Below are 232,695 nucleotides of genomic sequence, written 5' to 3' on the forward strand. Positions count from 1 at the left end.
CGGATACGTTTTCTACATTTATTTAAGCTTTGATTTGAATGAAAACAACGTATCCGTGTGGTGCGGCATTTTACTTAGCTTAGTTTATAAAGTTTTAAATATAGTTATTTTGCAAAAACCCATCAGTTCACTTCAGAAGACCTTTATTAACCCCCTGGAGCAGTGTGGATTACATTTATGATGGTTACACACACTTTTTTGGGCTTCAAAATCTAGTTTCCCCTCATTCTCTGCCCCCATTCATTTCATTTTTCTTTTTTAGTTTTATTTCTTTGTAAAATGTGTATTTAATTTTCATAAATGAAATCTATTTAAATAGTTTAGTTAACAATTTCAACACAGGACCAAACATGCTAGCAAAAGCATATCAAACACCCTGGTGACCACCCACAACATCCTGCAACAGCAAGTTCTTTCACGGGAGAGCAGCAGCACTCACATTTTCTTCAAAAAATGTCAAACCCTAATGGTTAAAGTAGCATTTTTTTCATTCATGTAGTGCTGTCAAAGTGCACTTCATCATCTTCAAACAGGCTCAGAGGCCATTTCAAGTTTTAGCGAGTTAAATTACACCCTCTGATCAAAACTGTGCTGCCGTGAATAGAGCAGACGGCTGTAGGCAGATAGGGCGGCTCTGAAAATCAGAACCAGTTTCCTCACAATTATGGAGCAGTTCAGAATCCCAGTCAGACTGCGGACTGCCAGGCAGGTGGGGTTTTATTGGCTTTTGTCTGAAAAGGCTTCAAATGACTTCACTGGTGGGTCAGGGCCAGCCTCCATCAGTGCTAATGCAGAATAGGTAATTACAGAGGGAAATACCATGAACTGCCTTAAAAACCACCCAGCCAGGGCCAAGTGTTACATCATTAGAGCGAACACACACACACATACACACACATGCATTCCCCCTTTCTCATGCTCATGTGAAGGTAAAACCAGAGCATAGCAGAGCAGATGACCGTCACCTATGTTTATGATCCAGGCCTGGTGGTATTTTAGAGAAAAAGCCAGCCTGGCTATAGCGACACCACAGTCGTATATCACACAGGTCTGGCTTTAACTCACTGCCTTTTCCATTCACTCTTTAACTTACGCTCCTTCATAACCAGCGCAATTAAATGCTGTCCCACTCCGGCACTCTGAGTCCTTGGTCTTAGCCGCAGTTAATCGACTGGCACGACTTCAAAACAGAATCCTTGAGAGTCGAGCCTTGGTCATTCACATCAAGAGACCTACCATTATATTGTTAACATATTATTTCAGTCTAAATAATGGGTTCCCACTGCTGTCGGCTAAAAATCATTAGTGCAGTGGAGGAGGAGGTGCGTTCGAGACAAGCCACTGACGTACCTAACAGCCAAAGTACTCATTAGGTTCTAAGATTGAAGGAGAACATAAATGATGTTGCCAAAGCCCAACTATAGCAACACCATATGGACCATCCATATAACATGTACTGACTTACACAGAACATGTAACAGATTCTATACACTGAAAAATCAGACAAATTCATGCTAATAAATGTATTACCTCATAGAACCTAATGAATAATGTCCTAAAAGCCATCTGGATAATATGTTATTAACATACAGTATGTTAATAATAATAATTCATTACATTTATATAGCGCTTTTCTAGGCACTCAAAGCGCTTTACATAGTCAGGGGGTATCTGTGGTATCCATAGGTTTTCATCCTATGTTTTACCAGTGGTGGACACTAACAAATAATGTTTTAATTTCAGTAAACTTTATCTTCACTAGATTTTATTTTATTTATTTATTTGTTTCATAAAAGTACAGAAGTTCTAAGCGGAAGTTCTAAAAAAATTTTTTTTTTGTGATCTAGACATAACCAGTTATTTTCTTGTAATAAACAACTTAATTTTTTTTGTTATAATAATAATAATGTAATAATAAAAAATAATGCATGGCTGCTTAAAAAATATAGAAAAGCATATCGTTCGTGTTTTTTTTTTTTTTTTAATGAAGAACTCCAAACCAGGTATGAGATGTAATGGTTATGTTCCTATTCATGATGAATCCGTCATTGAGCTGCTTCGTTTCAATAAACATGCTCATAAATTGCACTGAATTAATAATCTGAATGATTCATGCTTATAAAGTGCAATTTGTGATAAATCATTCTTTGAGCCCATCCTTTTCAATAAACCTGTTAAACTTGTTTATAAATTGCATTATCAGTATGACACATTCAAATTATTAAACTGATTTCCTATTCACAATGAATAACTGTTTTGAGCTGATTCTATTCAGCGAACCCTTTAAAGTCATTAATAAATTGCGAACAATAATTAATCAGAATAATTTGTGTTGATAAAGTGATGTCTGATTTGTGGTGAATTATTTTATCAATTGAATAAAATGATTAGTTTGAGTGGTTCATTGATGTCAAATTTATTCAACGTCTAATTCATGATTACTTTTTTTTGATTGATTATGATTATTTTCAATGTACCTGTTAAACTTGTTCATAAATTACAATGATTGTATCATTGAATGATTCTCATAAAGTGATGTCTGATAAATGATAAATCACTATTTTGAGCTCATTATGCTCTATGAACCTATTCATCTCGTTCATAAACCTTACTGAATTATTTCTTTGAATAAATCAGTCTTATAAAATTATGTCAGATTCATAATGAATCATTCTTTTAAGCTGATTCTCTTCAATGAACCAGTTAAGTTAATTCATAAATCACACTAAATGATTCATTTGAATCATTCTTTCTGATAAAGTGATGTCCAATCCATCATTAATAATTCTTTTGATATTATTCTTTTCAATTAACCTGTTGAACTGGCTCACAAATTCACACATTGGACAGATCTGATGGACACAAGCTCAATACTATTTGGGTGTCCATAAACGAGACCCTTCTCCTTGAATAGGAGGAGTAGGATGGTACATAATAAAATACAAAAAATACATAAGTAATAATGTTCTCCTAATTGATCAGTACTTTCACTTTTGATACTCTGACACATAACACATGATCACTGTATACAATCAAATGGGTTTCTGATACACTAAAAAATTTGAATAATTGCTATATTATGCAGTCTTTATTTCTAGCTGAAACTAATTTCACAAAGAAATACATGAAATTTTATCCTTAAATCTGTTAAATCTCTTTTATTTGTCCTGGATGGTTCATGGGGTTGTATATTGAAAATATTGGCATCGCCATCACAAAAATGCCCCATGAAGGGAGCCCCCAGTGGGATTTACCACCTCAGTTATAGCAAGCAACAGATGGGCCATAACTATATGAGATGCATCACAGACTCACGTGTGAATCACATCAGCAAGCTCTCTCTCATTACTACCAGACATGTCTAATTGATTCCAGATGCAGGATGGCAGGAGAGGAAGTCGAATAATGAGGGGTCGCCTGCGATCCGCCACCTGGCCCGCCGCTGCCACACATCTTCACTGACGGACTGCAATTTTATGGTCAATTGGACCCTTCAGCTGGAGGGAAACTTCACATGCAGAGGGAAACATGAGAAACTTAAACAGACTTGCAGAGAGACAGCATATCTACGTGCAAAATAAGGTTCACTACACACACACACATACAAACACACACAATGATATTTACCCCAAATTAAACACTTCTCTGTCCCTGAGGAGGAGTGCACTGTCATTCTTTAGTTTTGCCACAAAACAGAAATAGACAGGCAGACAGGCTCTTTCTTTCAATTACTGTCTGGAAACAGCGCTCTCTAAAGACTGTCTGCGCTTCAGCGTTCAATATGCACTACAGTATTTGCAGTCTGAAGGACATCTCAAATAGTATGGAAAACAGTAATCTATAGCCGATAGCTCTCGCAAGCATTTCTCCCCTGCTTTAGCATTTTCTCTCCCTGTTAAGAAAAGCTAAAGAAAAGCTTGACTAACTTCAAAAGGAATAATAAATGCTACCAAGTATTAGAATATATATTCTTTTGAGTGTAAATGCATGGTGGTGATTTCAAGTTTAACCTGGATGACTACTTTGTGGTTTTTAATGAACATGTCTCTGAAATCCAAACTTTTCAGAATTAACATTTAACTAAGATATCATACATAACTGTACTTTTTGGGCCACCTGTGTTAATGTTTGAAACCTCCCAAGAGAGACATTACGTTTCTGTGTCTTAAGCACACTGCACATGCTGGTTGCATATCAGCTGGTTTATGCTGGTCCTGAGCGGGTTATAAACTGGTTATGACTTGGTTGAAGCTGGTCCTAAGCAACTACTTCATGCTCAGGACCAGCTCATAACCAGCTCAAAACCAGTTTAAACCAAATCATGACCAACTAAGGACCAGCTTAAACCAGCTGCTATCCTTCAAAACGTACCTAACCAGCAAATGCAGTTTTTTTTCCATCAGGGTCTTCTGGTTTAAACCATGACTTAACTCAATTCGAATACATATGCAGAAACCTATATTCAAGACTGAGCAATACCAAACATGCTCTCCATTTCACTTCAAATCCATTGTCAAGACTGACAAATGTCTGTGTGGGGATAAGGAACATACCTGTTGGCTATGTTTGTGACCAATAAAACTATCCCTCGTTAAGTTTAGTCAAAATAAATGTGAAAGGTGTAATGCGATCAAATGTCATTGAATGCCAAATACGAGTCTTTTTCATTTGAAGGGGATTAGACTGGAAAATCACTCCAGCTCTTTCAACCAGACTGCGCCTCTTTTTCAATTACTTTAATGCTGTGACAGTGGAGAACTGCTGCTATGATGTCATGTAAATAATATAGGCCCAATTACTTTACATATGTATCTTTTCATAAGCATTCTGCCACAAAACTTTAGGACTGTATAATTTATGTTCAAGACCACCAAAAAGCATATGCAATCGTCATGCATCCTGAACCTAGATCCATTCTGACTGGAAAGCCCCAGTGATTGATGAATTTCTAAATCAGACAGGAAACAGTCAATGTTACTGCACAAATATTTTCCACAGACCACCAACTCCCAAGGTTTGAGAGAATCCTTGATGCAAGAGAAAGGAAGCAATGCTAGCAGTATTAACAACATGGTAAAATACAAAATATGTGGCTTTTCTTGGAAAATACACAAAGAAGAAATAAAGTTAAAGGACAAAACATCCATCCAACATAAAAGCAATGGGGCCATACAGTTACAAGACTGCAACAGTGTGCTGAGAATAGTCACAGAGGGCTCCAGAACGACCCATAATTAAGAATTTCAAACCTAAACCCAAAGAGATGAATTTAGATTTTTAATCTCCAGGCGTTCCAAATTCCTTAATGTAAGTTGCCTGGTGATTTCTCTTTTTAAATCTTGCATAAAATGAAATGAACATAATAGCAAGACGTCTTCAAACTCAAGAGATCAGTTAAACTACAGAACTCACTCTTATTGATAACATGACAGCTAAACAGCTCTGCCCCCAAATCAACGGGAAGTCATAAATTAAATGTAACAAACCCGCTTGGCTCCAGCAGTTATGATTATTTTGATGAAAAATATCCTGCGAGATAAACCCAGAGGTTGTAAATTTTAACTCATTCCCTGGGCCCTGAAGTATATGGTAAAAGCAGACTTAGAACACACACACCCCCACTTTAAGTGAAAGAGTACACTTATGCAACCCCCAGTAACAATAAAGGCTTATTGTCTGGGTTTGAAGAGCAGACACAGGTCTGACTGTATCCCTGCAGTCATTAAGACTCCTTCAGAGCTCATAATAGGGATCTCAGCTTCTCTCCACGATACTTAAGTCCTGTCTTGCTGAGGGCAGAAAGTCTGCTGGACATCAGGCGCTTTACAACACCTTCGATGGGATTTTCAACCCAAAGCAATAATTATTTTCTAAATATATCGCTTGACACTACGAAATCATCTGGAGGGGCCTCGCTTTTTTATGTTTGGGTGTAAAAAGGTCATTCTTTTGGGTTTGAGAGGTGTAACCATTCACACTGACAAAACTGACAGACACCTGCACTATAAAAATGACTGTAATAAAATAAAGAATTAAATAATAAACGCTAGAGGTTTTTGTTTAAAGGGTCTTTAACAGAACATTGCCAGCCAACACATGTTAAAATATATGTTGTTACAGAGTCACAGTTACTAGTTATAATACATACTATAACAGAGAAACAAAGCGCAAGAAAAATACAAATACAGTAGTAGGGTGTTAAACAAAATAACATTAAAGGTTAAATCATATAGGCCTACTATATATCTCTTGGCTCTACAACACAGAAAAGTTTTGCTTAAAGGTGGAGGTTTTTGTTCCACTAGTAGCACAATATTACTATGCATTTGTGTTATGCACTATATTGTGCCTAGAGTGCATGCATTAGCATAATATTGTCTCAGATGGTACAGTACAGTAATATCCATTTACTACACAGAAGAATTTGCTGTTTTTCAAAGGAAAGACCATTTTAGGCGCACTTGGTGCAGAAGCTTTAGTGCTTTAAGGACAACATTTCATACAAACATTTCATCCAAGTACTCATAATGCATGGCATTTGTATATTTTACTGCATCTATACCATAAAAGCAAAAGAGGGATATTTTTTGTGTGTGTGTGTGTTCTTTCTTGATGCCCTGGTTAGCACAGAGACACTGTGGTTGCTAGTCACAAATGAGTATAATATTGCAAAATTAGCCTGATATTACACATCAAATAAGAATTGAGTATTAATTAATTTATTAATTTCTTTTTCATCAACCCACTTTCTTTGTGAAAAATCCTTGCGCAATATAGTGTAATTCCTTCTCATTAGCGGTACTGAGGAGTAGCATACGCACATTTCCACAGTCTAGTGAAGGTGAAGCTATGCTTGTATAAAGTGGCTGGTTTTATAGACTGTTTCTTATTTGGACTGAGTTTTATGGCCTTTTAGAATAATGGGATTATTGTAGAGCCAGCGTTGTGCCTACAGCTGGGCCACAGACAGTCCATTGCACAAATTTAACTTCCTCTCTCATCACATGCTGTGAAAGATGCATTACCTTGGCATCTCATTATGTTCTTGGGACTAATTACATGCCTGTTAGGTTCAGTGGTCTGAAGACCTAATGGCGGACCACCCATCCTCTAAAGTCTAGGAGCTGTGGCCCACTGACCTACACCGGCCACCACGAAGCAGGTCTACAGTTTCATCCACTACCACATACTCTGTAATCTGAATTAAACAGCAAGCAAACGTTCCCACAAATAGGCTACAACTCTGCAGAATAAAATTTAAAGTGTACGCCATAGGTATAACAATTATTTAAGTGCTAAAAACTAAATATTTCACCATCTTTGCCCGCCCATAGACATAAGCCAAATGACTTACTCTCAAAAAGCAGAAAGGAAAAACAAGAATATCAGAATGTTTCATGAAAAGGATCAATGTTGTGTGAGATAAACAACCCTCTGATGTGTTTACATCTGTTGGCAGGCACGAGATGTGCCAAAGGCCAAAACCCCAGGCGCTGTTATTATATTCTCTCATTGATCTATTGCCCTTTTTTAGTAGTTGGGGCATCATGGAAGGTTTCAATCCATCATCCGGGCCTCAGAAATTAGTATTTTCAAACAGTTCCCCAAGTTAGCCAGCACTTATAAATAACACGGCCTCTGAGCTGCAAACATCAATGGCAGACAGCTGAGCCTATTGTTGATGCTCTACTGCGTTCCCCCACCTCTCTGCGAGGGAATGTGGTGGAAGATTGATGCGAGATGTCACTGGAGGGAAGTAGGAGTGGCCAGGCTTCAGTGTACCACATGTCCCTGCTTTCCAGCACAGCAGGCAGCTGCATAGTCTGGCGGCCAGCGTTCCTGCGTGCAGTCATGGAGGGATCTTGGGGAACGCAGTAGAAACCGTCCCACCGAATGCGGTATGCTGAGGCTTGCAGATCTATATTACCCAGTTGGGGATGCTGGGCAAAGGCCACATCAAACAATGCGGAGGTCAAAAGAAGTGGGGTTTATCAGTAATTATACTGTATAGAAGTGCCTCGAATCAACACTGCAGGTCCAAAAAAAGGGGAAATGGTGGAGTACTGAAGCATGTAAGTAAGAAAGTAGTCCCTGTGTAGCCACCAGTGGTGTGAAATGAGGCATTGATTTGCAATCTGCTGAGTAACAGGACGCCCTGTCAGTCAGGTTATCAATGGGGTGTAAAGGCTTTTGGTATTTGGCACATAAGCCTCCTCACACTGGGTGCCAACTTAAACAGCAGTTTAAGACCCACGACGCAGGACAAACCATTCTCTGTCATCGCAATACTTCACGCTGTCTCCGCTGCTTCACTGCCAGAACTTCAGAACCAGCATTTTCTAGAGTCTGAATGGTAAAAAAAAATGTATTGGATCACAGTGTTGCAGAGGGAGATTTACTTACGTATAACAGATCATTGAAAATGTTCAAAATAAAGAGATTTGAAAATAAGCAAAGGCCAGCATTGGATATGAGGGAGCTATTCATGTTTATGGGAGAGCAAGCAACAAAAAGCAAGGCTTAGTCGGTAATTCACACAAATGTCTCCTCTATTTTTGTTATGTCGATTGCTGTAAATCACACTTCTGTTGTTTATGCACTTACCAAATGGTCAGTTTTCTTAATTAGCTGATGACATGTTAATCGTGTTGCATATTGTTGGACACATGCAGGTCATGGTCATATAATAAATGTCAATGTTTGATTGTAAAGATGATTTATTTTTGTACGATTAGCTAGTTTGGTTGTGCTGGGTTGCCACTATGGCCAATGCTAAATGTGGGTCCTGAAGCAAAGCCAGTAAAGACCACCGATCCACAGTGATGAGATTTTGATAAGTGATCTGGAGGAGCGTTAGACTGAGGCAGTACATGAGGAACGACCAGCGCATCTTGCCAAAGCCAGAGCCTGCAATCTGTTATCAAGCTGAGAGCCAGCAATACATTACAAGCAGAGCAGTTTTATGTCTTTAAATAAAGTTTTATTCCTCTAAAAACTGTAGAATCCATAAAGGCATATCTAAATAATTAAACTACTGTCTTAATCTGCTTGAAGCACATTCAAAAGCTACATTCAAAATTTTAAACTGGATGAGATGAAAGGAATTTGATTACAATAATACATCTTTAAATGGAGTGATGCTGCTCCAGAAGTCATTTTACACCAGAAGTTTGTGATTTCAAACCAAACGGAATTGCAAAATGAATGAGGTTTCCAGAACACTTCCCTGTCAGTCAAACATTTAGTCCCGCCCACATTAAGTTGGAATAGGGATTTAATGTCATGTGTTTTACCATGTAGATCCAGAAAAATATTGTAACACACACAAACACATATGTAGATTTCAGCTGACCCTTATGATCCTTTGCCACGTACAGGGTCTGGGTCAATGTTGATGTTATTTCATGGACACTTGGGCTTGACTGTAGAGCAGTCTCCCCACATCCTGAGCGCTCGGCTACTTTTGTCCTCCATCCAACCTGCACAGCTAGGGACTTCCAGTCAGAGTCCAGATTTATGAGGCCCTTCTCTACTGGGGACTCACCCCAATGCAGCCGCAACAGACTTGTTCTTCAAACAATAACATCCAACTGCGCGGGAAGGCTAGCCCACTTTCCCTTTCTCTTACTCTTTCTTTCATATCTTTACAATTTTGCACATTTTTTTAGGTAAATGAGATTATCTTTTATGTCTAATTTTAAATAAATTTAAGTAAAAAAACCTTGCAGCCTTTATCTCTTAATATCTGATTACAGGATTATTGTAAAATTAACCGCAAATAACGGTTTTCCAGTTAACTTGAATAATTTGGCAATTATCTTTTTATGTTTTGACTAGTGTTGCCATAGCTAACTAAAGCTAAAACCATATAAATTACTGAAATAAAATAAAACACAAAAGTTATCATAATATTTCAGCCAGCTGCCAAAGCAACATTTTAATATGTTTAACATGTATTTAAATAAATAAAACTGGTATAAAAGTTAAAAACTATATATATATATATATATATATATATATATATATATATATATATATATATATAGGCTATATATGTATATATATATATATATATATATATATAAATTATAATGAATAAAAAAAAAAATATATATATATATATATACATATATATATATAATAGTAATGTTGGCTGATCTCATAACTCAACAGTACAGCTCAGCACTGGCAATGCCAAGGTCATAGGTTCAATTCCCAAGGAAAGCATGAACTCATAAAATGTGTGAATGTGTAAATCACTTTGGATAAAACCATAAGCTAAAATGCATCAATGTAATCTTGCAATGGCTAATATGTTTTCGACTTATATTGACACCTAGTGGTGTGGATGCAGCATCATACAAATGTTATCAAATACTGATGCCAAGATTAATTTATATTGCATACATATGTGTCCAATTTTACTGAGACAAAGTGAGTAGTATTCAGATGGTCATGTGATTTTAACATGTCAGTTTTAACATGAGGTAAAATAATACAGCTGAAGTCTTCATCTCATGTCAGTTGATTTACTAGTTATCAAACATTTCTTCATCTAAAACCTTTTAATAAAACAAAAAAAATTACTGTTTAAGACAGACAGCTACATTGTATGTAATAAAAAAGGCAGACGGGACTTTTAATATCCATCACACATCTGTCATACAGTATGTCATATAATAGAGAATGATGTGACGTTAGTGAGATGACATTTGTTCTTTTCCAGTAAGTGTTGGGGAAGCTACTTTAAAACTGTAGCTTGCCAAACTTATTTTAAACCATATTTTAAATAACTTGAACTGCAATCGCCCCGTGACCCTACAGAGGATAAAGTGTGGGAAAAGTAGATAAATAGATTAATTATCTACAGTCAACGGAAAAAGTTGGCTAAACAAGTGACAAAAAAAAAAAAGTAAATACAGTGAGGTGCAGGGAGCATTAAACTTGAACAGACATATTTACACTTAATAAATAAATAATTTAATGAATAAATATTACTGTCTACTAATAAATACTAAATACTAATAAATGCCTATTCAGTGTTTCTGCCTGCCACAGTACAATGTTATTTTAGTATAATTTATATACTATTACATTATATATTCAAATTTTTAAAATAGCTTGAATTTATATATTTTTCAATTCAGTTAGTGTTCTTGTTATATACTTGTGTCATTTTTCTATTTTTCTAGTTTCTATTTATTTAATTTATTTGTACTTCAGTGTTTAATATTTTTTACTAAAGTACTTCAACTTAAACTTAAGTAGTCAAAAAATATTTTATTTATTTACGATCACTGAAAGCACTGCCACAGTAAATGATGTCTTTAAATTATCTTTAAAATGTCTTTAAGTAAAATTTTATGCCAGTAAATTATTTTCATTTGGGGCTTTTCTCAATGATTCATAAGCAATAAATAATAATTAGCCATATTATGTTATTTGATTCTTTATTTGTTATAAATTAATTTTAATAAGAAGGCCTAAAATGCAGCATAGCTATACCACGTACAATCTAGTAATGTTAGTAGCCTCGCTACTTTCAGTTATTTCCCAAAACTGTTTCCAATCAGTTTCAAGGTATGGATGAGTCAAGAAACGCTGGTTTCCTTATTTCTCACTCAGACTTTCCTCCCACTCTTCCTGGCCCGTTCTTAGTCTCCTTCTCCCACTTTCTCTGTCTTTCGTTCCGGACAGTTTAACACATGCCAGACCTCGGCAGAAACGTGTGGGGGAAGCGAGAGTGATGAAAGACCAGTCAAAATGCATGTGAGGAACTGCCATTAGCACATGTGGCTTTCGCATGAATCTAATAACACCAGCGGAAGCCTTTGTGGACAATAAAGGTGGATGAGCTGTATTCATTGATTCATAATTTACAATGAAATGGATCAACACCAGAAGAGGCCCAGGTGTGGGGGCCCGTGTTCTCACATGGTTTGTGTGAGCTGAAAGCATTGGATGACGGCATGATTTGTTTCCACAAACCTCAGGTCGTGGGGTTAAGGGTCACTTGTCCTTTCACACAGGAAGACATGTTACAGGATTATTACAAGACTGAATGAGAGCACTGTATGAGACACTGCTTGACCTTACATGTATGGGGTCAAAACTCTCTTGTGCTTGCTTTATCGTCACTTTTGCAAGGACAAAGTGTCAAGTGTTCTCAGCGGAGAGGAAAAGTGAATCACCTTTGTGTAAACTCTATGAGGGCAGAGGCTAGATTATATTCTACAGGTCGTTTGTGTCTCAACAAAGTTTAATACCACTATCCGCTGAACAAAATGCATTAAACTGATATATTGTCAAAGTGCTTGTTTTTTTATTTAAACACGCACTGGATTGGAGGATTGGATTGTCTTCACCTTAAGGGCTTTTCTCACAATGGATGACAAATGTGGAGGTCTAGCAGCCGCTCTTTGTCTCTGGTGGGCAGTTAGGAGCTGCAGGTGAAACAGCATGATGAAAGAGGTGCTCGCTCATGTTATATCTCCCATGGACTTTGTTTATAGCTTCATTTCACTATCCTACCATTATGTGTTTCTGGTGGGTCATAACCAAAGTTTAAACTAGGCCTGAATGATTCTTAACAGAGAACCATTTTGCTTTTGAATTTGGAATTTGGAACTTTCTATTCATCAAAGAATCTATCACGTTTCCACAAAAATATTAAGCAGCAAAATGGTTTTCAACATTGATAATAGTAAGAAGAAGTGTTTCTTGAGCAGCAAATCATCATATTAGAATGTTTTCTGAAGAATCACAGGACACTGAAATCACAGGAATTAATTATATTTTAATATATATTTAAATAGAAAACAGTTGTATAAAAATGTAATATAAATGTAATAAAAATGTTATATATTACTGTTAAACTGTTATAGATTACTATTTTTTACTGCATTTTACTGCAGCCTGGTTTCTTTAAGAAAAGAAAATTAAATAAATAAATAAATAAAATCTTACTGACCCAGACATATGAAGCCTAGTATATTATCTTCAACCACCAGCTTGTAGGTCCAACACCAAAATCTTCATTTAAACCCTGGTCATGATGCTAAAACTGGCTGGTACATGTTTTATGTTTAATTTACAAAAAATGTAATGCGTAAAATGCAGCTAAACATATAACCATGTATAATAAATATAATTAATAACACTTCAATACAGGGACCTATTCTCGCTATTAATTAGTTGTTTATTAGCATATTGGCTGTTTATTAGTACGTGCATGACCATATTTCCTCATCCCTAATTCTAGCCAATACCTAAACTAACAACTATCTTACTAACTATTAATAAACAGCAAATCAGGAGTTTACAGAGACTAAAGTCGTAGTTAATAGTTTGTTAATGGTGAGAACTGGATTTTAAAATAAAGTGCGACTACTGTATATACTGTAATTACTAAAAATAAATACTATTTACTTTTAAAAGAGAAAGAAAATATATTTAATCTCTTTTCTTATTGACATCAGTGAACAGGTTGCGTGACATGCCCTCATACTCAAAACCCATCAACAAAACTACATAAGGAAAAAGAAAACGCCTCAGACTGCTTTAAATATGGGTTCATTTGCACTCAGGATAAACATGGTTTGTGCCAACCACAGTGTGTTTTGTGGGGTGAATTACTGGCTGCTGAGAGCATGAAACCATTGAAATTAAATTTTGTACTGTAAACAGTTTTGATACTGTATTGGGTGGCCTCTTGAGTCCAATGTAAAATGTGGGTCCAGAACCACTGCTCTAATCCACTGTTTGTTGCATTTGTGCATTTGTGACCACACCTGCGGTCAGCCTTAAAAATTCCCCCTTCCCAGCTTTCTAGGCCTCTTTCATCAGTCCACTTCAGTTTAAATGTCTGTTTCCAGGTTGTTAAGCATGCAGTAAATTCTTCAAGTCAACCTCCTGAAAAGTCTCATTACTGTAACTAGTAAGACATCTATTACTTGAAGTACTATTTTCACCTGAGCACACTTGGAATATTTGTGTGTCCATGCTTTTAGTTTAGTCTGTTGAGGAAATTATGTAAGTGAAGGATTGCGGCGACTCACCTAATTTCCAAAATTCTTAAATAAAGACTATTATTAAAAGGAAACCAGAGAACGAGGAGCACCCATTACCTTTTCCTATTTGCTGGTAGAAAGAGGCCCTCGTGACCTTTACTGACGTACAGTCAGAGTCCAAAGCTTGGAAAAAGCCAGATGGCCAAGGACACATTGTCAGTCAGCGTGGAGGAAATGAACAGGGCATAATGTATTGATGACTGAAAAGCTGAGCTGGAAAGAGAAACAAAGACTGTCAAAGAGAGAGAAAGAACCTGGAGGATCCATGAATTTGATTTAGATATGTTTTCGTGACACTTCACATCAGAATTTGGTGCAAATCATTTTCGCTCAAAGACCCCTTTTCAAAAGAATGAAAGACATTTAACATAAAACACAAGAGAGACAGAGGTCAGGCACTATTTTTCAAACATATTTTCTGAAACCATTCTGTGTTCAGAAATCTTTCACCCTTATAGGTGAAATTCTCAATCGTGCATTGAAATAACTAATTTCGACCATCATATTTTGACGAGGAGTGGGAACATGACTCCACCTTAATCTAGTCATCATCACACAAATACAGTCTTTCAGACTTGCAGCTGCAGTAACGTTCACTGTGTTGGAGTTTATTTTGTGATAATTACGGCTGATTGTAAACTGTACATGTTTATATGCATTATACTACAATATAGCATAGGTTCGCTCTCAAAGCAAAAGGAGTTAAAGCATTTGTCACCTGCCCTCTCACTGAGCATGATCCACAACCCTGTGATATCACTCTACAAAATAAATTGAACTGTAATTGAATCTAAGAAGGAGTAATGATCGTCTTATCAAACTGACAATAAGACCTGTCTAAGGTAGACTGTATAAACATGAAGAAACATAACTTGGAGTTCACTTCAGTTCTTTGAGTGTTATTGTAACTTATCTTCATCCATGCTGTAAGAGCTATGTCTTTGGTTTTCTTTCTTTGAAAGTGAAAAAATAGGGCTTTGCCGCCAAATTGGCCTCTACTGTATGTCCAAAACTTTATCCCCTGAGAAACTAATAGAAGTCAACAGTGTTTCTGTTGGCACATAGTTTTATAAAATACTAAGGCTACACTAAGAAAGTTTTTCAAAACTGGTAGCGTACTGTGCAGATGCTTTCTCAGGTATTTCTGTGCCGTCTCTGAACAACACTTAAAAGGATTGTTAAAAGCTCTCTCATTATTTACTCACCATTATATTTTGTTCTGACCATAGGCCTTATTTATTCTGTGGAACATAAAAGAAGAACATCACGGCAGCTTTTCAATGCAATGAATTGCAAGAGGTCAAAATGACAGAAATCACCATGAAAGTATAACAAAAGTGGTCCATTTGACTCAACATATCATTCTGAAGCCATATGATAGTCTTTTTTAATGCAACCTAGCTGTCCTTGGCATGAAATAAGTGATTACAGATCTTTACAGTGAATCATATGAATCAGTTTACTAAACAGACAGATTCATTTTTGTGTTAAAATCACTGACTCCAAAATCTAGAAAGGAACAGCTCACTGGAGAGGACACTGCAATCTCATTAGTAATCATAAGTATTCGAAATCTGGTCCAGACAAGGGTGCAGAGTACAGATGCAGGTGACATGTCCCTAACAATGTATACAGTACATGTACATGTTTAATTTCAGACACTTCTGAAACAGGTTGGTACCGGTGATATTACCTGAGAAGTTAAAGTAAATGTGCTAGAATACTGAATACTGACACTGAAATGTCAAAAGCACTGAAAACACTGAAAACCATATAAAACCTAAATATTTTATTTATTTTTTTTGCATTTAATGAATAATGTGAATTAAATACGTTCCACATTTCAAGTGTGCATCACTTTACTCAATCCTAAACCTTACAGAATTAAAATGAAAGAAAATTCTGTCAAAACCATTATTTAATCATTTATGTATATGTGTGAGAGAGACCTTTATGATTGTGTGTGTGTTCATTTAAATCACTGTTCATTGTAGATGCATGGAAAAGATTATCCTTCAAAATGGATCCTTTTGTGTTTCACAGGTGAAAGAAACTCGAAACGATGAGGGTGAGTAAATGAAGTCGAACTAATCATGTAAAAGTGTACAAATACAGATCCTGCAGTGTCGTGAACTTCATTAGAGGACTCTAGAGCTGTCTAGAGCTGTCTAAAAGGTCCAAAAAAGGATACCCATAGCTGTCATATTAGGTCATTAATATATTGTCTTAAATTCCACTGTAACACAGTGGAGATGATGTGTCATACACATAAAGTGTGGTCTGGTACATGTGCTTTATCCTCAAAGCTGAACATATTTGACCCGCTCTCTACAATAGATCAAAGAGGATATATATCTCTCATTTGCTGTTTTATCCAGATGCTTGTAAGGATGGAGGGAAATGGATCTTACACGAAAGCCTTATTAAGCAACACATCACAGATCTGCACTCTCTTAGAGTGTCCGAGGTTTCTCCCAATTCTCCACTGCAGGTGTTCCTGTCAGTGCAGAGTCCTTCCGGACAAAGACCTATAAGCTGTGATGTTCCTTAACTCAGGTCCATAGAAATATCTTGGCACACCTTTATCCCTTGGACCAAGAGAGAGTGTCATTGCCCAGTTGATCTCCAATTTGGAAAATTTGCAACCATGGGTCTTATTACCGCATCGATGCGGCCAGCATGTGGATGTTTTTGTCTTTTGGGAGAGTGGGGAGTGTTTTGGATTAATGACCGTCCACGCACAACTTAAACCAGATCTTCCCTATCCACACAAATTTCCTTGCCTGCGGAGCGTTGGGAGCTGGGCCTGTTGTTTTTTTCTCATTGCATGGTAACTTATCTTTGCTGTAGTGTTCACAGTAGCCACAGCTGTTTGACTTGGACCTGGCCGGCAGGTTAAATGAACAGGGTTCAGAATAAGTGAAGATGTATCAGGTTCCCCTGTGCCGGTCTGATGCGAGGAAACGCAGGGTGGACCGACCTTTCATCACTGTGCGTGGGATCTCTGCCACAGGATGACTGATTTAACGCTGTGATCCAAACTCTGAAGACTGACCTTAAATAACCTTTGACTGCATCATAAATCATAGCAATTGACTGAAAACTGCCAACTGTTTGATGCTTATAGAATACAAATGGTGAAACAATGTAAAATGTTAGTATTTTTAATAATTGTAAAATGAGAGCAATAACATGTTTTCCTGATTTGATTTTTCCACACCTATGAATGATGGTCCACAACTACATGATGTAGGCTACTATTTATATTTCCAGTGCAACTCGTGGTGGAAAATATGCTTAAATAAAGAGCTAGTTAAAAGTGAATTGTGTCATTTCTGCACCATACAAAATGATACACAATTATTTCAAACAGGTTGTCATGTTTTGAACATGATTCGACAGTGCTACAGTGTTTTCCATCAGTTCATCAATGCCAACTCATTTATAGTCGTCTATGAATAATTAGGTAATACTTTACATTAATGTTCCCTTTGTTTACTTTGGTTGATTAAGATTAACTAACAATGAAATATACTTCTATTGTATTAAGCAATCTTAATGTTAATACCATTATTTACTAGTTTATTATAAAAATCTAAAGTTGTATCTGTAAATGTTATTTAATGTACTAGAGCTAACATGAACTAACAATAAACAGATTTTTTATTAACTAACATTAACAAAGATTAATCATTATTGTAACCAGTGTATTCTTTATAATTAGTTCATATAAGCTCCAGTCCATTCAATAATGAAACGCTGGTTTGCCAGACCTGAAATGTTGACACATATTTTTTTTAAGGTAATCTCTTGGCAAGCGCAGATCCCAGATCTTTTTTATTTTATTTATTTATTTATTTATTTATTTATTTATTTATTTATTTATTTATTTATTTATTTATTTATTTTTATTTTTTTTACCATAAATGCATCGTTTATTTATGTATTTGTATTTATTTATTTACAGTGTGGCAGAGAATGTCCTAAATGAGCTGCAGAGGTTGACTGTAGCGTGTGCAGTAGTGCAGGTGGTCCTCCGGCGGAGGCAGGGAGTGTTTGGGAGCGCCCTGGAATGACAGGAATCTCATGGAGTGTGTATACAGGTGGGCTGGGAGACAAGGCGAGATTGGATCAGACCATTAATTGGGGAACCAAGTCCCCGACAGTAAACCAGCAGCTGCACTTTGCATTCTGCTCTGAGGCTCAATCAGTGAGAACAGGCAGTAGAAGGCTCTGGAAACAATCTTCCTGGGTCTGTGTATCGCCATCATTTGGACAAACTTGATAACAATCATTTTCCCCTCAGTGTTGTACTGCAAACCTGCTGCCAAGGACTATTCTGGAAGTTGCTTTCTCCACTTCTAAAGATTAATGAGCAGACATCGCCACAAATACATGATGTAGACCTCTCAAGATAAATCAATAAAATTATGATAAGCTGTCCTCTTGAATCCCAAACATTAAACACTCAGCTGGTGCCAAACAGTTAAACTAATGCGCTATCACTTCTCACTTGCAAGTCTTGGATTGTGGTCCCGAATGGAAAATTGCATTCGTTGTGCACATGTTTGTGTTTTCAGTCAAAAGGAATTTACTGCCAACTTTGTGCATGATGTGAGAACTGGTTTTAAAGTGTGAAAAATATTAAATTTAATCAGATTAAATCAACATTCCCCCCTCAGTTTTGCTTAAATGCATTTCTAATTCAATTTTAGAGTATGAGTCCTTAATGCCAAACTTGGAGTTTTCTCTTTTAATGAGCAGAAAACTGTGCTTTATGATTTTGGCTCTACAAAACCCATTTTCTTTGTAAGCACATGATGCATGTATGATTTATATTGAACATTTTATGCAGAATAAACCAATAAGAAATATTCCAGGCTTGGTCATTTTGGCAACCCAGGATTAACTGGGTTAAACTAGATTAACTCAGCATGCTTCAAAACTATACCAAAACTCAACTATTGTTTAAAAATGTACTTTTCTACTGGGTTAATATGTAAAATGAACCCAAAATGGGCTGTAAATTAAAATTACTTTAACACACAAAACGACTTTATTTTATTTTTCAACTGACGTCTTGGTTACGTATGTAACCCTCGTTCCCTGAAGGAGGGAACGGAGACGTTACGAATGGGAACTCGCCCGAGAGCCCAATCACCTTTGAGTGGTACAAAACGAGCCAATGGTACACAAAGTACCTTGGTCTGCGGGATTTGCATCGCGAGCTCCGCCCCGCAGAGCGGGTATATAAGGAGCAATGCGAGCAACTCGCATTCAAGTCTTCGCTGAGGAGCCGAGCCAGTGACCCGGCCGTTCAGCGGAACAGCAATGTGGCAAGGGGACGTAACGTCTCCGTTCCCTCCTTCAGGGAACGAGGGTTACACTCGTAACCAAGACGTTCCCTTTCAGTCAGTCACGTTCGACATTACGAATGGGGTCCCTTACAAAATGCCACATGGCTGTCTTCCAGCGACCTGTGTGAGTGATAGCACCCTGTCGCGAGGCCAGCACGAGTGAGGGCTCATAACTTACACAGAATACACTGGGTAGCATATTCCAGCTGGACATATGCTAGCAGGCTGCCTGCCCGTGGGAGGACTTACAGAAGGCAGGTATCCACCCAGGTGGTGATACATAAGAACTCTGAGGTACCCAGCACGCAGGGTGGAAGTTTCAACGACAAAGCTGGCAAGGGGCTTGCCAAGGGAAAGACACATGCTGCAAAGAGACTTACTGTGGACATACACACGTGGGATTGCCCAGAAAGGGGAATCACACCACATGGAGGCACCTAGTCCCACACAGGGCTGACCAAGGGGCATGTACACAAGTGTTGGACAATAACAGTGCTGGAGGAACCCAGGGTTCTGACTGAGGAACTCACCTGAGGGGAATAGCGCATGCATCCAGTCCGCGGAGTGGAATGGCGCAGCAAGCGGATTGACACCGAGCAGGTCCTTACTGGCCCGAAGGGGCGAGTACCCGGGAGGACACGGGCTCTACACGGAGATTATAAAATCTTGCGAATGTGTTAGGTGTCGCCCAGCCTGCAGCTCTACAGATGTCTGTTAGCGAGGCGCCATGCGCCAGCGCCCAGGAGGAAGCTACACTCCTAGTTGAGTGAGCTCTCACCCCTAGGGGGCATGGCAGGTCTTGAGCCTGATAAGCCAGGACAATAGCATCCACTATCCAGTGGGATAACCTCTGCTTGGAGGCATCCTTTCCCTTCTGCTGGCCTCCGTAACAGACAAAGAGCTGGTCTGAGGTCCTAAGGCACTGAGTTCTGTCCACGTAGGTGCGGAGCGCACCTACTGGACAGAGCAGCGCCAGGGCTGGGTCTGCCTCCTCCAGGGGCAGCGCTTGCAAGTTCACCACCTGATCCCTAAAAGGAGTGGTGGGAACTTTGGGCACGTACCCAGGCCGGGGTCTCAAGATAACGTGAGAGTTAGCCGGCCCGAATTCCAGGCATGCTTCGTCAACTGAAAATGCCTGCAAGTCCCCGACCCTCTTCACCGAAGCCAAAGCCGTCAGGAGCGCAGTTTTCAAAGATAAAAACTTTAGCTCAACTGAGAGCTAAGGGAGCCCTCTGCAGTGCCGATAGAACCACTGCGAGGTCCCAAGAGGGGACTTGCTGAGGGAGAGGCGGATTGAGCCTCCTTGCTCCTCTCAGGAACCTGATGATCAGATCGTGCCTCCCCAGAGACTTACCTTCAACAGGGTCATGGTGAGCCGAAATGGCAGCCACATAGACCTTGAGGGTGGAAGGAGACAGCCTTCGTTCCAACCCCTCCTGAAGAAAGGAAAGCACTGACCCAATCGGACATTTCCTGGGGTCCTCACGCCGTGAAGAACACCAAGTGATGAAGAGGTTCCACTTCAAAGCATAGGCGTGTCTGGTGGATATGGCTCTAGCTGAAGTGATGGTAGCTACCACCTGTGGTGGCAAGGTACCTAAACCTTCCGTGACCCGTCCAGGACCCACACATGTAGGTTCCACAGATCGGGACGTGGGTGCCAGAGGGTGCCCCGTCTCTGAGAAAGAAGGTCGTTCCTCAGAGGAATTGGCCAGGGAGGGGCTGTCGCGAGGAGTACAAGTTCGGGGAACCAGGTCCGGCCGGGCCAAAAAGGCGCAACCATGAGGACCTGCTCCTCGTCTTCCCTGATCTTGCACAACGTCTGTGCAAGAAGGCTCACTGGGGGAAACGCATACTTGCGCAGGCCCAGCGGCCAGCTGTGTGCCAGGGCGTCCGTACCGAGAGTGCCCTCGGTCAGGGAGAAAAACAACTGGCAGTGGGAATTTTCTGGAGAGGCAAACAGGTCTACCTGAGCGTCTCCGAATTGTTCCCAAATCAGCTGAACCGACTGGGGGTGGAGTCTCCATTCCCCGGGGCGAGACTGCTGCCGTGAGAGCTCGTCGGCTGCATGATTGACCCTGCCCGGAATGTGAATGGCACGAAGCGACCTCAGATACTTGTGACTCCACAAGAGGAGATGGCGAGCGAGTTGCGACATGCGGCGGGAGCGTAGACCACCCTGATGGTTGATGTACGCTACGGTCGCAGTGTTCTCCGTACGGACCAGAACGTGCTTGTCCTTCAGCAGGGCCCTGAAGCGGTGCAGAACAAGCCGTACTGCTAGCAACTCGAGGCAATTGACATGCCACTGCCCGTTGCACATGGCACCGCAGCCTGTGGCAGAGGCATCTGTTGACACAACAACATGTCTGGACACCGGTTCTAGGGGCACGCCGTAGAAACGAGGGGTCTAACCACGGGGTAAAGTGATGGTCACTCGGAGCATGCCCTGTTGCCATGCCCATCTCGGGACTCGGTCGTGAAGCCAGTGCTGAAGCGGTCTCATATGGAGTAGCCCGAGCGGTATGTCTGCCGCCGCGGATGCCATATGCCCCAGGAGTCTCTGAAACAGTTTCAGTGGAACCACTCTCTTGCCCCCGAAGTGTCTCAGGCAATTCAGCAGTGACTGCGTGCGCTCATTCGTAAGCCGCGCGAACATGGCGACCGAGTCTATTTCCATACAGAGAAAAGAGATCCTCTGCACAGGGGAGAGCTTGCTCTTTTCCCAGTTGACCTGAAGACCCAGTCGGGCAAGGTGTCTAGGCACCAGATCCCTGTGCTCGCACAGCCGCTCTCGAGAGTGAGCTAGGATCAGCCAGTCATCGAGGTAGTTAAGGATACGGACACCTTGTTCCCTGAGAGGAGCCAGGGCTCCCTCCACGACCTTCGTAAAGACGCGGGGAGACAGGGCAAACCTGAATGGGAGAACCTTGTACTGATATGCCTGCCCCTCGAAAGCAAACCGAAGAAACGGTCTGTGTCGAGGAAGAATGGAGACATGAAAGTACGCATCATTCAGGTCGATCGCTGCAAACCAATCTATTGGACGAATGCATTCGAAAATGCGCTTGAGCGTTAGCATCTTGAACGTGAGTCTGTGCAAAGCTCGGTTCAAGGCAAGCAAGTCCAGGATTGGCCGTAACCCACCTGTCTTCTTGGGTACTATGAAGTAAGGGCTGTAAAAGCCGGACTTCATGTCGGCTGGAGGGACCGGCTCTATCGCGCCCTTTGCCAGCAGGGTTGCGACCTCCGCGCGCATGACAGGGGCATCTTTGCCCACCATCATCGCATGGACACCCCGAAACCTGGGGGGACGCCGGGCGAACTGAATCGCGTAGCCTAGCCTGAGCATCCGGATGAGCCAGCGGGAAGGCCTGGGGAGCTCTAGCCAGGCTCCCAGGAACCGAACCAGTGGGGTCAAGGGGACTACAGGTGTACCCACAGTGGGGCAGCATGGTGGAGCAGACAGCCCTGGCATGGGAGGCATAGTGTCCCTTAGCGGGGGCGGATTGCAGGCACTCGTCTGACTCCAAGTAGCAAAGAGGGCATGAGAAGGCGAAGCGTTCTTGAGCCGGCTTTGCATGGAAACTGGCAAGGGGAGAGGAGAACGAGAGCGGCAAGGAAGCACGTTGCCAACTGTCGTTCGTGGCCTCTTGGGACCCGGAGGTAGAGGAAACAGCTCTTTTAGTGAAGGTTTGGGTACCACCGGCCGCAGGGCCAGTGGCGGAACAAAAAGAAAACGAGAACAAAGGATTCTCCCCCGGCCCACCTCTGGGGGAAGGAGTGGTCCTGCTACCATCTCCTGATGAGCTGACGTCTCCAACTCCGGGTCGCTCGTCTCAGGAACGCCGCTTGGCCTGGCGTTTGGCAGGCCAAGGGGCAGAGACGGGTTGCGCCTCCCTTCTGCGGCCATCTCCTCACTGCGGCCGGGGTGAAGGCTGCTGCTGTGGCTGAGCGGGAGTAGAGGAGGCCGCAGGGGGGCACCCTCGCCGACGAGCAGGCTGAGGCGGCTGCGCTGGCTGCGCTGGCTGTGCCGGCGGCGGGGTGGAGGCAGCAGTTGGCCGCCGGGGCAGGATGTGTCTGATGGCCTCAGACTGCTTCTGGGTGGCAGAGAACTGCTGGGCAAAGCTCTCTACCGCGTCGCCGAAGAGGCCATCCTGGGAGACCGGGGAGTTGAGGAGCTGAGCCCGATCAGACTCCCTCATGTCTGCCAGGTTCAGCCATAGGTGGCGCTCCTGGACCACCAAAGTGGACATCACTGGGGACTCCACGGGGGGAATCCCAGCATACCCCTTGGCCCCAGGAACCAATCATCCAGCCTCGAGCGCTCGGGGACAGGGCGGAGGATTCCACTCAAGCCCGATGCTCTCCACTGCCCGGGAAAGCACGGCCGTCAGCTCGGGACCGGACTCGGACAACGCTGGCACTCCCGAGGGAGGCAACGCAGCCGAATCCTCATCTCCCGAGGACTCAAGCCCGCCTTGTGATGCGGCGATTGACATATGGTCCTCTTCGCGAGCCTGAATGAGATGTCAGGAGCCTGAAAGGGTCCAGCAAACTCATCACACAGTAACCCTCAGATCACCCTGGCCACCAGCCGAAGTAGCCCTCTTACGAGAAGAAGAGCTAGAACTGGGTGTGGCAGTGGGGACTCTATACCTTTTAAGGTAATCGAGTCTCGATCTCAATGCCGAGATGGTCATGTCCCCGCAATGAGAACATGAGCCATCCACGAACGCAGTCTCAGCATGCTGGAAGCCCAGACACTTGACACAACGATCGTGGCCATCACGAGGAGCGATGTATCGACCGCACCCAGAAACACACGGGCGAAATGACATCTTTAAAAAGACGCAAATCAGCCCGTATCTCTTTTGTGAAAGAAATTTGAAGTTGAAGCGCTCAAGGGAACGCGGGAGCTGTCGCAGGAAACCCAAACGAACCGCTGAATCGCTCCGTCACACCAACACCAGTGACTCTTGCTTGTAGCACTCCGGTGAAAGCAGCACACGATGTGCTCGGCTCCGAAGCGAAAGCTTGAATGCGAGTTGCTCGCGTTGCTCCTTATATACCCGCTCTGCGGGGCGGAGCTCGCGATGCAAATCCCGCAGACCAAGGTACTTTGTGTGCCATTGGCTCGTTTTGTACCACTCGAAGGTGATTGTGCTCTCGGGCGAGATGCCATTCGTAATGTCGAACGTGACCGACTGAAAGGGAAAGTCTGTTATTATGTCTCTTACATTTTTAATATTTAGTGTTTTTCAAACCCTCGAAAACAATAACTAATATTAGGATTCATAGAAACGAATGAATGTCAAATTAAATAAATAAAAAAGGCAAAAAGGATGTGATTTTTTTGTCATGTTTTTAGTCACGAGGTTCATTCTATGCAATTTTTACCCCTCTTTTAACTAGCTTCAGCTGATTTCGATTTGCATTCATTATTGATGCAGTTTGTGTAAATTTGGATTGTGTCAGTTCATGTTCTGTGAACCAGTACATTATTATGCAGATATGCATAAAAACAGTTATACAGCACATTTACTGTTTTCCATCACAAAAATGTTGTTTGTAGCAAATGTTTTTGAATATTTTTTACTTTTAATGTATTTACCTTTACGAATTTTTATTTATTGAAAATGTAAGTAATTTTTTGTGGATTGGTCATATTGTTGAGTTAATTTAATTTTACACAGGCATCCTAACAGCTACTTTAGCGTTCTGATCTAAAAGCCAGCGTGTATGTTTCACAGCAGTTATAAAAACAAGGAAAATCTTACTTTTCTGTTATAAAATATTTTCTTACTTGTATTCATAATTCCGTAATAATTGGAGTTCTTCTCCAGACTGTTCTGAGGATTATATTCATGACTTATGGTTTTAATGCTCCAGGTGTGAAGTCACATTTTACACTGTTAGTTTCAGTTCCTGGCCCAGATCTTCTGTAGTAAAAGTGACTGTTGTGCCAATAAATAAGATTCTAAATGGCTAAAACAGCTGTCAGTCAAGGACCCCTGCCAGTTTATTGGAGGGTTTGTGGTTTCCTGCATTTCGTCATCCTGTATCATCCGGCCATATTCTTAAGATTCAGAAGAGTTTCCTGAGCCCTAGCCGAATACTGAGAGTATGTGATATTATGATTAAACCACATCATTGGATTGCTCTGAACAGCTATTATTAAATCTGTCTCAATGCATAATCCTCATTATTCCAGCAGGTTCAAACACATACAGTACAGTGGAATAAAAGAATGTGAAAGAACACAGAAAGCATTTCTAATGATTTATAAAGGTGTGTAATTCGAATAGATATTCCCAACCTGGAAACATTGTGAGCTTTTTTGAGCGATTTTAATTCAAAGTTGCGTCTAATTATTTAAATATACTTATGTAACAGTTGCAGATTTTTCACAGATGGCCTTTTTTAATGTGCCCCAGATGCATCATGAACTGGCCTTGACCCAAACGGTTTGCAGAAACTGACAAATTCAGAGCAGGCGTATCCGTAGTCATTTTGCTCTTTAGACATGTCTTTCACTGACGCAGAGAACTGCAGTCTCTATAAAAATGCCAGCGTTTCATTACCTGCGTAACTGTCGCTTTTGTTCCTCGATGAAAGACAAAGAAAAGACTGGGCTGGAAAATAACAACAGTCACGAGGTGTACGGGGTATCCTACCTCAGTGAACATCATCCATCAACACCTACAGTTGCGCTGAAAATTACCCTAAATCACTTTTTGGAAGGAGGCTGAGCAGACACTCAGGCCCTGTGTGGAAAACTCTTCAGTTGGCTGTGTTGTTCTTGGCATGGCATGGAGAAATGACAACATTACCCTTCCTGCTGAAGGAAAGTCATTCCCTGTGGGGTCAAGGTAGAAGGTTCATTCAGGATCAAAAAGTAACACGGGCCAGAGGTACTCCAAAACAACTTTTAAATTTTTTGAATAAAAAACAAAACAAAACCTTCCTCTTGCAATGCACGCACTGGCTGCAAAATTTCTAGATGCTCAGGAGAACAATATAAAGCTACATCATTACTTAAATGCAAGGAAGAAATTTTTATATTTTGCACTCTGTGCAAATAAAACTGTGCCCGAAGAGTTGTGCTTCAAGACAATTTCTCTGGGCAACATTTGTCTGTAACAACAAGAATTAAACTTCCTGAATTAAATGGCCGTTCCTGATTTCTTTTCCTTTTTTTTAATCTTCCAAAAGGAAAGTCATACAGGTTTGGAACAGCATGAGGGTGTATTTGGGTGAACTCTCCTTTAAAGGCATAATTCAACAAAATATTTACATTTTGTCATTATTTACTCTCATGTCATTCCAAAAAAAAAGAGATTATATATATACATACATATATATATATATACATATTTTGAAGAATGTTGGTAACCAAACAGTTTCGGTTCCAATTGAATTCCATTATATTTTGGACCATACAATGAAAGTCAGTGGGAACTGAAACAATTTGGTTACTAACATTCTTCAAAATGTGAAGTTATGCAGGTGTGGAATGACATGAGAGTGAATAAATACTAAAAGAATAGTTCACCCAAAATTGAAAACTCTGTCATTATTTACTCACCATCACGTTTTTTTATTTTTACATTTGTATTATTATTTTTTTTCTTGTGTAAAACAAGACAATTTGGAAACATATCTGAGTTTTATATAATGATTTTTTTTTTTTTTAAATGTTGTTGTTTTGGACTCCTTTCACATTCTTTTATGAAGAAAGTTGACATTTTTCAGAATAACTTCTGTGTTTCACATAAGAAAATTACAACATTTAGGTTTGGAACAACAATATATATAAATATATATATATATATATTTTTTTTACAAAGGCATAGTTGAAAAATGAAAATTACCCTCATTTTGTTCCAAACACAGAAGATATTCTGAAGAATGTTCAGTCTTGCTTTAGAAGGACATGAAGCTGAATAAATATTTTTCAGTAAACTGTCCTATAAAGGGATCGCTCACCCAAAAATGAAAATTCTGTCATCATTTACCTAACACATTGTTGTTCCAAATACATATGAAGATATTTTGACATATGTTGGTAACCAAACAGTTTTGGTTCCCATTGACTTCCATTATATTTTTTATCCAATTAAGGCAAATCAGTGGGAGCTGAAACTGTTTGGCTGTCAACATTCTACAAAATATCTTCTTTTTGCTCCAAAGAAGAAAGAAATCATACAAATTTGGAACAACATAAGGGTGAGTAAATATTTTTGGGTGGACCATCCCTTTCACGATCCTACTTTTTTCCACAGTATTCAAAGTAGTTGGAGAGATAGAAACATCATTCCAACAGCAAATCAACAAATTGTACAAAAAGCTACATTTGTTTGGAAAGACAAATACAAAAACGTCTTGCTTGTTTACCTGCGTGTGTGTCTGTGCTCAGCTTTGTTTGTGATATGTGGTGTATTTTTCATACCTAAGTCATGTTTGTCTTGATTTGTGTTTATTTGCTCGTGTTTTTATTGATTTGTCTGTTTGGGGCCGCTTCTGACGGGCCATATTCATCATGCGTTGTTTAGACACGGCTGTGATCAGTGCAGCTGGGTGCTTGGCAGGATTTGAGGGGTCATAAATATATTTCCCATTCATTTCGTAAAGCCACGAATTGTTTCCCCAAGGGGATCGTTCTTCGTCTCACTTTGATCACAGTATATCATACACAAACATCTAAATCGGACGGCTAATCAAAAACGTCTTCCACAGAGGGAAAATGCATGGCTGGCTTTGACCACAACTGAAAACAAATCCACTTAGCCTGGGTTTTGCCTATGTGTCGAGGGAACGGCAAAGCCACAAATCAAAAGAGTCCAAACTTCTGCAGCTATCGAATCACCAGCTGCTCTCATATATGAGCAAAGACGTTCGAGAAGTTGGCCGACTGGATAAAGTGCCAGTCCAGAAATTAGGATGCTCACTCACGTGGTCTTCACAGAAACGCCAAACCATAATATCAGTTCTTCAACAAGGCTTTCCATAACATTCACATCACATAATCCTCTTCAACCCTTGGTAAGATTTCCATTAAAAACTTTTTTTGTTGTTGTTGTTGTTGTGAAATTCATTGAGCAGGTTTGTTGTGAAAAAAAAAATCGAAACTGAAACACCTCACATTTGTTTATTTACAATGTAAATAAAAGATAGGTTTAAGAACTGCATCATAAACTTAAACAGGAAAAAAAGTAAGAAAAATATGCCATATGTAATGTTGCATATATACATTTTGAACACTACCATAAAAAAGTTTGGGGTCAGTAAGATTTATATATTCATTTATTTTTATATAAATTCATACTTTTTCAATATTTCATTAAATTGATCACAAAAAAGTGAGTAAAGACTTTTATAATGTTACAAGAGATACTAAGCTTTGGCCTCACAGGAATAAATTACATTTTAAAATATATTAAAATAAAAAAAAACAGTATTTTAAATTGTAATAACATATCAAAATATTACTGTCTTTATTTTTATATTTTTATAAAATAAATGCAAACTTGGTGAACATAAGAGACTTCTATTAAAACATCAACAAAAATCTTACCAAACCCAATTTTTTGAAGTGCAGTGTAATGTTTATTGTTTTTTTATAACTCAGATTATTTGCAGTCCTGAAGTACTCAAGAAAAGATTCTTATAATAGTTCGACCTTTATTCTATTATCCTTCAAAATTAAACGTTTATCAGTATGCCATGTCATATTCAATCCATTTCAATCCATATACCCACACTGTAAAAAAAAAAAACATGAACAGAAAAATCATTATAATTATAATTCATCACTTAATCAAAAAATAAGCTACAATTACCGGCATCATTTGTTTCTTTACAAACAGACTGAGATAACACTTATTCTGTGCTGTCACAGATCATATCAATGTGTTTTTAATTAAAAGTACTTTATATCAAAATCTGTATGTAAATACAGTAGCAAACAGTTAGGGCAAAAATGAAAACAGTGCAAAAATCCTCTCAAAGGCACTCGTGTGGAATGTTTACAACATTCAAGCTTGCATTTAATTACAATGTCAAAAAAAGATGAAATACATAGTCTCTTGAAAACTGTTGCCACCTTGGACTATTATTTAGACTACTCTTCAAAGTCCGGTGCCACTGGGGGCTGAGCTCTGGTTTGCAACTCTGTGAGCATCTGTTTCACAGACCAAAAACAAACCCTAACCACTCAGAATGAAATAACACAACGCGGCCCAGTACTAGTTGTTAACAGCCTTCGGAGTACCAACATTGATTCCTGAGGAAATTGGCAGGTTGTGACCGGCTGGAGTGCGGGCATCATAAATGCGCGTGCTCAGAGCTCTGGTCGCTGTCGTGACTGTCGTCCTCATTGCTGGGCGAACCCATGGCATGGTGCAGACCGACCATTGGGGAGAACTCAGAAGGCAAGAGAGTTCCTTTCTTTACGTTCACCAGTTCTTTCTCCCGCGCAGCAGCTCCCTGCTGACCTCCCTTCACTCGCTTCCACTTCATCCGTCTGTTCTGAAACCAAACCTTTACCTGCAGGCAAGAGAAATACTGTTAAAGCACTCATATAAAGTATATAGAAGGCAAACAGGATGGAGAGTTTTATTATAAAGGTAAATATAAGTAATGAAAATGGAATGAAAAAAAACATGCAACTGTTCTTAGCCTTGTTTTAAATAGCACATTTTTATTGCTCAATATTAATCGCCCAAAAACATTATCAAACAGTGTTATTTTGAAATCATTGATACACTATTAAATATTTTAAATTCAATTTTAATTTTAGTTAACGATTTTAGTCAAAAACTTTTTAAGTTCAAACCAATTTTGTTGTGTTTTTTCTTTATAGTTTTTATAAAAAAATTATTTAATTTTTTCGTTTATTTACTTTTAGTTATTTTAAAGTATTTATTTTTTTAATACTTTATTTATTTTCGTTAATCTTTATTTTATTTCAAGTAATACATTTTTTTAATTAATGATTAAAAGTAATACAAGGTTTTAGTTTTGATAGCAAACCCATCCATAAAATTTAATCTGAGGTATTTCCAGAAATATAAGATTTGAAATCTGAATATAAAATGAAATGAGACATATTTTTTTACAGTTATAAATAAATAAACAATTTCATTGACTTTAATTTAGGCTTTAATTCAATGTATTATTTAATTAAACTGAAGAATCATAATAAATAACATTTTATCTATTTATATATTTCGATATTCATTTGCATTTATTCAATATGAAACATCTTTATTTTAATGTGTTATCCGAAAACTGTGTAATGGACTGTGTAATACATTTTGTTTTCCGCAGCTTCAACAGTCAGTACTTACATTAAGCTAAAATCTTCCCAAACCTGTATTATATTAAGTATACTTGTAAGAATAAGTATGAACAAATAAATGTTGAATACCATCTATAATTCAAGAAAAACAAATCAATCAATAAGTGTCCTTTGCTCATTAGGAGACAACATTTTTGGCCAAGCTATTATACAGAAGTCAATTACACACAGTGTTTATGGGACTTTATTGGTCTCCTAGCAACACAGGCGTCCAAGATCTGCATCAGGGAAACTCAACGCCACTTTGTGGGAACGTGTGTTAGACGTGTGTTATGGCCCTTTCCAGAAGGAGTTGTTTTGGCACGTACACCCCACTCTAAAACCACCATCACACCCTCTGTATCAGAACCCCCTTCATACTGTGAGTGTGTATCAGATCAGATGAGTGACAGATTTAAAGCTTTCTCTCAATGACTTCTGCCAACACAGCACTCAGATCCCACACGTATAAACCACATATGTTAACCAAGTTTATGTGCTTTGTGGGTCCTTCATATCTGCTTATAATCTTTAAATGAACTGTGGATCCGGTGGACTCTTGTGTTTTTCTTCTGGAGCAGATTTCTGGGAAGTTTGGTGGATCAGCGATATGATTTGCTCTGTGGGGGCTAGCATTGGCTCTCTAGGCTATTTCCACCTGGTCAGTTATGTGCTGATGCAAAACTCCTGGTCGCCCGTTGGCCTACGTTCCAGGTCCTGACTTGACAGTTTGCTCTGTATTTGTGTCTCCTCTGGGATGATCAAGCTGCTGCCTAAAACGGGTCGATCGGATCTGGACCGAGTGGTGGCACCTCACCCAGCCCCCCCCCCCCCTTTGGCTTGACAGCAGGACTATTTCAGGCTGAGAGGGTTATTTTAGGAAGAGCAGCGCAGGTATTTAAGAGAGAGCTCTTAAATGAGTCGGCAGATTTCCTTACATGACAAAAACATTTAGATGAGGTGTGGGAACTTTTTTGCAACTCTTTACACTTATAACTTCGGGATTTATGCTACCATATTTCACAATTTATTATTTCAAAACAACATGCATTTTTAAATGCATTCAAAGGTGTGTATGTGGAATAAATATAAATTCAATAGAGCAAAGGTGCACAGAAAGGGTTGATTTTCAGACTTTCAGATTTGAGATCAACCCACGTCCACAGATTCATTGGATCTGTGCTGAGAGCCATCGTCGGATAGGAAGCAATTGTGTAGAGGAGTAGGAAGAGAAAGGGGAATAAAAGAATAATGCAAATCCTTAGTGAGTTGCTGTACAGTTAAGCTTCTTTTTAGGTCAAGACTCATCTGGAAGGATCCTGAACTCTGGAATGGCTGTGTGGGGCGTGCGGGTCATTTTGAAGAAAGCTCCAAAAATCAGTATCTACCGTAGATCTACAGTGAACTTCAGCCATTGTCTAATTTTGAATATATTTAAAGAATAATATGCAAAACTGGGGGCTAGTTTTTACTCCAGTGAGTAAAAGTGAGTACATGTAAGTTATAAGGCCCTACAAAATGATGTATATAAGAAGTATATAAGAAGACTTTTTAAGATAGAAGAATATATATATGGGGGGTGCTACAACATAATTATTTAAACCTTTTGTGATAATGTTCCCCAATAACAGGGCATGTTTTACAGTTGTCACAATGGGGCCTGTAATTAAACAGCTACTATTTTATTTGCAGTAAAGTATAAATAGCCAAATTCTGATATAAATACACAAAACAAACAGACATTAAGTAATTCATAGATTTCTTTAAAATTTGGGTAACACTTTATTTTAAGGACTATTAACTAGCATGCAAAATACTAGCATACTGGCTGTTTATTGGTACTTAAAAAGCACAATACTTTATTCTGCATGATCATATTATAGATCTCTTAATCCTACTCCATACCAAACTTAACAACTAACTTACAAACTATTAAAGAACAGCTAATTAGAAGTTTATTGACACAAAACTCATAGTTAATTGTAAGTTAATAGTGAAGACTGGAGCTTAAAACAATTGTGAAGAAAATGGGTTAAAAAATGACTTTTTACTCTAAATGTTTATAGTAACTGAGATACTGTATACCTTTGTGACAACTAGCCCCGGTCTCCTTCATATGATTTTTCTGTCACTATTTTGAAAAGTTTATATCATTGCAGTTAATTAGCAGATGGGAATATTGGAAGCCTCTGTATTAATGTAATATACAATAAAAATGTGCTCACGGAGACTCTGGATCATGTCCCGCTCATGCTGTCCCTCTCTCTCTCTGTCACTTTCCCTCTGCCTTATCTAATAAAAATTATTCAAAAACATGTTCTAAAGAAGAAGAAAAAGAGAGACAATCCCTCGCTCAATCCTAACAAATAGACTGAACCTCTCGACACAGAGCCCTGTGTAAAACACGTCACTTACTTCTAATGTAAAACATATTTCTAGGGAACCTATACTATATAATATTTTGAGATTCATATCTGTAAATCAGGTAATATTTTTTAATTTGTTGAAAATTACCAACATTAAGAATTGCATTTATCGCTTTATTCGACTTTATACACTTTAAGTGAAGTCAGCATTTATGTAAAGGCTTTTTTTACCCGTCAAGCAAAGGAATTGTAGAAGTGCCAGTGTTATGTCTGTTGGTAGCATGTGAAAACAGGCTCAGCATTGAACGTACTTGTCTCTCTGTGAGGTCAAGGTTGACAGCGATTTCGTAACGTCTGAGCCGTGTCAGATAGTTGTGGTGAGCGAATTCTGATTCCAGTTCTCGAATCTGTTCCTTGGTGAAGGCTGTGCGCTCCTTCCTAGGTTTACTGCTCACGTCTGACTTATAGCTCCCATCCTGGGAATCTGAAATGAAAAACAGATCACTTTCCAGACGCTGTAAATGCATAGAAAAAGAAAACTAGAGGGAAAAAAATGTTAAGGGAAAGCAAACGGGTGAAAAAATAAGATGGTGTGATAAACTACAGGGCTCTGAAATAAAATAAACGAACAAAAATAAAAATGAAAGCGGAACAATTTGGCCTGCCAATCACCCTCTATTATGGCGATATGGCTCTGGTGTTTTTAGCAGATGGAGAAGGGCCAGAGAACCGAGCACATGCTCTCAAATCAGGCTTCGTTCACACTCTCCAACAATCAGATCAATTTACTCTTCATTTTCCACACACGTCTCCTTTAACAGCATGAAGCTTTCCCAGGGAACATTTATGATTGGTCCAAAAATGATATAAAATTCAACTCTTTAAGAGTTGATTGAAGCTTGTTATGCAATATATATTTAGTTACAATAACAAATAAAATGTTATGAAGATGTGTCTATATTACTGGGGAAAAAACAGGAATATATAGGGTATAAAATCATAGTTTTATTCTCTCATTTATTAATTCATTAAATACTAAATTTAAAAATAAACATAATTTTTTTTTTTTTGCTGCCCGAAGAGCTTCTTTAAAACAACAATGAAACTGAATAGATTATAATGAGCAACGTATGTAAATTCTTAAGTAAGTTTTATAATTTGTTTTTGCAATTGGATAAAGCAATTATTAATCTAAATTAACTGATTTTATTCAAATCAAGAATATAATTTAATGTCCCTAAATCAACCTAAATGCATTAGGTTTTTTTCCAACAAAACTCAACTCAAGGTATTGATCAGTCTGAAAAAGTTTTTTAAGGGTAATAAATCACAGGTCACCACAGTGTATCCATATGTGAATAGCAACCAATAACATTCACAATATTACACCACATCATTTATTTTATATACATTTTCTTTTACTATTTATAAACTACTGTGAGTTTGAAATTCATTTGCAGCCTTTTTCTTTTCTTTTGGTACCCTACTATTTTTCCAATGTCAAAATGTTTACTTCTATAAATGTTAGAATGAACAGTGTTATACACTTAAACGGTGTAATGCAAAACATCAGTTAAAATGTAGTTAATAGACAGAGAGACTTTGAAACAACTCATTACAAAAAAAAGATCTAAAGGAAAATATGTTTCCAATGAATATCTTTTAGCTTGCCATTCAGGGACGGGTGTGATTTAGATGTCCAATTTTTGGCTCCTTTGAATCTGTAATAAAAATACAACTGCTATAGAAATCCAAGGTTTTTATAGAACACAAGATTATGAGCTTTAAAACGTATATTTCACATCCAACATCACTTTTGGGAATAATCCCTAATCTGTTCAGCCTATCGCTGCAACATCTCGATATCTGACACGGCTCAAAATGGAAACCACACTGGCTTTGATAACTGCCAACAGACTGGAGGAAATTGGATTTGGTATAAAGGCACAGCAAGTGCCAACAGGAGCCTTCCGGAAATTTCTACCACCATTGGACCGATCCATCAGTATGCTATAAATTAAAGGCACCTGGATAATAAGATTCAACATATAGACCCCCTTCACAGCATGACTAAACAGACAGAAAAATGTCTTAGCTGTACAGTATAAGCTAGGGTAACTCAGTTCATCTACTGTAAAAGTGAAAAAAGTAAACAAAATCTTTTTTTTATCACAGCTGTGACTTTTTTCCTGTAGACATTCGCTCTGTTCACAATTCCACTTTATACGGCAAAATCTGTGTAATCGTGCAAAACAACTAAGTTGCTTTTTCTGCACCACAGTTTTAAAGATTGTGTGGCAATGTCAAACCACTTAGATGACCAGGTGTGACATTTTCTATTGTTCTTGAATTTTAAGGTCACGTTTTATATAAAAATTCTCCAGCTGCAGCTCTAACTGTTTTTCCCAGCCGTAAATGGTGCGTATGTGTTTGGGGTATCTAAAGCGCAGCTGCGGGCAATGTGAGCATTTAACGGCGGCTTTCACCTGTGGTCTATTAAAGACCTGAGGGTAAATGCCAGAGTGACTTGCACCTCTGAGACTGATGAGAGAAAGAAACAGGGCAGCCCCACAGCTCCAGGCCCTGCCAGTAAAACACTGCCTTGCCGTGTCCAGCCCAGTCAGGATTCTGCTCCTGTTTTTTGTTCAGTCAACCTTAAATTTATTCTCATATCAGGAAGCATTCTCTCTTAAAACTAAGAAATAGCAAGCTGCTTTTGACCATATTCATAACAACTGCTCAGTTTGACTTATTTGTAAAGTTTGCACACTTTTCTACATGGTTCATAGATGGATTAGAGCGGTTTGTGTGTGTGTGTGTGTGTGTGTGTGTGGATCTGAACTCAATGTCAGATGTGTAAAAATTAATCACACTTTTCTGCTTATTTCTTTTCTAGCAGACGACAGTTGTATTAAATTATTCTTAGTATGAAGTAAAATACACAGTGAAAAAAAATGTTGTATGATTTACGTTGAAACGATTTCTATTCAGAAACTGCAAGTTCATTTAACAAATTCCAAACAAATGACAAGTAACACATTGAATTAAATGTGAAACTTTGAAGTAAAAAAAAAAAACATAGACAGAAATTTGATTTACTTGCAAACTCCAAAAAAACTTTTTTTACAGTGCAGTACAAATAAAATCCACTTAATTACATATAGAAAGATTTTTGTTGTGTCTTGATATGGAAAACTCTTAAATGCTATTTGAAATGTAAATTTCAGTTAAGTTCTTGAAATCTCGGATAATTATTTTCCTATTTTAAATCATTTTATTTACGTCAAAATATAAAGGTACACAATTTTTTTCAATTCTTACTGAACATTGCAAAATAACCTATTAAAATAAATCTAAGCTATATTCTAAATAATACATTACACTGAACATATAATTTGGTGCATGGATGAATTTCACCTTACTATTTATTAAAACATATTATCAAAATTAAATTCCAAATCCAGTCCCAATGACCGAGAATAGACAAAACAACAAATATAAATCATTTTTTATTTTTTTTATTGATAAATAACACATAAATCAAATGCTATATTACTAAATAAAGCAAAAGTATTTTACGTGTGCTATTCTGAATAAATCTGATGAGTAATAAAAGAGACAATATTCAGTTCTCGAGCCACGGAAAAAAATTGAATTATTTATACTGCAATAATTCAACAAAAATCAAGATAAAAAAATAAAATCAAGTTCACAATGCCTTTTCTACTGAACGCATATGGACATGGAAGAAAACCTTTTGAGCTGCGTACCTGAACTGTCACTCTTCCCTTTGCAATTCCGTCGCTCCGGCTCAACAGGGGACATGGTCTGTCTCCCGTATTCTCCGGTCACACACGATGCCCTAGAAGGGTCACTTCCAGAGAGTGTTGGGTTACCCGCGCAGAGGCCCTGAGAGCCGCACAGTTCTGGAGCCGCGGCGTCAGGGTGCGGCAGGCAGAGGCCGTGGCGCTCGCTGTCAATCGAGGGCATCTGTGGCACGTGCCAGGAAGGCTGATGCTGCGAGAGGTGTGGATGCTGCGGAGCAGGGTGAACTCTGTGATGGGGTCCTCCGAAGCCGCTCTCCTCCCCCACGTAGCTGCAGGGTGGCGAGGGTCCCGGGAGGTCGGGGTAGGAGACGTGGTCGGAGCGGCCGTGCAGGGCCAGGGAGGACTGGGTGAACGCCGGGTGCAAGGCTTGGGACGGGGCATGCGGGCTCCGAAGGCATCCGAACAGAGAGTGATCCATGTCTCTTTAGTATCTACAAATCCACTTAACTCCGTGAGCAGGAAATCACACAGTCTCGCACCCGTGGCTACCGTAGTCCAGGCGAAAGGAAGAGGGAGCGGACGGCGATGAAAGGCAAGGCCTCTGGTAATCCTGAGCATGCAGCCCCGTTGCCAGGCTGAAAAAGAGGGTAAACACACACAGCCTGCAAGAGGAAGCTCGGGTGACAGACGGGAGAGAGAGAGAGAAAGAGAGGGAGAGAAAGACTTAGCCGTCTGGGCCCGACTGGATGCAGTACTTCTGGAGAAGTGGAGTTGGAGCGAGGGAACGAGGGAGGGGGGGTTGAACGGAGGTGCTGGAGGAATGGATGTTATATATATAGGGCGTAACATGAGAGGGAGGTTGGGTCGAAGGCTCCTCGCTACTGACCACATGCATACGATCTTCCTCCAGAACAGCAAGGTTCAATAAATCTGAGCCCAGCCAACTAGTTCCGGCCTCGCGAAAACTGGGGTACGATATTTTGGACCCGGGCTATCCGATACCACAGACACTTTTCTAAGAAATAAGTTGTATAAGCAGCCAAAAAGTGAGCTTGGAATGGACCGACGAGGTTATGGGGGGTCTTAGGGGTGGGACGGTGAATGGGGTGAGGGGTTTTGGGGTACTATCTGGTGTCTGCTTGTATGCATGTTTATCCACATTGCCAACATCCTTCGGACTACGAATAGGATCATTTTCCAATAAAACAACTGCAAAAGTGACAATATTTGATATAACAGCTTAACTGCATGAGACACGTTAAGTTTGCATGGCTAAAAATGGCTTATATTTTGAATACAATCTGTTAAAAGAGCAATCATATACATTTTGATTTAAATTCATTAACATGACTAATCAAATTCGATACTGACAGTCTGTCTACCCTGCAATATTTCAGAAATATATAACTAATCCAAATGGCAAGCAGGCAAGCTGTTTCAGACACAAAACGAGAAGCAGATTTCTATAAATCTCTGTAGCAATAGTTACGCTGGAGTGTTGCTGGTCACTCGCATTAAAAATATCATTGAGAACACAGATGCTGTTCATTCTCATGTGTATTTCTCAGATGGAAAACCATAATTCTCTCCCAGAAGGCTCCATGAAACTGAAGACTTGAAAGAGCATTTTTGCCTGTCACAAATGTGTTTGGTTTTGAGGCATGAAAACTCATTTAATGACCTAAGCTGACAGTACAGGAAAAGTACATATTTTAATGAACATGTTACTGAAAACAAAAACTATTTTCATTGACATTTAACTCAGTTTTCATACTGCAAAAAAATCAGAACAGTCAAATGAATGTTTTTGGTCGGAGCAGCAATTCATTATTATTTTTTATTTTTTTTATGTTTAATTTCACTTTATAGATTTCAACCACAATGAAATAACAACTCACAGCAATGCAGAGATCATAAAGGATCTCATTTTTTTATGTGGTGGAAACTTGCTGAAGAAAGTGTTGCCCATGAATGCGCTGTAATTACAAAAATGTGGGATTTTTTTTGTAAATCTCCTTTCAATGTCTAATAAAGCTATTAAAATACAGTCTTGTGGCAATTTCATTGTTTATCATTTCAGAGTATTTTTTTTTTTTGCAACCCGTGTCCATGATTACTTAGCTGTACATTTAATTAAAAATAAAAGCCATTGGAATTTTTCAGTGGATAACAAGAATTCTTTTATCCCAGTTTTAAACAATCCAGAACTCTCTTGGACTGGAAATGCAACACTTTTATGATCAGTGTAGCTCAGCTGGTGTAAAAATATAATAATAATAAATCAAATAAAAAGTAGTTGTAGACTTTCCACCCAGCAGTATTAACTTGAATGGCAACAGTATTTTAAAAAACAAAGACATTAGCAGTTCTGTTTTCGATTCAGTAACTTACGTTTTCTTTACATTCAGCACTATCTCTACATTTAGATGCCTGAGGCCAACCGAACACGCACATGATCCTGAACCCAGAGAGGAAATTAGGTTCATCTTAAGGGGAAATGACTTTAGCAGACCACCAAAAATCCGATGTGGGTGTTGCTGCTCGGCTCAGAGCGACTGCTATGTCCAGTGGTCCTGTATTAAGCTACAAAAGAAAATATAGTGTTTATTTAACAAATTAGGCCAATTAGTCGTTATGTAAAGTAATCTCCTAGAATGGCCCCTGGGTGCGTATTAATGTTCATATGATTTGGGTTTCGCCTCAGACCCTGCGCCATGTCATTGCCCCCAGGCCTCTGAGCGGTTATATGAGTCTGCTGTCTTTCGTTCCTCGTTCTCTCTCTCTCTACGGGTCCAAGGCCTAAGCCTCCATAATAGCTAACTGCTAATTTGACAGTTCCCCAGGGAAAAAGGGATTTTCTGCAGGTGAGTCCTCTCACCTGGTGGTCAATCATCGAATGTGTGTGTGACACAAGGTTGAGCTTGTCTGACAGGGTAATGCTTATTAGATTTTGTTGGATTTTGAAGAGGCCTCTCCAGCCTGTGTCGGAGTCAATCAGACATGTGCGAGAGGAAACCCAGACAGATGATTGTTAAAATAGAGCGACGATGCTTTCCAATATTTTGTTGTTGTTGTTGTGGAAGATAATTGGGAGTTTGAGTGATATAATATATGAGACTTCTAGTGATTTAGTGTCATGTATTTTAGTAAGTTATTTGTAGATTGCATCAGTTTGTCATTCTATACATGGTAATTTTCGTGTCACTCTGTTCTGTTCATTTTAAAACACTTTCTATTTTTAAAAGGCCCCGTGACGTTCATTAGCTGAGTGGAAAAGGAGCTCAGAGAAGAAACCACTAACTCTGGTATCTGTTAATGCCAGACCTCAGACAGACATTTCCAATAGGATACTCTAAGCGGCTTTAGTGTATGTGCGCTGCTTTCTAATGAGAGGATGAAAGGAGTCAAAGGAGGAGGAAGTGGTGCGTTTCATATTAACACACAAAGACTGAGAAACTATAGAGTCTTCAAAAATCCCTGCCATGCTTGAGTCATTTTATAAGAGACTGTTTAGGAGCTTTACTGCTATTAAAAATAAAATAAAAAATGCTGTCATCTGATCCAACAAAATCCATTCTTCAACACTTTGATATTCTTTTTAGTTATTATTGTACTTATTCAACATTTGTTTGTTTGTGCGTATGACAATAACTGAATATCTAAAATAAATACTATTATAGATAAAAGATTATTCAGTCCCTTCATTCATAAACACAAAATTAGTAAATGGCCAAAGATTTGCAAATGTTGGTTCGTAAAAGATAAATGAAATCTTGAAATAGATATCAAATACATATGCAACTGAAAATTATTTTTAAATGTTTGTTTAAATGAACACAAAAAAACAATAAAACATGATGTATTATAATGATGAAAAAATATTATAGAATATTTTGAATTAAATTAAAATGCAGTTTTATGTGTATTTACATGACAAAAAAATTTTACTAAATTTTTAATAGAATTGTATAAGGAACCAGATTTCTGTACATTTAAATACTATTAATATTTTTTAAATATTAAATATTAAAGGTGCTGTATGTAGGATTGACACTGAGTGGTTGAACTAGATAGTGCAGTCCAAATTCAAAATAAAAAATGAAAATAAAAATTTTCACCCGGCCCCTCCTCTTCAGACTTGACACACGCAGGTTGCCAGATTGATGACTCCAAAAGGAAAAGAGCAGACATGATGGTAAATAAAATGAAATACACTGTGTTTTCCGACAACTGGCAACCCAGCATGCCAAAATACAATTATTTAAACTGGCGGTGGGTGGGTTTCACAAACCAAAAAAACACAGACATTCTGGCCCAGAACACACATTTTCCAAAGGAGAATAACTGACTGTAGCATTGTTTTTCAGATATATATGTTACCTTAGCATGTTTATTAATTATCTGCAAACATATCATGGTATTTTTATGCTTTAGTAGAGTCAAAATCTTACATACAGCACCTTTAATATTTTTACATTTAAAAATGCAATGGCCACTGTGTTACAAGAATTACAATCTAAAAATGTAAATTAACCATGAAAAAAAAGGGTATCCAATCAGAGTTGATCTGAAACTCATTGTGTTCTAAAAAGCCTGAAATGCACATAACATGTGAGGGTATGTGTATCTGATTGAGCCTGTAGAGTCAATGGGTCTGCGCTCATGACATGCAATGCCTTTTACTTCTGCAATGCCTTTTAAAACTGAATTTGTTTCTGGTGGCCACAGAGAAAGAATACTGGAATATGTTAGCAACTGAAAATGAAAAAAAAAATTAACTTTGACTATTCCAGCTTTGCTCTTTACCTCCAGAGCGACACGTTGTTCTAATATTAGAAATAATTCTGAAAAGTGAAGTTGACATCCTATGATTTAAAATGGCTTCCCTTCTCCCATTAAATTCTTCATGCAATGGCCCAGATCCTAAACTAGATTTTACTTTGCCTATGGGTTTTGTATCACTATAACATTTTTTTTTCTTCATTTCCAATCTTTTTTAGTCACAGAACTGACTCTAATGATTTTCATACATATGACTTTAACAGGCGCAATCTCAGATTTTTCCTTGCTGGGATTCTGCTGCCACGGCATCAATCTCAATTCAAGGTTATGTGCCTTGATCATTCTTGTTCATTACTAAAATCCAGCCACCAGGACTCTTTAGCAAACCATGAAGGACACATTACCTCACTGCTCTTCCACAGGGAGTTTTCCTTAGAGATTTACTGATTTAGGATTTGCTTGTTAAAGAACTGCTAACTGTGAAGGACAATCACTGTCACACTGCTGATTATTAGGCCTGGAGCTATTATGAATATTTTGTTATTATTTGACATTCACTGTAAAAAAAAAAAAAAAAAAAAAATATTTAAAGCACCTTTTTAGGTCCCTCAGCCAGTCTGGAGAATCTTTTCTTCCACACACTAAATAAAAAACAAAACAAGGTAATTGCGACTTTTAATCCCACAATTCTGACTTTTTCTTGGCAGGGCCGAGAGCCGTGGGAACGGAGCGAGGCCGGTGGAGTGATTGGGAAATGAGTGACACCTGCTCCACTCGCCGGTCTTGCGTTCCACGGAGGAGATCGGAAGGATACAAAAGAGGAGCGACGACAGTGAAGGACGAGAGAGGACCAGGCCTTTATTTTGTGTTTTGGTTTTGTTTGTGCCCGACAGTCATCCGCGAGGGAAAAAAAGTTGCAATTCTGAAAAATAAAGTCAGAATTGCTTGATATAAAATCACAACAAGAATTGTGAGATTTAAACTTGCAATTTGGAAAAATAAAGTAGGATTGCGAGATATAAAGTCAGAATTGCAATTATAAAGTCAGAATTGCTTGATATAAAATCACAACAAGAATTTTGAGATTTAAACTCGCAATTCGGAGAAATAAAGTCAGAATTGCTTGATATAAACTCACAGCAAGAATTGTGATATTTAAACTTGCAATTCTGACAAATAAAGTCGTGATTCTGAGAAATAAAGTAGAATTGCGAGATATAAACTCACAACAAGAATTGTGAGATTTAAATTCTCCATTCTGAAAAATAAAGTTGTAATTCTGAGAAACAAAGTCAGAATTGCGAGATATAAAATCACATCAAGAATTGTGAGATTTAAATTTGCAATTCTGTGAAATAAAGTCATAATTCTGAGAAATAAAGTAGAATTGCAAGATATAAACTCACAACAAGAATTGTGAGATTTAAACTCCCAATTCAGAGAAATAAAGTCAGAATTGCTTGATATAAACTCACAGCAAGAATTGTGATATTTAAACTTGCAATTCTGACAAAGAAAGTCGTGATTCTGAGAAATAAAGTAGAATTGCGAGATATAAACTCACAACAAGTATTGTGAGATTTAAATTCGCCATTCTGAAAAATAAAGTTGCAATTCTGGGAAATAAAGTCTGAATTGCGAGATATAAAATGACAACAAGAATTGTGAGATTTAAATTCGCAATTCTGTGAAATAAAGTCATAATTCTGAGAAATAAAGTAGAATTAAGAGATAAAAACTCACGATTGCAAGTTATAAAGTCAAAATTGCTTGATATAAACGCACAACTAGAATTGTGAGATTTAAACTCTCAATTGTGAGAAAAAAGTCAGAATTGTGAGTTTATATCTCCCGATTCTTACTTTATATAACTTTATATAATTTATAACTCGCAATTATAAGTTTATATATCAAAATCTAAGGAAAAAAGTCAAAATTGTGAGACACATCGTCACAATTACGTCATTTTTGTTTTTATTCCATGGCATAAATGAGCTTCCATAATTCAGTTTCACATGATCCCTCAGAAATCATTCTTATATACTAATTTGCTCAAGAAACATTTCTTCTTACTATCAATTTTGAAAGTAGTTGTGTTGGATAATATTTTGTAAACTACAAACAATAACAGTACATTTCAGGATTCCTTGATGAATAGAAAGCTCAAAAGAACAGTGTTTACCTGAAATAGAAATGTTTATGACTGTTATAACGTTGTTAACATTATAAATGTCTTCACTGCCACTTTTGACCATTTTCCATCCTTTGCTCAATAAAAATCGAATTCTTAAAAAATAAAAAGATAAATAAGAAAAAAAATATTTTTTTAAATAATGTTTCCTTTATGATGGGGTACTGAAGCACAAATTATAGGAAGCTCAAATGGTGTGTCAAGCATCTTTTCATTTTTACTGTGTGGACCGTGTAAATTAATGAGGAAACACTTTGGTTGTTAGACCTTTTTTCAGGCTCAGAAAAACATTCAGCCTAGAACAAATTTCTAGTCCAACTATTATTTATAAATATTTAACAAAAACAAACTGTGTTGAAATGTTTTAAACCAGAACAAAATGTCTTCCATGGAAAATCGCTAATCTCTTTGACACAGTGACAAACCGAACATGTATCTCTAGTGAAAGAAACCTAGCAGAAGATACCGACAGATGCTTTCCTCATCCAGCAACAAGTGTTTACATGGCAAAGTTTAGAAAATCATGCCTTTTCAAACAGCGTACCAACATAGGCTAAACCCTTCATTCGTCCAGCTAATGACTGCTTGCATTTTTTTACCACATGTTCAGTTGTTCTGTAATCAGGCCGTAATTTACTATTTTAGCCCTCTGAGCGCTAATTCTGTTGGAAGATTAAGTGTAAACATTATTTGCGGCTGGCACCATCCTGCTGCAGTGATGCTGGGGCATATAAATATGTGAGCTCTTAACAGAAAGCCACAATCACATTGCTCTGAATACACCATTTTCTTTGCTAATGAGCCGTGTCACACCACCATGCCATGTTTACGTGGAAAAGGGTTCACCTCTTGTGGTCGCTGATTAATCTGGAAGAAAAAAAGAGGAGAGAGCGAACCACAAGTGTAACACACGCTCCATCTCTGTCTTTTTTATACTGTATACAAACATTCTCTATCTGCCAATGCCTTCTCCATTCACTTTGTACAAATCTGTCAATGCATATACAATCAGTTACAGACACAAACACACATACATACACAGGATAAAGCTAGATTAACCTGATGATGTGTTTACATTACATAAATCTGAATAGGAGAAAATCGACATAATGTTACTTATATTACGTTTGTTTTTAATGTCTGTTATGTTTCTGAGAACATCACACACAGTGTTGTTTTTTTTGTTTTTTTTTTGTTTTTTTTTGCCTGTAAATTAATCGTTGTTTTAGAAAAAAATGTAATGAAGATTAATCAATCAATAGGAGAAAATTTACATCTACTGTGTTGTTATTTGCAGAGTGTATAAATGCTCCTTTGGGAGATTTATACACACAAATTGTGTGTGTGTGTGTGTATATATATATATATATATATATATATATATATATATATATATATATATATATATATATATATATATATATATATATATATATATATATATTAATTAATTAACTTATTTATTTATTTATTACTTTTTTGCTACATGGAAAAATAAATAACCCAGGCATCTAAACGGAAAATACAGAAATTGTAATCCAGAAAAGAATATCTCAATGATTCAGAAACCCCTCGCTGGCCTCTCCATGTCAGAACATGTTTTTCATGCAGAGACTGAGGGCTAGATTTTATTACACATTTAATGAGACATTTGATTCATGTGCCGTGAGGGAAGTACAGTTGTCTTGAGCCTTGCTGTCTCAAATATTCCAGAAAATATGTTTATAATTATGAATAAGGTTTCCTTTAATATTATAACCCAAAACATCATAAATGTTCTGAATTGCTTGAGCTCTAGAATTGCACCCAGACTGCAGCTCTAGGTTGCACAGCACCACCAAAGCCATTCATTTTCCCAGACTGCAAGTATTAAATTCATGAATGACATGATGCCTTAATGATCCAGTGAGCCTCAACCACCAGAGCAACCAATCAAAAACACAACACAACAAACTGTTTTGTCACTGATAATGTGTGAGGAGAGCAATGACAAGGCAATGTAATTTTCCCCATAATCAAGTCCATGTCTACAAATAGATCTCAGTGCCTAAATGTATCAGGTTTATGCGACCACAATTCTCCATGCTTTTTATTCTTAGTTAAATCCAAAGCATGGCTATGTAAGTTTGCTAAGTGGCAGACTTTCCAGTTAAGGAGTTGACACTCAGGACTGTATTTGTTGTGCAGTAACTTTGTAAACTGTTAAATGCAGAACAAAAATATAATTTGTTGAACAAGTATATACAATTTGCACTGAATTTCATTCCATAGAGATATAATTAAAGCCATGAGGGACGTGATGAAAAACACTCAGACAAAGCTGTAAAATTTGGGTTTAGTATAACAGCCAATACTGATTTACACATTTCTTCACAGCTGGAGTGAATATCAGAACACACCAACCACTGGCCCCATGATGCATCCGCATTTCAGACTTACTCCTCCATCCCACAATCCCTCTTTCTGGAAGCAGTAAAAACCTGACTGCAGTTCTTGCTAAATACTGCTGCAGTGCTGTTATTTGTCTCCTACAAAAACCCACAGTCAGTACGCTTTCAGAAAGTACTAATATGTAAATTTAGCGGTAAATCATTTAGCTTTTGTTCCTTTGTATCTTACATTGTCCTAACTTTGTACCTTTTTTCTGATAGTGTAATTCTATTTAGTTCTTATGCATTTTTTTATTATGCTAAATATGTAATGCGTGTACACAAAATGTTTTTATTTTAAAAAGAAACATTCTAATATAAAAATGTAATACTAAACCTAATCTAAGAATATTTAGCAAGAAGCTTTAGTAATGAGCTGGACCTCGGCAACAGCAGACATCTGAGAGACTGTAATGTTAAACTGAAACCAGAGATCAGTTTCTCCGTGCACCGTCATGCAAGTGAGAGAACGTGCCAAACAAGTAACATAAACATACCGATCATTTATCTGACTGGCGTGATGTACACAAACGCAACAATGTCAAAGCATTTCTGTATAGGGCATTTATTCACATGCACTGTCTGTGTCTTCAAGAACCTGATTCACTAGGAATTTGGCAACAATTTGAACAAATCCTCAGTTTATAGACTGTTCTAGATGCTCAGTTGAGGTGGATGCAGCAGACTACAAAATCTGTATCCTCTGATCATTTTGTATTGCAAACGTCAAACATTTGCACAAAAGGAGGTGTGTTTGCACAGAAAAGAATCACAACTAAACCAGTGCAAACAAGCATATAGTTAAACTGGTCTGGACATCATCAATGAATAAGACCCAGGTTTTGAGCTGAAATACTATGCTAGTGGCAAAAGAGTTTAAAGAATTGGGCCTATGAAAGTTAACATTATAGCCCTGAAAGTTTGGAATACTTAAGATTTTTACATTTTAAAAAGTCTTATATGCACACCAAGGCTGCAAAACAGTTTTCAACATTGATTATAATAAGAAAATAAAGAGCAAATCAGCATTTAAGAATGATTTCTGTAGGAGACTTACTTTTAATTATTTCCAATGGCCACCAGTGTAAATGCATAAATTCTTTTAGATTTTATTCTACTCATGTACAGACCATTTGGTTTAGGGGCAGACGTGTTACAGAAGACCTTTGTTCATGTGACACGATTACAATAGATTCACACATGAATACACTGATACACTCCTTCTTTCCACCTACATGTCCTTAAATTTCTCCACAGCTTTCTCTCTTGGAACCTTTCTCTCTTTCTCTCTGTCTATTTCTCACTTCTCGTGCTGTGGTAAATCTGGGAGACCTTAAACCTACTAGAAGCTTACTTATGTCCCTCAACGGGCCTCTTTACCCAGTCTGTAATTAGACCTGGCCATACACACGAACACACACACACACACACACACACACACACACACACACACACACAGTGAAGCCAACTTCATATATCCAAATGTACCTCAAACCAGGATATGACATCAGTGTCGGTTAGAAAACATACCTCAACCAAGCAAAGAAATAGGCTGGCATTGCTGTGATGTAGACGAGAACTAATTTTGAGCCTATAGATCTATTGCACACTTCCCATCCCAGACATGTGTGGTGGAGCACACAGCCTTGACCAGTTGCCCATTGGCACCACAAGGTCAGCCTACCATTAATCAACACTGCGGACCAGCAGTTAGACATCCATTACCGATAATGTGAATCATAATCTAGTGAGTTAACTAGTGTGATTCATTGTGAATTGGGTTAGAAAGGTGGACATGGAAAGCTGAAAAACAAGAAATAAAGATGTTTTATAGGAGATCTGTCTAAATTGTAACATCCTGTGGCAGTGAAATCTCTGAGAAACACAGTGTAATCTGCTCTTGGAATGCCATTCATATTATGATGAGTTGCCTCAAAGCCATACAGATGATGTTGTGGATTCGCATCATATTCTTATTACAGTTTTTTTCAATTGCTTACACACTAAAATTAGAACTTTCCCACAATTAGCAAAACCTTGCACTCAAGGAGCAAAACACCGGCCTAGATTTGCACAACACTAAGCACATTGTCAGCTTCACACTTTTTGCAAAACATTACACACAGTGATTTGCAAAACACTAAACACACTTGTATGCATTTGACACAGAAATTTATCATGATGTAATTTCCTTGCAATTTCAAAGCAAAGGCTTTCAAATCAGCACACCCATGAACCAAATGGTTAAACACAGGCACCAGGTGTGCACACACTCTGGTGCTTAATTGACACACCAATCAGGTTAAAGCACTATAAAAAGGCAACAGGTAAGTTCACCTGTCTTAAACCAAAATGGATGGTGTCAGAGGAAGAGGGAGAGTGCGGATGAGAGGGGGAATCCAGAGAGTACCAGGTGGAGGAAGAGGCCAAGGAAGAGGAAGAGGAAGAGGAAGAGGGAGAGGAAGACCTGGAGGAGGGGTAGGACATGCACAAAGAAAAAGACAACCAAATCTGTGCAACGAAATTCGTGCTACAATTGTGGACCATGTAATACGTAAAACACGGACTAACACTGAGGGAGGCTGGATTGAGAGTAAAGCCTAACCTAAGCAGGTACACGGTGGCATCAATAGTTCGGACATTTCGTCAAGAGCACAGGTGAGAAACTACTCTTCAGTCAACAGAAAATCCATTGCTTACTGCATGTACTATATCAACAGTACTGTATATGTACTCTATATTTTGGTACTGTATATATTCCTGTATGTATCATTTTACAGTAAGCTGTGTATTTTGTTTGGCCAACATAGGATTGAATGTCGTGAACACCAAGGAGGGAGGGGCCCCATATTCACACAGGAGCAAGAGAGAGAGATCATAAACCTCGTTTTGGCCAATAATGCAATCAGACTTCGAGAAATTCAAGCCCATATTGTCAATGATCACCTAATTTTCAATAATGTCCAACAGGTGTCTCTATCAACAATAGCCCGTATCCTTAAAAAACATCAAGTTCTGATGAAACAACTGTATAAAGTGCCATTTGAAAGAAATTCAGACAGGGTGAAAGTCGTGCGGCGTGAATATGTGGTGGTACGTTTTGTTCACTGACTCTAGTATTGTGTACTGCACACATAACCTTTTTACTGTACATGTAATTTTACTGTATAGCGGACCTACAGTATACTGATCTACACGATGTGATCTTTTGCTGTATTTCAGAGAGTTTTGCAAATGGATGCGGAGGAAGTCCTGCATGAGTTTATTTACATCGATGAGGCTGGATTCAACCTGACAACAGTACGAAGAAGGGGAAGAAACATCATCGGCCACAGGGCTATTGTCAATGTACCAGGGCAACGTGGGGGTAACATTACCCTTTGTGCTGCCATTACACAGAATGGGGTCCTCCACCGCCATGCCAACTTGGGTCCTTACAACATTGAACTCATTCTTACATTTTTAAACAGATTACACAATATCATCACAGCAGCAAACCAAAGGGACCAGATGCAATACATTGTCGTCTGGCGTCTGGGACAATGTAGCTTTTCATCGTTCTGCTCTGGTCCAAAACTGGTTTCAACAACACCCACAATTTACAGTTCAATACCAACCGCCATACTCCCCCTGCCTGAACCCCATCGAGGAGTTCTTCTCAACATGGCGGTGGAAGGTTTATGATCTCCGGCCCTATGTCCAGATGCCCCTCATTCAAGCTATGGAGGAAGCATGTGATCAAATTGAACCAGCATCCATACAAGGAAAAGATTCTTCCCACGTTGCCTTGCAAATGAAAATATAGCCTGTGATGTTGACGAGGCCCTGTGGCCAGATCCAGCTAGGCGGAGAGATGTTTAGTTTTTTTTTTTTGTTTAGTTTTTTTCGGTACTGAACTGGATATGTAATTTATGTTACAGTATTACTGTAAGCTTACTGTAAAGTACAATGGTACGTTCAGTAATACTGTAATATATGAAAACTGGAAAATGTTTTATGAATGTTTTGTTGAAATGTTCAGTATTGACTGACTTGAGTACATGAAAATAAATTTTCATCAGTCTGCACAATTGGTGTCATGTGGTGTTGGTGAATTTATTTTTACACTTTCTGTGTAAATGCTAAAAGTGTTTTAGTTTGAGCACAGGAGTGTTTAACTGATTCAAACAGAGTCAGACCATATGATGGTTGTGTTTATGTTATGACAACAAAATAAGGTTTTTATAAGACATTGTATAGTTTTGACAAAAGTGTTTCATTTTGCAAATGATCTGAGGTGTTGTGCTACTTTGGTGTAGTGTTGTGCTAATTGTGTGAAGGGCTTTGAAAAACCAGGCCCTGTTTTCCAAATTGTGCTTAAGCAATTGAAAAAAACTGTAAATGAACTGCATTGGTGTTTGAGACCGAGCTGTTTTGGACTATTTTGTCTCATGCTCTTTATTAGTGGAGTCAAATAATAAAACATCCAACTTTACTGTCTGTCAGTAAACACTTATATGCTAAATCTAATTTAGAATAAAACAATCTGAATTAAAATAAACAAATTAAATACAGAAAAACAAATCAGTTAACATTATTGCAATTTCTAATATTGGTTTCCTATTTAAATACACATTTAAATATAATTTAATTCTTTGACACAGCGCTGAATTTTCATCAGCCATTACTCCATTCTTCAGTGTCACGATCCTTCAGAAATCACTCTAATACACTAATTTATTATCAGTGTTGAAACTGCTGTGCTGCTTAATTATTATTATTTTTTATTTTTTTTTATTTATTTTTTGGAACCTGTGAATTTTTATTTATCAAAGAATCCTGAAAAAAGTATCACAAGTCCCCAAATATTTTTCCAAAGTTTTCCAGTTTCCAGCAATGACTATAAATCAGCATATTAGAATGATTTCTGATCAATGTTTTGTTTTTATATTTTGAAAGTATATATAAAAATAGAAAACTGTCATTTTAAATTGCAACAATATTTCACAAAATTGCAGATACAAAATAGATACAGCCTTGATAAACATGAGTTTGATAAGCATAAGAAATATTAAATATCTTATTGATCCCACAGTGTGTGTGTGTGTGTGTGTGTGTATAAATTACACTTACAAATTATGACAAAATGATACTAAAACAAATGCTATGAATTACTTTAGATATTTTTATTTTCATTTTTATTTGCTCAGTTAATGACAAAGCAAATATATTTGTTGCTCCATTACCAAACTGTACTGTTTAACATATTAATATTTTCTTATTTGAGAGTATTTTTAAATACATTTTTGTAAAATACTTCATATTCATTCTGAACTGACAATAAGAACATTTAAACATATACAATTCCATACAAGCATATTTTTGTAAACAAAATAACTGTGTAATTGATTAGTAAATCTGAATTGCCTGGAACACGCTGAGCTGGAAAACACTTTTAATGTGTATGTTAAGATTGCTCTCTGCTGTTCAAACGGAGCACTGCACAAGGCTGAAATACATTGCAATAACTAAATATGGCGCCAGGTGTCACCCTTATGATATGATATGCCATTAACAGAGCAGAGCAGTTAACTTAGAGAACGAAAACATGGGGACAGCAGTGTCCTGACTTCAATCGGGCTTGCACCGTATCATGCCTACCCTAATTCAACAAAGACCCCCCCCCCCCCCCCCCCCCCCCCCAAAAAAGTACAAAACATAAAAATGGGTTAGTGTGCAAATTAATATGCATGCTGTCTTTCTCAAACAGGTGTGGAAATATTTACATTTTGAGTTTTTATTCTGAAACTAATGAGTGTTTGAGTTCTTATTATTGCAGTTTACTGCTCTCTCATCAGTTTGCCAACATTCAAAAATCTGTTGATTAAAATTCCTTAATGTGCCGCACATTGTGGCCACCTATCGGCTCAAATGACAAATTAACTACATTCTCCATGGTGCATAATCATTTGTTTGAAAGTTTTCTATTTTTAGAATCTGTTCATTAATAAACTGAAACCCAATCAGGGCTAATGTATTTGGGTCATTAAAAATAAAATAAAATAAACGAACCAAAAATAGATAAATAAAAAAAGACTAATCAAATTGGTATATATTTTCCTACTGTTTTTTTTTTTTTTTTTATTGACCATTTTAGTATAATTAATGATAATGTAAAACAATATCTGACATTATATGTATGAAAATAAACACATTTCTTTTGGTTTGGTGTTGATCAAGCTGTGCTTGATCTTTTCTGATGGGCATGTGAGGAAACTAATGGTTTGCACTATTCACTTGTAAGAGATCTTCATTTGTTTGGGTTATTATTAGACAAACCCACACTAAACTGTTCCAGGGAATTTAAATAGCCCTGGTAAACAACACTAAAACACATCCAATGACTGCAGAAACACCCAGTGCGCTCACCTGTTATTGCTCGCACTCGTGAAATTATTCCAAATGTTTGTGCAAAATGGTCTTTAGTTGCTAGGAGACATGTATACCTAATTACATTAATTACATAGCAACAAACCATCTTTCCGCAGTTCTGCTTTGATATGACTGATTGTACATTTGAACATATCAGCACCGAATAGAAATATCAGACATAATATTTGTATGCCAATTAGGTTTGGCTTCTATTTATATCCACATTTCAAATGGATGGGAAACTTTATAGGCTATGCTTTTTATCCATCTTTGACCCTTCAAACTAGTGGAAAACTCCCCAGGGGCCTAAGTACTATCTAGTATTAATGCAATAATACTAAGTGATATTTAAGTTAGGCAGTTAGGGCTGCATAACATGTTCATGCTGCTAGAAATGTAAAGGAATGTTTATTAAATGCTCCATCACATTTGAGGTGTTAAGTTTAAGGGTCTGTTTGGCAATTATAACATTCCCTTCTTATTTTACATAGCCTTACATATAAGGATTGGAAGTGGATTTATATCTGACGCATCCTTTGATATTAGTGACTGAGGTTGGTCAGAGCTGGCATCACTTTTTTTGCGTCATTGTGTTTTTACACAGAATTCGGAGAAGTCACAGTCTTAACCCAGCTGTATAAAGAAACCCTGAGGAATAAACAAAGTGGGACAACCACACACAAACTCGCTGGGGTACACAGGCACATTGCAAAACAAGTATGTGCATTGCTTTGCCAGAACATTTTACTAATTTATTTTGGAAAGAGAGGGTATGCATTTCTTTTCAGCAAAACAATGGAAAACACAATCAACAATAATCAGCTGATTGGAGTAGATAAACAGAATTTAGCAATACATACACAAAATGTTCCATGCTATGAATATGAGACTGGACCTCACAAAACGGCAACAAGCTCTGAGCAAGTCTAGCAATTAACAAACAACACGCATCGTCGTCATTATCCTGACATCAGGACTGAGCATGCTCAGAAAGCACTGACATATTCAATGGCTTTGAACTTTAAGCACACCGTGAAGATCTAAAAGACAGATAATTATAACATGCTCTGAATGGAAGGTTTTTAATGTCAGTGATTTATTTATTTTCCACTTACTGTATCCGAAAAGACACGGACATGCTTGTTTCAAGTTTGAGATGTTATTATAGTCAATTTGACTGGGGGAAAATGGTTTGAGTTGTAAAGGACTACTCAAATTATTGCATGAAACAACAAGTACTATTAGATAATAATAGTGGTGTGTTGGCGCAGTGGATAAGACACAAGCCTTTGGTGTGAGAGACCCAGGTTTGAATCCACTTTGAGACACCAATGTTTCCTTGAGAAAGACACTTAAACCCTAGTTGCTCCAAAGGTGTGCGACCTCTGACATATATAGCAATTGTAAACCGCTTTGGATAAAAGCGTCAGCTAAATGTAATAATAATTAAAAAAAAAAAAAGATTAATTTTATAATAGAAAATATACTTGAGTCCAAATTGAATGAGATGTTTTCAGATACTTACTTGCATGTTAAATGCAACTGAATTAAATTATAATGTGATATCAAATGCAATTAGCGTTATAGAATTCTTTATAGAATTTCATAATTTCTTCAGTCGCCTGAAATACGGTTAAAACGTACTGGCAAATGTACTGACAAGCATTTGTCAGTACATTTAGTACATTTAGTCAGTACATTACCAAAATACATTTTAATTTCTGCTGAAACTTAGGTGTCGTTTTTTTATATTATATTTGTAATAACACATTTGTGATTAGGCTGCGATTTAGACCTTTTAAAATATATTAACTTTAAATGTAATTTTGAATTACACGTTAAAATTATGATCAAGTACTTTACATGTGCTTTAGTATGTTAATTAACACATCAAAATAACTGTACTTTTTAAAGCATGACAAAGATTATTAAAACTATGGTTTTATATGTAATTCAAAGTAAAACTTTCAATTAGACTTTTACAAAGTGTACTTTTAAAATTGGTCTTAATTGTGGTTATGAAAGTTTATTCTCTATTTAAGTATGCATATGTGGCCTTGGTATATTTTACCATAGAAGGGCAACATTCAACAAGCAGGGGTCTGGAAAAATCTAACAAATAATTATATGGAAAATTTGTAAAATAACAGTCAAAACAGTCAGATCATAACTGCACATCCCCTTTGCTGTATGAATTGTTTTAACAAACAGTATTGCTACCAGATGGTTGCCAAACTTTATTAAGCACTTCTGGAATGAATGCTCCTTGAAATGAACATTTGAAAATGATCAATATGATTTACAGTTTTTTACTGCAACATGATTTAATGTTCTAAAAGAAACATTAAGAGAGAAAAAATCATCAATGAGATCATTGACACTTTAAGAAAATAAAAATGAAAAAAGATCAGCCAAAGTGTCCTTGCGAATCTCTTCTCATCTGCTTCCAGGAGAGCAGCGGACCAAGACACAGAAATCCTATCCATGACCTCTGTGGGTGGCCACAGAACTTGACAAGAGGAGATCCAGCCAGGTGATCACATAGTGGTCTCAAAGTGTGCACCAAACACACACAAACACAGTCCCCATGAAATCAAACACACATTTGCAGACCTATCAGTTAACGATTTGTCTTTGAAATGATTCAGAATGCTTTCCCATGATTTCCTAATCTAAAATTTGGAAATTATACACATCCCCGCCCATAATATGTGCTGTGAGAATTTTCTATGCTTTTCTACGCTTCTGTGGTTAAAATGCTTCAAACAACATAGGCCGGATCTGCTTCTATAGGACAATATATGGTTTGGCTTTGAAATAACACTTATTCTGAACCCTTAAATCCATTCTCAACCTTATAAAACACTTTAATGAAGTGTTGAGCTTCACTACCATGGGAGAGGTCACTGGGGGCAGCTTTAGTCTCTGTCTGGGTCTTTTCAGTGTGGATAGCAAGGTTGGGTGAGGTGAGCGGGTCACTTGACCTAAGATCTGTCTGTAACCAGAGACTCTTCTAACAGATCAGGTTTAAGGTGTTTTATCTTAACCGTTTGACCAGCTGGAAGTGTCGGGCATGTAAACATCACAGCTTTTCACTCCACGGTTCAAAAAGTTCAATATCTCTTCAAAAAGACCTTGTTTACACCTGGTATATAGATCTGTTGTCAGCCAAGATGCATCACTGTTTACACCTGGTAGTAACACGCGTCTCCCATGACCACTTGTGATCACATTTCTAGAGGACGGCCTCTGATTTCTTGACTACATGCATCACTCACTACACCAGTGTGTTATTTAAAGAGCAAGAAAGCAAAGAAGAAAGCATAAAAAAAAATTGATTCAGAATTTGTGCCAAATTGATATTTTGAGCTGAATTTCTTCCATTTTTAAGTATCAAATAGAACTTTACAGTGACAGTCCATTTAGTTGTGGGTATATTTAATGTGATTCATGTCATTTAGAAACATAATAATGAATTTGTTTAATAATGAATTAGAAACTACAGTATGTATGGACATCACACTTTTTTTGTGCATTTAATAAAACAAGACACAGTGGTAAAAAAAGGGAAAAGAAGGTTTTTAAAGGTGAAAATATTTGTACTTGTCTTGACTTTAAAGGCATCTTAATAACCCAGCACTCATGCTTTAAAATAAGGGAGATATGCAACAGCCAAAGACATTCTTCTATAAGTGTTAAAGGGTTAATTCATCCATGATTTACTTACCCTCAAGCTATCCTAGTAGGATGACTGTCTCCTTTCAGACTAATACAATCAGAGTTTTATATATATATATATATATATATACAGTACAGACCAAAAGTTTGGACACACCTTCTCATTCAAAGAGTTTTCTTTATTTTCATGTCTATGAAAATTGTAGATTCACACTGAAGGCATCAAAACTGTGAATTAACACATGTGGAATTATATATGGAATTATATACATAACAAAAAAGTGTGAAACAACTGAAAATATGTCATATTCTAGGTTCTTCAAAGTAGCCACCTTTTGCTTTGATTACTGCTTTGCACACTCTTGGCATTCTCTTGATGAGCTTCAAGAGGTAGTCACCTGAAATGGTCTTCCAACAGTCTTGAAGGAGTTCCCCGAGAGATGCTTAGCACTTGTTGGCCCTTTTGCCTTCTGTCTGCGGTACAGCTCACCCCTAAACCATCTCGATTGGGTTCAGGTCCGGGGACTGTGGAGGCCAGGTCATCTGGCGCAGCACCCCATCACTTTCCTTCTTGGTCAAATAGCCCTTGATGCCTTCAGTGCGACTCTACAAATTTTATAGTCATGAAAATAAAAGAAATGAATGAGAAGGTGTGTCCAAACTTTTGGTCTGTACTGTATATATATATATATATATAAATGTCCTGGCTCTTCCAAGCTTCATAATGGCAGTAAATGTTGGTGCATTCATCCATCATAAAAAGTACTCCACATGGCTTTGGTTCTTGTGAGACTAACACATTCTCACCAGAGCTTAAACGTTAAACCTACATCCTACTTCATCTGCTGGAAAGCCACTCTCTCATAAACCTGTGTGTGACAGTTAGGGCCTGTTCACACCTGGTCACTTCATGCATTTTCACTTAATGGATCTTCAATGCAAATTTAATAGAGCTCACATCAGCAAAAGTGTTACGACCACAGCCATAACACACGAGAGGACATAGACAACACAGCTCGTACAATAGGGAATTTCTTTACAAAATGATAGACATAACAATAGGAAAATTAAGGGGGGTAAGACATGACAATAAGGCACACAGAGCCACTGCCGAACACCTTGCCCGCCGCTCAGATTTGGCTGCTTGGACTTCTTATACCAAACATACAGCATCTACAGGTGCCGGCAATCAGTCCTTAATAAAACAAAGACAGAACACACTCGCCCTCTAGAGGACAAACAGATCAAAACTTAAAACAAACAAATCACAAATACATGAATATGTAACACCTTCATCCCTTCAAAAGTGAACCTTTACCTTTTCATTACCTCTCTAGTTTATGCCCCCAACCGACCCGGGACAGGGCATCAGCCACCACATTATCCTTACCTCGAACGTGTTTGATATCGAGGTCATATGGTTGTAACGTCAAACTCCAATGCATAAGACGCTGATTAGTGTTGCGCATTGAATTAAAAAAAAGTGGATTGTGATCACAATACACAACAATAGGATGAGAGCAAGTCAAATAGACCTCGAAATGACAGATGGCGAGGACTAAAGCCAAAGCCTCCTTCTCAATAGTAGAATAATTCCTTTGGGCAGCAACAAACTTTTTTGAAAAGTAACAGACAGGTTGTTCTACTTCATCAGAACGCCTCTACTGAAGAACCGCTCCCGCACCCACGTCACTCGTCACTGCACGACCCGTTACAGGTACTTGCCAGTATCCATTTAACAAATCAAGTTTTGAAACGTACGTAGCGGAACCTACGCGATCTACACAGTCATCTACTCTCGGCAATGGATAACAATCAGCCTTGGTTACAGCATTCACTCGCCGGTAGTCAGTGCAGAATCGATAACTTCCGTCAGACTTCCCCACCAGCAAACACGGTTAACTCCAGGGACTAATACTAGGCTCTGCAATATGATTCTCTAGCATATACTGAATACTCATATTCAAAAGACATCTTTTACTTGGATTAACATGATATGGATGTTGCTTTATGGGTCGAGTGTTAAATCCCACATCTATATCGTGCTCTGTAACAGACGTTTGAGTAGGAATGTCACTAAACAATCCAGAGAAGTTCTTCACCAAGTCCAAGATGTCAGTTTGTTGCACAGCAGATAAATGGGATAATTGACTAGACAAGGTTAGTAACACTTCAGAGTTTCTCAACCGGCCCTCAACTACACATCTAGAAGGTCCCACCTCTTCATACAATGGTTCATGTACTGCCAAGCCTACAGATGCAGTCATGTCAGCTGGTTTGATGCTGGGAGGAACACATTTCAGAGACTTCTAAATACTCGACTCCCTCTCATGATAGATCTTAATCATATTAACATGAAAAACTTTAGAAGTTTTACGGGAATCTGGGAGATGAATAACATAATTGGTCGGACAGTTTCTTTTCCACTACATAAGGACCACTATACCGGGCTTGCAGCGACCCTCCCCGCACAGGTAACAAAACCAGCACTTTGTCACCCGGTCTAAAACTTCGTTCTCTAGCCTTCTTATCATACCAGACCTTCATTTTACCTTGTGCTTTCTCAAGATTTTGTTTAGCCAATTCACAGGCTTGATGAAGATGGGTAATCAGTAACATACTCAGGAAGAGATTTACATTTTTGATCGGATAGCCAACTTTCTTTCAGAACTGTCAAAGGTCCCCATGGGGTATGGCCAAAGACCAAATCAGCAGGACTAAACCCGAGTGATTCCTGCACTACCTCGCGTGAAGCGAAAAGTAGCCATGGAATTCCCTCCTCCCAATCTCGTTCTAGCTCAAAACAGTAAGCACGAAGCATAGATTTCAAGGTCTGGTGAAACCTTTCTAATGCGCCCTGACTCTCAGGATGATAAGCAGATGAAAAAACATGTTTAATATGGAGACGTTTGAGCACTTGCGAAAACATACGAGATGTAAAATTAGTACCTTGATCGCTCTGAACTACTTTCGGTAAACCAAACATTGTAAAGAACTTAACAAGTGCTTTAGATATCATTCTCGCCGTTATAGTACGTAAAGGTACCACCTCAGGAAAACGTGTAGTCACGCACATTATGGTCAGCAAGTATTTACAACCAGACTTTGAACGAGGAAGAGGCCCAACACAATCAATGTTTATGTGTTCAAAAGGTTCAGCCACCACAGGAACTGGAAACAACGGAGCAGGAGGAATAGTTTGATTAGGCTTCCCAACCATTTGACAAGTATGGCAAGTTTGACAATAGCGGGACACATCTTTCTTCAAACCGGGCCAGTAAAAGTTACGCAAAACTCAATGGTATGTTTTTCTTACACCCAAATGACCAGCCGTACCATCATGAACCACACTTAAGATCATATCTTGATAACCAACTGGAATCACAAATTGATCAACAACATTCCAGATATCAGACGAGTTAGAAGGGACCCCCATTTCTCATCAATATCCCATCTCTGAGAAAGTAACCCTGGGGTGCATTCCCAAATGTCTGCTCTGTATGAACCACTTCAAATAATGACGCAAGCGTAGGATCTGACCTTTGAGTGGCAATACGTTTATCAGAAGACAGAGACAAATCACCAAGATGTTCAAAAACCTTTTCAGCACTCAGAGGATGCAGATTTAATTCCCCCTGTGGAGCAACAGAAGACAACTTGGTTAAATCAGGATTTTCAAACCACGTACCACTTAACTCAACCTCGTCTGATACATCAGGTTTAACCATAGAGCGTGTAACCGCACATGCTGAAAACACATCAGGGTGCTTTACAGCACACTCATCAGTAGTAGCAACGAGAAGTGACGTTACAACTTCAGGTGGCACATTTAAACAACTCCACACACTGCCTCCAGCTAAATCGTTTCACAGGATGAAAGTTACGTCAGGAATCGGCAAAGACAAACGAACACCTACTATCACGTTCCCAGACACCAATTCGGAGTTCAAGTGAACACGGTGTAATGGAACTTCTAGAACTCCCATTTCATAACCTCGAACGAGAGCAAAAGTACCAGTAGCAGTCTTCTCAGACAATGGTAATACTCCCTCCAAAATGAATGACAAAGCAGCCCCAGTATCTCGAAGGATGCTAACAGGGACACACTCACTATAATTAGACACGGATACAGTTCCACTATTCAGGAATGGCCCATATCCAGCCTTCTCGGGCCGAATCATGGAGTCAGGTGAAAGAACAGATTTCAATTCAAAATCACCTGCAATCAAACCTACAGACTTTGGGCTAGACTTCTTTTTAAGAACGGGACAGTTTGCAATTAAATGTCCAGAAGCTTTACAATAAAAGCAAGCCCTGTCATCAGAAGGAACGACGGTTTTATTGCCAGGTGATTTTTTTTAACTTAAGACTGATGAAGAAACAGGATATCGGTCCCATGACTTCTCCTTAAATGCTACCTTATGCATCAACACGAAGTCATCAGCTAACATAGCAGCGTTGTGAAGCGTCTCGGCTTTCTGTTCATTTAAATACGTAGAAAGAACAGCAGGCAAGCCATTTTTAAAATCTTCCACCAACATTAGTTGTCGCAACTGTTCTCTGCTTTCATCTTTTTTAGACGCGCACCATCGATCAAACAAGATCTCTTTCTCATGTGCAAACTCCACATAAGTCTGACCAGAAAGTTTTACATAATGTCTGAATTGCTGTCTATACGCCTCCGGAACTAATTCATAGGATTTTCATATTGCGGATTTCACGGTTTCATAATCTGCTGCTTCGTCTATAGTCAAGGCAGAATAAGCTTCTTGCGCCTTACCAGTGATCACACATTGCAGTAACAAACACCAAAAATCTGCAGGCCACTTTAAAGTAGTAGCAACCCTCTCAAAATGACTAAAGTATTTCTCAACATCCCTTTCGCAAAAAGGAGGAACCATCCTACGATTTCATCCCACATCAAATTCAGAGACAGCAGCACCCTTCTTATTGGCCATTTCTAATTCCATTCGTTTTAATGCAAACTCATGATCCAATTCACGATTTCGTAACTCTAATTTTGCGTTTTCGAACTCCAACTCTTTTTCTCTCAAAGCTAATTCTCACAAATGAAAAGCATGATCTCCCACAGAAGGACCAGACATTTCTTCTACTAAGGGCCTTTCTAAAACACCCAACTTAACAAGATTACTTTTCAGTATGCTCCGCAAAGTTTCCTTTAAATTCCTATCCTTAGAGGTTATTTCTATTTTATAAAACTCTGCTATCTGCAACAACTGCTCGTTTGTATACAATGAAAGCAGTTCCTCAGAAGGAGATTCCTGAAAAACATCCACCACCGAAGCCATTTCAACTAACTTTTATCCGCACTCGAATAACAAACGAATGTAACCCGTACATGCACGTATACAAGTAACTAGCTCTCACTAATTAATGATCACTTACGCAACTAAACAAACGCAGCTAACAAACTAATTGCAACTAACAGCGATCCCACCAAAATAAATAAATAATGCATTTACCCTATAACAATTTTATCTAGTCTTCAGTGGTGTTAGGGGCTCGGGGCGACTTTAAACGCTAAACTCATGCCCAATTGCACACTGATCCCATTAACAAGATCAGTCACAAGTGAACTGAAACGTACCCCCACTCTGAATAACCACCAAAAATAAAAAAGACAAAATAACAAAGTGGCAGGTCCAACCTACCCGGCGACTACAAACATATAGGGCAAATACTCACGTGGGGCCACCGCAGTTACACCAAACACTTTCCAGGATGGGCAAGATAAGTCACAAATTTTCCTCCACACACAAAAAAAACAAAATTGTAATTTCGGACGAGCCCCTAATTATGTTACGACCACAGCAATAACACACTAGAGGACATAGACAACACAGCTCGTACAATAGGAAAATTTATTTACAAAATGATATACATAACAATAGGAAAATTAAGGGGGGTAGGACACGACAATAAGGCACACAGAGCCACTGCCGAACACCTCGCCCGCCGCTCAGATTTGGCTGCTTGGACTTCTTATGCCAAACATACAGCATCCACAGGTGCCGGCAATCAGTCCCTAATAAAACAAAGACAGAACACACTTGTCTAGTCTAGTGTATTTTGTCTCTGATCTATTACCCACAGTAGATGGCGGTAATGCTCTTTTTAAGAATGCGAACCGCAAATTAAGCACAAAGAAGAAGAAGAAGAAGAACACACTCGCACTCTAGAGAAAAAAAAGATCAAAACTTAAAGAGTAACTAAACCCTAAACCAACTTTTTTTAGTGAATGATCTATAAGAATGGGGCTTTATTAGTGCTGTTCATTGATTCGAGTAACTTTTTTGACATTTGAGTATAAAGTGATTTAATTCTACAATATATGGTGTAAAAACGTGTGAGTGCTGCCCTCTTCAGGTTGAACGGTGGCTACTGCAGTTGATTTTTCCTATTGGATGTTGCGGTGGCAAGTGACATAAGCGGTGGCAGGTGACGTAAGTGGTTTCCAGCTCACCACGCCCCTTGGTACGAGCTACCACGCCCTTGGCAGTATAAAACCATCAAAATCACTGTGGTGAGTCAGGAGCTGGAATTGCGAGTATTGGTAACGACCAGGATAGACTAATATAGCATCTATTTAGCATAGCAATTATATAGTTATTTAGATCTTCAAGTTAGCGTAGATTTATCTGTATTTAGTAAAAAGGTCAGGATGGTACGGAGGTGTGTTGCTGGTTGCGACAGCACTGCTGGACTGCATAGTTTACAGGCAGACTTTAAAATTAGGCGCCAGTGGTTGCATGCACTTGGCCTGGAAGACCGCAAGTTCCCGCCTAGAGCTCGAGTGTGAAAACTGCATTTTACACGGGATTGCTTCTCCAACGCAATGGAGGTGGAAATGGGCTTCTCCACACAGATCGCGCTGAAAAGCGACGCGGTGCAGGAGGTAAGACCACAGTTTGAGCCAGCGGCTCGAATTGATATGAACAGACACCTCGACACCCTCCACTTCAGGTAAAAGTGGGGGAGAAAAGTCCTCTACTTCAAATGATCGCTCTGTTGCAAAGCTACTTGCGTCATTACAGTCACATTTTAGCGTCTCTGACAGCAGCTGTCAATCAATCCGTCACTGCGGGTCTCAGGATCACGCAGCACCCGCTCAGCCCCGCCCTAGGTTCGTGCCCTCTATCTCCGCTGTGATCTGCCCACTTTTCAGCATTTTTCAAATATTGTCAGTGGGTGGAGTCAGGCTCTGAGCAGGGGTTTAGTTACACTTTAAAACAAACAAATCACAAATACATGAATATGTAACAAAAAGCAACAGATAAGCAATGCATTTTATTCATTATCAGCTAATTTCGAGATCAAAGACTGCAATAGGAGAGAGCGCGGCATCAGCACTGGAAAGATAAGTTCAATCAAGACAACTAGATTTTAGCATGGTAATGATGTTAATGTATTTGGCCTGCACCTTATTTTTACATTTTGGGAGGAGTACAATTTTCATATGCGTTTTCAACAACCAGATGCATTCACACATGTCCAGTTCTGTCTGGAATACAGACCAGATCACCTCCTGAAGTGGTTTGAAATCTGAAGTGGATTTAAATCTGTCTTAAGTGTTTCAGAGGGCATTTACACCTGGCCTTTTCACGATCGGATAGCTATCCAATTAGAGCAAATGCATGAAGTGACCAGGTGTAAACAGGTCTAAAGCGTAAACTTGAGATTATGGTTTATTAAGCTGATCTCATATGTCATTCCCCCAGAACTGCTTCGGTTTACAACAGTGAGTGCAAGCTAGATTACTTTTTTTATATCAGATATTTTTTATATTTAGATTATTATTTTATTTTTCTTTTTTTTCTTTTGACAAACCAACTTTTTTATGGAAGGGTGCTTTTTATTTCACGTCTTTTGGACTAAAGTGATGCAACACCAGATGAGTGCAATGATAGAGTTTGAAAGAACAGAGACAATTATCAATATAACTCTGACTGGATTTGCTTGAAAGAAGAAAGTCACATAAACCTAGGATGCCTCGGGGGTGAGTAAAACGCAGCCCAGTTTTAATTTTTGGGTGAAATAACCCTTTAAGGATGAGTAAATCATGCACTGTAAATAAAAATAAAGCAGACCTCTCCAACTCAAATTTTTCTATTGACTGATCACATCTAGCACTCTAGATGGGCCATTCCCCCCAAAAAAACATGTTTCTGCATTTAAAAAACGTGAGATGCAAAGCGTTGCAATTAAAAAGAAAAAAGCCTAGAGCATTTATTTTTTTGTTTTACTTTTTTTTTACTTGACAGAATGTTCTTTATAATATACTCAAGGTGCTGTGTGATGGTCAAACACATCCATTTAGCACGTTTACATGGAAAAACAATAGAAAAGCAGAGCAGTGGAATGCAAAAAACTGAGTCTGTGTGAACAGGACTTGTTTAAACTGCAGTTAACCCATTGAAAAAAAGCAATTGTAAGCAACCAACAAATAAGAAAAGCACTTACCACAGATAATCTTAAGTGAAAACGGCCTTTGTTATGTGTTTTATACATTTGACAAAACACAGTCCTGAAGAACATCTCTTGTGCTGTTCATGCTCCAATTACATATGTGTTTATGTTCATATTACAGCACGCTAGAAGACTTTGGCAAAGACTTTAAGATTTCATCCACCAAAAGAACAATCTAACTGGCCGACAGATCTTAAAAATCAGAAATTAAGAAAAATGTTTCCCCCTATATAATATCACAAAGTCTGCATATGGAAAAGATCTGGAAAAGATAAGTGATCTAAAAAAGCCTATATAGGTAAATTACTATGAACCACAAAAGAACTAACTGATTAATTCTGAGACCTATTACATTTTGTAATGTTAGCTCACATTTTGTTATTTTGGGAAGCATTTCTTTTTTAGGTTTATTTTACATAACCATGAACTAACTTTCCCAGAACATTTCCCTAAGATATTACTATAGCTACATAAAAAATAAATAACATTTTTAACTAATGAAATAAATGAAGCAAAATAAATGAAGTAATTTAATAACACTTTATTTTTTCTTTGCCGAAGCCCTGCAATCATCACTATCAAATACAAAAAACTGTCAAGCCACAGCAAATCTTTACTGGTAGAGGCAAGAGTGACGGATTTCTTACACCTCTACAGAGCAAGTGTGACAAAGTTTTATACCCATTTTTACCTAAAAAAAAAAGAAAGTGAGAGAGAGAGAGAGAGAGAGAGAGAGAGAGAGAAGAGCCACATTCTCTTTGTGGTGTGATCCCATTCAGGCAGGTTTCAGAGTGAGATGCAATACAGAAAACCGAAGAAAGCCCTGGCTCCAAACATGAGGTCACAGGGCGAGGAACAGTGGTATCATGTGGTTCCATACACATAGAGCTGACACATAATACTTAATGAGGAACAAATAGTGCTGTTTTTTAACTGCATTTCCTCTCTTCCTGGATCAAATGTTTCTACCAACAAAAACAGTCTCGTGCATTTGCCGTGATGAGTAGTCTCATCATTACCCAAGATACAGAGGATCAGTGGATTCGGCACTTAAAAGAAGTCCCACAAAGCAGTCTATAGACTTCAGCAATGACCGTGGGGCACTGTGACTGTACTATGGGAAGCATTTACAAAAAAAAAAAAGATGTGCTACATAATGCCTGTTTTAGCTTCCTCCTCCACTACCTTTCACGATTTTGCATAAAAATGAATGGATGTCAACAGTCTCAGTGTGTCTCAGATTTACAGGATTATCATTTGAGGGTTTTCAGGATTGTTTTTATACATTTTCATCATCACATCTGTGCCGTAGGTGTTATATTTGTTATATATCTCCTTTTACATTTGGGGAAAAAAAAGTCAGTAAAAAAAAAAAGGAAAAAAAAGAAATCATGTTTGGGTGAACTACTCCACGTGAAACTAACCATGGAGAACCTTGGAAAAAAAATTGTAAACATGTTTACAAGCATATGAATTGAAATTGTATGTGCATGTGCAGATACAAAATAATATAAATGAATTTCTAGATAAGTCAGTTTTGAACTTAAGTGTAACAGTAGTTTATTTTTTGTTATTTTTATTTTATTTTTTGATTGAAAGGATAGTTCATCCCAAAATGAAAATTCCATTATCATTTACTCAACCTCATGTAGATCAAAACTTGAATACCTTTCTTTTGTGGAACCTAAAAAATACATTTTGAAGAGTGTTGGTGCAACAAACAAATTTCTATTGTACGGGCAAAATACAATAGAAGCCAAACATACAAGCTTTCATTTTTGGGTGCACCATCCCTTTAAGAAACACCCACAACATGTTTTTTTTTTTTGGTGCATCTTAACACAGTCATTGTCAAAAGAAGTTTAAATAGATATCATCTATTTACCTTTTAATGGAATTTGTTTTAAATTGATTACACTGTGTACACCAAACAAAGTAAACCAGTTGTTACAAAAGTAAACCATCAGACAGTTCTCCAATTCTAGAACAGCATTGTCTTCAAAATACACATTTTAAGAGAAAGGTCATGATTGCTCATGCAGACATTAACTGATATGAACATAAAAAAAAAGTTACAAGAAAAGAAAGAAATGAGAAGAAAGATGAAGAGTCCTGGAAGCTCTCTGCCTGCAGATGTTGGCCTAGTCCGGCCCACCCACGTTGGCCCCAGTGATCTCTGATGGCGATGAATGATGATGTCACAAGAGCTTAGGCCAGAAGACAAGAGGAAAAAGCTTATCATCACTGATGCAACAAAGCGTAACATGAACACACACACACTCATACTGTGTATATGGGCATACGTTGCTTAAACAAACACAAATGCACACACTCAACACCAACTAGTTAAGCTGCATGGGCAAAACTAGAAGATCCATGAATTGTTTAATTAAACAAGTCTTACATTTTTAGATGAAGGTCTTAAATATCCAATGAACAGACCGTTATTAGGATCTGAAGCAGTGTGCATGAAATAATTATACAATTTTTTTTATTTGCTTTTCATTAACATTACACCCATGGCATTTAAAGTCAAATGCATGGCAAAAGGTATACGCAGGAGTAGCTTAGCAAATGTTCTAAATGCTTCACTATGAGGACTTGACTGCTTAAAGGGGTCAAGGAGACATGCTGAAACTTTCCTGATTGTGTTCTTAGCAAAATAATCTTCTCCTGGCTGTTTTCAATATTTACATGGGTGGTCAAGTTTACCAGTTTATTTGTTCATTTTCTCTGCCTCAACTAAAATGTTTGCAATGTCCCGTTGTATTTAAAAAACAACAACATTTGGATAACCTGCTTTGTCATTATGTCCCAAATTTGTAATTTCCAAAATATAACATTTAAATTTCACTCTCTGGTCGGACCGGATTACCACAGGAATGATTACACAGCATCAGAGACATGCAAACAAATACGGCACAGATATAATAAAGTTTTCCTTACTTGGGAGATTTTGCTTTGTTTATTGCTGCAATGATTTTGGTGGTATAAATAAATAAATAGATACTAATACTAATAATAAATAATCTGATCTATGATGCAGGGTTATTTTGTCCAGTAAGTCTTGCAGCCACAGCAGTCTGATATTCATTTGTTAACAGCTATGAGCGGCTTATAAATCCTCCTCTGGTGCCTTGCTTGGATCTTCACAAATGTTCCAGGGACGGCGTTTTCACTGCCAGTTGAAAGATATACACAGCACCACCTCAAAATAGTCTCAAAGGAAAGCAATATATGTGTGTGTGTCATTTTCTCTTCCCTCAAAATTACTGCCAACTACCATACAACACTGCATTCTGTATATCCCTCAATACTACTGCCAGCTGCCATACCAAACTCCAAGTCATATTTCTCAAATTAAGTGACAGAACCAACACGTCTTTTAATGACAAAAAAATACGCCATTTTGCCAGAAGACCCTAAATCTAGGCATCGAAGGAACTGATCATCAACTCAGCAAGGATGAAGTGCACGCACAGTCTCTACTGTCATGAAGATGATGAATGAAATAGAAATAGCAGTTGGGCAGAGAGTACAGTGATTATAGTGCCAGGTAGTACTAATATTAGGCTTAAAGCCTTAAGCTAAGAAGCCTTAGTAGCCAGGTACAGAGAGATTTTTCTTAGTGCATGTGTCACAGGCAAAGAAGAAACAGGCCTACATCTGAGGGGTCTTGACGAAAGGGCTAAATTTTAGCTACACAAGCTATGTGTTTTATTATATTATTAGTAGTTATTATTCCTTAAGCAATAATAATAATAAAAAAGTTTACAAATAAATACATTTAATGATTTGACTCACTGGTCTTCATAAATAGCAGGCTAAGATAATATATTGCCATTAGTTTCTTCATCTTGCTTGTTGATGGTTAAGGTAAATGTTGTTTAACCCCAACTCTTTTTTAAATATAAAATGTAACATGAATTTACAGCAGTCTAAAATAATCCAAGAGCTCACCAATCAAATACGTGGTTGAAATTATTTAAAAATTACCTGTGTATAATATTAAAGCTTCCGCAGAAAAAAAGTCCACTACGGCATCCGGCCGAGCAAATGACGGACTACAATATATTTCAGGAATATTAGCCATTAACTGCTCTAAGCGATTTCCACTATAATTGATAAGTGAGACACAGTTGTGTTTATATAAAACGACAGAATAAAGCAAATCCACAGTGTGACATGAGAAACTTTAAAGTAGCGCCGGTTTCTTTCATCTGGATACAGCGTGATACAGCGTTGCTAGGCTCAAGGGCAAATATTAGGAAATATCAGACCGCTAAATGTGTTAATGAACAATCAGGATCAAGCATTCCACAGCGCCGTGTAATAAGCCATTTAGTTAATCTAACCTAATTATGATTAATCAGTATGTCAAGTAATTAATGTGATTAAAATGTTTCATTGAATTATAGTCTTATAAATGAATAAATAAATCAGGGGGAAAATAGAGTTTTGTTTTGTTGTATGAAGCGGCTTCTTTTTTGTGGCTTATATATATATATATATAAATATATAATTCATCGCTATGTATTAAATACATCCATAAAGATGAACTGTTTACTTAACATGTTACACAGCTCAGACATTAGCGTTCAGCAGGTTTGTTCATATCCTCACACTGCTCTCGGCTGAGACATGCCTGTGGAAATAAAAACAGATCAATGTCAATAACATAATGAAAAGGGCAGGAAAATCACAGTGGAATGTAGCATCACTGCTTGCCAAATTAAATAAAATCATCATACACTTATCTAAATCTTTAGTTCATGTTGTTCTTTCCTTAACAAGCTACCTGTATTGCCATCTTAGCAATTCATTATAAGTTACCAAACTGCACACAGTGTTTCTAAGACCAGTCCAGTTTTTAATTCATTGTTTACTCAGATTGTGTATCGATGCTTAACATTCCATCTGTCATTTTTACTGCATTCCGTTTCAGCTCCTACGAAGCCCAAACAGTAACAGTTTCTTAATTAGATGTATTAACATAGCAACAAGGGGCCCCAGAAACACTGAGGGTCTTTGTTTTACAGAAGATGGGCTAGCTGGAGGATGAATGCATATCTCAAGAGCATCTTGGTTGAATGAGAAACAGGTGTGACGGCATCTGGACGGAGAGTTGGGCTGCTCTTAAATATCATACAATGTAAGTGACATTCGTTGACCTCTACACAAAAAGCTTTGCAGATAGTGTTATAAATGTGATGCTACAAGGCTGCTATGGTTACAAGAAAGTGGGATGCATCCATAGTAAACACTGAACAGAAAAAGTCCTGACAGTGGCCTTGAGACATCTCAGAAAACTTTGTTTTGCTTTGTGCTCTAAAAGACATGAGGTAAAACCATCAACATCTCCAACTTAGGTAAAGACCTGTCATTGCATCTCATAGCCATGGGCTATGCTGTAGCTTTGTGTTTTGATATTTTTAATGAAGCAAATGTGGTTGTCTTATTTAGTCCAGTTCTACAGTAGATTGTCTTACATTCACACAGTACAAACCAACACTTTATTAGACCTCTTGTCTGAATGTTAGCGGACTAGTTGAAGGAAGGATTAGTTTTGCAGGTGAACTTTCCTCTCTGTGATCCTGCCTGGCCCTCTTCCTGGTTATAACTTGAGAGTTTAACATGATTAATTGTGGATCATTACTGGGAGAATCGTTACCACATGCAGAGCGCCAGAGCTGAGAGGAAGAGTGAAATATTCCCTCATTAGCCATTCCACAGGTGTCCTCTGCTGGGTTATATCACGAAAATATCAACTTTGTGAGTTTTTAATCTCACACATTATTTTGCTTTAGCAAAGTGACATTATGAAGTCTAGTGCACCTAAACATGTTTTCTGTGTCTATTTGTTGCAATAACTTAAAATGTATCACGGATAATCCATGATTTTTACTCCTGATAAAAAAGAGCATATACTACAGATCACATACTCAAGTCCTCAAGTCCATGTACAATATTTCCCAGAATGTACTGTGGCATGAATTCATGTGGATTAAGGCCTGTTCTCACCAAGAACAATAACTATAACTATGAAGTTTTAATCATGCTAATTTTATGAGAATAGTGAAATCCACATCACAGTTAGTGGAAACAACACAAAGCAACAATATCGTTAAAATCATTTTTTTAATCACCTAATGGTGAATGATAAAGTCAGTCAGTATTGACATGACATTAAAGGAATAGTTCAACCACCACCCCCCCCCCCCAAAAAAATAAGGTAGGAAAGGTAGGTGGGTTTGTTGATGGAATGGAGTGGTGTGGATTACTGTGATGTTTTTATCAGCTGTTTGGACTCTCACTCTGACGGCACCCATTCACTGTAGAGGATTCATTATTGAGTAAATTATGTAATGCTAAATGTATTGCTCCAAATCTGTTCTGATGAAGAAACATACTCATCTACATATTGAATAGTCTGAGGGTGAGTACATTTTTAGCAAATGTTCATTTCTGGGTGGACTATTCTTTTTATGAGCTTGAGCGTTTAAAGCAGCAGATAACATTACTGCAATGCATGCTCGCAATAAATAGAACATTATTGTGGGTTGGTATAGATGGACAACATTCAATTCATGATTATACAATGCATGATGCAAAAGACATAATTTAGTTTTTCGTCTAACTATATGTTCTGTTTAAACAACTTCTATTTCAAGTTGACACAAAGTAAATATTTAAGGCAGCACTGACACGTACATTTTGTTTGAGCTTTTATTGCAGTAAAGATGTGTGACTGTGAGGTTGCTGTGTTGTTTATGGTAATGGTCCAAACCGTAGGTGAGGTGGAGTTATGGCTATTTTGGCACATTGCACTGTGTTGACAGAGTGAGTTATACATCATTTGCTGCAGGAATTAGCTGAAGTCCAGCACTGCACTGCTGCACTGCTTTATGGTATATGGTTATAAATGTGTAATTTTAAACCAAGACAGTTTGTTGAGAACTGACAAGTGTTGTGAAATGATGCACAGCAACATAAAACTATATGGAGTGATGAAACCGTGTGAGAAGCAACAAATAAAATGGTGTGTGAATTATTCAGAGAGGATTTAGATTTGTTTTTCTATAACTAGGAAAGAATTAACTGTTGAATTAAAAGAAACAATGAGATTTGTTCTTTCGTGACAAGGGTATAAAAATTATTTATGCCAGTGTGTCATCATGTAAATGTATGGGATTTTCTTGGTCCACTATTTACAGCATAAATCTGAATGTTAAATAGAGTAAGGTTATTTGAAATAACAAGAACAGGGTTTCTCAAAATGGCTTAATGTGAACAAGAAAATGTGTTTTAGGTCAAATGAGTTTGACTGACAAAAATATTTGGAAATCTGTGGTTTAGCCACAGAAAATTTATTAAAAACAGTAACAGCATCTGCTTGTACAGAAAAATGGTTGTAGATTTTGTAATCCATATTTATGCCCAAGTAATACAATTTGATCATTTCACAATAATTCTGTAACATACAGTTCTACTACTGAATGTAGTTTACTTAAACTATGTCTCAATATCCTGAAATAAAAGCCATGAAATTTCACCCCATCTGTTTTCTAAACACAGTTTATAGATCTTATTGTGAGCAACTCATCCATGATCGAGTTTCTTTTTCTTTGTTTAATGTTTTGAGTAATGTTTAATTAAAGTGTCACCACTGGATCTTCTGGTGAAACGACAGACTTGTCTGTAGTGATGTATGCCATATATTTCCTATCAAACGTTGCGCAGAACCAAGTCCCCACCCTTTACACAACTAACCTTGCAAACTTTGGCAAAGCCAATGGAGTGTGTTCTGAGCTCAGAATCTTGAGTAAACAAATAGCACACATTACCAAGGGATAGCGTGTGTTTGAATACCACAGTATGTGGGAGTATGCCGAGTTTTTTGCATCAGAGCAACCCTCTCTTTAGGGAATGTATTTGGTAATAGAGCTTATAAATAACAGCAGGTGGTCCCCGCACCTCAAACTCTCTGGAGGTGAATCTGTTGTCAGGAATAATTATAGAGATGGAGAATCAGTACAGACAAAAGCACCCGTTTCTGCCTGCACCTGTCAACACACCAGAGAGATCAGACAGACGTCTTCCGTTAGACTCATGATATTACCTGCCTTAGTTTCTCAACCTCATTTCATCTCAGACAGCACACCCAGGACCGCCCATAGACCATTTGCTGACCTTCTGATGCATCTTGAATAGAAAACTGGAAAGCATTTTCTTGACTACACTGTAAAAAGATTACTTTGAAATTTTCAGTAACTTGCTGGCAGCAATTGACAAGTAAGTTGCTGTAATATATTCCACAGTATGCTGACTGTAAGTTTAATCACAGTAATTTACTGTAAATGCTGTCATTTTTTTACAGCAAAAATCACATTACCGTAAGTGAAATTAGAGTAATAGAATGCTGTTTTTAACAGCAAATATTATTTTAATATTGTTAGGTGAGTGAGATAGAAACATGAAATAAAAAGGAGAAAGTTTAGCATAGCTGCTGTTCATATTATTTCAGACAAAATATGATTTATTTCATCAAATATAACTGGAGTGTAAGGTTATCAGATTTGTTGTGTGAATACTTGGCTAAAAATATGTATTTTAATGTAATTTAAAACTAAAAGATTGTGTTTATCTGGAAGGTCATTTCAAAGTAAAAGAGCAAAAAGCTCTACTTCCTTTAGTGGATTTTGATTATCCTTGGTATTATCAATAGTCCAGAATTTTGTGACCTCATTACAGGCCAAGCACCATAGCAGCTGCTGCCCCCGTTTGTGCAAAAATCAGCACACTGCCACTAATGCTCTCAAAACTGATATTTTTTTATTAAGTGTTACATGTTAACCCTTAAATGTATTATTTATTATTTGTCAATGTATTATTTGTCCTCATTATTAAGAATGGACTACACAAACCAGAGTATCATTTAAATGGGTGGACCATCCTAACTGTAATTTACACTACAGTTTAAAAGTTTGGAGTCAATAAGATTATTTACTTCTTTGAAAAAGTATCTTCTGTAAAAGTAATATTAGCAATATTGTGAAATAGTATTACAATTTAACACCAGTTTTCCATGTGAATATATTGCAAAAAGTAATTTATTACAGTGACCTAAGCTTTTTTATTAATTTTTTTACAGTAAGAATCACATTACCTTAAGTGAAATCAAAGTAAAAGAATACTGGTTTTAACAGCAAATATTATTTTAATATTGTTAATTGAGTGTAGTGTAAAAGATGATTTTTTTTTTGCCACACAAAAAAACAACATTTATTGACTTTAAAATGTCAATATACATAAAAATACTGTACATAGATGTTACACTATGATATCACACCAAAAAAAGACACGCTATTCTAACGCGGAAATGAATTAACGCATTAACAGTTGCAATGTTACTAAAGTGTAACCATTAGCCTTAATAACAAACATTAAACATATGAGAGACGAAGATCTCTAAGTTACGAGATCTGATTACTTTTAGTCTGAGGCCGTTTCGCCTGATTAGTTCTGACACGATTTTGTTGAGAATTGGTGTCGTTTAATTTGTGGCGTGATGCCATTTTAACTGATATCTGAATACAGATGAGCTCTGGGGATGTCCTTAACTGTGCCCCTTGCGATGAATAAAAACATAACTTAGTCCTCTGAAAAAATGTTGTGCAGTTTTAAAATATTACCTGTTGCTGTGTTTTCTTTCAGTTTTAAAGCAATATCCTCTAACAAGAGAAAAATGAATATGCGGCTTTAAATGGCTAATCTACAAACATACACAGACTCAATCCCAGAGTTATTTTTATCCAGCAGTGTTAGTACTTTACCAAACTAATGATGTTATCAATAAAATGTTGCCAGGAATGAAGATATATACAAATTTATTCTCCACTTCTCTCTCGCTCTGAAAGTGAAAGACGTTAACTTCACCAGTGAAAACTGCAAATATAACAATATATGATAAAAATAATGAAAAACTTTACCTTTCTGAGGTTAAGTCAGTTAATCCAATTTAGAAAAAAATCCTCAAAATGACTATGATTCACAGGAAAATACTTTTACTGTAAAATGTCCCGCTATTGTAATTTTACCCATGATGCTTTGCAGATGTACAGCAAAATACTGTAAACATTCTACAGTATGGATCTGTTCATTTTACAGCAATAATTCTGTGAAAACTAGAGAAATTTGTTACAGTGTACCCAAAGTTTCTTTTAGTGCAGTTTCTACAGGATCCACAAAGTATCTCATGTTCCAGTGACTTGCAGTGTAACCTGTACAGTGTCACCTTCCTTGGGATTCCTGGATTCACAACACAAGGAATCTGATTCATAACTTGGGAATATAACCTCAGGCACAGCAAAACGACTTTCAGAATGGCAGAGTGAAAAGATACGGGATACAATGAAGCAGCTTTAACATGTTGCCGCCAAAAAGTAGCTTCTGTGCCTGCAGGGAGGGCAGCCATTCACAACAGTGCAGCGTAGAGTTACGAACACAGTGAGAAAGAACTCGCTTCTTCAACTAATTCCTCATTTGTTACATAGTTTCTGTCAGTCCATGAAATTCTACAACCTTGCCTTTAGCTAGTCAGCGGAACAAAATGATACAAACCAGCATAATTAAACTACTTAATTTATTGTATAAACAGGTATTCAACTGTGAATGTCAACTTGAAATTTTCATAAAATTCTATAAAAATATATGGATGTAATTCTATTAAAAAACGACTATGAAATGCAAATATTTACATAGCTGTAGTAATGAGTCCATTTTTAAAGGAATAATTCACCCAAAATGAAAATTGTGTTGTTATTTACTCACCCTTAAGCTGTTACAAATGTTTTCTTCTGTTGAACACAAAAGAAGATATTTTGAAGAATTTTGGTAACCAAACAATTGCCGGTAGCCACTGGCTTCCATTAGTATATATATATTTTTTCTCTCATACTATGGAAGTCAATGACTACCGGCAACTGTTTGGTTACCAAACTTCTTCCTCATATAGGTTTGGATCAAACTGAGGGCAAGTAAATGATGACATTATTTTCATTTTTGTCTGTCATTTGAAATAGTATGCATAATTGCTTTATGTAATTAGGTTATTTATAAAAAAAAAAAAAAAAAAAAAAACATTACACTCAAAAAGTGTAAATACTCTGAAAATATAAAGATCTGAAAATATAAAGAAAAAAAGCTGTCATCTTGTTGAAGTCTAAGTCAGAGTCATTGCATTTCAAAGTCACTTTCCTTCCATGGGCAGGTCAAATCTGCAGCAGAATGGCTCATCCTCAACAAACCAGAGGCTCATGTATTTATTCATTTTTAGAATTAAGCTTTGAGTTTTTATTTTTGCTTTTTTTCTTCTTGGGGTTCTGCAGCGGATGATCCCGTGAGGGACTCTGATGTGCATGAGAGGACTCGTTGTTTTGTCGGGTGTATCTCTTGCAGGTGCAGGATGTGACGGCGGTGATCTTGTAGGTGCGCGTGCTGCCGTCCTGGCACTGGAGTTTAATGCGCTGGATGCGTGTGCGCTCGGTGACGCAGCGCCACTCTTGGGCGTCCCGTCTGCTCCAGTAGTGACCTCCACCGATCCAGTTGGGCAACAGGTGGGTGGGTAGACATTCTCCAGCACACACTAACTCCTTGACGGGATTCAGGCTGGTGCACTGGCCGTCAGATATGTATTTAGTTGACCTCAGCTCCCTGCAACCAACCTGGTGCTGTTCTGCAAATGGAAAGTTCATGCTTTAAAAAAATCAGTGAATGGAGAAGGAATAATGCATCGCACTTTAAGTTACTTCTACAGTAGGCTAATACAATAGCCCGAAACTTTAAATCAGTTTAAAAGATAGATAGATAGACAGCTCATATTTTAAAAATATCTGCGAGCAACTATATAGATTCGGATGAATAGAATTTTGTAATATTATTGATATGAACCCTTCAAATGTATGACAAACGCAAGAGTAAATACTTACCGGTTTGGTCTCGGCTCTCCGTTCGTCTTCCTCCGTTGCGCGCTCGATTTAAGGAGGCATTATTTGGAGTCTGATGAGATGATGCGACCATGTGCCCATTGAACTCTTCGGTGGCATCATTTTTGAAAGCATGACAGCTTTTTATCAGAAAGCAGAGCAGAAACAGCAGCTGGTATTCGCATGTGTTGAGGGGCATTGTAAAAGAGTTCTGTTCGGTGTCTCTTTGAAAACTCGGAGAATGATTATACCTACATCTCATCCATGTTTATATAGCCGCCCATTCCAGAACAGCAGCAGTGAGTGGAATAATGAAGTGTCCTGGAAATGGGCGTGTCCTCGCGATGTAGTACACGCCCACCTACAGCTACAGTATTCTGCACTGTGGAAAATTGTCTGGAAGTTGTAAAGTTATACTGATTGGAGCAAATCGTCGCAGAAACATGACATGAAATCTGACAAAAGACATAAATATATTGTATCCAGGCGATTACATTTATTATCTGTAATAGGCTATTTATATGTATGATTATTAAAACCAACAAAAATACGTTGATACGTTTTATTTGGTGTAAAACTGCTACATTAATAGAGAAACGCACTTGCTGTGAAAAATGTGTAGTTTTTAATTTTACTCTGACCCTATTTATCTGCCTAACTTTTAAATGTTACTTTCATTCTAATATAATCATATAATGTTATAGGAAGTATTATTATTATTAATTTGACCATAATTGAATTATATATGTAACAAGATTTTTTTAAGTTGTCTAAAAGAATACAAAACAATCAGACTTTCATTCCACAAAATGAAAACTGGATGACATTTTTCTATACAGATAATTATTTTGATAATTCTTTCTTATATTCCCATGGCCCTGCAGAGGACAATCGGTTTGGAGTAGTGTTGTCACGGTACCAAAATTTCAGTATTCGGTACCGATACCAGTGAAAATCCACGGTTCTCGGTACCAATTTCGGTACCAAAGCAAAACACAAAAATATGCTAATTAAAAAAAAAAACTTTTTAGCACTAAAAATAAAACCAATGCCATTCTTTATACTTGTAGAAAAACTTTAAACACAATTTTAAATAAGTTATATAATTATGAAAAACAGTAAACAAGTTTCACCCAAATTTAATTTGTCTTTTAATTTATGAAATTTAAACACATTTTATTTCTGGTAAATAAAGAGGATTTTCTATTAAAATTAAAACATGTAAGAAATATTGTGATTTATTTCTTTAAAAAAATAAAGTTTTATAAATTTTTTCAACAGTAGTAGCAGTATCACTTACATTTTACTAAATAATAGTAATATTTCTAGCACAATGCCTTTATGTAAAAAAAAACTTTTAGGCCTAATGAATGCATATTTGTCATTTTAGCTGAACTTAAAATTGGTGGTGATGCTTAAGATATTTTTGGTCATTGATGGTTTCTGTAAAAAAAATAGTAATAGATCATATTAATTATTATTCATATTAATTATTATTAAAAGATAATACTACTACTAATTCTACTATCATACTAATGTATATCCAATGCACTATGAATTGATGAGCTGCTGGGTTCATGAATATTAATCACGTTGTCTGCGTTCGGTCAAACTGATTTGCTGAAATCAAAACAGGGACGGGACTAAATCAGCGCCCGCCAATGAAATTGCCATTTGCGCATTAGCTCCGCCCACTACCGGAGAAACCGGTATGTCTTCTGTTCTGCTTGTTCAAAAATGAATATGAATAATTCTAAATGAACTCCGTTACAGGAAAAGACAATAAAGAATAGTTTACATATAGCGTGTCGATTCAGCGTGGTAAGACTCTCGCTCTCTCTCTCTTTTGCATGTGTGAGAAACTGAAAAGATTGTTTGATGGAGAGAGAACTCTGAAGCTCAGATGCTGAAATTAATGCAAGCGTCATGTGCTTCAGTCTATGTAGTAAACAAACCCGCAGGTCTCTGCCATTCATTAATTCACACAGAGACGCGCAGAACACGGATTCATATTTCAAACAACTTTTGCGGCTTAACATTTACAGATACTGGTCCATATGGAGATTTGATTCATTTATGCTAACTTTGACAAATTCTATGACTGTCCATATTAAAATGTAAGTTTCATTTTCATGACTGGATTTTGAGATTCCGTCCTCATTTTCTGCATAGCGAAATCATAGCGTAATCATAACATTTTTTTAGTACCGACTTGGTACCGAAGTACCGGGTCTTTTGACAACACTAGTTTGGAGAATGGATGGATGGGTTCTTGAATTGCATTTAGTTGAATTTTCATATTTTGCAGGATTTATTTTATTCTACATTTTTTTTTACATAATGAATTGGCATCATCTTATATAACTTATATCACTATTACTGTATTGCTTATCTTAAGTAGGGAACACCTATTGTGTAGCTCAGTTGATACATGTGATCAAGCAGTGCATTGCAACACTCAGAGAGACACTGTGCTGAGGATGTTGCGCTCTCAGGTGTGAATGACTTTTCAAGCATATTTAGATCCTCTACATGTGAACCTGATACATTGAACTCTAGGTACAGGCATGCATGACAAAACCTATGAAACGGGATAGGCCTGGATTATTTTACCCCAAAATTATCCAAACAGGTGCCTCCGATGAGCTCACCAAATGAATGTGCATAACACAAACGACATGGAGGAAACACAAAAGCCCAATGCTTGCTTTCTTCCACCGAAAATGTGTGGCTCCCCCAAAAAGTTTCTAGTTTCACTCACTCCTCAGGCATTTATGATTAATTCACTACGCTTTCTCCTAGGTACACGAAAAAACACTTTAATATTGTGCTGATTTTTCCCCCTTAAAAAATTTATTTCAAAAGCCACTGCTGTCAAAATGATCTCTTATTACCTAAAAAGCACTGTTGGTCATATTGGTAAAGGGGGGTTTATTGGGGATCACTGAATATGCAACCTCAGGGCTTGAAAGAGGAATATCAAAGTCATGCGATACGATGCGGCATTCGCTAATTTCTGCATCTCAAAAACAGGATATTTGAGATAGTCCTTTCATGCACCTGTAATGACCGTGACATGCTCATAGATGGAGACAGGAGAGGGATGAATCTCTGGGGAAACAGAGAGGTTACAGCACTGAGTTATGGGAATATTGACATGCGACGTGTCAACCATGTGCTAAATAGACCCTCGTTTGGCCCACAGGGTGAGATAGTCCCTTGGGATGAGGGGATGTGGAGACTGGGAACAAAGCACTAAGGAACAGACAGAGCCGTCTATAGAATTTTGAGCGAGTGCCTTAGGATGTGTGCAACAGGACCAAGTGTGGGAAAGTCCACGGAGGAGATCCCTGCTCTCTCAAAACTCACTGTATAATCCAGCTTAAACTGGACACTTCCCAAACATTTTTTGGAGAATATGTTGGTATATATTGATTGATGATTATGATAATGATGCATATTAATTAAAAAATGTTTATCTTTTTTAAATAAATAAACATCATCAGGTGCCTATTTCATTGGTTGATCAGTATTGAGATCAACATTTTACCTGAAAGAGATTTATGTTTGTAATAAACACTGTGATTCTGATCAATCAAAGTATGTATGTTATTCATTCTAAGAAGTAAACAGTACCCAGCCTGCTGATGCCAAATTTAAGATCACACTTGATCTTCAGAGGATGGACGCTGCCCTCTAGCGGAAGACTTCTGCATTAAAATGTATGTATTACATCAAATTCTTTATTTGGTCAGTTAAGATAGAATTTAGCCTTCATTATAAATTCTTATAGAGGTTTTACTTTAAAAGCAAATTATGTGAGAATCAAAATGCAGATAAAAAAACTATGTTATGAAACAAGCAAAAATAGAAGCACTAAGGTTGAAAAGGTACAACTTAAACAAAAGCACATAAAGGAATAGTTCACCCAAACATGAAAATATGCTGGCCTCAGGCCATCCAAGATGTAGATGAGTTTGTTTCTTCATTGGAACACATTTGGAGAAATTTAGCTTTACTTCATTTGCTCAATAGTGGATCCTCTGCAGTGAATGGGTACTGTCAGCATGACAAACAGCTGATAAAAACAGTAAGTCACATGACTCCAGTCCATCAGTTAACATATTGTGAAGTGAAAAGCTGCATGTTTGCCAAAAAATCAAATCCATCATTAAGATGTTTTTTTTTTTTTTTTTAAGTATAACTGTCACTTCCGAGTCTATAATCCTCCAGTGAATAAGTCCATCCAAAATCATCAATCAACCAACATACTTGTTTAGTACTTTTTTGGACTGTTTTCACCTGTAAACGATGCTTGATCTGTTCATATTTCTCTTCTGATTCAGATGAGATGACTTTTTCACTGGAGAAAGCAATATGGATAGAGGACCGGAAACAATGATTTAAAAAACGACTTAATGAAAGACACACTTTTCGCTTCACAAGATGTTAATTAGTGGACTATAGTCACATGGATTACTTGTGAATTATTGTGATGTTTTTATCAGCTGTTTGGACTCATTCTGATGGCACCCATTCACTGTAGAGGAGCCACTGGTTTAGCAAATTATGTAATGCGAAAGTTCTCGAAATCTCTTCAAGTGTAGAATCAAACTCATCTACATCGAAGATGACCTGAGGGTGAACACAATTTTAGCAGATTTTCATTTCTTGGGTGAATGATTCCCTTAAAGTGGTAGAGAAAAGCCTCAAAGTTTTTCTTCCTATCTCTACAGTATCAAACAGTTGCCCACAGTCAAAATAGTAAGTCCTTTGGTTAGCAGTTTGTCATGTACTCTACATGTCCTGTACTTACACAGCCTAGAATAAGTATACAATCCAGCACTTCAGTATCATTGTTTACTGTTTCCTAAAAAATGAAGAGCACCGATCCAGCTCATCCACGCTGAGGATTAACTGGATGCCCAGTAGATTTCACCTGGCCAAAGAAACAAGAGCCAATATATTTCTGCTCCTCAGTCCTTTCCAGCACAAGGAGGGTCTTCAGAGGTTTCACTGTGGTCATCAGAGGGACTGTTCTGAAGTGCACACTTTGACAACCCCAGACACAGAGCCAGCATGGAGCTGGCGGCGTTCACTACATCATTGTCATCAACTGATAAGAAAACAGAAAACAAACAAATGAAATAAGCTTCATACTTCCCCTCTAAAAATGACAAGAACAAAGCTTCCGTAGAAAAGACCCTTGGTTTTTATCATCAGTCCTTAGTCATTTAGTGTCATGATGAATAAATACACTGGTTAGATGCAGAAAGATCGAACCACTTAAGTGCTAATACTTAACAGTACCATGGCTAGAGAGCTCTCTCAGTTTGGGTTGGTAGCTGCCTCTCTGTGACACAGGAGTTTTGCACTGCCTCTTATGAGTGAACCAGTGCAGCCTCTGACACGTCGACCCACAGTAGACCACCTGCAAAGAAATCAGAGCATTATGGGAAAACAGTGTATCAGCAATATGTGAAACTCAAACATAATGACAAAATAGAGCTTACTTTAGAATACAAAACAATAATCTATGTATAATGTAACTCAACAGTGAACTTTAAATTCAGTTTGAAGTTAGATATCTTTTCATTTGAATGTTCTTGCATTTCTAAACAGCAAGTTGAAGTCAGTGTACTTTGCAGTCATTATGTGTGATTAACGGTAAAATAAATCACATTCACATTTGTAAGTTTGGCTACAAAATTATCAGAAATGTCAGTATTAAGGGAATGAATGTTGATGGCAAGCTATGATTACTTTAGGAAAAAAGGAAACACATTATACCATTTTACAGAAGGAGCACTTCTTGTCAGCACCCTTCTCTCCACATGCAGCACAGTACTCTGTGTCCGTAAGCACCATCTGGCCGGTCAGTGCCTGGGTCAGAACCGAGAAGGCTGTGGGGTCGTTCCCCTGGAAACAAGAAGAGAGCTTGTGAAAAAAAATGTCCACACAGTTTAATAATCTGACATCAGCCAGCAAGTTATGAACATCTACACTAGCATTCAAAAGATTGTCTAGTAAATTAGTAAAACAAAGTAATGTTGTGAAATATTATTACAGTTTAAAATAACTGTTTTTTTTTTTATTTGAATATTCTGTAAAATCTAATTTATTGATGCAAAGCTGAATTTTGAGCATCATTACTCCAGTCTTCAGTGTCACATGATCAGAGCCGCCTTAACCTAATGGGAGGCCCCGGGGCTGAGAGGTTTTGTAGGCCCCCCAAATCTCCCCGCCATCCACTCAATTTAGTCTTGTTTTAAAATGGTGTAATCTACATCATAAAATGCATTAGTTTCTTTCAAGACCTGGCAACAACAGTGAGTTTTTGAGACAGAAAACACCATAATATTGTTATTAAAATATCACTGAGCCCTCTTGAGCATAAACACAAGACACTTTATTTATCAACAAAGCAACTTACGTTGACGAAAACCAAAATGTGTGATTTTAAACACTATTATGAAAAACATCATCACCAACCATCACCTGTCTGCACAAACATACTTAACCTGTCTGAACTGATATAACTGATAACAGCAAGAACAGCAACAGATAAATGTAGGAGCCTCTTCTCTGACCTCAGCAGGCCTTTTGAACCAATCACATGACATGCACCTGCACAGACACAAACACACTCATTTCAGCACCGTGGATAGCAACACCAACACGGCCAAACCACAGGCTCCTGACATATTATTAGCATTGTCATAACATTGTCCTCTACAGTTAATAATGTCAATGCCCATCTCCTCTAAAACACTAATAACAGTGCTTCTCCGGTGTGGTTTTCAATAGGGAGGAATTTTACAAATCGCTCCTCTATACAGCCCTCTGGTGATACGTAACGCAAGATGAAAGTCAGCTGGTCAATGTGGGTGATATCTGGCGTGGAGTCCACACTGATAGCAAAATACTTTGCAAGCTTCACTCTGCTAATTACTTCCTCGAGCACTTTCTGTCCCATCAGCTGTATGAATTCCTCACACACATTCAGGGAGAGGTAGGATGGGGTTCCTCTGCCAGCGTTTCCATATTTTTCAATATGAGCCTTTAAAAAAGGATCAAACTGGCTAATCAGCTCCATGCACCCCAAATAATTGCCGTTATCTGAGTCTCCAAACCTGTGGCTGTCACCCCTGAAAGCAAGTCCCTGTTCAGACAAAAACCTCACAACAGCAACAACTCTCTGTAGAACCTGTGTCCAGTACTCACACTCCTCATTGAACTGTTTTTTTAGTTCTGAATCCACTGTTCCCCTGTCAGCTGCTTGACTGATGTAAGTGATCATGGCTTTTCTGTGAATGTCGCAGCTTTCATGTTCTGCTATGCGATCATTTGCATGTTTCCAGTCAAAATAACCCCCACTCACAAATGCTGATTTCTCCGTGTTCTGGCCAAATAGTTTGCATGCAAAACAAAACACACTACCCGCTGATGGTGAATAACAGAGCCATTCTCTGGGCACAAACTCTCCATTACTGAGTTTTCATTTGAAATGCATTTTTGAGAAAAATCTTCTCTGCTGTTTATATTTGCGTTCCGATGCTGACACGTCCGCATTTTTATTTTGACAGACCTTCGGTCCCATTTTCACCCAATAAGCCCGCACTTGTGGGTCAATATTATTTCCCCAGCGGCCCGGGTCACTGTTATATGGGTCATCATCTGACTGTTTAGCGGCCTGGTCCTCTCTCTGAGACTCACCCGCACCCCGCTCCTCCTCCTCCTCCCCTCTATTGATGCTGCTGCTGGCAGTCCCCTGCTGTTCTTCGTCCACTCGCGGCGGTCGCGGCCTGCACCTCCTCCGCTCCCTCCGCCTCCGGTGTGTGAAGCGATGTTTCTCCGGTGCTGGATGCATCTTCAGTAGCACTAGAAGCTGGTTTAAAAAATCCGGTGAGCTTTGGGATGCTCTTTAGCAGACATTTTTCGCGCAACTCCTTCTTAATAAGGTTTTTTCTTTTCTGGGCACCGCTCTCAAACTTCCGACTCATTTTTTCTTTTCTGATCACCGCTCTCAAACTTCCGACTAAATTAATGATACGGACACACCCAGTAGCGCAGGAAGGGAGACCACCCCTGGTGGTGGGCTGTCACTTCACCTGTCACGGGGGAGCTGTCAGTCTGACTAAACATTAAGCAACTAGACATATAATAGCTTTAGAGCCTTGAACACGAGAAAAAAAAAAAAACACCGACCATCGGAGGCCCCTAAACTTGCGAGGCCCCTGGGCTTCAGCCCAGGTAAGCCCGTGCATTAAGGCGGCCTTGCACATGATCCTTCAGAAATCACTCTAAGATGCTCATCTGCTGCAAGAAACATTTCATATTCTTAAAAATGTTGAAAACAGTCGTGCAGCTTAATATTTCTGAAGAAACTTTGAAACGTTTCTTTGATGAATAGAAATGCCAGATGTAACTTAATAAAGTTAACATGTAAAGTAGTGATTATTATTTAATATTAACAATTTAAAATATTAATTTAATATTAAAATATTATATATAACAATATTTTATTATTTTATTTATTATATATAATTTAAGTAAGTATTATTTAAAATAATTCCACGTTATATGACCCTTTCAACTTTGTTTAAAATGATAAGGTGTCCGTTTAATATGTTTCAAAGTGTACTGACAATTTCCACAGGCGCTATACTTCGGACCAGCTGTTGCAGCAGGGTTGCCTCACAATAGGGAAACTTCCGGATACAATCACGAATTAATTTCTACTGGTACTGAGGGAAGCCATCACTGTCTCTTCCTTTCAGAAGGCTTGGGCAGAAGAAAAAGATATGTTTTCGTGACTCCATTTGTGAGACTGTCTGAGAAGGAAGGACCATAATGATGATGTCACCTCTTCAACAGGGCATCCAGGTTGTCATCACGTTCCTGCAGGAAAGCCAGACACTTCTGCAGCAAGCAGCTGATGTCGTGCATCTTCATGGCCAGTACCTCATTCATATCCTGCTGTTTCACACACTGCTCACAGAGCAGATCCATCACACTGTAGCACTTCTCCAGTGCAACCACATCCACCAATAAGGGGTCTTCCTTCACCAGCATCACCATCTGAAAACGCATGATGGAAAAAAGTGCCCCAGAATATGAGAAGTGAATATAGAAGGGAAACACTAGCCTTACTTACAATGCAAGTTTCATGGAGGAAACAAATTCTCACGCTACATGATTCTGTTAACTGATCCCCGCTGAGACACCTTACTCATCAGAAATCACTGGACGTGAGACAGCTGAGATAGCGCACACAGATGCCATCCGAGATCCGCCACAAAGCACACACGCAAGTCTATACTAGAGCAACTGTGTAATCAATTACTAACACACACCTTTGATTTGACACTCACAGGCCCACATATGGAAAAAAATATTTCTGCTGATTTGCCAAAAAACCTAATATTACCTATTTTGATGATGCGGAGTTGAAAAATTGTTGTTTTCACAAAATGAGAATGTAGATTTTTTTAATTATATATACAATATGTATCAGCTTTAATGTATTTATCAGAATAACAAAAGCAGTCAAAAGTCAAATGCCAAACACATACTCTATTGTCAAAGAACTTTACATAAACACAAGATTATATATATATAAAAAAAAACTAATTTGAACAATTTGCTTCTGTTGCTGTTTGGATTTTACTACATCCAAACAGCAAGCAATTTTTTCTTAATTAACAAACAGCGCATTTGAAGTACATCCTCGCATGAAAAACTCTTAAAACTACATTCTGTGACACAAAAATAATATTATTTATAAAATAATAGTGTATTTGGGCACCCGCCATGACGCTTGCTTTGAGAAATACCGTAAGCAGAGTGATACAAATGGTGAAGAGGTTGAAGTTACGTAATCACTAGAATATTGCACTGCTCTCATCCAATCAGATTCGAGGACCAGAAAGAACTGTTGTTGTTTAACTTCTTCACCTTACAAATGGTTGTCGAAATCAAAAATGCTATGAACGAAGTCTTATTTTGTGAGAATGTTTGAATATTTTTTGCACTATTTGTGAAATCAACACCAGAACATTAGCAAGAAACAAGTAATGGATTTCAATCAGCAAATATTATGCAAGGCGCTGTTATTTATGTAGTTCATTGCAAGGTCACATGCAAATGTCATTCCATTTCTCATATGCTATGCAATGAAGGCTGTTTATCAAAGCTGTAGTTATAAGAGATTTAAAATAGAAGTCCAAGCCTTTGTTGAAATGCAGGCCGTGTTGTTGCTCTGTAATATCACAAGGATATATTTAGATGGAATAAAAGCAGAAGGGGTGTCAGTTAGTGCAAACTGATGCTTCCTCCAGTCATGTGACCTTGTATGGTATTCTTATGGGCCCATGTTATTAAAGCATAGGTCCATGTGTTTCACTCACATTGTTTGGTTTGTGTGAGCATGGCGCCTTACTGCTGCTTGAAATCTGAGTTATATAAACACATGTAGTCATGATGATTTTGTGTAGGGGTCCTGCTAGTTTGGGGGGTAGTTTAGGTTCAATCTCTGAGCCCTGGGGTCTGGTGTAGTAATCCAGCCTCGCACGAGAAAATAAATTGTTGATTACTGTCACACAGTCATGCTGACCTGCACATGGCAGAAAGATTAAGATTATTTATTCATTAGTAAGTAGTAAATGTGTGTATGCAAATGAATCACTCACCCACAAAGGCAGCCATCTAAGCAGATCAGATCATCTCCAGCATCTAAAATAATTTCTGTTATTTCTGCATTACCTGCGGGATTATTCAGATTAGATGAGCTGGGAAAACTTTAGATGCAATTTTCAGATTATTAAACACCAACACTGTTAAGAAGTTTGGGGTCAGTAGTTTTATTTATTAAAGAAATGTTTTATTTAGCAAAAATGCAATAAATTGATCAAAAGGGAAGACATTTATCTTTTGATATAAATGCTGTTATTTTGAACTTTCTATTCAGCAAAGCAAAAGGCATTATTGCAATAAATTTTTTCTCATGTAAACACAATACTTCAATCAAATTGATGTGATTAAGCTCATAATCACTAAACATAATCATAGTAAAATATGTGGTATATACAGATTGCAATCGCAATTAACATATATGTAAACATATTACTGTGATTAATTCCTTACACTGATTATTGGAAATAATCTAATATTGTTTAGAGACTGCTAAAAACTACTGCTTTATTGATTTAAAACTGGCCAATTTTATTGTTATTTTATGAACAGCTGATAAAAAAAGAAATCACCAATACATGCAAATGCATTTTACAATATATTTTATGATATTATTACATTTTTACATACATTTCTGACCTACTTGTGTGTGATCTATTTGTGCAACCCAATGCAAGCAAGGTTGTCTCTTGAAATTCATTAATCAATGACCGTGCAAAAACTGTTACTGAGGCAGTCCCCTTTCAAAAGGTACTAAAATATGTACACTTTAGGTAATAAGACGTGCATTAAAGGTACTATTACAAACCTTTTAGGGTTAAATAAGATACAAAGATATACCTTTTTAAAAGGTACCAACTCAGTGAAGCTTTTGTACCTTTAAATGTTAGATAAACAAAAAATTTGGTAGAGTGTATCGACATGAGTTTACCTGAGAGGCCAGCGAGCATGAGGGCAGTATAACCATACTCATGCTCAATACAGTTGACATCAGCTCCGTGCTTCAACAGCAGTCTGCACAAGTCTGCTTTGCCCTTATAAGCCGCATGCATGAGAGGGGTCATGCCATACTAAAATGACATGAAGGAAAATACTTCACTTTTCATCTGCATGACTCAAAAGCAAATGACATTTAGTCTTGTTCAATTGTGAAAATCCAGGAAATGTGTCTGCAGGATGGAGATTCTGACAAAACACTGGCACTTGTTAAGAGTGACATGAGCTGGGTGAGTCATAATCTTTGGTGCTCCTTGGATGAAGTCGAAAGACTGCGTTGGTGGCACAGCGAACAAGCTGCACATCTGATTTTGACAGGTGGGATACACTTATCAACTGCTGTTTCTAATCATTCGAGCCCCAAAAGACCTCAAGTAGTCTGTAGGTTACATCTAGTGGCATGTCTCCATTATCACACCTCTTTAAGGACCACCGCCGCCACTCAAGAGTCTCCTACATATGCCTGAACATATGTTGTCACCTCACCAGCCCACCAGTCACTGCACTTGTTTACATAAGGGCTGATTGTCAGAAAACAACTAAATAATACCACTATTTACAGTGTAAGGCCTGTGTCTATGTAGTTAGGCTGCAGTAAAATAGCATAAGCATTAATAAAAGTAGCAATAAGTATGGGTTGTGTTTGGCCAGCCGCCCTGTGTCTGTTTCATTTTATGTTTCACCCAAATGAGCAATAACTTGTGCTTAAATGGCCTGTAAATTACTACCCATATTCATCATCTTTATGTTCCTACCTCATCCAGAAAGTTAATACGCATGCTTGGATTTGCTGAGGAGCTGGGTGGCCTCTTGCACATCACCTTTGAGAAAACACAGAGTTTACTAAACATTAGGAACATGGACAAATCATGATGAGTCACCATCTTATTTCCCTGGATGGTGTACATACATAACAAACTGTACTTTGTATAAAGACACTTAAAGTATATTGAGGGTAATTTTAAGATATTTATATTATCCACCTTTTTGAAATTATGCAAGGATTCATTAAAATACTGTTCTAAGATAAAAAGAAAGTTTAATTAAACTGGTTAGTTTATAGATAGATTATGTGATTAGGACATATATTATAGTTTAAGCAGATTATGTGAACAAATCTTTCATTTAATATCAAAGTCTGTATAATATGAACCAGGCACTGTGTACTGTATACACTACTGTTCAAAAGTTGGGGATTATTTTTAATGTTTTGAAAGAGGTCTCACACTCTGCAGGGCTACATTTATTTGATCAAAAATACAGTAAAACAGTAATATTATGAAATATAAAAATTTTAAATATCTGTTTTCTATTTGAATATACTGTATTTGAATATACTGTAAAATGTAATTTATTCCTGTGATGCAAAGCTACATTTTCAGCATCATACCCGAGTGTTCAGTGTCACGTGATCTTTCAGAAATAATTTTTATATGCTGATTTGCTGCTCAAGAAACATTTCATAATTATTATCATGGTTGAAAGAAATTATGCTGCATAATATTTTAGTGGAAACTTTTTTTTCAGGATTCTTTAATTAATAAAGTTGTTAAAAACAGCATTCATTTAAAGTAGAAATATTTTGTTCTAAATGTATTCACTGTGTTATCAATGTAATGTTTTTTGCTGAATAAAAGTATTAATTTCTTTCCAAAAAAAAAAAAAGAAACTTTGTGAAGAAGAAACTCATGGTGTCAGAAAGGTAATGTAACCAGTCACAAAAGGGAGCAAATTAATAAATCTGCAACCAATTCGATAGGATCATTTATATAAATAATATATAAGCAGACAGTTTGTTTTAAGAAAAAAAAATCAGAAAATAAATTTCTAGTACCTGAAAGCGAAGTGACATTCAGCCAAGTATGGTGACCCGTACTCACCAATTTGTGCTCTGCATTTAACCCATCCGAAGTGCACACACACAGAGCAGTGAACACACACACACACACACTGTGAGCACACACCCGGAGCAGTGGGCAGCCATTTATGCTGCGGCGCCCAGGGAGCAGTTGGGGGTTCGATGCCTTGCTCAAGGGCATCTAAGTCGTGGTATTAAAGGTGGAGAGAGAACTGTACATGCACTCCCCCCACCTACAATTCCTGCCGGCCCGGGACTCGAACTCACAACCTTTCGATTGGGAGTCCGACTCGAATAACCATTAGGCCACGACTCCCCCAGCTGAAGCAGCTACCTGTAGCATCACTCTCTCTTCAGATGTCGGATCACCTTTCCTTGCAGGGGTCATGCTCGTCATATTGACACCATCAATTACTATTATTGTTAAGGATAAATAGTATATCGATGTGAAAATGCTTCCTCAGAATACCGACTTTATAATCCAAACTCCAAGTAAAAAGAGAACATCATTGGTTCATACCACTTTTGAAATTAATAGGAGGGGAAGGTGGATCTAAGAGTGACACGATGTGAAGAAGCCGTAATGAATATTTAAGGATGTCAACATTTACTTTATTAAAAAGTATATTTTATAAATACGTGTTATTATAATTTTTTTATTCAAGAGGATTTAATTATTAATAGCAGTAGTAATTCATGTCGTGCCAAGCAGGCTACCCCTCTCGAGAGTAGTTCCGTCCAGCTGTACATAACTTGTCTGCTCAAACTGTCTCGTGAGATACTGTGCGCGGAGCGGTGCTCGAGATCATCACAGACAGAATCACAGACAGGTAAACGTTATATACAATCACATAATGACATGTCGTGATGCGCAGTGTTATTATTATTAGCCTGATTCGTGTCTGATTCTCTCGTGCTTCTGAGCACCTTCTGAGCTTGTACGAGTTTTGAAGCGTAACCTGCTGGTCTTGAAACGGTATAATTAATTTAACAAGCTAAATAAGCACATGTGCAAAAATGATACATTTGTTAGCAGACTAAGGCATTTAACTAATGATGGGGCCGAATTACTTATTTATGAAACCGTGTTGTTGATGTTAAACACTTGTGGAGTAGTCAGCTGGACACAATTATATTGTGTTTTACACGAGCGCACAACAACGTTCTTCTATTATTTCAGTGGACCAAATAAAAAGTATGCATAATAAATATATATATATATATATATATATATATATATATATATGTATGCAATCTTTTACATTCATCATTGCACATTCAATAGTCATATATTTGAGAGTAGTATAGATATTTTGTAATACAAAATATATTTTAAAATATGAATGTCAATGAACTAATGCATGAACTATAGTGTAATATAGTTATTTATAGGCTACTATGTATAATATTTATATCCTATCAAAGCTTCTGTCCTGTGTTGTGTTCCAGAACCTCATTCCTACTTTGAAACCAGGTTGCATTCTCTTCAAGCAATGCCAGGCATAGCCTGAGTCTTATTCTTGGCACTGAAGCACTTATAAACTGGGACCGGTGAAAATAGCTAGAATATAAACCTACAGCTATACAACAGCACACACACGCCTCCAAAAACATATTCTTGTGGTTGTCAAGTGCAGTTTGATGTTCGTCCTTGTTTAATTGGTTTTATGACAAGGAATGTCACTTATACATTGTGAGAAAGTGGTGAAATCAAAGAGCCGTGTTGAATAAGCAGTGTGGTACATTAACTGGAGAGTGATTGGGAGTGATTTTGATGGTTTTTAAGCCCCACTCATTTTTCGGGGACTGTTGTAATCTAATTAAAGGGGTCCTATTATGCTCTCTTACAACATATTAATTTTGTTTTGGGGTGTACTAGAACATGCTCTCATGCTTGGTGGTTCGTCAGTATTGCCATATCAATCTGAGTCGGATTCAGCCCCTGAGAATATTGAGCAAGAGGATCACGCTGAACCTTTGCACGCACAGATATGAACAGACTTGGAGAAAAACTGACAGTACAGCAGCTCTTCTTCTTCGTCCTTGTGGTCTTTTCTGATGCAATCAACCAAGCGTTCTAACCATGACCTCGCTCCCAATCCATTTGAATTTCCATAGGTGGGAATTATTTTAATGATATTCTAATGGGACACTTTGTGACATCATAAACCCAGGAAAACAATGCTGTAGTCCAAACGAGCTATTCGTTGTAGTTCTTGAAAAGGGTTTTTTTTTTTAACGAAATATCCCCCTTTGGAGTAGACTATGAAATTTGTAACTTTGTAGATCTTTTTTGTTCCCAAACAACATACACACTGACTAAAATTCAAAAAGTGAAAAAGCATAGGCCTAATAGGACCCCTTTAAGACCCGACCCTGACTTTTTATTCTCCAGAGTTTCTGGAGATCTAACCGGTCCTGTGAGGCGTAGTGCTCTGGACATCCTCCACTTGAGCTGATCTAAGGGCCGGTTACTGCGTTGTTGTAATGGATTAAGGTTTGGTGACAGTCAGCTAAATCATCCTCTTTGTGGGTTGATATTTATAAATCACACGGGACTTGTACGAGTACATATTGTTCAAAACTGCATGAAAGTACTGATCCATGATGTAGAATGCTGTTTAAAAACAATTGTTCTGATTTCAGTTAATTATTACTGTGAGTCATGAGTTCATGCAGCTTTGATGGCAAATCAAGTGTATTCTTTGTGTGGTATGAAATATGTTATCTGTTATTTTTATTTATTTATTTATTGAAAGAAGTGTCTTCGGGTCTCAATTTATTTCATATACTGATTTGGTGCTGAATAAAAAACATTCATATTTTTATTAATGTTGATCTGCTTGAACATGACTGATTCCCCCCACCCCAAGGATTCTATGATGAATAGAAAATTATTAAAACACAGCGTTTATTTGAAATAATTTTAAATGTTTTGCAATATTGTGGTTAGTTTTTACTGTTACATTTCCTTTGTGCAATTTAATGCATCTGAATTAAAGTATTATGAATGAATAAATAAACCTTACAGACCCCAAACTTTTGAATAGTAGTCTATAAAAATATATTTTGAAGCTGACTCTCAAAAATAAACCTGCCCTCATTGGAGTTTTTTTGTAGTATGTTTAAATGTTTAGATTTATTTAAATCTGTTCAATAATTATTATATTACATTTATTATATTAAACCCATTATAACTCATGTTTCTGTCACAAATCATTCTCACACCTCTGACCTCAACTTCACTTTGGTAATCATGGTGAACCATTCATATGCAAAATTTACTGCAACATATACTGTAGGAATAAAGGACATCAATTAACTTTTTTGGGGGGGTTTTGCTGCCTTTATTTCCCCCATATTTTTTGTAGATTCTTGTCATAAGTTTACACACAATGTTGACCTGCACTCTGTCACTCTGGGCATCAATAAGATGTTGAGGCAGCTGATGGAAAATGTTGATTTTGTTTGTGTATATGTTTGCATGTGTGTATACTTTGTGAGTTTGCTTGTGTATATACACACACACACATGCAGAGGGGTGTAAGCTGTGATCAGACATGTCCTTGCTGTAATACGACACATGTCCCAGACCTGGGTGACTGAAGTTTACACTGTCAGGGATGAGCCCCTCTATATTTAGCACAGGGCAGCGAAAGGCTTGCAGGAGCACTGGCTTTTACTGGAGCACTCACTGCGTGCAGGAGAGGACCGCTCAGCCGATGAGCTTTTAGATCACAAGCTTTTTTTCCTCCTAGTACAGTGCACTATTATAAACGAGGTGTGTGAGAGTGGGGGTGTAGTGTTGGGGAAAGCACAGATTACAGGGTCAGGAGTTGTTTCATTGTTTTGTTTTGTGGGGCATCTGGCTTATTCAATAATGGATCTGTCATTGAACAAAAATGGGTCATCTATGTTGTTGTTGCTGATTTGAATATATTTTATGTCTGTTTCTTTGCATGTGAATGTGAAGGACTTTTATGAATACCGGTAAGCCACAGAAGCCAGTGCTTACAGGCCAGCGGTTTAAGACCAGGAAAAGGGGTGAGTCATTTTTATCTCAATATTTCCTATTCTACCCTTATAGAAACTAATTGTGGGCATTACAAATGATTTAACTTTTATAACTTGTGTTGACCGTTAAATGGCAAATGTAAAGTGATTGTTCATTTCACATCCAGAAACACACACACACCTTAGATGTGCACACATGTTGCAGACACTCACTCGGCAATGCAGTGGCAAGGGTCTTAATTCATGTTCCATTAATAGCTTGTTTGTGTGCTACTGTGTACTTCATGTCCCACACAATACTGGTGCCAGTGCAGACCCTCTGCCGTTCTGATCTTTTCTCTTATTAGTCCTGCAGTCTCAGAGCCACAGAAGTTAACAAATAGCCTACTGCAATAGCTGAAGCATTAGTTTCAGAAGGTTTGGGAAAGTGAGTGATCACACAGAAAACATTTTTCTGTTCTACAGTGCTACTTTTCCATTGTTTCTTTATGTAAGTGATAAAAGAAGTTAAAAACTAAAAAAAAAAACAAGTCTCAAGTTATATATTTTCCATATTCTACTTCTTGAGTCAAAGCAAAAACACAATTTTGTGTGAATGGCCCGTATCTTTTTTGTTTATTATATTTTTTTTATATATAAATTGTTTCATTTATGCATCTCCAGTCACAAAATTCTAGAAATTATGATGACGATGATTATTACATATTGTTTTTATTGTTGTGGTGTGCTGATAGTTATGGTTTTATCAGACATTGATTTTGAAACAAAGGCTAAATAAAAGCTATAAAAATCAGTTGACGTTTATTCGGACATTTTACATTTAAACAAAAAATACACTACTGTTCAAAAGTTTGGGTTTGGAAATGTTTTTAATGATTGTCAAGGCTTCATTGTTTTATTTTTATTTTTTTTTAAGTACAGTAAAAACATTAATATTGTGTAATATTATTGAAATAAGTCTGTTCTATTTATATAAGAACTTAAGTCTGTTCTATTTATATAAACGTTTATATTTTATACTTATATAAAAGTTATGACCCTGCATGATCCTTCAGAAATCATTCTTATTTTATGACTTGCTCAAAAAAAAATTAAATCTTATTATTATCAATGTTGAAAACAGTTGTGCTGTCAAATTATTGTAAATAATGTAAAATGTATTTTTTTTCTTAAAATAAATATGAAAAAGATTCTTATTTTTTCCTAATCTTTTTAACACTATGTCTTTAGAGTAGCACATTACTTTTGTAGTCCAATTTAGATATTCTACTGACCCTAATCCTAAACAGTCTACTAATACTCTAATGAGAGTTAGCTGACATGTAGTTTCAAAGTTACTAATAGTTAGTAGAACGGCTAAAGTGGAGTAAGTAAAGTAGAACCATCTTTAGGTTCACTTTTGATCAACTTAATGCATCCATGCTGAGTAAAAGCCAATCGTTTGACTGATAGTGTATGTTTAAACAATATATAGGTCAATCTTTTTGCAAACAATTAATTATTTTACATATAAAGAAGTCATACAGGACTGCTTTACTGTTCTAATTTGAATCTTCCATGTAGGTGTATGATACGGGTGAAAGGTGAACACCGTTTGACTTTACAGACAGCTAGGGAACGTTACTTAATAGCTTTTGAATGTGACAAATGTGGGGGCGTTTTCAACAGGGCATTAGAGTTATGCTTCACTGGCTTGTGTGGTAGGTGTGACTGGCTCTTCAAATGTGAAATCTCACAGGAAGACACTCAACATGCTCTTTAGTGTGTGCTATAATCAGAATTCCTAGCCAGCAGCGAGGCGAGGGAACTCATTTACATAATAGTAGGTAATAAGTGCGGCTTGAATATTTCTGTGTGCGACCACCTGCTTTGTTATCAAGCATTCTACACCGATGGATTCAAATCAAGAAGCAAATCTAAATCATTTAAAGCATTATATTCTACATCATAATTGGCTAATGTGAATCCTGAATCTCTGCTGCGGTAACCTTGACTGAGAGTCTTTCTTGTATTTTCTCTCTCACAGATGAAAAGGAGAAGTTTGAGCCTACGGTTTTCCGAGACACTATTGTTCAAGGCCTCAACGAAGCAGGTGGTGATCTTGATGCTGTAGCCAAGTTTCTGGATGTCACTGGGTCGAGACTAGACTACCGCCGCTATGCCGACACCCTGTTTGACATCCTCATGGCTGGGAGCATGCTTGGTGAGAAGGTCCAAAACCTTGTGCATAATTTGGGATTGTCTTAATACTACTTTAATTATTGCTTTGTAGGAGATTAAATTTCATAATTGATGACACCTCTTTACATGGCTTTCTTATGATTTTAAAGATACTATTTTGTTTTTTTAATTTCAGAAATATGCAGTTAATAATCTTTTAAACTTTGTTGTGATTAATTTAAAACAAGATATTTTAAATTGGCAATAAAATAAATCCTCTATACAAACACGTTGTAAATAGAAACTTTATGTAGTTTCTTTCTTTAATAGAAATGATGCAGTCACACTTGTAGCAATATTGTTAGTTCTGTTTGTTGATTCAGGGTTAGCATCATCTGAGGTCCTCTGAGGGTCAGCATCATCTCTTCTCAGGTGTTCTGGATCCAGACTGGAGCTTGTGTAAATCCTAGTTACATTTAAACAAATAGAGACATCATTAGCATAGCTGCTGATCCAACAAAGTAAAATTAATTAGTTTAACCCAAGCTAAAGAATAAGAATGCACATTTGATCAGATGCAACTACACTCACAATTTAAGAGATACATTATTCGAATGCTTGGCGAAAGAGATTCGTTTTTAATCTAGATTTAAACAGAGAGAGTGTGTCTGAACCCCGAACATTATCAGGAAGGCTATTCCAGAGTTTGGGAGCCAAATGTGAGAAAGCTCTACCTCCTTTAGTGGACTTTGCTATGAACTACCAAAAGTCTAGCGTTTTGTGACCTTAGGGAGCGTGATGGATTGTAACGTGGTATAAGGCTAGTTAGATACGCAGGAGCTAAACTATTTAGGGCCTTATAGGTAAGTAATAATAATTTGTAACTGATACGGAACTTAATAGTGCAGAGACTGTAAAATTGGGGTAATATGATCACATTTTCTTGACCTGGTAAGGACTCTAGCTGCTGCATTTTGAACTACCTGTAGCTTGTAGCAGGGTGCTTAGTCCTTGCATTCCTGTTGCCCTGTAAAAGTGGGCCTGAAGGGACTATTAAATTTGAGGGTCCTTGGCATCAAATAGTTAACAAAACAAAATCTGTGGACAGCACATTCCCTCCCGCTCTCACAAAAGAAATTTAAGCGCAAGCTATTTTAACAATAAATAGCATCAATAAAATGTGAATTCAAACTGCTAATATGCGAGTAATTCACATTCAACACACAATGGCTCACTCACTGGAGCGCAGTTCTCTCACTGTAGTGGACACTTGCAGTCAGTCGGTGAAGGACTGGAAAAGGTAATAAAAGTGACAATGTCAAAATTATAAAGAAGAATCGCGAGTTTTCAACCACAGCATGAGACCCCATTAAATCGGATGCTAATATGATAGTAGATTATGGATTTGCGAAGCAAGTGGGTGTACCAAGGGAATACGCAATTATTGATCCTTAGAAGTTGTAATACACAAACAACCCCAGGCAAAAAGTAAGCATACAACATATACATGGCCCACACTACACCACTGGTCACAGTCTTGCAGATGTATATCTTACAGTTTGACATAAAAAAAACAATTGTTCCTTTTACCCAAGATGTCACTGGGGCTATACTTTACAATCTGACAAGCAACATTCGTAAAGGACTGTTAGTAAACAGAATGAGGGGTCATAAGCTCACTCCCCCGTGACAGCTGGCTGTTGCTCCAACACTTGCAGCACATCTCTGGATCAAAGTCTTTAGTGCAGTACCTCTAGGCCATCAACTTACAAATCCCATTGATGGTTAAAGATTTCTTGCAAGATGGCCCCACCGAGTTCGGATGCTGTCCAGGTTGCTCCGCTTAGATTGTGCTTTTATTTAGTTTTTGACTTACTTTTGTTTTCTCTTTTAACACACATAAAGTCTTCACTGATCATTTACGACAAAGTAACACTTCTGGACATTGGACACCGCTTCACTAACCTGTTTCAGGGCACTTTATCCTCCAACACATCATGGCCATCTGAGATTCTCTGGAATGCAGAGATGAACAATAGCCACTTGAATAACCACCCGAGGCGACGGATCAAGAAACACCACGGGAAACGCACTGGGATTCGCAACAGCTTGAGGAAAAGAGACTACAGTCCTCCTCTACCGAGCATTCTGCTTGTCAATGTCCAATCTCTGGAGTATAAGATGGACAATCTTAGAGCCAGGATAAGTTTCACAGGACATAAAGGACTGTAACATCCTTTGTTTGTCTGAAACATGGCTCACGACCATGGGCCCGGACACTGCTGTAACGCCATCTGATAACTTCTCTGTTTTACGGATGGACTGAACAGCCGGGGCTGGAAAATCTAAAGGTGGAGATGTGCGTTTAATGAGTAACAAGAAATGGTGTGACCCCAGAAATATCTCCATTCTGTCACGATCCTGCTCGCCTCATCTGGAACATCTATCCATTATTTGCCACCTATTCTGTCTACCCCGGGAGTTTTCATCGATCATCGTTACTGCTGTTTACATCCACAACATACACCACAGACTTGGCTTTGTCTAAGCTTCACAGTGCGCTCAGCGACTACATCAACAAACATCCTGACGCTTCCCTTATCATCGTTGGGGAATTTAACAAAGCCAACCTCAGGCAGGTCATGCCAAACTTTTATCAACATGTATCCTGTCCAACCAGAGGACTCAATACACTGGATCATTGTTACTCTCAGTTTAAGAATGCCAACAAAGCCCGCTCACTACCGACTTTTGGCAAATCGGACCTTGTAGCCATTTTTTCTCACACTGGAATATAAACAAAGGCTTGTTCAAGAACCCCCGGTGCAGATAGTAGTGATGCGCTGGTCCTCCCACTTTGAAGCCTGTAATGAATTAAAACTTCCTATTCATCCGGAAGAAGTAGGCGGGAACCGGCGGACAATCAAAGGACATTTTAATAATACAAATTAAAGACAAAACAGCGCACCAGCCCCTCACGGCGACTGACGCGCACAAAATAAAAACACAACTAAAAGCCCAGGCCTGGTCCTCTCTCGTCCTTCACTGTCGTCACTCCAGTTTTATATCCTTCCATCTCCTACGTGGGACTCGAGACCGGCGGTGGGCCGCAGGTGCCACTGATTTGCCCAATCATTGCCGGCCTCACTCCTTGTTCCCACGTCCCTCGGCCCCGCCCCACTCGCCACAAAACCATGCTACAGGCGGCTCTTGATGATGTAGACTGGAACATGTTTCGGGCAAGTTTATCTGATGTCAGTGAGTTCACAGATGTAGCATTTAAGGGGTCATATGATGCAATTTCAAATTGCCCTTTCTCTTTGAAGTGTTACAATCTCTTGGTGCGTGAAGAAGATCTGTAAAGTTGCAAAGATTAAAGTCTCAAATCCAAAGAGATATTTTTTATAAAAGTTAACACTCATCCACGCCCCCTCATTCTAACATGCCCCCACATATCTACGCAAGTATGTGGGGATATTTGCATAACGCTGCCCAGATGTTTTGTTGTTGCTGCCGCCGCCATGTCGTATAGACGCTGTGTGTTTGTTTGTGAAAGCTAACTACTTTGTTTGGCCTTTGTCCTCCGGCCTCTGCTCACTCAAGGCCTTGTGTGTGTGTGACGCTGTTTCGTTGTTCTTTGTTTTCTGCCTTCCAAAAGAAGACATGACTAAAAAGCATGTTTATAATGGGTTTTATGTTCATGTCTCGTCACTCTGGCTGGACAAGGCATCACAATATGTTAAGAGGCGTAATATTTCTGTCACATGCTTGAGGTTTTCAGCCAATCACAAGGCACTGGATAGCTGGCCAATCACAGCACACCTCGCTTTTCAGACGATGAGCTTTGTAAAAATCAACACATTTCAGAAGGCGGGGCATAGAGAAGAAACAATAATGTACAGTAGGGAATACACAACACTATTTTAGCCTGTCTTAGTTGTCTCCTAGGAGCTGTCACAGCCGGTTGGAAATCTTCAGATCTTTTGCACATAAGCAGGCTGAGAGAGTGAGTGGGCGGCTTCACTGTGGGACAGGAGCAGAGTGTTGAAGTTGGTTAGAGCAGATATGGGAAGCCAGAGTAGAGAACGACATATTAAAAGGGGTTTTTGTTGTTGAATATGCATTTTGTGAGTTTAAAATTGTAAGCATTTAAAGGGTTGTGAAGCATATGCTGTATTAGTGTATTGAGCCATGTTGCTCACATAATGTTACATATTATAGTGCATTTAAACTAATAATCTATAGAAATGGGACATTAATATATTGTTCAAAAAAGTATGCGTTAAAAATAATTAAGACAATTATGCAGATGAAAATGAGCATCTAGCTAAATCTGGTACAATGCATTAAATGTAAACATTTGTTAAAAATTGTACATGGTTTCTTTCAAAATGTTTCAAATAATTGCTGTTCACTTAAATTATATTCATCAAAGAATTCCAAAATAATGTATCATGGTTTACACAAAATATTAAAAAGCACATCTGTTTTCAACACTGAAACAATAATAATAATATTTATTGAGCAACAAATCATCATATTAGAATGATCTCTGATTCTGAAGGATCATGTAACACTAAAGACTGGAGTAGTGATGCTGAAAATTCAGCTTTGATCACAGAAATAAATGACATTTTAAAATATATTTAAATAGAAAACAGTTTGGAAAAAATGTAAAGATTGTACTGTTGTACTGCAAGTATAAGATACTTGTTATAATATAAGAACATAATGTAATAATCATAGTTATTTTATTAAAGAAATGATTAAGTGCAATCCAATCAAAACTATATACTGTAGCAGCCTGACCTAGGAGTAGGGTTTTTTTTTTTTTTTTTACTACTGCTATTTCTTGTTTTTCTTTACTCCTGCTGATGATTAGCTAGTAGGTTAATCTCATTCTTCTCACTTTTTGTTCAATCTGTGTGGAATGAGTGAGTTCAGTTTCAAAGACTGGTAGAGATGTCTTCAGGATGGGACAGTCTCTGTCAACCCAATTAGAGCTAAAAGGTTTACTCTGGCTTTATATAAAGCCCTAATAGCTGTGCGAACACATGAGAGAGGAAGAACAGCAGCCTGGTCAAACATCCAGTCAGCAGTCAGATTATTCCAGCTTGGATATAGTGCCCTCATAAGTAGAAGTCTGCTGTTAACTAAAATAGAGATTAAGTCCAAATCTTCTGACCTTTGCCCTTATTAGTCCTTAACAAAGACTGGTTTCCCTGAACTCTGTGAAAATAGACTGGGATCTATTACACAAATGTGATGAAAGCACTACAATCAAGTTAACATGAAAGCATGAGACAGAATAAACTTGGTTTACTTTATTAATGCACATACTTTCTTAATGCACTTATAATAATAACTAAAAACTATTTATTTGTAGACATACATTTTTCTTCATAGTTTTCACCAAAATAATTTGATAATGTCTTTTAAATCTGCATTCTTCCAACCACTCAAACTACTAAGACTGCCCTAGAGACCTTTTTGGCATGATTCAATCAGTTCATTAATAAAATTAGTCCTGATCTACTGTAATTTATTTAGACTTTTTAAATCATTGAATATACTGCCAATTCAGAAATGTCACATTAAGTTAAATTTGTTAAAATATTTGAAAATGTTTTTGCAAAGTAATTTGATGAAAAAGAAGAATAACAGAAGATTTCCGACGACCTGATAGATAAAACTTTGATTTTATTCAAATATTTTGAATATTTTTGGCTGAATAATACAAAGCCTCTAAAGGAACACATGTTTCTTTTGTGTTCACTTGCAAAACTTTCACCCTGAGAAAGTTTGTATATGCATGAGAGAAAGAAAAAGTTTTGCAAGCAAATGCAGTTTCTCAGGGGACACAGTACTTTGGATGGGGAATACACTAATTTTGCAAGGGAACACAAGTTTCAAGTTTGCAAGTTTCTCGGGAGAACCTAAGTTTTGCGAGCAGATGCAATATTGCTGATGGAAATAATACGAGGTGGGAAGACAAATTTTATATCAGTACTTTTGCGTTTAATTGCTAGCATTCTCAAAACAACACTGCATTTGCAAGTTTCTCTAGTGAAAGTTTTGTGAGTGAACGCAAAATTGGTAATGTTTTTGCGACCCAATGCAAAGTTTCTCAGGGGAACAAATCTTTCTTACAATCGTATATTTTTTCCATCTTCATGCACTCTAAGCTGCTCTGTAGAAAAGCCAGTTTAGTTTTTTATGAAATGGTAAGATGTGAAGTATTACATTGACCAATCAATGGATCAGTGGCTCGACAATCTAATCCAGGGATGTGAAGTTAACTATGTGTATGGTATTAACCCGGACACCTGTGAATTAGTCCATGAGGCATTGCATTGTTATGTGTGCAGAGCACATTGTGAAACCGTGTCCTATTTTGGGGTGGAAGCAATGCTGTAATTCAGTTTATTTCCTTATTTGATTAAATGCTTTGGAAATGCTTCTACTCTGTAGTACAGAGGCTAAGGCTTTTTTAACTTGACGTACACTACATTACTTATCTTGTACATAAAGCTGTACAGGATAGTACTGCACATTATGCATTATACATAAATAAAACTGTTAACATTGCAAACACTGCATATGACACAGAGAATTTAGTATTCTGGTATAACTGTGTTGTTGCTGTGACGTCAGTAGACACAGTGACATTTTCTCAGTAGGGGTTAACAATGACAGCACTGTGCTCTCAAAGGATTTACAGCATTAACCTGTAACCTTACTTTCCCTCTCTCAGCTCCCGGGGGAACACGCATTGACGATGGGGACAAGACCAAGGTGACGGAGCACTGCATGTTCAGGACGGAGGAAAACCACACTGCTGTTCGCAGCTATGCTCAGGTGAACACCCCAGTTCAGCCCGTTCAATGAGATGCTTTTTTCTATTGTTGTATTTGAAAAATGAGCAGCCGAAACAAAGATAGCAGGAAGGCAGGGGAATCCGGTTTCAAAATTGCATTAGATGTACTTAGCCCCCAAATCCTCTGGGTAGACAGTATGCCACTCATACTGTGTCGTTTTGAAATAATCCCTTGGATTACATTGTCTCTCCATCACCAGCTCCTGTGAGGTTAAAGAAGTGAGTTCTTGTGTCCAGGATTTTATCATATCATGTCATATCACCAGGAATCAAATTTGATTTGATTTTGGTTTAAGAAGAGTTTGACGTATTAGTGATCTAAAAAAAAAAAAAAAAATCTAAATTAATAATAATAATAATAATAGCATACAAGTATAATATATAAAATAGCACATTATTATTATTATTACATATAAAAAATATTTAGGTATTCTTATGTTCTTGTTTTTTAGATTCTATTATAATAGAAAATAGTATAATAATAACAGTAATAATATATAACAAATAATATAATATATAATATCTCATATATGATTAATAATATTAAACACAATAAAATTTTTATTATATAATAATATTACATAGTATATAATATTATATTACATTGTTGCTATTATTATTATTATTAAATCAAAAAATATTTATTTAGGTATTTTTATTATATTAGTTTTAGATGTTGTTATTATTACCACCATCTAAAAATATAATAATAATATTAATAATATCTAACAAATAATATTTTGTATAATATCACATATATAATATTAGATACTATTGAACAGATAATAAATATAATGATTATTATTATATAATTTTATATAATATGTGATATTTTATATATTTTATTATATTATTATTATTATTATTAGCATCATCATCAAAAAAATAATAATAATAATAGTATCTAATATATATGAAATCTTCTTTATTGTTTATTATTAATATAATGGTATAATAACCACTGGTGGTGGTTGAGGAAAGTGCTTTGGGTGTACAACAATACACAATAAAGAGCTATATAAATGCATCATTCATTCATTCATATATATTATTTTGTTACGTTTAGATATTTGAATATATCTAAAAAAGAATATAAAATATTAATATCGAAAATTCTATAATATAAAATATTACATAACATTTATTACCATTATTATTTTTATTATTATTATTATATTTTTGAATTTAATATTTGTTTTTAGGTTTTATTATTATTATTATTATTATGCAAAATGTATTTGACCCCTTTATAAAAAAAATAAAATAAAAATGTATTCACCTTATTGTGTAACTCGTATATGATTATGCCTACATACAGGTTTTCAATAAACTTATCAGAAGGTACAAATATCTGGAGAAGGCCTTTGAGGAGGAAATCAAAAAGGTAACTAATGTGCATAATATCATGTTCTTGCTATTATCAGTAATGATAATGATAATTCCACATATGTTCCACATATAACGTATGTTTTGATCCACACGCTTTCTCCCCACATAGCTTCTTCTCTTCCTGAAGGCCTTCACTGAGTCTGAGCAGACCAAACTAGCCATGCTAACAGGCATCCTGTTGGCCAACGGCACTCTGCTGCCACCTATCCTCACCAGCCTCTTCAGCGATAACCTGGTCAAAGAAGGTTTGTGCTTAATGACTTCTTATAATTATTCAAGAAAAAAAATAATATTGAATTAATTATTTGCTTGAGAGATTTTTTGGGGGGGGCGGGGTTTGTTTGTTTTTTGCATTGGCAGTGAATTCTTCTTTGGACTATTTTAAATATGTATTCGAGTATGTGCTGTCTGCTTGTAGGAATATCAGCCTCTTTTGCGGTGAAGATGTTCAAAGCTTGGATAGCAGAGAAGGACGCCAATGCGGTGACATCTTCCCTTAGAAAAGCCAACCTGGATAAGAAGCTCCTGGTATAACTGTTGATGCTCATCTGCTCGGTGTTGGCTTACACACACGATCAGTTCTGATACTGAATTCATTAACCTCTGAAAATTATGAGGAGATAATTAACCATTTTGCAGATAAATTGTTTCCATGGAGATGTACATCACCCCTAAAGTCACTCATGACCTTTATGCACACAGTACAACAAAATCCATGCAGATTCTACAGCAAAAACTAAAGGTTTTGATATTCAATCACAGGTTATAAATAATTGAAAAAGGTTTGTACACAATCACAATTAACAACTGGACTGACCTGTAGTGGTATGATTTTTTATGTTTTGAATCAAATGCTCACCAAGGCTGATGAAAAAGTATTTAGAAATTAGAAAGTATTTCAACATGGGACTTTATGACACATTTCACCTTCTAAGTCTGACCGGTTAAAGGTTCTTCCCAGTTCTTCCGGTAGTTAATCTGATTGTGTAATCTGTCGTGACTTCAGGAACTCTTCCCTGCCAATAAGCAGAATGTGGAGCACTTCTCAAAGTACTTCACTGAGGCAGGACTGAAGGAGCTGTCAGACTTCCTGCGCACGCAGCAGTCTCTGGGCACACGCAAGGAGCTTCAGAAAGAGCTGCAGGAGCGCCTGTCGCAGCAGTGTCCCATCAGAGAGGTGAAGCATGCACTCGTGTTAAACACTGCTTCTCAGCTGCTCTTGCTTCAAGAACCAGATTTTATATTGGTCATTAAGGATTGTCACGTTAGTCCTTAAATGTCCCATATGTGCTGGTGTGAACTGTGCTCAGATCGTGGTGTATGTGAAAGAGGAGATGAAGAAGAATGATCTTCAGGAGCAGGCTGTGATTGGCTTACTGTGGAGCTGCCTCATGAATGCTGTTGAATGGAATAAGAAAGAGGAGCTGGTCACTGAGCAGGCCCTAAAACACCTGAAGGCACAGTATCAACACCTAGACTTTAAAATCTCACACTGATATTTGTAATCCTCATATCTATATTCATTTATCTAAAGGATCTTGGAGATGTTGCTACAGTTCTTCTGGATTGATGCTGTCTCAGTTTGCTCTTTTTCTTCATGTTGTTCCAGACAGACTGATGATGATCAGATCAAATCTCTGTGTGGAGCACTGGCTGCTGCCAGACAAAAATCTCACTGGAATATTATACTTAATGGCATAATTAATGTTTGGAAATGTAAACTGATTTTCTTACTGACACACTACAGCAAAATATAGAAATAACTGACTTAAAACCAATTTTCTATATATTCTATATACGTGTATATATATATATATATATATATATATATATATATATATAGAGAGAGAGAGAGAGAGAGATTATATTTTTTCTACAGATTAGATTTTTTATATATTTTACTTCAGACTGTTACATCAAAATCAGGTTATGTTTTTTTTTTCCTAAATTATTTTTTGTTAAATTAGTGTCATATTTTAAAACAACCCCTGCAGAAATAGGTAAATTTGAGTCAAGTCAATGCATAATGTATAATGTATAATGCATTTCCCAATACACATTGTTTCAAAGCAGCTTTACAAAAAATGATGTTAATGTTTACAATATTACAAATCCTTAAGATCGTCAAGCCTTATAGTCGTATTTAGCAGATTAGAGCGGGATAATATAGTTCACATTTCATGACAATTAATGCAATATGCTATAACGTATACTCTATTTTTATACATACATACATATACATACATATATATATATATATATATATATATATATATATATATATATATATATATATATATATATATATATCAGTGGTTTTCAACCTGTGGGCCGATGGTATTGCAGGTGGGCCGCCAATTACTATTAAAAGAAATAATAATATTGTTCATATATGTAAAAATGTCTGAGTCATAACATAAAAACATCATGTCATATAATTAAATAACAAAAAATAATTATTAAACTGTAACTATGCTTCCACTATTCGAGCTCGCTGACTGGTTTAAGAATAAACCGCCAATTTATCTTAGATATTTTTGCTGCATATGCTACAGAACAACAGCAGTTGTGCCAAGCGGTGCCATGCAGCCCGAGTTATTTTCTGTTCATTGCCAGTTCATTTAATAAAGACAGTTAACAATCTAGCTTCTGAGTACTAAGTTATTAACCCAACAATAGCGGGGTCAGGTCATTTTGTTGCAGTGGGCCGCGCAAACATATGTGTTTGGTTGTGTGGGCCACGAGTTGAAAAAGGTTGGGAACCACTGGTGTATATATATATATATATAGGTGACAGTAGAGCTATATTTTGCAACAAAATAAAAAAAGCAAGAGATTTGACCGAAGATTAGAGATTATTAAATATCACTTTATGTGAGCATATGGATAAAATGGATGTATCTACAACTTTATATGTAAAGCTGTATGTAATATCAGTTTAAATATTTTGATGATACAGCAATCAAGTACTTAAGATTCAAGGCTTTCGTTCTTTTATTATGTAAAATACAATTTCAACTACTTTATGTCAGTTTAAAAAACCAGTTTGTTTTGAACTTATTTTATTTCCAGGTTTCTCTAGCTGATTGGTCCATGAAAGAGCTTGATTGTTGTATCAGATGATTATGTAGGCAGCCTCAAGCCATTGCGGCCTAACACATCACATCAAGTCATGTGCTTCCACTGTAGACCTGTGTAAGAGAGAGATAATGGTGATTGTTTCTCCTGTAGCACTATGCACCTCTCCTGGCTGTGTTCAGTACTCAGGGCCAATCAGAGCTGGTCTTGCTGCTCAAGATTCAGGAGTACTGCTACGACAACATCCACTTCATGAAATCCTTCTCCAAAATAGTGGTGCTCTTCTACAAAGGTACCCATGTCTCACCTGATCAGTGTTTTAATGATAAAGTATAGATGAGGTAAGATGTGATGTGTGTTTTTCATTCCACAGCTGATGTCCTTAGTGAGGAAGCTATTTTGAAATGGTACAAAGACGCCCATGCTGCCAAAGGGAAAAGTGTGTTTTTGGAGCAAATGAAGAAATTTGTGGAGTGGCTTCACAATGCGGAGGAAGGTGAGGAATTCTGTCGGATAAAAATACCATCTGCCAAACAAAAATGTAAATCTCAAGCACATTATTTCTGAATTCTCTCTCCCACAGAGTCTGAGTCAGAGGGGGAAGACGACTAATCATTTAGAGGGTTTCTGGGCTTTAGTCAGCTCTCTGTGACCTGCTTTTTAGTGCATTTAGGCTCTTTGTCATTACATTTGTGTCCAGAGGGGCGAGTCACATACAGTACACTGAGGCCCAATCCAGGGAAAAGCTTCTGATCTCTGTAAAGAGGGCAGGAAGCTACATATAGACAGCCTTTAAAAGCAAACACTTTAACATGGATTTTATATTAATGCCGTTCAGGTACTGCGTTTCCTGCAACTGATTTTCATTTGAACAAACACGTGTATATGTCGTATGGGACTGCTGTGAATCTTTTTATGAATAAAAGGTGTTTTATATGTACTATTTCAAGAATTTAATTTGTCTGACTCATCTTTATCTCCTCATTTTTAAGTCACTTTGGAAGGCATCTGCCTATTGATTAAATGTTGATTGGTTCTTTTAGTTCTGCAAATTATGCCCAGGCCAAAACGGTCTCACTCAGATATTGATTAATGTGTTTTAAACATTGACATGAAGAGAAGAATTTTGAATTCCCTTATAGAGTTAGTATATGTGTAACATTTCCATAAACTGGTTTTCCCGTTTAAACACAATCTTATCCATACACTGTATCTAATTTGCATATTAAAGTTTTGTTGGGACAGCATGTTGAACAAAGAAGTGTGGGAATAATGGGAGTGATAATTGGCCAGATTTTCATAATATCTAATATTTCATAAGAATATTGAGATATAATTCATTTTCCTATTCATTTGTTGTGTCTCCCAAAATGTGTGATAAACATGCTTTTAGTCACAGTGTCTTCTACATTGGACAGGAAATTATGAAATTATGACCTCTTTCATACCAGGAACTCATATTTTGTGTACAAAATGTACAATTTATGTACAGTTTTATCACTAAATTAATGTCTGCCATTTTTAAAGGGTTAGTACACCCAAAAAGGAAAATTATGTCATGAGGGTGAGTCATTTGAGTCATTCATGACATAATTTTCCTTTTTGGGTGAAGTAACTCTTTAAAGACCAATGAGAGGGAGTGGTCACGGTGAAATATCCAAACATTTGGTATCTCTGAATCCAGACATAAAACTGTGAAACGTAGCCTGTAGCGAGACCGGTTCACTTCTCCCTCATGTTTAATCTCTATTCCATATAGACAGTACCGCTGCTCCCTACACGCAGAGTATGCAGTCTGCGTAGGGCACCAACTCCCAGAGGGGGCACCATCCCAGTTGCTCAAAAAAAAAAAAAAGCGCCATTCTCCCATCCGAGCTCGCGACCGCTCGCACCTCATGTTTGCGGCTGAATGTTCATAACTGATGGATAGACATCTATGCCCGGGTAAAGGACATCAGCAATCTGGCACAGAGAAAAGAAAACTAAAGAAAGTAAAAAAAAAAAGTAAAAAAAACAAACAGGCATAAAGTTGGCTTGACGTTGGACATTCGAGAGTCTCAAATTTAGGGACCGTCTCTAAAGTTTCATGTGATATTGGTATACACTTTACTAAGGTCAGTAGCATTTGAGGAGAAAGACTTGCAGTCATAAAAACAACTGTAATTGTTCATATACTGTAGGTGTCAGCTATAATGCACAATTGAATTGAATGTTTGATATTTATTAAAATAAACTGTAAATCATATGTAAATTATGCTACTTTTTCACATGGGCTCAAACGCAAATTTGAAGCTCAATAGCATTTGAGAAAAAAGACTTGCAGTCATCAAACAATTGTAATGTGTTCATTTAGGTGTCAGCTACAATGCACACCTTATACATTTTTTAATATATATTAAAATAAATTATAAATCATTTAGGTAAAAACAATGCCCGTTTATCACTTTTAGGTATTTTAATTTTCAGGTTCCCTTACAAAAATTACCCATGGTTTTAACAATAACACCATAAATCATCGTTCTTGTAGCCGTGGTAACTGCAAATTAACTATGGTTTTGTTACTTCAAATAATAATTTACAAAGAAGTATTAATATGTTGTAATTTTTGTTGTTGTTGCTATAAAAACAGACCTAAAATGACTTGCATTATATAAAAAAACAATGAGGCAATAATGATTGGTTAATAATAATACTGTTAAAATACATAATGTAGGCAAATACAAAAATTATTTCTGAATGGTTGAGATTATAAAATAAATTAGAGTCATAATTATAGCCATAGGTAAATGTCGAGAGCTACAATTGTAATTTGTAAATAATACAATTTATTAATTTACTTTCTTATTTGATTAAAGTTCTACTTTCACCCCTATAGTAGGTGTTTTTTTTCCATCATCATATTTGAGGAAGGGGGCACAACAATACAATCCTGCTTAGGGCACCCATTTGGCCAGCAGCGGCCCTGCATATAGAACAATATATATATATATATATTTATATATGTGTATTTATTGTTAATATCTGACTTTTACATCAAAGTTGGGTTGTAATATTTTTTCCCTGAATTCTTTTTTTTTTTCTTAATTAGTCTAATATTTCAAAATAAAAATAGTCAAATTAAAGGGGTTATATGATGCGATTTAAATTTTTTGTTTCTCTTTGGAGTGTTACAAGCTCTTGGTACATGAAGAAGATCTGTAAAGTCACAAAGACTAAAGTCTGAAATCCAAAGCGATATTCTTTATCAAAATTAAGACTCTGCCACGCCCCCCTAAAATGCCTCGTTTAAACATGTTCCCACGTCGCTACATCACCATGTGGGAAGATTTGCAAAACACCACCCAAGTGTTCACGCAAAGAAAGAAGGCATGGTTCAAGTAACCTCAGTGTTGAAGCAGCCATGTCAGGGAAATGCTGTGTGTATCTTGGCGAAAACAAAAGCACTTTATTTGTCCTTCCGAAAGTAGATGCATTTAGGAATCTTTAAGATTACTTACAACAGGACAGCAACGCATTTTAGGGACAACTGTTTCGTGGACCTAGGAGAGGAGGTCATTCTGACTTTGCTACTACAACCTGCCGCTTCTGAATCAGCTACTGTAAGTATGTTTTGTTATTAGTTTATTTGGTATTGACTGTTCAAATGCGGAGTTTTGCGTGTTGTGTGTGTGTGCGCGCGCGTGCTCGTGTAAAAGAATCATATACAAGCTTTATCACTAGTGTCTGTCATGCCACTCTGGTCCCCTTTCGGGCTTGAACTGATGGTAAGATGAAGCTGGCGATTCTGGAAAGAGCAGCCATTACTTTTCTGATGAGTGCTTGCGGTGTTCATTCAATCACAGTGCACTGCGTCAGTTGGCCAATCATAGCAGACTGCGCTTGTCGGAAGGAGGGACTTTGTAGAAAACAAGGCGGGGCATAGAGGACCCACAATAATGCACAGTATTTAAAAATGTATTCGTTTTTTGAACATTAAAGCATGTCAACTTATTCTGTTAGACCAAATACACAAAATAATGATATTTAAAAAAGCTTCATATAACTCCTTTAAATTAAATTCAAGTCAAATGTATTTATATAATGTATAGCCTACTACCAAAGGTTTCATTCGGTGGCGTGTTGTCAGCAGAGGGCAGTGTAGAGGCTGTAGTGTGTGATGCTGCTCCTCCACAGAAGAAGCCGCTCTCCTCCTCTCCGCTCATTGGCGGCGCGTGCTCTGCTGGGTCTGTCCGAGTTGGCGCGAACGTGCACGCCGGCGCGAGACAAAGAGCATCCTGCACTCACGAGGAAACTACACCGGTATCCGTTTATCGGTCAGGTTTACGAGTGATAGCTGTCTGTCGAGGCGTTATGGCTGATAAAGAAGGTCGGTATGGTTCCGTGTCACTCGGGGTTCTCTCTCTTTCAGCGGCCGTTGTTAAATGATGCCGGTGGCGGCTGCGGAGGTGTTAGTTCAGAGCAGGCCGAGTCCCGCCATAACCACACAGTGCTGCTACATCAGTACACTTCACACATTACAGCCTGTTATGAACACACAGGAGCTGTTTCTCGGCCTAAATGTGTTATTATTATGATGGGAACGTGTTAGGAAGTATCTAAACTATTAAGCTATTTAGTTAAATTAGCGTCGAGTTGGCTTTTAAGTTGAAGTGTGTGAATGTGGGACGCGTCGATTAGTTTCAGGAAGCTGAGTATTGTTTTGCATTTATTTAACGTTATTTGTTTGTGTTGCTAACTGATAAGTGAAATATTGTGGCAATGGCACTTAATGTTTAAGTCGTTTTTCAGAGAGTTTATGACATATTGCACAATATCAGTTGCATCTTCATCTTCCAGTAGATTTAGTTAACGTTACATATATTAAACGGAAAGTAATTTATTGTCGTACAGTAATTGTGGTGGAAAACCGCTTTGATCTTAACTTACATATTCAAGTTGCTCTAAAAAAAAGTGTCGGTGCTGAAGGAAGTAGTTTTGACAGATCTCAATTTGTTTTCCCGCCCCTTTGTGTCACAGCTGCATTTGATGACGCGGTGGAGGAGAGGGTGATAAATGAAGAATATAAAATCTGGAAGAAAAACACCCCGTTTCTTTATGATCTGGTGATGACCCACGCGCTGGAGTGGCCCAGTCTTACTGCTCAGTGGCTGCCAGATGTCACCAGGTAACACACATTCACATTACTTTTGAAACAGGAATGAAACTGATTATTTTGGTAACCAATTAATTTGAAGAAAATTTCCAAATTATTAAATGTACTTTGGAATTAATAAATTAACAAAATTGATATTCCTCATTCTGCCCAGTGCTGTATCAGATAAAGCTACTGTAAGTAACAGCAATCTTTCAAAAGACATGACAAGGCAAGCGGTGTAAAACTATTATATGCATTTGTTTGAATCACTTAATATGTTGCATTACTTTGTTTAGGACAAATTGGGTCCTCCAGTTTTCCCGCAGCAGCTGTCATTCACTGTTTTCCAGATTAGTTTTGTCCCTAAAATGTTTTATTCACTGCTGTAAAGTAACGTGACGAATGTGATTAATCGATAAACAAATCACTGTCAATTAGTTGTCGGAGCTCCTCTTTAAAATATTTTAATTGATTGAGTAGGCTTTTTCACCCTCTCTTCTAAACTTTTTTTTGGTGATGTTATGATAATAGTGATCTTTAAGGTTCACTGCTTTAGAAATGAGGTAATGAATATTGTATGCCCGGTGTTTCTATTTCATCATAGTTGTACATTTTTATAAAGGTCAGTGTAAATAAGCACACTTGTCATCTGTTTCACAGACCTGAAGGGAAGGATTTTAGCGTGCACCGCCTGGTTCTCGGCACTCATACCTCTGATGAGCAGAATCACCTGGTTATCGCCAGTGTCCAGCTGCCCAATGATGACGCCCAGTTTGATGCCTCACATTATGACAGTGAAAAAGGAGGTGAGTGATTTATATATAATGTTTAGATCATAAACTAAATTGTGACTGCATCATGTCGACCTGTGTACTTGCCTCATGTTGTCACTTGTATGTCTCTGTTTGTTCACAGAGTTTGGTGGTTTTGGCTCAGTGAGTGGCAAGATAGAGATTGAGATCAAGATTAATCATGAGGGAGAAGTGAACAGGGCTCGCTACATGCCACAGAACCCCTGCATCATTGCCACCAAGACCCCCACTAGTGATGTGCTGGTCTTTGACTACACCAAACACCCCTCCAAACCTGGTATGAGCACTTCTGGAAAAGTTGTCACTTTTAACTCAACTTATCTAGCGGAATTGCTTAAAAAGCACTTAGTCTGAAGACAGCATTTTAACATGTAAATGCATAGCACACTGTTTAAAGCACTGCACTAAAAAATAAATTCTAGATTTGTAACCACAAAAACCAACTAGTTGTTCAATGTGGTTATGACTGACTTATTTCATGGGGAAAAGATGATAATGGGAGACTTAACTATTTTTTATTTATTTCCAAGCTACTTGTCAACTCAGTGTTTGTGTGTAGGTATCATATGTCAGTATTAAGTATTCCCTCTAAATTTGTGCTCTGTGCTCCTGGAAGACCCCTCTGGGGAGTGCACTCCTGACCTGCGTCTGAGGGGACATCAGAAAGAAGGATATGGTCTGTCCTGGAACCCCAACCTGAGTGGCTGTCTACTGAGTGCATCTGATGATCATGTAAGACATTTGTACAATTTCTATCATTGACTTATTTGTATGGTGACCACAGCTGTACATTTGCAAACATGCTGAGGTTTCAGATGTTACTTTTTATACCTTTCATTTGTTTTTAAATTCAGCCAACACTAAATATTCAAGTTCTTCTGTTTTTGTTTTTCGGTAGACCATTTGTCTGTGGGACATCAGCACAGTGCCAAAGGAGGGAAAAATAGTGGACGCTAAGACCATTTTTACTGGTCACACGGCTGTAGTGGAGGACGTGTCTTGGCACCTGCTGCATGAGTCTCTCTTTGGGTCTGTTGCAGATGACCAGAAGCTGATGATGTAAGTTCTTTGTCTTCCTGTGTGTTTCTGTAATCTGAATGTCTTTAGCACAACATGTCACTTAAAAAGGCATGTAACGTGAGCAGTATTTTAATCTGGTATTTCCCCTTCCTTTAGCTGGGACACACGCTCCAATAACACATCCAAACCCAGTCATGCAGTAGATGCCCACACTGCAGAGGTCAACTGTTTGTCCTTCAACCCCTACAGCGAGTTCATTCTGGCCACCGGTTCTGCTGACAAAGTGAGAACTACACTGAGCAACTGGTTCTGTTACACCTGTGAACACTTATTAAATGTGCTTCTATATTTAGATCTCTGAACTGCTTTTTGTCTCTCACAGACTGTTGCATTGTGGGATCTGCGAAACCTGAAGCTGAAACTTCACTCATTTGAATCGCACAAAGATGAAATCTTCCAGGTACCGAATCCCTGCCTGCCATGATTGCGGATGAAATTAAAGTTAAATGAGTGCGATAACACAAACTCTTCAAATGTGTCCACAGGTTCAGTGGTCACCCCATAATGAGACCATCCTGGCCTCTAGTGGAACAGACAGGCGACTCAATGTCTGGGACCTCAGGTGGGTTGTCTCATTTTCCTCACTACTACAGCGGAAATGGAAAATACATTATTATTAACATCTTTTTACATTGTTAATGAGAAATCATTGTTTTTCTTGTAGTAAAATCGGTGAGGAACAGTCACCAGAAGATGCAGAGGATGGACCTCCAGAGCTACTGGTGAGTAGTAATCTTGTTCAGTTTTAGTTTGTGTATTTACATGTATACATTTAGATAAAGTGCATTTCTCCGAGTTCATGTTCACATTTTATTTTCTAAAAAATTTAGTTCATCCATGGAGGTCATACAGCCAAGATTTCTGACTTCTCCTGGAATCCAAATGAACCATGGGTGATTTGCTCTGTATCTGAGGACAACATCATGCAAGTCTGGCAGATGGTAAGGACACTACCAGCTTTTAAGCCTGTTTGTTACAACTTTGAATTTTCTGCAATAAATAAGCCCCCCCCCCCCACCCAAATGTGGATGTTGGTGGAGATAGTTGTTTGTGCAAGAGTTTTAGCATTACTTTTCTAGTTTTATCTTATAGCTATTTTTTTATATGCATATTTCTTTTTATTTCTTTAGGCAGAGAACATCTACAATGATGAGGACCCAGAGGGGGCAGCAGACACTGAGGTTCAGGGATAAAACAGCTCTTTATACCACCACACTCGCAGCATAAGACAAAACTCTTCTAAAAACTGTCTGTCTACACACAGGTGAAGAACTTAAGTGCTCTCCCTAAGTAATGGAAAAGGAATAATTGACTTTCCCCACCAGGCATTTTCTACTACTATGTTTATAGACTATTTTTCTAAGAAAAATGTCTGTTGATCATTGGTCAAATCAGAATGAGACAAATAAACCTTTCTCATCCCTTCCCACCAGCGTCTCGTGAAGATTTTCTTGCAGTTTAAGTATGCTTAAAGTATTACTTAATATCAAAAAAGTGTATACAGATGGGTAGTATATTGTGACCAGAGTGCAGTGGTACAATGTTGTTCAGTAGATTTGTTTAAAACTTGTCCTACAAATGCATTTTCCCATTTAAGTATCCATTTAATTTCTGGCTAGATGTATTGATGACGTAAGCTCTTGTGTCCTTTTTTTGAGCTTCATGTATCAGTCAGGTGGTGTTTAATGTCGTTTTAATATTGTGACTTTTCCATGTTTTTCTCCTGTATGTCCATACTGTTGTACAGAACAATATGAATAAACTTTTTTTTGTTGTTGATAAAATGTATATGTTGTTAGTGACACAGCTTTTGTAATATTTTCTGCAGAGATTCTGCATTGAATCTCATACATAAATTACCAAGTTCCAAAATGTGAGAGATGTGCATGAACCAGGTAGCCGAAAATTATTACCATTGTTAACCAATCAGACAAGTTGTAGCCACCAGTTTTCCTCAACAAATAACTTTTATTTTTTTTTTAATTACTCAGATTCAAACTTTCTGCATTTTAGTCACCAAAATGTCTTGAAATAGCAACTTACTCTGTTTAGGAAAAAAAAACATGCTCCCTGTCACTCTGACAGAGTTCATATTCTTGTACTCTATTCACAGCTAGGTACAAATCATATAAACATTTCTAATTCTTGCTAATTTCATCTTATTCTACATCAAATCAATCAAGCACTTAATCTCCTCTTAGTCATTCATCTAAACGTTCTCACCATCATGCTGTTGGCATGTTTATAGAGCTCTCCTACAGTGCCCAAATAAGTCCTTGTTTTACCCTCTTATAAGAGAAAGCACTTTCACAGGCACCACTTCTATATGAGCTTTATTCCCTCTTATACACACAACCAAAACAGTGTTTTAAGAACATTCTAAACCATGTGACTTGTCAGATAAAGATCTGGTTATCTGACACAATTGGTCCTTACTGTTCAGAGTGCTTTAATAATCAAATTTGACCTTTGCAGAAAACACTGTTGTGCGTCTTCAGTTAACTGGTCTTATTGTTTTGGTGATTGACTATTAATGATACTATTAATAAGAGAAGACAGGCAGTTTCTATTTAACTATAAAAACAATATATCAAACGCAGTTTACATAACTAATTGGATAATAACACAACCTTTATTTCATTAGCTTTTTTCCACCACCACACTGTTCTCTTGCTTGCAGGTGCCCTCTACATGCTCTCTGCAAAACAATAAAGGTGTAAAATATAGATGTGCCATCTGCCCTAACCAGATGCAGTGCAGCAAGTTTACAGCAATTAGTAAAAGTAAATTGTCTGTCCACACTGAAAGTTGAAATCCAGTAGAATCACAGCCAATCAGAACGGTAAGATGGAGGAAGATGGACCTCCTGAGAACAATGGGCTTTTATAGTTTACACGACAACCAGGTACTAAAAATGGAAAATTCCTTTTAAAAAAAAAAAAAAAAAGCTTTGTATACAGACAACATTGCCAAAAGTATCCCCATTAAAACTGACCTGCAAAAATGTTTGAAAATGCTGTGTTATACATTACAGGCCAATAGTGGGCGATGTCACTTTGTAAAAAAATCTACGCACTTGCGCACATATGTGTTCTTCTACAGAGCCGTGAATATCAGCATTGCTGGTTTTGGTTGCCAAGTACTCACGCATGCTTATAGACTGAACACATATGCACATGATGCCACTTTTTTCAGAAATTTGTGCTTTTGTAATTTACACACAGATAATAATGGTAGTGTTTTCAAAAACGTACACTTTCAAACCTTTTTTCAAAAGTTTGTGTTTTCAGGCATGCAAAACACTGTTGTCGTGTAAATGTTTAGCCAAAACCCATACAAAGTTTTCAGCTTTTAGCTAAAAACAGTGACATGTAAACATGCACCCCTTAAACTGTAACATGTTTATAAAAGTGTAGCGTGTACAGAATGATGATGCATCAGCCAGTGTGTGGTTAAGGGAAATAAACTGATTTGCAAATCCGTTGTCAAAATGTATTCCTGTATAGTATAATATGTATAATATATGTATATATGTAAATGTATTCCTGTCAAATGTATATGACTTTTGATATCTTACTAATATTTATATATTTTTATATATTTACATCAGTAAGTGGCATTGATGTAAAATACTAAATCAGCTATTCTATTTAAAATTGTGTTTTGGCACTTTAGTAAATAAGTGAACAACTGATGACAGACCATATATAATCATTTAATAGAGTAAGCTTTTGGGCCAATGAAATATCACTGTGGGCAGAGTTTAGTGTGACAAAGCTAGAAGTCTAGCAACTGTCTTTTTACCATTTAAAACATATGTATGGTGTAATAGTATTTTCCCCTTAAATTACTTTGCAAACCTTTGAAAAGTGTCTGTACTTGCCTGTAGAAGAACAGCTCTTTAGCCGTGTTGTTCTTCAGCATATCCAACTCTTCTGTCTTCTTTATCTGGATCTTGAGCTCAGTTTTCAGTTCTCTGATGTGCTCCTCTAAGTCATCAACTGTGTCCTGAATGAAGAACATTAAACATTCAGTAACTAAAATGACAATAATATAAATCTGTGAAAATGACTCACCCTATATTGTTCCACATTTTCCCTCCTCTGTCTCTCCATTAGTTGGATCCTCTCCTCCAGACAAGTTCTCTGGAGTCTCAGCATCTCCTCCTCTTCTCTCAACGGTCCTAACTGGGCCCTCAGCTCCTGGCACTGATCTTTAGACTTACTGAGGGCATCCATGGTGGCCTCCCGTCTCTTCAGCAGGGACACTAACCGGGGCTCGTAGAACTCCTCCAGAGCTTTGATCCCATCATGCAGGTACTGCTGGAGGTCACAAGAGGCCCGTCGTCCTTGAGTTACATAAGAGTGATTTTTCTTCTTGCTGGATTCCTGTGTGGTGTTCAGTTGTTTTTGTAGTTCCTGCAGGTGGCTTTGGTGATCTGAATGGATCTTGGCGATCTCCTCAGTCAGCTTAACAGCAAGGGCATTCAGCTCCTCCTGAGTCAGAGGGTTTTGAATACAGTTAGAGTGAATTTAACACCCATTTATCACAACAACAGGTCTCCAACCTTTTTTATACCATGGACCATTTTTTTTAAATCTTAAAGTATTTTCTGTAATCGCACCCTATGTAATTTAGATGTTAGCTATCAAAAGGGATACACACAATAAATAATACATTGGGATAGCATATAGCCTAGACTCATTTTGCATACTTGAGGCCCAGCAGCAGCTGTTTCACGGCCCAGGGTTGGGGACCTTTGACTTGAACCATATGATTTTATATGACATTAAGTTTTATTGGGTGGAAATTGTCAGTAACTTAAAATAATCTGGTTAACACATTTTGCAAGAAAGAAAATCTGATAATTAAAAATAACCAAATTATTGTTATGGGGCCACTGAGAATGTGAACTACAGGCCTGACCAGGAAAGCAGAAAAAAATACCTCATACAGTTCCTGGTGTCCTTTTGCTATATAGTTCTAAACAACATTTGCAAATCCTCAGTATATCAATATAAAAATCTTGCTTAAGTTTAATATTTTAAAAACTTGAGCAAGCTTTTAAGCGTTTCAGTGTTCTTGTACTAGTTCACTTAACACTACCTGAGCTTGGTTGAGCTGCTCCACTTCTTTCTGTTGTAATTCAAGCTGCACTTGTCTCTGTACACAGTCTCGAGCCGCTATGAAGAGGCATTTCTTGGTCTTATGAGTTTCCTCCTGAAGGCTCTGTCTTTCCAGTCTGACTTTGAACAGGAGGCCTTGTTCTTCCCCTAGAGCCTCCCTCACAGTCTGCAGCTCTTGGGCCATTGGCTCCTCCAGCTCCAGAAGCTCCTGAACCAGCTCATCCCTTCTGCGCTCCAACTGGCCCACCTCCTCAATACAGCTCTCAAATGCTTCGCTGAGCTTTTGTATTTCCATGGTGGTAGACAACTCAGGCTTTGCCTCGACAGGAATGCCAACGGCATTATCTTCAGCCTCCAACACAGTTTGCTCTTTCTCAGAAATGCATGTTTCTCCAAACTCGATTGTTTTTGTGAATCCATTCTTGTCCATTGTGTTTGCTGTTTCTGAAAACAACTCCAGTGGTACAGTAGTTGGATCGGCTGCATCAAAAACATCTAACTGTGCCAACATCTGTTGCATAAGTCCATTAAACTCAGCTTGCAAAGCTTCTCTGCATTTTACTGAACAAGGCATGGACTCTCCAGGAAGAGTTAGAGCAGCTTCAATCTCTCCCAAGCAGTCTTCAAAGTAGTCTTCATCTTCCTCCTCAATGAATAAGGGTTCGAACGTTTTGTCCTTCTCCAATAGAGACCCATAAGCTTGCTCAAAGTTCATTTCTTGATCCTCCATTTTGTATGTTGCCCTATGAGGTGAATATTATTGGAATGCCGGTTAAATCTGAATTAACTACGGCATGTAGTTTATATTACTTTACACCAAATGCATTGATCACTATATCAACACATCTTGTGGTTAGCCACAAGTGAACTGTGTGAACTGTGATTCCTGAGTGATCAAAGGATGGTGAGAAGAAATCTGAAGCGAATGGGTCATTGAAGGACAGCTGCATAAACTTGTCGAACAGCTGACTGATCATGAACACATAGATTAACATCTGCGAGTGGACTTTTAGTCAGTTGTATATGTACACATTGGTACAAGTACATACATGCTTTGGCAAACATGATGTTAATATAACGGTAATGTTTCTACCAATTTCTACATATGCATCTTCTGGATCTTTATCAAAATGCTGTTAGCCACCAAAACGGGGAAACAATACATTTTTTGCACATAAACTTTGCCCAAATTCTATGATTTACGTATCTAGAAATATCTCTTCCTGTAAAAAACCATGAAAACACTGTGTAGTGAATGAGTAGGTAGTGATATGACAAGTCTGAAGATGTAGTTAGAGCAATAGGAGACTGTGCCAATTTAAATATTCAAAAATCAAAAGCCTTTAAGAAAAAAAAACTGTTATATATAAATGCATCAACTCACCTCAACTCAGATAACGAGTTTCCAGGACAATAACCATGAAGTGAACCCAAAGTGTAGCTGGTAGCCAACTGAACATGAACATTGGACAGCAGTAGTCTGGCCTCTCTCTGACCGAGTTTAAACATATGCCACTGGTCTCTCAGGCAACGTTTTATCTGTATATATTTATTAATAAACAGAAAGGGGGAAGAAATATGAGCTTGTACAGCATAGGCACCAACTTGAGCTAATCAGGAATCATGAGGTCCTCTGGGAGGTGACCTCCTCACTGGAACCAATAGGATAGCAAAGAGCAAATTTTATGCAAATAACTATAAACAGTATCCAATGGGTGGGAAGTGTAGTGTCCGCACATGGACATGACACAGCAAAAGAATCCAAGAGGTGCTGCCACACAAGAGTGGCATGCTGCAGTCACCAATAGGGGCACTGGGAGATGCTTGTGAAAAGTTGTCATATTTTTTTTGGTTTCCTAAACGGCACTGACCTACATTCAGGAATGATCTGAAAGCCAGGCTCTCATAAAGCATGGACAGGATAGAAATCAAGTGGGAACTGAAAGCCTCAATAGAGTGATTATAGACAGCGAGATATCAGGAGTGAGCGCTTGTTTAGAAGAGCCAACAGCGCCAATGCCTGCTCATTTTCTCAGCTGCTTTTAATAGACATCACAGATCTAAATAGATGTTTCACAGATCAGTAAAGCTGGTACAAGACAGATATTTTGAGGCAGCTAGTTTCAACAAACTAATAATGTGGTGCTGTGATAAGGCCTAACAAAATTTTTCAACCAAGATAAAATGCCAAAATACAATTCTTGATAAAAAATAATAACCACATGGTGAAAGTATGCTATTTCTAAATACGTGAAATCAGTGAGCTATTTCTAAATCCTTCTTTAGCAAGAATTGTCATGTTCATTCCAAATTAATCTAGTGGAGGTTTTAAAAGCGATAAAGTTATGAGGTAGCATCATCCTGTTCCGTCATTAATAACTACACAGGAACAAATGAGTAATGCACTGTTGAACATCTAGTAACTACTATACTATTGTGAAAGCCCCTAAGTCATAAAAAGGAGAACTCTTGGATTGGTGTAAAAGGTTTCTGGTTCACTTAGTTAGATGGAATGCACCCATTGGAGCTGGGGCTTTCCTGTAATTAAACTCCTACATTCCACTTAGAACCACATGTAGGCGCAATACAACCTCTTTTACTAAGGTGACACATACATATGTGCATTTGCAGTTTATTTATGTATGTTGTCTTGGCGGAATTACTCATCTGATTGGAACCTAAAAATAACATTTCTAAACGTTACATCTAGAAGCTTTTTACTACAAACTTTTTCTAACTATTTTGATGCCCAACATTCAAGGCTCTCCCTCTTACGGACAGACAGGGTAGTAACAATAATAAGCCCCCTCTGAGGAATGCAGAGGCTCTTGAGCTGCGTAATAAGGCTTGAGTGAAGCCCGTGCTGACCTATCTTGGTAATGACCATTCAAAACCGTGTTCAACAGCTTCATTCACTCTTATTATATAAGCTTAAGTTTATTTGTTAGAAAAAGTAAAGCACTTATTTGGAATATGCATTTTCTTCTTTATAATACAGTGTATCACAATACAATCAGGAATCATAATAATGAAGCTAGCCTTAGCAAACACTGTTAATATTTCCGAATAGTGTAAAAAATAATCCCAAGTTTTTCCCTGTGTGGTCTTGAATTACAGGTTTGCTCAGTAAACAAGTGTATATATTAACTTACATAGATACATAGATGAAAAGACTTAACCATTTGTTTTCCTAAACAATACGTATGATTTTGATTGTATTGTGCAACTGTGTCAGGGACCACTCAGCAGTTTTCCATCAATAATTTCCTTTTTTCTATTTTTAGGTAACTGCAAAGGATGGCTGTAAGCCTCTGGTCTAGAGGTGCTCTGGAAAGTTCAATATTTTGGTATGCCACTTCACATCCAGTGTTTGACTAAAAGCTCACTACTGCTCTACAGGGCTTTGCTTCATCAACATGTGTAACTAAGTACATACAGTGAGGTTCAAAAGTCTGACACCAAACAAAAGTACAAGTACACATGGTCACTGTCTCTAGTTTGGACAAATGGTTCGAGACCTAGGAATAAATAATTTATTTTGGACTTTTAGAAGCGTTCTTTCATACCTCTGAATAAACAAGATCTAAGTTTTAAAAGTTTTAAAAAATAGATCCAAATGTGCTGTATGTAAAGCATAAAAATACCATAATATGTTTGCAGATGTTTGAGAAACATGATAAGTTAACATACTTGTTTATCTGAAAAACAATGCTACAGTCAGTTATTCACCTTTAAAAATGTGCGTTCTGGGCTGGAATGTCTGTCTCTGTTTTTGTTTGTGAAACCCGCCCACTGCCAGTTTAACCAACTGTATTTCAGCACCCTGGGTTGCCAATTGTCGGAAAACACTGCGTATTTCATTTCATTCCTACGTCAAGTGTGCTCGTTCCTTTTGTTTTTGTTAATCTGGCAACCTGCGTGTGCAAAGTCTGAGGAGGAGGGGCCTGGCGAAAAAAAAACCTCTACAATAATTTGAATTTGGACTGCAATATCTAGTTCAACCACTCGGTGTCAATTCTACATATAGCACCTTTAAAGGCTTTCTTCATGTTGAGAAGAAATGGATGGAAAACTTAATCCCAAAGTTTTGATTATTGATTTAAATTTTGATCTGTATATCTATAGAATATCTTTAAATAATGTTTTAAAGCTCAGTTACTACTTTTATTTTGCATTTCCAATTTTTCTGCTGTTCACATTACAGCTCAGGATATATGTATATCAGGATATGTATTTGTACAACACAAATATTTATGTAACCATCAACTATTCAGTATTGTCATGACATCATCTTCATTAAGCAACTCCCATTACAACAAAATATCAGAGGTTAGCTTCACTGTAGGCCTCAAAAGTCCAGTCCAGTAAATGGCGGAAAGCATACTAAAACAAAAACATTACTTGTTCATATTTTAGATGTTTGTGCTTACCTGGTGAACAAAGCAATATTAGCTCAAATTAATATCCCTGACTTATTTTGGATTGCAGCCTAAACATTCTGTGCGTGCCATTTACATTTTTGGTAGGAGTTATATTATCATAAAAGTCTTTGGAGAGCTATAAGTGTCTGATAACTGAGCATTGTGATCTTTTATTTATTGCTGGCTGTCAGATTTTTCTTAGATTGTGTTGTTAATAGAAACTCTACATGTGTTCTAAGAAAAAGACAGTCTTGAAGAAGATATCTGCTTACCTCAAAGAACATTTTAAGAATGACTGACACTGTGTGATAAAAAACATGCTTTTCAAAAACACATGTATCACTCTCTGTGTCTCTTCAAAACAATGTTGAAGCATTAGTATCACATGAAAAGGAAAGATGGTCGTGATAAACAACCTTCAAGGGTCTGAAAATAACCGCCTCAACTGCCACGACAACATTCTCAAACATCAGATAACTCTCTCATGATATTGTTTTGAGTGGGATACAACTGAAGCAAATCCAAGTAAATGGCACTCCATAGTGTTCCTTTTAAGTTTCACATATCATTTTTGATCTAAAAAAATCCACGCAAATTTCTTACAAAACATGCACCTGCAAGAGCACTGGGTTGTACGATGATGATTTTTTAAGTGAAAGACATATGCAGACATATCATTTAAAATGAAACACTTTGGGTCCTAGCAGTGTTCGAATTGAGGGGGGGCTGGGGGGGTCCGGGACCCCCCATAAGGCCCAAAAAAATGACCTTGGGGGGTCCCCTGGTTTTTCATTAAAACTAAAATAGAAACAATATTTGACATAGCCCTATCTATCTATTTTTTACCAAAGTATTGCGCTGCCGCTCCATAGACTGTAAAAAGTGCCGCTCCCATAAAAAGCTACTTCAAATTAGATGTGCATCTGAAAATACGCTCAAGTGCGCCATACGCTGTTTTCTGAAGGAATTTACAGACTGCGGGCGCGACGTCGCTGTGTGATTGGCTGACAGAGTGATCCTTCGTCATTATTTTACCTCACGATAACGGTAAGATAATATTTCTTTGTTTTATGATTGTTTGGTACACCTAATTTATTGCTACTGAATAAGTGTTTATCTTAGAATCAGAGAATCACTTATAATCTTGGTCTGTCAATAGTTGTTTTTTTTTATCTTATGATGCTAGCTCACTATCGGCTTGTTAGTTGTAATTAGCCATCTAACGTAATTCTGAGAAAAATAGAATCTTGTTTGGAGCTAGCATTGCACCCATTCTGAATTAAACAAATCATTTTAAATCTAGTAACCTTAACTGCTCAAAAACAGTGTTAATTTAATTAAGGACATTATTACTGATGAAAATGTTCATCAGGTGAAGGCTTTTTTTGTGTCAACGATGATAAAGCAGGGTTGCTAACTCTCACGAATTGTGCGTGAGACACACATGCATTGATTATTACGCCGAAGACAAACATGCAGATCAACCGTTTTTGTTATGAATTGTATCCTATTTTCCATTATTATGTATAGCCTAATACAATTAGTGTATTATTTAAGGTTAAGTGGAGAAAAGGATTTTAAATTCAATGCAAAGAGGCAAATTAAAGTCATTTTGTGGCCAGAAAAATAATAATTTCCATTTGCAATGCCATTGTTTACCCACTCTAATAAATATACATACTCTAGTTGCTCAAAAGAGTATTGCAGGTCATAACTGCTTACTTATTTTTAGGTTTTGCATTTAAATAAATATTTAGACATGATCAAACACTAGATTATACATTTTAAAAAGATACTCGTATAAGCACACACAAGTGAATATTAATTAATGCAAGAAAATACTGAGTTTAACCCAAGAAAAGTAAGTACAGTAGGCCTATTCATGTGAATTGATAGTGAATCAAGAGATCAAAATTGATTAATGGTCATCAGCATCGTAATCGTATCAAATTATTTCTCTTTTTCCCTCTTGTAGAAACACTATTGTGACAAAACATATATTTAAACATATACTCTCATTCACCACTATAGAAGTTTACCCAACTATGACAACTTCTGCTTGAAAATATGAAAGGGTTATGTAACTACATTCAAGATAAATTAGTTTTTTTAATGAAATAAAATGCCTACATGTGTACTGTTCAAAGTATATCACCATTAATAACCTTAATAAGTAGCATGAATAACATGGAGTGCTTTCTTAAATATATTCACAGTAACGACAACAAATATAATATTACAACTTACATCTTACATTATTTTCTCAGATATGGACAAGGGAAAGAAGAGAAGAGCCATCTTGTTATTTCATAGATTTTTATTTAATTTTACATAGTAAATGCTCAGCTGCAAAAACATGTTATGAAACACACAAAGTAAATTAAATTCACAAGTAAAGTAAATTATATTATTATATGAAATAAATAAATACTAATATGTATATTATTAGTTGTTTTTTTTGGGGGGGGGGGGTTGGGGGGGTTGGGGACCCCCCAAGAGCTTTGACTCAATTCGAACACTGGGTCCTAGTAATAGAAACACATGGCACAGGCTAAAAATCTCAGCTGGTAAGTTAACCATAAATGGACATAGAGTTTTTGGAAGTCATTGAATGCTGGAGATGAGCAGATCAATGTGATCTGGAGAGATTTATGTTTTCTGTCTCTGCTTTCAGTGGGTCTCCTCGATTTATTTCAGTGGATGTGGATGAGGTCAACTCTCCTGATGGTCAGCTATGATCAAAAACTATCTGCTGGGATTTTTACTGCAGCTGTTTTCATTGCCGATATAAAATGACTCATGACAGTTTTTTTTTTTTTGCTATAGTGAGGGAATTCTAGAGAATGGTTCAGTCGGATCAGCCCCCGACACCTGAATCAGAAAAAGAAGTATACATTTAGATTGAAGATTTAAACTTAAATGAAAAGCGAGATTAGAGCTGATGGCATTTTTAAAAAGAGCAGACACTTAACATTCCACATACGTGATATGAAAGATGTTGTATTGATAACGGTGTGTTTCTGACTTTGAAATTCTCAAACAGGAGTATATAAAACACATTTACACTGTGGCAGCTGTATGTGTAAATGTGAATTATACTCCTTATCAGTGTGTAGGGAGAGTGAACTGGGCAAGTTTAAAGAATTTGAAATATTATACACACTGCAGTCCATTTGTGAGAAATACACACGCACATCATCTAAGGTCAAACAAATAGCTTCTCTGACTGGGTTGGCAATAAAAAAATAGAGTGACTGAGACCCAGTATCTGGTTAGACTCCTATGTTGACCGTTTTTTTGCAATGCATGGAAAATGTAATAAATGCAATTCTAGTTTCTAAAAAGCCTCTTTCATGCACCAAAACAATAGACTCAAGTCCATTTCAGTTTCTCATGTGGCTACAAATACAGCTGATGTTCAAATACTTAAAATTAAATGAAAATGTATTGCTCCTTCAAAGGTTCATATATTAACAATGCGACTGCTGCCTCATTCTCATATACACACTGAAGGATGTCCACTAACAAGAGGGTTTAGACTACAAAAGTGGTCTTTCATTTTGTGTTGTAACCTGCTGTTAAGGTAATAGTATAAACATGGGATTAGCAAATGCAGTAAACTGCAAACTACTGCAAAGCAAACTGTCCTTTCAGACTCCTGACCTCAGAATGGATATGATGCATAACACTCAAAGATTGGGTAACTGTACCGCAAATTTGTCCTCAAGATCAAATCTAACTGTTGTAGTTCTTTTTTTTAACCATATACTCATGACTGTGTAAAATGTATTTAAAATACACACCATTAATGTAATACTAACTAATTCATAGAAAAGACCATAAAGGGTTTGTTTACATGACACCTTCCACTGTAAAACTTTTTTATCTGTTTGGCCATTCATTTTCATCACAAAGTGCAAGTTTTTGGAAATGATACTGTTATCGTCTTGAATTAGTGAAAATGGTGACGTTATGTGCATGCAGGCAGGTGCAGTAGTGTTTCTTTACAAAGTAGCATCGCCAACTACTGGCCTGGCATGCAGCGTTTAATAATACAGTGTTTTAGTTGTTTTTGTGTAGCTGTGTGACCAGAGATTGTCTTAATGACGTTGTACACAAACCTTTTCAAATTGCAAAGGAAAAAATCGTCATGTAAACATATGCTTTTTTTCATTTTCTGTGGTATTCATCTTGTTGAAAGACAAGATAAAATAATTGCAGTGAAGTAAAATTAGTATTTCATGACATAAGTGGAGATTGTGTGCAGTCATTATCACAAAATAAACCAAATCATGGGATCATTTCAGGAAAGCAGCATGTAAATATGGATCCAGCAAAGCATAAATGAATAACAGAATGGAAAGTGTGACAAACAAAAGTGTCCATGTGTTTACTGGGATGCTCAACCACATAATGCCCAGAGGAGCACTGAAAAGCCAAAGAACCAAAGCCTGGGAATATTCTGTCCACTTTTTAAGTTTTGTGCCTCTGCATACTGCCAGCTCCAAGCTGAGTTCTCATAGACCTCCAGTGTTTAAAAGAACCTATTGTGTGTTCAGGATTCTTTAGTGCAGGCCACAATTAAAATCTCTGTACATTTTTTTTCAGACTGTGAGAAGAAAAACTCACATAAAAAACAGTGATTGCTATCTTTTCTTGTTCTTTTTTTGTTGTGAAATTGGAACAAAGTCCAGGAATTTCAGGACATTTGGCCTCTCAGCGTGTCTCTTAAATAGAGTAGGAAAAAAGAGAGAGACCAAACATCATGCCTGGATCTTTGCCTGTGTGTGAACAGTGCAAACAGGACGAAAGGGTAATGCATAAGCTTGTCTGACCTCTCTCAAAGACTATAAACTCAGCAAAGAATGACAGGCGAGAAAGAAAAAGACAAACAAACAAATACTTATTGTCAATAATATCTCTGTAATAGCTGAATGTGTGCAATTCCAGCTTTTTTGTCTTTAGTTAGCTGTGATTTCAGCCACATCTGTCTGATTGTCTGTTTGTGGCAGATGTTATGAATAGGGTGGGGTTATGAAACTCTTTTGTGTCCTGCCTTCAAGCAGTGGTTTCTTGTCAGAGCCACATTTCTGTGAGTCATTGGTTTGGCTCTGTAGGCATATACCGCCTCAGACTCGGAGCATCCAGCCAGATGTGCTCCTCCAACCTGGAAGTGGTCAGATGGCTTGAAATCTAGCTTGCACATTCTTTTTAACATGGATTTTTTTCCCAATATGGTTTGCAGATCATTATCCTATTACAATTCTGGCCCAATTTATTTATTTAGCTATAGCTTGCAGTGAAAATATTTTGACAAAAGTATCAGTTATATGGGAATTTTGTAAGTATCACAAAAGTTGGAATATTTGATGTTAATTCCCCAATTCAGTGTTTAAGGGGGCATGTTAAAAACCACTATAGATGATTTTGTCCACCAACAGAATAGCCCACTAAACACCTTGGACAACAAGAATAAATAGTCTTTTCAAAAACATATTTATATTATTATGATGTATTCTCAGCAGTCAAAATGCAATTTCTATTAGCAATAAAAATCATATATATCTTTTTTTTAGATAAAAGCATCTGCTAAATGCATAAATGTTAGTTAGCAGCTAGTATAAAAAAAAAAAAAAAATGTATCCATTGCATTTCCCAGACATGTCCTGGGTGGGATTTCTTAAATCGCCTAAAATGTCCAGGTTTTGGATTTGTGCTAAAATAACAGGCTAATCGTTACTTATATGCTAAGCTGGCAGGCTAATCAGCTAGCAGTGTGCAAACTAGTCAGCTATCTTGTTAGCTTGCAGGCTAACTACAAATGTTTTACTTGAAAGCATGCATTATATTCTGTGGTAACTGTCATTGTACACACAGTAAATATTTACAGATCCATAGTTTTTAGCCGATCAACCTGTTAATTCTTGCGAAAGGTAATTCCACATCTACAAAAGAATTACACACTTCTGCTTTAATAAGGATGGATCATTCAAGATGGACTGTTTGGGAAACTGTGAACCTAATTTGACCAGCCACTGGAAGACTGGAGAATTATTTGAGTGCTAATGTTAAAGTGTTAAATCTGTGATGCTCTGGGAGCTTGGCACGTCAGTGCCTTATTACAGATAGAGGCATGAAGGCACGGAAGCCTCTAAATCAAAGTGTTCATCACAGGCCAGAATGTCTAATTGAAACTCTCCATGCGTTTCATTCTGGAGCCCTGGCTTGATGAAGGAGATAAAAGAAAAAATGGGGATGCTTGCCAAGATGTACTTTTTCCATGATTCTTGTGACAGAGTAATGAGTGTGCACTGAAACTATGTGAGTCTCATTAAGGCTAAAGCTGTGGTAGAGCACCCGTCTAGTGCTTGCTGGGGTTTGGCTGGACTGCATATGTTCAACCAAAGATCACAATGTATTAGTGTTGACTATTTTACTGTCTGTACCTTTACTGAAGTTTATATCTTCAAGGGATTCACTCAATAATTAAAATTCTTCATTGCAGCTCTATTTTCTCAATGGAACAACAAAAAATAAAAGTTGTTGAAGAATCTCTATGCCAGCTTTTGATCACTATTATTTTTCTGTGTATTTGCAATTGTGTCACTGGCTGTGAAGTTCAGTGGTACAGAAGGAAATCCAGTCTGCAGAGGACAAAGAGAGGGAGAGAGTGATAATACAATGCTGGGAGAGGAAGGCTTAACCCAATGGACAGGCGGGATTTTCTGGCTGTTGCCTCAGCTCCCATCCATGACAGTGGTGGGAGATTTACGGAAAGCACCTGTGTAAAGGGGGCTTGTTATTGATTTGTTTGTACACTACAGGGATTTACAGAGAAATTACAATAGAACCTGGGTGCCAAATAGGAGTTTTATGGTTTTAAGAATTTTTTTTTGATGAGCTAAAACCAGCCAACTGTTGCATTGAAAGGGTCAGTTCACCCAAAAATGAAAATTCTGTCATTAATTCCTTACCCTCATGTCGTTCCAAACCTGTAAGGCTTTTGTTCATCTTCAGAACTCAAATTAAGATATTTTTGATGCAATCCAAGAGCTCTCTGACCCTCCCATAGACAGCAAGGGTACTACAAGGATCAAGGTTCAGAAATATAGCAGGGAGATTGTTAAAATAATCCATGTGACATCAGTGCTTCAACCATAATGTTATAAAGCTATGAGAATACTTTCTGTGCCCAAAGTAAACAAAAATTTAGACTTTATTCAACAATTAATTCCAAGAGGGTCTGGCTGCAGACTTGCACTTGCACTCTCAGACTTGCACTCTCAGACACTTGCACTTCCGCTAGTGACATCACTTGCAGTCTTTTATTTTGTTGAATTCTTTATTACTTTTTGTTTGAATTTCCCAACATTTTATAACAGTAGCCAGGTGACGAAGACAAGAAAAAAGAAAAATAAATTACAATGTCACTTGCAATCGCTACTTGCACTATCTGCTACCTGCAACACTTTCAATCGACACAAATCGTGCGTGTTACCAATGGAGACAAGAAACTGTTGGTGGTGATTAAACAATTAAACCTAATTTACTACTATAACGTACAGGGTCCTGCAAGAAAAAGACAAGAACAGCAAATCTGTGGCCAAAACACCAGAATAGTCTTCCTCCCGTAGAAAAACATAAACACTTAACATGGCTTAATATATTAAGATGCTATTAAAATATCAAATTAAATATACAGTTTATTATTTTAATGAATAAAATGTATATACTGTAGTATTTTCCTCACATACTGCAAAATGTGGCATAATGGACTAAGATGATAAAGGCCAAACTCAATATGCTTCTTTACATTATTAAAATACATAACTAATATGTACAGGTACACAGGTGAGCCCAGAATAAACGCAACACGCAAAGTTTCGTGTTAAGCATTTTTCCATATAGAATAAACTGTCTACAACTCATTTATACCAATGTCTTTGTTCATTAAGCTACATTATGTTTAATTTATAATGATTTTCTAAAGGAGGAAAACTTTAAATGTATGTAACGCACTGCGTTATGTGCTCGTCTGCTTGCATGTGCGGAGTTGATCCTTTTAAAATCACTTAATGCATTTCATAATGCACGTTCTTATTTGCTGGTCTGTTTATACGTTGAGTCAACAACCAGACAAATAGGTTACGACTACTGAATACTGAATTATTAGGCCACATTAAGCGTTTTGCTGTATGGGAGGACAAAGTTTGCGCATTGTGTTCATAGCCATCTGCTTGCCTTGTAGTACATTAAATAATAACTATATATCGAATTTGGTCTTTTAATTGAACTTAATGTATCTTAATACATTATGCCATTTTAAGTGTTTGTTTTTTCTACAGGAGGAAAACGCTTAACGAAAGACTCTGTGCATTGCGTTCAAATTCTGCTGTTCTGTGGCCACGGATTTGCCCGTCTTATCCTTTTCTTGGAGGACCCTGTACGTTATAGTAGTAGGCCTACTAATTTAGTTTTAATCGTTTAATCACCACTACAGCGTCTTGTCTCCATTGTATCCGTCACAGGTAATGTCACAGCGGAGAGTGCAAGTAGCGATTGCAATTGACATTGTAATTAAGTTTATTTTTTCTTGTCTTCACCACCTGGCTACTGTTGTAAAATGTTGAGAGATTCAAACAAAAAGTTATCAATAAATAGAACAAAATAAAAAAAATAAAGACTGCAAGTGACGTCGCTAACGGAAGCACAAGTGTCTGAGAGTGCAAGTGCAAGTCTGCAGCCAGACCCTTCTCATTCATTTCTTCCATTTCACTCTATAGCACCATTTTGAATCACATACATAAACAACTTATGCAACGTATGTACACGGATACATTGTTTACATTCAGATCAAAGCGTAAACAATGTTAACAGTGTATCCACATACAGTACTGCCGACACAGAACAGCATACGTTGTTTACGTATGTGATACTATACCATACCATACCAACTTTATTTGTTAAGCACTTTACAACAACCAAAGTTGACCAAAGTGCTGGATAGAAAAAATAAATATATGTACAATTAATAACCACACAATAAAAGCATTCAAAATAACAAATTAAATCAAGTAAATAAAGTCGACATCTTAGGTGTCAAAAGCCAAAGAGAAAAGATGGGTTTTAAGAAGGGTTTTAAAAACAGATAAAGAAGAGGCCTGCTTAACATGCAAAGGCAGATCATTCCATAGTTTAGGGGTAGACACAGCAAAGGCACGGTCCCCTCTGAGCTTACGCTTAGTTTTAGGCACAGTCAGGAGCAGCTGATCATCAGATCTGAGAGAGCGGACGGGTTTATAAGAGTGTAGAATCTCAGAGAGGTATGGTGGGGCAAGACCATTTAGTGATTTAAAAAGAAAATAACAGAATTTTAAAATGGATCCTAAATTGAATAGGCAGCCAGTGTAATGAAGCTAAAATAGGGGAAATGTGCTCATGTTTACGTATGCCCGTTAAAAGACGTGCTGCTGCATTCATCTGGAGACGGGTGATGGAGGACCCACTAACCCCCACATATAGTGAATTACAGTAGTCCAGCCGTGTAGTTACAAAGATTACGGTTTCAAAATGTTGTCTTGACAGAATTGGCTTTATTTTGGCCAGCTGCCTTAAATGAAAGAAGCTTGATTTGACAACAGCTTTGATCTGACTGTCAAATTTAAGCTAAGGGTCCACTTTTACTCCTAGGTTTGTGATACTAGGTTTAATATAGGGTGCCAAGGAGCCCAGATCTACCAGTGGTGCCTCAAAAAACCATCACTTCTGTTTTTTATCATTAAAATGTAAAAAGTTCAGAGCCATCCAGGCCTTTATGTCGTCGAGACAATCAAGTAGTTGTCCAACAGAGTTATACTCTCCAAAATGGTGTAGAGTGATGTGGAGGAGACAAATTGTTGAATAAAGTCATTATTTTTGTTTTCTTTGCACACAAAAAGTATTCTTGAAGCTTTATAACATTACTTTATTACATAACATTACAATTACTGTTACATGTGAAGCTCATATTTTTTTGAAAACATTTACATGAATTCTGCAGCAAAACCCGATAGCAATCATTAAGTTAAGTGGTTTAAATCTGTATTTATATATTCTGTGGAAGGCGCAGGACCAAGAAATGTACGTCCAATCAAAACGCTCGGTCCGACTTCACTTTAACATGGACTGGAATTGGGAACCACTGATGTAGCCTATTGTAGTAATGTTGTCTCTGGTGTTCTGGTCTGTGAGCATAAATGTGTTCAGGGGGCGTGGCTTTGGACATCGATTGCAGGGAGGGAGGGACGTTCGCTTTCAGTGCTATCAGGTTAAGGTTAGCATTTTCCAAGATCTCCTATTGCACCTTTAACTAAAGGCCTTTGAAAATCCATCACAACCATAAATCCTGGTTTTCTGGCAGATAGCATAGGCCAACTGTGCTATACCTGTTAGGATATTCATCACAGATGGTTCAACAAATCACTGCAGCCAGAAGAGGAACCCGAGGGTAGTGTTTGATTCTCAATTATACCAAAATGCTAATATCTTAACAGTCTTATTTGTAATTTATACATTTGTACAATTTACAGTTTTTAATTTTGGGAAAATTGTTGGCTAATTTATATGAACTCTTATAATTCCTGCTGGTTATGTTTAGGGGTAGACTTTCTTGCATACTTTTTTTCTAAAAATCTTACTTTTTTTGATGTTGCAGATTGTATAAATTAATACAAAATTGCCACCTCATAAAATAGTTTTCCCATGAGATCAGTTTGAATAGCTTGACCTTCACTCTCTGTTCCCTCTTCTTGGTAGAACAAGCTTTCTTGGATTATGACATGAAACAGATCAAAACTAACTCCCATACTGTGCATCATCACTAATATGCATATATTCAATACACTTGTTCATTTGTTAAAATACCTATTCCAGGCCCAGATTGGTCCATGTTTTGAAACCATCTTTGAAAGAGTCTTTTTAATTTAGCTGCACCGCAAGACTAACAACACAACAAAACTAACTCATCTCTACTAACATTCTCTTCGTGATAAATTGCTTGTGCTTTCCTCATTTGTAAATCACTAAAAATAAATGTTTTTCACAAGCAATTCTTTAGTAACCTTGAGAAAGGCTTGATTTATCTAGCTGGAAATGAGGAAAAGTTAAATTTTCCCAATGCAATTCAGTGATCAAAGGATTTGGCAAGGTTGAGTTTCTTCTAGTGGTAAAAGATTGTGTATAGTAGTACTCAAAATATACCCACAGATTGAGCTCCATACTTTCACAACAAAACACTGAGGCTTTTGTGAAGGCAGAGAATGACTGTTTTCTTCATAGTTACTACAGCAACATTTAAACATTTCAATCTGTTCATAGGGACTGAGTTTAAGTCTGACTCACAGTAACCTCACCCAATCCCCCACAAGTTTTCTTTCTCTCTATACAATACAGAGGTTGCTGACAGAACATCCATGACATATTTTAACCTTCTTTGAAGCAACACATGAACTCTGTTGTCCTGCGCTGGTTAATGATCATGTCCGATTGCAAACTGTGGTTGGCTGAAGAAAATTGTGTGCATGCATCTTTACTCAGTGGCCCTATAAAACAGATCCAGATTGTGATCCCTAGATAGTGCTGATTTACTTCATCATATCTGGTCCAGCCCAGTTTGAGGAAGGAGGCCAGGGCCCGAGGTTCTCCATCTGTGCTTTTCAAAGCAGAAAGAAAGTCAAACAAGCTCTTAAAATAAGCAGGCTTGTGTTTACAGAGCATATTGAGTCATCCTGGGTACATATCCTGACACACATGTCTCTCTTATCTCTGTTGACAGTCACAAAATTTTCTTGTAAATGGCCATGGCATGGTAGAAAATACATCAACAACACATTAAACATAGTTCCAGAAGGGTTGCGCCAGACAACAAGGCTTTATTTCATTGCAGAGGCTGAAATAATACTGTCATTTTAGAGATACTCATAGTTTTTTGTCTCTCTTTAGAATCCAGATAAAAGGAACTTAGAAATCACATTGTTTGTGAGACTGTAGTGCAAACATTGACAGACCGCTTTGACACATCTCTGAAAAATCCCACAGGACAAATCAAGAGCGCCACAGTTTCACAGTAACATACTATATGAATGAATCAGGTGCCAAAGCTCATTTCTATCATGACAAAATTGAAAAAAAGTTGACACTGTTAATGTATTTGGTCTTGGCAGAATAGATCTGCTACACTGCTGTTGCTGCTGCTGCTGAATTACTGCTGCTGTTGGTTATTGCTTTTTTTCAGATTATTGCTGCTGCTGCAAACAAGTACATGAATTTGCTACTGCCAATACATATGCTGGTGCAGTGCTGTGAGTATTTAAGACATACTGCTGCTGCACAAGTAGCATATATATAATAACCCGTAGTATCTATCCAGGTGGAGCTGGGAAGATGGAGGAACTCTGAAAGCTCACTGCAAAACGCTTTAGTGGATGCTAACCAGACATTTAAATATAAAGCAGTATGCTCATTGGCTGTGTATGCAACATGAACCAATCAGCTTGTACCTAGTAGTTTAGCGCTGTGAATATCATCAATTTGTGTCAATGTCCCATCTGTCTGCACCATTTAGAGTTTCATGACAGAACTTTGCATTCATTCAATATGGATAAGATTAATGCTTAAACTAAAAATATTTGAAATATAGACTAAAATAAGGCTAAAATATCCCACAAATATTTTTGAGTATTATAAGTGAAAACTGCAATATTGTGATTAAAACTTTTTTGTTTTAATGTTTTAACGTGTCATTTATTCCAGTAATGGCAAATCTGTCAGAGTTCATTATTATTTCCTGATTTAGTGCTCAAGAAACATTTATTATTGAATTATGAATATATTATCAGTTGTTGAAGACTGCTGTGCTGCATTATATATTTGTGGAAACTGACACATATTTGTTTTGCAGGATTCTTTGTTAGAAATTTAAAAGAACAGAATTTATCTGAAATTGAAATCTTTTGTAACATTATAAAGGGCTTTAATGTCACTTGATCATTGTAATGCATTGTAATGTATTTGTTTCAGATTAATGTATATCATCAAAATTAAGATAACAGGTTAATAAATAGGCTACCATAGTCCATACCCTTAGCTTGTACAATAAACATGAAAAACATTAGCGACAGACAGAAAACGTCATCTCAGAGGATATTGTCAGAGTGACAACATTAACATCTTTGAGTTAGCTCACCGTTAGACAGGATTTAAAATGAAACCAGATGAGCCGAGTAACAGATCCCTTGCCACTGATTCCCACGGGACATGACATCACTATTAGCTCTGCTATTCTTAGCCTGCTTTCTGTGGCTTCTCTGTGCTGCTAAAGAACGAAAATAGTGAATTCACAGCAACCGAGCTCTCAAAGTTCAAGAGAAAATTCCCTAGAGGGTGAATCACCATCAGAAGTTAAAGAGCTACTCGATACATTAAGGAGACAAGTCCCTGCACATACCCTCCTCTAACCATTTCCACTGGTTACCAGACCTCATTAAGGCAGACAGTGGCCCCAAAAGTATTTGGGCACTTGAGCCACACTTAAAAAATGTATGTCTGTCACTATATTAGCTACAAAAATATATTACAATATCCTATAAGATACAAAATATAAAGTAGCATCTGCAAACAACTAATAGACAGTTTTTTTTACAGCTGACCTTTCTTTTAACCAGCTGGTCTCAACGAGATGGTGATTTAAATGGATTTATGAAGTCAGTTCCCTTCTATTTCACACAAGTGTCCTATCAGGGCAACCCAGTGTTAGTTAAGTATCAGTAATGTACTATAATAGATAAAAAAAAATTAGTTTTAATTTTAGATAAAGTTGTAATTATTTTGTTTTGTCGTTTTTAAATTTTTTAATTTATATATTTTTATTTTACATTTTTTTATATAGTTCTTATACATTTTTATGTCAGTTTTAGCTATTTTAGTACTTTAGTAGAAGTGAAGCTTTGGCAGTTAGTTGAATTAAATAATTTCAGTTAACATTTATTTTATTTCAAATAAGGAAAATGTTTCCTGTTTTAATTTTAGCTGTAGTTAATGATAATAACCCTAATCACAGGTATCATTTATCATATTAATTATGAACATGATCCACTAGCATTTCACAACTGCAAAGTGCCCAGACACTTGTATTCTTTTTGAACAGGAAATCCATTTTTTTTTTAATTTAAAAATACTTTATTTTGTCTGTTTTGCTTGTCCTATCTGTCTTTACAATAAATAGCACTTGATATAATAATCAATCTAATAATCTGCTCTCTGATATAATAAAAACCATGTAGCTGAAATCTCAAAATACTTTTAGGAGCCAAAAAGAGGAAATCTTTCCATGTTTTGGTTTATTCCTTTGTTATTAGTCTACAAGCCTCTAAGCCTGTCAATCATGTCCGAAGGCATGCTACATCTCAGGTTCCAGAGTCCATAAATCACATGTAGCTCATAATGAACATGTGGCATGTGCTGCGCTTTTTTCATATGCTGAACACCATGATCAGCCTTTTGGCTTCATGTCACTGCTTCGAAACCAAAGCCAGCCTGGATGGTGTCTCTCCATCACCTCTGATTAAGATGAGATAGTATAAGTTAACAAAAACCAATGAGTGCATGAGGAAGAGAAACAAGAGGAGTGGACAGAAGATGTCTAAGAGCGATAAGTGGAGGTAGAGAGGAGTGAAACGGTGTGTACTTTGTGGTGGGAGCGTGAGAGAGAGAAAGAGAGAGAGCGATAAGAGGAGGAGAGAGTCAGGGAGGGAGGGAGCCAGCTTGTCATTGTGAAATAGTTGGGTGGAATACACGTGTGAACTGCAGTTCCTCTCTGCACTGCGCTGAATGGTGACCAGGAGACAGGACAGGAGGGGGAGGACTGACCAGCATGGAGCTCCACTCACCCAAAAAGAGCTGAATAAACAGTACAACACAGCACTGCAGCAAAGACAAGACCCACACTGAGAAACACAGACAAAAGGACGCAGGAAAGGAAAGCAAGGTACCCTCTGGTGTTTTTGTGTGCTTTTGTGTGTGTGTTGCCACTAAAATGTGTGTTTGGGAATGTGACGACTGTTTTGAGTTGCACGCTGTAGTTGTGTTAGTGTGATGGTGTGTTGAGAGTTTGGGTTTGTGAGTGTGTAATAGTGGTGTGTGTTACTCCATCCAGAGATTTTGATGCTGTCGAATTACTGCACTGAGGTAAGATTGAGAAATTGAGAGAGAAATACTGAATACATGGTCAATAGCAGCAAACTGAAGATCTTGTAGGTGAGTTGGATATAGTGGAGTTTACTTCTGAATATTTTCTCAGAGGGAGAGGAACTTCTCTGGCTTCTCTGGAGTGTTTTTCTCTCCCATATACTCTTTTACTTTTGTTTTGTCTCTCATACCTCCAGTTCTCGCACCATGACTGAGATTAGAAGGCTTAGCGAGTATAAATGTTTTCAGGGAATGAGGGTGTAGACGCTACATTTGCACATGAATGCTGAAATGGGACTTGCAAGTACCTGATACAAAACACATGTGAGGCATCTTTGGAGAGGGAGTAATAGTAACTTTTCTCAGATTTCACTGTTTCTATGGGTACTAAGAGAGACTTGATATAGACACAGTAGCTGAAGTGGCTGCTGACTTCTGGGCATTTCTTCTGTTAATGGTTAAAGATCTGGGCTGGTAATGAAAACGCTGTGTGTTCAGTCCCCGATTTGTGCCCTCAATCCCAGGTTGCTCAAGAGATACTATACCTGTAACAAATGTGCTCATCCTGGTCCTGGTTCTTGCTCTTGGAAAACCATTCCCAACAGATATTTGAGATTGGACGTGAAAATTATTCTAAGCCTGTCTGATTTCATGGGTAGATAATAAGAGTTGTTATTGTTAGAAAAAATATTTTAACAAAACTGCTTTGATGCTTATTGATATTTGGGGAAACTTTCATCCACCACGTCAAAAGCATAAAACAGGATATTAAATTGCAATATTGACAGTGTGTTGAGGTCAATAAGTCTTGTAACATTTCAATTTATCTGACATAACTCTATGACAAGGTAAGTTCAGGCTGTAAAATGTCATGTGGTGCAACTGCCCAAAAACGTACTGATATTTATGAATTAGTATTTCATAATAAGTATATTCATATTTTTTTATTAAAATATATATTGTATATTTAAAAAAGGGTTTGAAAGTTATACTGTAGTTAGGATGTGTAAATTCCAATGTTTTCAAATTGGTGATACTTTAGGGATACACTACTTGACATTTTTTTCAGAAATGTAAATGGTCATGTTTCTCCTCTCTCTTGATGTTGTGGCAGGTGTTTTGAGTGGAATAGGAGAGCAGTCAGAGATCAGTGGTCATCAGTGGTCTCAGGATGTCCAGGAGCAGCTCTGCGGGGGATCTGGTGCCCAAAGACATTACTGAGATCCTGGCCTTGCAGCAGGCCAGTAAGAAGAAACGGGGTTCATCCTTGGGCCGGGCTTTCAGCTGGTTCAAGGGCAGTAAACGCAAGAGGAGTCTCAGTAATGGGCATAGCAGGTCAGGAGGTCCATGTGGACGGTCTGAAGAGAGCACTACAGCCAAACAGATTCATGCCAGTGGTGACTCTAAAGGTAAGCAAAAACTCCTTGCTTGCTTCAGATGCAGTGTATTTCTAACTAGTTGCGTATTACCAAGTTTGTTTTTGAAGATTTGGATTAGTTGATGCTAATCAAACATGCCTGATTTTGATACCATAGACGGAGGGGTTTCAAAATACCAAGGAGTTTAGTGTTTGCCACGTTCTCTGGTGCCAGTCTGTCCAAACCTTGAACATGGAATTTCTTTCTTGCATTATTTGAACGGTTATCGCTGAGGCATCACTTATTCAAGCAGGATTAGGCTACAATCACAAGGACATGTCTTCTCTGGAATGGCTTATCTGCTTTTTTGTTGTTTCTTTTTGCTTTATGACTTCCTACTTTACACTTGCTTTTGGGTTCAACTTTTCTAATGCAAAGACAAAACAGTGTTGATATGCTATTATGAATCTCTAAGCAAATCAGTGGCATTGTGTTGTGTTGTCACTGCTGAATGTTTTCTTGGCGTATCAGTTTGAATGCGACATAATAAGCATGGTCCTATCAGTGTTGCCAGATTGGATGGACGATTTCCATCCCAAAAGCTCACCAAAACCCGCCCACTCAAAAACATACAAATAAATAAAAGTCTAAATAAAGTGATAAATTGTTTTTGCCATGCCATGTAAGGACAATTTTTTAACAAAATAATGATAATTATAAAATATTATAAAAATAGATAAATTTCACAGGAAACTGAGTCAAATCAGGACAAATACATAAAAGAGAATTATCAAATTTGACTACAATATGCAGGCAGACAGTGTGTCAAAACAGCAATCAAGAAATTGACCGATTCCCTCTGAAAATAAAAAAAAGTGCATTATTTTCAATGTCAACAATCATAAGACAAATTAAATGCAAAAAGAACCCAATATAAGTGATCGGAATAACTAATGTAATTGACAGGTATTTCACATTCGTTCAAGTGTGCTCTAATTTCAGTTACAATGATATTAGAGCCTTTGTGTCATCTCCCTCCATTCAAGTCTTGAGATTTAAGTCTCCCACTCTTTTCCATGTACCTTATATTTATATTTGGCATTGTGATCACTTGAATATACAGCTATTCATTTAAAATCTGATCCCTTATCACACTAAAAACCCATCAACTCATGAATCATCACATTTGTCTGCTGATCCTGATGTGATGGCGACCTCACATCAGCATCAGCCACTTCTGCAGTGTGTGTGTGTTTAGTAACATCATGATGACTGATTGGATGCAGTACATGCACACTTGGGTTTTGTTTGTTAACCAAATAGTCTATACAATTTTTTTGATATTTAAAAACCATCAAACTGATCCCAAACCAAGTCAAGTCACCTCTATTTATATAGCGCTTTAAACAAAATACATTGCGTCAAAGCAACTGAACAACATTCATTAGGAAAACAGTGTGTCAATAATGCAAAATGACCGTTAAAGGCAGTTCATCACTGAATTCAGTGATGTCATCATCTCAAGACTTCCTGGGAACACTGTATCAATGCTCTAGCAATCACCTAACAACACTACAGTATAGCAACAAGCTAGAAACACCCAATAATCCTCCCACAACCACTATAATAACCCCTTTTACACCCTATCAACTGCCTTAGAAATAAACTAAAAGTTAGAGAGAGACGTGCTGTAACTAGACCTTCAGCAAGTGGATTGAGGATCTCTGCCATGTGGAACCTAAGATTGTAAGAACAATATTGGACACTACATTCAGCATTATATCCCCAACCTTTCTGCTAAGTGTTCTTGGGAAAGTTTTGCAAAGCCGGCCCCGAGGTCCTCTTGGACACTGACTCTTTTAGAAATGCTGGGCCAATTTTATGTAGAGGTCCAACCAGAAGAGCAGAATACTATGTAAAAAAGTCTCCGTTTCTGGATTTTTCTCCTCTTGCCCTAAGTCGCACACACTCCCTCTGTTACAATGAAAAAGCAAGTAGACTTTGGGTTGCCAGAGTCTGTGAGTTAAGAGGCACTTGGGATTTTAGCTGGACATACACCGAGGATAACATGTCATTCAGAGTCTTCTAGTCTCATATTCTCTTCTTAAACTCCACAATTTATAGCATTTTCTGGTCTTCATGAGAGGGAGACAAAGCCAACGTGTGGAAAGGTCTGAGAGATGAGACACATGCTGTGCTATTGAAAGATGACTGATTTTTCTGAAATGCTTTGTAATATTACATCCTTTTTCTTTATTTTCTTATTTTCTTCATAATCTCTTTTTTTATCTAGTTTCACAGTCTCCAACCCAAAAAGTACATTTAATTTTAATGCATGTGTACTTGTAGTGTATCCGAAACGTATTTAAAAAAAAAAAACTGGACTTGTAGATAAAATAATATTAATAAAACAACATAGAGTACACTTAAGTTAACTTTAAAGTACATTTCAAATTATTGAAATGATATTTTGTCATACTTTACAGAAGTACACTGTATTTTGATGTGATGTAATGTGTCATTTAATATTACATTTAAAGTTAATATTTTAAATGTACTAATTTCCAACTTCATTGTACATTCAACCGTAAACTTTAATCATAACAGAGTAAAACAAAGTTCTACTGAATTCCTACATAAGTGGGTCAAAAACTAAAGTTCAGCTAATTATATTTTTATATCAATTTAAACTATAATACATTTTTTATATAATTGCAATTCAGATACAGTTAAGTGTTCAATAACATTACATTATTATTTGAATTATTATTCTAAAATAATTTAAAAATTATGAATTTAATTGCAATACCTGAAGTTACTAATTCACAGAAGACGATGTGAGTGATTGATGCATGTCTGCGCTTGGTTAATAGCACATTTAGTACATTGCTAGGCAGGTTTTACGGGACTTTGTGTAGATGCTATAGGACATTGCTATATAGTTACATTAAGGCACAAGACCCACAAGACTCTGTGATATTCCAGTCTACATACAGAAATAGGATTTGGGACATGCTGCTTCTTGTAGGCCCAAACAAATCATTTGGGCTATCCTGATTCAGGACGTTTCTGGGCTTAGAGGCTCAACAGTGCAGCACTAACTCCTTGCGTCACCCCTGATTGACTGAGCTCAGCCTCTGTCTGCCCCCATCCCTCCAGCCAGAGGGCTCTGTCAGGTCCGGAAGCTTTTTGAAGGGTGAGATCACTGTGCATGGGTTTCCCTCTAATGCAAATCATAGACACAGTAAACACTGATCCTTTATCACATGAGTAAAAGCAGGGAAAACAGAGCTTTGTCTCTTTTAAAGCATAATATTATATTATTTAATCAGGATAACTTTTAACATTTTGTCTTTTAAAGCATAATATTATATTATTTAATCAGGATAACTTTTACTTTTGTACTTATCATGAACTTTCAAAATAATGTGACCTTCAAAAAGAACATTTTTCACAAAGTTTCTGATGTGCAGGGACTCTTATAACAAGTGTAGTGGAAATAATAAAAAAAAATTGAAGAAGAAGGCAGATGTTACTAAACTGGTCCTTCTTATTGTGGAGGCCAGACATCTGTTAATGATGATCTAGAATGCCAGAATGATGACTTGTGGTCAAACGGAGGAGGGTTAAATGAAACACAAGCTTCCTGTAATAGCTCTGAAATAAAGAACATGTGAATGTTTAATGGCGTTTGGAGACACTGATATACATCCCAACGCACGTCACTGAAACACAAAGGAACCGAGTGACAAAAGACAGTAATTTAATGTTCTGAGCGCTTCTCTGCCCAGAGGATGGTTAAAGAGCACATGAGGTCAGAATGGGAAACTGTGATAGACATTAGGATTAAAACTGTGTCTTGCAGAGTAGAGGAACATGACAGCATGTTTTCACAAGAAGTACATTTAGTGTTGCTTAGAAGATTGTGAGAATAACTAGGCCTTTACAAAATATACAATAAGGGAATTCCACAGAAAACTCTGCAGATTTCCACAGAATAGGAGCACCAGCCCTTCAAGTTCCACACATGCATGATCATTTAATAAATATCTTTGCATATTAAACAGCTCTCTGCTGTACTTCATTCTGATTGGTCATTCTCAATATTACTCAATCAAATGTTTTTATATAATGGCCACAAACTAAATTCCTGATTCTGGCTGACACACATTCCAAGGATTATAAAATAATTCCAGTATTGAGTAAGACTACATTGCAGTTGTAAATCATTTTTACAATCATGTTACTTTGTCTTATTTCCAAACCAATAACATCACTTTGTACTGTTTGTAAGAAGTATTGTGACTCACAAAATCATTTTAGCTCACTGGTATACTGAAAATATGATTAAATATTAATGTATTCTGAAGTGTAACAGCTTCTCTGGTTCATGTCATGGCCGCATTACTAACTTGGGTGCTCATTAATAATCAATAATAAATTAGGAGTCAATTATTCTATCAGAAAGAGTCTAGTATTATCAGCTACATTCAAAATATTTTGCAACATATAAAGTAAAACCACAATTCCACAGGATTATCACCAAAGATTTTTTTGTTTGTTTGTTTTTGATAGTATCTTGCTCACAAAGTATAATTTATTTCTTTACATACAATAATAATCATTAATATTGTAAAGTACAATTTTTATTTTATTTTTAAATTAATGTCAAAGCCAGTTGTGCTGCTTAATAATTTTGTATACACTCCCTCCAGGATCCTTAGAGTTTTATTCAAAATAGAAATCTTTTGTAACATCATAAATGTCTTTACTATATAACTTTTGGTCAATTCAATGCATCCTTGCTTAATAAAAGTATACATTTCTTTAAAAAAAAAAATCTCTCTGACTGCAAACCACAGTGTATACAGAACCAGTGTATTTTCTTTGACTTTTCATTCTGTATATTAACTGTGTCAAATAAAAACTTCTACATTTTCTGTGCATGCCTTACCTACGAGTCCCAATCAGCCAAGCCGTCTCATGTGTCAGTGTTTATGGCTTTCATTATGTAACTCACAGTAATGAATACACCTGTTGACATGCTCGTTTCACCGTTTACTCCAACAAATACTTCCAGCCTGCATATGGCAACAGCCAGGGAACTCACTTCATTTCTTCATTTACATCAGAAAGCATTCAATCTTTTTCTTATTACCACAAACCTGTCAGGGAGACTAAGGCACACCTCTCACACACCTAGTCGCTAACTCCTATACAGTAAGATTTTACATAGCTTCAATACACTATCCAAGTGCTGATCCTCTTAGCTGGAGTGTTTCATTTTGGCTGTGGCTGATGTTGGTGTAGTGAAAAAAGGACGCTCTGACAGCATTAATGGATGAAATTGCAGTTTAGAGCTCCAGAGAGAAAGCACAGCAATGAGGAGAGTCTAAAAGAAGCTGCCAAGGTCACGAACAAGTTCTCTGACCTCAGTCTGGGTCATGACGGTAACACCCAACTGTCCGGCAAGCACACACAAGCTCAGCAAGGGGTGCTGATCCATCCGAATTCACTGCTGTGAAACCAGATAACAGTATGGGCACATTTCCCTGTTGTCATGGCAGACAGCCCATGACCTCTTGACCTCCATATCTCTTTGTTTAGATCTATTAATACCATTAGAGATGGAATAATCCCGTCACTATGTCTATCAGAGTATGTTTGCACAGCACTACAAAGAATTTTTACTTCTGTCTTGTGGATGGAACTTGATTAGTTGTTGACTTTCATATATATGTAATTTTAGCAAATTATGGCTGTAAGATTCATAACCTTGGCTATAAAGTTATAATTTAGCCAGAAAGGAAAATTCTGTCAACATTTTTTCACCCTTATGTCCTCTAAACTTGAATGACTTACTTTCTTCAATTAATGAGATAATTAAATCATCATCGGTTTGGGTGAATTCAATATAGCAATAATACATTACTACTTTAAAGGGTTAGCTCACCCAAAAATGAAAATTATGTCAGTAATTACTCACCCTAACATTGTTCCAGACCCATAACAGCTTTGTTCATCTTCAGAACACAAATTAAGATATTTTTGATGAAATTCTAGATCTTTCTGACCCTGCATAGACCTCAATGCAGCTATCATGTTGAAAGGTAATGAAATCATTAAAATAGTCCATGTGACATCAGTTGTTCAACCGTAAAGTTATGAAGCTACGAGAATGCTTTTTATCACAACGCTGGCCTCTGCGTCAGCAACACGACACGCATGCCTTGTTTTACTCTCATAAAGCGCATTGAACTCTGACACATTTGTTTGTTGTTGTTGTTTTTTATCACAAAAGGATTCTTGTAGCTTTTAAATTATGGTTGAACCACTGACATCACATGGACTATTTTAACAATGTTTTTGGTACCTTTCTGGGCCTGGAACATGGTAGTTGCATTGCTACCTGTTGATTTTTATGAATGTAGGTATTGTGAATTTTCATGCCGAACATCTGTATTGGTGTGGACAGGCCTTAACTCTGCAATGCTATACAACTGCATAAAAAAGCTAAGTTATTTCTGAGGTAGAACAAGTTATTTTGTTACCATTTATTTACCATAAATTTGCAACAAAAAAATATTTTGAAAAAGTGCACTGAAGAGTTGTGCACAATAAGACCAAGAACATGTGTTAAGAAAAAAAACTGAATAAATTATGATTACATGTTGATGTAATAAAATAGTCTGATCACTCAGAGACAAACATCACACTATAGGCATGAATGAGGAAAGAATTCTGTCTGCTTTTGCTGTGAAGCACACCGCTTTTTGCTCTCCACTGACAGCTTTTTCACACCCTGTGTTTTGCTTTGTCTACTTCCACCTTTTCATTTCTTATAATGGATCATGACTCGTCATCTCACCTTGACCTTGATTCTGTTCTGCCTTCATAACTCTGGCACTGTGAGCAGGCACGCTAGGAATGAAGACAGGGAACAATGAACACAGAGATATACTATGAATGTTCAGGCTGAGCTGCTCATAAGATTAGCTGTTCCTTTTTAACTTGTGAAGACAAATTGTCTTGAACAATTAAAAGTGAGGAAACAATGTTAAAACAATAATCAGAAAAGGACAAGCAGATCCCTCTAGTAGCAGGTGAATTACATTTGTAGGTTGGCACTGAGTAAACTGGCCATGTGTTGGATCTGGAGGAATGCATGTTGATGGAATTTGACTTGATGCCGCTTGTATTACACACCTCATTCCTGGATAGAAATATCCCAGCAAATGCAGAACAATTGCAGATTTGTGCAAAAGAAAACTGTTTACTTAAAGAAAATGTTCTCAGTATGGTTTTGCTTTTTGGCGTTGTTTGTGTTCTTAAGAACAGTGAGAACAGCAGGTTTGAGTTACTTGTCATTGATCTAATAAAGCATGTGCCAGCAATGCTTGCCAAGCTCTCTTCATCTTCAGCCACTAGAGGACAGTGTGGAACAAAACACTAATTTCCCGCCACAGCAGACCTGCTGTTTCAAGATCATTTGAATCATATCTTTAAATGTTAGCAAATTTGCAATTTTAAAAGTACACATTTTCACAATTCATATTTGCATGTATAATAATGAGGCTTTCACTTCTGGATATATTTTGTCCAATGGTCAATGGAATATCTTTCAGAGGGATTTTCCAGCTGATTAATATAAAAACCTTCACAGCCAATCAGAATCCAGCTGCCTTTAAAGAGTTCAAGCATTTAAAGCAACAGACAATATATTATGATGAACAGAATGTTATCATGTTATCATACTTTGTATGTCATCATTCTTGATGCTAAACAAAAACAATACAATTTTATGCATCTTAATAACTATAGGCCTAACAGAACCAGGATGTCTGGTCATCATATTTATGTACTGTAATACTCTACATTCTGTAACATCAGGCTTGGCAGTATTTAATACAGGGTACATATTTAAAATGCACTCAGATTCTGTCTGGAGTCTCGAGGTACCTGAACACACTTCTGTCTTCACACAAGCTATGAAATGGCTCTCACACACATGCTTACTCATGCACAGATGGGGGTCTTAATCTGTTACAATGCTAGAGGGGCAAGAAAAAAAAATAGTTCACCTTGACAACAGGAGCCATGACCTGCTAATTAACAAAGTTATGTGTCGTCATAACTGTATGACTCAATGTAAACAGCAGTGAGCAGGCTGCTGTATTGAATTTTCCAGGAAGGTATTAGAAGCCATGCTGCCTAAAAGCCTTAGTCGGATACTTGATTCTAATTGGTCATTAAGAGATTTATGAATAATACCTGTTATCCACGATCTGAAAATATGGCATTCTTCTGCTAGAAGTTCCCCTAAAGTAACAATTAACAATAAAAATGTTAAATGCAGTGATACACACTGGACCAGTATTTCGTTTCAGTTACTGTAGTTCAGGGCATTAAAACCGCGGTTGGTGGGGGAAAAATGTGGTTCAGAAGATTAAAAAGTAAAAACTATATTTTTAGGGCTGTCAAAAATAGCGTGTTGAATATTATTATGATGATGATTAAGTATTGATTGATAAGCATGATACATTTTTTGAAAAGCACTAAATAATTTCAAAATAGAAAAATATTTTTACTCAAAAATACTTAGGTTTAAATTTAACATTAACTGATAACATTTAGTTGTTTTCACACTGAACAGAGTGATGGTGATTCAAAGCAATTTGAATAAATTAATTCTGAAAATATGATGATTTAAATTAAATCAAATAGTTAATCAATCATAATCTATGCCATGATTTTTTTTCCAAGTATACCTGTTGGTTTCATTTATGCATAACTGACATATGCATTATATTACTTTTATGAGCTAAAAAGTTTATCTCAAAACTGTGTAATCCAAATAGATGTAAATTTCATATGCAATTCAAATACATAAATCTTACATTTAGGCCTAAATATATTTGTATGTGTTGTTTGACCTTACTACACTGACAATATTAAAATAAATCATTTATTTTAGAAATATCATGGGTAATACTTTTCTTACACAGTATAAATTGATGTTTATACATGAAAATATGCATGTTCTAGTATGCATTTTAATACAGCATCATTTTAGTCATACTTGGCATTTTGACAAAGCTCTATAAATAAAGCAATAAAAAAATTGTAGCTGTGAGAAAGTTTCTTATGAAAAACTGAGGTATGACATAAAAACAACTGACATACTTTTGTCACTTCAGCAGTGATGAATGAAGCAGGCAGCAGGAAGGAAGTCAGTAATATCACTACACCTTCAGGGCATTGAATTCCCGTCAGGTGAAATTCCTTTCTTCACATCATAAACCTCTTCTAAATTAGCATAGCCTGTCCCACAGCACATTCACAGGTTCAGGAGAGGAAGAATCAACAGAATTCAGATGAGCTGAGTCACATGGAAGAACGGTGTTGTGAGTCTGTGCAAAGAGCGTAATGCAGAGCCAAATAAGGGTGGCATTGATTTGTAAGGCATTATTATCCATTAGTCTGTGATGATGCCCTCTGAAAGCTTCTTGTGGTATTCAGACTACTTCTAAGTGTCTATAAATTGATGTAGGATATACTTGTCTTAGTCAAACCTGATATTAAACCTGGAGCTGGTCTATGGCCAAACTTGAGAGTGATGTTGAAGGGTTTGTATTGGTATTTGCACGTTTTGTACTTCTGACTGTGGTTTGATAGAACTGGTGGTTTTAGTGAAGAATGATAACTTGCACTAGTGGTCTTAACAAATGATGTAATATGGATAATGTTTCAAAAGAGGACTGTTTCAAGAGAGGATCAGTTTGAAATGAAGTGCGTGAGGTATGAGGCAGCTGACTGAAATGGTCGTCATAGTTTTTGTTACAATCCTTTACTGTTATATGATTCATAAAGTGTTTCCCCTGCCAAGTTACAAGAGGATAACGTGATTCCCAGGATTCCATTATGTTAGCATCTGCTTATGCCGGGGCCTCTTGTGTCTTCTGTCTGTTTTAGATTAACAGTGATTTGCAAAGCTTTCAGTATTTATAAAGCCTGGGCTCTTGATAACATTGAGAGGAGGTTGGAGGAGAGGAAACAAGGAAAGGGGAGGCCCAACTTGTACCTGGAAAAGGTCAAAAACATTCCTGGGGCACTGTGTTCCCCTCCTAAAATCTCCAGTGGGCATTCCTTTTCATTCATTACGTAATGTATAAATTAACTTTTCTAAAGCCTTGGCAGGCTTAGTTTCAGTTACAGCTGTGTCACACACAAATGCTAAATATTCTGCATTTAAACGTAACTGTTAACTGCCATCTCCTTAATTTAGACAGAAAAGTTAGTTTTTTTCTAAATATTAGTTGATATGAAAGAAATGTACACCTGCTCCCCACCACGTGTAAATACAGTATTGATTAAAATGTTCTGTGTTCTTTTTGGCAAACTGATGATGACACTGAATCTGTTATATCATACCATTAATGCACTTCTTGGAATAGATCAGAGTCAAATGAAATATTAGGTTACCTGATAGAGAGAAACAGTAAAAGACAGAGTGAAAGACAGTAAGCTGGGGGAGAGAAAGTTGGAAACACAAGAAGAGTGAGACATGAGGACTGTACCAGAAATAGAAAGAAAGAGAAAGAGAGAAAGAAAGAGATGCTGGTGGAAGAATGAATAATGGATAAAATATGCCAAACAAATATTTTTGGCATATCAGTGGTTGAGATTGGATGAAGTTTGAGGCTTAGCAGTTAAATAATAAGTTTTTTTTTTGTTTAGTTTTTTTGTCTGTCTGGTGTAGATTTCAGTTGCATGCCTACAGCAGGAATGTTTTAGGAGATATCATCTGTATGTTTCCACATATGTGGAATATATGTCATGACTTTCCCGGTCCAGTCTTGACTCCAAAAATCAAAACAAAATGTAAAAAATAAATATATATATTGCGACATAATGCGATAAATGCGTTTTTTTATTGAGTTCCTGACAAAATTAATATAGTATCTGGCTGGTATTTAAAAGTCAATTTTTAATTTCTTCCTTTTTTCCAAACCATGACAAACGCCATTCTCCCTTCTCTGCAGAATGCGATATATCTGCTCAACCAATCACACCGCACCATTCCACGGATTGTAAACAGCAATGGCGCTGCTTTGAATACACCCAGCATCCTAGTTTTCCTCATCTACTTTATACATTGTGATCAACAAACAAACAAAAAATGATAATTTTGATGGCACTGATGAACCTGTGGTGGTTTCTGCAGTGGAGAAGAAATGTAAGCCATCGAAATCCAATCATATGTGAGGAGATTAAGAAGATGAGGCACTCTGGAAGAGGAAAAATGCAGGCTTTTGCTTGTTCTCACACAACAGCATCAAAATCTGTCACGCCGACACATTAACCCCAGGGGATCTTTTGAAAAACTTTCAATTGTTTTACTCAATGCTGAAGAAAACCGATGAGGACCAAGCCTTTTTGCAGCTGATCGCCATCAAAAATGTTTAGCAGTGACGTCCCAAGGTTAACAACAGTGATATGCAGAAGAATAGGGATGAGATTTAACCTAATTTAACCTTTAACCTTATTTCACCCTGAGATTTATAGCATGCACAAGACGACAAATTCACTGTGTTAAAAATGAATGTGATTTTGCTTCATTGTTTAAAATTTGACGCATAACTCTGCTATTTATGACGCATAAGTTTCTGCTATTTATACTACTTTTTGCAAATAGTGGAAGTTATCTGCACCTCAGTATTGTAGTACATTATAAAACAGTATGCAATAACTTGTGTAACACATAAAAGAGTGTAAATTGTAATTTTATTTCAAATTATTAAATGGATGCCACCTTCTTGGGAAAATAAAGCCCTCCCTAAACTTACCCTTACCCTAACCAATAATTTATTTTCAACTTTTTGATTATTTACTTCATTTTCATTGAAAATAAATGCTTTTCTGATGTAATTTGAAAAGGGAGAAAAAAGTTTGCCAAAAAGCGGATTCGAACCCGGGTCAATCACGTAAAAATATGTATGACACACGGTTAAATATCTGCGCCACTGAAGCTGATGGTTAGGTATTGTCTTTTGTTTGGTGGGTGAAGTTAGTGTAAATAGACACTCCGATCAAAAAAGTCCATGGACAGGGTATTGCTGACAAGATACTGTATGACATTCGGTAAGAAAAAAAAAGATATTACCTATCAGAAACGTTACCAACGCTATCAAAACGCTAACACTAGTGCAGAGATCTTTAGAACAAGTAAGTTAACTTAGGGTACAGAATGAAATGAAATACGCAAACGCTGGCCATTAAGAGTCTATGTTAAGCCATTCAGTAGTTAAACTTTCACAAATCATGCTATAAACATTCATAAGAGCACTAGACTTAAACTTTGATGCAATAAATAGGGTATGATTTAAAAATGAGCATCCCTCCAAAAAAAATCTACATTTCTGTCTCTTTTCAAGTGTTTGTTTATATAAGTTGTTGTATTTATAGGGGTTATTATAGCACAATTCTATAATAAGGGGGTTATTATAGAAACCCCCTGGACCTCACTAATTTTCAAAGCCTGGCTACGGCCATGGTCCAGTGTAAAGTTTCTGAAGTCAGTGATGAATTGGGTGCCGTGACGTCTGCTGGTGTTGCTCCATTGTGTTTTATCAAGTCCAAAGTCAATGCAGCCGTCTACCAGAAGATTTTGGAGCACTTTATTGCTTCCAGTCTGCTGACAGGCTTGATGGAGATGCTGATTTCATTTTGCAGCAGAACTTTAGCCCCTGCCCACAGTGCCAAAACCACTTCCAAGTGGTTTGATGACCATGATATTACCGTGCTTGACTGGCCAGCCAACATGACTGTCCTGAACCCCGTATGGAATCTATGGGATATTTTCAAGAGAAAGATGAGTCAATCAGTCAGCTGATCACTTCCATGCCACGCCTCACTGATGCTGTCATTGTTTTTCCCCTTACAATTCTGTGATTTCCAAGATATAAACTCTGAATAAGATCTAATCTTGCAATTCTGAGATAAAAAAAAAAAAAAGTTGCAATTACCCTTTTTTATTATTAATTTTGTATAGGAAAAGCATGAAAATTGTAAGTTTATATCTCTAAAAAAAAGTTAGAATTGTGAGATATAAACTCATAATTGCAAGAAACAAGTATAAAATAATATAAAATATAAAATAAAATAACTTTCATTCCATGGCAGAAACAAGCCTCCATAAATATATAAATAAATAAACAAACACTAACTGCAAAAATTTAACAATACCATTTTGTCTTTAGGCTACTAAGGGCATATTCTTAAAAAAAAAAAAAAAAAAAAAGCTTTTGCAGTTTTACTTAACAGCTTTCATAAGATTCATCCGCCTAACAATTAAGGAAACATTTTGTGGATGGAGTCACCGGGATTTAGTGGATAAAGGCAAAGGAAATAAAAGCAGGCATCCGTGCAAAAAGAGATATGAACTGCCTAAGACGAGATCTATAACACAGACAGAGAAAAGAGAGACAATACAGGATATACTCAAACATGTGAATCCTGATAGTTAAACTGCATCCATTACTGTCGTGTGAGTGCTTTAATGTGTGTTTGTGTGAGTATATAAGCATGAGTGGCTGAAGCAAGCACATATCCCTCCTTCCTCACATTCTAAGTGGCTGGAGTGAGCTGTGACTGATCATCGCTGAGAGCGGTGTAGCCTGAACAACAGAGGAGTGGAGGGAGGGTCTCTCACACACACCAACACACACACAGCAGAGAGCGGGACATCTCTGTCCCTGCTGCGGCAGCTGGAGCTCTGAGAGGGAACAGGAATATACAGGCACTGGGAAGAGGAGGAAGAGAGAGCAGGGAAGCAAGGGTCCATATGTGTCAGTCCGGTGGGTTTGAAGAGTCTAGAGCTGGTGGGGTCTGATATCAATGCCATGGGGAACTCCAACAGCAAGAAGAAAACCCAGGCTATTCTTACCAGCAGTCACCACACTAGCAGAGTAAAGTCCATATGGCACTTTAGACCTGTGGATAAATTCAAAACAGGTAGGAAAAGATGGGAAATTCTGCATTTTGCAATTCATTAAGAGTTTGTTATTGCTCAGCTTAGATCTGACTCATGATAAATTGTGTGGCAGTGCTTCATTTATTTAGATTTTCTTTGATAAGTATGCCAATTTAATGTGGAATGTATAGAAACTTTGTCTAAAATGTATTTCAGTATGTATATGTGAATAACAAACTCCATATTGGGGCATTAAAAAACAAAGATCTGTTACTGAAAAACCCATATTGATTGATTATGTGATAAGGACAAAAAAAAGTACTGTGATGGTACCATGGTATCAGATGGTAATAGCTTGGTACTTTGATATGTATATCATAGTACTGAATGATTATAATATATATGATATAAAGTACTTTAAAATATTCTCTTATACTATCATGGTAACAGAGTTATTATAACTAAACTAACTAAAATTACTAGAACTAAAACAACAACAAAACATGAAATAATAAATACATAAATATATACATACAAAACATTAATTGTTTGAAATAAAATATATATTAACTAAAATAAAATCTACAAAACCTAAACATTTTAACTAAAAATTTAAAATAATAATAGAAATGTAAAAATGTGATATAATAATTTATATTAGTGATTCTAAAATAACACTGTTCTGCAAACCGTGGAAGTATCATTTTACTATACACACACAAAAAAAACTATAGTAGAACCTGTATCACAAAAAAAAAAGAAATTATAATAATAATTACAACCTTTTATAAACAATATATATATATATATATATATATATATATATATATATATATATATATATATATATATATATATATATATATATATATTAAAATGTTGATTTTGTAGATATAAAAATGATGATATTGTTAAAGAACTATACAAATAAATTATAGAAAAATCTGTCATTTATAATGCCTACATGTGTCCAACAAACCATGGTAGTTCCATCATACTTTTGGTGATTTCTGTTGTGTGGGAATCCTAAGAGATTTTGTGCTTTGGTCATTATGGGAGGGAAAGAGATCCAGGTGTCTCTTCCTGTGTTCCAGTGGGTTGTTTCAATGGCTGGGAAGGTTTGGGAGTGTTATTGAAATGGAAAAAGCTGTAAACCCGCCATAAGTCTATCATTTACGTCTTGTTTTTCTCAAATTCCCTGCAATCACGGCTCTGTTATTAAGTTTTCAGACTTTCTGTTTTGTGCAACCTCTCATTTTCCAGAGTACACAACACAGGAGGTCTTTGACTGAAGGTTTGGTACTAATGTTCATCAGTATTATCACATTTCTGTGACTTGAGGCTTTGGGTGTCTGAGTGTATTTAATACAGTCAGTTCTCTGTCATATAAATCACAGGGGAATGTCAGCACTAAGACCCTGGACAGAAAATGAAATCAAAAGTGTACGTCAAAAAGAGCTGCAAATCTCTTTCATCTTTGTCTCAGTTGCGAAGAACAAGATGCCTGTTTTCAAGTGGAACATTTCACCAATCTGACTTGCTTTGTAAGGCACCTCACTTTTCATGTGACGCAAAGACTCCTACATCAAAATGTCTCTGTAGAGAAAATGGAAAGAGGAAATTAGCCTATTAGCAGTAATGTCATTAGTACGTGCAGGGCGCATTATGTCCAAATACTAAGGCGTCTCCTTTCTCAACATATGAAAATTCTTCATAACTATTTTGTTTGTCATACATTTTTTTATTTTACATTTTTTGTTAACAGATTTTTTTTTTTTTTTATTATGTCAATGATAATAATGAAAATAAGAAAGATAAAAAGATATTGTGCATTATGGCAATAAACCTGATTATTTTAGTGAAAATATATCCACCTATTTTGCAAAATGGAAGAAACCTACCCTTTTTGAATATTTGTGACATGAACATTATCTTCTTTGAACATTAATTAGCTGCTAAATACGTGAATTACTAGAAAAATAACAAAGTGCAGTAAATGGCTAAAATATTGGTGCTGCTAACAAGTCTGTTCATGATTGTACTAGTAACCTAGATTGTTATACAGGTGCATCTCAATAAATTAGAATGTCATGGAAAAGTTCATTTATTTCAGTAATTCAACTCAAATTGTGAAACTCATGTATTAAATAGATTTAATGCACACAGACTGAAGTAGTTTAAGTCTTTGGTTCTTCTCAACAAATTAGAATACTTCTTCGTTTTTAGTGAATTGTTGGCCTTCTGGAAAGTATGTTCATTTACTGTACATGTACTCAATCCTTTTGCTTTAATTACTGCCTCAATTCGGCGTGGCAAGGAGGTGATCAGTTTGTGGCACTGCTGAGGCAGTATGGAAGCCCAGGTATCTTTGACAGTGGCCTTCAGCTCCTCTGCATTTTTTGGTCTCTTGTTTCTCATTTTCCTCTTGACAATACCCCATAGATTCTCTGTTGGGTTCAGGTCTGGTGAGTTTGCTGGCCAGTCAAGCACACCAACACCATGGTCATTTAACCAACTTTTGTAGTGTGGGCAGTGTGGACAGGTGCCAAATCCTGCTGGAAAATGAAATCAGCATCTTCAAAAAGCTGGTCAGCAGAAGGAAGCATTGAAGTGCTCCAAAATTTCTTGGTAAACAGCTGCAGTGACTTTGGTTTTTAAAAAACACAATGGACCAACACCAGCAGATGACATTGCACCCCAAATCATCACAGACTGTGGAAACTTAACACTGGACTTCAAGCAACTTGGACTATGAGCTTCTCCACCCTTCCTCCAGACTCTAGGACCTTGGTTTCCAAATGAAAAATAAAACTTGCTCTCATCTAAAAAGAGGACTTTGGACCTCTGGGCTACAGTCCAGTTCTTCTTCTCCTTAGCCAAGGTAAGACACCTCTGTCATCTGTGGTTCACCAAATTCCTTGACACATCTGTGTGTGATGGTTCTTGATGCCTTGACCCCAGCCTCAGTCCATTCCTTGAATTGAAAATCTTGAATTGATTTTGCTTGACAATTCTCATTAGGCTGCGGTTTTCTCGGTTTGTTTTTTTTCATCTTTTCCTTCCACACTTTTTCCTTCCACTCAACTTTCTGTTAACATGCTTGGATACAGCACTCTGTGAACAGCCAGCTTCTTTGGCAATGAATGTTTGTGGCTTACCCTCCTTGTGAAGGGTGTCAGTGATTGTCTTCTGGACAACTGTCAGATCAGAAGAAACCTTTGCAGGTGTTTTGAGTTGATTAGCTGATTGACATGTCACCATATTCTAATTTAAGAGGGGTTTTATTAAATGTGAGCCAAAATCTGTGTGCACTGAATTTAATTAATGAGTTTCACAATTTGAGTTGAATTACTGAAATAAATGAACTTTTCACCTTGATATCATTTTGAATTCTTAGTTCAGAATTTTCGTGAAAATTTTTGCATTTTCTAATTTTAATCAAGACTTGATCAAGATGCTGTAACAACATTTTTAATTCAGTTTGGGCGGCAGTTGGAAATTGGTTGAAAATAAGAAGTCAATCCCACACTGAAATTGGTTTAATATATATGAAGGCCAATATGTTTAATGTTCAGTTTACATCAAATCAACATAATGTCAAGTTTTTGACGTCAGTTGGATTTGCATATTTGACCTGTTTTTCTGTTGTCAGTTTAGATTTGATGTATTTTCAACATCAACTGCCCACTGGGAGCATAGTGGACAGATTTTGTAAAACAACTGGAAGAAAATGACACTTAGATATTCAAGTCGAAAATGCCAGAGTCTGTTCTTTTATTAAAAATAAAGTGGATTCTGTAAATACTTGACTTGTCTACAAACTCCTGTCCAGCCCAGTCGAAATTCATTCAGATTGAGCTAAATCAGCAATGCATTTCCCAAAAGCATCATTAATCTACAGCTCTCAACCCTCGGATAGAAGCATAGTTTCTTGTTAGTATGACATGTGGACTAAAGAAATCATGGTGTATTGTTAATTCCAACAAAATGTACTGAACAACAAAACTCCGGTGTTTCAGTGATGACTCATCTGAACAGAATCATGTGTGATTGGTTATAGTGCGCAATAGTGTAAAACACGTAAAAAGACATGATCTGACAAATAATCCCAAATATTAATTAGATTATAATACTAGCCTAATTCTAATAATAATCTTGATATCGTCAAAGGTATCAGCCACAGGCGTTATCTTTGACTGTCATCGATACACAACACTATCGTCTATTGGCACAACCCTAATGACAAATAACAAGTAAAGTAGTCATCTGTGCCATGTTTGTTACATCAACCCTAACCCTAACCCAAATCAAATAATTAGCATAAATTTTTACTCCATCTTCTGAGCTTCGCAGCGATATATATCATACCATTATAGTTAATCGGTCAGTTGAAATGAGAATTATTATAAGCAAAACTGACAAAAGGAGGACTGACTGTTTGATTGCCAGGCTGTATTGAGCGACTGTCATACACTCTACCTTGGATTGTCTTCATGCACAGCTTTACTCATTCATCGAGCCGTTTATTCAGAAGAGCTGAATCTGAATGCATTCCAGCATACCAGTCTCTCTCCTCATGCATGACTGGGCAGAATACACAACAGAGGGGTCGTCCATACGTGTGTCCGACGGTCTATAACAGTTTAAATATTTAGAGGAAAATAAGTGTTCTTGTAGCTGAGCTAAACCTTGTGTGCAGCAAAGTATTCAACCGAAGACTTTCCAGGTCTGTGATCCATTAGTGATGTTAGAGATTGATAGATGCACGTTGGTTTATGGAGAATGAGTTCTCCTCATCCCATCAGTGCCTGTGCTGCATCAAATCAAGCACTGGGGAATCTGGACTCATGGTGAGCAATCCAATATGTTAGAACTCTCTCCATGATGACGTGAATGATGATCTACACTGGACATAACTCTGACAGATCGCTCATCTCAGTCAAACAGGCTGCAGCTCAAGTGGGACTGGGGTAGGGTCAGCAGGCTGCTGCGAAATGCAGGAAATTAATAATATAGTGATAATACACCTGTCAGTGCTGCTACAATAGCTGCAGATTTTTCAGGCATCTTAGAGAAGATAACACTCCTTGCATTAGTTTAAGCCGAGTTCAGACTGCACGATTGTCAAAGAAGTCGGGTCACTGTTCTTTTCACACTGCATGACTATCTAAGCCAGCATTCAGTCACTGCTGTGTTCACACTGCACGATGGATCGGCGACAGAAAGTTTCACACTGCATGACTTTACAATAGGAAGAATCGCCGACAACTCTGGCATGCAAACTACATTTCACAACCAAACACTCGCGAGATGTGGCAAGGAAACAACGCGATATCACACGTGCAAGACGTGAGACTGCGATAGCTCAGATGAAACGTCAAACAGACACGGGTGCTACTGCTAAATTTATACTAATTTATCTTCCATTTCATGGGTCCAAATAGACCAAGAAGAAAGCCTTTTTCTGAAATGAAGCCATGCTTGCTGATATTGTGGTCTATAATTCCTCCCCGAACTTCCGCTGTTCTGTATCTTGCTCTCTCATTGGCTGTCGGTCATCGACGATGTAGTTTTCAGTCAGAACACTTTTCAGACAGCATGATTTTGATTCCCGACAGGTCCAGATATTTAGCATGCCAAATATTTCACAGGCATCGGCGACCTGTCGGCAATTCTCTCAGATCTTTGCTCATTCCCACTGCATGATTGTCACTCGCGTGAACGACCACAGATTTGCCTGTGAATTCGGGCATTTGTCGGCGATTTCTCAAAATCTGTCGGCGAGCCAAAAACTGGGCTAAAATCGTGCAGTTACTCTGCTTTACTTAACAAATATTATGTATCTATAGTGAATGTTCAACTAGTTTGCATGTATCATACTGAAATTCCGCAGGACTTTCTGCAAAGGTTCACTCAGAGTAAAAGACATAATGTTGCAGTAATGTAATAGAATAGGACACTTATTAAATGTTCACAACCAAGAAAACACCTTTTTTTTCAGTTCTATTTCTTAAAACTTTTATTTATTTATTTACTTACTTGCTTACTCACTTACTTACAAATGGATGTTTTGAATGTTCCAGAACTTTTGGACATAGCATTTTTATAACTTTTTATTGACACAAAACTGTAAACAATACAGTCACAATCCACAATTGAATTGCCTTGATTTGGTTTAGTTTTAATTTGATATTAATTTAAAACATTTTTTCCCCCAAAAACAAAAACATGCAAACAAGTCCTTAGATGTAGGCCTTTTATTTAAGCTTCTTATGTTTGGCTTATTAAAACCTAATTTCACCATAAACAAAAGCTTAGTTAGATCAATTATGAAAGTAGGATTTTATCTTAAGATAAAACTAAAAACATTTTGTTAATCAATGTTTCATTTAGTATTATTAAAGACTTCAGTAGACCTTAAATGCTTGTGATGTATTTTTATAAGAACCATACTATTTTCTTAATAAATATAGTATATACCAGTAATAATAATAATAATGATAATAAAAACCACAGTAATTTTTGCAGTCAGTAAAGGTAGACAGTATAAAGCAAAAATAAACTTTGAACACATTTTAAATATTTTCATCATTTGTTTCCTTTTTTGAGGAGTGTTATTTGCTTTCAGAAAAACTGACCAAAACTGGTTTAAAACTTAAAACCATGATTTTTGATTAGACCAAAATGCACTTTACAAAAATGAGTTTTCTTTTTTTCGTTCAACACACCATAAGCCACTAAATAGACATCACTCTATATATGCATGACTTTTATGAACTATTCATGCAGAAGAGGGTGAGAAACATTGTTTTTGCGACTTTGTGTCTTTGTTTATGATCAAAATATCACACTGTTCCTGTCACATCAGAAAACAAGAACATTCTGAACAAGAAGAACCACATGGTGACCTTCAGTTACCTCTAGAGAGCAAAGAAAGCATCTCAGTCCCTAACAGAATTACAGCTAAAGAAGAAGAACGAGCGGGTGAGCTTTTGTTTTGAGGGAAATCCTCTTACTCTGGCAGTGAAACTTTGTGTGTGTGGTCCAAACTAAATGCTCATCAGGACCCAGTATGGGATTTTCCATACAACCCTTATTTTTAATCTTGTTTTAGCAGTCAAAACAAGTTAAAACAGAGTTTGTGTCATACTCCTGGAATAACTTGCGATACTTAGTACGCAGGACGAGTCATAAGATGTAATGTGACTGTCTGTTTTTTCTGAAAACTACAAGAATCCTGCCTTGAATTTATAGCAGTAAATGGACACTAACAATTAAATCAAAGCTTATAGTGCATGAAAACACAAACATACGTAATATAGATATATGGTTATAGTATTTGGTCATAGTATAGTTTGGTTATAGTGTGTAGTATTTGAGTGTCTGTAAACACTGTGACAGTACCGTGAGAAATTCTCACTAAATGTAATTTAGCAGTGATCCTAGAGTGCCACATGCACTGTGGGATGGCATCAAAGCATGTTGGGTAATGGGGCATAAAATTGATTATCACTCTGAGTGAGTTATTAAGATCCACAGTTGATGGTTCCCATGTAGATGTATCAGCTCATGTTAAGATTGCTTTGCCTTAGGAAGAACAACAATTCTCACAGGCATTACACAGCAAAATAATGCATGTGTTGCTTGACCTTTAGCTTTCAGTTACATTTGAACTACAGTAGATAAGAATTAGAAAATTTCTATTTTAAAGTATTAAAACCTATATACACAAGCATAACAAAGCTGCCCATTCATTCAAATATCTTCACATACATTCCTCTACTGAATTGCATTGGATAGTTCACCCTAAAATGAAAGTTCTGTTATCATTTACTCACTATCAAGTTGTTCTAAACCTGTATTTCTATATTTCTGTATTTCTAAACCTGAGTTTCTTTCTTCTGTTCTTATTTCTGATTCTTCTGTTCTTATGTTGAAGAATGTTGGTAAACAAACATTTGCTGCAATTCTATGTAAGTCAATGGCTGTTTCAAATGCTGTTCTTTTGGACTTTCTATATTTATCAAAGAATCCTGAAAAATGATCAATAACTCGGAATGTTTATTCAGCATCAAATGAGCATATTAGAATGATATGACACTGAAGACTGGAGTAATGATTTAGAAAATTCAGCTTTGCATCACAGTAATAAATTATATTTGAAAATAATTTAAATAATTCAATTTGAAAACAGTTCTTTTAAATTGCCTCGGTGAGCATGTACTGTAAGTCTCCTTTAAAAAGCACAAAAAAAAGCTACAGACTCTTTTTAGCTTTTTACCAGTAGTGTGTGTATTATAATGTATATTTTATCACTGCATCTTGTGAACACAATAATTCTGACAAGACTCGAAGGCAGTGTAAGGAGCTGTTCAGAATGCATTTTTTTGCATTCATTCAGCTTTTTTATATATTACAAAAAAGTGTCTTGAGACCTGATTTTCTGTGCATCTTGCATATTTATGTCTGTGTGAATGGCTAAGCCATCCTGTTTCACACCTTTAGAACGTTTTTATGTTCAGCAAGGTTGACCTGGACATGAACTTCATACAACATATAAATCCCAGCAGATTTATACTATTTGATGTTCAACCTTTCCACCGGTTTAAGACAAAACACAGAGAAGCTGCCTTCTAGAACTCATCTCAGAGGTTGGATGTAGTAATTAATAATTCCATAGCAACAGGCTGCGGTGGGCAAGATATTCCATTTTTCATTATCCCACGAGCAGCATTCAACTGATCCCTTTGTGCACATCCTTCCCCCTTTGAAGTTTCAGTTAAAAGTGCTTCAATCAAGCAGCGTGCCAAAGAGAGTTACAGAACAGCACGATAACCTGTCAGCGGAGGGAAATTCTTTCATACCCTAAATAGAAATTGCTAACAGTTTTAATGTTTATTTGAATAGGATTCTAGAGCAACTTCAATTAATCCCCCTACACCAGTGACCTCAGGATTGGATTTGTTCTCAGACTGGCCAGAGAGTTGCCTTTATTATATCTTGAGCTGCAATCAAAAGAATCCCTGTCAATGTCAACCTGTTTTCCAAACTCAAATAGTTGTTTCAGGTCCTTTAGAAACATGTTTTGGTTTTATTGCTCACATCTAGAAGGTAGTGATAGGCAGAATAGAAAAGGGCCTAATATAAAGCCATTGTGTATGAATGTAATAGGGCCTGTTGCAGCCATTTCCTCCATTACAGACAAATTGATTTAGCATATTAAAGTCAAGAAACAACACCAAAGCCATCTTGTACACTTTTCGACCAACAAATAACATACAAATGGTAGCTGGGATAAAAAAATTTTTTAAATAGCTAGGATAAATATGATAGCTGGGATGTGTCTTTAAAAAGATAGTTCACTCAAAAATGGAGATTCTTTCATTTTGTATGCTATGTCCTTTTATCTTTCCTGTATAAATTTATTTTTTCTTAAATGGTTCAACTGTTTTTTCCCATTTAATGGAGGTCACTGGGGTCCAAAACAACTCTGACGTTCTGCCCCCACTGACTTTCACTGTATGGAAAAGGAAATATCCTTTATCTTCCAAAGAATACCGAAATTCATACAGGTTTGGTATAATATTTTATGTTTGGGTGAACTATACTTATAAGTAAATTAGTTTAACTCAGCAAATTAAAATGTTAAATGCACACATTCATGTTATGTAATAGCCTTATCTTTGTCAAACAACACTTATTTGCTTTTCACTTGATGCTAAGACACTGTCATCAGCCTTGCTAGTGCTTCGAAGCAAGTTCTGGTAATGAAGTAGGTCACTGTGCTGAAGTCTGTGGTTTTCTTGCTTACCTGTGAATGTCAGTGTAAAGACTTCAGAATTAGCATTCACACTGTGTACTGTAAGAAAGCACACGAACAATTGCTATCACACACCACCCCTTCATCTTGATAGACTCAGATAAATAAACTGAGGGCAGAGCTGTGTTTCTGCCTTGGTGCTCATCTATTAATTAAATTGTATTAAATATTCACATATTCTTCTGCAAACAGACCAGGCTTGAAAGTTGTCTGATGCAAAGGTCTGCAATGAATTCTCAAGGCCATAGAAAGCAGTTTGTATTGACTGGATAGTGTTTCAGTGATAGCAGCACAGTGGCTGCTGTATACAGTACGTGTGTCAGAGCAGAGCATGTGTATTACAATGAGACTAAAGTACTTGTGATGCATTTATCCCAATGACCAATCAATAAAGGGAGATTTCTGCAGCATATAAAATCAGAAGCCTCTCTTGTCCAAGCAGCATCACTCATACCAGTTAAAACTGCATTTACTGCATTTTGCACTGTCATACCTCTCTAGATGGCTGTCTCCTCCACTCATGGTAATTACATTAACTAACTATAGGGTTAGGGTTGAATTCAGCTTATAGTCTTCTGATGATTAATTCACCCAAAAATGAAGATCCGTCATCCTCATGTTGTTTCAAATCTGTATGACTTTCTTTCCTCCATGGAACACAAAAGAAGATATTTTGAAGAATGATTATACTGCCAATCACAAACAGGTCTGGTTTGAGTCAAGCAGTTTGCAAACTTTGCAGAACCTTTTTATTTTGTATACTGCTGAAGAGAGAATGTCACACAGGTTTGGAGAATAACATGATGAATATGGTGACAGAATTTTCAATTTTGGGGCAACTATACCAAAATCGTTGTATGGTGGATTTGTATAACAGCAAACACAGATTTTGCATTTGACTCTCTGTCCTTATGTAACACCAGGTAACGTCTGTTTTCAGAAAACTGTTCTGTGTCAGAATCACACCATGACTATTAGCATAGACAGAACTGCTCTTTGTGTAATTAGCTTGTTAAAGTAACACACACACTAACACCAATAAGGGAACTGTTTTTGATTTGTAACTGCTCTTTAATCAAATTTTTCTCAATAAAAAATTAATCTGACAGCTATGTACAACGACTCAAGAGTTCATGTAAAGTCACAGGACTGATGTTATTACTTCAGAGCATACTTTATGACAGACTCCAGATGTTCTATACTTATTTCCTAATTTCACTAATGAAGCCAATATGTCAGCGGTGTTTGTGTCACAGCAGTAATCCAGGTGACATTGTTGCCTGGCATCCTGTCTAACATTTTAGACAGCTCAAGACATGAGCAACTCACATTTACAGACTCTTCTTCTTGTGACAAATTTAGGTTGGTAGCAACTGAGAGGGAAAACTGGATTGACCGTGTCAGTAGATTACAAGCCACCACTGCTATTGTTTGCAGTCATTTCAACATCTTAAAACCGAGTGAAAGTGTCTTTGTGTGGTCGTGTTGAACATGGTTTGCCTTGTTTTAGGAAAGGATGATAACTGACAAATGGAATGCTGATACCATTTTCCCTGTGTATTTAATGAACTAATGTAGCAAATATCCTCCATATCAACCTCACATCAGAACAATCCTAAAAAGCAGCTACATAGTTTTCCAATTCCAATTAGTTTTCAATTTTCCTAACTTAAAAAAAAAGGATATTGTCAAATTGCTGCACAAATATTTCTCTGTCTGGAATGGAGTTTCATTTGATGAAACTTAACAATAATGTAATTTGATGTATCCTAGACAGCATTTTAAACAATCATTGACATTTCTATTCCTATGTTTTATAAATAGCTTGTTTAGTTTGGGGACCAATTCTTAGTACATTAACTAACTATTAACTATGACTTTTGCCTCAGTAAACTCCTAATTTGCTGCTTAAATAGCAGATATCCGAAGGTAGACACAGGGTTTCTGGATTGTTGTTGCACATCTGGTTGAAGCACACTGGTTCCTGCATTCACAGACCCTTTAATGGACTGAGAGCAGTAAATATGCACCCATCAGTGTCTCTAAAGCTCCTAACTGAGCTGTACTGCCTGCGGTGGGTCTGCTCGAGTTCACTCTGAGATTAAGAAAAAATTCCCTATTATTATCAAACTGTGTTTTGGTTGTTGCAAAACACTCCCCCATGGGCAAAAACCTGACAGTTAGACTGGTTTGGAAGAAACATTACTTTGTAAAACTCGATCTGCAGCTTGTTTTGAACTCAGTTTGATTAATGTAACTATTACATCATGGAAAGAAGCGAGTTTTACCCACACTGCCATGCACAGGTCATGCATCCTGTTTTTCTGAATGTAGAGAATGTGGCTTTTCAGAATATATAACGTGCATGGAAGGCATGAGGATATGCTTTCACATAACTGGGTTTAATTATGAGCTGTTAGACTTTTGGACAAAAATAGCATTGCAACTTTTACATTTGGGCCATAATAAAAGCATCAAAGCATTTAAATGCATCGAAAATCAGAGGGCACACAGACTATGTTAGAAAGTTTATGTGAATATGAGTAGCTCCCAGAGCTTGAGCTTTGAGGCTTGGTCGGCTCTCCTCACTGTCCACAACAGCCTTCTGTGGTGTTAAAGAATAAAAATACCACTGAACTCAAATCCCTTTCAGAATTCTTGTATCCGGCATGTGTTTGATTTAACCACAGTGGACGGATATTCACTTTAATACTGACATGTTTTTGGTTACTTTCTATGTCTCTTTCTTTGCCTTTCTTAGAAACGCTTGGAAGTTTTGACCACAGGCTGCATTGCACAGCATTCCCAACTCCTAGAGCCTAGATTCAATCCCTGGCAGGGATATTGAAAGCACTTCATAAAAATCATGTTATGAGAATGTATTCTGAAGTTCTGAATGAATAAAAATACATTATGTGAAACCCACACAATGATCTGTGCAGTATAATCCCGCGCTGTATTTGTCGTGACAGTGTAATTGACATTGTTTTGTTCAAAACGGCTTGTTGCCTGGAAATGTTGTCATTATGAATTATCAGATGTGATAAAGAGGGAGAAAGACTTTGCTCAGGGTCACACTGTGCTAATAAACACTAAAAACTGACAAATAGTCTCCCAACTCTGGATTGACGTCTTAATAAGCAAGCACATAAAAAGCCATGCGAAGTAATAAAAAACAAAAAGGTGAAATAAGGACATGTAAATGGGCGATGTTTATGGCAATATGGCATATTGCTCTAGAATATAGATAGATTCAAAGCTTACAGAATGGACGAAATGCAACAAAACTGTAATTGTATTTTAATCAGGTGTTTAATTTAAAAAGCCCTCCAAACACATTATTATTTTTTTAGTTTAGTTTTTTTTTATAACTCAACCTCATAAAGGGACAGAACATTGGCTAGATTGAGATCCAATGGATATAAATAAAAAGAGCATGAGCACAATACACACTCACATAAACACTGGTGTTGCTTCAAGAGAAACAATAGATGCTTTTATTTGCATGGCCTAATGTCACCTCTACATTTAAGCACCACCGGGTATTATACCAATATATACACAGAAATAAATATCTGTTTCAAAACAATAGTTACAAGGTTCTAATAACAAGTCAAGTAAATGAATCCATCTTCTTGTTTATTAATGAACCCAGCCTGTGGGGACATTTGTTCAAAATGGTCACATTGCTACTTGGTAAAAGGTTAAATGTTTAAAAATAAAGTACCACCATCACTAATCCTTACCCTATACCTAATGTCAAAATAGGTTAGTTTACAAATCATGTGTTTTGGTAAAAGTGTTTTGAGGTTCAAAGTTCTAACATAGTGTTTTGCAAGGAACCATTTGAAAATCTAATTAATAATGCATTTAAAATTTAGTATGGTTTCTTCACTGACCTCCTGCAATAAATAGGGGTGCGTGGGGCACAAACTAACACAGGATAATGTGTAAAACGTGGTTTAAATATTTCCACACATGCTAGCATAACAAAATGTATGGTATTTACTATAAAAACTATATAGAGATAACATTTTAAGCTGTCATATGGTCATGTGCCCCTCAGCTGTTACAATGCACCCCACCTACGGGGCATGTTGTCACAGTTCACTTCTGTTTTTTGAGGGTAAATAAAGAAAAACATAAACATTGTGATTATGAAACAAAGCATCATATTAGTTCTGGACAAGTGTGAAATTGCTGTGGATAAAAAATGATACTCTGAACCTCTGTGTTAGGTTGTGCCCTGCTCCCCTACAAAAAAAACTCCCCCTACAAAAAGGATCACCATTACAGAAATTCTGCTATCTTTCCTATATTAGTGGCATGCAGCTGCTTGTAGAATACAAAGCAGATGGAATGCAACATATACAATAACTATATATTTCACTGTAACACTTTTATTGGTGATAATATTCAACATGCAGTATGACCTTAGTCTGGAGGAGGGGCTCCATTTTCTTTTGTAGACATTTGCATCATGAAAATTAGACTGATGTTGTTTGGGATGAGAGCGATATACCCTAACAGATTTCCTGAAATCAAATATCTTATTAGGAATATATTAACATATTAATTTGCCACTACGCTACACAGTCAAATAACCCATGCATCACTAGTGTGTAAATATTAGTCTTCGGTGGACTTTTTTTTTTTTTTTTTTTTTTTCAAAAACCATGGCGTCCCAATCTTTTTTTTTTTAAATACTTTGCTTGAAAGGAGTTCTTGTGCTGCATTTCTTTAAAAACAAAAGCCACTTGAATTTTAAGCATGCTTTAATTGTCTACTAGCTTCTGTGGCTATTGTACATTTTGCGTGTCTGATAGAATGAGAGCCATCCTAAAACATCGTAACGCCTGCAGAATTAACCCTGAATTCTTCTCAACCCCTAATGCTATTATTAATAAGTATTGATGAAGCTTTCAGGCGGGGGGAAAAGGATTACTTCACACAGTGTTTTTTTGTTCAGAAGATTTGTAGATGCTTCAAGGGACTTGTAAACACTGATAGATGCAAACTCCATCACAGCCAATAAAATAAACTTGTCTTTGGCTTCCTGGCACTAATGACTTGAGGTGGTGCACTGCAGGGCGCTCTTAAATTAACCAGATGATCAGGAGTGGAGCAGAGCTGAGGAAAAATTCCTCATCATCTGCTGAGACACGGAGAAGACGCCCTAGCACATCAGTATCATCTCCTCCAGTCGTTTGGTCAGATTCCTTGGAAACAACACAGAGGCAGTTTTATGAAAGCAACCCATTGTTAGAATGGGAGATTTGGTGTATGATATCTGGGGCAGGACTCTGTTAGTCACGCTTAACCAACTATAGCATATAATTAAATAAAAATGTCAACAGTTGATGCACTTGTTTGAAAAAGTCAAACTACCGTAATTCTTTGGTTGTATAATAGTAACAAAGAATGCTAATTTCTAGACATTTATACAACTTTTATGGAAGATTTCACATGGCTAACGTGCATTGTTCAGTTGAAGCTTACCTGTGATCAAACACAAAAGCAGTCATGGAAAATGTGGAAAATAAAAGTTAAAACAGCTGCAAGGTACATTAACCTTCTATTGGTGTTTATCCCAGATTAAGTCAGATGTTAAGAGTACGCCCTCCTTTGAAAGCCCCAGGACAAAATGATCCCACGTTCATAAGTAACTATACTGTATGAGCACATAGTCTCAGTGGGTGGTGGATAGAAATATTTCAAGTATATTATAGTTTCTAATTTTCTTTGTTCTCAGACCTACAGGTTATAGTACAATTTTCATGTGCACCTATATATAAACACAAACTCACATGCAAACACAAAAACTTTCAGTTTATACGAGAACAGCCATCTGAGCGAGTGTTGAGAATAGTTCTGGGTTAAGAGAACAAGGTGACATGCTTTTTGGGAAACTCAGAACAACTTCTGAAATAAAAATGTTTCTCTATCCATCTGCAGTCAGACAGTCTATTGAATTTTATTATGAGCTGCAAAAAACTATTGAACTATAAAAACTATATTAAAAAATATTCAGAAACTTGGACCTGATCGTGTTTTGCTTAAGTGTGTTAACAGACTGAACAGAATTAAGCATTGTTCGGTAATTGGTTGAATTAAGATGTATTGTATAATTGTGCACTTAAATTTAACAGCTCAATATTTTTTTGGTTGACTGCAATCCATTACATACCTTTTTATTAAAATTATCTGATATTATCAAGATGAATTTGTTCTGACACAGTTCTTGTCATATTGTATTACCATTTTCTAAAGTATAGCGAATGAACTGTGAGAAAATGTGAGAAATGTTGAAGGTGTCTGAATAATCTAATCTATAATAATAATCTACTATTCTTCACTTAGTGGAACTTTAAATGAAGTTTGGAATCTTTAGGAGAGATGTTCAATAGTGAATCAGATCTATCAGACATTGCAACAGAGGCATCCTGTACCACCACCTGGTGGACTTTATGGAACATTATTTTTATTTTATTTGAAAAAAAAAATATATATATATATCAATACAACTATAATATAAATATGAAATCAAATGAAATATACATTTTGTCAAACTATTAGACAAAAATTTTCACCGTTTTTTTATTTTATTTATTTTTTACTAAAACTAAACTAAAACTGAAATAAAAATAAATAAAAGCTAAAAAGAAAAAAAAATTCAGCTGATTGTTTAGGCTATGCTTCTGTAATCTACCATTAAATGGCCTATGTATCATTTGTTTCCTGTGCATCTAGGAATACAAAAGCTACAGTGTAAAGAAACTCAAGGGTCTGGTGGTGGTTTAAAGGCATGCATCAACCCTCATCTCACACCATGTGCCAGATGGTGTCTTTTGGCTCTCCTGATAAATATTAATGGGATTTCTGGAATTGAACAACAGGCAGTTGGTAGACTGAGTGCAATCTGAATGACAGACTGAAAAAAGACAAGGATGAAAAAAATCATCAACTGCTTAGAAACATAATAGCTCACCTCTCAAACATCTCAAAGAGTTGATATATGATTCATACATGCAGATGTGGTGAATCTCTGTTCAAAGCTAAGAATGGGACGTTTGCCAGCTGAAATACCGACCTTTCTGTCTCGGTTTGAAGTAACGCCCATAATTCTAAGCCAACTCCACTTGAGTCTCTATTCAGTGCCAAAACAGGCTGCAACCCCTGCAGAGGTAGAGTATACGAAACATACCAAGTAGTAGCTATGGTACTCTAAACCTGAAATAATCAATTAAAATGGATTCTGACATCTGCTGTTCTTGCTCATCTCTTCTCTGATACTTAAAGCTGTAACTAAACCTCTCATTGCATTGCATTTTTAAGAAACTAATAAACAATCTCCAAGATATGTAGTTAGAACACCATGATAAATAAACAAATATACAAACAATCTGAGAACACAGTTCAAGTTTCAAATGTCAGAATGCTATCACATGGATTCAAAAGTCATGTATTTATATGATATTTTTTTGTTTTTCACCATCTTTCTATGCATACTTTCATTTGTATGGAGAAAAGCAGCATGAACTTTTTTCATAACATCTCCTTTTGTGCTTTACAGGTTAGAAGAGGTTAGAAGTAACTGAGAATTTTGAGAATGAACAGCAGAAATATCAGTTTTGGGTAAACATAGTTCAAATAATGATCATCATACCTGCTAAAACACAAGGCCGTTGCAATTTGAATCACAGAGATCTCAGCTTTGCTCATTAGCTCATGTAACATACCAGTACTTGTCAACTATTTAAATTAAGTATTTGATTCTAGACACATTCCCCGCCTATACTGTATGTATATCAAGAAGTCTATTTCTGTTTACTATTTATGATGTTTACTATGGGTCACATCATGGAGCAAATGCTCTAATCTGAACATGGCATGTTTCCAATCAGATTTGAAGGGTGGCAGATTAGCCAGGCTCCCTTGTCAAGGTGAATCCCAAATTCAGTCCACAATGGAGGAGACCAGCCAACACATTGGGGGACACCACTCAGTAAGATGCTGACAAAAGCCGGGGCAAGGGGGGCGGGGAGATGAAGAGAGGTGGGAAAGATCAGGGCAGCTGGAGGATTGGTGGCGCACAGTAGATCTCATTGTGTCCGACCTGATTATCCTTCAAGGGAGACAGCTAGTTGACATCAGTTAGTCTGCAGCGAAGAAGTGGAGAGTTAGTCATGATGCCGCTTGGTGAGAGAGTTTCTCTCGTATCATTCAGATAAAAGACACTTTCAAACTACAATGCTCTCTGCCTGGACTGTTATCTCAAGACAGACATGGTGGTCTTCATTAGTAAAAACTTTATTTCTCTGTTATCAATCTTCAAGAAGAAGGGTGAGTAGATTCATGAATTTATAGGTGATTGATTATTCAACTTCAAACATAAATATTTCTGCTGGTTCTCAAGAATTTTCACGTTTTTTTTATTTTTATATTTTCTCTCCATTGTTAGTCTTGATTATTCTAGTTAATTTTTCTAGACTGGAGTACTGGTGTTTACAGATGTTGTAAAGCTATTGGCTACTCTCAAGTTGATGGAAAGTAAATGTAACAGGTGGCTTCTCTTTGCTTAAAATGCTGGCAACTCAGGGACTTGTGCAATGAAATGGTCATAATGAATTTACAGACTCAAAACGAATGTGTCCAAACAGAGAGATATAATTATTTTTAGTAATAAGAAAATGAGGTTTCAAGTCCATAACCATTGCTGTTTCTTTGGCTTTTCAAACCTGAGGGTAACAAGGTCAGGAGCCACGTTTAGTTCAATCCTTAGCATGCACACTTAATTTCATTTTAACAGTATAACTTTATACTAGGGTACATTGTTTGTAAATGTCCGTTTTTCTATCTAGTACTCTTAAAATTAACCAAAGTAACAGAATGTTTCAGGTTAAATACAAGTTAATCTTCATAAAAACTTGTCTCAATTTCAAAATCAAACACGTGTTGACTGAAATCCACTTAAATATTAAAGTCTGTTGTTAAATTGGTGAATATTCATTCCGATCTCACAGCAAATATTTGACAAGGTGGCTAATTTGTATGAATTTGTGAAACTTTGTATGTATTTTGCGTGGTAGCAAATTTGTAGGAATTCGTATGAAGGGCCGCACCTAAACTTAACCAACACAAAATAATTGTACGAGTGAGGTTTTATGAATTTGTACGAATAAGCAACCTCAAAAAATATGTACAAATTGGCAGTAAGATAACATTGGAATATTTGCTGTATATTGGAGTATAAGGTACACCGAGTTGTATTTAACATGGAACCTTCCTTTAACTTGAATAACTTGTAAAAAGGACTCATACAGTGCACTTGTCTACAGTGTGTGTTTTGACTTTCTGTTGTACCACAATGCCTGTAGTCAGTGCCAGGACACCTGACACCCCCTATGGGGTGTACTATACAAGAAGCTTAAAAGTTGATACTGAGTGAACTGCTAGTAATCTGCATAAATGTCTAAGAGACAGAGGAGAAGATCTCAGTTAAGGGAAAGTCCCTGTCCTAAAACACTCTCATTAACTCCATTTTGCAATGCCTTTCAGAAGCATCAAACCTGTTGTTATCTCATCTCATGGCCAGTAGTTTAAGGCTCTCAGGAGGTACGCAAGGAAGATGATAGGGGTACAAGTAGGCTTCTCACTGTTCCTTTGAAAGTACCCCAGTCTAACGATAGGCCACCCTCAAGTGTCCCATTTCTGTCTATTGTAAAGTTAACAGTGAGTCTTAGTGCAAGTCAGACACAAAAGGCCAATAAGGTAATTCATAGTGCTTTGATGTTTGCAATTTTTTGCATGTTTTACGAATAAATAGTAATGCTAGAAAATCTGCTAACAGGAACAAGTGCTGTATCGTAACTGCTGAAATTTAGGTGCATTGCCCTTGTTTAGAGGATTTATATCAGTTCCTAAGCTTGGTCTTGTTGGGTTATAAACAAATACTTGACCGGGTAATTTCAGAATGAAACTAATCGAATATTTAAAGAAAGACAAGACAAGTTCTTCCTGTGAATGCAGAGGCTCTTTTGCTGCCATATGTTAAACTGAGGCAAGCAAAGGGTAATCTGGTATTTCAAGGAATTAAAGATCAGAAGAGATTACCTTGTCACAGCATGAGTGTGAAGTCCATTACTATGTTGGAAATCTACAAATCAACATATGCCTCTAACGTCCATCCAAATCAGCATACAGCTTTAGCAGGTTTAGCTGTTGGATAGTGAAAGAATGGGCATAGTTAGAGCACTTGACAGCCAGATTTCTGAGATTTGACTGCACCTCATTCACAAAACGGCTGTGCAGAAATCTTATTTCAAACTTTCAAAATGAAGAAAAATTGAAAGCGGTAATTTGTAAATGTTGATCTTTTTGTGCCTTTAGCAAATATGTCTTGCTTATGCATCACTATTTTTCTACTTAAACTCTCCTTGAAAACCGGCTGCAATTTGATAATCTCATTCGGCATGTTTGGGAGAATGATTATATCATTTTTTTACGAGAATAACAATGCCCTTCCCTTCCCTCTATTTTTAGCAGGCCAAAAGCAGAATGAACCAAGAAAGCTGACAGTACACTACACGGCCTCCCAGCACTACCAGGAGAATGTGTTCATAGAGGGAAGCAGGCCACAGTACCTAGAAGACCTGCATACTGAGGCACAGGAAGGACTGAAGATACTACAACAGGAGGGTGAGCCTTATGCCCATCTTTTGTTACACAAAACACTGGTCTGTGACAACCTTAATGCACTGCTCAGTCTGGCCTTCTGACGTACAACTTTCTTCCATGCAGAGAACAAAAATGGTGTGGACTTTCAGGATGATCAAACTGTGGTAAGCCTTCAAAGATTTCATGGAAAATTCCACGAATATAGTATACTTTAGGATCCCATTCTGCTTTTTTTAAAGTATTAAAACCCTTTTACATTAAATTTAATTAAATACTCTTTTTTTTTTTAAATATCAGACAATAGATTATTCCAACATAAAATTAGATTAGCATGAAAAGCAGTTTAAACAAATAAAATATTTTGGCAGTTTTGATCTGTTGAACTTTCAACTGTTTCTAATCAATAAAATCATTAAAACGGAGTCATAAAACTTGAATTACTTCCAACAAAATCCTGAGGATAAACTTTAGTTGTAGTTTTAAGGGAGCTGCCACTAACGTCTTAAACCTTAATGCAGGCTCTATCTTTTATCTTATTCATTCAGTCACTTTACTCTTTAAAATGTAAACGTATATGCATATACTGAACCTTTAATGGATCACTTACACTTTACTGATGACCTCCATTTCTCCAAAGCCAGAGGAAGATACAAGCTCAAAAGAAAGAGATGAATCACTTGAGACTGATAGCACTGCTGGACACTCCGTCATTTCAGTGTCAACTGTCTCAGCAGTCTCCTCACGTCCAGTGCTTACACGTCAAGGTATACAATGCTGACTCACTAACAAGGTGTAGAAATAAACGATTTTCCCTCTAAAGCATTTTCAGGTTTATCAGTGCACTCGTTCGCCACACTTATAATCTGCATGGTAGTGGGGCAATGCAAACACAAAGTCATACATTTAATAAAAAAAAATAAAAATAAAAAGATTAAGATTAAGTTAAGATTAAATAAAAAAAACTTGTTTGTTAGTTCACCAAAAAAAAAATTTAATTAAAAAAATTAACTGTTATTAAAGGCAGGGTAGGTAAGAAATGTATAAACAACTTTCTTCCAAATTTGTTTAAACTTTCTATAAATATCAATGCATAATTAAAATGTAAGTACTCTGATAAAAAGAGTATAAAAATTGTGTGACTCTAGACCGTTTAATCTGTGTTAAACACAGCTCATTATTTCCATTCGGGACGAAACATAGGATTGGCTTAGGCGACTGTCACTCTCTCGCAACCACGGCAACCACCCTTTTGCCACACATGACCTGCCCACTTGCGCGCGCACGTTTGATTTGAGGAATTCAAGAGGCACGGATCCTAGGAACACCAAAACAATGGCAGAGAGAAACAGCAAGCAAAATTCACAGTACCAGCCTATGCAGTTAGTGAAGGCAAACCAGGCAAAAAAAGGAAGACAGTAACAGTACAAGAAAAGGCAATGAACAAAAAGTCTTTGGATAAACAAAGAAATAAAACGCGAGTTAATATCGGCGTGGCTTTCCAGCGATGGCGAGAACTGAGGGAACTCAAGGGGCTGAAAAGTGACTCCTTAATGGCTTTATTTCTGCTGGACAGGTAAATCTTTCTTTTTGTATTTTGCCCAGAAGGGAGGGGGTGGAGTGAATGGAAATAATGAGCTGTCTTTAAAACAGTCGTGAGAGGTCTTCAGACACTCGATTTTTATACTTTCTTTTTCAGAGTACTTACATTTTAATTATGTATTGATATATAAATAAAGTTTAAACAAATTTGGAAAAAAAGGTTTTTATACATTTTTTACCTACCCTGCCTTTAATCAATCACCTTCATGTCGTTGTAAACCTGTAAGAACTTTGTTCATTTTCGGAACACAAACTGAGATATTTTTTGATGAAATCCAAGAGCTTTCTGACCCTCCATAGACAACAAGGTAATTACCACATTCACGACCCCTTTGTATTCAATCTCTGTATGTTGTACCACTCCCTTTAGGTTCCACATTTAAACCCTTGAACCCAGTTAAACGACTGGACAAGACCAAAAGAAGTAGAAGAACAACTATAATGGGCATACCACAACAAGTCCAAAAAGAACTGGGCATGTAAAACTATGTTATTTTCAAACATTAAGAAAACAGTTTTTTTTTTTTCAGCAAAAAATGGCAATGACAGATATATGAGTTTACACACACTGTTATGTCTAAAACTGAAGAAATACATTACTTTTGTTTTATTTCTATTAAAGATATGGCAAGAGGAACTACACTCCAGCAGCGTCCAAATGGAGAACATGATCGTGAAGATGATTTCTGTGGCAGAGTGGTCATCCCAACAATTAATGGAGAGCTTCCTTCAGTAGATCAAGAAGGGGCTCGTGTACAGCTGCAGAACATTGAGGTTCTTCAGACATCAAGAGATGAGGAGTTTCTAATAAACCACATCCATTCTGTCTACCAAGATGAGTTAAACCGAAAGCTTGGGATAGGAGCATGCCTTACACAGAGACCAAAGTCTCTTGCTGTGCCAGGGATGACCACTTCCTCTTTCCTGCATGAGCCTCAAGGTCCTGTTATGTCTATTTCGCCACAGGCAACTTATTTATCTAAGATTATTCCAAACGCAATTCTGCCTGCTGCAATAGACATCATTGAAATTAATCATGATCACAGCCGGCGCAGTACAAGTACAGTTAGCAAGAGTAGTTTAGCATCAGCTAGTCCAGCTTCTTCACGATCTGGAGGTGGCACAAATCAAGATCCAACTACCGCTAGCAGAAGCCATTCCCAATCATCTGAGACGATCGTCTCCAACTCCTCCACAATCTCTTCAAAAGCAAAGTGTCTACCAACATTTGTTGTTGACAGCACCAAAGATGTTTCGGATTTGATCCCAAAGGATGCAAGTGTTACAAGCTCAGGCAGTTGTAAAAGCTCTAACAGTAATGGTACAAATCACAGATTAGACCACAGGGAGATGAGTGAAGCAGGGAAAAATGTCAGAAACTGCCATTCATTCTCTCGTAGTCTCTCTATAACAAAGACAAAATTGCCACCAGCACCACCTCAGAGAACCTATTCCCTGCACCATGAAAAACTTAAGTGGAGATCAAGGGAAAATATGGCCCCAGATGATAGGCAAACCGGTAGAGATCTTTGTGGTCCAAAAGACCAGCAGTCCACCAATAATGAAAAGAGTTCTGTCCATTCTTCAGTGGTCAACTCATCAAGAGAATGCAGCCCACTTAGTCCTGATCAAGCTTTTATTAGAAGTCATGTCAGATCAGGTAACTCATCCCCACAGAAAACTGGAGAAGAAGCTGGTGAAAACAAATTTGATAGGACTTTTTCTCCTTCGAGTGGATACTCAAGCCAAAGTGGGACACCTACACATTCCCCTAAAGAGGTCAGTCCCTCCTCACCTGGAAAGAGAAGAGTTAAGCCTTCAAAGCCTGAGAGAACAAGTGTACGGACCTCGCCGGTCGTTTCAGTCTCTTCATCAATGACATCTCTATCTTCAGTCACATCAGACAAGGCACATCATGACATTCAAACCAACACAACTCCATCAGAGCCATTAAAGTGCTCCCCAACTGTTACAAAAGGGAAAAACAAGGTGACACTGACACACCCAGCTATTCCCCATAGGGAACTGTTCAACATTCCCCCTCAACCCAAGGTAAAAGCCCCATCTCCCCCACCCCCTGAAACCTGGATTCACAATAAACGCACAGTTGAACTATTATGTGGCCCAGGTCCAAACCCCCATAGGTTACATCAGCTTCAAAAACAGCAAAAAGAGCCATTAATAGGTAAAAATCAAAACACAAATTCCATACAAATCACTGAACAAATGATCCCAAAGATACAGACAGCAGAAGAAATGAAGTCAGGTATCCAACTAGAGAACAAAGAAGCTGTAAAAGAACAAAATGACTCTTTGTCATCACAAGTGCATGAACAAATGATGGCAGAACCTCCAGATTTGAGGCATAATGAAAGCTCAACATTACACAATGTGCTAAATGGACTAGAAAGTACAAAAATCCCCTCAGAGGTCAACCAGAACGTTCATAAACAAGAGCAGAGAACTGTAGAGGATCAAAAGGAAAGAGAAAGCCAAATACTCCCTTTAACAAAGGTACCAACTATCGAAATTGACCAAACTATGCTGTCACAAGCAAACTGTAAAGTCAAAACAAGTCCTGAAATTGTGAGCACAACATGCATCCCAAGGAATGATGAAAACAGTGAGGAGAACAAAGGAAACTGCATTGTTAAGGACATTCTCAATCATAAACAATTGCAAACTCTCGGCATAGACATACCTGAGGACAATGGCATTTCTCCTCCTCCTTCTCCACCTCCAGAACACCAACCTCCACCCCCACCTACTAGAAATACATCAGCCTCCACAGGGTCCATACCGCCATCTGATGAAGAGGAACAGAAGCAAGAAACAGAGGAACAGGTGACTCTTTTAGAGACTTCTTGGCCTCCACCACCGCCACCAATGGAAGAATCAACTGACCTGATGTTTGAGGAACAAGATGAACTTGACTTCCCCCCACCACCTCCCTCGTTCATCCATGAACCCCTTTCGGAGGTATCTGTCAATTGCCACAAAGAGTCCTGTGAACAGCAGGACAATATAGAATTGAGGTCATCTAATTCCTCAGATATGGCTAGCAAACCAGGCCAAGACTCCAAAATACAGACCATTCTGCCAGCAAGAACTGTACAAAATGATATGGAGGACAGGCAAGAAGATAAGCCTTGTAACAATGTCTCACACTTCTCTGTGGACAAAGGTGGTATGGAAACTGTAGCTCCTACTGAAATGTCCTCTCTTTTAACAGATGAACTTGTACAAGGGGAGGAAATGGCAACTTTGTCAGCACAAGATTCATCAGGGCAAACATCACTTGATACCCAAGCAGATTCCACTAATGTGCCTCTTGCACCTCCACATCCAGTGGAAGACCAATCCACTGTTAACTTCCGAAGGCAACTGAGCCTCATAAACAAAGACAGCCGGAGCAAAGACCTGCTTTGTCGTCACAAAAGCACACCTATTCCAAAGGAGGATGCCAACATTCCACTTGTCACACCTTCCTTGCTTCAGATGGTTCGACTAAGATCTGTAAATGTAAGTGAAGATCAAGTTAACAATGATACCAAACCAAGCACTGAGGCCACAACAAATGAGGATCATGGTATTACTAGTCAAGCAACGCCACATAAGCCTATTCGCAAATCCTTGACCTTGAAGTCCAACTCACCTGCTAAATCATCTCCTGCTCAAGCCACAGTCCCATCCATGCGTCTTCAAGAGGCCATACGTATGAAGACTGCTGCAATGTCCTCCAGTGGAGCACCTGCAATGCTCAATCTGCGCTTTTCCTCAAATAGTAGTGCTAGTTCACCTGTGCCATCCCCTAAAACACCAGATGGCTGTGACTTACACAAGTCCCCTGCATCTACAGCCAGCTTTATCTTCTCAAAAACTACAAAGAAAGTTGTCATTGAAACGCCTACTTCTCCTGAAATCCAAGCAAGCCTAAAACAAAGTCTTGCAGCTGAGATAATGCAGGTTTCTGACCAAGCCAAGACAATGGTTACAAATGGAACAAAAAAGCCAATTAAGGTGCCGCCCCCTGTTGCTAAGAAACCAGTGCATGGAACAAATCCTTCCGATAAGACAGAGAATGCAACACCGGATAAGACTGAGATCTTGACAAATAAACAAATAACGAGGGTTGAAGTTAATGGGCAAAGTGATCAAGTGCATCCTGCTGGTCAGCGAGCACAATCATTAGAAAACCAGAAGCAAGAAAGTAAGGAAGCATTCACTGGTTGTTTTAGTTCGTTCATCAAATACACACAGAACCATGCAAATGATCATTATAATTATATTTCTTTTTCAGGAAGTACAGAGACTGCATGTTGAAGAGTCAGGACACACGAGTTGAGTTTTGATTGGACTGTTTAGTCACAGTATGGGAGAAACAAGAGGACAAAGCAAGTGATGAAAGCCCAAGATAGATCTTGTTCGAGGATAACCGTCTTAAAAGCCTTAGCCTGGAGAAATGGCCTTCAAATGTATGCAGAAAGCTTTCCCCCAATCTGTTTTATACAATAGCTTTATCATAGCTTTCAAGTATTTTTCTAACCGAGTTTGTCTGCTCTGGGAAAAGTCCTTTTAATTTTTTGCATAAAAAAAAAGTTAATGACTGCAAGACTGAACCGACATCTAGTGGTCACTAATGGTAGTAATCACTGCTTGGCGCAAAAAAAAAAAAAAAAAAAAAAAAGTCAAAACCTGTTGAATTTTTTTTTTTTTTGGACATACCAATATGCCTAAGCACACAGATTGATTACTAGCTTTTACTGAAATTCTACTAACAGTTTTAAAAGTTTTAGTGCTACTGCAATCAACTTTCAGAATTTGCTTTCAGCAAATGTGTAATTATACATGTACAGAGCCATCTGTTACCTTTATGAATTTTGCAGTATGCCGACTATAGCTGAACATATACACACTTATGTATTTACTTTTCATTAGATTAAAGCACTTTGTAAGCTAAATGCTGCATTTCTTTTTAAACCAGCAAACTGGTAAGAATATTTACTGATGGGTCCCTCTGAAACTGATGTAAAATTATACATACACAAATACTTTAGTAGCCATTTCCTTTAAGGGATGAGTGAACAGAATTGCTACACTGTTTTAAAAATAAATATGCATTAAAGATATTTATAGATTTACCTGGTTTTGACTGTTTTTAACTTCCATGTGCTTTTGAACATTGCCGACAGCCATACATTCGTAACATCATACAGTATATAAGCCCCACATACCACTATGTTTTGTTTTCGAAGTATGAAAATCTACTCTTTATATATATATATATATATATATATATTGTTCAACACAATAAATAAGTGAATTATAGTTTCCATAATCTTTAATCAATCATTAATATGGTGATGTTTTAAAACAGACTCCCAAACATTTGTCTGGTTCATTTATTTAAATCTCTTTTCAGCAGATCAAAATCTAAAAGTACCTTTAAAAAGGCTTTTCCATCATCATTCCATCAAGGCATATAGCAAATTAATCAGTTATGAATCAGTTGTTTATTTCAATTAATTAACATCAAATGAGTTCTGAATGTTTTATTACATGAAATTCAATGTTTCTTTGTGAAGTAAGCTAACTAATGCTAAAATATGTATCCACAACAGTTTATTGAGTATATAGACTGTCTATGTCTGAACCGTTTCAAGTTTCCACTGATGATTAAATAGTGTGAACATTGTCAGACTGAAGACTAATCATTGTAAGCAATGATCTAGTTCCAGACATGATGACCTGAGTTTAAGGATAACAGATGAACTCCTGCAAGTCTTCATTTGTTATTCAAACAAATGAGCATGACATTATTCACTGCAGTACTTTGTGTAAAACCTCCTGGACGGCAATACATGCGATGTAAAGCACAGATGATACCCATATGTTTTTTGCTGCAGTAATCGTGCTATTAGATAATTCAAAGGTTGATATGGCTGAATGGGACAGTTGAAATAAAATAATGTTAATTGCTTCTCCATTAGAGTCAGTTAACAGTTTTGGATGTCTACGATGAGCAATACCTGACACTGTGTACTGTCACAGGGATACTGGGCTGTCATGGAAACTCTAGATTTGAGGATTTGAGAGAAATGGTGAAGACAACTAGCTAATATTTCCACCCTTCAGTGTTTTACAGGTGATCTGTCCGAGTTTGGTCATCAGATTTTGCTCTTTCCATTGTGCAACAAACTCGCCTGAGATCTTCAGATCCACCTGAAGAGATCAGACAAATAAACATACAACCAAGAATAAGACACAGTGATACTTTAATATGAATCTTTAAGCACAAAGATATAAACCTCACATACCTGCAACTTTTCAAACACCTTTTTCTTTGGTTTCAATTCATCATCTGGTTTGCCTGATTCATAGCCTTCTACATAAACACGGTCTCCTGGAGCTGATCCTTCTGGTGGATCCAAAGGCTCCACTTTCCTGGGCTCTCCCTCACTGAAGACCATCACATTTAGAAAGTAGAAGTATTTTACTTTAAGAACTTAGCTAATTGAATTAAATGGTTGAATTAGGGTGCATCAGCCCTACTAACATTGAAGCGCAGAGCAGCATGGCTTGAGATTCAATCCCCCTCATCTTCTGGGGCTTCAGGTTGCATAACATCACAACAAGACGATCCTGAAGCTGCTCCTGAGAGAGGTAGGCCACCAGTCCACTTACTACAGTCCGTGGCTGTTCCTCGCCCACATCAATCTTCTCTAAATACAGTGAATCTGCATCTGGATGCTAACAGGTCAAGAAACAACGTTATTTAAAAATCCTTTTACTAGAAAAAAAATACTCATAAAATTATAGCTGGCTTTCTCTACCTTTTCTACACTGATGACTTTTCCAACTCTGATGTCCAATCTAGATGGGATGACCTCCTCTTCATCTACGGTTTGTTTTGGGTTTCCCTTTGCTCCTCCTTCTGTGAAGCAATGACAATTTCAACATATGTGTAAACGGATGTGCAAATTCTCCCTTGTCCTAAAACTTGAAGAAGCACTGTTAAATTGGTCCCACAAGTGTCAGTGATTTATGTTTTCAGATATTGTGTATTTACACTCACTGTTTTTGGAGGGCTCTGGGTAAGCTGATGCTGTCAGTTTCTTCAACTCTGGGGTCTCAAACTTCTTCCTGATTGGGTCCAACAGTTTGTTAAGAGCCAACTCGACTGAAGCCTTCAGGTCACCAGGATGGATATGCTGCAGGGTAAGCAATGCAGGAGCTCCACATATAATGCTTAACTTTATTTATGTAAACATGTTTTTTTTTTAACATTAAAGGGATTGTTCACCCAAAAACGAATATTCTGTCATTAATTACTCGCCCTCATGTCGTTCCAAAGCCATAAGACCTTCGTTCATCTTCAGAACACAAATTAAGATATTTCTGATGAAATCCCAGAGCTTTCTGACCCTGCATAGACAGCAAGGGAACTACCACATTCAAGACCCAGAAAGGTAGTGAGGAGATGACATCAGTAGTTCAACCGTAATTTTATGGCGCATAATATTACGGTTCAACCAGTGATGACACATGGATTATTTTAACGATGTCCTTACTACATTTCTGGGCCTTGAGCTTGAACTTGTCAGTTGTGCTGCTGTCTATGCAGGCTCAGAAAATCCGAAAGAATTTGCGTTCTGACGATGAACAAAGGTCTTATGGGTTTGGAATGACATGGGGTTGAGTAATGGGTGAACTATCCTGTCAAGTAAATATTAGTATTGTTTAGATACCTCTGCAGCAAACTCCTTCTCCACTTCCTCATAGTCTGTGTAGACTTTGTCACCTCCCCACTTAAGATCTCTTTTAATCACAAACTCTAAAAAATAGGACACATCATTAAGCACTAGATCTTTTAGAACATTTCCAAAATGATTATTTTTGGGCTGAACTCACCTGAGTGCAGAGGGAAAAGAACATGCTTGACAAAGGACAAAACTCCATTATTCTCCACATTTCCAGGCTCACAGAAGGCTTTCTTCAACTTCTTCTTCACCTCTTGGTTCTTATCCAGCAGGTCAATCTTGGATTCCTGTAGCAGATATGAAAGTTTGAGAATGATGAATCTTAGCCTATCAACCCGACAACTGGAATACAACAGCGTACGCCATTATCCCATCCTGCAGAATCAAATATTGTAAATCTTTATCTTACAGCATTCTTGAAATCTTTGAAGGTGTAGATGGTAACGTACCTCCTCAGAGGAGCTCATCTTGCCCCCCGTCAGTCCAGGCACCATTGGGTTCATCATGTGGATACGTTTGGTGTACCCAAGAGAGGGCAGATACTGCAAACAACAGAAAACAACCACTCTAAAAAAACTAAATATATCCAGTAATCCATATTCCATTTTTAGTATTTCTTACTGGCAAGCTAAAGCAAAAAATGCAAAGGAAGAAAAAAATCAAAACCTTTGAGAAGCATCTATTGTGCCAAAGACTTTTACACAGTACTGTTTAGATGAGCATTAAGTTTAAAAAATCTTATGGAATAAGAAATACGTAAAAATGTACCTTCTCTGCTAATGTAAAGATCTTCCTTTGGTCCACACCACCGAACTGAGCATCTACTTTTAAGTATTCCTCATCCAATGCCTGTCAGAAATGAAAAAAAATGTCACAGTGTCTGGAAATAAGCAGTAAATTAGAATCCAGAAATTAAGGTTTTAAAAAAATGAATAAAGTACTGAGAATTACTGCTAAGCATACAGTAACTATACACTACTCTTTAAAAGTTTAGAGTCAGTAGGCCTTTTTTTTTTTTTTTTTTAAGTTTACTGCTCACATTGGCTGAATTTATTTACAAATATTATTATATTACAGTTAAACCAGTAATGCATTGAAATATTACTACAATTTAAAATAACTTTTCTATTTTAAAATGATTGTTCGGGAATCATTCTAATATGCCGATTGAACATTTCTTGAAAAAAAGTTGTGCTGCTTTATATTTTGTGGAAGAATATTAAATTTAAAAGGACAAAAAAATATATATTTTTTTCAAATAATATAATTGTCTTTCCTGTTACGTTTGATCAATTCAACGGACCCTTGCTGAATGAAAGTATTACTTAAAAAAATAAAAAAAACACTTGTGAACAGTAGTGTAGAAATACAAAACAAGCAGCATAATTTTTATAGGTTGTATATTTGCATTTGCACCAATATGAAAAAAAGCAGGTTTTGAAAACTGACTCCATGTTCACATTATTATTGAAAACAAATCCGACCCTTCTACTGTAGAGGACCACAAAGATGAGGATAATGTCAGCAGAAGATGGTCTGCATACCTGTAGTCCAGGATACAGCAGGCCACTCAGAAGAGGATGCTCCACCTGTTTGACCACCTCAGCACCTGCTTTCTTGGCGTCGTGTTCAGTGACCATGGACGACAGTCGGTAAACATCCAGAGTGTACTCTCTACAATAGATCAACCACACAAACAGTTGCCTTCTTCTTAAAGAAATAACATCCACAAACATCATCTTTATATTCATGGTAAGAAAGAATTTTTGACAAAACAACAAAACTTATCTAAAAACCATTTGCTCAATTATCATCCTATTTAATTGCTTGAAATTATAGCTACAGTATTTAAATTAAAGCAACGGTTACCTGCTGAGCTGATAGTCTGTGCCTTTAACAAATTTGAGTTTGTCAAGGGGAACTCCAATGCTCTCCAACATGGCCTTAATGACCTGCTCATAATACTGCACCCTGAGCTCCAGCAGCTCCCAGGGAGCCTTCATGTTGTCCAGATAGGCATGGAGATCAGCAAAGAGGATGGTCACCTACAGAACAGAAGCATTAATAGTTATATACACCAAAGCCCTGACTAACTATCCTTGCAAGTAATTCGGATTAAACCACAGAGACGAACCTCACAGCCCGCCTTCAGGAAGTCAGCGATCTTTGACATGGGCACAAAGTAGGCCACATGGGGTTTGCCTGTGGTTGCTGTCCCCCAGTAGACCTTCAGTTCCCTCTCTTTTAGGATCTCCTTCAACCTCTCCTCACCAAGAACCTCCTGAGAAAATAACCGGGACAGAAACAGTCTTTTGAAATTGACAGAACAGACTCCTCATTAACAGTGCATGTAAAAAAAACACAACTAAACAATGAATATCTTCAAAACAACACCACCAGACATGCTTAAAATGTTAACTATGTTTTTGAGCTGTATCAAGTAATGTGGGAATCTCTTGATATGTTTCTCACCTGAAGGTTTCTGGTGATGAGCTTGAACTTCTCATCAGGACTCAGCTGCTCTCCCATGATGTCTGCTGCTTCTGGGAGAAAGAGGCAATCACAGGCATTTATGACAAATAACGAAGATAAACTCAATTTGTGCTTCTGCTAGAAGCCATATGTCAAAACTGTTATTTTTACGATCAGTTATTCAGCCCTAAGTTAAAACGACGTCTGTTATGAATGAACCCCTGCGGATGGGCGGTCTAATTTCCATTTCACACAGTGATAAAAACACTACAGAGCAGCAAATAGGTCGGTATAAAATGTAATACTATCATTATAAAATGTCAGTGATAATAGATGACAAAAGCTCAGATATTTAACAAAAAATTCACATTAAATCTCACCAGTGGTCTCTGAGAAACGTGTGCCGGTGACAGGCTTTTCCGGTTAAAAGATTTCATCACGTATTTCATAATAAAAGTCCCTCGGATATACAGTTTCTATTAATTAAAGTTAGTTTGATCAATTTATATACATAGATTATGAGTTTACAGAAATATTTGTATATATCGGTGAAATATATTAGACGTATATGACTAAATTATTAAGCTATTTTTATATTTATTTTGCTTTGTAATGATAGTGTTGCATCAGCTCTGAACAATCGATTGTCCAGCTGTTCAACAGCAGGAAGAGTAATCGAGTGCATGAAGAAGCGCCCATCTCCTCCAGGAGGCGCTCCTACACTGACGAGATTTTTCTGTCCTTACCTTTTTCTTAAAAAAAAAAAATGTAATTGAGAGTAATTGGGTCATATGGACTAACACTAAAACCGATATTGATAAATTTTCATAACGAAATAATGACACTGAAGAAAAACTTTTTGTCAGATTTTAGATATAGATATTAAAATGTTTTTATGTTTTATTATATGAGGCCAAGTGTATAGAAGGGAGAAAAAAAAGCAAATGATGATCCTTGAATATTAATTAACGTTTATTAACAAACATTTTAAAATGCATTAACACAAAATTTACATGTTAGAAAATGGTATCAACTCCAAACATGCACAGATTTCAATGCACATCATATGTACATATGTATAAAATAATACATTTACACAAAATATTATTTACAAGTCATTCCATTTTCCCCAAATATAAAATGAAAAATACAACTTAAAATTTTCAGATGGTCTATGTACATATATCACAGCACTCACAGATGTTAAAGAAACACTTGGCATTCAGATCTTTGACACAGAAGTTACAGGCAGAAAACTATACAATAATAAAAGCACTTGAGACAACTACTGACTGTACAGACACTGACACGGAAACGAACAGACCAGAATTCAGATTAACTAAGCACCCAGAAGAACGGCAGTGTCACCTGTAAACACACTGATTGGCTTTTGCATGAGAATTAATGGCATATTAGACATAATTCAGCAGTGACCGCTCTAATTGCCCTTATTTCATGCAACTGAGGCTCTTAAACAAGATAAATTAAGGAAGATGGGAGAAACAGACATAAACAACTCAACATATGATCTAAAACAAAAGTAATAAATACTTAACCTTGTTCACCTGACAAAATAAGCAGTGGATCGTACATTTTAACCCCACATAGTCATGGATCATATCCTCAATAGTCAGAAGCACTTTCATCCACACTTTAGTGAACCCATCCAGAACTTAACTGAATAAGATCCTCTGATCTGAAGCGTATCATCTGAAGGTGTTGAGGGACCAAATTTGTAAGTTTATCCCTCAGCGCATCGCTCTAAAAGAGCTCTGTTTGCCCCAAGAGAGCAGAAACAGAAGAAAAGCAACAAAGTAGAAGCGGTATGTGAAGGAAAGTAACACAAGGAATAAACAATAACCTTTTGTGCACAATACTGTAGTTCAATGTAATCAAACCCTACTAAGGTCTTAATGTTTTAAGTTTGCTTATCCAGTTAGATGCACAAAAGCATTTCTAAATAACATTCAAATATTACTTATATTCCTCCCAAAATGTACCTTTCGATCATATATATATATATACATTTAGCAAATAAAACCTTTTTTTAAATGTTCCAAGTTTGTTCTCAAGGTAGACATGTCCCACCTCATATCATTTTTTAGTGCAGTTTAGATGTGTGCTTCTCGAAAGCAGGCTTTTTTTTTTTTTTGTACACTGCTTTGAGATCCTATACCAGTGAGCAGCTCAAATACTGGCGACACACAGAAGCCTTGTGCAACTCAGGGAAACGTTTCTAGCGTCCATAAGCACTTGCAACTGCAAATGCAAGGCACTTTGAACTTGAGCTGGCAATGGTTACGTTTCAAGATGTTTTGGGGTCGTGTAGGGGTGATATGGATGGAAGCTTTCAGCCACAAGGCAGCATGGTTGGTTCAAAGCATCCCCTCAGTTTGTTTTGGCTTTGTGGGTCCGATGCAATTGGCACGATGTTCAGTCTAGTGTTCTGGTGCTATTAAACCACATTGAGCTCAGTGGAGTCTGAGTCCATTTCATTTTCTCTGAAAAAAAGCAAAACACAGTATACACAGGACAAAGTTAGACTAAATAATGTAAAGAATGCCATTTAATCAGCTTCAGAGGTTTAAAAGTACCAAGTTAACTCATAGATTTCGAGAATGTTAAGCAGGATTAACATCTTTGAGCAAAACATGTGACTGGAAGACTGTTGAAATCAATAGGTGGCTTTACCGTTGTTCTTTAAGTATTTTGTGGTTGCCTTGACGCTTTTCCTCGTTGATTGGATACGAGATGAATATTAGCAGCCCGATGATGATGAAGAATATTGGTGCAGCAGACACCAGGATCTTCAATGTTAAATCGACTTCAGCAGGTTGCGTGCACCCTCTCGTCACATAGCCGGCAAAACTATTTACAAGAGAAAAAAATTAGAGATTAATATCTTATTCATGTTCATCAAAATAAACCCAACCTCATGACTGATCACTGAATCTCACAGTAAAACACGATCCTATATGGTCATGTCTCCAAACTCAAAAGGCCCATAAAACCGACGCTAATCGCATTATATCTGAATGTCAGGAGGCCAGACTGATTCTCACACAGTAAAACAGAAATCCGGGCTCAGTGGATCATGAACACTATAATCCACTTTGAAAGCCAGTATTTCATGTGCAAGGCTGTGAAACTTACTCAAGACTAAGAGTTGAGACCCCCAAGGAAACTCCAGATGCAAACTTGGTGAAGAACACATAGAAGGAGTAGAAGATGGCTTCATGGCCCTGAGAATCTGGATTTTGGACTTTAAAATCATCCACCACGTCGGGAAGCATGGACCTGAGAATACAGTAAAGCACACTCCATGAATAAAGTGCACCAAATCTGTAAGTGCACACACATTTGTACAATTCTCAGGTACTTACCATGGCAGGAGGAAGGCCGCTGCAACACTGACTCCAGCGGCGAAGGACACGATGTACGTCACAATAAGATTGCTGGGCACTAAGACGACGGAGATCAGGAAAGGCACCACAGACTACAAAGAGAATATAAACCATCAGTGACAGGAAACAAAAGCATCAATTACAGTAAATGACAGACCAGGAGCAGCTGCTGCTGGTCACTTGGTGTAATTAAATGAATGTTTATGTGACGCTGCCAGTACTTACTGTAGTCCCAATAAACACAGCGGTCTTCTTGCCGAATTTAGTGAGGAACCATTGCCAAAATGGGATGGCAAGTGTGGCGGAAAGCTGAAAGAGAAGAAATTAAAATACAATTAGCTCAAAGATAACTACTGTAAAAGTGTGCAGGATGAAAAAAGTTATCATTTTGTGCATATGCTGGTCAAACCACATGATCAAATATTAAACATTTTGATTATCTATGCTGACAGAGATATCAGTTTGTAATACAGTAAAAGCAATGCACTGAAAGTTTTCGTGAGCAAGGCATTAGCTAGTCTCAGCCTCAGACGTCAGGCCCAGGGACCGGGGGCAAAACGTCTGATGTATAGGGGACACAGAAGTGGAAACTCTTCAGGAGTGTCAAAATAGTCATCAGATTGGTTGAATTATACAGGATTTCTGCGAGACGTGTGTCGCGTTCTTTAACGTTCTTTCTTGGAACAAAGATACCTTGGCACTAACCCCTTTACGAAAGAAGAAAACAGTAGTGTTTACAACTGTGACGATAAGCGATTATCAGGATCAACTAAACACTGGATTTTCAAAAGTATGTGAAATATTTAAAGTTCACGGTACAGAATCTTTAAAATACGTACGAGAGTTTTACACACCGGCCAGTTATTGTGGTGACATTTCCACGCTCAAACTTGACAGTGGACGAAATGAACTGTGATTGGTTGTTGGACATGTCGGTCAAACGGCCTCATGGGCGGGCCTTGGCCAATGAAAGCTGCCATGAATTCCAGACCTTCCAAAGACTGGGCATTAGCTAAGATTAGGTTTTATGGCAATGAGTTTATCCACCTAGGTGTTCAAACAGGTTCCCATCAGTAAGAATGCTTCCGAACACACCTGTCTGACAACAATATTGGAAAGTTTTGTGTCGCATGTGGGACAATGCCTGAAAACGTTCTATTCATGCATTCAGCTGCCTGAACGAGGGTTAATGTAGTCTGAAAAAAAGTCAGCAGACTGGGTTTTACATGACTACAATGATATTGTCTTATTGAACATGAATTTTTAAAGGGTTTTGAACAAGCTGATCTCAAGGACAAAAACAAATGAACAAAACATTCTTGTTCTTTGAAACTGGATGAACAACTTTTTTCTTCCTTGGACAATAATCTAGTTGTCAATCCTCCAGATGCTGACAACTTTTCTGCGATAATGGAGCACTTTATGAGTAAAGCCTTGAGTAGAGGGTTGGTTAAGGCGTATTACATTACTGGAAATACTAGTCTATTCAGACTATTCCATCAAGAATGGAACTTGTATTATGCAAATGGACCCATCAAGTGTTCTCCTTTTGTAAAATTTTCTGTCAAAATGTCACTGTCAGTCATTCCATAATGACACCTCACGTATCTTTACAGACCATACAGAGTCTTTAGCATTCAAAAAGCCCACAAATTTAATTTGCTCACCATAATGACGAGAAGGATGTTCTGGAAGTCATTTCTGAAGCCAAGGGTGTAGCTACAGAACAGTGCAAAGTTTCCCTCCAGAAACTGCAAGAAATGTTTATAGAAATAATAAGCTGCACAGTAAAGACACATTAGCAAAACCTAACAAATACAGCGATCGCCAAAGGCAACAGTGCTCGTCCAGGGCGGTCACAGCTTAAACAACTCAAACAGCTGGTGGTGACCACGGCTCAACTTGAAATGAATGGATCATTTGCACAAGGACTCACCATAAAAGCCAGAGAGGTGAAGAGGAAGCCCATGACTAGCTTGGCATAAGGACCGTGACCCATAACCATACGAATGCCCTGGAAGAACGGCATGGGCTCAGTCCTAACCCTGCAGGTCTCTGTCAAAAAAAAGAGAGGCAAGATGAGATGATGAAAACAAATGGCAATTAATGGTGCAACAATAAATCCAATAAATAACAGGGCAGTGTGGAAGAGACTAGGATTTTAAAATGAGTCATTGCATCACATGACAAGGAATCCACCACAAAACATGTTGTTTAATTGCTCATACGCTTTCATTTCTAAATGTTGAGCATGAGAAATCCTCAAATAAGGTGTGGTGATGAGCCAAGACTGTGCTTGATTTTCTTTAGAAGTCTACTGAGGTCTGCATGTTAAGACTTGATATTTTACCTTAAAAATAAATAACTCTAGAGAACACCTATAGTAACCTTCCTTTACCATGCGCCTCATTTAGACAGTCCTATTTGTGCTGTGAAAGTTAATCACCCTGCTATGCTTATTCACTGGCATTTCCCTGCAAGCAGCTGAGCTCTGCTTGTGGCCCAAATCAGCCTTTACTGATTTAAAGAAACCCGAGCTGTTTGGAAAAACCCGGGTACATCTGCAAGCAATTTCATGGGATTCATTGTTTACACACATTTCTCGCTGAAACAGAAAGTATGGACTGAGACATACTAAATAGATCATTTCTGTTCTGTTTTAAGACAGCCAATTGGCTTTAATATCACCGTTAAAAACTATGATTTGCTGTTTACAAGTCTGTTTCAGCAGTACGGGCATTTTAGAGAGGAAAGGACAAAAATCTTTGCGGTGCGGCATGAATCATCAAAGTTTTGGTACATTTCCAGAGTTCATACTTTATACCAGCATTTCAGAACCTTAGACATACACATTTAAAAATTTCTACAAGACCTCATAGCTTAAAAGCATACAATTTAGTCTTAAATTATGATATCATTAAGTCTTTAAGTAAGAAGCTATACTGCCATTCAAAAGTTTGGAGCCAATATCAACACTTTTATTCTGCCAGGATGCATTAAATTGATCAAGTCAAAGTAAAGACATTTACAATGTTACAAAAGATTTCTATTTCAAATAAAGACTGTTCTTAAAATGTTGAAAAGAGGTATTATATACAAAATATTATGCAGCACATCTACGCCAAATGAGCATCTTAGAATGATTTCTGAAGGATCATGTGATGCTGAAGACTGGAGTAATGATGCTGAAAATTCAGCTTTGCATCTCAAGGATAAATTACAATGTAAAATTTATTCAAATACAGTTATTTTTAACATTTATACTTTATTATAAATGCAGCAAATGCAGCAAGAGATGACTTTTAAAAACATTAAAAACATAATCTTACACCGACCCCATATTTTTTAACAGTAGTGCATGTTTAATTGCATAAAGTTTCATTCGTAATAATGTTTTTGCAGTAGTAGTAGCACTTACCTTTTTGCTCTTTCACACCAAGGAACAAGACCACGGCACAGACGACATAAATTGAGCAGATGACTCCAGATGCGATCAAGTAAGCATTTCTCTGTAAGAACCACATGATACCAGGCATTTAATACCAATACAGCAAGAATTTGAATTTAGTCAACCTTAAAAGAAAAAAATCCTCACCAGATGCTCCAGTGAAACATGAGGCTCAGTGATGTTGACCTCGGGAGCCCCCTGTAGATCTGTAGAGTTCAGGTCCTCGCCAGCGCTGATGCAAGGAGCGCTAGCCATTCCCACAATCTGACCTTGCACAGCAGTCCCAATGAGCGTGCCCAAAACCTCAACAGTCATTCCTGAGATAAGACAGTGGTGGTTAGCTGTGAATTAGAAAACGATGGATGGATGTATCCAGCTGTAGATGTTTTAAAACTCACGATAGGCAGTGGCTGAATCCCTCTCCTTCTGCTCTGTGCTGATGAACATAGTAAGTGCGGAATATGGTACGTGGAAGCACTGTTTTTTGAGGAAAAAGACAATGCCAAAAGGTCAAGAAGGAAATGATGAGGAACTTTGCAGGCTACAACTTATGGTCATTTAAAGATGGTTACTCACTGTCTGTAATGTCTGGAAGGAGCAGTAGAAGATCAGGTACCAAACAACCTTGCCTTGGTCAACAGACGGCACGTACCAAATGAGAAAATAGCACAGAACGGCAAATGGGGTAGACAGTACAATCCTGCAAGGAAAAGATGTATAAGATTAGGAGAAATGCACAAAAGGTAAAAAAGTTTAACTAACTACTCCATGATGATGAACAGGTTTGGGATCAGGTACATGTAGATGAAGTTTACTAGGTGTCACTGAATCTTGTCAAGCACCATGTCATTTTTGTCCCACCCATGACTATGAGAGATGAAAACTGATTGCATAACTTCCTGTCTTTGTACAATGACTCATGTGGCCAACAGGATGCTGAAGTGGAAAAACATTATCTGCTCAGGGAACATCTGTGCAGGGAACTCCCATTTCAGCTGCATTACACATCATGGAACTGAGTGGTACCACATTTTGTTTTCCTGGTAAAGTTTCATAACATGCGGAGTAGTAAAACCCAGCATCATTTCCAAAAAGAAAAAAGGGTTTGTGGAAAAAGTGGAGCCTCATTTGGCGGTTTTTCTATTAACGGAATGGGATCCCACAGAATTCCACTGAATGTGGATGCTTGTATTCAGTCAGTACATCCAACGCCCCTCTCCACCCCCTCTCTGTTTGTTTATTAAATATTTTGGCTGATTTCATGATGTTTTCAGCTACTAATAAGACAGCGATTCCCAGAAAGCGTTTGCGGTTTTGGCATGAACCTGTCTGTTACATTTCTAGTTTAAAAAGGTAAAGAGGTGATGTTATTCAAGAGAATTTAATGCAAAATATTCAAATATTAATTTCAAATGAGGTTAGATGTTTTCACTGAGCTTTAGGATACTATTATCCTTATATCTTTTGTGCAAAAACAAAACGATAGGCTCTCTATAAAAATAAAATAAAATATAGTTCAATGATAAATTACAATAAACAAACTGAATATTATAACAGCAAAAAAATTCAGCCTGACAATATTTAGATTAGATATTGGACTTGAAACTGTTGCACTGAAAGTAATATTTGTTTACACAAACTTAATAGGACATAAAGGTAGGACTGGTAGGTAGAAAGGTATCTATTAAAACATTTGTTATGATAATAAATTGCACATTTGATTTCTCAAGTTTCTTGGATCTGTAATTTTTATTAAAATATGTAATCAGAAAGCAAGAAAAAGCCTCAACTAAACAAATGTTCAAGTACACACATATAGCAAAAAGAAGCAACTAGTTAACAGTTCAAAATAATAGCCATCTCAACCAACCGGTCGGCTGCTATTTGAACTAAAGTAACCCTTGTATGTTGCCTTTAAATTTGAAGCCGTGTGGTCGGCTTCCCTCGCTCTCTGATTGGACAACAGAGGTGGTGTGGTGTGGGTTGGACCATTCAAGAGGCACATTTTGCATACAGCTCCCAACCCCCCCCCCCATGCAGCATTTCTTCTGAGCCTGACAGCACAATAGAAATGTCTTGATATTGTCGCCATTTGAAGAATTACACCTCAGATGAATCGATCTACACAACATGCGTCAAAGGTCACTAGTTGCAAAATTTCAATTATTTCAGTTTTGTGTTGTGGGAAAGAGCCATTCATTATCCAAAAATGTGCTGAAAAATATTGGTCGCCAGCCTTGTGGGGTAACTTGTACTTATAGACAGAAAATTTAAATGCTATCACATGGTCAAATATTGACTTGGTTTTTTTTTTCAGTTCCCCAGCTCATGTCATTCAATATACCATTGCAACAGTGTGACTAACTTTTGCAATGAATTCCCTTTCAGGATTATGATAGCTTAACTCACATGCTTGTGACTATTAATAATGCATGTGATGAAACAGAGAAAATGAAATTACACAGGCTTGTGGTCCATATGACTCTCCACGGGAATAGTTAGGGGAGAAAAAAAGTCCCCTCTTTCCCACATATACCCATAACTACTCCAACAAACCTGTCTCATGTACTCCCAAGTGACCTCACAGCACAAATCTAGCATCACTAGGGATCTTGTAATCACACCACCCTGAGAGGATACAACCATCTTCCTCCGATCCAGCGTCACGGAAATGAGCTCATTAGGGAAGACCTTTCTCACCAGCTTCCTATCAGATTCCTTCACATACCCGGAGTCCAGTTAAAAGGCAGACGCACATTCCTCACCCCGCCCCCCATTCCCATCACTTCCTCCTGAGTGGTTTTCTAATTATTCATACAATGAGTGACCTCCTACTTCAAATGACTTGAACACTCCTCAAACCGAACATCATTTGGAAAATAAGAGAGAAAGTGGAATCTTATAAAGTGCTCTTGATGTTAGACTATGCTGCAAACCCAGATTTTTCACAGTTTAACCCAAAACCAAAAGCCTTAATTGTGTAGAGAACCTGTTAGGCATCCCTGTCACTACAGATTAGGCTTGTGCAAGTGCAGGGTTAAAGGTCACTAGTTGCAAAATTTCAATTATTTCAGTTTTGTGTTGTGGGAAAGAGCAATTCATTATCCAAAAATGTGCTGAAAAATATTGGTCGCCAGCCTCGTGGGGTAAAATTAAAAACAGTATTAGCAATTTTGTTTGCGATTTTTTTTTTTTTTTTTTTTTTTTTTTTATATGAGGTTTGCACTTTTCACAACCAAATTACCAACATTCAGGGCATATGGTCTAAATAAATACAGTGAATTTGTTTTTGCTAGAAGTAATATTTAACAACATCAAAATGAGTAAGAAGATAAATTTTAACCTAAATTATGCTGTGATTTGGTAGCTAGTTTTGGACCAAATTTTGGTTTCTTAAGCATATTTGCCTCCATATATTCTGCAATACAAGTTAAGAAAAGGAACCATTTAACTTGCTTATAATGTGTTGCTCAATGGCAAGCATGTCTTGTTGTTATAAAGTGGTTTAGTCATGCTGCATGTGACAGAGAATCAATTCATATTGGCCGGCTGAAAATGCAAATTGGCCGAAGGCAAAGCTACTGTGGTGTATCCAAAACCCCCGCCCATCACACCCCTCGACCCCCCATGAGAGCTCAGGGGACTTCATTTAGTCCCACAAGCTTCCTCTGACTTAGAAACATCACCAGATACACTTGGCTCTCTCACTTAAAGACTACCTCCTGACATTTCACAACAACAGAGAAATGGGTCAGAAGACAAAGCAAGTGGTGAAGCACAGAGATTCATTTGAGACGTATTTTAAACGCAACAGAGGAGGCCTCCGAGTTAGTGGAAGGTCAAATTAAGTAGGGCAGACAGTTACTACAGGCAACATGCTCCTTAAACAAGACAATTCTGAGTCTTGTTTAATGTGGAAGATTGCTCTGAACATACAGGTATGAATGCACAAAGACCTGGACAGTAAACCCTTAGAGAAATCCAATGAAACGGAGCTGAAGAAAGACTTACCAGGGCATCATTCGTCCAAATCTGGTCCAGGGACTCCGGCTGACTAGAAAGCCCACCGTAGGGTCTGTGATGGCATCCCAAGCTCGACCCACAAACAAGATGATGGAGGCATAAAACGGGTCCAACTGTCAAGAAACACATTACAGATTGAGAGTTTTCCAAAAACTTTTATTCAGCATCAGAATGGACTAAATAACTGAAAATAAAAGATGAAATACCAACATGAAAAAGTTCTGTTAAATATTACATATTTACATTGGTGATAAAGAACAGGTATCTACCACTGCATATCAGTTGAAGATATGAATTTTCATGATAAATCTACAAATATTTATAACTGTTTCGAGGGCTAGGCAGCATGTAAACTACAACAACTTCTTACAGAGATCAAGAGGAGCACATGAAGCCTGCCCAATGACCTTGAGATACATGAGATCATAAACCACATGACAGGCAAATGGAGTTATTCAGTTGAAACGGTTTTACTTCCAGTACAACACACTTGTAAAACTGCTGCAGAACTGAGTGCTGAGTGCGTCATGCTGGCATTGTGTATTGTAGGAATAACTGTTAAGTATGGGATTAAACACATTAGCAGAACTCACACTGGGAACCTGTCTCCTGTAGTCAGTGGTTACATGATAAACACTGAAGGCTATCAGAACAATCCCTTTAATCTGGCCAATCAGCCTGCCAAGACTACAGTAGCTTCCCCAAAAGTTAATGGCATAAAAGGCCTTGGCAAAACTATTCATTTTCCAGTACAATTCCCCTTTGTGACTGTACTTGTTGACTCTGGCTATGTGAATGGGAGTAAAGAAACCTGCTTGCCCCCTGAGGATCGCAAACAGATTCTACATTCTACAAGTCATTCCGATCTTCTGTTATCAGGCACTTTCCACGAATTCATCAAAATTCATCCACTACGATGAATCAGTTGACTGATCCAAATGATTAAGATGTTATTAGTAAAAACAGTCACACGGTTTCACTCACCAATGCAACGTCCAGCAGGTAGATCTGAAGGAAGAAGCCGATTGCACATCCTGTTATCTGATATGGTGCTCCTCCAATGGCATAACACAACTTGTTGCATACAGACAACTGGCCCCTTGATTCATGCTATTTTTTTTAAAGGAAGAAACAGGAAATGTTTTGAGACGTTCATATAAAAGACACTCAAAATAATAAAGAATACAGTACAGAGGCTATATAAGGTCATATGAGTTCACAAGGTCTAAGTTGGGATTCAAAAACTAACATAATTGTAGCACATTGTGGCCAGACACACTTGTAATTTAGCTTAAGTACTGGTTTTAATTATATTAACACAATGCATTTCTGCTTGATTTGCTGTTTGGTTCTAATCCAAACATAACCTCATTTCCCATACAGCTGGGTAGCTTCTGATATTTGGGTCAGGGAGCCCTCAAGCAAGAAATCCCACTGAACACAATCAGAGGAAACAGGCAGTGTTTTCTGTGATGAGCATTAGTACATCAGTTTAAATAATGGTGCTTTAGCCATTTTCATCTATCATCTAGAGCTGAAACCTTTGGTATGCAGAATCAACTCTGCATCAGCAATAAGTGCACATCACGTTTTACAGCAATAAAGCCATATCACATAATATCAGCCTCATAAATCAAATGACTGACTGGATTATTCATTCTGATGATGTGCCATGTGTGTGCATGTGGAATCTAGACTTGACCAGTGGGAGATCAATTAATGCTTCGTGTTACACACACAAATTGTAAGCATCTAAAATTGCTGGTTGATTAGTAGAATAATTTCCAAAAATAAACTTCAAGTAAGGATTCATTGTTAGCAGTCCATGACATTATGACAAATAAATGCAAACTCTTAAGTAGTAAAGTCGAGAAAATATTCATTTTTCTAATAATTCACTGGCACGTTTAAGCAGTTTATGCATTTACTGAACAGAGAGCTTTCCATATTTGAGCTCAACTAAATGAGCGATGAAACGTGATAGAATTATAACTCTGGCGTCAGAATTCATGTGCAATGGGCCTAATATTCGTTTATATCATATATAATGTACACGCTTCGCGAGCAGCGCAGACAGGGCGTGCGCGCTTAATTTAACTTGACAAAATGACACGTCGATGAACAGCTCGCGCCGCTCCTACGTGGCTGTTCAACAGGGAAATCATGGGAATGGGAAACACGTACGCTGCTGATAAACTCATCACTGAATGAAAGCATCAATTATTTTCAGTTTCTTACCTTTGTTGCCAGTTTGATTCCTTCTGGGCTGGGTTTTTGAAGGAGACTGGTATTGGAGTACTGCTCGGCGCCCTCGCCTCTAGCCATCTCGTTCTTGAAGATGTGCGTAAAGTCGTTTACACGTTTCCTATGAATCCAGTTATTGAATGATATGAAATAAAAAGGAAAACAATTAACCGGTTCGATTAAACAACAACACTGTATCCGCAATCGTTTCCTTCGGAATCAACCTGTGTTTCTGCCGGTCTCTGTATCAGCCGACTGTAGTAGTAATTTTAGTCTTGCTCCAGCTCCACCCCTTTCATTCTAATTCTTTCTCGTATGATTTTTTCACCCGACGTCAAGAGGCGGGTACAAACATGACGTCAACACGCAGACGCATGATCAGATGCACTGATTCTAATGAAAATCACTTTGAAATGAAATGCAGTGAAAATCAAATAGACTTGTGAATCATTATGTTTAATGTATAATATAATTATGCTCTCTTCTCTGACAAAAGAAAGTCATAATTTGGGTGGGTTTTCCATTCTGCAATACACTCAGAGAAAGAGCTGTCATGCAGGGAACTGTAACTGTAAATGTACTGTTTACACACACACATATTGGGGGGCGTCCACCAAAACAACTGGATGCCCACATACACACACCATAGTGTTTACAGAGTTCAGGTTCACGCACTAATCAATGTGTGTCAACAGAAGATAAGATAACAGTCTGTTGGCTTGAGTCGTTCAGTGTCACTTAGCATTCAATTAGCATTTATCTTGAGAGCAGAGGGCAATGCATTGCTGTTTACATTGACTTTGTCACTTTTGTGTCCCATATGCATCAGACTTTTGGCCAACGGTCTGTGGGCGTGATGTCTGAGACATGATCTCATTTTGTCTAGACCCCAGTGATGGGTGGGTTTAGGTGTGGGGTTTTGGGTGTATATCATTAATACAAATTCATACGAATTGTGCAACTCATAAAATACTTTTAGCAAAAATCGTATGGATTTGTATTAGTGAGGTTGTACGAATTAGCCACCTCATAAAATATGTACAAATTGCTGTGAGATCGGGCTGAAGCTTTTGATCTAAAGACATTCTACTGCTTAAAAAGGAGTTTTGTATATATAAATATAATTTGTGACTATATTTATTTGTAACAACATTTATTTATTTATAATTAATGTAATTTTACATTCATACTCACCATTTCAAAAAAATGTTTTCAAGTTGTAAATGAGAAAATATAAAAAAAGCCTGTATACAGTATATATGTATGTTTGATGTTTAATGTTTGCTCTAGTCCTTTTAATAAATCAAAGATACAACTTTTAAGATACAGATATTTTAATAATGTATTAGTAAATGTTTCAATTAACATTAACTAAGAATAATAAATGCTAGTTACAGTAGTTATATATTACTGTCAGAATCATGCACCTGTTTTGCCCGCAGCACTTTTCTGTTCCTGTTTTTCCCTTATATGGTCTTGTTCCTGTTCTCGTTGTCATTACAGAATTTGTCATTCTGTTCACCTCAATTTTTCCCAATTATCTTATTATTAGTGTGTGCTTGTCATTTTTGCAAATCGAGGGAACTAAATATTAAATCGTGCACATAATTTTTTTTTTTTCCTGCATGTCATGTGTGGGGCTCCATACTTTACATCCTGGTAGCAATCACTAATTTAAGTGGTCTAAATGCATTGGGGCCAGATTTACTAAACAGGGCAAATTAGCATTAGATCTCAATTACATAAGAGTGCTAATGTGAGGGGGAAATTCTGATGCTATTATTGTGCACATGATTTAGCCTACTGTTTTTTTCTTGCATGCGGGGCTCTGTATTAAAATGACTTTCAACCAGCATTAAAAAAAAGAAAACCTACCCAACCTTTAACTAATGTCAACACATGGAGTTGTAAAGTGTTATAATGTTTTCCAACAAAATTAGAATCCATAATCTTAAGAAATCTGGAGTTGATTTGTTAATATTTCCTTCAAATATGAGGGAGGCTTTAGTTGTCATTGTGTGTCTGTTGAAGCGTTTTTGTTTGCCACTGGTTAAAAGACACAGTCTTGATTCTTATTTACCATTTTGTCTAGTACAAAATGACAAATTTTCAGTTTGTCCAGAGATGATTTCGCTCTTGTTTGCACAACCACATGGAACAAATGGCAACATGAAACTGAATGGTATTTCACATATGGAGCCTTGAAGTTTTACTGCTCTCCAGTACCTCATATTTCTTTCACAATGTCTTCAGGGTGGTGTGACCAGAGTCTCTGACCATGACTCAGTCCTTCTGCATTCACTTTCTGTTACAGCCTCGAGCAACAATGGCCTTTTGTAGCTTACTATTATAATCATGACAAAGTTTCAAGGAGCCGGAGGAGCAGTGAGCTTGCTGTGACCATTATCACACTGTTTTTATGTTGGAGGGGTCATTCATGAATGAACACTCTCTAGCTTTCATCAGCTCGCATGAGTGTGTTGTCAAACACACAAGATGCGTGTGTATGGCGCTGAAATCCTGACCACTGTTCTGCACTATAGATAGCCACAGGTGTTATGGAAAGTCACGAGCAAGCGGGTGGGATTTATCTGTGTGTGCGTGTGTACAGTGAGAATTGTTACCATTATAGCAACAGGTTCGAAGCACAGGAACCTTCTGTACCCTTGTCAGTTCTGCTTATCTGGTGCACGGTGTATGAATGTGTTTTTAATTAAAACAGGATATAATATACCAGTCAAACTTCTGGACACAGCTGAAGACTTACAACTACTTCAAAAGAAGTTTTGCAGACGAATATACATTCTGCATTTATGTATGTATGTATGTATATGTTTACTTATTGGATTTTGATATTGACTAGAGGAAAATGCTTAAAGGGACAGTTCACCCAAAAATGAAAATTTACTGACCCTCAAGTCATCCAAGGTGCACATACCTTTCTTATTTCAGATACAATTGGAGTTATATTAAAAAAAATGCTGTGGCTCTTGAACGTGTGTATTATCGTTAACTGACAAAAATGCATTGATTCGCTTTTAGAAGGCCTTTTATAACTGTTTTGCTTTTATGTAGTTAATTAATATGACTCAGTATAAATGTATAATTACATTGTAACAAGGACACCTTAAAATAAAGTGTAACTGAAAGTCATATACAGCTAGAATGGCTTAAGGGTCAGTAAATCATGGGGATATTTACATTTTTGGGTGAAATTTGTTTTGTAGACAAATATAAATTGTGCCTATGTTTTATATGTATGTGTATATGTGCTTAAGTTTATAAATTTTTTTATTAGCTTTATTTGAAAATGACTGGAAGAAAAGCATCTAATAAGGCATACAATTCACCTCCCAGACTGTTTTTCCTTGACTGTGCCAACAGCAAACATTATTTAAAAAAAAGTACACACCCACTAAAACAGTCCACGTACACACACTGTTAAAGAGTCTCTGCTGATAGTCTCAAAGTCCAATAAAACTGTCTATGTGGCTGTGGGGCAGAAATACAAAATGTTGGGCCATGCTGGTTCTGTTTAATCTGCGTAATAGCATGACCTCAGACAGTCTGAAATGGACATGAACTGTAATAAACTCTGGCCACTGGTGAGGAACACGTCATGATTAGAGACCTTTTCCATGTGGAATGGTGCACTGCACTCCTATCTGTATTTGTTAAGATAACAACTTTATATTAAACTGTAGAGTATGTCGGAACAAGCAATTGAGCAATTTATATGATGGCAGGACACTAAATAATGCATGCAATGCAACTAAAGTTATACTGTAGCCTATTTCTTGTATTGCTCATGATTTAAATAATCATTTTAAAGCATGTTAATTCCTTTATTTAAACTCAGCTAAAGTTTAATATACCATACTCAGTTTATTCCCCTTATTAGGATAAGACTTAAAGGTTGCTTTTTAAGGCGCTCACTTTTTTAACCCACTGGTGTGCTCCTACACCACTTGTATAGTATTAAAAGCCTTGCACTTGAAATGTGATATCAAGACCTAAATATATATATACAACATCAAAAAATACCACATCAGGTCTCAAAAAAAATCTGGGAAACATTAGTAGGCTATATATACTTTAATAAAAGAATAATAATATATATATATATATAATAATCATAATATATATATATATATATATATTAAAACAACTAAATAACTAATGCATATTGAATATCAGAAAGGTATGGAAGGCTAGATTACTCAAAACTAAATCATTAAATAAATGCTGAAATATATAAATAAATAAATATTTAAATGCATAATTGCATAAATATTTATTTATTATTCAGTCATTCATTCAGAACACGACTATCATGTACCACAGTCTGCTGCTGCATCAAGAAATGCAACTTGAATATCTGTTACTTTAAGATATACATCAGTTCCATGCAGCGAAGTGAATGTGATAGACTGGTTAAACTAATAACATTTATTACTAATAAAATAACATTTATTTATATATACATAACGCAGTACAAAAAGATAGCTTCCCCCCTTTCATTACGAGTGACGATGCCAGAAAGCTCAGTGTGAGGATGAATTATGTAAAATGACTCCTTCCAGAACAATAGTATGTCACAATTGCATATACTGTATGATGTGGGGTCATACTGTAAGCCAGTCATTCTCTCTGTTTTAGAAGCAGCTTCACCACACCCCTATTAGGATTCATGACACTACGTGTGAGCATTACTCAATGTCCAACTGACAGCTTCCTGTCTATTTTAACTCCGCAGTATTCAGACATGCCATTGACATTCATAGCAGCTCTTTGCCTCCGTCATGAACTTTCCATCCTGACCCTGAGATTATTTAAAGGTGTCAGGTACAGTACAACACCAAACGCTGACTTGCATGAAACTTTGTTGTTATTTTCAAACTTCGGTCCAACATTAACAAACCATTGAGGGGAAAGGAAAAGTGCACAAAAATACAATAAAGCTTGTGATATTGATTCTGAGTTACTTGGACCAGTGAGAAATATAAAAAAATTTTTAGCTTCATCATTAGGGGTGAGTTTTGTTCCACTGGTCATTTGCTATTTAGTAAATTGTTCTCTTAAAAAGTGGAAGCAACTGCAAAATTAATAATCTATCTGATATAGCTACATACTGTGGCCTAACATCCTCTCTGGATTCATTCTACTTCCCAGCAGCCTAACCAAAACCTTCCGTGATGTAACTCTCTCTTAGTCAAGCACCACCATCATCCACAGGAAGTAAACCTGTATTGTACATTTAATTTCATTCTGATGACTGTACAGTACATGCGACACACTGGTTTCTTCCTCGCGTAACCAGTACATCCAGCATATATTACTACTGATTGTGTGAAAGCAAGATCTCTAGGTTATAGCTTGTATCTGTTTCTATGTAACCCTTATTGTAAACATTCATCAGTGCATGGCATTCCAAAGAAAAAAGGGATGGTTCCATGGGATGGTTGAAAACCAGCATAAGGCAGATCCCTATATATCCCGGTTTTAGTAAATTTAGACTAATCTGGGTTATTTTACTTATGAAACATCCATACAAGCAAATCCTGAAGGATGAAGTCAAGATTCGCCCAGTCGCCTAACAACACAACACAACACAACAGCAGAACAGAAATGATTCAGTCAGCGCACTGACGAGGAGGAGCGCAAGGACTGATTTGTTTTCGATGAGATTTAGCTGCCATCTTGTGGTCATTAGCAATACAGTTCTCATTTTAATATGACGAAAACACCCTATTTTATGTTCCAAATATGTTTAACTGGTAATTTATCAGGAATATATTTTGTAGTATTATAGGCTAGTGCTATAATTTACTAAACCCAGTTTGTTACCATTAGACTATATTTCCCGCTATTATTACTGGAACTGCTGCAATTATTCAGACTAAATTAGGCTTTTCTGATTTAATACAAAGGTGGTTTAATAGTAATAATAATAAAAATACCTCTAACACTAGCTTTCGCTATTTTTTTCTATTCTGTTTATCTTCTTTGTATTTATTATAATTTAAAATTTAAAATTGCTACGTGTACTGCGTTAGGCTGAGACTTGTCATAGCAGTTGCTTATTATTGCTCTTTTGTTGATTTTGATTGCTGAGTCTTCATTTGTAAGTCACTTTGGATAGGTAGGTGTCTTCTAAGTGACTAAATGTAATTATCATTATTATTATTAATATTATTATTATTCTTATTATTATTATTAGGCTACACCAAATATCTTCTCCCACGTGCTTATAAAACCTGTATTACTCTTCTGCCAAACGTACTGTCGTAATTTCTTGCTTTGGGTGTGAGAGATCCCTGGTTGAAATGCTGGATCACTCCTACTGTTCATACAAAGTCACTTCTGGATTTGGTCCTGTAAACATCTAATACTAATCATTGCTGAAATACCAAACATAAAAACCACTCAATCACTAGTGGAACTAAACATTTTAATTCAGACATAATTTACTGATCTCTACTTGTTCCAAATCTGTAGTTTTAAACACAAAAGAAGATATTTTGTAAAATGTTCATAATCAAACAGTTGACAGTATATGGAAGTCAGTGGCTACCATCAACTGTGGGGCCACCAACATTCTTCAAAATATCTCTAACTTTTTATGTATGTGCGTGTAGAAACAGACTTTCAAAAATTAAAACCACCCTGAGAAATATTCAGAAATATTCAAGAAGTGTGACACTGCTCTGCACAATGTACACGTTATGCTGCAATGCAGTGCACAACCTACAAAAACGTAAATACAATTTATGATTTTAAAAAATGGTCTGGAACAGACATTATAATAAGTCCCCCATGTTTAGCTTTGCCCTGATCACTCAGCAAAGATCCCCTCTGCACAACGAAATTCTTGGTGTGCAGACAAATACAGGACAAATATCAGAATGTTTATTAATATAGTATTGTATTACATATATCACCAGCAGGTGGCGTAATTGGACCACAAATGTTTCTTTCATAATCTAAAGTCACCGCATTCGTAATCATCGCCGTGCACTTGATAATTTTATATTGTGATAATGCGAATGCTGCTGTGTTCAGCTTTACAAACTAAGAAATCTCTATAACAATGGTAACCAACTGAGTATCTGGTTACTTGCAGTTGCAGTATGTTGGAGCTGTTTGCAAACATCATGCCTGTTACCTGTGACTTTAAACACCTCCAATTCATCTCCTGATACATTAACAGTATCTAGTGAAAAATGTCACAGCCGTGAGAATAAAGCACAGTTGACATGCATCTTCTTAAATGGGTTGTAGAGATAGAAAAACACAGAGTCCCAAGCCACCCACTCCAGACCCTTCACACATCTCAGTGCTGGAGAAATCAGTGCTTAGCAGCACAGATGGATCTTACACAACATACCCAGGAAATCAACTTTCAGAAGACTTCTGTCAAGAACTGAAAAACTGCACTTGTTTTTGGTTTATCAATAGACCTTAGTCAGGGTAAAGGCATATTTATTTTTTATATATAAATATTATAATTTTGACAGGAATGAAAATGAGGTTGTGAGGGATAGAAGTACAGTGTGTTCATTGGATTGTATTATGCCGATTGTTGCTGAAAACTCTTAATAAAACAGTAAAAAAAAATGTGAGTCATGGCATTTATGTGATCTAGGACCTTAATACAGTGTATGTCATTGTAAAGACTAAATATATTCCTCACAGCCTCAGTTACATCTATATTAAATATGAAGTCTAACCTGACTGAAGTCTATTAAAGCATTCTACCCTTCATATCATTTTGTTTATTACATGGCTCTCATTAATGTGTGGATCATCTGATTGTATTCTTACTTGACATAAAAGTTCTGATAAATGATGTGTTATGAATGTTACATTAATGTTTAATAAGTGTTGGTTACATGATTGTGTCGGACCCCACACAGAGCGAGAGTATAGGCTGGTTGTAAGGAAATCCTTAGGGGCTGAAGCAGAATAAGCAGTTCTTTGATGAAAGCCTATAGACAGATGAGCAAGTCCAGCTGTCCAGAGCTGCTCGGCATCAGTTTACAGCAACCTAAGTGCCTCCCCAAGAGATCCCAGAGCAAATGGACCCACCACTACACTTTACCATATCATATGGCACATACTGTCCCGAGCCTTTTCATGCAGGCCCAAATGCACACACGCAAATCTTAGAACAAACTGTTTTTTTCTCCATGGAGTATCACTTTATTTTATTGCTTTTATGTCAGCATTGCAGGGCAGTAAAAGCTCAAGCCCTCTCCGTAGACACTCAAACAAACGCATGCATGCTGCAACAGCTGATTCTCTCTCCTCCTCGGGGGTTTCCGCCTGGTGCCAGACCCAACGACTGAATGTTGTAATACTGTTATTCTGTTGGACTTAAATGCCTCAGCTGTCGAAAAAATTCAACTCGCCTGCCAAACATCCTAGGCCTAGTTCGATCTTGAGGGATTTTTTGGTAGTGACCCCTACTGTCTGAACTAAGCTCTCTTTCTACAGAAAGGTCTACTAATTAATTTGCTCAATAACTCACTCAGCTACACGTAAGATAGTACAATCACAAATGATAAATTACTTATATAAAATCACAATTGTTTCTCCTAAACTACATGTGGAGAGAGAGAAACAACAGTGAAACCCTGTTTCTCATACTGTTTCTTTGATCTCATCAGTTCCTCAAAATGTGAAGAAGAAAAGGTTAATCCTCAGACTTCTGAAGAACTAGAATTTAACAGGGTAATAAGCAAATGATCTGTCATCTGACACACTCACAAGTATGTGAGTATATGGCCCGTTACAGCTGTGGGAGGTCAGGTTGTATAATTCTTGTCATGGTTTCTAAGTGGACAGAAGCTCCTCTTCTCCACCTCGCCCCGGCCCTCTTCCTGTGCCTGATGAATAATGCTTTGATCAGCTCGAGAGGGATGGATCAGTGTGTGTGTGAACGATAGAGACAGAAAGAGAGCAGGGAAAAGAAGCATCTCCAGATGTGTGTGTGAGGGTGGAAAGTTGCAGAAGGATCACTCACATCCGTTGACAGTTCTTATCTGGGATGGGGGCTCACTCAGGGATACCCAAGAGACTCATACAGTGGTCCATCATGCTGCTGGCAGAAGGGGCTGATGGGATGCAGTGACCGTCCCATCTGTCAGGACATGGAAATCACACCTATGACCACACCTCCACTATCTATCTATCTATCTATCTATCTATCTATCTATCTATCTATCTATCTATCTATCTATCTATCTATCTATCTATCTATCTATCTATCTATCTATCTATCTATCCGATGGAAAATTTAATTGGAAAAGATTACAACTGGACTTTCAGTTTCAACACTCACGGCAATTTGTGGATATTTAAATTTTTTAAGAATTGTTGGAGTATTCTTTTGAATTCATATGATCATTGTTTTTTTCTAGGAATTGTATGATTTCATACAAATTAAATCATACATTTATACAAAATCATAAACTCGTACAATAGTTATGAGATTTATTTATTTATCTATTTATTTATAAATAGTTTTCTACCCCATAACAAAGCATTGACTTTGACATTACCAATATTAGTGGGAATATGGAAACACTGGTCTTTGGTCAAAATATATGCAATGATTTCACTCCCTCAAATATTATGTCAGGAAGTTATTATTTTTACTGGTGGCTTTTTTAATATTCTTTGTAACTGATTACGTGTATTCATTGGAATAGTGATAACAGACATGTAAACTGAAAAAAAAAATTCTTTCTTTTTTTTCGCATTACACATTTAAATTACAGATAAATCTATCAAAAATCTGATTATGCTCATTATCTCTGTAGCATACTCTACAGTATGTTTTATAGTGTGTATTTGTGGGCTTTTCTCTTTTATGACACAGGACGGTAGGAGGAGAGACAGGACAATCTCTGTACGCACACACACACACAGACACACACAGAGACACAATTACACAGTTTCCTAAAATGACATATTGCTGAACATCAGCACTTTGATTCCTCTGTGTGTGTGTATGTGTCTGTGTGTGTGTGTGTGTGTGTGTGTGTGTGTGTGTGTGTGTGTGTGTGTGTGTGTGTGTGTGTGTGTGTGTCACCCTTGCAGACAAAAGACGATATTTTTCATGTCTCATCCTTTTGATACATCTTAAAGCATCCAATAACAACACATCAAAATTACTTTATGCAGAACCAGTCCACTGGGCTGATTTGTTTCTGTGCTTATTTTAGCTTCATGGCATAAATTCTATATGGATTGAACAAAGAAAGATTTACTGTCTTTGTGAGGACTGTTTCTATAGAGTGCTTGCTCAGCATCTGCTCATTGCGTCTTCATTAAACACTGCTGCTGTGTATGGATATTCATTACAGTCAATTGAATGATACTGATACTGGATTCAGCCAGTAAGCCATCAGGGCTGTGATTTATTGGTGCTTATTAGAGAGCATTGATCAGAATTGAGCTGAGAGCTGGTGGAGCTGCATGTAGCTGATTGATCATGCTAGCTGCTCTCCACGGCGGCCTGGGAGTCATTAGCAGTGCAATAATAATTTGCTTTCAATGAGTGTCTGTCTGAATCAAGACTTTTTCGTCAGCCTATAAAGAACTCATAGATTGAGCGTTGCTTTTTTTGCATAGTGATTGACAATCACACAAGTACACAACAGTTTACTGAATAATGTTACAGTAATAAAGCCATGAGCGATGCTGCTGAAGTGTGCATTTCTTTACAATTGAGTGGGTATTTTAGTTTTAATTTTAATGTTTTCTTGTGCTCACCAAGACTACATTTATTTGATTAAAATACTGTAAATATTGTCAAATATGTTTACCATTTAAAATAATTTTGTTGTATTTAAAGGCAGGGTAGGTAATACATGTATAAACAACTTTCTTCCAAATTTGTTTAAACTTTCTATATATATCAATGCATAATTAAAATGTAAGTACTCTGATAAAAAGAGTATAAAAATCGAGTGACTCTAGACCGTTTAATCTGTATTAAACACAGCTCATTATTTCCATTTCGGGATGAAACATAGGATTGGCTTAGGCGACTGTCACTCTCTCGCAACCACGGCAACCACCCTTTTGCCACACATGACCTGCCCACTTGCGCGCGCACGTTTGATTTGAGGAATTCAAGAGGCACGGATCCTAGGAACACCAAAACAATGGGCAGAGAAACAGCAAGCAAAATTCACAGTACCGGCCTATGCAGTTAGTGAAGGCAAACCAGGCAAAAAAAGGAAGACAGTAACAGTACAAGAAAAGGCAATGAACAAAAAGTCTTTGGATAAACAAAGAAATAAAACGCGAGTTAATATCGGCGTGGCTTTCCAGCGATGGCGAGAACTGAGGGAACTCAAGGGGCTGAAAAGTGACTCCTTGATGGCTTTATTTCTGCTGGACAGGTAAATCTTTCTTTTTGTATTTTGATCATACATATTTTTTTCATGAAGCATGTGTCATTAGCACACGTAGCTGCGTAATATAGCTAACATAACATTACTTAGCGAGCCGTAGTAGAGGCTTTGGAAGGAGCCCAGAAGGGAGGGGGTGGAGTGAATGGAAATAATGAGCTGTCTTTAAAACAGTCGTGAGAGGTCTACAGTCACTCGATTTTTATACTTTCTTTTTCAGAGTACTTACATTTTAATTATGTATTGATATATAAATAAAGTTTAAACAAATTTGGAAAAAAAGTTTTTTATACCTACCCTGCCTTTAAATATATTTTGAAACGTAATTTATTTCTATGATGAAAAGCTATATTTTCACCATCATTACTCCAGTATTCAGTTTCACATGATCCTGCAGAAATCTTTCTAATATGCAGATTTTCTGCTCAAGAAACATTTCATATTGCCATCAAAGTTGAAAATGGTTAAATTTTTGGTGGAAACAATTTTCAGGATTCTTTGATGAGTAAAAAGTCACAATTTCTTGTGATAAAATCAGGAACATTTCTTTTACAAAAGCCCTGATCGTGCATTTATTGGGCTATTACCGAGTGATTGATTGGTGTCCCACAAGACGCATGACATCAGTCCTCCTGCATCATTGATGTACAGGGCCTCTGGCCTGTAACGACATTCCTGGAAAAGGCTGGTCGGAGTTTTTGGAGGAGGTGTAGGCTTGAGTGCTTCACTATGGGTCAAGAAGCTATTGGCTATTGGAGGTTTTTGAACTGAGAGAGCATTCTGGGACTGGGATCGATAGATCAATGCAGAGGATTGTGTGGATGTCTTGAATTCCTGTAGAGGGGTCTGCCCCATGGGCCCACCCTCTCCTGCTGAGGTGGCCCATCTCTCTAGGGTGACTGGCTGCTAATGTGCTAATGTGCCCTGCTTGACTTCTCCATAAAGCCAACAATGCCGTCTTTTCCTCACTGTTTCACAGACATATGCTGGAGAGACAATGAAGAAGTTTGTGTGGGTGGGTGGGTCGTGGATGAGTTGAGGCATCTTCAGCTTGAGTTAACCTGGAGGGCTTTTGGGTGGGAAAGACGGTGTTGTCAGTGTTAACCATTGTTGGGACTCAAATGTGAATGCTGGGACTCTGAAACAGAGGCAGGCCATGGGAGGAGAAGGAGAAGCTCCCCTGGTTGTCTGAGAGGCCAAAGGGCCTGTCATTCTCTCAGGCTATAATGAATATCACATAAGAGCAACAGATTGTGGGGTGTCTCCAAACCAGTGAGATTGTCACAGAAGAGCACAAAACACAATGCAGAAAGCTTCACTGACTCCACTATTCATGAGTTTAATCATCCTCTCAAGAGACCCACATCACTCATGAATGTTAAAATGATGTTACAGTTTTTCTCAGTCGCTTTGGTACATTTCTCGAATCAAACTCACAATTTGCAAAACAGTAAGTGCATTTCTCAAAACAACTCGTACAAATAGCAAAACACCATGGATTACCTGCAAAAGCCAGTCTCTTGCTCAAAATCCTTAGTTCATCTCTCAAAAATAAATATCTGTGTCAATGTCAGTGCCATCAGAATGACAAGAGCTTGTGTCATAGTTTACGGATAAGACAGTCAAATTGCTTAGTCATGTTGTCAATATAACAGTGTACTCTGCAGAGATGTTCTGATGTAAACTGTGGCAACAGTTTGGATGACAGTTACTGTATTGAACAGTATGCCATATGCTTATGTATGCCATATATCCATTTCAAAAGTACAAATTTACACAGTACTGTAAGTGGGAAATTGATTGAAAGAGACTGGATAGAATTCCCAGTTACACTTTTACTAGTGGTCTGGTCAAAAAAAAACCTTTACAATGTCATTGTGATATAGAAAAGGGAAAATAAATATGGGCATAAAGATGAAAATAAGTCAATTGTCAGAATGTGTTACTCTTGTGTTGTCCTCTGTCTATACAGTGTAAGCTTTCTAACTGAAGATTCATGAGATGAACCTTTGAGCTATTTCAGAGAAATGGTTTATCATTGGTTTATCATCTACATTCTCCTCATTAGTAAATATTCACTTGCACAATTCATGCCAAATTTACAAAAAGTCTAATAATAATGTGTAAAAAAAAAAAAAAAAAAAGTGTGCTTGGCAGTTTATGACAACTAGATTAACCATTTTGCTTTTAATGACTTATACGATGAACTAAAGACCCGATGTTTTGAGGGGTAAGACTATTGCACAGAAAACTATATAATACATTTTGAGCAACATGACATTAGCAACTGATAATGTAGGAAACAACAGAGAATTGTACATAATCATTTGCATGGATGTACCAAAGCATTTGCAACTTGTTCAAAGAAATGAGAAACTGCTTTTTTGATGTGCACAAGTGACACAATGATGTGAGAATTGAACAGGTAGTTTTTAGAATTTCAATTCTGATCTGAGAAATGTACCAAAGTGACTGAGAAAAACTGTAATCAGACAATGATGTGTTAAGGAATGACTAGAGTTTTAATAGTCACACATATATCTATCTATCTATCTATCTATCTATCTATCTATCTATCTATCTATCTATCTATCTATCTATCTATCTATCTATCTATCTATCTATCTATCTATCTATATATCTATAGTTTTGAAATGTCTGTCTTAATTTTATTTGTCCATACTAATAACACCAAGGTCCAGAGCTGTTCTTAGCTGTTTAGAAGATAAGCCACTTCCAGTCAAGATCCGCCGCATGGCTAAATGTTTATAGCACAGCAATTTGGAACTATTTTGGTGTAATGTAGATTATCGTCATGACTTTGATCTTCCTTGGTAAAGTGCTCGCACACACATTTCCCCTATGTAAAGACTGAGTCTCTGGGACCCAAACAGTAGTTTTATCCCACTGTGAGTACAGACAGAGGAAGCAATAGTCTTCTGGCAAGCCACAAGCTGTTTTCTTTGGCCTTGTTGTGCTTGGGCTGTATTACAATGAAGGCAACCCTCTAACTTAAACAAATGGAGGGGTCAGGTGGAAACTATTCTCATTCTAATATGAGGGGGACAAAGCAATCCATGTGAAACACTGTGGAGAGGAGATTATAATGTTTCTTTCAACTGTAAAAATGTGTGTGCCCTTGTTGTTGAGGGCAAGAACTTGTGGTTATAGCTAAAGTGAGAGACCAGATTTACTGCCCTTTTCTTTCATGCAATTATTATTTGCAGTACTGGCAGACATTTATTTGATTTATTCATATTCTTTACTGTCTGTAAGAACACAGTGTTCAAGATATAAATATAAAATTCAGCTGCATGAGTAATACTCGGTACTGGTGGACCTTGTTTACTACAAATAATTAAGCATGCTTATAAATTACGAGCATAGCTCAAAATCTTTGCAAAACATCATTGATTTGTTTATAATTTTGAATCCATTTTAATTTATGCTTAGTCATTAGTTTATACAACTCATTCTAGTTATTTTAACAAAACCTAATCACACTCAGTTTATTGATGTATGCACATCATTAGAGTTCACAAACGGCTGGGACATGAGAACAAAAACACTGGGCTTAAACTGGCTTAAAGTTCTTTCCAACTGGCCCCGGGCCAGCAGGACATCCTTATGTTGAGGGGTGTTAGTTAACAATTGCATATATCCACTTTTTTATAGAATGTTAACGTTTCTCGGGTAGTGGATTGTTACAAACTGACATAGAGCTGATGTTTGTGGACACTGATGAAACTCTTTATGTCATTCAGAGGCCAGACTCCTCTGCCTTTGTGTGCAGCATTGATGTACAAGGGTCCTGCTCTTTGATGAGGGCATCACCATCTACAGGTCATGTTGGTCAACGCCAACATTGGGTCAACGCCACTCTTTGTGAAGGCCTGCTAATCTTGATTTGAGCAGACTGCAGGCCAGGATGTGCAGCAGCTTCTCTGTTAACACCCGCTGCATTTGGGTATGCCACTGCTGAAAGACTATTCTGCTGGAATGGAGGCTATTTATCCAGTCAGCTGTAAAAAGAGACCACATGAGATGAGTAAATGGGAAATAAGAGGTTTACAAATATTCTGTGATAAATTGCTTGTGATATTTCTCATATTCCTTAAGTGTCTGTTAAATGAGTAAATGGAAATAGGGGGCGAGTAAATGATGACAATGTTAATAATTTTAAGATTACTTGTTTTTTTTCTGTAATTTTGAAGCCTGTATGAGTCATTAATGTGTTTACAGATTAAATTGTGAGGTTCTGGCCACTGGTTTGAGATCTTATAATCATATAACCATGACCTTCACTCATATTACCATGTGTAGGATTTCTGGATCCAGGGTTGTTAATGAAAGTTATTCTGACCTTAGTGGTTTTGTGGCTCTTCTACAGGCAGTTTGATTAATTTTGTCAGGTCACATGAGGATCTCTGCAATCCATTTTTAAATGAACATCGGTCTGTGTAATCAAACGAAGATGGCATCAAATCAATGATGTGATTATTCTTTCTGGATGCTGCATGGATTTCCAGGAATGCTGAAGAGATGACAAGGAGGAGGAAGATTCCTATCATGTACAGATGCACCAGGGGACGTCATTTAACCCAGTCTCTGTCTCAGATTCCTTCCTGTCCTTTTTTTTTTCTCCTTTTTTTTTCTTTTTTACATTTAGAGCCTTATCATGTACAAACACATATATTGTAGTCTACACATTATTTGGGTGTTAAAAAAAGAAAAAAACTTATGAAAAAGAACTGTAAACATAAACCAAAAAAACTAACAAAAATTTGTGAAAAATAAAAAATAAAAAGAATAAGGAAAAGTGAATTAGAAATGGAGGTGCATAAACAAGAAAAAAAATTGTGTATATACATACATATACACTCACTGGCCACTTTATTAGGTACACCTGTTTGATTGCTTGGTAACACAAATTGCTAATCAGCCAATCACATGGCAGCAACTAAATGCATTTAGGCATTGAAGTTCAAACTGAGCATCAGAATGGGGAAGAAAGGGGATTTAAGTAACTTTGAACATGGAATGGTTGTTGGTGCCAGATGGGCTGATCTGCAGATTTCAAAAACTGCTGATCTACTTAGATTTTCATGCACAACCACCTCTAGGGTTTTCAAAAAATGGTCAGAAAGACAGAAAATGGAGGCGACAATTGACACACAAAATTGGACAATAGAAGATCAGAAAAACTTTGCATTGTCTTATGAGTCTCAATTTCTGCTGCAGCATTCAGATGGTAGGGTCAGAATTTAGCATAAAGAGCATGAAAGCGTGGATCCATCCTGCCTTGTCTCAACGGTTCAGGCTGCTGGTGGTGGTGTAGTGGTGTGGGGGATATTTTCTTGGCCCACTTTGGGCCCCTTAGTACCGACTGAGCATCGTTTAAACCCCACAGTCTACCTGAGTATTGTTGCTGAACATGTCCATCCTTTTATAACTACAGTGTACCCATCTTCTGATGGCTACTTCCAGCAAGATAATGCACCATGTCACAAAGCTCAAATCATCTCAGACTGGTTTCTTGTATATGACAATGATTTCACTTTACTCAAACAGTCTCCGCAGTCACCAGATCTCAATCCAACAGAGCAGCTTTGGGATGTGGTGGAACGAGAGATTTGCATCATGGATGTACAGCCGACAAATCTGTAGCAACTGCGTGATGCTATCCTGTCAATATAGACCAAAATCTCTGAGGAATGTTACCAACACCTTGTTGAATCTATGCCATGAAGAATTAAGGCAGTTTTGAAGGCAAAAGGGGGTCCAACCCAGTACTAGCAAGGTGTACCTAATAAAGTGGCCAGTGTGTGTGTGTGTGTGTGTGTGTGTGTATATATTGTGGAGGAAGGGAATGAGGACACAGACACAGAAGGTGTAGGTGACAGCAAAAATATCCCCGGAGGGTAATTTATTTACAAGAAACCAAGATTGCGGCGCGTCCACATGCAGCGGCTTCTCTCTGTCCCGACAGAACGGTGTTTTCGTGTTTTTTGTCTTGTGAGTCGCAGTGTTTTTGTACGTTGTCGTTGCGTCTACCTGTCTGTAAGCGCAAATACAGTCGCGATTTTCTGCTCGATGATGGCAGAACCGCATTTTTAAAGTTAAACTCCGCGCACGAGGAACAGCTGCGGGATCTCAGTCTGCTACGGAGGCCTTCACCATCACTGACCCCCACTACTGCATCTCGCCCACAGCGGAGGAGCCACAAGCGGTGTGAGAGGAACCAGAAGAGGGGTAAGCGCAGAGGTATCCGGGCTAGGCTAATGGCTAACCTACACAAGCCATCTATCCCCACGATCGTACTGGCTAACGTACGCTCGTTGGACAATAAACTGGACTACATTCGATTACTACGTTCAACTCAGAGGACTGTAAGTGACTGTTGTGTTTTTGTGTTCACGGAAACATGGCTCAGCAACAGCGTTCCAGACTGCGCTATTCAGCTCGACCAGCTGATGTGCTACAGAGCGGACAGAGCTCTCGTCGCGGGAGGAAAAACCCACGGCGGCGGGCTTTGTGTTTACATCAATGACGCGTGGTGCCGCAATACTGTTGTGATCTGCAAACACTGCTCACCCCTGGTGGAGTTTATGATTATTAAGTGCCGGCCGTTCTATTTGCTGAGGGAATATACTGCTATACTGCTCATTTCAGTGTACATTCCCCTGTTCAACATCATCAGCAAAACAGGAACGACACACTAAATGAACTGTACCAGCACATCAGTGAGCAGAAGACAGCACACCCCGATGCTTTTCTCATCATAGCTGGGGATTTCAACCATGCTGACCTAAAGAGTGTGTTTCCAAAAATACACCAACACATTAACTTTCCAACACAAGGTAATAACATTTTGGACTTTGTTTAAACCACACAGAGAGGAGCTTACAAAGCCCTCCCCCTCCCCCACCTCGGAGCCTCAGACCACATCACTGTCATGCTAATGCCTGCATACAGACCACTCATTAAAGTCGCCAAACCAGTTCAAAAACAGATTCAAGTGTGGCCAGAAGGATCATCAGAGGTCCTTCAAGACTGCTTCAACACAACTGACTGGGACATGTTTAAGCAGGCTGCCACATGCAATAATACCACTGACCTCCAGGAGTACTCAGAGACTGTCACTGCCTACATCAACAAGTGTATTGATGATGTAACGGTCACAAAAACCATCATTGTCCGGGCCAATCAGAAGCCATGGATGACAGGGGAGGTCTACAGACTCCTGAAGACACGGAACGCTGACTTCAGAGCTGGAGATGAGGTGGGCCTGAGAACAGCCAGGGCCAACCTGTCCCACAGCATCAGAGACGCTAAGAGACAGCACTCCAGGAGGATAGCAATTCAGCGACAGCAGAGACACTAGGAACCTGTGGCAGGAGATACAGACCATTACGGACTACAAGCCCCCACCACGGACCCACCACGAGCTGAAAACCTTCTTTGCTCGCTTTGAGCACAGAAGACTCCACCTCCTCCCGGAAACCAGGTGATGAAGCTGACCTCAGACAGTGTGACGAGATCCTTCAGCAGGATCAATGCACGCAAAGCTCCGGGTCCTGACAACATCCCTGGGCGTGTACTGAGAGGCGAACTGACTGATGTCTTCACAGACATTTTCAACATCTCACTGAGACAGGCTGTTGTTCCCACATGTTTCAAAACTACCACCATCATTCCAGTTCCGAAGAAGCCATCTCCATCCTGCTTCAATGACTACCGTCCTGTTGCACTTACCCCCATCCTCATGAAGTGCTTCGAACGGCTAGTCATGCACCACATCAAGTCTGCCCTCCCCCCTCCCTGGACCCCTTCCAGTTTGCATATCGGTCCAACTGGTCGACCGATGATGGCATCTCCACTACCCTCCACTCAGCACTCACACATCTGGACAAAAAGGACTCATATGTCAGAATGCTGTTCATAGACTTCAGTTCAGCATTCAACACAATCATCTCTCAACAGCTCATTTACAAACTGATTCAGCTGGGGCTCAACACTTCGCTGTGCAACTGGCTGTTGGACTTTCTGACTGGAAGACCTCAGGCAGTATGGACTGAGTATGGAGTGCAGTGACAACAATCTCTTTCTGAACGTGGAGAAGACGAAGGAGATTGTTGTAGACTTCAGGAGAGCACTCACTCAGCACGTTCCTCTGACCATCAATGGTGCGACTGTGAAGAGAGTGAGCAGCACCAAGTTCCTGGGTGTACACATCACAGAGGACCTCTCCTGGACTGAAAACACAGCAGCACGTGCCAAGAAATCACAACAGCATCTCTACTTCCTCCGCAAACTGAGGAGAGCCAGAGCCCCGCCCCCCATCATGTACACCTTCTACAGAGGCACCATCGAGAGCATCCTGTCGAGCTGCATCACTGTGTGGTATGATGCCTGCAATGCGTCCTGTCGAAAGACTCTGCAATGCATAGTGAGAGCAGCTGAGAAGATCATTGGTGTCTCTCTCCCCTCCCTCCAGGACATTTATGGAACCCGTCTCACCTGCAAAGCCCTCTGCATCATAGGTGATCCCACCCACCCATCACACAGCTTCTTCAGTCTGCTGCCATCAGGGAGGAGACTGCGGAGTCTCCAGGCCAGGACCAGCAGACTGAAGGACAACTTCATACACCAGGCTGTCAGGAAGCTGAACTCCCTCCTGAACTTGCACCCCCCCCCCTCCCCTCTTCTGCCCCAGGCACCAATGATGCGCGGGTCAATGTATAAACAACCCGCACCCGACCGATGTTTTCAACTAACCCGCCCGCAACTGTGTCTAAATTAGCAAGGAGACATTTAATTGTTTAGTATTAAACTGGTGTTTTCTGTTGCTCGCTGCTAAGATGAAGTTGACGATGCGGACTCACCATGAACGCCAGAGAGAATTTCACATTTCATATGGATTACATAATCAGAGAGTAGCCTATTTATTTTGGTTTGAATATTTTCGTTTAAAAGTAGACATTTCAAGCTTTCTGTAATATATTGCCTATATTTCTTTTTAAACCCACCGACTAAAAGATTAAGACACTACCAGACCCAAAATATCACCCAAATTTTCTACAGCTTTTTTCTTAGCTATTTCAGAATCTGGAAAAAATGACTGGGGCAAACTTGTTACTGCAGTCATGTACGGCATGATAAATGCTCGTCACTTCTGTTGCCCAAACTTTGTCAGCCTGTGGGTCATTTGGTTTATTGAAAAACGATTGCACTGATTTGCATGTTTCTTGATGATGTGCTTTTTTTCTGTGGTACTCACATGCACCATGTCACTTCACGTTGTATTCTCCTCCATGTCCCACAGAAAAAAAGCTCTCTCTGCTTCGCCATCTACAGGTCTTAATCAAGGGTATGGTGCGGTCCATTCCTTTTTTTCGTGGCCATTAACCTGACCGAACAGCGCGCACGTCAACAGTTTGATTGATGTACGACTGAGCCTATCGACTAACGCTTTTATTTCTCTCCTCTGAACTATTTGACATAAGTTAACACTACACCTATGGACGTATCCGTGTATTTATTAGGCAGGGTCAAATGAAAAAGCGGGACAGATGCTCAATTTGCGTGAGGCGGGACAAAGGGTAAAATCGCTGTACAACGTAAAGCGGGACAGGTTGTCACTCTATTCACACCAGTTATTCAGCCAATAAAGTGTAGGCCTATATATTCAAAATTGTGTATAGTACTATATAAATTACAAAGGTTCAATTGGCATCTTTATTTCAAAGGACCCGACCAACAGCGACCTGAATATCATTAAAAAAATTTTGGATGACTCGTAATCGCGGGTGACCGCAGGCACCCGCTCATTTTGGATCAACCCGCGCATCACTGCCAGGCACCACTGAACTATGAACCCCCCCCCCCCACTAATATATGATGGCACCACTCACTTTGTGCAGCAACTGCTCTCTACCTCATTCAGCATGGAACTGACGTCATTCCACTACCTCATCAGTCAGTTAAATAAAATAACTGCTCTTGAGCCCTTTGTCACTTGTCACTTTAATCAGCCTTAATAAGGTTTTTTTTTTGCACTAAAAATCTTTTATCTGCACTGTTGTTCACGTCATTGATTTGCATTTGCCTTGCACTACTTTATTTAACTTTATTTTTTATTTTATTATATGCCTTTTTTTTACATTCCCTTATTGTATAGTTGTATCTACATTTTATATTTGATCTAGATTTTTAGGCTTTAATGTTAATGTTATCTGTATGCACCGGGGTCTTAGAGTAACGCAATTTAGATTCTCTGTATGTATGTACTGTACATGTGGAAATTGACAATAAAGCAGACTTGAGACTTATTTAAACAAAGAAGTGCAAATACGGTGCTCATGAAGGTGCTCTGGTCCTGGCACCAGCAGTGTTTGTGCTCCCTAACGTAAGGTGGTGCAAATGTAAGGTGGTGCAAATAGCCAGAAGCTCAGTTTATCTCTGGAAGAAAAATTGAGAGAAAACATGCATTAGTCTCTCTTTTTCTGAGTTTGTTACTCCCTGATTTTTTTTTCTCTCCCAGCTTTAAAGGCTGTTTGACCGAGCTCCAGGTGCACTGATCAGTATGCTGTTCATGGTCAGTGATTAGTGCAGGAACAGCATTTCCAGGGCAAAGTTGATCTGCCCTCAGGATACTTGATACACCACCACCCCCACCCCCAGTGTTGACATGGTTCTGTGGGGGAAAGTCGCAACTAGTTGCAGGGTGTATGGGGTGGGGAAACACAGTACCTGTCAGACCTGCCCATCCTGACCAGCTCCTTGAGAGTCCGTCTGCATTTCCGTGTTCAGCCTCAGCCCAGTGTTGTACTTGGAAGTGGAAGTCCTGAAGTGCTAAGAACCAGCGGGTCACCTTTAGCATTGGTGTCCTTAGCCTGTGCCATCCACTTAAGAGGCGCGTGATCAGTTATGAGTTTGAATCTTTGGCCCCACAGATAGTATTTCTGGTTCTTTCCCTTCCTTGATCTGAGAAAGTACTGCTCCCAACCCGGTGCCACATGCATCAGTATGCAGAGCGAAGGGGCAGCTGAAGTCCGGAACGTGTAGGACCGGCGAGGATGTAAGGGTGGTTTTTAGAATCCGGAAGACCTGCTCCGCCTCTGAGGAACAGATTACATTCTCTGGCTGCCCCTTCCTGGTCAGGTCTGACAGGGGGCTGGCTATAGAGGAAAAGTTAGGGATAAAACATCGTTAATAGCCCGCCAACCCCAAAAAAGCACATACCTTTTTTTTTCCTGTGGCATGATGAGTCCCCTTCCAATCCTGTACACCGGGTACTTAGCTTCAGTCAGCCTGAGATGCCATTTTCTGGTGTTGGCTGTGTGGCCAGCCATTCTTAGTTCCATTAACACTCTTTGCAGCCGCTACAGATGGGCTTTCCAGTCCTCCGAGTGGAAGACTTCGTCCAAGTACGCTGCTGCGTATGCTTGTTGGGGCCAGAGAAGGATATCCATCAGACTTTGGAAGGTTGCGGGAGCACTGTGTAGCCCAAACGGGAGGACCCGGTAATGCTAGTGGCCACTAGGGGTGCTGAACGCTGTCCTTCTCGAGAGCTTGGGACAGGGGTACCTGCCAGTAGCTCTTGGTGATATCCAATGTTGAGATGTACCGGGCCCTTCCCAGTCGAACTAGTAGCTCATCCACTCAGGGTATGGGATAGCTGTCAAAGGTGGAAATGTCTTTCAACTTCCAGAAGTCATTGCAGAATGGGGTGGAACCATCGGCTTCGGCACCATGACAATGGGACTGGCCAAGGGGCTACGAAATAGCTCAATGATCCATAACTTCAGCATCTTTTGGACTTCCTTTTCTATAGCCGGCTGGCGAGCCTCGGGGATCCGGTAAGCCCGCTGCTGCACCACAACTTCTGGCACTGTGTTAATTTCATGCTGTATTACTGAGGTCCTGCCTGGGGTTTCACTGAAGATATCTGAAAACTGACTGACCAAGACTTCCAGTTCTTTTTTCTGTGGCCCGGACAGCTGGGAGTTCATATCCACGATGGGAGGCTGGTTTAGAGAGAAAGCAGCGAGCTGCTCGGAGCACGCAGTCCACTTTTTAAAGATGTTAATATGGTAAATTTGTTCCACCTTCCTCCGTCCCAGCTGTCTGACATGGTATGTGACCGGCCCCATCCATTCAACGACTGTGTAAGTTCCCTGCCAGGTGGCCAGGAACTTAGAGGCGTCAGATGGAACCAGGACCATGACCCGATCCCCGGGCTGGAATTCCCTTACTTGAGCGGGCCAATCAAATATAACCTCTGCTTGGCACGCTGCGTGGCCACTAAATGTTCTCGAACTAGCGGCATGACCCGATTGATCCTCTCTCTCATTTCCCGTACATGCTCGATGGGGTAGTGATTTGGTGTATGCTGGGTTTCCCAAGCCTTGAGAGCTACATCCAGGAGCCCTTGTGGTTGCCTTCCAAACAACAGCTCAAACGGTGTGAACCCGGTGGGTGGTTGAGGTATTTCCCGGACCCCGAACAGCAAGTAGGGAAGCATAATATCCCAGTTGCGCTCATCTTCAGCTACTATCTCCAGCATCTGCTTCAGAGTCTAATTAAACCATTCCACTAATCTGTCCATCTGAGGGTAATAAACAGATGTGCAGAGTTGTTTCACCTGTAGTAGCCGGCAGAGGTCAGTCATGATCCGGGACATGAAGGGGGTGCCTTGGTCAGTCAGGATCTCCTTGGGTATACCCACCCGGCTACATAACAAGAACAACTCCTTAGCAATGTTCCTAGCCGTTTCTTTGCAAAGGGGAATGGCCTCTGGTTAGCGGGTGGCATAGTCAACTATAACCATAATATGTTCGTGACCCCGGGCAGACTTTGGCAGCAGGCCGACCTGATCCATCCCGAACCACTCGAAGTGCACCTCAATGACAGGCAGCGGTATTAATGGGCTGGGGGGAGGACGACGTGGAGCCATTTGCTAGCACATAGGGCAGCTTTGACAAAAGCGTTTTACTTCTGCGTCCAAACCTGGCCAGTGGAAACGATCCCTTATCTGCTGGATAGTGTTTGCCGCTCCCAGATGGCCAGCCATAAGATGGGAGTGTGCCAGCTTGATTTTTACCTCTGTCTTGGTTTTAGGTATCACCAGCAGTAGTTTTTCCTCCCCCTGCCTGGGGGCGACACAGTACAGCAGGCCCTTTTTTACAATAAAGTAAAGGAGGGGATGCGGCAATGGAAAGCGTTCCTCATCTTCAATCTGCCAGACTTCTTCCCAGCAGTGGCAGAGCTGCTTATCCTCATGCTGTTCTCAGCCAAACAACCCCCCAGCTGTAGCCTGTTGGAACACGTCAAGAAAGACATTAGGCAAAAGGGAATTTTGAGACTCACCCTACCTTTCGCTGTCGGTGGCCAGCAGGATGGGCTGTCTAGTGGGTGGTCCACTGTGTCTCCTCCCTTGTCGCTCCCAGTTTGGGGTGGATGGCTGCATGGCTTTGGACAACAGCTGGTCAAACCCTGGCCAGTCTCGACCCCATTTGGGAATGGCGCGATGATGTTAGCCTACTCTTCTTTTGCCCACCCCTACCAGGAAGCAACGACATCAAATGTATGGAGGTAAGCCTCAACATCATCCTGGTCTGTTAGTTTCAACAGGTACTGTTAGCTTTGCTGGCAGCATCTGGGAGGGGAAAGCTACCCGATGCGCTGGCCTGTAGCTGCTCGATTACCCGGTCAGTATATTCTTGCCACGTTGCCAGTCTCTTCGTGAATTGCAGTTGGCAAGCTGAGAGCTCAGTGAGGCGGCAGATAATCTCTATCAACCCTACAGGCAAAAAAAAATTCCAAGAGACAAGAAACCTTGCATTATCTTCTCATGTCTTCATTCACCCTAATATGCCTGCATTCTCCTCCATCTGTGGTGGGGTGAATGAGGACACAGACACAGAAGTCATAGGTGACAGCAAAAATAACCCCGGAGGGTAATTTATTTAAACAAAGAAGAACAAATACGGTGCTTGTGAAGGTGCTCTGGTCCTGGCACCAGCAAGTGTCTGTGGTCCCTTGCAAGGTGGTGTAAATAGCCAGAAGATCAGTCCATCTCTGGAAGATAAATGGAAAGAAAACACGCATTAGTCTCTCTTTTTCAGAGTTTGTTACTCCTTGAGTGTGTTTTCTCTTCCAGCTTTAAAGGCCGCTTGAACGAGCTCCAGGTGCGCTGATCAGTACGCCCCGGTGTTCGTGGTTAGTGATTATTGCAGTTGCCGCGTTTCCAGGGCGACATTGATCTGCCCTCGGGATACTCGCCACAATATATATATATATATATATATATATATATATATATATATATATATATATATATATATATATATACTGTACATACATACACAAACTCACACACAAAATCTATATGATAATATATTATACCATATATCACAATATATTTGACAAATATATAATACAGAATACATATGACAATTCTGGGTGTGAGGAAAATCAAAATTGGAAATGTAATACTTCTTTTTATTAATTCTTTTAATCTGTTGTTTTGTTTTTCACATTTTCTACATTTGTTTTCCACAGAAAACAGGTCTGGAATGATACGAGGGCGAGTAAATACTGACAAAACATTCATTTTTGGCTGAACCGACCCTTTCAAATCAAAACAGTAATTTTAGAGTCAAATTATATTGTATGTCTCCAATAAGCTGTGAGTATGTTCAAGGGCTTAATTTGTACATGTAAATCCGTATGTGTAAGCAGGTGGGTGGGTAACTGTCTGGCACACTGCAAAGACCAAGATTGCAGAGCCAGCAGAAGATCTCCGAGATGAGTGGGTGGGGATCAGCCTGAAGACCAGCCTGAACCAGGATATGCAGGAAAGGGCTTTGGAATCATGCCGTACTGTATACTGTTACAAACACGGTCAGTTATAAATAGAAATAATACTATTTCTTAAGGCTTGGATACACTACACTACTTTTAAAATCTGATCAGAAGCATCATAAACTGAATGATTGAGGATCATACACTACCAGACTTCCAAGTTCGAACTAGGAGATGGGTGACAAATGAAAACATTATGTTTGATATCCTCCGACTTGATGGAACCATAGTCTGAATCTAAAGAGTCTGTGACCATCATACACTACGTGATTTTCTATGAAATCTGTCAACTCAAATCTGCAGACTGGCTTAGACTTTTGGCAACTAGCATCAACTTTTCTAGACTGTAAACGTGGCCAAGAATCTGAGAAAAAGTCAAGAGTATCCTAGGCATTACAAGCATGAACATGCATAACCTTAGAAAGTTGTTGTATGAGCAAAATCTCCCAGTCGCAAGTGTTGATTCAAATGCAGATGGTGGGTGTTGTTGACTACAGAATTGAAAGACAAAAGAAAAACAAAGTATGCCTAGAGACAAATACAAGAAAAGACTGGATGAGGAAAGGCTGTATATGTAAAGGCTTTAAATTAAAAATGTATTATACAAATAAAACAAAAATCCACTAAAATAATGACAACAAAATATGTGTTGACAGAATTAAAGTCTATGGGTCATTCATAGAACATTTGATGCCTTCTGCCAACACATATTTATGTCTTTATAATACAACTCATTCATTCATTCATTTACTTTTTATGTATTATGTTTTATTTAGTGGTAGCCTATTTCATTTGCTTATGGTGGACACTTTGCATTGACTAATGCGATCTTATAATTATTTATATTTTTTATATCCCCAACCCTATGTTTAGCTGTAACAGAAACCTTTTATCTTCATTAGGACAATTTTAGTATATTTATTGTTTATTAAGATGTTTTCCTCATGGGAACTGTTGGCCTGGTCTCCACAATATAATGTAGGTTTTTTACTATCCTTGTCGGGATATTTCATTTGCAAAATGTAGTCAAAACCTGAGCCATGAACATACATGTTAAAAACAAGGTTATGAATAATGAATATGATACTGTGTTTCCTCTTTTGTTTTTTATATGGTGGTATGATTTGAATCTAAATAACCCAGGCAGACCCTCAAGTTTGTCTCAGATAATGTGTTCCCATGCAAATATCAGTTTTGTAGCTAATATTATGTAATTGACATCTAGCACAGAGATGCAGTGCAACTTTTCAGTATCTCTGCATCTGCTCATATGCAAATACGTATTTCAGTGGAACAACATGCAAAACTGCAATGAACGGTCAAATAACTGCTGCTCACTTTGTTTATTTAGAAGCGTTTGCATTTCTCTCATTGCCAGATAGTGGTTATGAAATCTTTTCACTCTGTGGCTGTTGTTGTGAAATGCAGCACCTCTCTCTCTCTCTCTCCCTCTCTCTCTCTCTCTCTCTCTCTCACCCGATTTCTGCTGCCAATGTGCAGTTTGCAACAAGTACATGCCGTACCCAGAACTGAGCTGACAGCCAGCTTTCTTTCAGGGCTGAGTTTCAGAAGAACGCAGTAAAAAATCCCACCCTTTCCAATTATTGAGCATCTATCAATCAAAGGGACCACGTGACCCTCCCACTCACATTCATCCCTGCTGGTCAATAGTTACTGCTGGACAAAACCTCTTTGCCAGGACCTCTCGTTTAGCTGCTTATATATTCATGAGAAGCATGGGATTGTTTCTGCATTTCAGTCTTTTTTAGTGGAAAAAATCACATAGTATAATAGAAAAGAAAGGGTTTAAAAGGAATGGTGGTACATTTGGGATTTACATACAGATGCTATATAGACAACACTAAATGTTCCTGCACTATCAATGGCGGTTTTGTTCTCAGCTGCTGGTTAAGAGTAAGCCGTGACTATTTCTGAAGTCACTGATCACTTTAAAAGAATGGTTCACCAAAAAATGTAATTTACTTATCCTCAAGCCATCCAAGATGCAGATGAGTTTGTTTCTTAATTGAAAAAGATTTGAAGAAAGTTAGCATTACATCCCTTGTTCACCAATGCATCCTCTGCAGTGAATGGGTGCCATCAGAATGAGAGACCATACATCACAATAATCCACACAACTTCAGTCCATCCATGGTTTAAGGATGGATTTGTTTCTTACAAACATGCTTTTCACTTCAAAAGAAGTTAACTGATTTTGTGTTTGGATTACTGTGATTTTTTTTTCAGCTGTTTGGGCTCTCATTCTGATGGTACCCATTCACTGCAGAGGATCCATTGATGAGCAAATGATATAATGCTTCTCTAAATCTGTTCTGATGAAGAAACAAACTCGTTATGGCCTGAGTTATGAGTATATTTTCAACAAAGTTTCTTTTTTGGGTGAACTATTCCTTTAATGTTTCTTCTGCAAGTATCATGCAAGCACATGTGCATAAACATCTGTGCATTTGCTGTAAAGTGCTAAGCAATTCAAAAGCCTACGCAATCCAACAATCATTTCCATATGTATCTCACACATCCATCTTCATGTATCACCCTCTGAATCATGCAAATGTGAACTAGCACCTATTAAATTATTAGCTATTAATCACAAATGCGAGGTAGGAAAAATATAGCTTAATTTATTTATAATTGTATTACAGGCTACTTAAAATTCCAGTGGAATGTATAAAGACTAGAACCTTGTCATTAAAACTACTTAATTTACATATCGTACAAATAAAGAATATAAAAACATATAACTGTTTACTACCAGAGTCTGCTTTCAAGCAGAGAAATCTGCTTGGTCTTGGCTCTCACTTGTGCTCTGACATCAATCTCACATACATTTCAAAGTGATGTCAACTCACCCACAAGCACCTCATTGACATATGAGCACAGCAGGCGACGGATTGGCTGGGATTGGCTTGCGCATCTTTTAAAATCCAACAACTGGGAAACAACAAAGAGTCACCAGGAGATCTATTTCACCTCAAACTCTGATTCACACACACCCTCGTGGGCCCTTCCTGGACAAGGGATTTGGGCAGCTCTATATAATGACATCTTTTAATCCACTCATATCAAGATATAAACATGTTTCCTTCAATCAATATTTTTAAAATAAAGTATTTAATAGGAAAAGACCCCCCAAAAAATAAAATAATACTTTTTTAATGTTAAATACTTTTAAATGTATACGAGCTTTCTTAATTATACAATAATTTTACAAAATGTATAATATTTATTTTATCGGTGTTCCTGTAGCACAATTGGTAGAGCATTGTGCTATTGTGCTAAAGGTTGGGGGTTCGATTCCCTGGGAACACATGATAGGTAAAAATTGATAGCCTGAATGCACCTTAAGTCGCTTTGAATAAAAGCGTCTGCTAAATGTATAAATTTTATTTAATTTTAAATTTACATATACAATATTTAAAATACATATGAATACTTAAATAATATTAGAATTATATTTTTAGTAAGTAAAAAATATGAATTATATTTTTTATTTTATATGAATTCTATTACATGAACCTTAAAATTTCTGCTGGGAGATTTAACCCTAGAATTCCCTCACATTTCTGTATATTATGTCTTTTTTATGTCTTTTTTTTTTTTCACATGCTAATAAGTCATATCTCGTCTATACATTTTTATTGTCCAGTGCAGTTTTTTGGGCTTGTCTGTTGCTGCCAGTTGTTCAGATTTAATTATAGTATTCTGGGTGGAGCAAAGCGTGCAAGATACTAATAGATCTAAGGGACAGGTCTCCTCCCAGTTTTGTGCATAATGGTCAAGAAGATCCTGGGACCTTGACCTTTCATTAGATGTTTAGGGATAGATACTCCCTTCCTCATCTGATTAGAAAGACATCAGATATTATTCAACCTGCTCAGTCAACCCATTCACTCAAGGGTCAGGCTACTGGGAATTCATGATACCCGCCTTAGATAGATGCACTTCAGTAAGCAACAAATAGAGTTTAGATATCCAGAGAATATTGGAAGACAGGATTGCATTTTGTGTATTTATCTCATCATTTGTAACATATGAAACCCAGCACATTTCTCACAGTTTGCTCTCCAAAGCAGGATTTTGTTCATTGACTTCTTGGTTCAGTTTTTATGCCAATAAACCTTCATAACCTGAAAAAACAAAAGCGCTGTCATGGAAACAAGAACTCTCACATCATTCACACCAAAGACATATGTTGATGATGTAGATTCTGCTGTACGTCATCAGATCTAACACTACAGCAGCTGTAAGAAAAAAAGAAAAAGCTTTTAAGCGAGACCAATTACACTAGGCCTATAAAAATAAACCTCAAATCACTTCAAAACAAAGGTACAGTTGCTGCTTTGAATTTTGAAAGTATAATCAAACTGGCTGTACAAGACATTTAAACTTATTTCATAAATTCTTGTCTTGCTGAATCCTGTATAACTATGGTTAAATTATTCTGATGAGTAAAGTAATGGAAAACATATGTTGCTATGACTTATTGATCTTTTTTTTTACAGCATACGTTCCACCCTGTTTGGCTATGAATTATCAGAGAAACTTTAACGTTTTGAAAATGTTGTTTCAGAAAGCATATTTGTGTGTGTTCATGTAAAACAATTACTGTTACTTATTGGCCCAAGTGAAAAGAACAAGAAATGGCCTGGGTCTCTCACTCAGTGTACATTGCATTTTATGTCCACCAGAAAAAAAAGAAAAAGTGTTACAAAAATTAGTGTTACAAAAACTTTTTATTTCTAATTTTCTACTTTTCCAGTGCTCAGCTTTGAAGGCAGATTTCTTAATTAGCACCTATATGACAGCAGCATGCTAATGTTCAAGAACCTTGTTTACACACACACTCACAAACCTCTTCAAGTATTGTGCCCCTGTGCCACATCCATTGCTTTTCAGTTCATCCGTTAATATATAGATACTGAATTGAGGAGGATTCATTAATGCAATCCACAAACCAATCAAATTTACTCAGCCTGGTGTCACTGACCAGCCTCCTCCAAACCCTTGAACATTTGTATGGGACAATTGGATATAAAGGGTGGGTCAAAAAAGCAAAGCAAATTTATAAAAAGACCATGAAGCCATAGAAAGAAGGACACATCTCTCCAGGGAGATTCGTCAATCACTGTGGGAAGAGCTTTTGTTCTAAAGTCAAGGTATTAAAAGAAAGGATAGGATAGACACTGAACTGAGACACTAGTCAACGATTACTTACTTCCTAATTCACAGATTTGCCATATGGGACATTGTTGGAAAAGAGGACATGTGGTATATCCATAAGAAACACCATTGTCACAAGTAAAGCTTGTGCACTGCCAGCAATTCATTGAGCTGTCTGGCACTAATTATCATCCTGAGCTAAATTAACACAGACAAGATGTATACTATAGTCTGGATATGACTTGCTCTTTCACTCACAATAAAAATAAAACAGTGTGTAGTTTAACATGAATACAGCGTATGTATGTAGGCAAATGCACAATAATTAGCTAACATTTTGTGTTATTATAATAAATATTTTATTATTGGACAAAATCTGTTCCCTGTTATTAGCTTTCTTGCCATTTTTATTTTATTTTTATAAAAAAAATTTTTAACCAAAAATCAAAAGCTAATTACTATTTATTTATTTATAAACATTCTTAAACCAAGATATTTTATATTACCATTTTATTTATTCCAACATTATATAATATAATTTAAATATATTATTAAATGCACTTTGGTAGCTATTTTTTTATTTGCATATATATATATATATATATATATATATATATATATATATGTGTGTGTGTGTGTGTGTGTGTGTGTGTGTATTGTGTGTGTGTAGTAATGAAGTGTAATTCGTTAAATTAATCTTGTTTTAAGGGATGTTTAGATGTTTG

The 232,695-nt window shown here is 37.6% G+C and overlaps 8 protein-coding genes and 1 pseudogene across 13 annotated transcripts; 3 read left to right on the top strand and 6 right to left on the bottom strand.

Moving 5' to 3' along the window:
- Positions 1-28,940: 28,940 nt before the first annotated feature.
- Positions 28,941-37,686, bottom strand: meox2b (mesenchyme homeobox 2b). Its single transcript, XM_059555324.1, has 3 exons — positions 36,904-37,686; positions 33,445-33,617; positions 28,941-29,974 (listed from the first exon to the last, which is right to left on the bottom strand). The coding sequence occupies exons 1-3, from the start codon at positions 37,376-37,378 to the stop codon at positions 29,753-29,755; spliced, it is 870 nt and encodes a 289-aa protein (XP_059411307.1). The 5' UTR covers positions 37,379-37,686; the 3' UTR covers positions 28,941-29,752.
- Positions 37,687-76,088: 38,402 nt separating this feature from the next.
- LOC132144752 (sclerostin domain-containing protein 1-like) lies at positions 76,089-77,124 on the bottom strand. Its single transcript, XM_059555325.1, has 2 exons — positions 76,866-77,124; positions 76,089-76,612 (listed from the first exon to the last, which is right to left on the bottom strand). The coding sequence occupies exons 1-2, from the start codon at positions 77,122-77,124 to the stop codon at positions 76,200-76,202; spliced, it is 672 nt and encodes a 223-aa protein (XP_059411308.1). The 3' UTR covers positions 76,089-76,199.
- Positions 77,125-81,547: 4,423 nt separating this feature from the next.
- LOC132145514 (ankyrin repeat and MYND domain-containing protein 2-like) lies at positions 81,548-87,571 on the bottom strand (annotated as a pseudogene).
- A 3,604-nt stretch (positions 87,572-91,175) lies between these two features.
- On the top strand, positions 91,176-108,552 carry LOC132145512 (eIF5-mimic protein 1). 2 transcript variants are annotated; one of them, XM_059556606.1, is made up of 12 exons: positions 94,041-94,189; positions 94,382-94,452; positions 96,449-96,625; positions 103,337-103,440; positions 104,778-104,843; positions 104,958-105,093; positions 105,267-105,376; positions 105,855-106,025; positions 106,159-106,305; positions 108,080-108,218; positions 108,300-108,422; positions 108,510-108,552. In XM_059556606.1, the coding sequence occupies exons 2-12, from the start codon at positions 94,389-94,391 to the stop codon at positions 108,536-108,538; spliced, it is 1,266 nt and encodes a 421-aa protein (XP_059412589.1). In that variant the 5' UTR covers positions 94,041-94,189; positions 94,382-94,388; the 3' UTR covers positions 108,539-108,552. The 2 variants fall into 2 exon arrangements, with proteins under 2 accessions (XP_059412588.1, XP_059412589.1); XM_059556605.1 differs by lacking the exons at positions 94,041-94,189; positions 108,080-108,218; positions 108,300-108,422; positions 108,510-108,552 and adding an exon at positions 91,176-91,238 and having other exon boundaries at positions 106,159-106,627.
- Positions 108,553-112,074: 3,522 nt separating this feature from the next.
- Positions 112,075-116,736, top strand: LOC132145515 (histone-binding protein RBBP4). Its single transcript, XM_059556607.1, has 12 exons — positions 112,075-112,292; positions 112,943-113,090; positions 113,721-113,866; positions 113,976-114,149; positions 114,489-114,604; positions 114,771-114,931; positions 115,049-115,175; positions 115,275-115,352; positions 115,438-115,514; positions 115,617-115,674; positions 115,783-115,893; positions 116,083-116,736. The coding sequence occupies exons 1-12, from the start codon at positions 112,277-112,279 to the stop codon at positions 116,143-116,145; spliced, it is 1,275 nt and encodes a 424-aa protein (XP_059412590.1). The 5' UTR covers positions 112,075-112,276; the 3' UTR covers positions 116,146-116,736.
- Positions 116,737-116,944: 208 nt separating this feature from the next.
- Positions 116,945-121,719, bottom strand: LOC132145516 (syncoilin-like). Of its 2 annotated transcripts, XM_059556610.1 has the most exons (5): positions 121,463-121,718; positions 120,059-120,821; positions 119,029-119,448; positions 118,832-118,960; positions 116,945-117,646 (listed from the first exon to the last, which is right to left on the bottom strand). In XM_059556610.1, exons 1-5 carry the CDS (start codon positions 121,585-121,587, stop codon positions 117,593-117,595), a joined length of 1,491 nt encoding a protein of 496 aa, XP_059412593.1. In that variant the 5' UTR covers positions 121,588-121,718; the 3' UTR covers positions 116,945-117,592. The 2 variants fall into 2 exon arrangements, with proteins under 2 accessions (XP_059412593.1, XP_059412591.1); XM_059556608.1 differs by lacking the exon at positions 116,945-117,646 and having other exon boundaries at positions 118,514-118,960; positions 121,463-121,719.
- Positions 121,720-139,315: 17,596 nt separating this feature from the next.
- LOC132145517 (uncharacterized protein KIAA1522 homolog) lies at positions 139,316-182,288 on the top strand. 3 transcript variants are annotated; one of them, XM_059556611.1, is made up of 8 exons: positions 139,316-139,521; positions 140,836-141,130; positions 175,414-175,569; positions 175,672-175,712; positions 176,186-176,312; positions 177,518-177,622; positions 177,770-181,357; positions 181,448-182,288. In XM_059556611.1, exons 2-8 carry the CDS (start codon positions 140,893-140,895, stop codon positions 181,468-181,470), a joined length of 4,278 nt encoding a protein of 1,425 aa, XP_059412594.1. In that variant the 5' UTR covers positions 139,316-139,521; positions 140,836-140,892; the 3' UTR covers positions 181,471-182,288. The 3 variants fall into 3 exon arrangements, with proteins under 3 accessions (XP_059412594.1, XP_059412595.1, XP_059412596.1); XM_059556612.1 differs by having other exon boundaries at positions 175,417-175,569; XM_059556613.1 differs by lacking the exons at positions 139,316-139,521; positions 140,836-141,130 and adding an exon at positions 154,523-155,092.
- Positions 182,289-182,470: 182 nt separating this feature from the next.
- Positions 182,471-187,822, bottom strand: LOC132145518 (tyrosine--tRNA ligase, cytoplasmic). 2 transcript variants are annotated; one of them, XM_059556615.1, is made up of 14 exons: positions 187,760-187,822; positions 187,380-187,450; positions 187,042-187,188; positions 186,777-186,952; positions 186,452-186,581; positions 185,676-185,756; positions 185,357-185,449; positions 185,059-185,194; positions 184,896-184,981; positions 184,223-184,358; positions 183,981-184,081; positions 183,704-183,897; positions 183,465-183,606; positions 182,471-183,369 (listed from the first exon to the last, which is right to left on the bottom strand). In XM_059556615.1, the coding sequence occupies exons 2-14, from the start codon at positions 187,434-187,436 to the stop codon at positions 183,259-183,261; spliced, it is 1,590 nt and encodes a 529-aa protein (XP_059412598.1). In that variant the 5' UTR covers positions 187,437-187,450; positions 187,760-187,822; the 3' UTR covers positions 182,471-183,258. The 2 variants fall into 2 exon arrangements, with proteins under 2 accessions (XP_059412598.1, XP_059412597.1); XM_059556614.1 differs by having other exon boundaries at positions 187,380-187,447; positions 187,760-187,800.
- Positions 187,823-189,495: 1,673 nt separating this feature from the next.
- LOC132145519 (sodium-dependent lysophosphatidylcholine symporter 1-B) lies at positions 189,496-200,774 on the bottom strand. The gene is made up of 14 exons (XM_059556616.1): positions 200,493-200,774; positions 199,239-199,364; positions 198,243-198,367; positions 194,808-194,931; positions 194,630-194,708; positions 194,379-194,548; positions 194,202-194,292; positions 192,720-192,838; positions 192,451-192,534; positions 191,009-191,092; positions 190,763-190,875; positions 190,533-190,676; positions 190,071-190,247; positions 189,496-189,880 (listed from the first exon to the last, which is right to left on the bottom strand). The coding sequence occupies exons 1-14, from the start codon at positions 200,577-200,579 to the stop codon at positions 189,835-189,837; spliced, it is 1,569 nt and encodes a 522-aa protein (XP_059412599.1). The 5' UTR covers positions 200,580-200,774; the 3' UTR covers positions 189,496-189,834.
- Between the last annotated feature and the right edge of the window lie 31,921 nt (positions 200,775-232,695).

Source organism: Carassius carassius, chromosome 8 (genome assembly GCF_963082965.1).
Source record: "Carassius carassius chromosome 8, fCarCar2.1, whole genome shotgun sequence".
In the NCBI taxonomy this organism is placed as follows: Eukaryota; Metazoa; Chordata; class Actinopteri; order Cypriniformes; family Cyprinidae; genus Carassius; species Carassius carassius.

Coding starts and splice junctions, on each gene's coding strand:
- LOC132145518 (XM_059556615.1), bottom strand. CDS start 187,436: ATGGGAGAGCAGCTGAGTCCTGATGAGAAGTTCAAGCTCATCACCAGA. Junction 184,082..184,222: donor CCCAGAGCCCTCCAAAAACA/GTGAGTGTAAAT, acceptor ATTGCTTCACAG/AAGGAGGAGCAAAGGGAAAC. Junction 183,898..183,980: donor AAGTCATCAGTGTAGAAAAG/GTAGAGAAAGCC, acceptor TTGACCTGTTAG/CATCCAGATGCAGATTCACT.
- LOC132145515 (XM_059556607.1), top strand. Junction 113,867..113,975: donor TTATGACAGTGAAAAAGGAG/GTGAGTGATTTA, acceptor GTTTGTTCACAG/AGTTTGGTGGTTTTGGCTCA. Junction 115,353..115,437: donor ACAAAGATGAAATCTTCCAG/GTACCGAATCCC, acceptor ATGTGTCCACAG/GTTCAGTGGTCACCCCATAA.
- LOC132144752 (XM_059555325.1), bottom strand. CDS start 77,124: ATGAGATGTAGGTATAATCATTCTCCGAGTTTTCAAAGAGACACCGAA. Junction 76,613..76,865: donor GGAGAGCCGAGACCAAACCG/GTAAGTATTTAC, acceptor TTCCATTTGCAG/AACAGCACCAGGTTGGTTGC.
- LOC132145512 (XM_059556606.1), top strand. CDS start 94,389: ATGAATACCGGTAAGCCACAGAAGCCAGTGCTTACAGGCCAGCGGTTT. Junction 96,626..103,336: donor CATGGCTGGGAGCATGCTTG/GTGAGAAGGTCC, acceptor TCCCTCTCTCAG/CTCCCGGGGGAACACGCATT. Junction 106,026..106,158: donor AGCAGTGTCCCATCAGAGAG/GTGAAGCATGCA, acceptor AACTGTGCTCAG/ATCGTGGTGTATGTGAAAGA.
- LOC132145517 (XM_059556611.1), top strand. CDS start 140,893: ATGTCCAGGAGCAGCTCTGCGGGGGATCTGGTGCCCAAAGACATTACT. Junction 175,570..175,671: donor GAAGATACTACAACAGGAGG/GTGAGCCTTATG, acceptor TCTTCCATGCAG/AGAACAAAAATGGTGTGGAC. Junction 181,358..181,447: donor AGAAAACCAGAAGCAAGAAA/GTAAGGAAGCAT, acceptor TTTCTTTTTCAG/GAAGTACAGAGACTGCATGT.
- meox2b (XM_059555324.1), bottom strand. CDS start 37,378: ATGGATCACTCTCTGTTCGGATGCCTTCGGAGCCCGCATGCCCCGTCC. Junction 33,618..36,903: donor AGGGAAGAGTGACAGTTCAG/GTACGCAGCTCA, acceptor TTTTCATTTCAG/ATTCCCAGGATGGGAGCTAT. Junction 29,975..33,444: donor TTGACCTCACAGAGAGACAA/GTACGTTCAATG, acceptor TCTTGCCTGCAG/GTAAAGGTTTGGTTTCAGAA.
- LOC132145516 (XM_059556608.1), bottom strand. CDS start 121,587: ATGTTTAAACTCGGTCAGAGAGAGGCCAGACTACTGCTGTCCAATGTT. Junction 120,822..121,462: donor AACTCGTTATCTGAGTTGAG/GTGAGTTGATGC, acceptor TTCACCTCATAG/GGCAACATACAAAATGGAGG. Junction 119,449..120,058: donor AGCAGCTCAACCAAGCTCAG/GTAGTGTTAAGT, acceptor CCTCTGACTCAG/GAGGAGCTGAATGCCCTTGC.
- LOC132145519 (XM_059556616.1), bottom strand. CDS start 200,579: ATGGCTAGAGGCGAGGGCGCCGAGCAGTACTCCAATACCAGTCTCCTT. Junction 194,932..198,242: donor TTTGGACGAATGATGCCCTG/GTAAGTCTTTCT, acceptor TTTTCCTTGCAG/GATTGTACTGTCTACCCCAT. Junction 192,839..194,201: donor TGGTGTGAAAGAGCAAAAAG/GTAAGTGCTACT, acceptor TTTTTTTGACAG/AGACCTGCAGGGTTAGGACT.